We start from the raw sequence: 237,488 nt of genomic DNA, 5'->3' as shown, positions 1-237,488 counted from the left end.
CAACCCCATTCTGCCATGCAGGAAATCACAATCAAAGCATCCCCAACAGATGGCCATCCAGCCTCTGCTTAAAGACCTCCAAGGAAGGAGACTCCACTACACTCTGAGGAAAGAGTGTGTTCCACTGTCGAACAGCCCTTACTCTCAGGAAGTTCCTCCTAATATTGAAGTGGGATCTCTTTTCCTGGAGCTTGCATCCATTGCTCCGGGTCCTAGTCTCTAGAGCAGCAGAAAACAAGCTTGCTCCCTCATCAATGTGACATCCCTTCAAATATTTAAACAGGGCTATCATATCACCTCTTAATCTTCTCTTCTCCAGGCTAAACATCCCCAGCTCCCTAAGTCGTTCCTTGTAGGGCATGGTTTCCAGACCTTTCACCATTTTAGTCGCCCTCCTTTGGACACGCTCCTTTTTGAATTGTGGTGCCCAGAACTGGACACAATATTCCAGGTGGGGCCTGTGAGCTTCCCTCCCTGCTTTAATTCTTGTCTGGCTCTTTGCTATGGAATTCTGGGAGTTGTTTGCTTGCTTTTGTGTGTTGCTCCAAACAGAGGAGCTTTTGTGGGTTCCTTCCTGGAGGGAAGGAGGAGAAGGTCCTGGGCATCCCTGCCATCCTTGCCTCCTGCAGGCTGCCAGCACAGGAGCCCCGCTGGACATAACACTAGAGGCCCCCGCAGAAGCAGCCAGACCCTCTCCCTCTTGCTCTCTGCTCTGGCCCCCCTGTTTCCCTCTCTCTTTCTCTCTCTTTCCCTTCTTTCCTCTTCTCTCACTTGTCCCAACTTTCCTCCCTTCCCTCCCTCCTTCTTTCCCCCCTCACACACACACACCTTCCCTCACTGCAGTCGCTCGCCTGCCTGCCTCCCTCCCTGCCTGTCATTCTTTCAGCCAATCAGGAGACGGAGGAATGAGAGAACGGATTTGAGAACAGATAAGAATATCGCACACACCTCTGTTGGAACGTTCTCATCACGTTTCAGCTCTCTGGGAACACATTCATATCTGTACCCTCCTGGAACACATTTGGAACACATTTAAGCATTCTGAGAACCCGATTGGAACACATACGTGCGGTATACTCAAATGCGTTCCGTTCTCATCACGTGATGAGAACGGTCTCAGAACGCAGTGCGATAATCTCCTATATCCTGTACTGATCACGCTGTCATTAAGCCTACAAAAACGAAAAGGGAATTTTAAATTTTAGAGACAGTAATATACAGAGCTGGTATGGTATAGTGGTGTGAGTGTTGGACCATGATTCTGGAGACCATTCTGAACAGGGTTTGATTCCTTGTTCAGCAAAAGAAACCCACTGGGTGACCATGGGCAGGTTTCATGCTCTCAGACTCAGGGAAAGGCAATGACAAACCTCCTCTGAACAAATCTTCCCAAGAAAATCTATGGCATAAGTCGGAAATGACATGAAGGCACAAAACAACAACAAACAAACAATATACAGATGTGTATTAATATACACATACAACCTTATACAAATATAGAATACAATCTTCTTCTGTCTACATTGTGCGTAGGGTCACTCAAATCTGAGTCATCAGTCCAAAGTTGATTTAGAGAGTATGAGGAGAAACTAGCTCCACAACATATGCAGTGAACAAACAAAAATGATAGAAAAAATATTTTGTAGATCCTACTCACTCAAGGACGACTCAGAGTCATTAGATTAAAGTAGGTCTTTCAGATGTTGGGTTTCATCTACACAAAAAATTAAAATGTCTATGGCAAGCACTCCTCCTTGTTCACCTACTCCAGGAAGTAAACCCATCCTTAATACAGTGAAATGGCTCCTAAAAGAATGTACACTTCCTAAGGTCATTGTAGGACAGGACAGACTATCTTCTGCTGTGATCTGGAACAGTTCTCATAGTGCCCAAGGGCACCATCAGGGTGCCAGCAAATTACTTCTCCCTCTCCATTATCATTCAATCAGCTCCAGCTATGAACACTTTTACAAACACAGCATCCGCCTACAAGCCCCATCTTTATTGTGTGGAGTTTATTCCCTAGTAAGTACCCATAGGATAAAGTTCATGCAGCCTTAGCTCCTGTGTGGGCTCAACCACAACAACTATTTTAATATTTGGGGGCTTGATGGTTAGCAGCCTTGTGCTTGATAATATTCTAGGGGCTCAATTACAGAGGAGTCTTATTGGTCCAATTAGAAACTTTAAAATTTTGACAATTTATTTATCTTTTTATATTTTACAAAACAGAACCTTTGCCCTTATGTATAGTAGCTCCCCTTTTTGTTCTCCCATCAAGGTTAGAGGGTTGATTATAGTGCAGTCAAAACAATGGGTCTTCAAGGCTTGGACAAAACAAGACTGTAAGGCAGTGGTCTCAAATGGTGGAACAGGACCCACAGGGGGGTGCGAGAGTTGCTCAAGGGAGGTATAAGACTTGAAGACATTGATCCATCCTCCTCCTCTTTCCAAAGTTTTTTTATGTGTACATCTTACATATGCATTGAGTTAAATATTGAATTTACCTAAATAAATCTGTTCTAATTTGAACAATGTTATATTCTTACAAAAAGTTAAAATATGAATATACATGAATGTGCAAATGAAAATACATTAAATAAAATATTTTTATCCATATAATATGTCAAATGGGGCAGTAATGTCTGCATGTAGATGTAATGGGGGGGGGGGGGTCCCAAGAATAAAAAGTTTGAGTACCACTGATATAAGGGATAACTTATAGCACATCTACTGACAGGGTATGTGAGAAGAAAGAAAATATATTTGCAACACTACATGGCATCTGTATATAGTCAAGAACTAAATAGCTCTTCTGGTTGCTTGTCTTTCTCATGAACCACCAGTTTGAGTCTATATTCTGGAGTAAAAAGAAGAAGAAGAAAGAGACAAGGTTCACTTTTTCATCTGCTTGCACACCTGAAATCAGAGTAGGAATTACACTGTGAAGCTTGTTAATTGCCTGTGGGATTCTAGAGGTTTTTAGCCTCTCTCACCTACAACTAGAGTGCAACTACCTGTAGTAGATAATATGGCCTGCAGCCATACCGTATAGATTTGGGTGCAGTGAGAGAGAGAGAGAGAAGAGAGCACCTGCACAATTTTAGTGCTTAATCCTCTGGCTTCTAGTAACATATCTTCTTTAATATGTAACTGCAGTCTTAATTCTGTGTCACTTTGTTTCATACCCCAGTGTTGTCTCCTCTAACAATACTGTAGGGAACAAAGCATGCTGGGATGTGATACTCATAGATAAACCATTTCCTCTGAAGTGTCCCTTTTTAGAATGGGATGTGAGTCATCACTTTCCTAGGAAATTTATTCTTATGAATCCTTTTGTAAACAAGCTTCAGGGCTAAACTAGATATAATTTAACTTTGTATTTGCATTTAATGTGCAATGATGCATATAGCATCAGCAGGGAACGGGTCTCTGGTGATTATCAGGTTTGCAGCAGGCCTGGAGGGGGAATTTAACCTCATCCTTTTCTTCTGTGGTCCTAAGAAAATTCCTCATGGGAAGGCATTGTTTATATTAAGAATAGTTCTCCTGTTAGTGCCATCATCTGATTGTTATCCTTCTGGATGCTATTTTCACTTTTAAATTTCTGCATACTAAGTTTAAAGACATATTAAAGTTGTTGTCTTATACTTTTTGACTTGGAAATAAACCCCATTAAATTCAGAGAGGCTTACTCTTGGTAGAACTCCTGGAGAACAGGAGAAGTCCCAGCAAAATGGAGGAAGGCAAACGTTGTCCCCTTCTTCAAAAAGTGGGGGAAAGAGGATCCCAACAATTATCATCCAGGTAGTCTGACATCAATACCAGGAAAGATTCTGGAGCAGATCATTAAACAGAGAGTCTGTGAACATCTAGAAAGCAATGCCATAATCACGAAAAGTCAGCACGGGTTTCAGAGAAACAAGTCATGCCAGACAAACCTGACAAGGTTTCCCATGATATTCTTGCAAACAAGCTTGCAAAATGTGGGCTAGACAAGTTAACTGTTACATGGATTTGTAATTGGTTGACTGTCTGAACACAAAGGGTGCTCAACAATAGCTCCTTTTCATCCTGGAGAGAAGTAACCAGTGGGGACCCACAGGGCTCTTGATTTGGATGACAGAATTGGGGGCATACTTATCAAATTTGCAGATGACACCAAACTAGGAGGAGTAGCTAATACCCTAAAGGACAGGATCAAAATTCAAAATGACCTTAATAGATTAGAAAGCTGGGCCAAAGCTAACAAAATGAACTCCAACAGGGAGAAATGTAAGGTACTGCACTTAGGGCGAAAAAACAAAATGCACAGATATAGGATGGGGGACACCTGGCTGAATGAAACTACATGTGAAAGGGATCTGGGAGTCCAAGTAGATCACAAATTCAATATGAGACAACAGTGTGATGTGGCAGCTAACAAGGCCAATGTGACTTTAGGCTGCATCAATAGAGTATAGTGTCTAGATCAAGATAAGTAATAGTGCCACTCTATTCTGCTCTGGTCAGGCCCCACCTGGAATATTGTATCCAGTTCTGGGCACCACAATTTCTAAAGGATATTGAGAAACTGGAGCGTGTCCAAAGGAGGGCGACCAAAATGGTGAAGGGTCTGGAAAGCATGCCCTATGAGGAACGACTTAGGGAGCTGGGGATGTTTAGCCTGGAGAAGAGAAGGTTAAGAGGTGATATGATAGCCCTGTTTAAATATTTGAAGGCATGTCATATTGAGAAGGGGAACAAGCTTGTTTTCTGCTGCTCCAGAGACTAGGACCCGAAGCAATGGATGCAAACTGCAGTAAAAGAGATTCCACCTCAACATTAGGAGGAACTTCCTGACAGTAAGGGCTGTTCGACAGTGGAACAAACTCCCTCGAAGTGTAGTGGAGTCTCCTTCCTTGGAGGTCTTTAAGCAGAGGCTGGATGTCCATCTGTCGGGGATGCTTTGATTGAGATTTCCTGCATGGCAGGTTGGGGTTGGACTGACTGGCCCTTGTGGTCTATGTGATTCTATGAAATGTACATGAGATTGCACCTTTAATTCTGACTTGGACAGAAGGATAACCATCATAGCAATTTTAAATGGAGTTGTGATATTTTGTAAACACAAATATTGTTTTTCAGAGTTCTGAAAGCACAGATGGGTTTGATCCTCAATTATGCCAATTGAATAAAGTATAAAGATACATTTCAAAGCTCGTCTACTCATTGTTTAAGTTATGGGTCCTGTTTATATCCCATGATTGATATTCAGCTAGATATCTTTTGTTACGTCCAATTAGTGATTAAGAATCAGAGGTTATTTAAAGGCTTCATAAAAATGAATTGTTTTCAGGCTTGAAAGCTGTTGCACTTGTGCTTACTCCTATGGAGATACAGTACTGAGCTCTTCTTTGAATCTTTGGTGGGGAGGTGTTCCAAACTGTAAGAGTTACATCTGGCCCTGCAGGGACGTAGCCAAGGGGGGGTTCTTGGGGTCCGGACCCCCCCTTCCATTAGAAAAATGAATGGTGTGTGCTGCTGCACCACCGCACCCAAGCCCCATTATAATGGTGGCACTTAGTCTGGACCCCCCCCCCTTCCTAAAATCCTAGCTACGTCCCTGGGCCCTGCCTGTTCTGTCCTTATTGGAATGTAGGCAACACCCTTTTCCAAACTAGATCTCCCTCCTAATCTGAGAAAGTTTTACCACCCCTGGTACAAGGAGCAGAAAAAGGAAGTGGGCAGAGTTGTTCCAGGGATCAGGAGACCTTTGAATGGCTAAGAGTGAAGGAACAGGACAAGCAAAGGTCACCCAAGCGGATGTGACCACTCTGTGCCATCAGAAGTGGGTTGAACAGAGACAATGCATTCTTGGCAATCATTTTTTTAAAGAGTTTTGATCACAGCTACATGCATAACAAAACAATTATTCTCATTGCCTGCTTTACGACAGTATTGTACTGTTTCTGTAGCCATACCAACGCACTAGAGACACAGACTTTTCTCACTATTCACATGTTAATCTACATATCTACACTTGTATGCAAAACCTGGCTCTCACTTTGTTGCCCCAGCTTTTGCCTCACCAGCTTTAGCATTTCCATTATGTTCCACACTTTTAATTTACCTCCACCCCGCTGTTTATATACATGTCTCCTCACAGAGGCATCTGGTGAAGTGGACTGAAGTCCATGGTCCAAAACACACTGCAGAAATAATCCAGTCTGAGAGCACTTTAACTGCCCTGGCTCAACGCTAGGGAATTCTGGGCACTGTAGTTTTGTGAGACATTTAACTTCTCTGTTGGAGAGCTCTGGTGCCACAATAAGCTAAAATTCCAAAATTTTGCTGAAGACAGGAAATTAAATTTTGTTTAGTTTTTAAATGTTATTAAAAAAAGAAGCAATGAGATTTGATGATGACTGTGGTGTAGAAGTGAATAGTATCCAAGAGAAAAAGCAAGGCTTTGTGCATGGTCAACAGAGCGGATAGTGAGCTTATCAACTGATCTATCTACTGAGCGGTTGAAGAGATGAGCATTTGAAAAATTTGGCATGGGCTTACTGAACTTCAGAGTATACTGAAGCATCCAAATTAAAAAAACATCAGAGAGGCAGTTGGAGAAGCAGGTTTAAATGGACAGTTTTCTTGTATAGGTAGTACTGAAAATTAGACAGGACCCAAGAGAAAAGTGGTTACACAAGGCAAAGACCAAGGACAGAGCCCTGAGGTTTGCCAACAGATGAAGGAAAGTAGAAGAGTGTTGCCCTATGGAGACTCTGAAAAAGTGATTACATAGGTGGGGAAAGAACTGATTTATTCCTATTATTATTATTATTAATTTATGTACCACCTTTTCCCCAATAAAGTGATGCAAAGCAGATTACAATGTATTAAAAACAATACAAATTAAAATTATACAAAAACATAATTTGAAAGTATAAATATAAATATTATTTTAAAACAGTTTTTAAAATTAAAGTTAAAGCTATTAAAGTTCATTTAAAGACTGTATACAAACCAAGAAAACAGCACAGGGTACTATTAAAAGCCCACTCCAGCCAGTTTCTGAAAGCCTGATGGCATAAGAATGCCTTTACTTGCCATGATTGGAGAACAAGTAGGGAACCATTTTAAGCCTCTCTAGGGAGTTAAAGTCTGGGCTAGCCACTAGGAAGACTCTCTCCCTTGTTCCTACCAAATGCAAAGGTTGTAGGAAAGAGAGAAATGACTCACTTTGAGATCTTAGAAGTCTAATGGTCTCATAAAGGGAGATATGATCTGTCAAATAGTACAGACCCAGGCCCTATAGCGCTTTAATTACCAGCACTTTGAATTGTGCCCAGAAACAGGCCAGCAGCAAATGGAGCTGTTGCAACAAGGGAATTGTGTTCTTCCTGTAGACAGTCCCAGTTTACAATCTGGCTGCAGCTCTTAAGGCCAATTAAAATTCCCTAGCACTTTTCAAAGACATAGAGCAAGCACATTGTTGTTGTGTGCCTTCAAGTCATTTTCGACTGATAGCAACCCTAAGGTGAAACTCATGTGGTTTTCTTGGCAAGATTTGTTCAGAGAGGGGTTGCCTTTGTCTTCCTCTGAGGCTGAGAGAGTATGACTTGCCCAAGGTCACCCAGTGGTTTTCCATAGCGGAGAAAGAATTCAGACCTTGGTTTCCAGAGTCAGAGTCCTAGTGCTCAAACCACTACACTACCATCACACCAGCTCATTACAGTAATCCAAATGGGATGTAACCATGACAAGGTTAAAGTAGCCTGATCCAACTTCTCTAGAAATGGGCTCAGGTGGCACACTAGCTTTATCTATGCAAATGCACTTTAGGTCACTGCCAAAATGTGGGTCTCCAGTCATGACTGAATCCAGGAGCACAACCAAATTGTGAACCTGTGTTTTCAGAATGAGCTGGTTGAAGACAAAACCAGAGAAACCAAACTGCTAAAACAAATCAACATGGATCAGAGAGCAAGCAGCTGTAGCAAAGCCAGCATCAAGGTGCATGAGATAACGAAGGATATCCTTTAAAAACTATGTTGTTTGTTTGTTTCTTCTTCATTTTTTAATGACTGAACTGGTACCAGACTTTGGTGGTCCCTGTGGTATTGACAAGGACAATGGCCTGCACCAGTCCTACCAATGGTAGATTTTCTGAGCATAAAACATCTGCCACCTTTACTACCACATGAATAACCAACCAACTGGGCTGGCTAAAACTAACTGTACTTTCATAGCCAAGGTAGAACAGAGATGGGTGCCAGTTCATCTCTCATTTGGCAGGGAAGGGCTGGAAATACAAGTGGCTGGTTGTTCTGGTGGTGGTACTTCTGAACAGGAGCAGAGGCACCTTTCAGTCTGTTTTGCATCAGCAAGCCACCATTTTAAATTATGCCACCAATTATGTGGTATCTGATCCAGATTTTGAGCAATATAGCTGAGATGAAACTGAAAAACTTGTGTTTTTGTGCACTGGGAAAGCTACTGAGAAGCAGGATTGGAAAGCAAGTAAGCCCTGCTGAATCTCCTTTGCAGGCTACTGACCCATAACTAGCCTTCCTTGATGCAATTGCCATTTCTGTTTCACTGGCAGTATACATTTACACATAGTCCCCCAAAACGAGCTGGGTAGAGGCTCCCTTCCTTGCAAAAGATTGTGTGGGAAGTAATTTATGCAATAACCATTTTCACTGTCCTCTTTAGATTTCAGCTGCTATTTGAAGAACACTTAGACAAGATTCTCTAGTCAGGGTTTTTGAGAACATGGAATGGAGGGACTCATCCATATATGTTTTTTACATCACTTGATCACTCACAACTGAATGTGTCAGATGTCTTCATCTGAAAATATTGGTTTTGAAGTGAGCTCTTTGTTAGAAATAAAAGGCATTGCCTTATGTATCAAGCAAGGTTGGGGAGGGGCAGTGGGCAGATAAACATTGGTGTCCTCCCCTCTGTGTGTTCATGTGTCTATGGAGATATATATGAGCCTGTCTGAGTTTTAAGATTCTTGGGGAGGGCTTTCTCTTGGTTCCACCACCATCACAGGCAGATTTATTGACGACCCATAAGAGGGCTTTCTCAGGAGCTGTTCCTAGGCAAGTCACACACTTTCAGCCTCAGGGGAAGGCAATGGCAAACCACCTCTGAAGAAATCTTGCCAAGAAAACCCCATGATAGATTTGCCTTAGGGTCACCATGAGTTGGAAATGATTTGAAGTCACACAACAACAACAAATCAATTGGTTACTGTGGAATGGTCTTTCAGTAGCTGGTGCTATACAGTACATGTATTTTTGTTGTTATGGTTTAAATGCTTTTTAAAAAATTCAGATTAGTGCTGCTTCAAATAGAATAGCTTTTTTATAATCTATTTATTGTAATTCTGTCTTATTCTTACGTTTGTGAGCCAGCCTGAGTCTCAGGTTGGAAGAAAGGTAGGATATAAAAGCAGGCAATCCACCCAGCCAGCCCCAGTTCTCATCTCCATGGTTTTCTGTTTGTATTCTAGGCTTTAGTTTTAAATTCTGCATCCCTTCCCGGAGGCTAGAAAGCACACCAATTTCAGATCGTGCCCCTATGCAAAATGAACCCAATTTGGGGAGAAAAGTGGGATATAAATTCTATAAATAAAATAAATAAAAATAAAATGTACTCCAAAGCATAGAAAAAATCCTTTTACGGACTACCACTCTCAGACTCTCCTAGCCAGTATGATCAATGATGGGTACTGCAATTCAACCAATTGCTCCTCTCACTTCCATTTATAGACATTGTGAAGGAGTGAGAACTTGGGAGGAAAAGACGCATTGACTTTACTGAAAATCAGAGATTCTACTTTCATGAGTGCTCTGCTTCCAAACACCTGGCAGGATCTTGTGAGCCAAATGTGCCACACCTTTCTGCAGCTTAGGTGACTCAGACAGCTTTTCCTCTGCACCCGAGCTTTATTAGGAAATAGAAGGACAACACTGGACCAGCATCAGAAAAATTTGAGTCATTGCTGAGCAAAAATGGAAACTTTCTTGGACATGACAAATCAAAGGAGCAGTTACTGCTCTGACACCAAGCCCCCGCCCTGTCAATGCAACACAAGAGGATTTCAGAATTAGAAATGAGGCAGACTGGGGAAACTGGGCAATACAAATGAAAGCTCTTCTAATCAAGAGTGAAGTTTCAATGCCTAGTACTCTACTTAATATTCTCCATCTTACACATGATAAGGTGAGATTGTGAGAAAGCCATTTCCCCACTATTTGAATTGTGGATGCATGAAGTCTTCCACTGAGTACAGGTTTTCCTGTCAGTCCATGGATGGGACAGACCAGCATGGGGGTGGTGCAAACTGGACTTCTGCCTTCAGCTCCTGGAGGCCCAGCTTATTTCCTGAGTTATTTTAATATTTTATACATTTATGAGTTGCCTGGGTGATCAGATAAACCAATAACTCCAAAAATTACAATCAGAATGAAATGGAGCAGCAAAGCTCCAGCAAGAAGGCAGCTGATGCCAGAAACCTCTAAAACAAATCACGGACGTAGATAAGCTCAAAACACAATGTCAGGATGTAAGATACAAAATGCAAACTAAAACTGAGCAATAAAAACATACAGTGAGCTTAAAAGTATGCAGAAATAAGGTTTTGCTAAAAGATCAGGAAGGGATGTGCCAGGTCATTCTTTCTAGTTGATAGTCTTCCTTCTCTCCAAGGACTTGAAAGCAGCATACATGGTTTCTTTCTCCTCCTCATTTTATCTCCATAACAACCTTATGAGGTAGTCCCATTGCAAATACTGATGTAAGATTTCTCTGCCAGTCTGGCTAGGTAGAGTATGTGGAAGATGGGTGGGTAGCCTCAGGCAGCATAATGTCTTGGTCCACTTTGAACACCCCAAGGAAAAAAGACCTGCCTTTCCCCAGGAAGGGGGCAGAAAGAGAATTTTCAGCACCCTCTTGCTTCCCCACCTGGACAAAGGAGGCCCTGTCACTGTTGTGATTGTATGCTAAACTGTTTACCTCCACTTCTTTTCCTTGGCATTCCAGTCTGGCTGTTGGGCTGGTAAAGAAGCAGCACGCCTAATGTTTTGTTGTGCTTTAACTTATTTCTACAATGCTTTATTTTTTTATGATAAAATTCTATATTCAGTGTATATATGTGTTGTTATTTTATTTCTGATATTTATTATTTGCCCTACACTTATTAGCTCTCAGGGCAGCAAACAGCACAGATTCAATGTATGTAAACTAGGGGCAGTCCTCCAAATGTTGTTAGGGTCCAAGCCATCCCTCACCATTGACTATGTTGGATAGGGATGATGGGAGTTCCAGTCCAACAACATCTGAAGAGCCACAGATGCCCACCATGATATATATAGTGTTGGACTATAATTCTGGAGACCAGGGCTGGACTCACAGCTCAGCCATAAAACCCACTGGCTGACCTAGGGCAAGTCACACTCTCTCAGCCTCAGGGGAAGTCATTGGCAAATCTCTTCTGAAGAAACTTGCCAGCAACAACAACACAAGGTGCTTTTACCTGATTACAGTCAAATGTTGCCTCAAATGCAGCTACATTGCAAAGTGGCTAGCATATAGATTACTCTAAAGCTTAGCTAATTTCTGATAAAGGACAGTGCCTGTAAGGCTCTCCTTTATTTGCATCCCTGTCAATGATTAACAGCTGCAACAAGCTCAGCTGCTCCTTTGGAAAAAGCTTTCCCTTTTGCAGAGCTCTCTCCCTGAGAGCTGCAGCATCACCTGGTGGCCACTTGCATCAACAACATATGAGGCGGATGTGAGGGATACAAAATTGTGAAGGGAGCAGGGGGAGTGGGAGCAAAGATTAGTGAAATCACCAATAGACAGGCACACACAAAGCTGGCTTGTTTTAATTGCCATTCTAAAATTGTGATTTTACATCATTAGCCGCCTCATGAATCTGGATGATCAAGAGGCAGGAGATAAATCTTTTAAATAGTAGCAATTCTACAGAGAAATGTAGTTCTGCTCCAGCCCATTTCACCCAATTAAGTATTAGTGCACCACACTAAGTTACCTCCCTGGAGAGTGGTGGTTGGTGTAAACCTGGTATGGGGTTGGGGAAAATAGATAGCTGTTGCTATGCCAGAGCTCTGTGCTCTGAGAGTAGGTGCAAGAGGTGCGATGGGAAAATCATGTCCAGGCCACCTGCAAGATCTGTTGTTGTTGAGTGTTGTTTCTGACTTTTGGTGACACTATCATGGGGTTTTCTTGGCAAGTTTCCTCAGAGGAGGTGTGCCATTGCTTCCCCTGAGGCTGAGAGAGTGCGACTTGCCCATGGTCACCAGTGGGCTTCATGGCCTAGCAGGGAATCAAACTCTGGTTCAACACTTGAACTACTATAGTAGGGCAGAGGAGCTTTAAATCCTCTCCAGGGTTCCTATCCAGCCCTTCCTTGAAAATGACCAAAAGGAAGTTCACAAATCTCCCTGAGATAATGGATGATTCCAATTTGTTGTTGTTCTATGCCTTTAGGTAAGCTTTGCTCTATGGTGACCCTATCCCTAGAATTTTCTTGTGTATATGTGCCTTCAAGTCACCTGTCAATGTATAGCAACTCCATTAATTTTATAGGGTTATCTTAGGTATGGAATACTCAGGAATGGTTTGACAGTCTCTTCCTCGGAAGTGTAGCCTGGTATTCATTGGCAGTTTCCCATACAAGTGCCAACCACAGGATCTGGGGCCTTTAGGGTATTTAGGCCTTCAGGATTTTCTTGGCAAGGTTTCTTCATTGGAGATTTGCCATTATTTTCATCTTTGGCAAAATAGTAAAATAAAAATGTAACTTGTCCAAAGTCATACAGCATGTTTCCGTGACTAAATAAGTGATGCATAGCCTAGTCTCTGGTGTGCTTGTCCAGCACTTAAATGCTATTAGAATGAATAGACTCATAGAAATGGAAGGGACCATAAGGCTCATCTAGTGCAGTGCTTCTCAATTATTTTCTGTCATGCCCCCCCTAGGAAGAAGAAAACATTTCGCGCCCCCCGAGCGACTGTAAATAGTATCATTTGTCTATAAAATTGTTATAAGTACACCTCTGCATAACACTGTATCCTGAGCCTCGCGCCCCCCTTTACGGAGCTTCACACACCCCCTGGGGGGCGCACCCCACTATTTGAGAAGTACTGATCTAGTGCAACCTCTTGCCGCAACTAAAGCACTCCTGGGAGATTTGCTACTTGTTTAAAGACCACCCTTTGAGAAAATCTATTCTGCTGACATGTTACTCTTACAGTAAAAAAAAATTATACACACACACACAACATTTTAGTGGAAACTCTTGTCTTGTAATTTGAATCAAGGGGTTCATGATCTATTCTCTGGAGCAGCAGAAAATAAGTTCACTCCATCTTCTACATGACATCCTTCCAGATATTTAAGGATAGCTCATATTACCTCTCAGTCTTCTCCAAGCTAAATATACCCAAACATAGTAAACACACTTGCTCAGAGATGATTCCAGTACTATTAGTAAATGTTAGATGGAAAGTATCATAAATAAACTTTTCTGTCACTTAATCCCTGAGATTTAGTGCCAAATTATTAAAATGTAATTTGACCTTTTGGCAAATGATCTAATATAAGACAGTTTGGCAGTGTTTAGGAATAATAAGTTACCAGTAATATCGCAAAAAGTTAATACTTTAAAAAATTTAAAGCAGTGTAAACAAGTAAGAAAATTTCTTTATTGGAGTAATTAGTATCAGTTTCTAGTTGTTTTCAAAGGTTAAGAGATAGTCGGTTCTCTGTATCCATGGATTCTGCATCCATGGATTCAACCATCCACAGTTTGAAAATATTCCACCACCATGCCAAAAAAGTCCAAAAAGCAAACCTTGATTTTGCCATTTTATATAAGTGAGACCATTTTACTATGTCATTGTATTTAATCGGACTTGAACATTCATGGATTTTGGTATCCACAGGGGTTTTTGAAACCAAATTCCAGCAGATACCGACTGCATTTTTACCAGAGATTTTCAAGTTTTATGTTGTTCTCTTATCAAACCTCTACTGGATACAGATGTTGCAGAACTACCCAAATGTAATTCCTATATACATAAGTTCACTTATAAAGCTGCAACTCACATACAGCATTCCAGCGAGCCTTTTTAATCACCATAATGAGTTATAGAGAAGGGTTAGTTTTTCAAGATTGTAATGTAAAGCCAGTGTGGTGTCATGGTTTGAGTGTCACACTAGGACTCTGGAGACTAGAGTTCAAATCCTCACTGGACCATGGGCCTTAGGCAAATACCTACTGGATAACATTAGGCAAACCACACTCTCTCAACCTCAGAGGAAGACAAAGGCAATCTACCCTCTCAACAAACCTTGCCAAGAAAGCTCCATGATAGGTTAACCTTAGGGTTGCCATAAGTTGGAAATGACTTGAGGCCATTCAACAATAGACAAATGGAATGAGATACTTTTGAAAAGTCATTTTCTATGCTCTGCACTTTGGGCAAGCCATTTGGAAATGTATGGATCTCTTCTCCTGTCTGAAACAGCCACATCAGAATATGTAAGAGAGTGTTGCTGGATGGCCTTCCTTTCTCTGGGTTTAGGTGCTCAACTTAGACCAAAACTCTTAGTTTCAAGCTTCATGTGCAGAGACACAGACAAGGAAAGATTACCCAGTCCAAAGGTGCCTCCATGGGCTGTTGTTCCACTGGTTGTGTTTTATATTCAGGGAGAGAGCTTTTCACTCAGTTAAAGTTATTTTTATCTGTGCAGTGTGTTCGGAAGAAGTATGGTCCCATGGGCATTTCTCGCTGCTGAGACGGGGAAAAGGATTTTCCGTCTCTTCTAATTTTACAGCATACAATCTATCTAAGAGCTCTCCTCATTACACAGAACTATTTTTAAACTCAAGATTAACTGGGTTTTTAGCATTTCCATTGTAACAAACCATGAACTGAAAATGCATTTCTTAAAGTAGTACTGCACTTAGGGCAGAAAAATGAAATGCACAGATATAGGATGGGGGACACCTGGCTGAACAAGATTACATGTGAAAGGGATATTGGAGTCCAAGTAGACCATAAGTTGAACATGAGCCAACAGTGTGATGCAGCAGCTAACAAGGCCAATGCGATTTTAGGCTGCATTAATAGACATATAGTGTCTAGATCAAGGGAAGTAATAGTGCCACTCTATTCTGTTCTAGTCAGGCGCCACCTGGAATATTGTGTCCAGTTCTGGGCACCACAATTAAAAAAGGACATTGAGAAACTGGAGCATGTACAAAGGAGGGCGACTAAAATGGTGAAGAGTCTGGAAACCATGCCCTATGAGGAACGACTTAGGGACTGGGGATGTTTAGCCTGGTGAAGAGAAGGCTAAGAGGGCCTTTTCTCTGGCCCTTTGCTGTTAGTGTTGTTGTATTGTTTTTAATACTGTTTTTAACTGATTTTATTGGAATGTTTTTATATGCTGTTGTTCGCCACTTTGATCAGGTTTTGGAAAAGCGGGATACAAATAAACTATATTATATTATTATTATATGATAGCCCTGTTTAAATGCTTGAAGGGATGTCATATTGTGGAGGGAGATAACTTGTTTTCTGCAGCTCCAAAGACTAGGACCTGGAGCAATGGATGCAAGCTGCAGGAAAAGAAATTCCACCTCAACATTAGGAGGAACTTCCTGACAGTAAAGGGCTGTTCGACAGTGGAACACACTTCCTCGGAGTGTAGTGGAGTCTCCTTCCTTCAGAGGCTGGATGGCCGTCTGTCAGGGATGCTTTGATATGGATTTCCTGCATGGCAGGGGGTTGGACTGGATGGCCCTTGTGGGCTCTTCCAACTCTAGGATTCTATGATTCTAAGACCTTTTGTTGTAAATTATCACTAAATCCAGAGTCTTTAGCTTCTTTAAATTAGGCCACCATTGGTAGTAATTTTTAAAGGAAAAATGATATTACTCCTAGTCCATGCTCCACCCATTTGTTAACATATATACTTCCATGTTCCCACTGCTGTAATTCCACACTAATATTGGGGAGGCTATGGTGGCAATGGCAGCCGCATCCACACTGGAAAAATAATCCAGGTTGACATCACTTTAACTGCCATGGCTCCATGCTATGGAATCCTGGGGTTTGCAGTTTTATGAGTTATTTCACCTTCTTTATCAGAGATCTCTGGCACCACAACAAACTACAATTCCCAGGATCAAGGTGACCTGATATCACTTGCAGTTTCTATTTTGGTACAGATCAGCCTTTTCCAGGTTAGGGGTTCTCAAATCACAATGAACTGCCATAGTTTTGAGAGGTTTTGTAGCATTTTAAACAATTTGAGGGCAATTTTCCACTCAAAAAATTAATGTGATCACCCAATCCTGCCAAAGTATTAAAAAAAGAGGTTAGAGTGGCCACTTTCCCTATCTCTGATTTAATGCAATCCAGGCTGGAGTGACTTGCAGCAGGAGACACTATGAAAGGGGATGGCTGATACCAGGAACAGATGATGGCTTAACAGCGCAGATAGATTTCTAAAAATATTAGGTTTGGGATTAGGGGATGGACTCACAGCAACATAGCCTCCCAACAGTCCCAGTTTAACAAGGATAGTTCTGATTCTTCCCACTATGTCAGTTGCTTTTATAATTCCCAGTTTCTCTCTTCTCTTCCCGCCTGCCTTCTTTGTCCTTGGTTTACTTCAGTTGCTACAAATTAAAGTACAAAACTAGTTTGTACTCAACTGACTCAACAGTGGGGAGAAGACAAGAGGGGGCAGAATCTTGCTCTTCCCAGTAGGCTCAGCAAAAACAAACTACTGCAGCCCTTCAAAGCTTGTGTGAGCTTCCTCATTAATAACTTTTGCTGTTTTGACCACATTCTGATGTTGCTTGGTCATGGGTGTCCTGGTTTTCATCCATGGTACACAGCAATGTAGTAGGCATGGTAGAGCCAGTGTGGTACAGTTGTTTGAACATTACACTACAACACTGGAGACTTGTATAGGGCTCGAATCCCCGGTCGGCCATGGAAAACCATTGGGTGACCTTGGCTGAGTAATGCACTCTCAGCCTCAGAAAACCCTGTGATAGGTTTGTCTTCGGGTTGCCATAAGTTGGAAATGACTTCAAGGCACACCATAACAATGGACTGTCTTCTTGCTGTCAGAATAAACAAACCCAGGCTCAATGTCCTTGCAGTCTAGCTCAGCATAGGCAGATTTGTCATATCAAGTAAATACACCGGTGCTACTTTGTTCAAGTCGTTCTATTTATACTTAAATGGATCCAATGTAATTATTTATACACATATTTTTCCTGGTGTTTCTAAGTACGTTTGTACAAACTGGTAAAATGAACCTGTACAGTTTTATAAACAAGCTAATAAATGCTACATCCCTGAGCCGTAACTCAGACCAAGTCCTGAAGCAACATGAACAATATGTGGGTGAGTGGCAGCTACAAATGATGTCATGTCAGTTTTTTCTAAGAAAAACAAAGTTAATCTTCCAGCAGTTCCAACACTGCCAGTAACATCTATCTATATCTTGCTCAGAAAAAGCTCATTCTGTCTCTCCAACTCATACATTTTCTGATATGTTCTTGAATGAAGGTCTGTTACAAACAGCATCCCTTTTCATGGTTGTGTTCCTGCAGGTGCACTGCCCACTCTCTCTGTTTGTCCTCATACGCTGTTAGGAGTCTGAAACAAACACATTAACAGGTCAGCATCAGGAGGGAAGGAGAGGGCTAAGCTTAAAAGCAGGGGAGGGGAACTGGCAGGTTCTTGCAGTAATCTCAAACTGACTAATCGGTGAGGAGGTTACATACATTGTTAAAATAAAATGGTGGCCTAGTGTCATGTTTAAAGTCTCTGACAATTCAGAAAACCAACCCAAACCCTCTCCTTCTTTTCTGTGTTTTAAGGCTAATATTTGAGCATCCTGGTCAACCAACTTAAATTTAATAGTACCATCATACTGAAATGAATCTTTTACATACTTACATATATGCCAAAGGTTACCCTTTGATTTCAGTAGGTGTCACATGTAAGTTTGTGGATCAAGATACTCAATTATTTGCCTTAAGGCATATGGAGATTAAGTTAATCTGAACTCAGGTGAATTTATTGGTGTGTGTGCATGTGAATACTTGGACTGCACATCATTTTATACCTAATACAGTTGGCCCTCCGTATCCATGGATTCTGCATCCATGGCTTCAACCATCCAGATGGTCCTCCAGATGATGTGGGACTACAAGTCCAATCAGCCTGGGTAATGTAGCCTATGGGAGTTGCAATCTACCAACATCTGGAGGTCCTCTAGTTAGCCATCCCTGATTTATACTGTGGAAGTGGTCCCAAAATGCCCCAGGCAATGCCAAATTCAGAGGAAGAGAATACTGTATTTAAGTAACACCACAACCCAGATATTACGTGGCCTCCAATTGTTACCTGTTGCCCTTTCTATAGTCTTTATCTAGAAATGAATCTATAAATTTTGCTGCAACTGGCTGGGGAACAAAACTTGCCTCTACTCCTTTTCCAGTTACAGGATCGTGGGGGTGGGAGGGAGGTGGGATGTGTTTACACAGACCTTGCCATATGCAGCATGGGCTCCAGAATATTATAGCCACTCATTGCACTGCACTCGTAGAAAACAGCCTTATATTCCTAAAGAGAGAGAAAAAAGAGAGCAAGAGAGATGGGGGGGAGGGGGAGATAAACTACAGTCAGTCATCAGCTACACTGCCACTGGAATCGTACTTCTACTTTATCCTATAATTCCTATAAAAACAAAGTTTTCCACTGTTAATATGGAAGACACCTCACCTTCCCAAATGTGGCTTATAATACAATTCCCAGTGAGGTACATATGATACAGTTCAACAAAAGAAAAATTATAATTTGTCTTCCCATCAGATCTGCTTTGCACATAATGCATTTAAGTCCACACATTTAATGGATAAAATATTAAATACATTTGTGAGAGAGATGGGATTTATAGCTGCTCCCTGAGGAGTGTAAATACACCATGGCTAAGTGAGTGTAATAAAAGCACTCAGATTAATAACTGTCTTGTTTGATCGTGTAAAAAGGGTCAGGCCAGCGATGTTTGCTGAAAGAAGCCAACACACATGCATTGCAAAGACATTGTTTGGAAGACCAAATTCTGATTCTTCAGCCCTGTGACTGCTTCTCTCATGTTCACTGGGATTTTTGGCAAACTGCAGTTAGTATAGTGTGCCCTTGGTATCCACTGGGTTTTGGTTCCAGGGCCCACTGTGGATGCCAAAATCCGTGGATGCTCAAGTCCCATTATATACAGGTATGGTTTCCCTTATCTACAGCACACATCAGATTCAAGGAGCACTCCCATGGAACTGTCCTCTAGGAGACCATTTATGAAAACTCCAGCATAGTTCTGCAATCATCACAGAGAACGAAAGCGCCACTCTAAGGAATCTACCAGGACGGGATCTTGGGGCACAGAGTTAACTCACACATTATCCAAGCAGAGTAGCACTGAGTTGCTTCCATCAACCTATTCCTCACATTGTTCTGATATGTTTGTAGGAAACACATGAATACAGGCAGACTTTACTCCAAACCTTGAAGGGGCTATTCACAGAGCTTAACCTATGGGAGGTGAACCTGGCACCTTTCTGCATATAAAGCATATGATCTTCCACTGAGCCACAGCCGTGCCACACCTTTGCTAGCCTTTCTCCTGCAGTTCTGGGTACTTTGGGTTTATGTTTGTCCACTGTATCAATTTTGTTTCCAAGTAGAAATATCACTGCACCATCTTCAATTCCATCCTGCAGAACAAAACAAAAAACAAAAAAACAATAAAATTGCAAGACGCTTTCCAAAGCATCAGACTATCATGACCAAGTAGGGAAAGGGTAATTCTGGGTCCCAAACCTAGTTATGAAGCTAAAGCTCTGTAGAGGGCACTTGGTCCCTTTTAGTTCAGATGCTGGTTGATTATGGCTCCAGAACTAAGTTAAATGGTGACTCATAAAGATCAATCTGCTCATAAGGATCTTGCTCTACCACTAATATGTATATTCTGAATAAGCAACAATTTTTGTCAAACTAGTTGAGAGAAAACCACAAGAAATAACATTTTAAAAAAAGAGACAGGAATTGGTATGGTTAAAATCAACAGTGGAACACTGCCAAAGTTGGGTCACCAGCTCAACTGATGGGACCGTTGCTTCCCCTCCTCTGTCCTAGTTTTCCCCTCACCAAGACAAGGGCCACTCTTCAACAATACTTCAGATAGAATGTAGAGACTGAATAGCCGCATATGCTCCCTGCATCTCCAAAAATTAAACTTGTTGTCAAATTCATCAGTAAGACTCATTGTGGCACTCTACCAAGGTCAATATTTCCTCCTCTGGATGACTTTGATACCACCCACCACCTACCCACCCCCTCATTTCTTGCGCTAATTTGCCCAAAATTTTAGTGTATTCCTATTGGACAGTTTTAAATTTGGATGTTTAATCTCTTTTAATGGGTTGAAAAAAATGTGTATCAGTAGTGGCCTGGGAAAATGAGTCAATGTGGGGAGGAAGTATGACCTGTCAGTCACCAAGGTCTTTCTGGAGCTTAAGGTCAGGGAGAAAGGAGAGTAATACCTGGGAAGACAGTATGTTTGGAGTTGCTGACAAATGGGATGAAGGGGTTTGTTTGTTTGTTTGTTTGTTTGTTTGTTTATTTATTTATTTATTTATTTATTTATTTATTTGCTGCCTTTCTCCTCAAAGGGGAGAAATAATGGTTATAATGGGTTTTATAATGCATGAAATGTTTGAACTCTATACAGCATCACTGCAAAAATTCTTCAATCCTGACAACTACTACTATGCTTACTAAATAAAGCTTTCCTGAAACTACTGAAGCCGTGTGTTCCTGGAGGGTAGTTAGTCTGTACATTACAAAGAGGAACTCATCCTCACACTAGCAGAGCCCTACAGGGAAAAAAACACAGTAGCAAAACAAGGGTTCAAAGGCTTTATGAACACCAGATGTCTGCATCTCACCCTAATCTATTCTAACCTGGACACATGTCATCCAGTTCTGGACAGCAGCAAAGGTGCATTCAGCTGTGATGTCATACATGACCAGGATGCCATCCACTCTTCGAAAATACTGCTTGGTGATACTCCGGAATCTAAGATGAAACCAAATCCAAGAACCTTAAACACATTCATGAATAAACAGTCCCCTCCATATACAAGTTGGACAGCCTATACAGAACCTTCACATTGCTAACAGCATGGATTTCTCAAAACCTGATTACTGTCTTCACTCATAACAGTATATGGAACTGATTCTTTATGAACTCGTATAGTATAATAGGCAGAGTGATGGACTGGGATTTAGGAGATCCAGGTTCAAATCCCCACTAATCCATGAAACGCATAGGACGACCTGATCAAGTCACTCAGCTTGATCTACCTCACAAGATTGTTGCGATTATCAGAGTAGACAAGCCTGTACACTGTCTTGAGTTCTTGAAAGAAAAGTAGAAAAGGAAAAAGGAAAAAAAACTATAAATGCAAAAAATATATTCCAGATGGGTTCATTCGAAGGTCAAGGAAGATAACTCAGACCTACCAAATAAGCAATTGGGGATCATTCAGAAAGTAGGTTCCCAAGAGATGCTGGTAACAAAAAATGTCGGTAGAGAGGCCAGACACAGCTCCATTTCTGAACCATGCTAGCTTGAAGATTTCCACCCCAAAAGTAATTTTTTCCCATGCTCTGAGCAGAACACTTCTTGACTTAAAGCAGAATCAAGTAGTAGCCTTCCATCTGATATCCCATAGAACCAATACTGGGACAATACCATTTGGGTGGACAAAGAGTCTGGTCTGGACCTAACTAGATTAAAGGGTTGTTGGTACTACTACCAACACCATCACCAGTGATTTTGTGCAACTGTTAGTGTACCATCTACGCTGATCTTGCTGCTCTGTTTCTCCAAATAGAAGACAGCAAAGTTCCACCAAATGGCTTGGAAATGTCATGTACACCATTTTAGTGCAGCTCTCCTCTCATTAGTGGAAGCCCCTACAGATACTGGGACGAGTTCTGTAAAGCCTCCCTAAATCACAGGGAGATGATTCTGGATATATGTTTTGAACTGGACATAATATGTTTTCAAAAGGAAGGGCTGACTCATTAATAATCTCAAATGCCTTTGACATTTAATTACATCAATGTTGTTTTCCTTCCTGATTTACAGCAGGGTCAGGTCAGAGTAACATCAGATGACTCACTATAAATGTTTACAGTGTAGCAGGCATTGTAAACATAGCTATTTTCCAACTCATTCACACTGTCTAAGGTGGCTCACCCTCAAATAGGTCCAGTGCCTTAGCTTATTTAATGTTCCAACTAAAACCCAGAGTGGGTTCAGCATCCTGTTCACACTAGATTTATGAACATATTTGTATTCCATGATTCATTTCTCAAGCCTTTCTGATGGGCACCTTTCTCGGTGCATCCTTATGTTATAGTCTTTTATTTATAAAAGGGAATAACACTTTGAGTTGCATGTTCTCTGTGTGAAACTGCTGTTCAGAGGGATGCTGGGAGCCATCACCTGCTACAGTTACAAAAGAATGAAAATAAAACAGGAGTTTCAATTTGGACCAGAGCTGGTATGAGCAGGGAAGCTGGATTGACTCTACCTGCTGCCATCACTTTTCCACTCCACAACATTCCTTCAAGGTAGCAGTTCTTAACCTTTAGTCTTTTGGATGTTTTGTACTTCCTATGTTCTTACCACTGGTCATGCTGGCTTTAGAATTTGACATTGAAAACACCTGGAAGATCAAAGGTTGAGAACCACTGCTTCAAGTCACTCTTCCACCAGCTTTGTGTTCCAAATTGCCTCTCATCTAAAACAGTTTAAATGAATAATATTTTTAAAACTGTTGAACATCAGTCTGTTATACATATTTTCATGCAACTTCAAGCTCTGTTTTACACTTACATGTGTGACCAAAGATACCCAACACATTTTATATGGTAAAGTGTAGGACAGACCAGGAATTAAAATAACAAGTTATCCCTAAGGGCTTCAAGACAGATTCTCATTTTGGAAGGTGAGTGGGGTCTGGTTTTCATCACCTGTGCTTTTAGAGAAACAGAACTATAGAGCTAGAAGGTATCTCAAAGATAATTTACTGGTAGTTCAATCAGCTTGCTAACAAATCTAAGCAATATGCTGGATCCTAATTGTTGTGCTGGGGGGGGGGTGTCTGATGATATATATTTCAATGTGGTTTTTAAAAAAATATTGTTTAATCTTGTTTTGAGTTTTGTATCCTATGAATTTTTAACAATTTATAATTTTTTATAAACCATTTTGAGTCCTAAATGGGGGATGGGGGTGGGATAGAAATAATAATATTAATAATGATGTTAATAATACTAATAACTGCTGCTATTACTACTACTACTACTACTACTACTACTACTATTTATGATGAAAATCCATAACTAAAGCGTCCTTGACAAATGGCCACCCAATCTCTACTTAAACACCTCTAGTGAAGGAGAGTCTACCACCTTCTGAGACAATTTGTATCACTTGCACCAAATACCACAAGCTCTATTTTACCTTTCCTGCCCAGCTGTATCCCATAACTGCAAAACCACCTCCATGTTGTCAACCATCAAACTCTTCACCCGGTAATCAATGCCTGGAGGAGGGAAAATAGGCATCTGTTGAGACCAGGAAGAATCTGATCCCTAGAACAGAATGCTGCACTTTGATTTGGCCAAGCCATTGACAGTAAAATGTACAGTAAAATGTAAATAACCTCACAGTACTGTAAAGATAAAATGTCACAGTGTCTACCTGCCCATTCCTCCCAGTCACATCATCCATCTCCCCTCCTCTGTCTGCTACACAACAAAAAGAGAGGCCCATAGGGATGTTACTGCTCACTAATGCTCTTCTTGAAGAAATCAACAAGTAATTTTAGTGATTTTCTTTCTGCTGCAAGAAAGTGTTAAAAAACAATGCCTTCATGACTCCTAGTTGCAAGTCAGGATTTAGCCTGCACAAAATTTGCCTCCAGTTATTTTGCACAGAAAACAGATTTTTTTTTGCACAGGAAACAGCATTTTTTGTACAGAAAATAATATTTCTGAATGAATTATTGGAAGAGAAAATGGATTGGTTGAAGAAAAACAAATTGAAACTGAAGACAAGACAGAAGTGCTTACTATCAAGGGCCCTAATCTGGGGCTGGAGGTGTGTGAACCAGTTCTCAATGTGGTCACACTCCTCTTGAAAGACTGTGTTTGCAGTTTGGGACTGCTCCTGGATCCATCCCTCCAAATGTCAGCTCAGATAGATGCAACAGTCAGGAGTGGCTGTTATCAGCTTCAGCTGAAATGCCAATTGCATCCTTCCTGGAATTGGAGGATCTAAAGATGGTAGTGTATGTGCTGGCAACCTGGACTTCTCCAATGCACTGTACACTGGGGTTACTTTTGTCCCAAGTCAGAATAATCCAGCTGGTTCAGAATATGGCAGCCAGACTGATGTCCAGGAGTGATCAAATTACACCAGTCTTAAAAGCACTCCACTGGCTGCCAATTAGTTTCCAGGCAAAGTATGAGGGTTATTATCTTTAAAGCCCTACATGATTTGGGTTCAGGTTACCTACAGGATCACCTTTTCCCATACAGTCAGCACTGTACATTCAGGTCCTCTGGGAAACTTTTGCTCCAACTGGTCAGGACTAGGCTAGCAACGGTTTCCTGGAGGACTTTTTCATCTGCTGCCCCCAGACTGTGGAATGACCTGCCAGAAGTGATATGACAAGCTGAAAATGCTTACTGCAATTGAAACAACATTAAAGACATAGTTCTTCTGGCAGGCCTCTCCAGTCAGTTTTAAATCATGACTTTTTAATCTGTATATAAAGTCTTATGAGGGTGTTTTAAGGATTTTATAGTATTATATTTTAATTGCGAATTTATGTATTTTTAATTGTGTTTTGTATTTTAACATGCTGTACCCCACCTTGAGACTTGAGGTGAGAAAAAATATAATTTGTTGTTGCTTTAATTTTCTGCAGAGAGAAAAAAACCTGGGTTTTGTGCAGAAAATGCAACAGATTTTCAGTATTTTTAAAATATCCTTTCCATTCCTAGAGCCCAGCCACAGCAACAGAGTAGAGAAGAGGTGGATTAATGGAAGAAATATTCTGTTATATTAGGTTATATTCTGTTTTAGTGCTTTAGAACAGTTCTACTCAAATAGTGTCCCATGGCTAGTGCAAGTCCCTGAGTCATTTGCTACAAGTCCCTGGCAATTTTTCAGGAAAGAAACAAACAATATATTTATTCAGGAAAAAACTCTTCTAGAACATGGCCACATAGTCCAAAAAACCCACAAAAAACTATGGATGCTGGCCATGAAAGCCTTCGACTTCACAAACAATGTATTTATTTATTATGGCACAAATTTGGTAACAATACCTAGCACACTGAAAAGGAAACTGCTGGTCCCCACATCAGATAGCTTGAGAGGCATTCCCTTAGAGTAAGCTTTGAATTACTCAAAAGATAAAAACATTGTTTGTCCTTTTTATTTCCATCTGGTCACTAAGCATGATTCACATCTAAAAGCTTCTCAACACCATGAGTAACATTTCAAACCATTATTATTAAGTGAATAGGTTGTGTGGACCACTCAAGAGGGGAAATCAGCAACTTTATGCTAGCATTGAACAAGGGAAAAGCAGTTCACAAGTGCTGTTCTCATGGATAAAATCACACAAGAATCATTTAATAGCTTTGTCTTAATTTCCCTTCCATCCCTTGTTTCACCATTTGGAAGTCTATCTGTTACCAATGGTGGAGCTGATCTCAGTCAAGAATTTGTTGTAGCAGAAGCGGTGGATGAAGGAGCTCTTCCCAACCCCGGAATTACCAAGAAATACCACCTTGAAGACACGGTCAGGAGAAGATCCAGCGAGTTCAGATCTCTGGAATCAATAGCAGTCATCAATGAAAGAATTTTTTAAAAAGTTCACAAAACTAGTATATATATTGTGCTTAGAAGATAGCCAGGAACAGAAAATGCAAACACTAAATGCTAACAAAATCATACTTGTTTACTGGACTTACTTTGAAGCCATGTTCAGTTATCATTCCCTTTCATGTATCTGGTGAAATCTTAGCACTAATCCTCAAAGTCGTACAGTCCAACCATTTTGCTCTCACAGAACCAAAATGTTTCTCTGCTCAAATAAATGTGGACTGTCCTGATCCAGTGATTCACATTTCTCCATCTCCCCTTGGATACAAAATGTCATCTGAACTGGGACTATAATTTTCCATTACTCAACAGAGCTAGCTGAAACAGTTTAAAGTTCCCAGTGGGAAACAAACATTTAATATCAGTTTAAGAAATATCCACTGCTTATAATATTTGGCCAAACAGTTACAGCAAGTAAGCAAACAGAAGTGTCAAAGGGTTTTGCTGAAAGATTTCTCCTTGTTCAGATAAAAATTCCAGTGAAATGTAACTTTAACAGTAGGAAATATACTTGCTGTTATCTGTAGCAGGGTTAGGAATTGTGTGGCCTTCCAGATGTTGTTAGACTACAGCTTCCATCATCTCTCACAGCTGGCTATGCTAGCTAAGGTTGATGGGAGTTGCAGCCTAACAACATCTGGAAAGCCTGAGCACCAATATAATCTTGTACAATATAATCATGTAGAGTACAAGAAACTCTCATTGCTACAGCCCCAGCCTCAGTGATAGCCACTTTAGATGGAGGAAAAGAGCTCAGTCAAGGTACTATACAACTAGCTGAAGTCTATCACCCAAAGACAACAGTTGTGAACCTAACCCTTCAAGGTTGTCTTCTAGAGCCCAATTTCCTTAGGTTTACCCCGTCCACAAAACCTGCCTTAGGAATACTTCAAGAAAGAAGAAAATGAGATGTAGAATTACTTAATTCCAGGCCTGGGTGTTCCCCCTTTAAGATGCCACAGCCAGGGAGGTGGAGACCAGGAGAAGACATCTGGACTAAAGGAGTGTGAAATCCTCAGCTGAGTTCCTGCTTTCCTCAGAGCAAGAGACTCTTCAAGAAATCTTGGTGGTTCTGAAAGTATAGTCTGACTTCTATGCAAAGCCACCTGGCAGACTTTTGCTTGGATTTGGGACAGAACACTACTAAAACTGGAAGTCTCAGGACAATGAGTTAGGCTAGATAATAAGAACTTAGAGAGCTAGACTCACCTCAGTTTCATTGCCAACAGGCTGCCCTCTTGGGAACAAAAGAGGATTTGTGGGTTCATGCCTCATCTCTTGCTTGTTTATATTGCTTTTCAGAGACCTTGGTATCCCATTGTTTCCTGCAGGTTTCTGCTTTTCTGTTGTTTTCCTAGGGGCTGGACATTTTTCCATCAATGGATTAGCTCCTCTTCCAGCCTTCAAATTGGCCATGTGGGTCAGGAAGAATTTACCATTTTTCTTGGTAGGTTCTTCCACGGTAATATCTTCTGGCAGGACAATGGGAAAATCTCCAGGAAAAAGCTGACTGTGACCAGACCCCAAGTAATAGGAAGAAAAGTCCAAAAGCATCAATGCAATCATGAACTCTTGCAAGAAAACTTATCAAAAAAATTGAACATTGAGATGAGGATGAGAAACTGATAGCTGTAAATCTGGGAATAGAGAAAGAGAGGAGCAACAAACCCATCATGGCTTCCAAGATACTTAAGGCCTCCAAGCATTAAAAATGTATTGTGTACTATAATTACCATCTTGACTTTAGAGGAAGAGGGAATGGATGAAATTGCTGCTCTGTGTCAAACAAAAAAATGCCTGGGGCTCACTCTAGCAGCAGCAACAATAATAATTCTATAGTTTTGGGACAGCTGTCTTTATTATCCTAGTTAGTTCTCTAGCTTGACTCACATACTACCTTCGCTCACACTGGAACATTCCCACAGGAGGCCGAGGTTCTCCCATGAGTCCATGGTGGTATGTGCTTTCCTCCTCCTCTTCTCCTTCAGCAAAAGTATGTTACTGTAGGAAACAGCAGACTGCCTATGTTGCACCCTACCTTGTGATCAAATATAACTCTACCCACCTACCTGTCCCATTTGAACGCCTGTGCTGCACATGCCATAGAGTCCCTTTTCATTAATGTTGCCCCCTAGCTTACTAACTACCCAGTGGAGTCACTGTGAGGGTGTAGGGGGTATGCACTGCATGAGGTAACACCCAGAATAAGGGTGACACCCAGTTGGGCTCTCCCCCCCTTCAGTGCAGGAGAGGTGAACATATACCCTTCCCAGCTGCTCTGTCCCCTGGAGAAAGCCAGGGAAGGAGTAGCAGGAGGGATGCATACGCACCCCTCCTACACCAGATGACACTATTGTTAGTGACGCCACTTACACTACCCAACATTATTTCAGTTAAATAAGAGAAACAGAGAACTCTGACCCAACAGCTGTGGTGAATATGGACTAGCAGAATGTGGTGGGACACACAACACAGGGCAAAATGCTATGCTCTAACCGTTTGACTGGCTTCTCCTCCTCTAGGTATTTGCCTATCACTGACCCTTTCTTCAACAGGGATTTCTTCCTCTCAACAGCTGCCTGAAAATTAGAAAGAATTAGTTAGCATTCACCATACAAATAAGCAACTACTCTTTAACTTAGATATGTCATTTTATTAGAATACAACTCCCAGAATCCACCAACCAGTGTGGCCTATGGCCATGTTAGCCTGGAGAAGGCACAGTTAAGAGGTGATACGATAGCCTTGTTTAAATATTTGAAGGGATGTTCTGGTTTTAAATTAATCTGCTACACAGGCTCTAAATCAAACATAACAGCTGTGCTTTATTTTCAGTCCACACACAACCCAGGAGCAATGGATGAACTCTCATGCAGAATTATTTCCTAGGTTTAAAATATGGCCCAGAAAATCTAATCATTCTGCAAATGAAGCATTCCTTTCACACCAAATCAGATTAACTATGGCGCATTGCAGACCGCCCAGAAGGGGCAGTCTCGCGCCACTGCTGGTTGCTGCGTCCGGGAACCGCAGCATCCAAACCGTGCAGTTCCCGGACGCAGCAAAGAAGAAGTGCCAAAATGGCACTTCTTCTTCCGCCCCGGATGAGATGCCGCGAGGCACTACTCATGCACTTGCAGCATCACATCCGGTGCGCTATGTGTGGATGCTATGCATCCAGCACGTAAAGATGGCGGTGCCCATGTGTATAGGGCGCCGCCATCTTTACGCCCTCATCACATGCTGGGGTGAGGCCGGTGTGGACGCTAGGTCCTCGGCCAACCCCTAGCACGTGACGGGGGTGCCAGAAGAGCCTGTCTGTAACAGGCCTATATACCACAAAAGATGACTAATACACACATACTTAGTGTGCTGAAAACTGCTGGCAATTATCATGGAAAGAAGATATGATGAATCAAAATATTGTTCATATACGATGTGGGTTTTTGTCTGTCATTCAATTGGATTTTCCTAGCCTTCCTGTCTTGCAGTGTCCTAGCCCAGCAGTCTTAAAACATCTGGCTGGCCCTTTAAATGATCTGGTAAAACAAATTTCTTATAGAGGAAATGAGAAAGTTACATCAGGAAACAAATCAAGAAATTCTGAAATCTAGAGAGGAAATGAAACAGGAATTCAAGTCTGAATTAGGAGAGATAAGAACAAGATTGGACAAGATAGATGGAGATTTAATCACAATTTCTGGTAAGGTAGGAAAACTTGAACTGGATGTGAGGAAGGTAGAGACGAAAACCGGAATACTGTGTAAGATATATCAAGAGGAAGAGGAACAGATATTGAGGCTGCAGGTGAAACAGAGAGAGAAATGCTTGAAGTTGAGAGGATTACCTGAAAATATAAACGAGAACTTATATACCTTTCTCTCCCCCGATCCTGGCCAGGTTTACTGAAGAATCTGAAATCCAATTCCCATGGGAGTTAGATAGAGTTTATAGGGTCAATGCGCGTGTTGCAAAGATTAAGAAATTGCTGAGAAACGTAGGCCCATTATAGACAGGCGTAAAATACGTCCTGGGGACGTACTAGGGTTAGGCAAAGTGCGTGCCTTATGCACGCGCCTAACCCTAGTACGTCCCCAGGACGTACAAAATGGCGGCGCCCGTTCCACATGGGGGCCGCCATTACGATGTCACGAATGCGCCGCCTCCGAATGGAGCGGCGCGGACGTGACGTTGTCATGCCGCGCGAGGGCGCATAGAGCGCCCTTTCCACGGCACGAGAAGGAGCTCCGAAAGGGAGCTCCTTCCGTGATTTGCGTCGCTGGCTCCGCCTTTAGACGGCTGCGCCAGCAACGCAAGGGAGAAAGGGGCCGAGCGGCCCCTTTCTCCTCCTTCCCGCCGCCATCGGGTGTCCTTGGGACATGAAGCCCCAAGGACACCCCTTTCCAGGCCGTGGGGAAGCAGCCTTTTGCAGCTTCCCCGCGGCCTGGAAAGAGGCGGATCGGGGCCTCGGAGGCTGCTGCTACGGCGGAAAAGCAGTGCTTACAGGCTGCCCCAAATGGGTGGTCTGTAAAGCGCCGTAGTGATTTACTTTGTCCACAAACAAACAAGAGATCTAATTCTTCAACAAAGTTACAAAATGAAGTTAATAATTGAAAATAAAGAGATATCAGTCTTGAGAGATATTCCGGGGAAAATACTGAAAAGCAGAAGAGATTACTTTTTTCTAACAGAACAACTGTATGGAATCCCATTTAGGTGGGAGGAAGTGGAAGGCATCCAAGTAACCTGGAACCAAAGGAAAATGAGGTTAAACTTGGTTGAGAAGGCGAATAGTTTCCTAAGTGACTTGAAAAAAGATATTGAAATTAGAAACAAGAAAAGAGATAGAAGAGGAGGTGAAGAAGGAGAAATCTGAGAAGAGGACAATACTTAAAAAGAATAGTTTATTAATATTGTCATTTTTTCTGTTGTGCGATATGCCTTCTTTTATTCGAAAAATCTACATACTTCTGTTTGGTGCTTATGATGGCTTGTGTATTTTTTTTTTACCTTTCCTCCGATTTATAATCAATAAAGTTACCATTTTTGATTCAAGGTTTAAAGGTGATTTATTGTTTTAAATTGGCAAAGAACCAAATAACCAAAAATGAAAATACTTTCATGGAATGTAAAGGGATTGAACTCACCGCAAAAAAGAAAAAGGGTATTTTTGTATCTAGAAAAAAATGACTCCAACATTATTTGTTTGCAGGAAGCAAATATAAAAACTAAAGATGTAAGGCTGATCAAAAGGGAAAAATTAGGGAAAGAATATGTTTCATCCATAGACAAAAGTAAAAAGGGAATAATAATCTATGTGAAGAATCATATTGAATCGAAAGAGATCTTTAAGGATATGAATGGGTAATATTTAGGGGTAGAAATACACTGGAGGGGGAAAACCTTTCTGGTAGTAGGCATTTATGGTCCCCAAAACAACAACAGTGATTATTACAAAAAAATAAATAAAAGAAACTTTGTCAGATTGTGATTATGGAAACGTAATAGTAGTAGGTGACTTTAACGGGGTAATTGAGCCGAGATTAGATAGGAAATCGGATAGAAAAAGAAAAGAAAAACAAGGCAAATTACCCCAAACCTTCTTCGACCTAGTGGATAGCTTACCTTTGACAGAGATTTGGAGGCACTTGTACAATGAAGAAAAATCTTATACTTTCTATTCAGAAAGACACGAATCTCTGTCTAGAATCGATTTCTTCTTGATATCAAAGTCAGTGGTCAAGGAAGTGAAAGATATGATAATTTTAAACAGAGAAATCTCTGACCATAACCCTATAGTACTGACTCTTAAAGAACCATACAGGAAAAATATTTGGTACTTAAATGAAGAACTCTTAAAAGACAAAGAGATAGTGGAGAAAGGGAAAAAATAATCCAGTTGTATTTTAAGGAAAACATAAATAATGAAGTGGACATTGCAATAGTTTGGGATGCAGGAAAGGCTACTATTAGAGCAGGGGTAGGCAACCTGCGGCCCGGAGAGGCCTTGGGACCGGCCCCAGCCTGGTCCTGCCACCGATTGCCGCTGGGGCCTTTGGCCTTCGCGCACAGGGGCAATTGTCTATAGAAGCCTCAGAAACATGCATTTATATTAACATTTTTTTAAAAAAATCAACAAATTTTTTCACATGTCCTCCACTTTTAAAAAAAAGTGTCCACCATTTGAAAATTTTGTCCTACATTTGTCCCAGTTTATTTATTTTAAAAATTATTTAATTATTTATTTTTTTGCTTCGGCCCCCCAGTTGTCTGAGGGACAGCAACCCGGCCCCCAGCTCAAAAAGGTTGCCTACCCCTGTATTAGAGGCTTCCTCACATAACAGAACATTATACTACAAAGACAAAAGAAACAGAAGTTAACCCTACTAAACACGCAATTGAGAAATAAAGAAGAGGAACTTAAACAATTTCTGGCCTGCAAAAAAAAAAGAGATATTAAAACTTTGCAAAAACAATTAGAATTAGAAGCTACAACAGAATTGGATAAAAAACTAAAAATGGCGAAACAAAAATCCTTTGAACATGCAAATAAAACGGGTAAATGGCTTGCATACAAACTAAGAAAGAACAAAGAGAGAAAAATAATTAATAGAATAAAAAGTGGGGACAGAATATGCACCCAACAAGATGACATAAAAAAATATTTGAGGATTTCTATGCCTAGAGAACTTAATAGGTGAGGAACAAAGGGGATTCCTACCAAACCGTTATATGCGAAAGAATACAAAAATTGTAATGGATATCCTAGAATGTTATGAACAACATTGTGATAAAAAATTGGGTCTTTTTCTTTCAAGATTTTGAAAAAGCGTTTGACTCTATAAATTGGTTGGTTTTATTGGAACCGTTGGAAAAAATTAAGGTGGGGAAAATGTTTTTAAATTGGATGGGTAAGATTTATCAGAATCAAAAAGCTCAAATAAAAATTAATGGAGAGAAGTCAAATTTTATCAAGATTCAGAGAGGAACAAGACAAGGTTGTCCTCTAACGCCCCTACTATTTTTATTAATCATGGAACTACTTATAATAGATACAAAAACTGATTCGAACTTAAGAGGTGTTACGATCAAAAAACATACCTACAAAATTAGAGCATTTGCAGATGACGCAATAATTATAATGGAGGAGCTGATGGAGATTTTAAAGGGAGTTCTAGGAAAATTAGAAAGATTCAGTCTTGTAATAGGGTGTAAAACTAAAAATGACTAAAAATATAAAGGAGAAAGAAGAAAAGCAATTGGAAACAAAATCAGGTATAAAAATTGGGGGGGGGGAATCAAATACTTGTGAATACAGATCACTAAAAAGACAGCGGAACTATTTGAAAACAATTACAAATGCCTATGGAGTAAAATAAAGGAGGATATGATAAATTGGAATAAGCTATATTTGTCTTTAATGGGAAGGATAGCCTCAATCAAAATTTCCATTTTACCAAAAATTCTCTTTCTATTTCAAATGTTACCAATAATAACATCAGATAAAATATTTAAGGAATGGAATAAAGATCTCTCTCTGTTTAAATGGAGAGGTAGGAAACCGAGAGTTAAGTTAAAAATTTTACAAGACGCATGTGAAAGAGGGGGGCTCAACTTAGCAAATTTAAAGCTATATTACGATTCATGTTGTCTGATGTGGAATAAAGAATGGGTTATGTTAAAAAACGATAGCCTGCTTGAATTGGCGGGAGATGGTTTAAGGTATGGTTGGCATGCATACCTAGCTTATGAGAAAGATAAGAAAAATAAAGCCTTTGGAAACTACTGTATAAGGAAAGCCTTGATAAGACTGTGGAATAAATATAAGAGAAGAATAATACCCAAAAGAGAAGGTTGGATATCCCCCCATGAAACATTCTATAGAAAAGAAATGGTTAGAGAAACTAAATGGTACAGATATATGGATATTTTAGGGGGGAAAATAATGGTAAGATTGAACTAAAGACGAAAGAGGATTTGAATACTGAGGGTTGGAACATAATTGGTTTACATACAGACAGATTCTTGAAAGATATGTAACGGATTGTAAATGGCCGGGATTGGAGTTGGAAGAGGGTAAATCTGACATAGGGAAAATTTTGGTAGGAAAAGAAAATAAAGTAATTGGGAAATTATATGAGGTCCTCTTAAAGTATTAAATGGAAGATGAAATTGTAAAGGAACAAATGATTAAATGGGCTAGAAACATTGGACATGTGATTCAAATGTCCCAATGGGAAAAAAATTGGAAAGATAATAACAAATTCACAGTCTCTCAGAGTATACAAGAATTTTTTCATAAAATGTTTTATGAGTGGTACCTTTCACCAAGTAAAATTGCAAAAATATACAAATACAAATCCAACCTATGTTGGAAATGTAAAAAAGAATTAGGAACTTTCTACCATTGTTGGTGGACGTGCAAATGGGCAAAGAACTTTTAGAATATGATAAATGAGCAAACTGGACAAATCCTTAAGAAGAAATTGCAATTAAGACCAGAATTGCATTTGTTAGGATTATTTTGAGACAAAATAGATGCTGCAGATGAGGTAATTGGTTTTTTAGAAGTAAAATGGGTAAAAATAACAGTAATAAGTTTGCAATAAACAGTAAGGGAGATTGGATCCACTGGCAAATGACTGAACATAAGAAAGTTGGATCTAAACAATAAATCAACGAATACTGGTAGGAAGTCAGGATGAAAGAGTATGTTTGTAAGTTTGTGTAATTAAGATGTAGAAGAAGCTAGAATACAAGGTGAAATAGAAAGAAAGGGAAGTATGAGTCAAAGAGAATACAGGTTGTACAGAGGGAAGAGAAGCAAGAAGGTTCAAGTAAGTGAAGAAGGTTTGTGTATGTAGGAGGACGTGAGGCTAGATGCAAGTTAGGAGGAGAGGGAAAGATAGAGTAAGGAAAGGGAAGTAGAAGGATATAAGAAAGTTATTAGTTCAAGTGAAAGGAGTTAGGAAAGGATAGGTAAGTAGGTAGTAGGAGCTGTGTACAAAAAGGAAGTTGATTGACATACTTTTACTTTTTTCAATTTGTATTGCAAAATATGGTAACCTAATATTTGTAGATATATATGTAGATGGTTTGTATGTATGTTTTGTATGTATGTAAATTGTATGTTTTGTATTAATAAAGTTATATTAATAAAAATTAAAAAATGATCTGGTAAAATGCTGTCACACATACAAAAGAAAAACATTCTACACTACACAATGGAACAGAAACACAAAGACAACAGTTTCATAGCTGTTTCTCTGGGTCTAGCCAGCTTTTATTGGCTTGCTGTAATTTTGGCATTTAAACAGATGATAAAGATACAGCCATTGCATTGCAGTGACAGAACACAAAAACATAAAATATTTGATGAGGATGATTAACAGAGGACATGACATTTTATTGTAGTAACAACATTTCTGCAGAGGTCCGGGGCGGTCACAATGTTTGCAGCATGCACATGCCAGAGGTACATGTAATTGCTTCTCTTAACTCTGCAATGTTATATGTAAAAAAAAAATCTCTGAAAATGTGAAGTCAAAGGCTTTCATAGCTGGCATACATAGTTTTTTGTGGGTTTTTCAGGCTATGTGGTCATGTTCTAGAAGAGTTTATTCCTGATGTTATTCCTGATGTTTCACCAGCATCTGTGGCTGGCATCTTCAGAGAAAGGCATATAAAGATGCCAGCCACAAATGCTTGCGAACCATCTGGAACAAACTCTTCTAGAACATGGCCACATAGCCCGAAAAACCCACAAAAATCTCTGAAAATCTTCACATGTATGAAAGGAGGGGGCTGGGAAAGCAATAGGGAATTATAAATGGAAGACAGTATTGTCTTTACCCATAAATGAGGCAGTTTGTCTGACAATAAAAGTATCATCTGGAAGCATCCACTCTGCAGTTCATGATAAAATTCCAATATGACCTTCAGAACTAATGCCAGTTGCTCTTCCGGTGGTAATGGCGCCTTGAAGAGACGCACTTCGGGAAGGACCTCGGAGGCGATCTCACTCGGCAAGGCAAGATAGGTCAAAAGACTCAAGCTTTTGACCTAAAATTCTCACCAATAACGGCGGGATCAGAGGGGGCTTGGAGGAGGCCCTAGAGCCGCTCAAGAAACCTGTGAAAGCAGAAGTAAGCTTGGCCCTGGAGGAACCCAAAAGGGAGAAGCTGAAACATACTGAGCCGCGCAGGACCGAAGAGCAATCCACGGCCTTGCAGGAGAAGCGGAGACATCTCTGCACAGAGGCGCCACCATTATTTTAATCTAAGATTGTTGAAGATAATTACCGAAATTTGTGGATGCTGAATGGACATAACATCTGGGAAGTAAAAAGCGGAGAGGGGAGAGAGAAAGACTGCTGAATTTGCTAACGGACTTTAAAGAAAGATATAGCTTGCTAAGAAAGAATCCCCGAAAGACTTCTTAAATTAAAAAAAAAAGAAGAAGAAGAAGTAGAAGAAGAAGAAGAAATCTTCCCCTGTGGCTGTAGGAGAAACCCTTTCCACGCAAGGTCTGTACGTTTAAAAAGAAAGACTGTGATAATAAGGGGAATCAAACAGTAAAGGATATACTAAAGGGTTAAAAGCCACTTTTCCTGTATTTACCTGTGTGTCCTGCATCCTACGCTGAGTGTCCTTGAGCTCTGGGAGGAGGGTCCGGAGGAGAAGAGAGAAGCAGAGAGAGAGAGAGAGAGAGAGAGAGAGGGGGGGGGCTGCTGTGGAGACGGAGGAGGAGAGCTGAGAGAGAAGGGGTGGAGCGAAAGGTGGAGGAACGTCTCAGGAAGAGGAAGATGGAAGGACCATAGAGAGGACACTAAAGACAACAGCAGGAAGCAGGACGTAAATGGTCTGAGACCACAGAGATGGAAAATAGAGGGCTGACAGGAGGTTTACCATAGAGTTGAATAACAAGACGGACCGGAAGAGGAAGGAAAGAACACGAAGACGGAGGATAGAAGGAACATAGAAGAAGACTGGTAAAACAGCAACAGGAAATTAGATGGACATGATCATAGAGACGGAAACATAGAGAGGCAAAGGGGTATTCCATAGAGAAGAAGAGGAATGAAGGACGGGAAGAAGGAGGATCGGACACAGAAACGTTTGTCAGAAAGAGTGACAGAACAACTTTAGAGGCTGAAATAAGCAACAAGTTGGTGACATTTATAAAATTTGGGGGAAAGGGAAGGATAACAGAAGGGAAAGCTAGGCAGAGGACTTCAGTCTCTAAAGTAAAGATTAAAAAAGGATATATACATTAAATTGATAATAGAGTTACAAGCAGTGGTACAAGTTTGATTTCTACTGGCTTATTTCCTCCTGTATTTTTGGTTTGTTTGCTTAAATCTTGTTAGAGTGGTAATATTTAAGAAACAAGGGTCTAGGACAAGGTTTTAGATAAAATGAATCCGAAACGGAATACTAGAGCCAATGCTCAAAACCAAATCCCCAGACGCCAATCAATTGATGAACCAAAAAATTTGGACATAAACCAATTAATACTAGAAAAGATTGAGGGATTATCTGCAAATCTGACTGCAAATCTCTCAGCAGCTATTGCACAAGAGATGAATAAATTTAAGAAAGAGATTAAGCAAGAAATAAGGGCAGATTTGAGGCAAATCAATCAATCTGTAGACAAATTAATGGCTGAAATGCAAAGTACGAAGAAAAGAGTGGATATATTGGAATATAAAAGTGATAAAGTGGAGATGGAGTTAATGAAATTGGAAAGAAAAAGAGAACAGGAGCTAGATGAGAGAGCGGTTTGGGAGCAAAGGATGAAAGAACGAGCTGTGAAACTGAGAGGCATTGTGGAAGAGAAAGAAGAAAATCTATTGGAGAAAATAATCCCAAAAATAGCCCAATTTCTCGAGAAAGAGGTGACCAGTATGGAAACTGAAATTGATAAACTGTACCGTGTGAGCTCAAAAATTGCAAAGCAGAAAGGGGTGCCACGGGATATTTCGCTTCACTTTGTGAGGAAACAGACCAGGGATGCCTTTTTAAATAAACATAACGAGACCCCCTTCGAGTGGGAGGGGCAGGAAGTTAAAGTTTTGAAAGACATCCCTGCGAGGTTGCTCCGAAAAAGACGGGACTATACAAATTTGACGGCTTTCCTGAGGAGAGAGAAAATACAGTACAGATGGGAGACACCGGAGGGAGTGACGTTTTGGTGGGAAAAGAAGAGAATCAAAATAAGTACTCCAGAACAAGCTAAGGCTTTCCTGAGAAAGATGAAGGAGAAAATGGATAACAATGCAGGTGAAGATGAGGACCCAGAAGAGAACTTAAATAGGGAGGATAATGAGGAAGAAAATGAGGAGCTACTAGGAGCCACGGCAAGTAACTTAATTACAAGACAACGAGAGGATGAAGACTTCATTGAGGAGGAAGAAGAAGAGGAGACGGATGGAAGAGAAGTATTGCGACAGGACCTGAGTAGCTTATTAATTGATATAGATCGCCAGTTGCTTGATCCAGAAGGATTCGAGGAAGATATTGACTGGAAGGACCATCAGGAAGAAAAGGAAGAAGAAACATTATTGGAAGAGTACTTTGATAATTAGGAAAGAAAGGACAAAAACTAGGAATTGCAGTCTTAATATTTGGCAGATATAATGGGTTCACACAATGATTTGAAAATATGTACATGGAACGTACAGGGGTTAAACACACCTCAGAAGAGGAAAAAAATTTTCCATTACCTTCAAAAATTGAAATTGGATATCTATTGTCTACAAGAGACTAGAATTAAAGAAAAAGATAGAAAATACCTCAGATGCATTAAGTTAGGACAGGAATTCATTTCAGCAGCAAAAGTAAAAAAGAGGGGAATAGTAATCTATGTAAATCAAAGTTATGATGTAAAGGAAATCTGTAATGACCCTGATGGTCACTTCCTAGCAGTAGAAATAAAAGTAAATTCACAAAAGTTTTTAGTTTTAGGGATATACGGCCCACATTCTAATAAAGCCAGGTTTTATAAAAAAATACGGGAGAGACTAATCGATTGGAGTTATGACTCTTATATACTACTCGGGGACTGGAACGGGGTGGTAGATCCGAATTTGGACAGACAATCAAGTAAAGCTATTAAAAAAAATCAGGGAAAACTACCTAGGGAATTCTTTGAGATGATAGATTTTTTAACAATACAAGATGTGTGGAGAGCTAAATACGGCAAGACTAAAGAATATACGTTTTTTTCAAATTATCATAAATCATGGGCAAGAATAGATATGATATGGGCATCAGCACACCTGATCCCAAAAATTAACAAAGTAAAAACACATCCGAAAATTTGGTCGGATCACAACCCAGTTAGTGTTGATTTTAAATTTGGAAAGAAAGAATATAATTGGCGTTTAAATCAGAATCTGCTGAAGGATGAAAAAATTGTGGAATCAATCAAAAAGGATATTGAGAATTATTTTATTGAAAACATTAATGGAGAAACACCTATATGGGTAATCTGGGACGCAATGAAAGTGGTAATAAGAGGTAGTTTGATTAAGACAGGGGCGGAACGTAAAAGAAAGAATGAAGAAAAGATGGTAGAACTTAATAGACTTTTAATGAAATGGGAAGGTATATTAAAGGATAAAGTTAATGATAAAGAAGCAGAACAGGAAATCAAATTTATACAAAAGCAAATAGATATATTAACCATGGAAGAAGTGAATCGGAAAACGAATTACTTAAGACATAAGTACTATGAGGTGGCAAACAAACCGGGGAAAATGTTAGCTTATTATTTGAGAAAAGAGAGAGCTAAGAAAACTGTGTTAGAATTAAGAAATAAAGGGAAGATTATAACTTCAAAAGAAGAAATTAAAAAGGTTTTTTATAATTACTATGCTGAATTGTTCAAAGAAGTCAAATATAAAAAAAGTAAAGTGTTAAAATATCTAGAACAGGTAGAAATGAAAGAACTAACAGAGGAACAAAGGGAATTATTAAATAAGACTATTTCACCAGAAGAAGTGTCGCAAGCAATTAAGAGAAGCAAAGTGAATAAATCGGCAGGTCCAGATGGTTTCACTAATGAATTTTACAAAACATTTGAAGCGTCACTAATTTATCAATTGGCCGAAACTATGAATCAAATTAAAGGAGGGAGTTTACCCCAAACATGGAGTCAAGCTAATATAATCCTAATTCCTAAAGAGGATAAAGATAAATTAGACCCTAAAAATTATAGACCAATTGCTTTATTAAACACAGATTATAAGATATTAGCATCAATCTTAGCAAATAGGTTTAAAAAAATATTAACAAATTGGATACATACGGATCAAAATGGCTTTCTCCCTGCTAGGAAAATTAAAGATAACATTAGAAATATTATTAATTTAATTGAATTACACGAGAAAATATAGATAAGAAATTGGCATTGATGTTTTTGGACGCAGAGAAAGCATTCGATAATATAAGATGGGACTTCATGTTTGGGGTACTAAAGAAAATGAAGGTGGGGGAGAACTTCCTAGCCTGGATCCAAAATATTTATTCTGTCCAAGAAGCAAATATTATAGTTAATGGTGAAAAGTCTGGAAAATTAATAATTAATAAAGGGGTGAGACAGGGTTGCCCCCTTTCTCCCTTATTATTTATAATAGTTCTGGAAATATTACTAAATGTAATCAGAAAAGAGAAGTTGATTGAAGGTGTGAAAATTGGTAAGGAAATATTTAAATTAAGAGCGTATGCTGACGACCTAGTTTTGACAATATCAGACCCAGTTGATAATATTGATTCATTGATGCGGATCCTCAGAGACTATGGGAAGGTTACAGGCTATAAAATTAATAACTCCAAGACCACATTGATGACCATGAATTTATTAAAAAAGGAGGAAGAAGAACTGAAGAGGAGGACAGGATTTCAAGTTAAGAAGGATGTGAAATACTTGGGAATTAATTTGACAACTAATAATAGAGACCTATTTCACAATAATTATGAGAAAATCTGGAAAGAAATCAAAAGGGATTTGGAGAAATGGGATAAATTAAAATTGTCTTGGATGGGTAGGATTGCAACAATTAAAATGGTTTTATTGCCAAAGATGATCTTTCTCTTTCAGAATTTACCAATAATACAGAATAACGCTCCATTCAACAGTTGGAACAAGGATATGTTAAGATTCATTTGGCAAAAGAAAAAAGCAAGAACTCAATTTAGAAATATGTATGATAAAACAGAGCGGGGAGGATTAGCACTACCAAACCTAATGTGGTACTACGAAGCGTGCGCTCTAGATTGGTTATGCGATTGGTTTACATTAGATAATAAAAGATTAATATAGAAAGTTATGAATTAAGATATGGAATACATGCCTATATTTTTTACGGGAAATTAAAATTAGATAGAAATTTCAACAACCATATATTACGTAAAGCCCTATTTAGAATTTGGTTAAAACACAAAGGGAAATGGTGCAATAAAATACCACTCTGGTCCTCGCCGGCGGAAGCCCTAATCAGAAGGGAGGAATATAGACAGAACAATAGGATAAGATATTCGGATATCATTAAAAAAAACAAGATAAAAACATTATTAAATCACAAGAGTTAAAAAGGGAGGGGATCAACTGTAATTGGTTCGCCTATAGGCAGTTAGTTGAAAGATTCAAAATGGATGACAAATTAATTGGGATTGGAAAGGGCAACCAGGAATTCGAGGAAATAATTATAAAGGGAGAAAATAAAAGAATTTCAAAGTTTTATAATTTAATTCTAAATTGAGAAATGGAAGATGAAGTCGTAAAGGATTATATGATAAAATGGGCCCAAGATATAAATCAGACGATAGAACTAGATCAATGGGAAAAAATTTGGAAAGTAAGAATGAAATATACAAGTAGTATAGAGATTAGAGAGAACTTATATAAAAATATGTTCAGATGGTACCTCACCCCATATAGAATTGCAAAAATGTTCAAGAACACCAATGGAAACTGTTGGAAATGTGAAAAGAAATTAGGAACATACTTACACATTTGGTGGAACTGTGAAATTGTAAAAAAATTCTGGAGGGGGATACATAACGAAATGAGGAAGATGTTTAACGTAAGAGATTGTATGAACCCAAAAATGTACCTGCTAAATATTATAGAAGAGGAAGAATTAGAAAGGAAAGGGAAAAAAGTCATCTTTTTCGCTATTATAGCGGCCAGGATGGTATATGCAAAGTATTGGAAGAAGAAAGAAGCTCCATCAATTGAAGAATGGAAACTGAAAATGTATGAACTTTTTACTATGGAAAAAATAGCATGTTTGACAAAAAGGAAACCTTTACAAGTATTTTATAAGGAATGGGAACCATGGGTAGAATATATAAAGTTGGAGGGGACGAGGTCAAGATGGATAGCCCTTGCAGAATAGATAGTGGGAAAGGGGTTGAATAAGGGGAATGACTGGTTAAGAGAGCGTAGAGGTAATTAACCAATTAGCCGGGGAAATTTAAACTTCTGATCTTAAACATTAACATACTGAAAGATGTGGAAGTCAAGGAACACAGTTGGAAATAACTATACTTTTTTAGAATAAGCTCAGCACAAAATACGATTTATTAAACCACAGTACTCTTCAGATCTTTGTTAAATATAAGATAAGAGAATGTAGAAACAGAATTAATATAACACACTCAGCAACACAAATTAATGTCTGGAAGTTACAAATTTTTTGTTTTATTACTTTTATTAGATTTAAAATGGTGTATGTGTAAAGTGAGAAAGTAATATATTGTTTTATTTTGATATCTTTGAAAATAAAATTAATAATAAAAAAAGAACTAATGCCAGTTGCCTGTCTCTAAACTGCCACAGCCCTTATGCCAAGGATGGGCACCTAGTCTGGAAAAATATGAGAACAAAGATTCACCACTAAGGCTACAGTGCTACATCCCTCCACTGCATTCATCTTATTGGAGGAACATCTGGATGCTTCCTTCCACTGCCAGCTTTTGGCACATTAGGATCTGCAGTGATAGCGCCTTTGGTAGGCTTTGGAGAGCTACCTCTGCTATTATCTGCTTTGACAAATATACAGAAACAGATTCCAAAAAACTGACATACTAGCATTTCAATCAAGACAAAATGTAATTCCTGACTGCCTGTTTCCCAAAAGGCATTTGGAAGTCGCAGGCATGTTGCTAGATCAGCAGGTTTTGTATTTCCTGCTACCACTTGGTCCTGTTGAAAGTAGCCTTCTGGGAGTACCAAATTTCTGTTTACCAAGCAGCGTAAGGCAAATGCACATCTTACATTGCCCTCAGGGTAACATTTATATTCTACAACTGTGATTGTCAGTAAAAAGATCCTTGAATATTCTGGATGACACAAGCAGCTGTCAAACAAGATATATGTTGATAGTAACTGGATGCTACGCACTTTTCCTATTGAAAAAAATCAGAGCATGATTTGCTTATTTTCATTCCCTCCAGTATGGTTATAATTGGTACACCATGAGTGTTCGCACGAGATGACAGATTTTTTTAAAAAAATGTAAATAATAGGTAAGGATCTTTTGAGATCTCCCATTAGCCAGAGATTGACCGTTTATGTTTAAGAATCATCAATTTCCTAACCCATCTTTCTAATGCATTCATATGAAAGAACAGTCTTGTTATACCGTTTTGGCACTGTATCATATTTTGAGCATCACCAGATTGGTTTTATTAACATTTAAAAATTATTGTTCTTGGATGCTTTGAAAGTTCCATCCTGGCAACCTTTTTGTTCCATTAAAAGAAAATTACAAGAACTAAAGCTGCTTTCTGTCTCCCTCTTTTCCTTTTACCCAGTCCATCAGATGTAGGCTGCTTAGACTGTGGCAGGATGACTTTTTACTGACTGTCACCTCCATTCATACATCTTTACATTTTGGAAAGACTACTCCTGGAGTAGTGTGACTTCAATACCAAACTGAATCACTAAAGACTTTCTCGTCCCTTTAAAGGCTAAAACACAATGCAGAAATAATCCAGTTGGAGACCTCTCCAACTGCCCTGGCCCTGGAAACTATAGTTTCATGTTGCACCAGAGCTCTCTCAGATAGAGAAGGCTAAATGTCTCACAAAACCACAGACCCCAGAATTCCCTAGCTTTGAACCAGAGCAGTTAAAGAAGTTTCAAATTGGATTATTGCTGCAGTGTGTCTTGGATCTTAGGAGAAGGAATCACACAGCCCATTGTACCTCCACTCATTTTTGTGACCTCTGGACCCCTTCTATACCATCACCACCACTGAAAATGGGGAGACAGAAAGAATTGCTGCTCCTGGGAGTTCCGTGAGAAGCCATTCTCCTTTAATAATAATAATAATAATCCTGCATCTCCCTGCGGATCGAGGCAGGTTAGAACAAAGTGCAGTCATACAGCCATGTGTACTCATTGTCACTGTCTCTCTGTCACACACACACCTCTTCTCTCTTACCAGTTCTTTTTGGGTGATGGTTCAGCCCATGGTAGGCCCAAGGGTGAAAATATAGCCTACCTCTACTCTAAATATATTTAGAAGGCAGGCCTCCTGAACACTTCCTGCTCCTTCCTAGTTACCGGTAAAGAGCTATAGACCTCTACAAAGTCAGCCTGTTGTATCCATGGGGCTTCCATTATGCCCCCCCCCCATTGATGCCAAAATCCGCATGACCTCAAGTCCCACTGGTTTTAATGGTGGCATGTCATGTGTGCGACTGCGGCCTGCATGCGCTGCCATTGGAGTGAATGTGTGGGGCCATCCATAGATGCTCAAATCCATGGATGGCAAGCCCACATTTGAGGCGAGAAGACTGTATTAGAAAGGGTGACCTTGTTTCTTGCAAAAAAAATGTCTTCATCTTAATTTTATATGCTGTAGTTACTTCACTAGCTAAGAAGGAGCTGGCCTAACACCAGAGGACAATGGAAAAGGAAATGAGAAACAAGATTATTCCTAGAAATCTCCAAGAAATGGTTCTGCTTGCTTTCTTTTTTGGCCCATTCCAATGTAACCCTTTCCAGTTTAATTAGTGTACAAAAACAATGAGTGAAAGAAATGGAAAGTAACCACAGATGTTCATGGATATCCATATTTGGAGTTATTTTAATGATGCTCGAAGTTGTCTGATTGTATCAGTCCCTAGTCTGGACATGCTTTGTCTTAACATCACTAGATTTGGAGCTACCTAGAGTAGACCCTATGTGAAATGAATTGGACTTGTCGGTCTCAGCTAATTAAGGGCCCATTCATACTACAAAAAAAATCGGTCCCCAAACCGATTCAATCACGTGAAGTTCATACTCACCCCGAATCTCACACAAGCGAATCCGAGGCTTGCACATCCGTTCCGTGGTAAATGGCCCCTAGCGCGGTTTTTTTGAGATCGGCGCAAATACCGTTTCTTTTGAAAAAACGCGGGTCCTGGGAATGAGAACTTGGCACCGATCGCGACCGAGGCAAATTGAGGGAGGGATTTAGGTTAGAGGGTTGGCAAAGGACAAGGCATTTCCTCCCCTCATCAGAAGGGAGGGGGAAGAGGAAAGAGCCCTGGGAAGAAGGGCTGCTGCTGGGCAAGGAGCAGGCAGGGCTCCTGGTGCCGGGAGGAAGGGGATGCTCTCCTCCTCCTCCTCCTCCTCCTCTTCCTCCTCCTCCTGCTGTCCTGCTGGCCCCTGCTCCCTCCGGGGCCATTCAAGGCCGCCTCTCTTGCTGGGGGACTTGGCCAACCCCAGGAGGGCACATTGCATGCCCACGGAGGCAGCCGCTTCCAGCCTGGAGCCTGGCACCCAGAGAGGGGCTCCCCCGAGAGCCAGCCTGGCAGCCAGGGGATGGCGGGAGGAGGAGGAGGAGGAGGGTCACTGGCCAGGCAGCAGCAGGCCTCCAGCAGCTGAAGCAGGGAGAGAGATGCCTCTCTCTCTCTCTCTCTCTCTCTCTCTCTCTGTGTGTGTGTCAGAGGGAAAAGGGGTGGTGGTCTACTTCCAGCTCCCGCAGCCTCCCCATTGCTCTTCTCCCTCACGATCCCAAGGCTGGAAGGGATCCCCAAGGGACATCCAGTCCAACCCCCAATCAAAGCAACAACCCCCCCCCCCCTTTTCAAGCAGCCTCTTTTGACAATCTATGCGCATGATTTTCGGGGTGACATGCCTGGGATGTAGGGAAATGGATGCAGGAGAAGCAGCCTCTTTTGACAATTTATGCGCATTTTTGGGGGGGTGACATGCCTGGGATGTAGGGAAATGGATGCAGGAGAAGCAGCCTCTTTTGACAATTTATGCGCATTATTTTTTTTGGGGGGGGGGGGTGACATGTCTGGGATGTAGGGAAATTCCCAATTGATCCCATGAGGTCACTCTCTCTCAGCCTCAGTGGAAGGCAATGGCAAAGTGTAAGCAGGAGAAAAGAGTTCAGCAGAGGAGGAAGCTACAATAATGTTGCAAAAGACCTCACAATCAATGTTACATTTTTAAACAATTTGTTTGGTGAGAAAAAGGAGAGCTAAAATGTTGCTTTTAAAAGCAAAAAAAAAAAAAAAAATGCATGGCAATCCCATCCTTTTCCTGGGACAGGGGCAGATCTGACCCAAAAGCCCACAGGTTTATAAAAAAAAGAGAGAGAGAGAGAGGCATCTCTCTCCCTAGAGAGAGAGAGAGAGGCATCTCTCTCCCTGCTTCAGCCGCTGAAACCCCTGTGCCTGGCTCTTTAAAAAGGGAGGACACTTTCCCCGATGCCCTGCAAACGTCACCATGACGATAGCTTGATTGGCAGCGGCCACCTCGCCAGCAGACACAGAATGCATTCGATTTCTAATTTGCAGACACAAAATGCATTCCATTTCAAATTTGTAGTGGGCACTTGCTAACGGAGCGATTCGGGGGAGGGGCATCCGGATCAGCCCAGTTCCTTCCAGGTCTTTTAGGCCAGTATGAATGGGGCCTTAGTGGGCCTGCTCTTAATAGGTGTTATAGGCCAAATTATTTAGTTGTCAACTTTGTGCCCGGGCCCTTGGGCATATAACCTTAAAAGTATAAAAGTTAATTTAAAATGCCATAGAGACTAAAACATGGCATAAGATTTAATGCAGGCAATTAGAGCTGGGAGAATGTGTGTCAGTGAAAAACGCTTCATCTTTCATATCACTCTGGGAAGAACAAGGCAAATGCCTATGTCCTAGACTAAAAATCTCAATTTCAGAAGGAGAAGAGTTAGTACACACCTGATTTCTGAGTTATTTTCATTAGCCATCTGATAAGAAGCTAATAAAAAGAAGTTCAGATAAGAGTTCTTATCAGACTACCTTCAACCATATCTCCAACATCTGAAGAGAAGGCAACAATGTCTCTTTCTAGATATGGTGTTCCTGATAATTTGATAGTCTGATAATTGATCTGGACATGCTACCCAAACAGGCTGTTATACTGTTAAGGCTAATGCTAAAATTGAGATATGCCCCATTATGCTTGAAATGAATTTATTTATTGTAGTGTATGCTGTTAATATTTAACAACACTCAAGATTAACCCTTACATGTAAACAGATGAGATTGTAATCTGTCATGAGCAAGTGACTAAATTATATTAGAGGATTATGAATATGATATAAGGGACAGGGTTGTGTACATGTGAAAGCCTTTATATCTGTATAAGGTCTGCACAGACACCATAGAAATTATGGAAAGAATCTGATAATGAGGAATGACTGAAGTATATAATCTTGATGGTATAACCTATGTGTTAATTAGTATAAAGCCTGTTAAAGCAATGAATAGAAAAATAAAGTCCCTATGAAATGTTCTGATGAAAGTATAACATCTTGATGGTCAGATAATATGATGCGATACCTTATGTGATACCAGTCGGTCTTCCTTATTCATAGTTTTTTTTAATCCACGGATTCAAGCACCCATGGCTTCAAAATATTTTTTAGAAGTATAAATTCCAAATAGCAAACCTTGATTTTCCATTTTATATAAGAGACACCATTTTCCTTTTCCATTGTATTTAATGGGACTGGAGCATCCATGGATTTTGTTATCCACAGGGGACCCTGGAACCAAACCCCAGCGGATAACAAGGGCCCATTGTAATGTATGAAGTTAAGTGTCCAGACATTGCTATGCCTGCATTTTTCTCTATGGTGAATGTATTTTTTTATATATCTATGGTGGCTTACAGACCATCCCTTTGGGGTGGCCTGTACCCACCCCTTTCCCCGACGGATCGGGGCCTCAGCTGCCACAGCAGCAGCCCTGAGGCCCCGATCCGCCACTTTCCCAGGCCTCAGGGAAGCGGCAAAAGGTTACTTCCCCACAGCCTGGAAAGGGGTGTCCTTGGGGCTTCAAGCCCCAAGGACACCCCAACAGCGGTGAGGGAAAAGAGAAAGGGGCCGCTCGGCCCTTTCTCTTTTGCGTTGCTGGCAAAGCCATGTAAAGGAGCTCCTTCCGGCGCCATGGAAAGGGCGCCAGGATGTCACACCCACGCCGCTCTGTTTGGAGGTGGCGCGGCCGTGACATCCTAAGGGCGGCGCCCATGTACAATGAGTGCTGCCATTTTGTACATACCCTGTACGTACTAGGGTTGGGGGCATCTGAAAGAGATGCCCCTGGGCAACCCTAGTACGTACAGGGTACGTACTAAAAGGCCCGTTTGGAAAAGGCCTCTGAATACTTATAATAAATAGCCGAAAAGAGTACCAAAAGGACCTGTTCAATTCATATATATATATATATATATATATATCCTGAAATTCCAACATTTAAGAACACTCGACTGTCATTAACTCAGTTTAGCCAGCGTCATGAGTTAGGTACTCAGATGACCAGAAGTTGATAATAGGACCCCAGATAGAATCCAGATTTAGTTGGCAAGTGTCAAGCACCCACAATCCCTCTCTCTAATAAATAAGAGGTGGGGAACCACATCTGTTTCATAGGATCTAAAATAGATTTAGTTCTATGGCAGCAGCTATGAATGAGCAATTTGCTACTGAGTTCACCAAGGAACATTCCAAATGCAGAAGAGAAGACAGCATGCAGTACATACACTGGGGAAGTCATGTATATGTCTGCCACCCCACCCCAGTCTATAAATGCAGTCACAGCTTTTGTAACCTGGAAATGGAAATGGTATAGCTCTTGGGCCATATGAGATCAAAGAGAGATCTAGAGTGTCCTCATACCATTGCCATTTTCCCCCAATACGGAGAATTATGCCTCCCACAGCCTCCAAAAGTTATAACTCTTCGTTTAATTTCTCTTTTGCTCCTGCTCCTGCTTCAAGATAGCAATTTAAAAAAATAAAAATAAAAGTTATCGCCCAGTAACTTCTGGGTGCTGTAAAATGCCTGAATACAGCCAACAAAAGTCTCAGGGGATCAAGAATAGGGCAGGGGCAGCCCTGAGACCTTTCTTAGCTGCCTACCTTTGTGATAATCACAAAGAAGAGTGGTGGTAAATTCAAATACAAATTACAAAATAACACACATTAAAAACATTACAATGGGAACATCCCTCTCTTCTTTCTATATCACTCTCACACACAAAATGTTTACTTAGCAGCTTTTCTATAAATCTCCATTCAAGTTTCCCAAAAGATTCCTGCAGCTTGTGCTTGCATAACATAACTGGTAAGAGCTGTGGATCAAGAATATTTTTTCCTCTTTATATTTTATCCCTGCCTTTTGCTTGTCAACAGCATCATGAGTAGCAAGAGGAATATCCTTTAGTGGAAACACAGGTATCTTCTTCTGGCTCATCTTCACATTTGGGGTATGTCTTTATGGTAGAATCTACTGTGCAATATATGTCATAAACATTACATTTCACAGCTGCACCCATGCAGGACTCACACACAAGTTGCTATAGGGAGGAAAATCCCACTGTAGGAGAAGGTACAAAAGGGGACAAAACAACCCCACCACCACCATTTTCAGATTCTTAATTATGACTTGCATAACTAGGGGAACCTGGAAAGGCATAGCTACAAGCAGGACCAGACTAAACCATTTTGTTGCCCAACCACAGGATAAGATGGCAACCTCTCCCATCTGGCATATCAAGCCCAACCAGACAGGTGGCTGAATCTTTCTTACTTCAAAACCGGTAAAAAGACATTGCACCTGAAGACAGGAAATTAACTGAAAGGGTTTAGGGCCTGCCATACAACATACGCTGCTTTGTTCTCCACCACAATGCTGCCACTGCCTACCCCTACCACTTAAGACAGCCATCTCATTCTGCCCAAGGATAGGGCCAGCTTTGGCCACAAGCTTATGTGGCAGAAGAATCACAGGTGATCATCCATGGTAGAGACCAGTTTGAGGCATAGCCCTAGGAAAAATGAGTTCCCCTGGCCAGAAGAAAGGGTATTCCTTGGGATAGACAGTTGATGGTTCAGCTTTAAGAATGGAGATTCTGCAATGCTTCTTCTGATTGTCAGTTTTTATGTCCAAAGCTTAAACTGTGCAAAAGAGTCTTTCTTGTCTTTGGATCCAAGGAACACCTCTTTCCTGTCCAGTCATCAGAAGTAGGTGGCCCCTATTAGCCCTTTGTAATTGCCTGGGTTTGAACACACAGGTTTTTCAACATTCAGAAATATATACACGGACACACACAAAGGTCCATATGGAGGAACTATGAAACAATGAAACACACAATTCCTTGGGTCAGTGTCCCCCATGGAAATGGAATGAGGCCAGGTGATGGCAGCAACAGCAGCAGGCAAAGGGAAGGTGACTGGGGATTAGGATTTTCTTTCTCAGACTAACCAGCTTCTTGGCTTCAAAGGCATCCCTTTCATCTCTCAGCTTCTTGTTCATCTCCCTGTTCCAAAGGAAAAGGAGGCATACATAAATAAGGTGTGATGGTTGCTCTAAACACAATGCACATACTTGTCTCTTATTTTGTTGTTGTGTACTTTCAAGTTTTTTCTTGTTTATGACTACTCTAAGGCTAACCTATCATGGGGTTTTCTTGGCAAAGTTTGTTCAGAGTGGGTATACCTTTGCCTTCTGAGGCTGTGAATATGTGACTTGCTGAAGGTCACCCAGTGGGTTTTCATGACCAAGCAGGGATTTGAACTCTGGCCTTCAGAGTTGCAGTCCGACACTCAAACCACTACACCACACTGACTCATTTATTCCTTATTAACATCCCAACCTATGGTGGGCAATTCTCAAATCTTGGAAACATGAGAAACAAGCAAGAAAGTGAGAGACTAATCCTTGCACAGCCAAAGAAGTCATATTCAGACAGTACTCTGGCAACCCTATGACCTCAAGGAAAGTTTAGAAAGCATTTGGGCTACAAGTCCCAGAATCCCTCAGCCAGCTAGAGAAACACCCATTTTCCTTGTGCCTTTTCTCATTAAACCTATCCTGTAATGATTCCTCCGTATGTCCCATCATTCTGCCCTTCCAATAATGGAGCCCTCACTATCAATTGTCATACTCAATGTCCCCCATAGTGATATCCAGTCACTTTATTCCAAATGATATCCAGTATCTTTATTCCAAAGCACAATATACTGTAATTCACTAAACAATTGAACAAGCCTTAGAGAGTGTTTCAAATTAGATTTCTTACCTAAGAAGCTCCAGTTGTCTCAGGAGGCTTTGTTTTTCTTTCTGCATATTTTTAGAGACTCTAAATACATCCCTGTGTTAAAGGTAAAAAGGACTCTCTGTGAATTAACCATCACAAGTTTTGTCTTTTGTAAGCATTAATAATATGATCAAAATCCCAGACCGGATGGCAGCAATTGAGAATGGAGGCTGGGCTAAATAAATGTGCATTATTAGGAGCACACTGGATCCAGGTTCTTCCCTCCACCACTCCCTTCTTCTTCTGTGTCATGTCTTTTTAGATTGTAAGCCCGAGGGCAGGTAACCATCTAACTAAAAAGATTCTATGTACAGTGCTGTGTAAATTTACAGCGCTTCATAAATAAAGGTTAATAATAATAATAATAATAATAATCAATGGCATACTGATGTAAACCACTGACAGTACACTTCACTTCTCTCTGCCTCATCTAGATCTTAGCCTCTAAGAGAAATCCCCAGTTGCAAAGCACCTCACCCTTTTATAGCTCTGGGGAACTAATTACTTGTAATAATTGGTTCATTTACTCAGTAACTAAGCTATAGCTAAATTACATTATGACTGTAACTTTAAAAATGATAACCTCATTTCTTTTGCAGTGTAACTATTTACTTACCGTACTTTTATACTGGGAAATTAATTTATTGTCAGTGCTGGAAAGAATATAAAGTAATTCAATATGCTATTGTTAATTAGTCTGTTAAATAAATTGCTAGGGTTTTTACAAAGAAACTGGGATTTATAAAAGATGGCCTATCTGGTTGTCACTGACGCCTTCTTGTGGCAAATCTTGTTACTGACTTCTTCAACTATTTTATTTTTGTCCCTTTTAAGTGGCCTTCCTCAGCCAGCCACTTACCAGATGCAGTGCATAGGGGGATTTGTAGTGCAATGCAGCTGGAAACACGAGGTTAGGGAAAGCGGTTCTAAAGGGATGTCCTAAACAGGAATCTAATAATGTGTTAAATTAAAATTTTGTCACTGATATGATTGTATCTTCTTCTACCCCTACCATATGTGTATTGTTCATTCATCCTTCAAAGGCCATCAACTGTTTGTCTGGTAAGATTCAAAAAGCTGAATAATACTGAGCTCACTCCAATGAGAAAAGAAGGTTAGAAAGATCTGTTGGTGAATCAAGGATGAAGAATTCTTCATAAGAAATATTTTGAGTGCCTTTGAATGCAGTTATTCAGGAGTATGGGGAAAATGTTCTGTATATGGAAAGAAGCACTCAAAATATTTCTTATGAAGAATTCTTCATCCTTGATTCATAGAATCATAGAGTTGGAAGAGACCATAAGGGCCATCCAGTCCAACCCCCTGCCATGCAGCAATTCACCAACAGATCTTTCTAAGCATTCCCTTCTCACTGGAGCATTATTCACCTTTTTGAATCTTACCAGACAATTTCTCCCATACTCCTGAATAACTGCATCGTCTCCCTCTCCCTCACCTAGAATCATAAACATTGTTTTCAATGCATACTTATTTTGTATGCAAATGCCAGAGATCCCAGGTTCAGTCCCTCTCATCTCAGGTTTCTAGCAATCTTAGTCCTACCACCCACCTGCTCTTTAGTCAATCCACTGTGTTGGTAACAAGCAAATTAATTTGTTGGGTTTCATTAGGGGAAGGACAGAATGAGTTAGCACAAAAGCCAGTTAAATATAATTAGTGATTTTTCAAGGTTTGCTAGCAAGCAGTATTACCCAACAAATGAACTTGTTAAGCCTTAGTAAGGGAAGAATATGATTAGTATTTCACTCATTATTGCCCAGCTCTACTTTCAATACTTATGGGGATGTGGCTTCACTAAATGGTAGAGGAATAATACTGAATGGCTGTGCCATGGCTGCCTCCCTAACTTCTGAGGAGGGCAGTGCCTTCTTCTTGCCGGATCTAAGGGAGACTATGGGTGCTGCTGCTATTGCATCCTCCTCTTCCTTGGGTGGAAGAGAAGGCAGGCTTTTATATCACACATCCTTGTCTTCCTCTAGTGGGGGAGTCTGAGGGTGGTGATATATAATTTGAGAGTGGCTGTATGACTGCCAGTCTCACAACTGCTCCAGCAGCAACATTTCACACATGGAGTCTTGCACAATTGGGAGGTCATTGACAGGTATCCCCCATCAATGAAAAGGGGATGCAGCAGCTGCAGGTTGGGGACAGAACAGAAGTTGCAATATGTGATAAGTATTGCTAAAGCCACTTTTTTCACCATGTGTAGAAATAATTGCATCTGTGTTAAATGGTGTTTGGAGATCTCTCTCACTACCTAGTAGGATATTATTTTACAGGATAGTAGATTCTTTAGTTGATCAGTTCTTGGCTTGTTCAGAACTAGCAAATAGATTGAATACTCTCTTGGAAACCAAAAAAATGATTGCTTGATTTGCAACAGTGACTAGTTTCAATGATGTCATAAATTTCTGAACATTAACATGATTGATCGTTGCGACAATAATGCTTGGCACATGTACCTTTGTTTTGTTCCAAGACTGTTATGGCCCATGGGTTTTGACAATAAAGAGTTTTTAAATTAAAGTACTCTAGTACATGCTATCCAAGTCAATGACTTCACTGTGGTTCTCCCCGCCCCCCAATGTGAACTGAGAAGGATTTTCATTACTAGTTCATGTGGAGGAAAGGAAACATATTATTTTCTAAGTGGCCTCTGAGACTGTAAAGGTTTTGAAGCAGAGGAAAGAAACAACATGCATTTTCAAAGGTTTTAACTCAGGACCTCTTGGAAGCTGATGGAAGATGTTTGGGTTTACACTTCATATTAATCTGCCACAATCCAAGAACACTGCTATTACTTTCCTCATTTCAATAAATGCACACTCACTAAGTCCCTGGAGCAAACCAGCCCTCTCTTGTGAGAATAGCTGGCACCTTTGTACGGTTTAGAAGCCCACCCTGACATGCCTGTTCTTCTGCTCCTGCTCTAGCTGGGCTTCTTTCTGTAGCTGCTGAAGGTGACCTTGGGCTACCTCCAGCTCCCACTTGCTTCTCTCCAGCTGGTCCAGGAGGTTTTCGTTCAGAATCTGTAGCCTCTCATTTTGCACCCTCATCTCCAGATGCTCAGAGTTCTGAGATTGTAACTGAAGTTCCAGCTGGAAAAAATAAATAGAAACCCCCCACCCCAAAGATATTAGAAGGACAGACTGAAAACAGCTTCATGCTATGTAGGAGGCTTTGTGAGTATAAAATTAATGTGAAATATTTAAATAAAACTGTGGTACAATGAGATGAAATAACAAACATACCAATACATATGAACTTAATACACTACCAGCATGCACATTTAAATAAATTAATAAAAGGCTGTGACCAATATCCCCTGGTTTGTTATAATTACCCTTGTGTCTTCCTGTCCATCGCAGTTTCTCTATGCCATGTGAGCATCAGCCCAGTTAAAAACACCAAGGTCAGGGAACTACAGGAAGGCAAAGTACAACCCCGCCTCCTTTTCAAAACTAGGTTACTTTTGAATGTGCATTGTAGACACATGGTAGGAAACTGTTCGCCTTTCAGACATGATTAGACTACAACTCCCATCAGCCCCAGCTAGCATAGTCAATTATCAGTTATGGGAACTATAACTATAAAAAATCACCCCCATTGACTTCATCCTGCTATTCCATGGCAGAATCCTTAATAATGTTTTTTGTATTAATATTACTCATAAATCCTAATTCCTGTATTTCGCTGAATGTGGCAGCAAGAGTTGAGACACACACAACTCATAAAATTAAAATTATAACTTTAATTTATAGTATCATACCCACAGGCTAAATGCATTTACATGTACATAATTTCATGTAGTTAAAGTGAAAATTTGGTAAGATGTGGGTTTTAAAGAAATTTTTAAAAGAGTAACTTTTAAAAAAAAATAATGTTAAATTATTTTTAAAAATAAGGAAGCCTCTCCTTTCTCCTCTCACTGAACCTTGCCCCATTCATACCATCTCTTCTGCTAAGGTCCAGAGTTTCAAAGGGGCACGTCAAAAACCACAGCATATTTCTGCCAAAAGGCAGATGTTTGGATATCAGTGGTGTCACTCTCCCCTTAGAAGAGTGTCACATCCCCACGCACACTCTAGTGACTCCTCTGGAGGACGCTATAGTTCTATCTTTATTGTTATGTTTTAAATGCTTCTAAATTCTTTTAAATGAGGGGTACTTTAAATAGGATAGTTTATCTATTTTTGAACCTGTTTTTTACTATTATGTTTGGGTTTTAGCCATATTTTGTTTTAAGCTATGATGTGTCAGCCTGGATTACATACAAGGAAGAAGGCAGGATATAAATTTTAAAAATAATAAAATTAATAAAACAGGGCTCACAGGATCTTTTTATTTATAATTAAGTCAGAAAAGGGCTAAAGAGTACCAGAAGGATCCAGACATGAAATGAACTGAGAAAGCTCTAATTCCAGAATGCTTCACTTCCTTCTCTGCTGTTTCACCTGAACACAATCCCCCTTTAGGGCTTTTAAGCAGCCCAGGACAAATACTGATTCAGAAATGATCATAACAGCCCTGATAATACAAACAATATGGCTTTATCTCGCCACTGCATTCCTTCAAGAGGATGTAATCATGCAATAAGGACATGTGTAAACAGAACAGATGGCCTTCTGCACAGATGGCTCCATCTGGCTGGAGTTAAAACATGAATAGTGTTGGAATCCTATCACAGTTGTGATCCAGGAAGTTAAACGAGGATGGCAGGCTTTTTGCAAAAGGAGCTCACCTAAGCCTTGCACGTAAAGGGGAATTCCTAGATGCCACCTGGCACAAGGCAGCACCTTGGAGATCTCTGATGGGAATTTTACAAGGAGGTTGTTGGAGCAAAGTTTTATGGTGGGGTCTCAAGTGTGATGCTAAGGAGGTTTCCAGTACTGTTTAAGTCAGCCAAGAATGTGGGTTATGTAGAAGAAACAAGGACAACTCCACAGCTGGGGAAAGGAAATGTGTGTAGCATAAATGATCATCCTTTATTCAAGTACTTTATGAATCAGGTGTAGCTCACACACTGAACACTCTTCACTTGAGGACCTCAACATCCCATGATTATTTTCATGAAGAAAATAGCTAGTCACATGAAACACTGTAGACAAAGCTTTCACATCCACTGCCACTCTTAAGACAACATGCAATGAAATGCTAGTGACTGTAATGATAAAGAAGGAATTCCAAACTATAGATGGCACATAAGTATCTGGGGCTAGTGTAGCATAGTAGTTTGAGAGTTTGACTATGATTCTGAAGACCAAGGTTCGATTCCCAGCTCAGCTATGAAACCCACTGGCTGACCTTGCGCAAGTCACATGCACTCAGCCTCGATGGAAAGCAATGGCAAACCTCTGAACAAGTCTTGTCAAGTTCACTTTAAGATTGACATAGGTAGGAAATGACTTGAAGGCACACAACAACATGAAATAAGTACCTGATGGGATCAAATGCCTCTGGTGGATGAAAATGGTGAAGAATAAGTACTTCAGAAGAGAAGTACAAAAGACTGCAGCAACTGGGTTTAGCATTATTTAAAGCAAACCTTCCTTTGCCATCAAGGTTTCTTTCTATTTTGCAACCTGTAACTCAAACACCTGGACCCTAATCCAGCTCCAGACCTGTGCAAGGCGTGAGTGACTTGGAATAATAATGAGCATCATTTCTGGCACCAAAATAATAATAATAATAATAATAAAGTTTATTTCTACCCCGCCCTTCCATAGATATGATCAGGGCGGCTTACAAATTTAAAAACAGTACAATAGAAAAGGAAAATTCAAATATAAAAGTTAAAAACATTACTACAAAATACAGGAGCAGGAGATCAATAAAACACACGTGTCAAGGGCAAAGAAAAAGAAGAGTTAAATTACAGCAAACCGAGGTCAAAAGGGGAAAAAGTAAGGGGCAGGAAAAAACAGTCTAACTAAGGTGGGAAGGCCAACTGAAATAGATATGTCTTCAGATTTTTCTTGAAGATAGCTAGTGACACATCCAGCCACTTCAATGGGGGATCTAATAGATTGGCACTATGGATGTACATGAGATAGGCATGCCAGTGCACCCCTGTATCTACTGAGCACATACAGATGCTGAGGATTTCATTCTTGTTTAGGACTCAAACAAGAGTGTTACAACAAGCACTCCTTCTGCTTCAATGACGAGCAAATCCAATGTAGCAATGTCAAGGGAGACATAGATAAAATATCCACCTTTTTCTGACAATAGAGCATTTTTTCAAATTCTTGTTCTTTGTTCCGCAGCTCCTTCTGAAGCAGGCTGCTCTTGTCCTGCCTTGTGGATTCCTGCAAAGAACAGATAATAATGTTTACTTTTTCTTCCTTCCAGTGACCTCCACAGAATCAGGTCCCTAGTGCTCTTGCAAAAACTGCAATAGTAATCCAACATGTGGGCAAGCAGCCTCCAACGCAGGAGTTATAGTCCCAAAGCTGGGGAAAGAGTTTACCTGGCAGAGCAGCTGTTCCCTTTCTGCCTTAATTTGCTGCTCCATTTCTTCATAGAGGCACCTGATTTCTCTGTCATGGTCTGTCTCCCGCCTAGAAGCACAAAATAAGATGAACAAGATGTGGGCGATATTACCAAAATCTCACTGAACACCAGTGAAGTGGAAAGTCCTGATGGAGTAGTAACATGGAATCCCCACTTGCAAGATGTTAGTTCCCATTTTGCATTGAGATCCTGTGTGTCTGGATGTGCAAGCAGTGAAAGTGTCAAACCACTTGCACTATGACCCACTGTGTGAGCAGTTTGACTTAGCTAGATCTTGGCCGGTGTTTACAAAGAGCAAAGATAAAGAGGGAGGAGGAAGAGAGAGAAAATCTTTCCTTCTCTAAATCCAAAAGGAATCACCCCAGCTAATGTAGTGGTTTTAGTGTTGTACTACAAATTTGGAGATCAAACTTCAAATCCTCACATGAGCATTAAAAAACACCCCCACTGGATTACCTTGAGTGAGTCACATGCTCTCAGCCTCAGAGGATGGCAATGGCAAAACCTCTCTGAAGAAACTTGCCAAGAAAACCCTATGATAGGTTCCCTTAGGATTGCCATAAGCCAAAAATGACTTGAAGGCACAGAACAGCAAATGTGAGATGTGTTGTAATGCTCTTCACAAACTTCTTCTGTGAAGCAGTCAAGAGAGAAAAGTTCCAAAGAAAGGAGGGTTGTAGATCTCTCTTGATCTCCATCTCTATCTTTCTCTGCAGCTTCCACAGCAGTTGGGGGTCTGTTTACCACCCATACTGACAATATTTTTTCAAGCTGTCGAGTGAGTAAAAAGGCAACTAGTATCTCTGCTTTTAAGCCTCTGGTTCTGGAGTTACTAGCTGGGATTTGGTTGTTAGAAAGCATACCCTGAACCACCACTTCCATCTTGGGAGTGAAAAGGCAATTTTCAAATGTGGACAAAGTGGATCTTGGAATTGCTCCAGGGCTCCAACTACCTTAACCTGACCTTGGTAATAAGCAAAAAGTTCAGCTAGCCACAACACAGACAAGATTTTCTGAAAAATATTTTGGTCCATTGCTTCAGGCAACCAACTGTCTTTACCCTACCCTGGTGACCTGAGCTCTTCTGCATTCTTTCTACTACAAAATAACACCTGCAACCTGATCATGTCCTACCGTTTTAATGCCAGCTCCACAGACTCCTTCTCCTGTTGTACATCCCTGAGGTATGAGGAAATGCGGAAGAGAAATTCTTCAAAACTGGCCAAGAGCTCTGGTTGTTCTTTCCGGAGTCGAGTCCAAAGCTCCTGGATTTCACTCTGACTGGAACAAAGACAAGCAGAAGAGTTTTGTGCTTCTCAGAAATGGAATCTAAAGGCTTAATGTGCTCTATAACTGTTAGTTCTTATCAGTAGTCTTCCTAGCCCCCACTCACCCACCCCCTGAGGGAAACAAAAGCAAAAAGAGGTGATATGTCTAGTCCAAGGCCTTGAAAAACACAACGTGCTGCTTTAAAGTCGAGGTTCACAATAGGAGGGGACTCTTGCAAAGTTTCTAACTTTCGTGTTGCTCTGCTTGATTCTTACTGAATTAGTAGCCCAGATGCCTTCTCTTTCGTGCCCAAACCACCACCAGTCTTGTTTGAATCTACACATAGAATCACTAATTAGCTACCTAAACTGAGAATTTGTTTGGGGGATGAAGAATGTCATGGGCTGACAAACAGCTAGCTCAAAGGTGGAAAAACCGTTGGCCTCTAAATGTTTTGGACTGCAACTCCCATAGTCTCTTATCATTGACCATAGTGCCAAGCTGAAGTCCAAAACATCCAGAGCAACAGATGTGGGACAGACTCTAGAAATATCATTCAAAAATTTTAACCAAGAGGCCATAATACAAAATGCTCTAGCAATGCTTTTGAACATTAGGTCCCTAAAGACAGTTACAATGAGTACCATTGTCCTTGAAGAAGCTCTGTGCATTGGTGGTTCTTGGGTCCAAGAATTGGGTAAGCAACCTGTCCTGGATGAGACTGTACTCCTTCTGAGAGAAAAGGTGCATAACATGGGACTGCTCTCAGATCCATCTTTGCCACTGGAATCCCAGGTGGACTCTGACGCTCAGAGTGCTTGAGGCCAGCTTTTATTTGTCCCTCAGCTACAGCTCTTCCTGGACAGGGACAGCTTAGCCACAGTAGTCCATGCACTGGTAACGTCCCAAGTAGACTACAGCAATGCAATCTATGGTGAGTTGCTATTGAAGATGCTTCAGAAGCTGCAGCTAGTGCAAAATGCAACAGCTGAATTGCTAACTGGAATGCTACACAAAACCATACAATAGTTGTTTTAAATAAACTGCACTGGCTATCAACATACTTCAAAGTGCAGGTGATTATTTCAAATCCCTAAATGTCTGGGACCTTGATATTTGAAGGAATCTCTCTCTCTGCACACACCTGCCAAGCTGTAAGAGGTGTTGGATGGGACTGCCTCTGTGTCCCGTCAGTTGGAGAAATAAACTAGGAAGACATGGGCGAGGGCTTTCTCTTCTGTGGCACTTTACACACACACACACACACACACACACACACACACACCAACATTGTGAAATATTCCTTCCTTTAAGGCCTAACTGGTATCGATGCTGCTGTTATTCCAGCACCAAGTAAACACACAACTTTTTTTTCCCTAAAGTAACCAGGGTTTTATTGATTTTCTAAAAATCCACACATGTACATGGTATTAAACTGTTTTACGTTATTTTTGTCTTCTTTTGACTTGCTAAAATATTTACTATGTCTTTAGCCTGCTTAAATTATTTACACTATTAGAAACTCATTTTATTAAACTCTGCCTTAATATTTTTAAATATAGGTCAGGATATAAACATTTTGATAAGGTAAGTTAAGAGGAAAGAAGAACAGACTAGAAAGTTCCAACTTACTCTTCAAAGACCTGAGATGCTTCAAGTTGCTCCAAAAGGGAGAAAAATCTTTTTTCCTCCTCATCAGTCTGGTCCAAGTCATCTGACCAGCCAGATTCAAATGTCTCTTCATGCCTGGTGATTTCAGAGCTTTGGTACTGCTCAATTCCAATGAACTTCCCTGTGAGGGTGACAGAAATAAATGAGTACAAGATCAGATTGCAGCACAGAGTTGGGATAGAAATAAGATAATTTCTTGCTCTGCTCCAGGCTCCTTTGTGGCTATAGCTATATAAAAGGAGTGATGCAAGCACTGAAGGTTGCTTAGAAGCCAGCTGCATCTTCTCATATGGAACCAAAGCTCTCTAATTCCCAGATGTGGTGTGTATCAGTGTTAAAATACCTGAGGCGGGGTGGGGGGTGGGAGGCGTGGGTGGAGTAGAAGGATATTATTGAAATTTCCAACCAGCATCTCCAATTATCTCTTCCAATTTTAGTTAACCCATGCCCATTGCCAGAGGCCTCCTTGAGTCTTCAAGGTTTTACAGTGAAATCTGAGTGGAACAGAGTTAATTCTTTTGCCTACAATCCCAAACAGACACTGTGGATCAGAAATACTTCCTGGACTGACTGGATGCTGTCTCATACTGTATGATTGGTGAAGGGTCTGGAAACCATGCCTTAGGAGGAAAGACTTAGGAAACTGGTTACATTCAGCCTGAAGAAGAGATGGTTAAGAGGTGATATGATAGCCCTATATAAATATTTGAAGGGGTGTCATATTGAGGATGCAGCAAGCTTCTTTTCTGCTGCTCCAAGGAATAGGACACGCAACAATGGATGCAAGCTGCAGGAAAAAAGATACCACTTCAACATTATCAGGAACTTCCTGACAGTAAGAGCTGTTTGACAGTGGAACACACTCCCTCAGAGAGAGGTGGAGTCTCCTTTGAAGGTCTTTAAACAGAAGCTGGATGGCGATCTGTTGGGGGTGCTTTTATTGTGATTTCCTGCATGGCAGGGTGTTGGGCTGGATAGCCCTCATGGTCTCTTCCAGCTCTATGATTCTATGATTACAGGGCTCAGGCAACTGTCCCTAGTAGCTCAGAAGCCATTTTTAATAAATAAATAAATAAATAAAATACCTCGCCCCAACTCTTGAATTTGTTTGCATGTCCTCCTCGTGTTAAAAGACAAAACTTTTAACAATTTTTATTGTACCTATTTTGCTATGTTAATTGCTATGCATTTTTCATTGTTATTTTTATTGTTGTTATGAATTACTATGCTTTTTTGCTATTTATTGTTATTGTGATTTGTTATGTTATTTTTATAGTAACTATCATTTGCTATGTATTTTCTTTATTGTTGTAACTTGCCTGGATTCTTCGTGATTGGGCGGGCTAGAAATAATTTGTTATTATTATTATTATTAAAACACAGGCCTGAGTCCCCTTGTCCCTTCTCATCCCAATCAGTGTAATCTGACAAGATGTCTTCCTCATTTGTAATCAGTTTGCCATGTGGAGATTAAGTGAAAGAAAAACCTTGATTTTTTAAAAAACAGGATTTTTAAAAAAATCCTTTCATCTTTGGCTTATTCCCTTAAGGGTCTTACAAGTTAACCACTTGGCAGAGTTATATATTGTCTTTCCTGGCTCCTTGTCATGTCTCTGGGTCAAGTCCCTAGTCGCCTGCTTAGCCTTAGAACACTAAGACATTCACAGTTTGTACAAAACACTGCATTGTTCCAGTTCAAATAAGAACTTCTCATTACTTTCTTGCCCAATTGCCTTATTCTGATAGCTTTGATCAACTCTCTTCCCATCAGATTTGTGAAACTGTTGACTTAAGCTGTTTTCTTAAGAAAAAGGAACTTGGCTTCTTTTACACAGCACAAGGCCACAGAAATACTTGAGTCTCCAAGGTTTTACAGGAAGGCTATCCTCTCCTCCATGCAGTTCATACTTGACAAAACAATGTAGACTATAGCTTGCCCTCTTTGTTATAGCTACAGGGTCTGCCTGGGTATTGCAAAACTGGATGCCTTACTCTTAGAAGATGCCCTTCTTGGCAGAGTAACATCACTACATAAAATAATCCCATCTCAACTACTCACTGGCAAGAGGTAGGCACATTCACCAAACATGCTCTGCAAACATGAAATCTGGTGGGTTTACATAGGAATTCACCTTGCTCAGAACTATCATTGTGAAGATGACTCAAAAATGTGGGGCAAAGACAGAAGTGTTTACTTTGTATCAAGCAAAAACAACAACCTCCCAACAACAAAATTTTGCCAACTCAAATATTTGGTATCCATCTTCACTCCTACTGAGCAGATACATGAATTATGCACACTTTCAGTACTGTGACTGCCTAAGGTGGGTTGAATGTCACCCTAGGATGAAAATGCTTCTATTCTGTATGCTTTTTGCCTGCGTTAGGGATGGAGACCATGAGATCCTCTGGATACTACTGGATTGCAATTCCCTACATTGCTTCACTTTGGCTAGCATTGGCTGGGGTTGATGGAACTTGCAACTGAATAACTTATGTTTTCTATCCCTGGTCTGAATAAATAAGGTGATAGTTTACAACATCACTGTTTGAAATATTCTCATTGATCACCAGGACTCTCTTATGTCTCTTACCTAGTCCCATGCTGAATTCAACTGGGGTGAGATAACCATTATTATCTTGCTCTAGGCTATCAAAAACAGCCTCTAGCTGTTCAGTGGTGAGGGGCAGTTCACTCTGTAGCCGCTGTGGGGGGAAAAGAAAAAAAAAGGAAAGGAAGTTCAAATCTAGGATTTTTGGTTCATGCTTAAATGACCAGGTCATGAAAAACTTTGCTTATCCCATTTTCCCAGCTTCCTCCACTTTTATAAATATTGTCAATTGGGAATCTGCTGGGAACAGTTCAACAGTTCAAACTGGAAAATCCAACAAACCTGCATAGTGCCTGTCAACTAAGCCCAAACAGAAATATGGAAGGAAGGAAGAAATCCTTGTCAGAAAAAGGATGCCCACAGCAGTAATTTTCTTTTTGTTTTCTTTTAAAAGCAAAAGTGAAACCTCCACCTACCTAGTTCTATAATTAGCATTTAGCATGGTTGAATTAATCCTTAAATGACTTTAATGGTACATAACTAATGGGAAACTGGCAGAAGCCAATTTGCAAGTGTCAAGCTATTTGTTCTGCCATAACAGAGTACTGTCCCCTGGTTGCAACACCGCTCAAGCTGGCCACAAGTCAAACAGCCTCCTTTTAACTGGTTTTAATTCTGTGCCTTTCACTATCACCTGACATGCAAACATTATGCAGCTGAAGGCACAAAGATAATAGAGTATCTCCACAACATACCTTTTCTTGCCTTATTTCTACATGATTGTTACATACAACATGGTACCTGTATACCATATCAGAAAGGAGGGGTATTCTTCTGAGTTGCAAGTATATATACAGATATGGTTGGGGCAGGAGACTTAGACTCAGAAAGGGCAGGGAGAAATGAAATGTACAACATAAAGACAGTGTCAATTATGCTACCAGCAGTAGCCATAGACAAAATAGTTGTTGCTGCTAACATGAATGTTATGGCATTGGGCAAGTCAGTTAATGTACACAGGGTGATTTAAATGAAACTTTTGTCTCAGTTTAGGCTACATGAAATACACCTGAACCTCCTGATGAATTGCAGTTCAATCGTTTAAAGTTCTAGTCTCCTTGAGACCAGAATCTTTTCCTTTTTTCCAGAATGACCACTTTAAAGTCACTTAAGAAAGCATTTTGGGAGGCTAATGGTTTTAAAATACTGGCATTTCTAACATCAGATATGTTTCCATTTGTCTTCTGCATAGGGTCAGGAATTTCATGACTATGATGAAGTAGGCTGCAGATCACAAAGGCTCATGCCATAGCAAACCTGTTAAGTCTTTAAAATGTCACAGAACCCCTTTGTTGTTTTTCAGATTTAGTCAAGGCAGAATAGAGCTTATGGATATATTGCTTTACAAGGAGGTTGTTGGAGCAAAGTTTTATGGTGGGGTCTCAAGTGTGATGCTAAGGAGGTTTTCAGTACTGTTTAAGTCAGCCAAGAATGAGGGTTATGTAGAAGAAACAAGGACAACTCCACAGCTGGGGAAAGGAAATGTGTGTAGCATAAATGATCATCCTTTATTCAAGTACTTTATGAATCAGGTGTAGCTCACACACTGAACACTCAGAATAGAGCTTATGGATATATAGCTAAAGAGTTTTGCTATTTAAACTAATCTAAACTAGAGTTTTGCCTCTGAAGGGAAGGAGGCAGAAGCAGCTCCACCACTTACTTGCATGTCAGCTTTGGTAATGAAGCCCTTCTCCTCCTTGTCACAGAGCCGGAAGAGCTCCCGGGCCTTCTCCAGCATCTCCACATGCAGGTCTTCCATATTGTTCAAGAACACAGGAGGTGACGAGGGACCAGAGATGGTTCCATCCTCTTCCTTGTCTTTTTGAGTGGCTGCTTCAAAGAGTACATTTTGCTTAGGTCTTTCCATTGCTTCACAACTTTTTCCTCAGTGGGGCTGGAATGCATCTAGCTGCAAAGATAACAGTGTTTTGAAAAAAGAAAAAATGAAGTGAATTACTTGTCCCCTCAAAATCCTGAATGAAAGATTCCACCCATCCCTACTGGACCATGAAACAAAGTACTGGAAACCCCCCGTTTCTATCATTGAAAGGGAAAAAAAGGTCAGAAAAAGAACTTAGAACAAAAGATGAGAATCATGTGCCCACCTCCGTGCCTTTGTTGCCCCACACCTGGACTCTCCTCTACCCCACCACCATTTTTTGGCCAAGAGAGAGAGAGAATTGCTATCCTCCCCCCCCCCCCTCCCCACAGCAGCAAGTCTTCTTCTTCTTCTAACCTTCTTTTAATAGCAAAAAAGCAGCAGGTGACTTCTGGCCATTTTTTTGTTGTTTTCAGTTATGTTTTTAAAATAGGTGGGAGCAGCTAGTGGGAAATCAGTCCCTGGATCCCCAGATTCTGCCCACCCCTGGCAATGAGATAAATTTGCAGTTTCTTCAAACAGCCATCATTTCATAAGAAAGCAGAGATGACTGCACTCCTCAAACAAGAGAAATGAGTGTCTTTGGCCCTTAAGGGTAGAGGCCTTTCCCCATTTCTCTCCTTACACACATGGACCAGTAGTTATGATTGTTCAATACTTTTGTGAAACCCAGTTCTATAATAACAACTTCGTGTTGCCAATGGAAAAAGATCCATTGTTGTTAAGACAAAACAAACACAAAATCAAATGGGATAGGGGTGAGCCATGTACTGCCTCAATACACTAGACTTCAATTGTTAGGCTTAAGGCACCATTTGTTCAGATTCCAGAAAACTTGAGTTCAGTTCCTGAAGCATTTGCCAGTTCTAGATCCTAATATGATTTGTTGGAAGCTATATTATTATTATTATTATTATTATTATTATTATTAGCAATAGCAAATACATTTCTATACCACTTATCAGTGCATTGAAGCACTCCCTAAGTGGTTTATTATTAGTGTTATTATTATGCTTTATTTATATAGCACTATAGATTTACACAGTGCTGTACATAGAAACAATAAAATAAAGTAAACCTGCCCATGGCATACAATCTAAGAAATAATAGCATAATACATAACAATACAGGAAAGGGTTAAATATAGTAAAGCAGGCAACAAATTAAAAATGTCAAATGACAAATAATAATCACGCAATGCCTGGGAACGCTTCTCTAAACAGGATTGTCTTCAACTCATTTTTGAAACTGGTTAAATAAGTGATGAGCCGCGTTCATGGGGGAAGGAGATTCCAGGAGTGAAGGGCAGCAAGTGAAAAGGAATGAATCTGGGACAGGGCAGTGAAAATCCTAGGCTGAGACAGTAGACCTTGATTACCAGAACGGAAGGCACAAGTGGGAAGGTGAGGAGAAAGAACGTTAGATAAATACGGAGGGGCCAGCCCATGCAGAGCTTTAAAAGTCAAGAACAGGAGTATTTCTTTCCATAAAGCAATCAGGGCACAGCAATATACATCATAGAATCATGGAGTTGGAAGAGACTGCAAGGGCCATCCAGTCCAACCCCCTGCCATGCAGGAAATCTATATCAAAGCATCCCCAACAGATGGCTATCCAGCCTCTGCTTAAAGACCTCCAAAGAAGGAGACTCCACTACACTCTGAGGAAGTGTGTTCCACTGTCGAACAGTCCTTACTGTCAGGAAGTTCCTCCTAATGTTGAGGTGGAATCTCTTTTCCTGCAGCTTGCATCCATTACTCCAGGTCCTAGACTTTGGAGCAGCAAAAAACAAGTTAGCTCCCTACTCAATATGACTTCGCTTCAAGTATTTAATCATATCACCCCTTAACCTTCTCTTCTCCAGGCTAAACATCCACAGCTCCCTAAGTCGTTCCTCATAGGACATGGTTTCCAGACCACTTTAGTCGCACTCCTTTGGATATGTCCCAGTTTTGCAATGTCCTTTTTGAATTGTGGTGGAACTGGACACAATATTCCAGGTGGGGCCTGACTAGAGCAGAATAGAGTGGCACTAGTACTTCTCTTGATCTAGACACTATATGTCTATTGATGCAGCCTAAAATCGCATTGGCCTTGTTAGCTGCCGCATCGCACTGTTAACTCATGTTCAACTTGTGGTCTACTTTGGACTCCCAAATCCCTTTCACATGTAGTCTCGTTTAGCCAGGTGTCACCCATCCTATATCTGTTCATTTCAGTTTTCCGCCCTAAGTGCAGTACCTTACATTTATCCGTGTTGAAATTCATTTTATTAGCTTTGGCCCAGCTTTCTAATATATTAAGGTCATTTTGAATTTTGATCCTGTCCTCTGGAGTATTAGCTTTCTCCTAATTTGGTGTCATCTGCAAATTTGATAGGTATGCCCTCAGTTCTGTCATCCAAGTCATTGATAAAGATATTGAATAGCACTGGGCCCAGAACAGAGCCCTGTGGGACCCCACTGGTCACGTCTTTCCAGGATGAAGGCCACGGAACACTTAATCAGGGATAAGAACCACTGAATTCAATGAAATATACTGCTGAGTAGATTGGCAAAAGATTATGTTACACTTTAAGGCTAGTGGCATATTGTGTAGCCCCCCCCCCCCCCCCGGTGGAACTGTAATTTCCAGCAGCTCTAACCAGCATAAATAATGGTGAAAGGGGCTGGGACTTGCAGTTTTACAACTTCTGGAGGACTACATAATTCCTGTCTTCGCTTTAGGTAACTACTTACATGCATACTTTGCCAAATTTTATTTTGCAAGATTCTATAAGGAAATTGTCAACATAAAACTTTGTCCATGAATCTTTCATGTCATTTACATACTGGAAGACAAAGGTTGGTATTCAGCATTCTTGCCAACAGAACCTGGCTTCAGTTGCTAAGTAACAACACAAAGCTAAAAATATTTTTGATTGAAATAGCTAAATGGTGGAGACCAGGGATAGTTCCTCATCCTTTGGAAGAGATAACCTCTCTGAAAAAGTATTGCATGAGCTAGAGTACAGATACCTACTCTTTGCCACTCCTGAAGGGCTGAAATCTTAATCTTTTGTAGAAAAACACATTAATGTGTATGTAATAATCCCCTAAACTTGTTTATCTTTATGTCTAAGAATGTTAGATCATAAATTGCGTGTAGCAAAATTTCACGGCAGCCAAATAGGATCACAGATCTCTCCCCCCCCCCTTTTTTTTTTTTTTTTTACAAAAATGGAAGAGATTTTTCCATGTTACACACAAATGCCAATAGAGAGGGAAAGGAATATCATAATTCATGAAGAAGTGAAGCAGCAGGCAGAAACACATGGTATTCAAAAAGGTGCCAGTGGTAGAAATCAGAATATGACAGATTTATAAGTTTACCCACAATTGGGCAGAGGAATTACTGGGCCTTTTGTTCCTCTTTCAAGCCCATTAACTTTACTTCTAAAAATCCTTTTTAAAGAAAACAGGAAAGACCTGTGTGAAGCCTTAATAGTTATGCTCAACAGAAGAGGATTAGCACACAAGGTAGCAGGCTGTACTCATGCTGCCACAATTTTAGAGGTGAGCAGTCAGTGGAACAAGCCAGAGGTTTACCCTGGCAGTCTCCAAACAGCACTAAAATAGTCCTTTATACTGGGAGAAAGAATGAGCAAGAAGATGAGGAGGAGGAGGAGGAGACACCCAAGACCTCTTGTACATATCACCCAATTGAAGTTATAAAGAGTCAATGGGGTGGGCATTTATGCAGTGCTCCCAATGTGTATTGTGCATTATCAAGTTCCATAAGCAGAAAAAGAGATAGCTGTTTTTGGCAGGCTAAATGTTGTTAACAGGGAAGACATAAAGGTGAAAGGGACAATACAATCTTTAAAAAGGCTTTTATTAGGTTTAGTTTTAACTAGGGCTAGATACAGATGGGCAAAAAGCGCCATCCTGGGGCCAATTTAAGGGCTAGGGAGAGCAGAGCGTCCTCATGCTCCCGAGCTCTACCTTGCTCTCCTGGCACCATTTTGGGACACACCCCTTTAGATGGCACCCGGCCGATGATGTGCATTGTGCACTGTGCCCACAACGGACATTACTGCACCAATCCAGGGCGCTAATGGCACCTTGGCAGTGACAGAAAAAGAAGCCCCATTTCGCAGCTTCTTTTCCTGAGCACATCGTTGCTGCGACATGCGGTCACCAAGGCAACAATGTGGGGGATAAAGGGGCAGCCTCTGTCTGCCCCTTTCCCACCATCTGTCCAGCCCCTAGGTGACCAAAAATTACAGAGACAAACCATGGAAAGTTTCAAGGAGATCTAAATCAAATTCAAATGTTCTTCAAATTCCGTTCCAGAATTACAAGGCGCCAACCTGCCCTCTTTTTCTCCTAAGCCTTCAAAACCTTTTTAAAAGTTTAAGTTAAGAAGAGTGTAAAGGTAGTACCCTGGTGTTGCTCTAGGAGAAAGGGAAATATTTTCTGTTTCCCACTCCATAAACTAACCATCACAGTTAATCTGGTTTACAGAGAATTTCCCTGTCAAATGAAAACATTCACAATATCCATCCATTGTGAGTCACCACAAGCTGAACGAGCTGGGATGGGAGGAGATGGAAAACACTAACCCATTAAGGCCAATGTTCCCTGGGTGACTCAAAATCATGTTTCAAAGCCATGTTCAAAAGGATCATTTTAATCTTTTCCTGGCCTTTCTGCATGTAGATGGAAGGTACAAGGCAAAGAAAGAGGGACAAAATGCAGGTTGCAGAGAATACAGTATTTCAATAGCTTTTCATAACCTTTCATAAAGATGGATTTCAAAACGTCATTGACATGTTTGTTGAATTTAAAGCAGGAAGGTTAGGGATTCCAAACAACACATTCATGTACTCACTCACTCTTGCTGGGTCGGCTGCTCTCTCAACCTCACCCTTTCAGAGTATTATAAGGCTTTTGGAAGGATTAACCTTTTAACACAGCTTCAGTAACAAAACACAGGCAGGTGTGCACAGGAGAGGCGTATATGCTACTTCCCATCCCAGAACTCCATTCCTTTTTAGGGATGACCTGATCACAAATGTTTTCTTGAACATTTAGGCAAATCAGATCCCACCCAACTTGGATTTTGGCAAAGCAACAATGATAGAAATCAAATCACCTTCCTACCAAACTGTGCTCATGAATGACAACATAAGAAACTGGCTTTCAGAGAGGCAGACTGCTAGTCTACTTGGCTGTGCATGATATGCACTGATTGGCAGCATAGTTTCTGACCTGGAGCCCATTCACATTACAGAATTATAGTATTCTGATTCCACTTTGATGCCATCCTGGGATTGGCAGTTGAGAGAATGGCATTTAGAATTTTGTGCTTCCGTTGTTTTTGTTGTTGTTGTTACTGTTGTTGTTGTGTGCCTTCAAGTCATTTCTGCCTTAAGGAGACCCTAACGCTACCCTATCATGGGATTTTTTTTAAAAAATTGCAAGATTTGTTCAGCGTGGGTATGCCTTTGCCTTCCCCTGAGGCTGAGAGCACACAACTTGCTCAAGGTCACCCAGTGAGTTTCATGGCTGACCTTTATAGAGTTGTAGCCTACACTCAAACCACTATACCTCTGGCCAAACAACAGATTCCATAGGATGAAGCCACAGCAGTTAAAGTGGAATTATAGCACTATAAACGCGTAATGAAATTGGGCACCTGGAGTCTTTCCTATTTAGAAATGGTAGGATTGAGCCCAGGGCCTTTGCATACAAGCATCTGTTCTGCTACGGCCGCTCTGGATTTATATCATAACAAGAGGTGGGTAACTACAGTAAGAATGGAGTCCAGTCTTTGTTTCACTGGCTTACTACACCCACAACACCCAATAACACCCACTTTTCACTGAAAATAGATTGAAAACAGCACCTGAAAGTGATCGAAAGTCTTCTAGTTGTGAATTCTGGGTATTTCAGGAGGAGAGGGGGGATCCTGACAGGAAAATTGATTGTCAGTTTTTCGCTCTTTGGGAGATGGGGGGGGGCAAACATGCTATGCAGGGCATTGAACAAAAGGGGTCAAACATTTAATGTGGCCTGCACTTTCACCACCCTATTCAGGGCTCTTCTAAAAAGGAAGAAAGTCGATGGAACTACTGAGCCTTTCTAGTTCTTTTTTATTTGATCTTACCTGCATATTCCCAGGTCTACATCCAAACTCCTTCTTACAACATCCTCGGTTTCCCTCCCTCCATCCACCTCCCTTGTATTCTTCCTCCTCCATCTCCCCCACCCACCACTATCACATGCCAGAGACTCATGCAGCATTTCAGAACAGCACTTCCTCTGAGCCTTCTTCATTATTATAATGCAGGAGTTAAAGTCAAAAAGTGTCAGTGTGTGTATGCATATACAGTACACCATTATATTAAGAATTTCACAGGACACAATATGACAGCTGGCTGAAGCACCTGGGATGATGCAACATCTGGCAAGGTTGCACTATGATGGAATGTCATTGTCACACTGCTTGGGGGACATGCCCAGGATGACACAACAGGCTGATGCAAGGGACAATTGCAGGCATCATGCCATGGACAGTGTGCATAAATATGGGCATGACCAGTGGATAGTGGAGGGTATTGAGTAGTGGGTTATTATTGAGTAGTGGTTGTTTGTCATTTATATAGTGCTGTATATACTTAGTAGTAAAGTTCTGTAAATAGAACTTGGTGACTCTGAGTATTTCTTTAGCATTTTGTGCAGTAGTAGGTGCTAACAGCACTGCAGAGCCCTGCAGAGATAGACAATGCGAGTGAGGAGTGCACAGCCAAAATGCTAAGGTGCTTTAACAATAGTAGAGTAGTTAAGCATTTGATTTATTTTGTTTTAATGCTGACATTCCTCTTTCCCCTCACTTCAGCCTCAGTGGATGGCAAGGGCAAACCTCCTCTGAAGAAATATTGCCAAGAAAACCCCATGATAGGTTCACCTTAGGGTCACCATAAGCCATTAATGACATAAAGGCACAAAACAACAACAGTGTTGAAAATTAATTACAACAGTATTTCTTCATATAGTATCCTATTGTCGTGGCCTTCATTTTTAGCACTTCTCTCAATGCAAGAATGGAAAAAATCATAGTCTGCCCCAGCAAGCCAAGGGCAAGTTGTTCTGGGCACCTTAGCAACTAAGGAGAAGAAGGCTTTGTCAAAGAACCATGAAGCCCATCACCACAATGGAGTCCCTTGACAGGTTTCTTGACAGGTATATGGCATTGTTTAATGCTCTTTATTTCCCCAGCTCTATGGGTCTCCAAAACAGCCCTCAAAGATAATATTTACCTAGCAAAAGTAAACGTTGGCATACAAATACCAGGAGGAACACGCAGTCAGGTAGGAGTGCCTAGATTGTTTGGGGATTTTGTTTCCTTATTCACAAGTAGTTGCTCCAATATTTTAACTGAAACCTTAATAGATTTTTTAAAAACCACTTTTAGAATAACTCAAGTGATTGGGAGCTTAACCAACAAAGCACTTGTATGCACAATCTCTAACAATCATGATATGAATAAAAGCAAATGGAGAGACCTATGAGTGAAACATGAACTAATGATCTTGCCAAAGGCAGCATCACTAACAATTGTCAGTACAGTAATAGGTTCCAACAAACCAGGACCTTAAGAGATTGAGGGGTTGGATATAGTGCATATCCTGTATCAGTATGAAACACATGGAAGTTGAAGTGACATAAGCATGAAGGAAATTTGGGGAAATGTGAGCCACTGTGGAAAGGCAGCAAGAGTAGATCTGAAAAGGTTAAGAAAAATGAAAATAAGGGTATGTTGAAGTCATCCATAACTGAGCCATGGCAGGATGATACTTGGCAACATCAACCTACCTTGACTCAAATGTGTACTTCTGCATGTCATTATTTTCATTCCTCTTAAAAGTAATTTTCCAAGTTCTCTATGTAGGTATCTTAAATCTAACCAGATAAGCCTGTGATCACACATCACAACAGTAAGCATTTTGCTGTGTTTAATCATTCCAATATCTGAACAATCCCTTCACATGCAAACATTTGAAACAAACTGAATACATGGGAAAGCTGTGTTAGAATAACTGGGATTCATATGATTTGAATTAACATCTCTGCTATTGACTGGCCATTTGACTGAGGAAAATAGTCTGATAGTAGCCGAGCACAATTTTCCTTAATTTTTTCAGGCCCAAGGACTATGTTTAGGCCCATCCTGGACAATGGGACCCAGGCTGAACCTTTTTCCTGCGTGTGTATCTGTCACTGTCTCTCTCTCTCATTTTTCACAGAAATTGCTGTGCCATTACTAATTTATTATAGTATACAACCAGGTTGTGAACCATCCTTGAACAGACTTTTTTGTTGTAATATCCTCATCATCTAATTATCCTTACTTTATCATTGCCCCCTTTCGGTTCCCAATATGCAGAACAGGCAGATGATCAACCAGAATGCCAAGCACGATTTTTGCAATTAAACAGTTAAAAGCATGTACAAAGGACACTTCATTTAGCAACATAAGAACTGGCCAAAATTAAGATAAATATAGCTATACTGAATTGCAAAAGGTCCAGCATGCCATTCAAGGATTTCTAGTTCTGAGGACAGGAATTGATATAAACTTTTAAAAAGTGGCAACACTGTATCCTATAGTATTGTATAAGAAAAAAAATTCAAATTTACTTCAGTGTATGCAGATATGCAGAAATACTGATGCCTCCTACAATGTAAAAATAAATCCATGTGTTTGCAGTGATCATAGAATTAATGTATTATTACGTGGCCTAAGAAACACAGTGGCTCAGTGGTTGACTCAGCATTGACTCTGACGATTGCAAGACTGGCAGGTTGGAAATTCAAGGCCCAGGCACATCACTAGTTCCAACTTCTGCCAACCTAGCATTTCAAAACCATGTAAAAGTACAAGTAGATAAATAGGTACCATTTTGGTGGGAAGGTAACAGAGTTCTGTGCAGTCATGCTGGCAACATAACCATGGGATCATTTTTAGCAACACTGTCTTTTTGGCTTAGTAACAGAGATGAGCACTACCCTCTACAGTCAGACATGACTTGACAACCTTGTCAAGGGGGTAACTTTACATTTACCTTTTACATGGTTTTGCATGTAAACCACCTTTCATTGGAACAGCCATAATAGGCAAAATACACCACTTTACATCACTGTCTGTGATATTTGCATCTTTCACCAGCTGCTGCTGCAAACATGACTATTAGAGATTGCAAGCCGATTTCTCTTATTATCAAATGTCTTGAAGGCTTAAAGTACTTATGTAACTGATAGACATACCATGAGAATTCTAAAATGTAGAGCTTACCCAAAGAAATCCCGAGGTCCTGTAAGACCCTGTAGTTCATGTCAACTATCTATTTTCCTAGCTAGACCATCAAACCAAAGTTTCTGAAAGATCTCTGGAAAATGCTAATTTGTCCCCAGACACCTAGCACCAGTAAAATCGGGGGGGGGGGGGGGGATAACAACACATACACATTGAACACTATTCTGGAGCTGAGTTCAGCCCCTCAGTCATACAAGTGAACTGGGGCAAGATGTGGTGCAAATCCCTCAATGCAAGAACTACAGAGACCAGATATGCTACATGGGCTCTTGAAAATCCAGAAAAGAGAGCAGCACAAGGGCCCCATGTTACACAGCAGAAGAGAAGGGCCCTGATCCCTACACTATGGACTGAGAAGCCCACAGCCATTCAAGCCTAGTTCACACAATGAACAGATCAGACAATAGATTATAAGATTGTGTGGTCCTCCATATGAAGGGAACTTCCTGGAGATTCAAAACAAGTTAGAAATGGTGATGAGGAGTGGGAAGGATGGAAACCTGTCCCAGCATTTTGCTTGGTAGACTATTTTTTTTTGAGTGTAAGGAACTTTTTTTCTATAAGAAAGCAATTGACTGTGCTTCTTCCTTCTCCATTCTGAGATACAACAGCCCAAGAACAAGTTTACCTCTCCAACAGCATATAGTGTTCTCTCTGTAGAAGCATGGAATTGGTTGGCAGTTTAATCCAGACTCCCACTCTAAAACAGAATATCCCAGATCAGTACTATTCTCATTACCACCTATAACTCAGACTACCTCCCAGGTCCTATTCCCCTTGGCATGCTTTTGGACCCTGCCCAACACTTTAAGGAACAAATATCATGATTTTCAGATGGGCTATTTATCCATGTTCTGACGTCATTATACTCAGCCACTGTATGGCTAAATAGGCACAATTTAATTGAGAGTGGGAGGAAAGAAGAGTACAGAATACAAAGCAATGCAGGAAATATGGTTTTAATGAGGTGTATGCAAATATATAAATCTCAGGACCTCAAAATAGACCACACAGGCAAATATCTCCTTTGCAAATAGATTTCAGATGGCTTTTTAAAAAAAAACTGCTGTAGGAGAATAATATGTGCTTTGTTTCTGTCTTCTCTTCATCAAGGACCCCAGTTGCTTCTGTTGCAAGTTGAAATGCACATGCCCCCTACCTTACATCAATTCCATTAGAGTAATAAGACAAAAAATATCTGGTTACATCAAAAGAGCCTCTGGCAGGAAATTGAGTTATCTGTCCTTTGATGCTCACTTTCAAGTTCAAATAATACACAGATGTACACTACAGATCCCCACAAATTATTTTATCATTTGTGTCTATTGCATTTTTAGTATGCAAAGTGAGTGACCAAGCTGTAATGGCCAAAGAAGAGGCACAATGCTAGTAAGTGAAGACAAGCTTGGCTTATGGGGCTGTGACCATTGCAGCAAACGTAGCCCAAAGTAACTAGTACAGCAAAGAGAAAGTTATGATACCCACATTCACACGAGAAACAACCCTGTTCCCTGAAATACCAGGATGCCTGAGGAAGTCTGCTTTACATCCCAAAAAAAGGGGGTACAGGGAGCACACAACTACCTGGTTGCAACAGCTCCACTGGCTGCTGGTCTATTTCCAGGCACAATTCAAACTATTAGTTTGAAAGCTCTATACATGTTAAATCCAGGTTATTCAGGTCAAATCCAGTCAACCCTGTCCCCTGTGACAACATAGCCTCTCCTCTCCAGCTGCAATGCCACAGAGATTTGGTCATATTTCCATGCACCAGAAAATAATCTGGTTTGGGATAATGTGATGCTAATAGTAACAGTATCTGGTCTAATTGGGGGACGTTTTGGTTTCTTTTCCTCCTCACTCTTTTTTTGTACCAGCCATCCTGGAGCACTGTGACATTTTGGTAGCTCCTTTTAAAAAAAGTTATTGCCCAATTGTGTATTTTGTACTGTCACTGGGACTTCCTCAACGCATTATTTGTTTGCATGGAGGGGTGTTTCTCTCTCTTCCCCAAACTCTCAAAGACAAGGCACTGATTGAAGACACTACGCAGCCTGGATGGAAAGGAAGCTCAAATGTAAACTTTGAGCAATGAAAAGGACAGGTTGCTTACCTGTAACGGTATTTCTTCGAGTGGTCATCTGCGAATACATACAAATGGGTTGTACTGCGCCTGCGCAGTGCCTTCGGAAACTTCTGGAATCACTAGGCAAAGTACACTTTGCAACATGTTGAAACTTTTTGGCGGTAACCCCGCCCATCCCCTATAAAGCCTCCGTTCCCGCTCTTTTCCCCAGTTCCGCAATTTTCCGCCGTGCAGGCGACACAAAAGAGCCAATCAGAGCAGGACACTGAGGGGAGGATGGGCGGGATTTGTATGTATTCGCAGATGACCACTCGAAGAAATACCGTTACAGGTAAGCAACCTGTCCTTCTTCTTCGTGGTCTCTGCGAATCATACAAATGGGTTGAGACTGGCAAGCTAAGGTCAGTGGAGGTGGGAGTGTCATCGAAATCAGTGAACCAATAAGTAATGGACAATAAAGATAACTGAAACAAGTATAAGAGTTGATGGTTTGTTTATATACTTGTAAAGAAATCCCACCTCGTAAAGGTAAGCCCAAAAGGACCTCGAACCCCAGCATTGAGTCATTCGAGAACAGTCATATTAATGCTGTCGGTATGGAACACAGTCAACAGCGAACACAATCAATGTAGTCCTGACACCAACACAGCCCTCCCGAAAGCTGCGTCCTTTTTGGCCCTAGTGTCCAACCTGTAGTGTTTAATAAATGTTAGGGGCTGAGACCACACGGCAGCCTTGCAAATCTCGTCCAAAGGGATACCAGACAAGAAAGCAGAAGAGGCCGCTAATGCCCTTGTGGCATGGGAGCGGATCCTGGTCGGCAAGGGCTTGCCCAAAAGCTCATAAGATAGGGCAATAGTACTCGAAATCCACTTAGAGAGTCTCTGGGCCGACACGGGCAGTCCTCTTTTCGGCCCCGAGTAACACTGGAACAGTCTCTCCGAGCGGCTCGAGTGTCTAGTTCTGTCCAGGTAAAAGGCTAAAGCCCTACGCACGTCCAGGGAGTGGAGGGCCCGCTCGGTATCGGTAGTCGGGCTGGGTGCCAGAGTTGGTAAAACAATGTCCTGGCACATATGGAAAGTGGAAACAACCTTGGGTAAGAAGGAAATATCTGTCCTGAGGACTACCTTGTCCAAGTGGAATCTAAGAAAGGGTTGGTCCCGACGCAGGGCACAAAGTTCGCCCGCCCGGCGGGCAGAAGTGATAGCCACCAAAAACACTGTTTTCCAGGTTAACAGTCTAATGTCAGTGGTGGCTAAAGGTTCAAATGGTTTAGACTGCAAGGCCCCCAACACCGTCTCGAGACTCCAGGCCGGAGTCGGGACCGACACCTGGGGGTATAAATTATTGCAGCCCCTCAGGAATCCCTTGACAAGGGGGTCTTTAAAAAAGGAGGGCTTCCCATCAAATTGGAAGGACGAGCAAATAGCAGATAGATAGCACTTAACAGATGTGGTAGAGAGGCCCGCATCGATGAGGGACATCAGGAACTCCAGGACCACTGGCGTATTCACCTGGGCTAGGGAGAGGCGTCTGTCAGACAGGAACCGAAGAAACCTGTCCCACTTGAGTCTGTAGGATTTTTGGGTGGCCGGTTTCCGGGCAGCCAAGATGACTTTCCGTACCGAGGCCGGTAGCCGGGCTAGGGATGGATTCTCCACGCCACCAGGGGAAGGGTCTCGATGTCCGGATGTCGAACGCGACCTCCTTGAACCGTGAGGAGATCCGGTCTGGGCTCGAGGCGGAGAAAGTTGGCTCGAGAGAGGTGAAGAAGGCAAGGAAACCAGGGCTGCCCGGGCCACCAAGGCGTGATCAGGATCGCGTCCGCTGAATCCGAAACCATCTTCGAGACTGTCCTGGTGATCAGCGGGAAGGGGGGAAAGGCGTAGAGTGCTATCCCCGACCATCGGAACCCGAACGCATCCCCGAGGGAGTCGTCGTCCGGCGTCCGGGAGCAGAACTGGGGACAATGGGAGTTGTACACGGTCGCAAACAGGTCTATTTGTGGGGTTCCCCATCGGGCAAAGAGGTCGTGTACAGTCTCCGGGTGGAGCCTCCACTCGTGGCACGACGAGGGGGACCTGCTTAGTAGGTCCGCCTGAGTGTTCTGGGTGCCTGGCAAGTGTACCGCTTGGAGCAAGATGTTCCGGGCTATGCACCAGTCCCAAAGCCGAAGTGTGATGTCTAGGAGGGTGCGTGACCTGGTGCCACCTTGTTTGTTCAGGTAGTACATCACCGTGGTGTTGTCTGTTCTGAGCTGAACAACTTTTCCCGACAGTGAGGACTCGAAAGCCCTTAAGGCCTTTTCCACCGCCAACAGCTCTAATGCGTTGATGTGGAGTGTCTTCTCGTCCAGGGACCAGATGCCTTTGGCCCATAGGTCTAAGGCGTGGGCACCCCAGCCGTCTTCCGATGCGTCTGTGGTCAACACCAACTCTGGTTGGGGCGGTGAAAAGGGCATGCCGGCGCAGACGTTCCGGCAGTCGAGCCACCAACGGAGGGAGCGAATGACTGGTCTTGGCACGGTCAGTCTGCGGGAAGGGGGGTCTCTTTCCAGATCGAAGACCGACAGGAACCACGACTGCAGTGGTCGAGCCCGGAGCCTTGACCACGGAGTGACAAATGTTGTCGACGCCATGTGACCCAATGCCACCTGAATGTCCCTTGCCATAACCCGCCTTCGGGTGGTGCACCTGCTGACGGCCCGGGCCAAGGCCTGGAAACGGTCCGGAGGCAGAAAGGCCATACAACTGTTTGAATCGAGGAGGGACCCGATGAACTTTATCTGCCTTGTGGGAAGCAACTGAGATTTCTCGAGGTTGACCACTAGGCCCAGGTCCCGTAAGAGCTCGAGTGTCTCTGAGGTGTGTCGTTGTAGCTCTTGACGTGAGGGGGACACGAGGAGCCAGTCGTCGAGATACGGGAAGACTCTCATGCCGCGGCGATGTAGGTGAGCAACCACGGGCGCCATGCACTTGGTGAAGATGCGAGGAGCGGTAGATAGGCCGAAGGGGAGGACGTTGTATCTGTAGACGTCCGTCCCGACGGCGAACGCCAGAAATCTGCGGTGGGACTCCCGGATGCTGACATGGAAGTAAGCGTCCTTTAAGTCTATCGTTGCAAACCACAGGTCCTGCTGCAACAAAGGTAAAATAGAAGCAAGCGTTACCATCCGGAAACGGCGATAAGACAGGTAAGCATTCAACTGTCTAAGGTCCAATATGGGCCTGATTCCCCCATCAGGTTTCGGGACCGTAAAATAACGGGAGAAGAAGCATCTAGGGACGTCGACGGAATCGACAATGGAGATGGCGCCTTTGGCGAGAAGGGTGCGTACTTCGTCGAGAAGGGTGTCTGAGGGGGGAGTGGACAGAATAGCTCCAGTTGGTGGGAGCTCCTCAAATTCAAGGGCATAACCCCTACAGACGATGGTGAGGGCCCAAGAATTGGTGGTGATTGCGGCCCAGGTGTTAGAAAAGGGCCTCAGTCTGTCCAGAAAGAAAGGAGCAGTAGAAGCGACGGAGTACGCTAAGTCCCATCAGTTCCTCTTCTTAGCCGGGTCCGAATCTTGCCTCCTGTAATTCTTTTTGTATTTGGGCCCCGACCGACGGCCCGAGGAGGAGGAAGACTGGGACGGGAAGCGTTGCCTGCCCTGATCCTGGCGCTGGAAAGGCCTATCTTGTTGGTAGGGCCTCTGGCCCTGGCCATACCACTGGCGTACAGCAGTGAAGCGCTTACGAGAAGACGACTGGGGGGAAGAAGACATACCGTGCTTCTTGGCAGCGGTCCTCATCCTGTACTTAAAATTAAGCTTTTCGTCCGTCTCACGATGGAAGAGGCCGTCCTCGTCGAAGGGCATGTCTTCGATGGTCGAGCGAGCATTCTGGTTCAAGTCCGAAGACCTTAGCCAGGCGTGTCTGCGGAGTGCTATGGCAGCCGCCATAGACTTAGCAGAGCAGTCCGTGGCGTGTCTGGCCGAAGTGATAAGCCATCCTCCAATTGAGTGGGCCTCGTCACGGACTTCCGAAAGGATAGCCTGGGAATCATCAGGTAAGTCCGGAATGAGAGGGGACACCTTTTCCATGAGCCACTGTATGTAAGCACCCATGCACGCGTTGTAATTTGCCACTCTCATGCCCAACGCCGAGGAGAAATATGCCTTCTTGGCCAGGGCGTCGATCTTCTTAGCTTCCTTGTCGGATGGCATCAAGGAAGCTTTCGGGGTGGACGCACGCTGCGAGCCTTCTACAATGGCTGAGCTTTGCTTGGGGTGTCCAAACAGCCAAGACGGAGTCGGTGGAGAGATTCTATAGAGGGACTCAACCTTCCTGTTGTTGGACGCCGTGGATGCAGGGGCCTCCCAAGAACGCCTGGCTAACTTCTCCAAGGAGGGAAGAAGAGGTATTGCCGGCGGGGTGGGCAGTCTTCCATGGATCCGTCTCTCAACCGGGTCCGAGGCCTCCTCTTCAGCTTGGGAGATCTTGATGTCCAGAGCGTTGCCCATTTTGATGACATGCTCCGCGAAGGTTCGGACATCGTCGGAGGGGGACACCGCACCCGGTTGGGCAAAGTCCTGGTTGGCCGACTGATAGTCATCGTCCCGGGAAGAAATTGAGTCGTGTCTCGGGCGGTAACGGGCCTGGGAAGCCGTTTCGTCATCCGACTCGAGGTTCACGATATCCGGGTCGGTAGCGGCCTCCACTCGGTGGGGTGAAAATGCAGACACCCTGGAGGGTCTGGAAGAAGCTCTTGGTCTCGGTCTCCGATGCTCGAGGAGGGACTCCACATCCTCTTGAGGGACCAGTCTGTAGTACCTCCCTGTTTCAGAATCGTAGTAGTACTCAGGCTGAGGGTCCCTGGGTGGGGATGGAGAGACGGCTCGACGTACGCGGGTTGGCATTGGAGTCGGAGAGCGACGGTCATCCCTGGAGCCCGCAGGGGAAGCCGGTTCCGAGAGGAGTTGAGCAGCTTCCTCGGGAGCATGCCGGAAGGTAGACAGGGGTCGGGACCCCGAGGCTAGATCACGAGAACGGTCCCCACGGCTGGTGCCTGTGACGTGCGACCCGGAGGTTGAAGTCTTAGCTCTTTTGGCCGCCAGGCGTGGGTCTGATGGTCGGGAGTCGGCCTCCGACGGTCTACGGTCGGCATCCGAGTGCCTGCGTACCGAGTCAGAACGGTCTTCTGGGCGAGCCTGTGGAGTATCCTCCTGGCCTCGATCCAGGGAGAGACGTCTAGACGGCTGACGGTCGTCGTCCAAAGAAGAAGATCGGGGTCTCTTGGATGACACATGAGCCCCAGTTGGAGGTTTAGTTGGTCCCGTAGACTTCGAAGTCTTAGTAGACGAAGGCCTCGAAGCGGAACCCGACTTCGGAGTGGTAGAAGTGGGCGCCTTCGGGACAGAGGAGCTCGAGGCAGAACCCTTATGGGAGCTCGAGTCCTTCTCGGTGGTCCGGCTCTCCTTAGGGACCTTCTTATGCTTTTTATCTTTCTTGGAAGCTTTGGGGATGGGTTCAGCCGGGCCCTGTGGTTCAGACGGACCATCCCCGGGGAGGGTTAACGGATCCACCTGTGGCGACTGAGTCGGAGACTCGGCAAGGGTCGGTAGGGAAGTCGCGGCCGAAGATGAAGCCCCCACCGAAGACATCGCCCCTGAGGTGAAGACTTTAGTGTAGATAGCAGCCTTCAACCTCGTCTCCCGATTTTTCCTCGCTTGAGGAGTCAAAGACTTACACAAGGCACAAGAGGCCGGAACGTGGGTCTCTCCCAAACACAGGAGGCAAGAGGAATGGGGGTCCTGGCCAGGAATCTTACCCCCACACACGGAGCACTTTTTAAAAGGTACTGATGGCATGATCCGAAGAGCGAGGTCAGGCGGTCCGGGTCGGCAACAAGCGAGAAGACAAGTCCGAGGGAGAAGCAGGTGCGAGGTCAAACACGTTCCGGGGTCTAAATGCCAAAATCAGATCAAGGGCTAGTCGCAGAGAAGAGTCAAAAACGGTCCGAGGTCAATTTCCAGTGATTCCTTTCTAACACAGAGAGCGAAGTTCCTAGTGGCAGCTAACGCGGCGGAAAAAAGGAACTGGGGAAAAGAGCGGGAACGGAGGCTTTATAGGGGATGGGCGGGGTTACCGCCAAAAAGTTTCAACATGTTGCAAAGTGTACTTTGCCTAGTGATTCCAGAAGTTTCCGAAGGCACTGCGCAGGCGCAGTACAACCCATTTGTATGATTCGCAGAGACCACGAAGAAGAAAGGATTAAACCTAGTTTAAAAAAACAAAAAACATTTAACACAACCAGATCCCAATATGACCACCACACCTATTCCCAGTTCCTCCATGAAAATGTACTATTTCACAATTCTCTTCCATTCATGATTTATTTTAGGTCCTTGGTCATGGGAGGAGAGAGAATTGCTTCAGCAGCTGGAGAAGAGTTGCCAGGAACAGCCAGCATCAGGACAATCAAAGTTTGTCATCCAAATCAGGCTGAAAGACCGCCAAACAGAATCCAAATCTGATGCTGCTAAAAAGACAGAGTTTTGAAATACGTACTCATATGCTAGCAGCATAGGGCTGACCCAAAATATTTTCTTGCTGGAGGCAAACTCAAGACAGCTTGCTGTTCCTCTATGTGCCAAGACTGACATTGGGGATGAAACAGCATCTTCCATTCCACCAGAAACCAGCAGACTATTTTAGGAAGTTGTGGCAGGCTATGTGGCACACTGGTCTTTCCTCTAATACCTTGCTACTTCCTCCCATCCTCAGCTACCTGAGGTGAGTGGGCAGAACTCATAACAAGAGCCAGAATCCCAGAGGCATGCACTAATCCAAAACTCATTTGAACTCAAAGCATATACAAGGATCTCTTGCATGAATAATGTTTTCCTGTTTACAGAAATGGAGTGGACAAAGGTTTGAAAAGGTGCAGGAGAGTGTCATATACCACCAAACGATTCTTGCACTGGATTGCTCCCTGCTGTCACAGCTTTGACTTTTGCAGATTTGAGTATTCACTGATTTGATTAATAAGTTCTCTCTAGGAATATCTAGGTCCTCTAGTGCAATTCTATGGTCAACTTTAACCAAAAGTCACACTGAAGGAGTTAGGGATTCCTAGAGAGAACAATCCATTAGTAGCAATGTCTGGCAGATGTTGACCACAGAGTTGCACTGGAGGACCTAGAGAGTCCTAGAGAGGTGTTCTCCCCAGTAAAAACATGGTGTTTTTGTTATTTGCAGTTTTTTTATATTCACGTGTAGACGAATGTAAATACAATTGAGATTAGTGAGGATCCACACTTGCTGTTTGTTGTTGTAGTTGTGTGCCTTCAAGTCATTTCCAATTTATGGCAGCCCTAAGGTGAACCTATCATGGGATTTTCTTGGCAAGATTTGCTCAGAAGAGGTTTTCCATTGCCTTCCCCTGAGGCTGAGAGCATGTGACTTGTCCAAGGTCACCAAATGGGATTTATGGCCAAGATGGGAATTGAATCCTGGTCTCCAGAGTCATAGTCCAACACTGAAACCACTGTGCCATGTGGATTCTTTCGCACTTGGTGCACTTTATCTTTAGTACAGGATCACACAGTGCAGTGGTGATGCATAGCTTAGACAAAGGAACTACTAAGAACACACAATACTGATGCATTGACAAGATAAAGAGTGCTTAATGGGGCAGAAACAACAGTGTCAACAGCTCAGTGAAGGTCTTTGAAGTTGGGTTTGAAGTTGCATGCGTCAGCCTCATGCCTGACTATTCTGACATCTTCAGCCATTTTCCCTTGTCTTCCCAAAATGTGTCTAAAACCTAAACTTGACAAATTGATCACTGGTTAAACTGTTAGCAAGCTATATCATTTCTGAAATCAAATACAAGCACCCCCACACACAAAACTACCTTCTAGGAAACTCCCCACACAAAAAATGCTAAGAATAATGAGAGCATAAAAACAGACTCCAACCACATACCATATATACTCAGCTATAAGTTGACCTCATGTATAAGGTGAGGGCATGTTCGGGGGGCAAAATTATGGATTTTCATATGATGTGTGGATAAGTCAATGGTAAAACTTAGAAGCATGTAACAAAGGATCTGAAGGATGGAGCAAAGGAAAATAATGCAAAAGAACTTACAAAATTCCAGCAGGCATGACTGGGCTCATTCTAAAGGCTGAATAGATTAGGAGGGAACTAAGGTAAATGGTAGTGGGACAATGTGTGAGGGAGACAGCCAGGCGTGGGCAGAGCTAAGAAAATGCACACATGTTGAAAAGGATGTAAAGGCAAAGCACAGAAAATGGTGACTGTGGCCCGGTACAGATGGGCAGAAAGCGCCGTCGTCGGGCCAAAATTAGGGTTCGGGAGTGCACAGCAACCATACTCTCCCAAATTCTAGTGCGTGGCGGTGACAGTGCCATCATGGTTTCTAATAGTTGAATGCTTGCACCATCATGGCAGCCCCCATGCAGATGGGATGCCGCCATAATGGCAGCACCGCTGTGCAGCGTCCAGACGCTGCTGGCAGGAAGTGGCATCATGGCGGCACCCCTTCCTGTTTGCAGCACTGCTCTAGGTAGCTTCTTTTTTGGCAGTGCATCAGTGGTGCAGCGTGCAGCAGCTGCAGCATTGACTCGGGGCAAAGACGGGAGGTGCAGAGCTGCCCATCTGTCAAGCCTCTGTGTTAACAGAGATTACAGCTTTAACTTCAATGTGATAACTTTACCTAATTTTAACCCAAAAAAGCACTCAAATACAAAGCCCTCAAAGCCCGACTTTTTTCAGCACTAGGAAAAGTGCCAAAGATCCACTACCACTGCCATTTTCCAACCCAAGCATCCAAAAAAGTCAGAAGCAATGGCACAGCAAAGAGGGAAGAGGGGGTTGGTGCTTCTTTTAGTTGCTCCCTGGATGGATTAAGCCTTTCTCTCCTCAAAAAAGGGAACAGTTCCTTTTTATAAGATTTAAGGTACAGTAATTACATTGACCTGCGGATAGGCTGACACATGTTTTTTGAGTTACCTTTTTGGTTAAACTTTATAGATTTACACATATGGTATCTTATTTTTAAATGATTATTTCATACATTGGGGAGCTTTCAGTCCCATGATCATATCATCTGCAGTGGTACAATCCAAGAATAAGGCTTACCACATGATTCACCACTTGTCAAAGGGAAGCCTTAAAACATGAATAGAAAACAGCAGCTACACTTTAGATTCACAGTAGCTTCACATAGATTCAAGTTCTCATATATTTCTAACATGTCTTGGCCATTCATGTTCTATAACAATCAAAAACAAGGAAGAGGGAAGAAACCTGCCAAATGTGGGTAGTTCACATTTATTTTTCTAAACCTCTGGGCATTCAACTATTAGAAACCATTACTGGCACTATATTATTAGACAAAGATGAACCACAGTTAAGCCAAAAAGCTGATCAACTCTCTAAAGTTTACATTCTGCACTCTTAGGACTGATTGAGCTATGACAAATTCCATTCTGTGAGTACACTAAAACCAGTTTAGTGAACAAACCACTACTTTGCTATTCCTCAGGCAGCAAAACTAACACTGTATCTTCCATTTCTCCATTAAGTGTCTACTAGTTCAATTGTAAGAAAGATTACTGAACTGCCAATTATGCAATATTGAGTACAGTTGGCCCTTCAGATCTTTGGGCTTTGAATCCACAAATTTTATTATCAACAGATCAGATTATTAAATGATGATGGTATGAACATGGATATGCTGAAGAATATGTGTATTCACATCACCAACATTTAATAATATGAGGTATGACCATTCATATTTGTTCATATCTGCAGAGGATCCTAGAACTGACCTCCCCACCAGATCTGAAGGGCCAACTGTAATTTTCTGTAACTTTACATCCTAACACTTTTGTCTCCATTGCTGATTTCCATAGGTATGTCAACAGGACATTGACCTAATTCCTGTTGTTAGCCCTGACTAGAGTAGAGCCAAGGAATCAACTGAATTTACCTATGTGTTGACTCACCCTTCAGTAACTGAGTCAGTAGGTCTACTCTAGTAAGGAGTAACCAGTAGGACTCCAGTCACTGTCTCCAATAGGCACTTAGAAAAACAATTTCCTTAGGGTCAGACATCTAAGTCTGTATTACAAAAAAACAGAGACTTGTGTGGTACCTTAAAGACTAATGAATTTATCATGGTATATACTTTCATGGATCACAGTCTACTTTATCAGCTGTATGAAGCATAACCCCAAACTGGCAGGCATGTATTAGGCAGGTGGAATTACTGCTAGTTCATTTAAACATAAAGTGTGAGGATTGGGGGACTATCCTTTTTATTGTCATATACAGACAGGGACAGTCTAAAGCCAAAAACACCAAAGTGTGTGTGTGTGTGTGTGTGTGTGTACGTACTCTGAACAGTGGAAAAGTGGAGTTGAGAATCATTAATCTGCACTGCAGAAATAATACAGTTTGATACTACAGTTGGCCCTTCTTATACACAGATTTTTTTATACATGGATTCAAGTATCCACAGTTTGAAAATGTTCCAAAAAAGTATAAATTTCAAATATCAAACCTTGATTTTCCATTTTTTATAAGGGACGCCATTTTGCTATGTCATCATATTTAATGAGATTTGAGCATACATGGATTTTGTTATACACAGGAGGTCTTGGAACCAAACCCCAGCATATAACAAGGATCCACTGTATTTTACCTGCCATGACTCAATATTATGGAATTCTGGGATTTGTACTTTTGTCAAGCACCAGAGCTCTCTGACAGAGAAGGCTAAATATCTCACAAAACTAAAAATCCCAGAAATCCATAGAACTAAGCCATGTTAGTTAAAGCAGTGTCAAACTGCATTAGTTCTGCAGTGGAGATTAGACCTAAGAGGTCCTCTGCCACACTGGAGAGAGTGTGGCTCTCCTTCCTCCTCAGTTATTTACTTAAAACAGAACACCTGAGTAGGCCTCTGCAGACAAGAATGCATTTGAAGTGAACAGCCAGAGACAAACGGGTCCAGATTCTGTATGGAACTAAGAATTATTTTGTAGTTTCTACAAGGAATAATTTTATAGTTTCTACAAGGAACAAGAGAAACACTTGTACTGCAAATGTCAAGACCTCATTCTCCCCAAATAAGCATGGAACCCTGCTTCCCAGGTGTTCTCTCCTCAAAGTCCGCATTGGTTCCAAGAGGCAGCCGGGATGCATAAGGAGGTTGTTTTCCACACCTATCACATCAACCTCAACCAAACAGCTTTCTCCACTCATGCATTAGCCATCACTCGCTCTGTTCAGGGGCCACCACAGTTCCACATACCATATATACTCGACTATAAGTCAACCTCATGTATAAGTCGAGGGCAGATTTTGGGGCCAAAATTATGGATTTTGATATGACCCTTGGATAAGTAGAGGGTGAAATTTAAGGACATGCAACAAAGGATCTAAATGATGAAGCAAAGGAAAACAATGCCAAAGAACCCACAAAATTCTGGCAGGCATAACGGTTTTGGCTCACACTAAATGCTGGATGGAAGAGAGAACAGAGGGAGGTCAGTGCCTCTAGGACAGATTGTACCCTTGCCTTTCACCATGGGATGATTCCGTTTTTAATAAGAGTTAAAGTATAGTATTTACATTGACCCATGGATAAGTCGACCTAGGTTTTTGGGGGCAATTTTTTGTCTAACATTTCTAGACTTATACATGAGTATATACAGTAAAGTCAATCAGGCTCAAGGCCATTGAAATCAGCGGTTTTAAGTATGCTGAACTTTACACTGGGTTGGTGCCTAAATGTTATTTGCAGTTCAATTAATGCTGTGATCCCAAGCATACTTTCCAGGAAGCAAACGTCACTGTATAAATAAATAATAATATTTTCTCTCTCATTCTTCAACTTTCACTGGTAGAGCACTCAACGTAATGGAGTTATTCTTCAGTTACTGTGTTTAGAACCGGTATGAAAGTACAACACTGTTTCAAAGGACATGGGTTTTCTATTATTATAAAGGGCACTTTAAATGGAATAAGGCCCTCCCTTTTTCTTGTGAACATATAGGAAATCTGATCAATGAGCACATGAGAGATCAATAGAAACGCCACTCAGCTGATTTATCTGTTATTCCATCCTTTGGCTTCAATATTAAATCTCTACTGTCCTCCATCTTAATTACGAAGAATCCCTTTTCTAGATATCATTGCAAACAAATAAAAAGGAATAGTAATAAACTGGAAAAAAATTACATTTCCATGGCTCTTCCTTTACTGTGTTCTGAGCTTGGAAAATGTTGTGGCTTCTTTGGTTTTATTACAGCTCCCAAAATCTGCCAGGCAACATAGTCAGAGGCCATGCTGGCAAGGATTCTGGAAGCTCTAGTCCAAAAAGTAACTTTTCCAAACTCTGATATGCTTACCAAGACAGCAGTAGGCTACTTAGAAATAAAGGACCACACTAGCAATGTCCCACCTTTTTTTAAAACGCTTCTCCAAATTTGGCACTGAAAACAAATGGCAACTAATGAACATTAATAATATTTGCAATTTTTAGGAGGTACACTGCTCTGAAACAGAATTCAGGAAATGGTAACAAAATCAAGGGTCCCATTTTGAAGGGAGGGAAGAGGCAAAATTACCAAAACCTCCTTCAGGGTAGGGGCCACCTCAACAGTATACATTGTTGTTGTTGTGTGCTTTCAAGTTGTTTCCAATACCCTAAAATTGCCAGATCCTGTCTGTTCTTGGAAACTCCACCATGCCCAATGAGGAGAGACTGAGGGAGCTGGGGATGTTTAGCCTGGGGAAGAGAAGGTAAAGAGGTGATATGATAGCCCTGTTGAAATATTTGATGGGATGTCACATTGAAGATGAAGCAGGCTTGTTTTCTGCTGTTCCAGAGAATAGGACCTGGAGCAATGGATTCTAACTACAGGAAAAGAGATTCCAGCTCACCATTAGGAAAGAACATCCTGGTGGTAAAAGCTGTTTGACAGGGAACATACTCCCCTCAGAGTGTGGTGGAGTCTCTTCCTTCAGAGGTTTTTAAACAGAGGCTGGATGGCCATCTGTTGGGGGTTCTCTAGTTGTTGAGTTCCTGCATGGCAGAATGGGGTTCGACTGAATTGCCCTTGAGGTCTCTTCCAATTCTACGATTCTATGATCCTATGATTCAATGATTCTAAAAGTCCTGGTTAGTACTTGAATGGGAGAACATCTATGAATACTGGGTGCTGTAGGCTCTATTTCAGAGGAAGGAACTTGCAAAAAGCACTTGCCCAAGAAAACCTTATGAAATTCATGGAATCACCAGAGGTCGACAGACAACATGAGTACGTATACACACACACACACACAGCAAACCTATCACAGGTTCTTACAATGGAGAAAAACAGCATTGACACACTGATAAGGAAGGGAGCTGTAGGACATTCAGCCAATTGATCCTCTTAAAAGGAGTTAAAAGGGGGCTACAAAAATACAGAACTGAAACAAAATGACTCCACCAGCCTTAGTTATTTCACACCTTAACACCTAAGATGGATCAGGAAGCTGTCTGTCGTTCCCAAGTCAAGATGCAAAGCACTTGGAGGTTTAAATCATAATTGTAGTAATAACAAATTATAAACTTACATTTCCCTGCCCTTTTATGACACCTAACATCAGCTGCTGCTTGAGGCAGCCACTTCATTCTGCTATCTAATGGCAGGGTCAACCCTGTCTCCTGAGCTGCCATTATTTGCCTGTGGGAAGCAGGGACTTGTCATCTTTAGCCGACTACAGCATGAAGTCCCAGTACTCTTGGGTCCCCATTCTGAAGCCCAAACAAACTCACATCAGTATCCTGACCATTATTCCTATCAGAAGGAAGTTATCAAAGTTCTATCAACTCAAGGAGCCACGTAAAAATTTCCCTAAATAAACATCATCTACCCTTGTAGAGAGAGGTTCAAGCCTTTCCCAAACGGCTCTACTACATACAGAGTTTGCCCTGAAATTTCAGAGCCAAAATCTCACATCTATGAATGATTCTCTGGAACGTCACACTGAGGTGAGCCTGGAGGTACAGGCCTGAAAGGTGGATATCAAAGCTCTGTTTAAAAAAGTCTTCTTCATTGGAGCTTTTAAAAGAAAGGTTGGATGCTCACATCTCAGGGGTATTTTAGTGGTGTGTTCTAGATGGCTCTTGGAGGTTCCTTCCCCCTTTATGAGTTTCTGATTTTACACTGCAAAGGTAATGAGCCCCTGGTGACATCCTTAAGCATGACACACTAAGCTTAACCACATTTGCATGGAGCACTGCATTCAAGTCTAACACCAAATTTAACAAATGAAGAAAATATGTACACAAACTTTTCAAGACAGTGCTCACACTGTGGGATTCCTCCCCCTCACCATGAAAGAGGATGCAGTCCCTGAGATCTGACAACTCTAGCTACAGTCCCCAGACTCTTCCAAATGAACCAAGACAGAGTGCTCATTAGTTTATGGTGTAACTATAAACAAGGCTCAACAATCCATATAAATTTGTAACTATATCAAAATACGTATTTTTACACAATACTTGGCTCCTGGAAATTTGACTCTTCTTCCTGTACCACAAGGGCTGACCTTTATAATCCACCAGCCTTATCTATAGGGCAGATAATAAACAGATCTTAATCTATAGTCATTGCGTGTTTGCTCAATCCACCCATCTGGAATCATGATTCCTAGTTACCCTTAGGCCTGCAAGCTATTTCCCAATACCAATCAGGAAATCATTGGGTCCGAACAGAGTTTAGGAAATTTACATTTTTTTAGGGGACAGGAGGAGTTGTAATCCAAAATAGTAACTATTCCAAGTTGTGCGTCTGATGTTCTATAGCAGGGGTGGTAACCATGTAGCAGTCCAGATACTATTGGTCTGCAAATTCCAGCATTTGTCAGTATTGGCTGTACAGGTTATGGCTGAGGGATTTGTAGTCAAATATCAGCATGAATCCCATTCCTGTTCTATAACCACCCCGATGGCACTACTACAAGAGTACTGATCTTCCCACAGGAAATTTATATAACACAAAGCCAAGTGGTATGTGTGGACAGGTGAGTTGGATTTACTACCAGGAATCCTGCATTCAAGTCTTTGTACTTGTCAAAAGTTCTATTTTTCCCCATCTACCACAGCTACCATGACAAGTATAAATCATTCCCATGTTGCCAGTTCTTAATCCTTCATATATCATAATAAGAATACCATTCTGGAAATTACTGAATTAGTAACAGTATTTAAAAGTCATAACTTGGGTACATCTACCTGGGACTAAAGAACGGCATATTCATTCTATCTAGGATGGTCATTCTCTTCCACTGAGTGTGCAGGTTCTTCGGGAGGGATGCACATGGAGCAGTGAGGGAGGAAAGGGACACCCACCTAGCCAGCCAGATCAGCCAAATCAATCCTGGTGATCAATGGAGTGACAGATGTCACAGCCAGCTCATCTACACTAAAAAACAATTCAGTTTGACACCACTTTAAGTGCTGTAGCTCCATCCTATGGAATTGTGGGATTTGTAGTTTTAGTTGGAAAGGACTTGAAGGCACACAACCACCACCATTAGATGCACAATCATGGAGGGGAGAAGAAACAATGGCAGAGGGTCAATAGCTTCTTAACCAGCCTTCCTTAATACATAGTTTCCATGATGGGAGGAAATTGTCTCTGTTAAGTTTGTGCCTGCTAAGGGGACTCAGTAACATACAGGGGAGAAATATGTCAACAGGAAAGAGTTACACAACTTATCCCACATACCAACATCTTTGGGACTGTCAGCTTTGCACACAAACATGCACCTGCTTCTGCTGTTTCACCTTTCGGAGCAGCCAAACACTGGGCAAGCCGAACAAGTGACACGTTTCTCACCGCTTCTGCCTTCTATACCAGGAAAAGCTTCCTCTGCCAAGTTTCCATGGCTCAGGCCACTCTTGGAAGCCTTGGAGCAGCAACGCTGGCAAAGAAACAAACCAGAAACCAGTTAGCAGCTGCAGATTCAAAACCAACCACGCCAGCACAGAACTGCAGCTGTGAGGCTTCACTGGTGAACTGCTGCCTGCTCCAAAGCCCAGGAAGCTGGGTGACCGGATGTCATGCCCCCAAAGGAGGGCAAAGCATGGCAAAATGTAGGAAACATTCAGGGAACATGTAAGACATGACAAAATAAAAGATAAAAACACTAGTATACATGTAAATTCATGCTTCACAGTCATGCTCAAAACAGAGGACACTCTGAAATCCTTCCTGGAGAAAAGGTTGAAATGTAGGACATGTCCTGGAAGATGAGAACCTCTGGTAACTCTGCCAGGAAGGGAAGGACAGAGGAGAGGAAAAGCTCAAGAGAACTCTTTATGGAAGAGCAACCACATCTTTCTTGGAAGGGATAGGACATCATTTGAGAAGCTGAAACACCTGGCAAGAAATCCCGACCAATACCTGAACCCCATGAGTGAAGGCCTGTGAGTCCCCTGCCCTCTCAAGACCCCCAAAGGAGTCCCAAGAAGAAGGGGCAGCTTCCCCAGAAATCCTAAACAGCCACGCATCCCAGTAGACCTTCCTCCGTAATGCCTTCCATCCATCTCCCTACTTTACATGGTGAGTAAAACAAAAAAATCACAAGAGGAAAAGTTATGGAAGGAGCTGCCATCCGTCAGAGGCAGGTGTGTGTGTGTGTTGCATTGTGTGCCTTCAAGTCCTTTCTGACTTATATCAATGCTAAGGTAGACCTGTCATGGGGTGTTTCTTGGCAAGATTTGTTTGCAGGTGGTTTTGCCACTGCCTTCCCCTGAGGCTGAGAGAGTGTGACTGGGATTTGAACCCTAGTCTTCAGAGTTGTAGTCCAACACTACAGTACACTATGCTGCCACCCCCCCAGTGCTTGTTGTTGTTGTTGTTGTTGTTATGTGCCTCCAAGTCATTTCTGACTTATGACGACCCTGAGGTGAACCTATCCTGGGATTTTCTTGGCTACGTTTGTCCAGAGCGGGTTTGCCATTGCCTTCCCCTGAGGCTGAGAGAGTGTGACTTGCCCAATGGGTTTCATGGCCGAGTGGGGAATTGAACCCTGGTCTCCAACACCCAAAGCACAACCCCACACTGGCCCAGTGGCAGCAAAGGAGCCATTGAAGCCTCATTTCTGCCATGGCTCTGGAGGAAGATTTCATGCCTCAAGTTGCTAGTCCTGTAGGTCTCTCAGGAGCAGAGGGACCAGAGCTGCCCTCGCCCCAAAAGAGGACTAGGCTCTGACTGCTGAAGGGAGGACAGCCAAGGAAAGAACAGAGGACCTTACAAAAGGAAAGCTAAAAACACTAACCAAGATCTTGGTTGTGAAGCAGAGGATAACTGTTCATCATCAGATGCACATTTTTCTGTGTTAGCAATTGTTGTTGTAGTTATTTTTTTCTGTATTCCCTTTTTGTCACTGTTTTACAGACAATGGAGGTTTTATGGCAAAACCCCCAACACAAATTAATTCTGAAAAACACTAATAATAAACTAGAAAAGAAAGAAGAAGAAGAAGAAGATGATGATGATGATGATGATGATGATGATGATGATGATGATGCTCTCATGCTTCTGAGTCCTGCTCCTCCACAGGGAGGACCTTGGGCCATTCCTCCTGGACAAATGGCGGGAATGGAGGACAGTTCCTGGAAAAGGAGGACGTGGCTGCCGCCCCCCCCCTTGCAGGGAAGGCAGGGACGGGGACAGAGAGCAACAGAGACACACATTGGGGGGGGGGAGGTCTCCTTTTCCCTGGGAAGCCCAAAGACAGCCTTGCCTGCCTTACCTGCCTCCTTTTGTGATCCGCCTGGGAGGCGCGCAAGTGAAGTAGCCCTCCGTCTGAACGGTCAGGAAGGATACCGGGACAAGAGGAAGAGGGGGAGGAATGGGAAGGGTCCTCCTCCTCCTCCTCCTTCTCCTCCTCCAGTTGAAGAAGGACCCCTCCAGACCCCCCAGAAGGAGCACTCTCCTCCTCCTCCTCCTTCTTCCACCGACTTTGGCAAACCCGGGAGGGGGCTTGGGGCCCACCAGAGCCAGTCCCTGGCCCTCCTTGCTGTGGGGCTGGGGAGCCCTGTCCCGGGGGCCAAGGAGGGCCAGTCAGGGGCCAGCAGGGAAACTGCGCCCGAGAGGCAGGCAGGCAGGCAGGCAGGCTCCCGCCTCTTGCTCTTGCCAGCCGCCCAGGGCTGGCTCTGAAGCCCCAAGGACCAGGAGTTGAGGGCGGGTCAGAGCAAGCAGACTCCCTCCCTCCCTCCCTCCCTCCCTCCCACACACTGCCCAGCCTCTGAGGAGCCCAGCCTAGTCCCTGGGGCTACAAGGGAAGCTGCTGCAAAAGAGGCCCCTCCTCTGGCTTTGGCCCTGGTCCTCCATCCCATTATTTGGGGCCCTGGGCCATGATGCAGAGCCCCATCCCTCAAGGTCTGACGTGTCACAGCAGCAGAGCTTGAAAAGAACTCTGAGGGCCTCCTGGAAAGTGTGGCTGCTGGGGGTTGGGTTTGGTCTGGTTTTTGGCCCTTCGGCTCCTCATGTTCCCTTTAACCCCCTGAAACTGTGTGCAGAGAGAGAGCTTGCAGCCCCTTGGAGGCTCACTCGAAGGAAGGAAGAGAGAGCCTCTTTTCTGTGGCTTTTATGGAGCAGGAGGGGGTTTAGTTATGGCTTCTTAAAAAAACACTTCTCTATCTTTACGCAATGTTTATCTTGCGTGTAGACGTTTTTAATTGTGCGGATTTTTACTGAGATGTTAAATGTCTGGTCTGTGAGCCGCCTTGGGTCCCTCCCCAGGAGAAAGACGGCATATGTAACAGAAAAGCGGGATATAAATAAAAGTGTTGTTGTTGTTGTTGTTGTTGTTATTATTATTATTATTATTATTATTATTATATAAATAAGTGGAATAAACAAACAAACAAGAGAAGTTGGTAGCACAGCTGTGGCAGCAGGCCTGAGCCTGGCCTCAAACAGAGGTGGCAAAAGCAGCATCCAGAGGGAGGCCACTGCCTTGTCATGAGGCTGAGAGCCTGTGACTTGCTCAAGGTCACCCGGTAGTTTTTTGTGGGTTTTTCAGCCAATGTGGCCATGATCTAGAAGAGTTTATTCCTGACATTTTGCCAATATCCGTGGCTGGCAGGAAGAACAAATAGGTAACAAGCTGAAAGCCTTTCTCCAACATGGCTGAGGCGCTTGCCTCCCTCTGGCAAATGCCCCCTGAGGAGGGCAGAGGCATTATTAAAAGGGCAGAGAATTTATGAAGCTCTGTGGGATGCTGGCTTCTTCCTTGAAGTTTCTAATCTTCCTAACCATCCAAGTTAATGATTTGTCCAAACTCACTGTTATAAAGGCCGCCATGAAAACATGAAACTAGAACAAGCCACCGACTGATTATTTATTTTGCAAACATTTATTTCTGAGGCATTCTTCATAAACGTCAGCATGAGTATAGCTGGCAATACTGTATATCTCATAAATGGATATAAACTGAAGACAGCAATGCCTCTTTCATTGGATATTATTGTAATTCATAGAGAAACTGTTGAAAATTAAAAGGGGAAAGGATCCTGGGTCCTGCCTACAAGCCTACCATAATACATAAGTGGTATGAAATTTTAATGTGATGCCATTTATTCACAGTAGTGGTGTAAATAGCCTCCTCCAGCCACCCGTCTCTTAAATATCTTAAGTATAACAGGAGTGCAAAACCATTAGTAATGCAGTGCTTAAAGCCATTGCATTGGGGCTGGGGAACAGAAGAGAAGCTTCATTGAAATACATGGGATTTGAGCTGGATTTTCACAGGACCTTTTCACTAGTTAGGATCACATCATGGCTTCTTGTGCTCATTTTCTTTCTCTCTAGCAAACAGATCTTGGGAATGCCCTCTTCCGGTGTTTACCAAGCCCTATTGAATTTCAGATTTTAGAAAAATCCCACCCGGTTGGTAAATCTACAACTGCTCAAATCAGGGCAGCTACAATTTGTTCTGGTGTGGGACTGAGGGGGAGCAATGTGTCCAGTCTTGTTTCACAGATCCAAGACTGAAGCCTTTCGTGGTTTTAACAGGATGGCCAGACCATCATTACATAGTTCATTTTCAAGTCTTTTTCACCTTGTTTTATAACCCTGTATGCTTTTCAAAATTCAGGTCGCATGTTACCAATTCCAACCCTGGATATGTTTTCCAATAAAAGGTCTCCTATTCTGAACTTTTATCTTTTACTACAAGACCTGTGGTTTCTGCTCTCCCATATATTTTCTTACCCATTTCACTCCCTCTGTTGGTAGGCCAAGCCTGGTCCAGATTACAGCCATACTTCTTAAAGTGTTGGCAGGATAAAGTTCTCTTCTTTTTATACATCAATGCATATGCCCCTTGGACAAGAGGCACTTTACTCTTGAATTACATCATGTTTAAAGAAGCAATACTGGGCGTGTGTGCCTGGTTCTTAAGTCACCTGCACATGAGACTATATGAGCAAACCTTTGGATATCACAGACTTCATTTTTCAGCCATTTTTGCCTTCATGTCTGCATTTTTCAAGCTGCCAGATTCATTGACCAAGTCTTGTAAGGTATCTAGAGACAGGCCAATATGACTGTTATATTGTCCTGGTGACACAGTAACTTTTGGATGTACTATGTGGAATTTGATTATATGCACAGTTTCACTGATGTTTGTTCATTGATGTATCCTACTTTTTCAGCTTTAGAAGGCCTCTGGAATAAGCTTTCTTTAGACTTGAGCATCTAAAGATGTGGCCTAAATAACTTGAAGGTGCCAGATCCTGTCTGATCTTGGAAGCTAAGTAGGTTCAGCCCTGGTTAGGACTTGGATGAGAGACTGCTAATGAGTACCAGGTGCTGTGGGTTATATTTCAGAGGAAGGGACTGGCAAAACCACTTCTGAGTATTCCTTGCCTGAGACAACCCTATGGCATTCATGGGATCATCACAAGTCGATAGGCAACTTGCAGGCATATAAATACACACACATCCAGTGTAGCTCAAGTTTTACTTTTACACCTGATTCCATAGAGCTCTTTTCAAACCTGCCCCCTCCTTTGCATAGCATTTCATGTTTTGGTTTGGGTTCCTTATTCTGAGCCAGACATCTGGCTCAGCACTGTCTATAAAAATGGCAGTGGCTCACTTAAGGCTCCCAATAGGGATATTTTGTAGCTCTATTTGGAAATGCCAGGTACCAGACTTAGATCTTTCTGTATGTAAAATATGTGCTCTACCACTGAGCCATAATAAGCATGTTTTCCCTAATGTCCCCATCTCCAGAAAACAAAATGCAGGTGTTAAAATAGACATCTATGCATATTCCAGATAGTATTCATGGGTTTGTTTCCTATTTGGCTAATGCAAACTTAGAAGCTTCATCTGAGAAAGCAACGGAATCTATTCAGCCATTTCTTACTTAAGGACACTTTTTGAGTTTACCGCTGCTGACAATTGTGTGGAAAACATCTCAACTTACTCTCCAGCTTTTGTGTTTATTAAGCCCCCACAGGATCAGGCTCTGATTTGGGGGGGGGGGGGGGGCATCCAGAGTGTGGTCACAATGGGCTGCTGTGGAGTCTAATGAAGCTAAGGCTGCATCGACACTGCAGAAATAATCCAGGTCGACACCACTCTAACTGCCATGACACAGTACTATGGAATTCTGGGAATTGTAGTTTTATGAGACATTTAGCTTTCTTTGTGAAAGGGTTGGTAACACAACAAATTGCAATTTCCAAGTGGTGTCATCGTGGATTATTTCTGCAATGTAGATGCAGCCTAAGTAACAATCTATGCCTACGTAGACTGCTACCAAGCTATGGCAATGGGGTGTGACTTTAGGAAGGATGGGGAATTTTTGGGCCTTCGGATGTTAATAATAATAATAATAATTTGTTTTATTTATATACCGCTATTCCAAAGATCATAGCGGTGAACAGCAAGTAAGCTAATTAGCAAGTAAGCTAATTTGCCCCCAACAGTCTGGGTACTCATTTTAGCGACCTCGGAAGGATGCAAGCCTGAGTCAAGCTTGGGCCCTTTTGCTGGTCTTGAACTCGCAACCTTTGTGGTTTCGAGTGAATGGCTGCAGTACAGGCATTTAACCACTGCGCCACCAGGCACAGTGTTAATGAAGTTCTGTTCCCATCATGTCTCACTGTTGGCCATGCTGGTCAAGACTGATGAGAACTCACCACCTGACTCCAAGCCTAGAGGCACAAGTAAATAAAACCCCCACACAGCAGTTCAATGTGTTCAGAAAGTGTTTTATTAGGGAGGTATATTATTTCAAAATAAATATTTAACACACTTCCAGTAAAACACAGGAAAAGGAGAAGAATGGGGGGGGGCAAAGCATAACAAAAAGTAATACTAAACTTTCAAATTATACTATTAGAATATTACTTTTTAAGACTTGCCATGTAAATACAATCAATTGCTCACCCCCCCCCCCTCAATTTCACCACTGCTTTGACTTCAGACAAAAAGACCCGCATTTTTCACTAGCAAGTGCTGAAACTGATCCACCACAGGCTGTCCATCAAAGTGCACAAAAACATCATGGCACTGTGGGGACATCTCCCCATGTTAGCACAGAGTTCTCCTGTTTCAAATAAAATACATGCAAAATAAAATTAGTTTTTATAAGGTTAACTCTCATTCTCTATTTGCCATGCTGGGTTTCTCATAGTTTGTAAGAGAGGCCAGTATATATCTGTAGAATAAGGAGGGCACCAATTAAAAGTCACAGTAACTATTCCTGCAGTGGTGGTGGTAACCCAGCAGCTGCTATCGAATTAAAGGAAGCCAAATGCACACAACAGAAGAGGAATGGGTGCCATGAAGATAACAGCAGCAGTAAGTGATGAAATGCATGGCATTTTAAAAAAGGCACTAGGAAAACTTGAGCACACTCCTGCATTGGCCAACATGTGCAAGCCATCAAGCCAAGCTGTTGTTCTTATTGGCTTCTGGTATAACTAGATGCCATTCTTCAGACTGAGCAAGCTATATTAAATCTGTGTGCCAAAGCATACAAGCATTTTACAAGGCTCACACATATGTCCATCTGTATCCAAAACACTTGCCAAATCTGACACACCAAATCTTCTCTTAGCCTGCAAAAGAAGGAGCAACTGCCTTTCCCTTGCTGGCATTTGCTATAAATTGCACCTTTTATTTCTTTTGGCTCAATTCCAATGACAGCTTCTGGCCATTGTTAGAGCTGAAATTACTTTAGACCATAACCCTGGTTATTTTTGCAAGTGGCTTGACGGACTGCTACAGAAGAGGCCTCTCTAAATTATAAAATATTAGCAGCACACAGATAGATGCATAATCACAGTGCTTTAAGCAGCAGATTACTAAAAATATCTAAATTGCTGTGCAACACATTTTTTAACATAAAAAGGGTGCTGAAAAACTTACTAGTTAATTATATATATGCTCATGAAAAGACAAGCTGGGTGACTTGTTAGAGGCAACAAGTGGTCTTTATTGTTATAAGCAATAGAAAACACAAACGTAAATGGTGCTTCCTCAAGCTTGGTATGACAAAAGGAAAGTAACTTTTGCCAAACATTGAAAATACCCCTGTCCCCCCACCCCCATGAAATTACTTATAGATGGTTAATAAAACAATAGTTCACCTGAATATGAGAAAAATCTCTAGCAATCATCATATCCTGCATGCAGGTAGAGGCAGACCTTATATCTAAGCAGATTTCACCTTTACATTCTCCTTCCCCCTCCTTTGATTCTATAAATCTAGCCAGAACCCTTATTCTTAAAGATGCTTAGCATTATTTTATGGATCCAGAATGGGGTAAAACAGGGGAAGCATTAAATACTTCAGGCAGTTCCTCATCTTCACACATACACTTTCTCCTTTGATTTGTATGCAGTAGGTCATATCTAAGTTTTTGTATGTGACAACCCAATAAATAATTGAATGTTTTGAGGGTTTTTTCCTCAAATGAAAAGGTTTGAGTTAGGTCCATCAGGATGTGATATCTCAGGTCACATTTGAGTTAAACACTGAGAGCTCTGTTTTGTTTTGCTAGTTTTGTTTGTTCATCCAGTGTAAGAGATTAAGAAAAGGCAGCACACAAAGGCAGTCTCTAAAGTTACATTCAGATGGATCTAAAATCGGTGAAAGTCTCAAAAGACCAGGAGTTTGATTCTGGGGAAGGTGTTATGGGTCTTCCGCAGTTTGCTATATGCACTCGGACTAAAGAAAATGTTTGCAGAGAGAACAGTGAACTCCTTGTGACCCAAAGTGTGTACATAAAAGTATAAGAGAGTGACTACTCAATTGGTTAGAGTGTCAAACCCTTCACCACTCCCATCTTGCCTATTCACAAAGCCGTCATGCTTAAGAACTCTGCTTTTTGAAATTATGTCGAAAAAATTATGAAAGTTAGTTCAGAACCCAAAGTACATGAGCAGCAAATTAAGGACCAAAATATTACTTTCAGTAATAAACCTATTTTTATAGTACAGGCTGTTTTAAAAAAAAAAGCAAAAACTTGTTAGCATCTCAATAATTCCAGAAGTTCTGTAGACTAAGATATTTCTAGAAAGACCATAAACATTCTAGCTGTTTAACTAACAGATGGTTTTGCATTATGACTGGGTAGTATTGTCCTGGCATCAGCCACTTTTAAAAATCTTTGTTCATCACGCTATCCTCCAGTTTTTTTAAAAAAAAAAACCAGACAGGCATTGGCCTTAGCTGACAAAGAACAGCATACAGCTAATTTATACAACAGGTTACCTCTTATTTGCTTTGGCACATACAAACAACTACTAGGTGCCCACTGGGAGCACATGTACACTGGTACAGTGGTATGTGTGTATCAAACTGCAACCATCCTTCTGTTCTCCATTGGCACCTGAAATATCATCACTATTAATACTGATTTACCCATAGTTACTAAGCCATCTCCCCAGCACCCAACCTGTCTTTGGCATTTGGCAAATTGTGATACTACAGGTATAGAAATGACCATCCGGTTAGAGAAACAAAGGAAATAAACCGTTTTCTCCATACAAATGTAGTCAAAATCTTTGTAGCAATAAAACATCTGTGCCATTATAATACAAAACCATAAGGAGGAAAAATGAATATGTATCCAAATGGAGAAAAACATGCCAGATAAAACAGTATTGCCATATGAAACAGAACCCTGCTCTTTTGCAACAACATGATAGTGTTGCCATACTACACAGTAGCAAGAACAAAGCAACAGCAGAGAAAACTTAATAGAAAGGAGGTCAGTGCTGGTGAAAGTTAGTAATAGATACATCACATTTAATCGTGGGCTAGGGAAAGAGGTGGGACCTTATCTGCTACCTGGAGTGTTTCATCCCTTCAGTGGGCAACTTCAGCAAATAGGTTGGGGTGGGGAGGACTAAGTAAAATCACTGGCAACATGTACCAGATCTTCAGACGCTGGCAATGTGGACAACCGGGGGGGGGGGGGGGGGGGAGGAACAGAATCAATAAAGTTAGCCTGTAGGAATGTATTCCTATGTTTCATTATCTGAGCAGAAAGGAAGCCAAGGTCTGCTGGTTTATAATCTAAAGGATGCAAAGAAGGATGTACCCTCAATTTGTTTTTTTCTGACTTAGAAGTCAGCTGTATTCCTCCTGTTCACACAGTCCTGCCATCCTGGCTGGGACCTCTGAATTCAGATCCTCCTTCCTTATCCCTGCTCCACCTTACTATGGTTAACAGCCACTATCTTGGTGGGGCTGTCTGCTTTCTACTACTGGCATAAGTGGATATGGATTCCATGGGCAATGTTACCTCCACTTGGACCATTCTGGATTTTGGCCTCTAAGTTCTAACAACTTAATGTCCAATTGCAATGTGGAACTCAGTTCCCTGCTCCTTCTCCTTGTATACACAACTCTAGTTAATCATATTAATCACAAACCATTTCAAAACATACATTACCCTTAGTTCCCTTGTTCTCCCTCCATCCTTCTTTACATCCTTTCTGTGATCATATACATTAAGAATTTAAACAGATAACTAAAAAATGTGGAGGAAAGCATCCAAATGTCATGGAGCATTTCAAAACACAACAAAACACACACAGAGAGACAGATTACCAGTACCTTAAAAAACCCAGAGTTTTAGAAACTACATTTAGGAGCTTTTAATATTTTCTCCTCTTCCTAGAATAAAATATCCCATGGAAGAGGGCTAGCCTGAGAAGATAGGAAAGCCTAGTACCATCAGGGTTTAGGCTTACAATTCTGTATTTTCAATATCTATATTGTGTGAAGCAGCATCCACAGTGAATTTGCATGAGAAGAGGGGTCAAAAGTTACATGGTATCGCTGTCAAAAACCATGATAACCATGAACTGCCTCCAGGAGGTGACCAGGTCTAATAAGCTAGTCTTTCCAGGTTGCCTGTTTTTTGTTTTGTTTTTACTATTCTATAGCACAGACAGAGAAGATCCCAGGGCACTAACATAATTAAAAACAGAAACATTTTACAATTATTAAAACAAAGGAGCTGTAAAAAAAAAAAAAACACACACACACAAAGAAATGCCAGAGCACTGATTGTGTCCCAGTCCTCCCGTTACCAAGAGCAAGTTCAAGATGATGCTTCCCAAAACATGCCCTGGGTGACACTCTTTCCAGTTCAGCCAAGAGACCAACCATGTGAGCTGCAGTTGCCAAGTATTTTATCCACTGTCATTTCCAGTACCCAACCCTCAGTACGCAGTACCCAACACACTCAGATGGGTTTTAACACTGTGCCAGTCTCCTGCTTAGCAGTGGCACAATGGGCTGTTTTTATACTAATTCCCTCTCTTGAACAGGGCAAAAATATCCTTTAGTGGGTGTTAAGAGTTTGATTAGGAAGCTATTAAGATGTGGTCATTGCCCACCCTCTTTTCCCCTCCCTTTGCCCAAACAGTGGTGAGTCTTAGAAGAGCTGAAGGCTCTCTTGCGTGCAGCCGGCTGACGGGTGTCTCATCTGCAACCCTTCTGAAGGGAAGATTGAAGCCTGCAGGTCCACGTTGATACAGAATAGCCCCAACATCAGCTGGCGTTGGTATTCTTCCCATTTGGTCATAACGTCCGTCAGGGAAAGGTTGCTCCGCAGCCACTTGGGCAGTGCTTCCCCATAGCTGACGCTCAAGGGGAGAGGCAAGCTTTGGGTCTTTCTGAGTTCAAGATGGTAGTACAGCCTGTAAGTGAGAGGAAGGGAGAGAGATGGGAAAATAAGATTGTCAGACTGTCAGGCTGCATTCAGATGTAGTGTGTTCACCACACCAGGGGGTCCAGTTGAAGACAGTGTGAAGACAGAAACAGAGATGAGGGAAAGGAGAAGGAAAAGAAGATGACACAACCCATCACGACATCCCCTTGGCATCATAGCAGTATCCTATGCTGTTATGATGGCGTAAAGAAGTCAGCAGGACAAGCTAGGAGGTGCAGGTGGGCAGTGATGACACTCTCCCTGCGGACCTCGATACTGACCTTTAGCACCCTGGCTATCTTAGTCCTGCCCTCCGCTAGTCACATCATTGGCCCATGAGCAGAAAGTGCCACTTGAGCTGAATTAGGTTCAGAGGAAACATTGGGCCTCCAGAGTCCTCAGGCTGATGATCGTCATACTGCTGAGTTTCACTGAGTCTGAGGAAGGGAGGCAGGTGTACATGTGAGAACACCACAAGACCCACAGAGCGGGTTACTCTGTGAAACAGACGCTTCACGGATAGAACAGATTCCATCCTCTTGATCCCTCCACCAAGTTAAGTGCTAGTGAGCTGTACGACTGACTAAAACACATTGGCCACTACTTAAAATTATAAGTATTGTTAAAACTAAACAGTAACATAAGAGTATCATTAACAACTATATTTATTTATATGATGCTATTTATATATAGAAACACTCTGCCTGTACTCCATACTAGACATCCATATTCTCCTAACTGCAATGAAGCTTGATGACTACAAGGCACACCCACATGGGGAACTGAGGACCAGGGGGCGAGAAAATGCTCACAGACTGTCTGGCTTCAGTTGAGCAGCCAGGAAAAAAATAAAGCCGTTGCCCTTCCAGACCTCCAGCTTTCCAGTGTATGCGCTACACCCTGGAAGTCCAGGAAGGCAGCTGGTTGATGTCCAGAAACCTCCCTGTCCTCATAACTGGCTGTTGGGTTGCACTCAAGCACCAACAAGCTGCATTACACCAGGGAGTGGCATTGTGCATGATGGTAGTGGATATCATTCTGTGCAACCTCCATCAAAATGCATGTAACAGTGTAACTTGCGAACACATCATTGTTTATCACCAACAGAATGCTAGTCATCATATTGTAAACCTTAAGAAATCAGCATAAAGTGACAGCTCTGAATCTGAAAACTGGTTCACCAAGCATTTGTTTGTGCAAATTAATTGTCTGTGAAAACCATCCTCCTGGCAGTCTTTGGGTTTGCATTTGTCCTCAGAAAAGAGTATGATGTAAAAGATCGCAGGAAAAAGGAATACCTCTACAGTTGCAGGAATTGCTATTGTCTTCACCTACCTCATTCACAGTGAGTTCATATACTTTTGTGTTTGTGACAATGTACCCAAGGAAGGTCAGGATGGTCTACATGAACAGAAGATAAAAATCTATTGTGTGAACTTTAATAAGTGACTGCAATTACACTAATGTCTCAAGGGTGCGCATGGGGGGGTGGGAAGGCCAATAGAGCCTTACGTTTCCATTTTTTCTCAGCCTTACAGCAAATGTTTCCAGTCTCCTGTACTCTCCAGGGAATGATTTACAAAGATGCTTTTGTACTGGTTCATTATTTCTGTTTTAAACTTGATCCAGAAAGATATTTCTTTGGAGCATTTAATACTTGGAAATTAGGTCTCATAATGGTATGATCTCTTCAATATATTTTATACAACATCTAGGGATTTTAATCACTTTACACATTATACACATATATACAACGGAAGCTGGGATTGTGGTGCTTGGGCTTCTGTTTTTAAATGCAAGTTTTAAAAACAGACCTAAAAAATGAAGTGTGCCATGATGGATTTACTTGCACTTTCACAACCTTTGTTAGATTATCAAACACAGCTATCGTCAACCTTCCTGAAAGACAGATTCTTTTATTTTAATAAAGGCTCATCCAAGTTAAGATGACACCTCTACAGCTGCCACTGTAAGCACATACAGTAAATGTGGAAGAGGAAGTCCAAAGAAACTGATTTCTGATCAAGAAGGTGATTTGAGGTCAAAGTCTCCAGATTCATCAATTTTATGCTATCAATTATGAGGCAAATTTGTGTTGCCCCTCCCAGTGTTGATTATTTCCAGAAATACAAACATATAATCCAATCCACATACCTGGCTGAGAGATGACTTCCCAGTTTCTTCTTTGCTTTTCTCATGAGATAGTGACAGACTTTCCTAGTCTGCTCTTTCATCCACCTAATATCCTCTGGAACATCTGGCAACCACTCAAGCAACCTAAAGAAAGGAGGAGGCACACGGGAAAACTGTTATTTGAATCAGCTATTGCTACATTGCCAGCACATTTCAGTTCCAGCCTTCTTCTTCTTCTTCTTCTTCTTCTTCTTATTATTATTATTATTATTATTATTATGCCATAGTTTAATTCAGCCTGCTAAAAGAGCCACTCCAAGACTGGGATATTAGGTATCCAAATGAGAGCAGTCCTGCTGAATCAGACTAAAGGTCAGTCTAGTCCTGCATTCTGTTTTGTTCAGTAGTCCACCAAATGCCTATGCCTTTGCTGTTGTTCCTAGTGAATGGTATTCACAGGAATGCTGCCTTTCATCTTGGAGGTAGTACACAATCATCATGATTCACAACCACTGACAGCCCTTTTTGTGATTCTGAAGTAGGTGGTTTCCAGGAAGTTTGAAAACTTCTAAAACAGCCTGTGCCAATGAGAGTTTAACTTGCTTTAATTGAAACATCCTGAAAACATAAGGGTAATAGTGTCAGCAAAGCTGATGAATCAAACACCGGCCCCATGACACACACCACATTGTACAGGATTACTTCCTCATACTATTAATCTTATTTGTGTGTATGCGTGAGTGTGTGTGCACGCATGCACACATACACGGGCACACACACACAAATAAAATGAATACATTAAACCACCTGGATGGGATAATCCTGGCAGGATGCTGACTGGATGAGAAATACCCAAATAGTTGCACTGTCCATGTGACTGCACTGCTTCTAATAAAGAATAACACAGAAATACAGGAAAACACCAAGAAGAGGCAACCCCCATCATGCTTAGCAGCTGTGTACATTACTGCTTTGTTTTCTCTCAGGTAGACTAAACCAAAGGTGAATCTTCTCATACACCAACACTTTTCATGTGACAGTACTTCATTTTTCTATATTATGACTTGCTATACACAGTGTGCCCTTGCTATCTGCGGCAGATCTGTTCCAGATCCCCCCGCGGATAGTAAAAAATATGGAAACTTAAGTCCCATTTTTCTCAATGGTCACGTGCTCCTGCCACCACATGTGCATGCACCCATTCAGAAAGCTGGGACTTGCCATCTGTGGAAGCTCACACCATGGATGGCAAGCTCGCACTTGGCGTGGGCACACTACCCTTTGATTTGGTCCTGGAGCTTGTTAGCTAAAAGGCTCCTTTGGTATCAGGATCTCCAGTCCATTTTCAGAAGTCAGTACTGGCAATTCAGTGCCTAAGCCACTTCCATTTAGCTTTGTTTCCATTGCCATTATAGCTTTTTAAAGCTGTTCCTGAATTTCATAATGAAGATCCATGCCCTGGCTTATGTTTCATTTGTACATCTTTCACACAAAGAAGGATGGCATTTCTAAGGAACAAGACAACATTCACAGAGCTTCTGAGGTGGTAGCCAGACAGCTATCTTAACTTCCATTGCCTAATTATTGTCTACTACTAGCTGGTTTATTTTTCTCTTGTTGTGAGGCTTGACAGTGTTACACTGTCCAAGATGGTTCCAAGATGACGGCAGCCAGATAAGACGTTGCTTTTAGAGCTCCAATTTTTTAATTTCTATGGCCTGTTACAGACTGCCAAAATAAAGCTGCTTCGGGTCTCTTTGGAGGTAGAGTCTCTAGTGCTACAGACCGATTTAGAACTAAACAACAGATATACAATTTTGGATTCTTTGCAGGCTGAAGCACTTACATCAGCTAATGAAAATGATTGCACGGTGAATGTAGGAGTCCCAGTTTTTCCTCCTAGTAATGGTGGTTGCTCTGAGGGATTGCTAGAAAATGTCCTTGGAAGGATCTTCTGGCAAGGGAGGCATTTTTAATCTCTAACACCTTTGAATCGCTGCTAACTAATTGTACCTCTATCAGCAACAGATTAGAAGCATTAACAGAACAATTTCATAACAAGGAGGTTCTTATTCATCCCAATAATAAGACAGCTTCTCAGGCTGCTCCATTATTTGTTTATCCTAACCCTATTGACTATTCTTCAGCTCTGATTTTACAAGCATCTCAAGTGATGATAGCTGTTGGGAATAACCCCATTAATAAAGGCAAGTGGTCAAACTTTTATAATATCAAGGTGTCTTTAAGTAAACTGTTGAGGAGTGAGCACAGAAGGATTATGTTAAAGTCTTTTCAGTTTCTCCCAAATTTGGGCCATTATCAAAGACTTATTATGTCCTTTGATTTTTCTTTAGGCCCTGACTTGCTGTTTACTGTTCTGTTCTTTTGATCTTGTGTAAGAAGGTTTGATGAAGAGGCAGCATATAATCATGTTTTTAAAGCAAATACAGACCTAGCTGACTTACAGCCAGGACAGATAGCACTCACCCTGGCACTGTGAAAAAATTAAGTGTTCTGCACTTGAGTAAAGTCAAACAATGCATCACAAACAGTTTGGATTATTATTGTTATTGTTTGTCAGCTCACTTTTCTTCTAATAATGGGACCCAAGGCACCTAACAACATATTTTAAAACAATACAGATTAAAAACTTCCTCTCTTTAGAGGATTTGCCTCAATACTGTCAAACCTTTCTAGAGCCATAAGGCCTAGAATCTCTTTCTTCTTCTAAAAACAAACAAACAAACAAACAAAAACAGGATGCTACTGCATTCTGTAACCAAGTCTGTATTCTGATTTAGTTCTATGTCACAGGGCTGCTTTCCACATTGTTGCTCAGCATCATGGAAGAGGTTATTGTCCCATAAGGCATTTCTTACTTGCACTGGATTGTACCCTCACTTTATTTAGAACAAAGTTCAACTAAATGCAAAGTTCTTTGACACTCTTGCTGACACAGCAATCCATATCCCAGTCCTGAGCCCTACCGGCAATATTCTTTCTGTAGCAGCCTAAGAAACAGATTTAGAACCTACCTGACTGTGAACGAGACAGCAGACTCTAGAGGAAGGGTATACGGGAGCATCAAGGTAGATGCCAGGCGTACAGGTAATAGGTTGGCAATGCCAGCAAAGAGTCCTCTCCTCTCAGCACAGGCTTCCAAAAGGGCTGAAAGCAGAGAAGATGGGTTATTTCAATCATCTGTTCAGCATATAAATCAAAACTCTTCCTCCACCACCACCAATTTTTAAGAGGAGAAACCAATGATCAAAATCTTGCAGACAACCTTGGCTGCAAGCATCATCCAAGAGACAAGGAATACAAAATTCAAACTTCATCCAGCTAAAGAGATGTCACCAAAGAGATCTTTCTCTTATCTGCACAGCAGGCCAAGAGAACTCTTTCTTCTTCACTTTACATAAGATGCCATCTACTAAAGAACCTGAAGGCTTTGAAGTGTTTTAACTCTTTATGAAGGCAGGAAGATATTATCAGCAAAATTCTGGGGGTTGTACAATTCTAAAGCCAGTTTGTACATTCAATAGTTGCAATAGCTTGTATCTGTAGTTCCCTACATCATTCTACAAGGTGTAACATTCTATAAGGTGACACAGGGGGTACTAGCTAAATCCCACTTGAGGTGCTAAAAAAGAAAGGGGAAATATGATTTAATAAGAAGAGTCTGGTTTAGTAGACTAGGAGTGAGTCATATGGTCCACCAGAGGTTACAGAACTTCAGCTCCCAATGATCTTGACCACTGACTTGCAACCCAACAACAAATAAAGTGCATACATTAAACCACCTGGGTGAGATAATATAGCAATACAGGACTGCACAACTCTTTTCCCCTGACCTAGATGTAACCATCCAAGCAAACACTCTCCCCTGCAAAAGATCATACCCTGGTTCAGTTTAGGAGGCAAGTGTTCCAGGATATGCTCTTCAGCCTCCTCTAGTGCAGTGCTCTCTCCCAGCTGGTCCTCCTCTTCTTCTGCATCATCTTCTTCATGGTTCCTGTCATCAGCACTATTTCCAATGGCCAGCAAAGGCCGGACAGGCCTTGGGTGCTGAAGGAGACCTGAAGGTGGAAAATACGTAGTGAAGTTACTGCAGTTCAAGAGAAATGCTTTCTAAGTCTGTGCATAATAATTCTTTGCTCTCCTGAGCAAGTTACGGACAGGGAGTACCTGGTCAAAGGAAGACGTGCTATGGGGAACTACAAACAAGAAACAATGGACAAGTAATTGCCACCAAGTCAAGTCAGACACACCAGTAATAGTTAGGACTTTCCAAGCTGGTCAAAAGTGCCTCCATACTGTAGAATCTGTACTATATTTTCTGTCTGTGGTCTCATAACTGGAAGGACTGTGCTACAGGTTCAGTTTGAAACAACAAACTGCATGTGTTTTATCTTCATGCATAGATCAGTCCTGTACTTTCTGCAGCATAACCTTGGACTTAAGATGGAACTGTGAAGTCACTGATAAGCATAACATATCATGCATAATCCACTTAGTTCTGAAATCATAAATGAGCTTTGAATATCAGCAAATCAGTTCTCCCTGTAGTTGACCTGGGCCACTCCTTTTTATCACTGTGGGACTGCTTAAGCCCACAATTTGCAAAATAACTATGTCAGTCTCAGTATATGCAAATAACACATGAACTGTCATTGCAATACAAAAACCCCAACCAAAATGGATTTGATACTAAAATAAGACCAGCTGCACTACAGACTGTGTACCACAAGGTGACACTAAAAACACAAATCATGTGCTCTTGTCACAGCACCAGCTCACTATAGTATACCAGGCATAATACTAGAGAAACAAGTATTTTGCCACTGGAGGGTGAGAAAAAAAATAAGACCACCTTCAAATATCTAACAGCACTTAATACTGGATATCCAGGTACTACTATTCAAACAGGACTGAGCAGCCCCCAAACTTGAAAATTGACAAATCAAACCTGAAAGTTTAATAGTTTCCATCTCTGATTCTTATTCTACTTTTTAAACATTTTTTTTGCCACAGGGTGGATTTTTGTCCTGAGGGCAAAATGTGCTCCCCACCCCACATCTATGGATAGATCCAAGGTTATGCAGAACAGACTCAGTGGCCACTATATACAACTGAAAGAGACAGCTCTTAAAAAGCATCTTTAGCACAGGAGTAGGTGGAACCATGAGTTACTCAGAACTTCTCCGATTCTCCAGAATGGAAGGGAAGCTCATTGACAGCTAACTGGAGGCATTTGTTTGGGTAATCAATCTTACTGGACAGGTACCCATGGTAGAGTGCTCTCTCTTTTGTCTAGCAGGAAAGTTCTTTACATTTTGAAAACCTGTACAATTAAACCCAGATATTAGTCCAAATGAAGGGAATAATTGGTTTTATGTAGGTTTTGCATAGCAACAATTGCACAGTTGGATAGACTAAGGATTAGGTATGGATCACTAGTCTTTTTATGCACAAACAAGGCACTGAAAAAACAATAAAGCAAAGGAAAGAAACAGCTGCGCAGAATTCATTATGCCAGAGCAATTTCCCTCAACCTGATGTCTGATGCCCTCCAGATAAGTTGAGCTACAATATCCACCACGCCTGGCAGGCAGGGCCACTGGTGACAGGGCTGTAGTCCAATATGCTTGGAAGGCATCAGGCTAGGAATACTGCTGGGGAATACAGAGATATAAAGGGTATACGTTTTGAATAAGCACTTACCATTCTTCTTCAGGAAGTGCAAAGCATCCCTGTAGCCCTGCTTGCACATATCCCGCAGAACCTGTAAGAAAGGAAGCAGAGGACATTATTTTAAGAAGACTACATCTAAGCAGGACAGGCATCCTGAAACCCTTCAGATGTTACTGGATTGCAACTGTCAGCAGCCTTAGCCAGTTTAGTCAGGATTGAGAAATGCTGGGAGTTGAAGTCCCACTCCTGATGTAAACATTGCATTAAAAGGGATGAGAACTAAGAAGTGCCTGATTTCTGGCTATGAATATCTCTATGCAAAAAGCTTCCCGCTGAAGCAGTATGAGGGGAGGGAACATAGAACATCCCAGCAGCAATGTCTCAGGATGCACCCATAGATATTCTTGTGTCAGAATTTATCAGACTGAGACAAATCCATCAATAGATTTTAAGGGCTGTACACATGAAAAAAAGAATTGGTCAATGGAACCTTATCTATTATCACTGCAATGCCTACAGCTTTTGCATGAAGACCGAAGAATTACTGCAGAATTCTGTTGTCTCCAGTTGGTCCTTATTTTGTTAACTGAAGATAAAAGCATGAGCAGGAGAGACATTTCACTCTGGGCAACGATCTTGAGCCATATTCCCTTCCATTTTTGGGCCCAGTAAAAGTAACGACCCACAGTAGAAGTAATGAACCTGTCTTGTACAACCAGGTCTGGTTGATAGATCTGGGGTTCTCATGAAACACAAAGCAAATTCTACCAATGATGTAGCAAATTTTGTCCCCATTCATGGGGTAGGATTCTGATGTTCCAAAAAGGAGTTAATGAAAACTATATCCCTCCCTCTTCTATTCAAGAAAGGTCACACAGGATCAAAGAGCCTTCCATTAATGGAAGGATGGGATTAGATTCAATCTGAAACACTTAAACCTACATTATATACAAAATAGATTACTATTCCAACACACCAAAACTGAATAGCCTGTAGGAGGTCATCAATAAAGGAAACTCATACCTATCTACACAAATTGAATACAGTACATAAGCAATTTCTCCCAATGCCTAATCTTTCTTTCTCTAGCACTGTCCTAGAATGTTGAAAGCTTATGCCCCCCTTTTCCCCATGTGAATAGCAGAGAATTACATTACACCTCGGCACCTTCAAGAATCAAAATGGTTACATAAAATGCACTAAACAACCCCTGTGACTTTGAGTGACTTTGTTGCTTGTTTCTAAAAAGAAATGTACAGCTGTTCATGAAATGCCAAAAGCCTAACTCTCAGATATAGATGCCAAAACAACCTTGAAGCTTTTATGGAGTGTAGAACTGTTTCCATATCTCTGCTGTTCCAAATTCTGTAGACAAAAATATCTTGTAACAGAAAATTCAACAAATAAGCATAACTCAACTAACATTTACCAATTTAAAGATAAAGGTAAAGGTAGTCCCTTGACAAGAAGAATGTCTAGTTGAAACTGACTGTAGGGGGTGGTGCTCATATCCATTACTAAGTGGAAGAGCCAGCTTTGTCCGAAGACTATTCCAGTGGTCATGTGGCCGCAATGACTGCACTGAACGCAGTTACCTTCCCACTGAAGTGGTGCCTATTTATCTACTGCATTTGCATGCTTTCAAACTGCTAGGTTGGCAGAAGCTGGGACTAGTGCCAGGAGGTCACCCCATCATGCAGCACTTAGGCCTCAAACTGTCAACCTTCCAATCATCAGAATTTTACCCAGATGTAAAATATGAATTTAGCAAAAAACAAAAACAAAACAGAGTTGAGGGGGTATCATGCTGCTTGGTATCGCAAAAAGTATATTGCAGAGAAATCAAGAGATTAGCAAGGCATACATCTTACGGATGTGACGGTTGAATTTAATTCACTTTTGGTGTAAACCACTAAAAGTTATTACTCAAGATTTGCAATGTTTTCCAAAAAGGCTGTCCATGTTTTTAAATTTATTTTCACTGTCAAAAGGATTTAGAATTTGTTGATTTATTGACAGATTATGTGCTAGAGAGTTAGCATGACAAGTCACTTCCTCTACCCTTAGCTTTAAATAGCGTATTAGCTTTAGGTGACTGGAATCCTATGCAAACTCACATAGGAGTAAGTCCCATCAAACAAAGTGGGACTTACTACCAGGTTAGCATTCTTCAAACTCTGCTGTTAGAAGCATATAGGCTAACTGAACTGGAATATTTTTGACAAGAGCTGGAAATAGCCAACAGCTACCTCCTCCTTAGAGATTTCCTAAAGTATGTGCAAGTGAAAAGGCTTTCAACAAAACTTTTCCAGCTCTGGAGTACCAATTGAGAAGAAAGGAAAGGAGGGAGGGAGAACATTCCTTTCCTCTTAATAGTAATCATGATGGGCTCTTACCTGAGGTTCTGGTGGAAACAGGGCCTTTGAGAGGCGGTAGAGGTTTCGCAGATTGAACTGAATGCTGGTATTAGTCACCCTGAGTTCATGGATATTGGTGGAACTGTCCCGTGGACATATGTCACTCTCGCCTGAGAAGGGAGAGACTGTGATGGTGTTCCTCAGCTCATACTGTGGCAAGTTATCCGAAATCCCTCCATCAACATACCTCTGGGGAAAGAAAAGCGAGAATTTAAGGCGCTTTAAAATGCCCCCTCCTTTTTTTTAATAGCTTGTAATCACTTCCACTTTCCCAGACCAACAAACACTTATAGCCAATTACATGTGCCCTGGTGCTGCATCATGTAGTCATTTCTAGGTTAGTCTGCTATAGCCTTCTAAATTATCAAGAACTGCAGAGAATTGGTTTCTGCTCCAATCTCCCTTCCCCACTACCCATGCAGCCCTAACTATGCGATTTGTGATCATGAGACCATTATTGTGGTCTGAAGCTACCTATGTTCTACTGTACTGCATGTAAATGCTTCCTCTCCTGTGCCTTGGTTTCAGTTGCAAGCCTGTCTCTGCAGACACTAGAGAAAGTGAACTACTTTCAGTCCATTGAAGACAAAGGACTAGGATTGGGATGCTGAGTTTTTGTTGTGAAATTAAAATAAACCCCAAAGAGGTGGGTGAAAGAGAAGACACTTTTCTGAAACAAGGCACAATCTCTTCATAGCTGTTATTATTAACATGATTATGTAACATGAGTAGGACATAAATAAATCCATCTTTCTATATCAGTGGCCTTTCACCTATTTTCCAGCAAGGGAACACACAGTTCATATGTTGACCTTCTCTGCAAGCTCCCAGACCGTAGGAGCAAACTTGAACAGCATGATACCCTCCCCTACAAACAGATTCAGAACACTCTGGATGAGCTCATTCTTCAGTTCTGACCTAATGATAAGCCACTGTTTATTATTACATGCATCAGCCTTGAGCTTGTGTGCTTTCCCCTTCCTTCTCCTCCTCTGGGACTGACACATAGACAAAGCTGGAACCTTTTGCTTCCCATTTCAACTAATCTCAATTTGATGTTCCATCTGAACCCCACACTGCAGTTAATCTTAACTATGATTACTTGAAACAAGCTAGGTTCACAAGCTATGGTTTGAAGTTGACTCTTTTCAAGAAACAGTGGCCAACATTAATCACATTTTGTCTGGGTTTAGATACAAGATGATTCAAAAAGAATGGTGCAAATGTAAAGCTGTTCTTATTAAGTTTTGCATCATTCTTTTTGAATCTCCTATTTAAGTAAAACAGACCAAAAATAGAAGCTAAATCTTCTAGACCTCTCCTCTCAGCTGAATCACAGGAAGCCAAGGGAGGGTGGAAAGCACACAGTTCTGAGACTGGCTGCAGATCTCTCATAACAAATTGTCAGGATCATAGCTCCTGTCATGCTTGCTAGCCATATATGATATGTTTTCTAATACAGGATGATGGGATGTGCTACACAACTGGTGATGCCAGGTGGAAGGACTGTTTATCATTAATGGTGCCAGAGAATGAGCAGCTGTGTAGGGAGGAAAAACAAGTTGTGAGCTGTCAAGGTCAGTTCCATGAGAACACCTGGTAAGAGGGAACAAGGAGTGGTAGTCCTGGGACAGGGAATGTTTGGGTTTGTAGGAAATGGGATGTGTGTTTCATGGCTTCAAACCAAGCCAGCTTTCCCCCATTTCACTTTTTACATCTAACTCTCAGAAGAGTCCTTGGGACCCAGGCACGACCAGGGGGTAACAACAACTCCAGTGGCTGCCAGTCTATTTCTGATCACAATTCAAAGTGCTGGTTATGACCTATGAAATCCTGTACAGCTCAGGCCCAGGCTATCTGAATGACTGTTACCTTCCCATATATAAGCTTGGCCAAATCCTAAGCTCTTTGGGGGAGACATGTCTCTTGATTTCACCACCCTCACAGGCATGTTTCCTTGAAGCAAAGAAGACTATCTCTGTGGCAGCTCCCACACTTTATATCCCCCTTCCTCAGGAGGCTAGGCTGGCTCCCTCTCTGTCTTCCTTCCATCAACAGGCTTTAAGAACCAATAGTTTTACAAGAAACAGGCTTTTCTTAGTGGGCTGTACTACTTTTATTCTTTGCTTATAAATCAATGTTTTAAATGGTTTCAATTCTACACACACTTTACTACTATTTCAATCTTTTTTGTATGTTTTTAGCTTCATGAGTTTTTATTTCTATTTCTTTTTATCTTGCAAGATGCCTTGAGTGTTACTTTTTGGGGACAGGCAGAATATAAGTAAATTGACAGACAAGATTTGACAAAAGTTTTTCATGAATCTTGGAGTCCCTGTTCTGGTGCTATGGCCATACAAGTTGAATCTCCTTTATCCAAAATGCTTGGGACCAGAAGTATTTTGGATTTTTTCAGATTTTTGAATATGTGCATATACATAATTAGATATTTTGGCTACAAGGCCCAAGTCTAAACATGAAATTCATTTATGTTTTGCATGCACATTATACACATAACCTAAAGCTAGTTTATGCACACTATTGAAAGCAAAGCTGTCACTATCTCAGCCACCATTGAAAAAGTTTTGGTTTTTGGCGCATTTCAAATGTTGGAATTCCAGATGAGGGAAATTCAACCTTTATCAGTATCTGACTGACTTGACCCAAACAGCTGGATCACCACCAGCACAGAAGTGAAGGACGAAAGGATTCACTTGCTCAAAATCAAACTTCCACCTTCTTCTCAAACATGAAGCCAACACCAGCTTGTCACACACAGCTCAGCTCTGGAGTTAAGAAGATTTCCCTGTCATAAGCCATTTGTTGGCCTGCACTGGCCTCAGAAACAGAATAAAGTTCAGACTGGAGCAGAAACATATTGGTTGGAGGCAAGAGAAGCACAGGGTGTTCTCTAGCAACCAAAGTCCTGAAGCTTCCTGCTAAGCCTGTTCCAGAAAACTCAGCACATTCCTTCACGCTAGCTACTTTCAACAGATAGTCAGGTCCAACTCTAGCTACTATGCAAGCAAAGTCAATAAAAACAGGTAAAGATTCTTGTGCACTGGCAAGAAAAAGCAGCCCCACCTTCTTCTCCCTCTCTTCCCCACCCATCCTAAGAACTCTCCCTTTAAGCCTACAAACCATTATGGAAGCAGAGAGGGAAGGCATAGTTGGCATTGCAATTCAGAATCAGTCCCCCACTTCTTGCTTTATTTTACCTTTGCCTTCATGGGCTGACTATATGACCTTTACAGTGAATGTCTCCATGCTGCACTGTTATAAGCCTGGTGACAGCCCCCCACCCGTCAATATGAAGTGCTGTTGGAGGCATGGAGACTGCTGCAAATGTAAATCAGGTTTATGTTTGAGAAATTCAGTAACAACCACTACCATTTTGCCACCTTTTGCCTCTCCAGATGGTGAGAAATGACTACTCCCATTCTCTCTTAGTGTTGATCAGATGACAGAGCAGTTTAAGCCCAACACGTTCCCTGACTCTAAGAGCTGAACAAGCACTAAACCACTAACACCGAACAAGGAACACCTTGACTTACTTCTTACCAATACCATGAATCTTCTAAGAAGGCTATGGAAAGCTGCAATCATTTTCTTTCAGTTCACCATGTTGTAATATAAGAACAACAATATAGATCGACTTTGACAGATAAGGCACGATCACACATATTAGGCTTGCCAGATCTCAGGGCCTGGACCTGAGACTCCAGTTTTCATGGGTCATCTCCCGGGGTAGGGAGTGGGAGAAGAGTACAAATTCTCCAGTTTTGCTGGGCTCGCCTCCATGAAAGAGGAAATCCCTGTTCCACTATGAAAATAGTAGTTGCTACAATTTGCACAACTCAATTGATTGGTTGCTACAACTTGCAAACACTCTCCAGGTGGTTTTTATGTATTTACTTAGTTAGCTTCCTCCTTCCCTCCCACTAGCACTAGGGTTCACCCTCCACTCTGTTCTGTATTCACCTTCTAGTTAGAAACAAGTAGGCTTGATTAAATATTCCTTATCTCAACTCCCTAAATAAGTGAGAGGGAATAATCAAATCAAATTCTTTATTACACTTCATAGACTCAACATTGCAAATTAGCATCATGTAAGATAAATTAAAAATCACAATATCCTTTAGGGAGCACAGCCCCAAAACAGTAAAACTATACAAGCAGTATTCATTTCAAATATATTTTGGTAAGACAGAATTTAACTGTTCTCTGATACTGATAGCCTCAAACAAAAACATGGCAACAACCAAGGATGACACTGGAATTTTTATCATCCAAGAGAAATTTGACATAAGATTGAGCTGGTTGCTCCCATACATTAGCCAGTAATTGACTGATCATATGTTATTGAACCTGGTTGTAAAATCCACAGAACAAAAGAATTTTCTTCATGGTTTCTGTTTTCTCGTTCTTACAGGATCACAATCTTGCAGTGTAATGGACACCAGTAAATTTGTCATGAAACACTTGAGAGGGAAAAACACTAAATCTGGCCTTCCCAAAACATCTACAATATTTAATAACAGTCAGGTTCTTTAAATACTCAGCTAGGTGAAATGGGCCAACATATTCTATACCCAAGGAACTCAGTGAGCTGGTTGAATATGAACAACCCTGAAGGTTGCAGAAAGCAATATCCCATGTCATAGCCTATATGCAGGAGGAAAGATGATGGCAGTACAGGCTGGATGGCCATCTGTTGAGTATGCTTTGATAGAGATTTCCTGCATGGCAGGGGGGTTGGACTGGGTGGCCCTTGTGGTCTCTTCCAACTCTATGAATCTATGATTCCAACTGAAGCAGCTTTTTTTTGAACAGGGAATAATAATTTCAACCTGTTCTGGGAATACCTCTTTAGATAAGCTTTTTGTCTCAATTTCCAAATAGGAAAATATATTATCTGTCTGTCAGAATGAGAATCTGAGCAACTGTATTTGGTACTTAATGGTTAAAGACATTACCGGGGCCAATTCTAGGTCTCAGGTTTTGGATGGGAAACCTCAAGATCTGGAGCATTCCTTGACTGGCAACCCCAAAGCATGTACACTTTGAAAGACTTATAGTTCTGTTAGTGTGGAGCACTGACTTGGAGATGACATAAGAAAGACAGGATGAGTTCCTTATCACATCCTATGAGAAAGTAAAAAAATAAAATAAAATCACAAAACCTCTAGAAAGACTATTGTGAAGAAAGTTGTGCTTCCATGATGCCTAAACACTAGAAAATGGTCTTAGTAGTTTGGTGCAGGGAACCTGGCTCAGGAACTTTGGGCTAATAATAAGTATATTGTGCACATTGCGGTATATTTTTGCATATTTGCATTATCAGTTCATTGTCTTCATTTTCCTGTACATATTTGCATCTATTTGCATTTTTTGCCCTCCCTCTGCCAAAAACATGCAGCAATCAGAATCCATTTAAAGCAGATGGATGGTCACATGTACAATAATGCACATTTCTGTGGATTTCCACAGATACTCGGGTAAAAACCACAAAGCCTTTTTCTGAGGAGTTTAAGGTTTTTTTAGAGGGGTGTAAAAAAGCCCAAACTCTTGAAAATTGTGTGTGGCATTCAACTGGAACGAAGAGTATTTTAATCGTATAGACAAGCCTTTTGGTGATGGTTTGTAAACCAGTGTTCTCAACATTTAGCCAAGAGCAGAAAAAATAAAAACCTGTCAGTAACAGTTTTTGGCTCTAACTTATTAAAGCTGAATATGGTTTTCAAAGGTTGAGAAGAACACCACAAACTTCTTACCACTCCTTGAAGACTTGGAGGGATCAGACCACAGTATACTGGAATGAAAGTGCTGCAGACACATGCCTAAAAGAGAAAGAAAAACACCATCTTTTTCCCCAAAAATTTTTTATTACACCGTATATAAATACATATTATATAATCATGTTTCATATTATAATTTTCTTCCCCCACCCCCCACCCAAATAAGAAAACAGCTTAGAGAAATTTACAATCCAATCAAATTAACAATCGGTTTCAGAGATATGGAAAATATTATTGATTATATTATTAACTTCTTCATACAAGGATTTAGGTATACAGAACATCAAGTGAAGTGAACCTGATGATAAAACTCAGAGTAGCAGGACAGCATTTTTGGGTAAAAACCAGATTAAGTCTCCCCATCTCTGTCAGGTGGGTTCCTACAGCATCACACCCAACACTACATAGAAATCAGGATGTTACTACTTACCTGGATAAGCTCTTCTTTGGAGGTAAATTCTGATAATATGACATTCTCTCCATCTGAGACCCGTGTCAGTGAGATGCCCAAGCGCCCATTAGCCAATTCATGCCCATTCTCTGGCAGGGTCTTGTATAGGCAAGCACGGATGATTTTCACCAAGTTGAAGGATGGGTGCAAAGGGCCAAGAAATCTCTTCCGAGCCTCTTTTGATACATGGATTATATTTGCACCAGCCTCACCTAGGATATAGAAACAAACACAAGTTATGCTATATATCATTATTGCCAGTAGTGCTTCCCCTCAAACACACATGAGGACCAGAGATGAGGAACCTGTAGTTCTTCAAACATTCTTGGACTCCAGTTCCCATTTACCCCTGCCAGCCTAGCTAATGGTGATGGCTGCTGGGAGGAATAGACCACCAACATTTGGAAGGCCACAAATTTCTGACCTGGTTTTGATGCTTTATACAGGAGATAATTATATAAGATTACTTTGTCATTTATTAGCAAACATGTATACAACACATTCATGTAGATGAGATACTGCTTAGTATGGTAATCGGCAAAGCTAACATCTGAATAACATTTCACTTCCTGACGAAATGGCCCATTCCTACAGTAGTACTAAAGCTATACAGCTTCGTACACTCTTCACTGTATCACACGCTTTACTGCAGCAAATTCATAACCAAGAAAGGCTAAGGCAGGCCACAAAGTCAAAGCTATTTTAGTCATTTTTAAACAAACTTGCAACAGTCATGACCAGTGATTATCAACTTCTACTGTGCAGTTATACTGTGTGGAATGTTCCTAAGGGGGATTTGACAGCATCCGAACAGCACAAAAAGAACCTCAGCTGGGAACTCAGCATTTTATATGTAAACAAACAACACAGATCTATGCAGGGCTTGGAGTTGTGAGTTTTTGGACTACAATGCCAAAATGAGACCACAGTTTCCACAGTCAAAATGATACTTTATAAGCTCTGGAGGTTGTCTCAAAAGGTAACTATGCAACTTTAGTCTTATGAGTCCTTACCTTTATATTAGTAATAATAATAATAATAATAATAATAATAATAATAATAATTATTATTATTATTATTATTATTATTATTTGTATACCGCCCTATGGGAAACCAATCCGGGCAGTTGACAACAGTAAAATATAAAATACAACAATTAAAAACACTTTACCCCTCCCCCCCTTAAGACAGTATTAAACAGTATAACATATTAAAAACACAATATCAAAGCATAAAACAACAATTAAAAACTAAAACCCCTGATATCCCTCTGTTGATCCTCAACCATCACTAAGATGGGGCCACGGGAGGAATGAGGGAATCAGGAAACCTGGGCCGGGATGGTTAGTCTGGAAAGGCCTGCCGGAAGAGATCCATCTTGACAGCTTTTTTAAAGCTGTCTAATGATGTCAACTGACGGATCTCATCTGGCAGGTCGTTCCAGAGTTTGGGGGCGACAGCAGAGAATGCCCTCTGGGAGGTCGCCGCAAGCCTAGATTTTAGAGGCTGCAGTAAGTTCTTCCCAGAGGACCAGAGAGCGCGGGGAGGATTGTACGGGAGGAGGCGGTCCCTGAGATAGCTTGGACCCAAGCCATTTAGGGCTTTAAAGGTGATAACCAACACCTTGTACTGGGCCCGGAAGCTGATAGGCAGCCAGTGGAGGGACCTCAAAACCAGAGTAATGTGGTCCCTCCTAGATGTTCCTGAGACAAGCCTGGCTGCCATGTTTTGAACCAGCTGTAATTTCCAAGTCAAGCACAGGGGTAGCCCCATGTAGAGCGCATTACAGAAGTCAAGGCGTGAGGTTACCAGTGCGTGCACAACCGTCTCGAGATCCCTTACTTCCAGAAAAGGGCGCAGCTGGCATATCAGCCGAAGCTGATAACAGGCACTCCTGACTGTCGCATTTACCTGATTTGTCATCAGGAGCGACGAGTCAAGGAGCACCCCCAGACTGCGAATAAATACAAATAAATATTATTATATTATTATTATTAACCTGCTGTGTATGAGTATAGGCCACTTTTTGCTTTGGTACTGGAATGCACCTCACCCCAAATATTCCCAAATAATGCAGTGCACGGACTGAAAACTGTTTTCCACCCCTCGTGCAAAGAAAGGTGTGAGTCAGGAGGGTCAATCTTTTTTCCCAATAAAATAGGGGTAAAGGATGGTGGTCAAGTGGGTGTCAGCACATCAGGGATGTAGCCAAGGGGGGGGGGTCCTTGGGGTCTGGACCCTCCCCCTTCCATTAGAAAAATGAATGGTGCGTGCTGCTGAGCCGCCGCACCCAAGCTCCATTATAATGGTGGCACTTAGTCTGGACCCTCCCCCTTCCTAAAATCCTGGCTACATCCCTGAGCACATTGTAACTGATCACACACAAAAAGCACAGAGGCTCCTTTTTTGCCCCCCTATCCCAATGGTTGTTTTTTATAGCCTCAGAACAAACTTTTAACATGAGTTCCCTCCCAAGACAGAGAAGAATCAGTCTTGTAGGTCATGAAAAAGTTGTTTCTGTTTTGTTTTTTACATTTCTACAATCACACCATGGCCTACATGAACACTCTTCTAACAGAATACCATGGATTTTTTTTAAATGTTTTGCTCTTTTTTTTCACCAAAGCACACAACTGACATGAGAGTATCTAATATTATTTCCTAACTATTCTATAACTTTGATCTTAACAAAAGGTATAATTCCATTGTTGCTTTGAATTTTATGATTTTAATGAACTTAATGAATTTAATGCAGTCACAAATATTTTAGACTAATTCCCTTTAGAGCATTGTTTTGCCAGCTTTGTTTTCACTGCAAAGTCATGGGTCTTTCCTGCAAAGCCAATTCCTGTTTACACTTCATGAATTCACAGCTGGTTATCATAACCATTCTTGCACCACAGCACAACAGCAATAGTTTTTGAGCTAGATTGCTGAAACATCTTTTACATTCTACCAGAGTCACTGGAAGCATGCAAGCGAATCTTTTAGAGCAGCAGTAAGAATCAAACAGCTCTCCAGATGTTTGACTACTGCTCCCAGCTATGACTGCAAGGGCTATTGGGAAATGACATCCAGTAAGCTCTGGGGGGATGCACTATTTCTATGTAGGGCTGTACAGCTAGACACACATACCAAAAATTAATCACAGGATTGTTGTCATTTTTGTAATTCTTGCCTAGCAAGACTAGTGAGAGTGTACTCTTTAGTACAATAAATTAGGGTATATTCTTCTTCCATGGGAATACTCTCCCTGCCTCCAACAATTCTGAGAAAAATCTACAGATTATTTGTGAATATCTGTAGAATCTACCAGGCATTTTCTGGCAGTTTCAACTTGTCATATCCCTACAAACAGTTCTGGTTTCCTTTGTCCCATAGATTAATCTCCATCTTTATTATGGGGTTTTGTCCATCCATCCCACCAGCTGCTCCCTGGTGGCCTATGTGTTAGAAACACTGAATCTTAACGGCTATGGAAGAAATGTTTCATATCAGGAAGGACAAATCTTTCTCTGTCTCAAGCTAAAAACTGACAGTGCAAGCAACCTCTGGTCTAAAACTGCCTCCAATTATTGGCTCTTACAAATACCAGTACTGCAAGATTGAAACTGGAGTGGAGAATAACAGTGGGTCTCTCTGGGGCCTTCTCTGTCCAAATTTAAATAGATATTGAAAAATAGAGTGGTTGCTGTTGTTTTTAATGCTCAACAATGCATGGGGAACTGCAGCCTGCTTAAATGGTGAATTGCTTTTCCAGGTGACGACCAAGAGTGTCTCTTCACCCTTTTCGAGGCCATAGAAAAGGCAGTCTGAGAGATTTAGCTAGGTCAAGAGCTTTAAAAAAACCCGGACTTTTGGGGCTGTGTGTAGCCCTACATTTACACTTTGCCATCCCCATCGTAAAAAATAGACATACAACTATACAGCGAAATAGATTTTCATCTCCACAAGCCTGACTTGCCATTTAGCCTCAGTATTTGCTACATGACCATGATGTTTCAGCTTATGCCTTTATCTTCAGACCCCAAACGTTCTTCTCAGAGTGGACCCTGGACTCCTTTCACTCTCCCTCTTTTTAAAACGTCAGATCTCATCACCATATTCACATGCACGGCCCTACAGAAGAAGATTGATTTCCTCTGCAAAAATGTTTTGACTTGGAAGCACCCAGGCTTTGCAATTCTGTTGGACAAAAGTCCAACTGGGTCAGAACTTCAAGTCTTTCCCTTCTGTGACAATGCCTTTCTTCTTAATCATCATCATACAAGTCCAGAAATCAAGCACATGTGGGAAGCAGAGCTCAGCTGCCCCAATGAACAGGAATGGGTCAGAGGCCTGGCTGGAAAAACTAGGAGACACCCATTTCCCCACTTCCTCTAGTCTTGATGAAAGAGCAAAAACAAAACACCCTCCTGGGTGGAGAGGGGGAAAGCTGTCAGATTCAAACTACTGTGCCAGAAATAAAAAAATCATCATCATGTGGAGAAGAAAATCAACAGACTTGCTAGGGCTTGTGTTCCCTATATGAATATTCATTATGAGGGTAACACTAACACTGGCAGGACACTTGACATGGTTGTCACAACACAGCGGCCACTCTGAAATGTCTTAAAGGTCTTTAGTCTTAAAGGTGCTGCAAGGCTACATTTCCTTTTCCTGGTACAGCCATCTCTTTCAGTGTTTCTGAAATGATGAGAATGGCCTCAGAGATTACACTGCTACCATTTTAAAAACACTCCACTGGCTGCCAGTTTGTTTCCAGGCAAGGTACAAAGTGTTGATTATTATTTTTAATGCCCTACATGGTTTGGGTCCAGGTTACCTACAGGATCACCTCCTCCTTTTCCACCTTAACACTCAGGTGCTCTGATGGACATTTACTCCAGTCAGCCAGGACTAGGTTAGCAGCTGTCACCCATTGGACTTTTTCTGGACTGTGGAATGACCTGCTGGAAGACATCTGACAGCTGAATATGCTGTCCAAATTGAAGACCAGTCTCTTCTGGCAGGCCCAGCCAAATTATTTTTAAATTGTTAATTATTAATTATGAATTTTTAAATATGGATTGATTGTTTTACTATGCATTTGTCTTATTTGTTCTTTTGAACTGATGTTGTGTGTTTTAACTGACACTGTATGATATACAGTATATTAATCTGTTGTTCCCTGCCTCAATCCATGGGGAGAGGCAGGTAAGAAATCATCATCATCATCTAGAAATTATGGGAGATCAATGGGCGAGAACTCCATCCTCCTCCTACTTGCTCCATTTGGCATGCTCACCCAAATGGAAGGCTCCAGCAAGGGAATGTATAATAATAAAAGATAATTGCAAAGTATTTTGGATTTCACTATATCAGCAGCCATTGCCGGCTAGTTGAGGAGTTTTCTCTTTTCTTTGCCTCTCCTTTGGGTCCAGTAAAGGATAACAAATAAGAATACAATCGTTCATCAATATCCATGGGTTCTGCATCCATGGATTCAACCATCCACAACTTGAAAATATAGTTTAAAAAAAAAACAGAAAGCAAACCTTAATTTCACCATTTTATATAAGGGACACCATTTTGCTACACTATTGTTTATAATGGGACTTGAGCATCCACAGATTTAGGCATCCTCGGGGGTCCTGGAACCAAACTACATCAGATACCAAGGGCCCACTGTAAATTTAAATGTATTCAATTTTAATGTTGGCATGTGGTATGGAGTGAATAGAGAGCTAGGTCTTCAATAAATTCATTTAAATTATAAGCCACCTTGAGTCCCAATTTTGGGGGAACGGTAGGGTTGCCATAATTGTCTACTAGAACCCGGGACAAAATGTAGACCAAAAAGTAGGACAACTGCAGGACAAAACTCAGCCCAAAATGTAGGACATTTAAGGTCCTCCATTTTTCTTAAATGTCCTACATTTGGGCTGAGTTTTGTCCTGCAGTTGTCCTACAGTTTGGTCTAGATTTTGTTCCACATTTTGTACCTGGTTTTAGTGGACAATTATGGCAACGCTAGGGAACTGTATAATATAAATAAAGTTAATAATAATAATAATTCCAAAAATATCTAATTGACTCTCTTTAGAATGCACACAGAAAGGAAGAATCATTTTATTACTCAGGTTTAGTGCCTTGTTTTGTATGTTACTCTTACCTTTGCCGGGCAGCAGATACCTAAATGGACTCCACAGTTAACAAAAGATACAACACACACATACAGTGTCCAAATAGGATCCCTTTACTTATAGTATGGCCACCTTTAATAAACCTCTGCCTGAGACAGAGTTTACCAACCTAAATAATTCTGCAATCATTTTTCTCTGTAAGGATTCAGAGCAGGGAGTAGGAAACCTATAGTCTTCAAGATGCAGTTGGTTTACAACTATCATCATCCCCAATTCTAGCCATGTGGGTGGGGGTTGGAGTCTAAGAACATTCAGAGGGCTACAGTGACTGTTATCCATTTAATATCATTAACTCTACAATGGAAACAAGGATGTGAGCTGGATTTGTGGATTCTCCCAATAAGAGCTTGATCCTTCTTGGCCATGGAGAAGTCAGATTTAAGTTGCTGGTGTCAGGGTATAATCAACCTCTGACCCAAATTCACAATTTATATTTAATCCATCTTTTTTTAAATAGTTAAAGGAGCACTAATGATGCACAATACAGAGTCAGCTGGATAACACCAGCTTCCTTTCACACTATCTGTTTTTGGTGTGTCACCACCAACATTCCACACGAATCAGATGATAAACCCATTTATCTCTGTTGAAGAGCACATTAAAAAGTATCAGCCTGAGTTCTGCTTTTTACAATATCAACATTCAAAAGCAGTTGATGCAAAGCACTCTTTCCCTCCCCAACTATTTGGCAAGGCATGCAACCTGCCCCCAAATGTTGCAGCACAGAGTGAGTGTTCCTATTCAGCATTCCAGTCAACCACCTATGGTCGACCATCTGTATCCATGAATTCTTTATCCACCGATTCAAACATCCACAGCTTGAAAATATTCCAAAAAAATTTAAATTCCAAAAAGCAAACCTTCATTTTGCCATTTATATAGGGAGCACCATTTTACTATGCCATTGCATTTAATGGGAATTGAACATCCACACATTTTGATATCCATGGGGGGATCACCTCTCCCCACTGCCAACAGTGAGGCAGAACTGTTTGCCAGAGAAGCATGCTCTGTCCTTGCTGGGCTGGGTGGTGGTGAGACTTCTCCTTCTTTCTTTCTTTTTTTTAAATTCTGAAAAGCTTGATAATCTCTTAGACGTGCTGATACCCCTCTCTTGTGCATGGATAGCATGAGTCTGAGTTCATGCACTCAGAAAATTGCATTCATTATTACAATATGTCACACAGACCGAATGAAAATTCACTATTACAATATGTCACACAGACCTAGAGTAGAGGCACTTCACCAGCTCTCTTTTAGATTCCAAGTACAAAAAGAAGACAAACAAGTTAAGTAAGCCAGGGTAAATTTCTTCATTCAGAGTGATGCTAGCCTTGCCTTTGGTCTCTTGGACCGAGGTGAAACAAATAATTTGTTTAGAGTCATAACTGCTTCTAGCTGCAGATCAAGGGCATTACACTTCCAATGGGATAATGTGGCAGCACTACATCCAAAAGGATCTGTATGGTGGCATGTCACGATTAACCTCCCTGGGCAAGCATGTAAGTAGCAAAGTCACTTTTTGCACTCTAACGGTAATGGTGAGTATGAGGCTATCCCATTCCCAGTTTTAGATAAGCCAGGAGGAAAAGGAGTAGCATCTCTTCCAAAAAGGGGATGATGCCAAACACATGAATGCAGTGATTATGCACAGAAACATGTTGTTGTTTGATTTAAAGCAACCCCACCAGCCTGCAAAGTATCCCTTAGAAAGTAATGTTAACAGAGTAAACTTCAGATTTCCTAGGAGAGAGGCCCAGTTTGGATGTGGTACAAAAAGGAACTGGGTTTATTCTGACAGACTCTGAAGTACAGGGCAAGAGCAAAAGTAAAAAAGCAGGTGTCGCAACTTTGAAAGATGTTATGTATGGAGGGGGTGAGAGAAAAAGCTTGGCAGGCAGAGCCAATTAATAAACAGCTTTCGGAATGTTAGAGAAGATCCTTAGGGAGATCATAAGACTGGTGGAATAAAAGAAATACAATAATAATCATCCCTAAATTATTAATTATTTCGAAGTTGCTGACTATAATGGGGATGAGGAATATGTGGGTCTCCAGATGTTGTTGGACTACAACTCCAATCTCTGACATCACAGGCTAGAATTACAATCCTGCCACACTTGGACAGCCAGATTCTCCCCATTCCTATGACACATTAATAATCAATGCTCTCAATTGTGCCCCCCCCCAAATCTCCATCTTCTTCAATATTTTAAGCCATCCTTTCTGTATTTTAGCCATGTTTATTCATGGGGCTGCACAACCATCATACAGATGCAGCCCTGATCTCCACTTGACTCTTCTTCCCTCCTCTACATGTCTTCCTTGAAGTGCTCAGAAGCTCTTGACTGAGGAAAATAAACTTTCCAGGTATTTACAGTCTAATGAGACTTAAGGCAACAGAGAGACACAGCTGGAGGAATCATCAGCTCCTTTGCCAGGAGAGGTCAAACTGGCCTGTAAAAATATTTGACTACTGTAGCAGAAAACAAATGAATTAAAACTGGAAACAACTGATAAGGTTTGCCTGCAAGCAAGAGGCTGATCAACCACCAAATCAAATCTCCATCTGAACAGTCCTGGAGCTCTTGGTTCTTCCTGGAAAGGCTCCATACAGAGCAAAGGGCACTAGCTAAAGCCAGGGACATTCCTGAACCTCAGGATAATCCAGGGCACAGAGGACATTTTACCATGTGAGCCTTAAATCAGTCTTACAGGAATGTAAAACTTTATCGGCCAGGATATATACCCAGTTGGAGGGGGGGGAGTAATTATGCTGCATTAGACAAATGAAACAAATCACGTGTCATGGGTGGAAACTCCGTAAAGACTGTGCTATCATACGTAAGGCAAAAGTCAGTGTTTCCATTTTCCATGCCTAATTTGAAGGCAAAAGCTACAGTAGTAAGAAATGTATGTGTGTGCATGTGCCTTCAAGTTGCCTGTTGACTTGTGGTGGCCCCATTGATTTCACAGGGTTTTCTTAAGCAAAGAATATAGTGGACTCTTGTTATATGCTGCGGCGGTTTGGTTCCAAGATCCCCCATGGATAACAAAATCCTTGGATGCTCAAGTCCCATTAAATATAATGACATTGTGTATAAGAAGGGCTGACTGTATTCAGAGGTGGTTTTGCCATTTCCTTCCTCTGACATGTGCACCTGGGATTCACTGGCAGTCTCCCATCCAAGTACTAAGTACCAAGTAACAAGGTCAGTAGAATGAGTACCCAGCTTGTTGGGAACAACTGGCTTACATGTTGTAAACCACTTAAGAGACTGCTTAGTTCAGTATGAAGCAGTATAGAAATGTAAATACTATTGCTAACCAGAGATGACCCTGTTTAGCTTCCAAGATCAGATGGGATTTGGTGCCCATAGGGTATAGTTGGCTCTCCACAAATTCTTTAATTATGGATTAAACCATCCACAATTTGAACATATTTTTAAACCATATATAAATTCCAAAAAGCAAATCTTGATTTTGTGACCTTATGTAAGGGATGTTACCACTCCACCACAAATTGAACCTGAGTCAACAGTGTGATGAGGCAGCTAAAAAGGCCAATGCAATTTTAGGCTGCATCAATAGTAGTATAGTGTCTAGATCAAGGGAAGTAATAATGCCACTCAATTCTGTTCTGGTCAGGCCCCACCTGGAATACTATATCCAGTTCTCAGCACCACAATTTAAAAAGGATGTTGAGAAACTGGAGCGTGTTCCAAGGAAGGCGACTAAAATAGTGAAGGGTCTGGAAACCGTGCACTATGTGGAACAACTTAAGGAGCTAGGGATGTTTAGCCTAGAGAAGAGAAGGTTAAGAGGTGATATGATAACCCTGTTTAAATATTTGAAGGGGTGTCATATTGAGGAGGGAGCTAGCTTGTTTTCTGTTGCTCCAGAGACTAGGACCCGGAGCAATGGATGCAAGCTACAGGAAAAGAGATTCCACCTCAACATTAGGAGGAACTTCCTGACAGTAAGGGCTGTTTGACAGTGGAACACACTCCCTCGGAGTGTGGTGGAGTCTCCTTCCCTGGAGGTCTTTAAACAGAGGCTGGATGGCCGTCTGTAAGGATGGCAGGAGGTTGGACTGGATGGCCCTTGTGGTCTCTTCCAACTCTATGATTCTATGACTTGAGCATCCACAGATTTTGTTACCCACAAGGGGTCCTGGAACCAAACCACAGCGGATAAAGTAGTTGTCTTCTGTTGCCAATCACACATTAAAACTAAAGGCATTTTCATCAAGTAAAACTAATCCAGAAACTGAATACAGAAAGAATTTCTTCTGAAAGTTAATGTGAGGCTAAAAAAATGAAAGACAGCATTTTAAAAAAATTTTTAGCATATACAGTGCAGGTTTTATTTTCAAATTACAAGTAGAAAAACAGCAAAATCCACTTAAGGTGCCAAAATGCTCTCAAAGGTGAACAAAATCAGCATGAGATAAGACCCCCAAAACATGTTTCATGTGATGTGCAAGGAAACACCCTGTCCTTAGGACTTACAGAAATGGAAAAAAATGGATGAGAACGTTCCTGCTGCCTGAGAAAAAGAGGAACAGAGAGACAAGAGTTACAACAACAATGACGAATTGTGGTGAGGGGGAAGACGGGCTCAAGAGGACAAATGCTTGCCCTTCAAAAGCTGTGGTTTGAGATACCAGAGTTTCTGACGTTGCACAACAGCAATGGTTCAAAGAGCTAACAGGGTCATAAAATGGCCCATAGACAGCTTTTGAAGTATATTTCTTAAATGGGCAAATTCAAGGGAGAATACAAGGCCCTGGTAAAGAGATGGAAGCAAAAGGACCATGTCATATTCAGATAGAAATGTCTGCCATGGCATCAAACTAGATATGCACAGGTTCAAGCCAATTCCAGCACATCCAGTTCTTGCTGACTATAATGTCTAGTGTCAGAAACCATGTCCCTGGAACTTGTGTTTGCCTTAAGAGCTTTTAGAAAAAGAGCCTTTTGTCTTTTCTGTTTGGGACACACTACTATATAGGTCTGTTCACCAAACTTAAGAGAAGAGCTATTCCCAAAACAATGTGGTATTTTGCACAAATTGGTCAAACACGTGCTGTTTCGAAAGAATCTTTTTGCCACTCTCCACTTGCACATATCATCTCATTCTGATTAGGATGGCACCAGGACAAGCTGATATTTTCCTAAAAGACTATCATGACCTAGATGTTAGTCCTTCACTCTGAACCATTTGGAAATCTGATTTAGATTACAGCTGCATATTACCAATATTGTCTGTTGCTTACATAAACTCAGGCCTCGCTTCTACTGTCCTTTTTCCCCCACCCCCTGCATCAGCAAAAGGTAGTGACAGCAGTACCGCAGAATCAATACAAAGTCAGTAAGGAAAGGAAATTAAGTAAGCCAAGTTACCCATAGCAGAACCTGGGAATAACTTACTAAATATGCAGAGCTCAGAAACATTAATTTTTTTTAAAAATGCAATTTTTAACATTTTCAGGCATGATGCCTGTGGTATTCTAGGTATTTTTAGTCAGTCCCAAGGTAGTAATCAGATCTCAGTGGGAGGATTTTTCCTTTTGTTGTTGTGTTCCTCCAAGTCATTTCTGACTTATAGTGACCGTAAGAAAAACCTATCACGGAGGCTCCGTTTTGTTCAGAGAGCATTGGCCTTTGCCTTCCTCTGAGGCTGAGAGAGAGACAACATCCCCATGGAGCAAGAATCTGAATACAAGAATAAAGGCCCTGTACAGACAGGCCAAAATAAAGCTGCTTCAGGTCACTTTGGAGATATGCTGTTTAAATGATGCATGAGTACTAAGAGTCTGGAAGGCGCACCAAAGCCATGTTCCAGTCCTTAGGACTGGAACATGGCTTTGGCACAGCTTAGGACGCATGCGTCATTTAAACAGCATACAGTAAAGTCTCAATTATCCGACCTAAATGGGACCGACTGATTGTCGGATGACCGAAAATGTCGGATAATCCAATGAGGTTTCCTTCCGCTTGAAGGGAGCTCTGCGGAGGTCCCTTCCAGCCGAGGGAAAGCAAGCTGCCAGGGAGGGGACTGAGCCAAGGTCAGAGTCCCCTCCTCAGCGGCCTGGCTTCCCTCAGCTTGAAGGGAGCTCCGTGGAGCTCCCTTCCAGCTGAGGGAAAGCTAGCGCCGGCGGGGCTTGGCCCCTTCCCTCCCAAGAGAGTCCTTGGGCTCCCTTGGGAGGGGAGGCAAGCCGCGGAGGACAAGCTTGGGCCGAGGACGCAGCCTCTTCGAGGAGGCTGCGTCCTCGGCCCTTTCCTGTCCTCCGTGGCCGCGGAGGACAAGCCAGGCCGAACACCCGGGTCTTTCCTCCCCTCGAGCGGACTCCTGAGAGTCCGTTTGGGGAGAGGAAAGAAGAAAGAGAAGCTGGGAGGGAGAGGCCTCGGCATGGGCCCAGACCTCTCTTTCCCAGACCTGCCCTCTCCCTCAATGGGCTCCCCGGCCAGTCCTCCTCTTCCCAGACCTCCCCTTTACTCCAAAGGGCTCTCTGGAGTCCTTTGAGGGGAAGGGAAGGGAAGCAGGGCAGGAAAGGACTCGGCAAAGGTAAGTAGGAAACGAGGGAGGGAAGGGAGGAAGAAGGGGGGAGGGGGAGGCGAGGGGCGTCGGATAATCCAGAGTGTCGGTTAAATGAAGGTCAGTTAACCGAGACTCTACTGTACCTCCAAAGTGACCCGAAGCAGCTTTATTTTGGCCTGTCTGTATGAGCCCTAAAGAGAAATCAAGAAGGGTTGTAACACCATCTTTTCTCTCTCTTGAAACACACAGAGTATGTATCTTGCAGCAGAAATCCTGCAATGTGTTGCACATAATTTATAGTTAAAGCTGCCCAACCCCTTCCTGTGCTAGAAGGATATAAACAGGTTACTCACCTGTAACTGTGGTTCTTTGAGTGGTCATCTGTGCCCTCACACAATTGGGTACTGCGCCTGCACAGAGACTCCATTCAGAAGCTGAAAAGCTGAGCAGATTGGTGGGAGCCCCGCCTACTCCCATGCACTGAACATGCCCAGTCCCACCAATTAGCTCCTCCTTCAGTTCAAGTCCGCTGCAAAAACAAGGCAGCGACCTGACCAAGGAAAGGTAGGGCGAGATTTGTGTGAGGGCACAGATGACCACTCGAAGAACCACAGTTACAAGTGAGTAACCTGTTCTTCTTCTTCATGGTCTCTGTGTCTCACACAATTGGGTGACTAAAAAGCTAACCTAAGGAGGTGGGAAGGTCACTGCAAAATAGAGGAAAGAACAGCATGACCAAAACAGGCATCTTGACGAGACCTGGAATCTAGCTGGTTGTACCGAACAAAAGTGGATGGCTGAGACCATGTGGCTGCCTTACAGACATCAGGCAGAAGGACACCTCTTAGGAAGGCAACGGAAAAAGCAACAACCCTAGCTGAGTGTGAACGTACACCAACAGGAAGAGGGCGCTTGGCCAGCTCATAAACCAGAGAAATAGGGGTCGTTCCCACTTACCTATAAAGCGGGTCATGATCCAAATTTAGGGTGCATCGTTCCCACTGAAGCTCGAATTTAATCTCCATTACTCCTCATTCGTTCCCACAGCATCTCAAATTAGAATCGAATTAAAATGTTTAAACCGGATTATCAGCCTATAATTCGGTTTTAAAAAATAGTAGGTTATAACGCGAGTTATTTTTGAAAGCGGGGTACGATTCACTGTATCCGAATGGGAATGAAAGAGTGTCTGATTCGGGAACCTGGAGATGGGAGGAGCAGCGCTCAAGGAGCTGGCCTGGGGATGTCACCCTCTTTGGTCTCTTTCCGCATCTCCAGCACCATTTTCTTCAATTCGCATAGCCCTTCTCCCGGTGGATTGCAACCTCCCCTCTTCTCCTCATTCATAAACCGATGTGTGGGGAGAGCCATTGAACACCATTTTAAACTATTTTTTCTTTTTTCACCTCTGTCTGAGCGCCAGAGCAGCAGATGGGCTTTGCAGTACATGCCTGCTTGATCGCCCTCCAAACAGCCCAAGGAGCAATGGGGGAGGCAAAGCGATTTTGGGAAAGGAGGCTCATTCCAGAGGAACTATGGGATGGGCATTGCAGGACATCCCTGCTTGATCGCACCACAGACAGCCCAAGGAGCAATGGAGGAGGCAAAGGGATTTTGGGGAATGAAGAGCCTGGTCGCCCAGGGATCTGAGGGGGGGGGATCAAGCCTTATCTTCTCTCTTCCCCAAAGATTCTCTCCCCAATAATGAAGCCCGCTGCCTTCTCCTCCTTGATCTGATTTGCCAAGCCTCCTTCTAGTCTGGGGAGACACAACAGAGGAACCTCGGATGCAGCCGATTTTCATTGGCTGCCCCCCCCCCAAAAAAAACCCAAGACTTGTGACAACTGAAGCCTAGGCGCTTGATTGACAGCTTGTGGACACAAATGGGAACGGGGAGCAAGTTAATCCGCTTTAAAATAAAGCGATTTAAAATAAATAAAAACAGGGTCTAAATGAATCGAGGTAATTTGCCCCTTTTGGTAATGGAAACGATGGAAAAAATTCGAATAATTCCCAGAACATAATCCGAATCAGAATCGCTCCAATATAATCCGTTTTATCTGCCAAGTGGGAACGCCCCCATAGGCTGAGCAATCCATTTTGAAAATCTCTGTGAAGAAACAGGGTGGCCCTTCCTGGAACCACCATAACAAACAAACAGCTTGTTGGTCAACCTGAACTCCGCAGAACATTGAACATAAAAAGCCAAAGCACGGCGAACATCCAGCATATGCATAGTCTTTTCCAGGGGTGTAGATGGGTCTGGGTAGAAATTAGGTAGCACAATGTCTTGAGAAAGGTGGAAAGGGGAGACCACCATCGGGAGAAATGAAATGTCAGGTCTGAGGACCACTTTGTCTCTGTGGAAAACAAGAAAAGGTTTGTCAGAGCGCAGTGTCGTCAGTTCGGAAGTGCATCTGGTTGAAGTAATGGCCACAAGGAAAGACACCTTTAGTGTCAATAGTCTCAGAGAGGCCAAACCCAAAGGTTCAAAGAGAGGCCTAGTTAGCTGTGTGAGCACCAAAGAGAGAGACCATGCTGGGGCCAAAGGAGGCATCGGAGGATAGAGATAATGGAGGCCTTTAAAGAACCTTTTCATAGTCGGCATGGTGAAAAGAAGAGCTGATGGTGAACCAGGAGGTTGGCTGGTGACAATGGCAGACAAACAGACTTTGAGGGAGGAGAAGGCCAAACCTTGATCATGAAGTTATAAAAGGAAGTGTAAGGCTGTACAAAGGATCACAGGACTGGAGGGTTCAGCTCTAGCTGTAGCAAATTCACAAAAACGATTCCATTTGTAGGAGTGGGATCATTTAGTAGAGTCCTTTCTAGAGGCTGACAAGACCTTGAGCAATTCTGGAGAGTTCAGGGTCTGATCCTCCAAGGTGTCAGGTTTAGACTGAGGAGATCTGGATGAAGGAGATCTGGCCCGCTCCATGAGAGTGAGACAAAAGGTCCGGCCAACTCGGGAGTTTGAGGTATTGACCCCTGGACAGGTGGAGCAGGGGGGTGAACCAGGGTTGTCTCAGCCAGAAGAGGGCCAGCAGAATCGCATTGGCTCTGTCCCTGGTCATCTTGGTCACAACCTTTGCTACAAGTGGTAGCGGAAGGAAGGCATACAGGAAGTCTCGGTTCCAGCTGCATAGGAATGCATCTCCCAGGTAGCTGTATCCCCTGCTGCCCTGGTGCAGAATTGTGGGCACTGGGCATTGCCCGGGGTGGCGAAGAGGTCCAAGGATGGAGTCCCCCATCAGGAGGCAAGAAGTTGGAAGGCTTGAGCAGACAGTGTCCATTCGTGTTGAAGGACCTTGTCCCTGCTGAGAGATGGTTGCAACATAGAGGCTATCGACATCGATGTCGCTGATGTAAGAGCTGCGGCCGATGTCGAAGTCGATGTTGGGGTAGCAGTTGTCAACGTCAAAGACCTTGAAATTTTGTGAATTTGTGGAAGTTTGTGGATGGGAATTATTTCCAAAGGAACTACAGCCAAAGCGCTCCCACAAGAAAGATTTAATTTGGAGGCTCTATTCCTGAGAGTCACCACAGTAAAAACTCTACAATGGGGGCACCTATCAGAAACATGGGCTTCCCCTAAACAAAAAAGGCATTTAGAATGACCATCACTGAAAGCAATTTTTCGGTCACATTCAGAACAATGTTTAAACAGGGCGGCCATCACAGGCCTAGAAGTGGTGGGCCCGTCCGAGCTGGCAACACTTCGCTCTCACAAACAATCAAAATTTTTAGAGGACAATGCTCGAAAAAGAGGGAAAAAAGACAAAAATCTACCGTACAGTAAGGGAAAGGGAGAAAAGACAAAAAGTCTACCATACAGTAGAAATATACTCAGCTCAAGAGCAAACCGAAGGAGATGTTTCTCTTGCGGTGGATGAAAGAGAATGAAGGAGGAGCTAGATTGGCGGGACTGGGCATGCTCAGTGCATGGGAGTAGGCGGGGGCTCCCGCCAATCTGTTCAGCTTTTCAGCTTCCGAACGGAGTCTCTGCGCAGGCGCAATACCCAATTGTGTGAGGCACAGAGGCCACGAAGAAGAACTGTGCAGAGCAGGGGTAGGCAACCTTTTTGAGCCAGGGGCCGGGTTGCTGTCCCTCAGACAACTGGGGGGCCGAAGCTGGGGGGTGGAGCTTCCACCCTCCGGGGGCGGGGCTGCATGCTGGGGGTGGAGCTTCCACCATCCAGGGGCAGGGTCGCATGCTCCGCCCCCAGAGTGATGGTGATGATGATGATGATGATGATGATGATGATAATAATAATAATAATAATAATAGTTCCCAGCATGGAAACTACTACAAAGCAAATTTTTAAAAAAGGCAGAAAGCATGCACTGTCTCAACCCAGGAAGGCACAAGGTGCCGAGAGGGGATTTTGCACAAAGAACACCAAGGGCAAGTAAATAATAATAATAATAATAATAATAATTACAAGCAAGGAAACTACTAAAATGCAATTCAAAATAAAAGGCAGAAAGCATGCACACTGTCTCAACCCAGGAAGGCACAAGGTGCTGAGAGGGGATCTTGCACAAAGAACACCAAGGGCTCCTTCCCAGCTTCTGAGGGGCCTGGGGGCCCTCAGAGGCCGGGAAGGAGAAGGGGGACACCCGCACGGGCGTCCTAGCCTGCTCCTTCCAGGCTTCTGAGGGCCCTGGGGGCCCTGAGAGGCCGGGAAGGAGGAGAGGGACACCCGCACGGGCATCCTAGCCTGCTCCTTCCAGGCTTCTGAGGCCCCTGAGTGGCCGGGAAGGAGGAGGAGGACACCCGCGCGGGCGGCTCCGCCTGCTCCTTCCAGGCTTCTGAGGGGCCTGGAGGCCCTCAGAGGCCGGGAAGGAGTAGGAGGACAACCGCACGGGCGTCCTAGCCTGCTCCTTCCAGGCTTCTGAGGGCCCTGGGGGCCCTGAGAGGCCGGGAAGGAGGAGGAGGACACCCGCACGGGCGGCTCCGCCTGCTCCTTCCGGGCTTCTGAGGGGCCTGGAGGCCCTCAGAGGCCGGGAAGGAGGAGGAGGACAACTGCACGGGCGTCCTAGCCTGCTCCTTCCAGGCTTCTGAGGGCCCTGGGGGCCCTGAGAGGCCGGCACACTGTCTCAACCCAGGAAGGCACAAGGTGCTGAGAGGGGATCTTGCACAAAGAACACCAAGGGCTCCTTCCCAGCTTCTGAGGGGCCTGGGGGCCCTCAGAGGCCGGGAAGGAGAAGGGGGACACCCGCACGGGCGTCCTAGCCTGCTCCTTCCAGGCTTCTGAGGGCCCTGGGGGCCCTGAGAGGCCGGGAAGGAGGAGGAGGACACCCGCACGGCCGGGAAGGAGGAAGAGGACACCCGCGTGGATGGCTCTGCCTGCTCCTTCCAGGCTTCTGAGGGGCCCCAGCGATGGCAACGGGCCTCCCAGAGGCCCGCTGCCGCCGTCGGAGCCCTGTTTGAGGCCTCTGGCGGCCGCAGCGGGCCTCCTGGAGGCCAAAGTCTCACGCGACCTTTTCTGAGGTCGCGTGAGACTTCACCTCTGGGCAGCGCCATTTTTTGCCCTCAGAGAAGGTCGCGCGAGACTTTGCCGCCATTTTGGGAGAAAAAATGGCGGCGCCCAGAGCAGCGAAAAGCCGCAATCAGCAGCGGCAGCGGCAACAGCAGCCTGGGGCCAGCTAGAAGGCCTCTGCGGGCCGGATGCGGCCCACGGGCCGGAAGTTGCCGACCCCTGGTACAGAGTATTACAGGTTGCGTGCATCTACGTAATCTCTGGAATTAGGCCAGGAGTAGCCTTTCTTCCATACTCACAGGATGTGTGTGCATGACAGCACATGAACCATGGCAGTGTTCATTAACTGAAGCAGAGAAATTACCAAACATATAATTAAAGCCCTTGAGAAAGTGCTGCCTTCATCCAAGAGGGAACAATCACAATTATTCACTTTTCAGAATCTGTGAATCTTCACCAAGGGCTGTGAAAAGGATGGGCAATTTTTTTCTCAATATTTGGGTACCAAGAGCACAAGCATATATCACAGGGCTGGTGGGGGTTATTGGGTTGTTGAATCTTTCTTTCCCAGACTTTCCTGTCCATAAAGCACTTCTGACCTCTCTTTTACTGTGTTACCAAAAGAGGTTACCCAAGGAAATAAAGAATCAATGTATCTTAAGCCACAGTAGACTCAGGGAGGGAGCAAAGGGATCATTCAAACCTCAAGTCAAATCCTGGTTCAGATATTCTCTATGGACAGCACCCAGCTGTATTATCTGAGTGGTCTGAAGGATGAAAACAGTCCCCACATGTAGCTCTGAAAGCACAAACCTAACTAACAATGTACACATTGCTCAATATCACCAAGTTTCTCTCTCTCTCTCTAATTAAAGTACTCATGGACATGCCTTTATTTTATAGTAGCAAGTGTTGCAGAAAGAAACTATGGTCCAGAACACACTGCAGAAATAAACCAGTTTGAGACCGCTTTAACTGCCCCGGCTCAGTGTTAGAATTGTAGTTTATTGTAGCACCAGACCTCTCTGACAGAGGCGGCTAAATGTCTCACAAAACTACAATTCCCAGAATTCCCTAGCATTGAGCCAGGTCAATTAAAGCAGTCTCAAACTGGATTACTTCTGCAGTGTGTTTTGATCTCAGTGATTTCAACAGAAGTAGTATAAACAGACCAATCAGTGTCTCATATTTTATTTGGCATTAACTGGATGAAGCATTAACTGTAATTTTCTCATATATAAAGCCTCACCAGCCAATCAGCCCTCCGTATCCATGCATTTTTTTTATCCATGGAGTCAAGCTTCCACGGTTTGAAAATATTTTTTTAAATGTATACATTCCAAAAAGCAAACCTTCAATTTGCTGTTTTATATAAGGAGCACCATTTTACTATGCTATTGTATTTAATGGGACTTGAGCATCCACAGATTTGGTTATCCACTGGAGTTTCTGGAACCAAACCACAGATTTAATTATTGTTTGTTGTGTGCCTTCTGGGCATTTTGAATTATGACAACCTCAAGGCAAACATATCACAGGGCTGGTGGGGGTTATTGGGTTGTTGGATTTTTTGGGGCAAAGATTGTTCAGATGGGATTTGTCGTTGCCTTTCTCTGAGGCTGAGAGAGTAGGACTTTCCCAATGTCATCCAGGGGGTCTTCATGGTCATGTGGAGATTCACACACTGGTTTCTGAGAGTGTCCTAGTCCATAACTCAAACCACTACACCATGCTGGTTCTGATTTAAACACACCACTTACACTTGGTAGCTTTGGCCCTTCCAAAGAGAATCAACAAAGTATTCCCCAAAACACTGCAGCAGGAAGAGAGGAAGAAATTTATTAAGTGGCAAAAAGAGAGCCAGCATTGCATAGTTGTTTGAATGTCATGTTTTGAATGAATTTCATGTTAAATCCATCTCTGAGATATCTCATTATGTATTTGCAAGTATTCCAAAATCCAGAATACTTCTGGTCCCAAGCATTTTGGTTAGGGGAGACTCAACCTGTAATGCCATTTAAGGTAACTACTCCTTTGCCACTTTAGTTTCACTTTTTCAGTGATCACTTGAGAAGCCTACAAATAACACCCAGTGTTTCATAGAAGAAAACACAGGGTCGGGTGCCTTTAGTTTAGGATATTTAGGCAGGCTAAGAGCTAGTGTGGTGTAGTGTTTTGAGCACTGGACTACAACTCTGGAGATCAGAGTTTGAACCTCTGCTTGCCCATAGAAACCCACTGGGTGACCTTGGGCAAGTCAAAGGCTCTCAACCTCAGGGAAAGGCAATTGCTAACCTCCTCTGAATAAATCTCGCCAAGAAAACTCAAGATAGGATTGCCTTAGAGTGGCCATGAGTTGGAAATGACTAGAAGGCACACACCAACAAATGAAAGAGCAACTTTGACACTGAGAGGTCCATTCCAGAAGGCCTCACTTCAGAGCTGAGAGCCAAGTGGATGGCAAAGCACCAAGAGGTGTCTCGACACAGATATGGAAGGAGATTTAACAAAAGCAAGTTTTAAACACATACAGCCATTAATTTCAGCCACTGAAGACAATCCAACACAATACCTTAAGAGGGCCAACAAGAGCTCTGACATGATCCCAGGAACAGAAGGGGCTCAAGTTCTTCTTAAGGCTTGGCTGGGAAGGGTGAAGCCTCCCCTTGAAATGATCAGCCAATTGAACTACTAAGACTGCTATATCTAGTTGAGTCCCCTCAGGAATTATCGGAAGCATACTAAATTATAAAGAATACACACACACTCATGCACACACAATGTAGGGTAGCTATTGTAGCAGAGGCTTCCCATGAATAACAAAAGGCTGTGTTCAGTCTGTCCTGTGCACACTTATTTGGGAGTAGGCTACAATGAACACATGAAGGGAACTTCTAAGTACACATTGTGCTTGCACAACTAAGGATGGCTGGATAATAATAATAATAATAATAATAATAATAATAATAATAATAATACATGGGAAAAGTAAATTTCCTTCCCCCAATTGATCCCTACACCTGATTCTCTACACCTCAAGATGGGTAAATATACATGTTTTTGCATTTTCTTTGAAGAGTATTATATGTGCAAACCTACATCTTCCAAAATATTATCACTCCTTTTGCCTTTACAAATGTTAAGTGGAGGGACACAAGTGGCAGGAGACCATATAAGCACTTTTGCATTCACTTAATAGGTTCTTAGATTTATTTATTTTTATTTGACATATCAATTTTGGGTTATTATTTTGTGTACTCAATTTTTTAAAATATTATATGTTAATAATCCATTATTTTACTGTTGTTTTTATAGTAGTGAGATTGTTCCCCACTTCAGTTAATGTTGGTTGTTATTTTAATGAAATGCATTCTGTGTTTTCATTGTTCTGTTAAAAAAACAACAACAACGTACAAGTAGGCAAAATAAATAAGTACCTTCATGCCATTGTTGAGCCCCTGCTAACCTTTAAAAACAGTCCCAGCATCCCTGAGCCCTGCTGGGCTGAGAGGCAATAAACAAACAAATAAAATCAATCTCTTTTTAGGAAACAATATGTTTCTAGTAGAAAGGACACTGGCAGGGTTTCCAGACCAGGGCTGGTCAGTTAAACTCAACGGCTTTAAAGAAAAAGAAAAAAGAACCCCAGTCTGGCTATTTTCCAGCCCTCTTACTGGAATAACAATGACTATATGAATTTAAACATTTTAACTTTAACAGTTTATTGGCAGCTGTTCATAGTTAGACCACTATCTAGTAGTGTCCTTTGCTTCCTTCTGATCACTTTATTTTATATTGCAAGAAATGCCATTCAGAAACAAATCCTTCAATTAACCTAAGTTCAACCAAAACAACTTGCTTTAAAAAAGGACTGTTAAAGAACAATTATTATTTACATTAGTGGCTGTAACATCTGAACTACTTAATTTCTGATTCAGTCCTATATGTTGTAGTCCTATACTCCTTTAATAAATAGACTAATTAACGTATTCATATTTTCATCTGTCTCCAAGAGTACTTTGTATGTTATATTAGGTATTGTTATATATATTCAGATGTAATAGGAATAATAAGCAGTAAAACACTGGTGTTTTATTGAAAGATGTAAATCATATCAAAGCCTAATAAATTTGGATTGTTACTGTTGAGAGCATTAAAATATGGCTGATAAAGCTTTCTAATACATAAAATAATGTTTCATAGTAATAATATAATAAGCAAGATTCTGATTTTTTTTCATTCAAACATTAATATAAACACAGAAACGGTTTAAACTAAAAAACAAGGGAGCATGTGGGGGTTTTTTGCAAACTGTTTTTCCCGGGGTGAGACTATCAGTTAGCAAACCTTAGTGTCATCACCAGGCACCTCCCAGGAAAGTCCTACCTCAAACCAAAACAAAAAAAACCAAAGGCACTAAATTGAAAGTCTTTGGGGAGGGAACTCAGATGTGTATAGGTTAACGTGGGAAACAAAGCCCCCTCGCAGCCACTAGCTCCTCACATGACTCTCATTTCATTAAATTGTTTTAAAGAGAAGTTTATTTAGGTGTGTTGAGAAATGATGTGTACTAGAACAATTTGTTCTTCTGATGTTTTCCTATCTGGTGACTTGCTGCTCTTCCAGCCCTCTCTCTAGGGGAATGGGGTGGGAATGGAAAAAAAGATAGAGCTGCTTATGTGTCTTCATGTTCCTCCTTGTTCAGAGTGCAATGCGAACAAACCGGGAGATGCTTCTGATTTGAAGCAATCAGTAGTAAACACCATGCTCTCTGCAAGACCTCAGCCTTTGGGTCAGCCTTGTTATACAGGGAGCTGCCTCTTTAATCAAAAAGGGCTTTGTGCAAATATTCAGCATATAGTGCTGTGCAAACCGATAATTCTGTGAAAAAGAATACTTAGAAAGCCTGACCAAGAGCCACGGCACAAGCTTCTGTCTTCTCACTGAAAACGGGAGTCATAGATCATCGCTACAAGACAAGTTCACTAGGGCAGGGACCTCTAGAGTACATTTTTCCCCATGGCCTCCTATGAATTGAATCTTTGCCTTTGCAAGCTGTTTTTAGCAGTGTGATGGATAGTTTAGAACAGAGCCCAAAACAGTACTTTCTAATAACCAAATCTAGATTTTATATAGTTTCTATATCACAGCTGTTTTCTATGTACAGGTTCTTCAGAGTCAATCACAAAATATATTTGTGGCAAACTTTCTGTTTGGGTTTGCTAATTTCCTCTCACAGTCCCAGATTGTTAATACTGTATACACCTCCAACATTACTAATCTAGATGAATTATATTATTTCTCAAAAGAATAATATAGTCTAGTCTAGTATATATTATAAAATGTATTATAAAATATATTATAATATAAATTCTAAACAACATTTTCAGAAACTGATAATCCATACGTTATGTAAAATACTGGAATTATAGTTTTCAGTGCCTGAAACATTCTTCTCCCAATAAAATCTTATTTGATGTGTACCTTCAAGTTGTTTCCAACTTATGGGGACCCTACCACAGGGCTTTCTGGGGCTGAGAGCATGTGACTGGCCCAAGATCACTCAGGGGTTTCCACGGCCAAGTGGTGAATCAAAGCCTTGTCTCCAAAGCCTTAGTCCAATGTACAAACTGCTACACCATGATGGCTCTCAGTCTTGAATACAACAGGTTAATCTTGTCATTTCAGCTATGGACCAAATTTCTGACAATTATTTGGTACTTTTAGGTGGTCCCTCCATGTCTTTTCAAATGCTAACTGTGATCGAGATACTAGCTATTAGAAGGCTTTTAACTGGTCTAGCTGAGTAAATGAATTAAACCCTTTGGAATTTCATTCCAATGGGCTTCTAGTAATATATATATTAAAAGGCAATGCAGTATCTAACATTGCAACACACCTTGACAAGAACATGCATTGAAGATTTATCCAAAGAATTGCAACATGAAGACTTTACTATGCATATTTGCACTGCTTCTTTTCAAAGGCTTCAGATCTGAGGGGGTCCAATGAATTAGCTATGGGGATCCTGCCTTAGGAGCCAAAGCTTCATTAGGCCATTTCTCCTCATCTATCAACAAGTGGCAGAGTGATCCTTGGCAAGCAAGGAAGTCACTGAAACCTTGGGACATTAGAGTATAATGGTAAATATCATAAGGGAAAGGGGATGGGTGACCAACACTGCCTCCTGATTCTGCACAGCCCACATTTATACCAGTGCTATTGCAAGAATAGTGATAGTGAGGCACCCTCCCTCTCAATTATAATAATGGTGCGATTCCAGTTCAAGGATGAATGTTTACTATATAGATGTGCCTCAGTCAAGACCTTTCATATTGGTTTTCCATGTCTCATCTTCCTTGCCATTGCTCTTTTTTTTTATCAGCACCATGCAACTAAATACTCCTCTGACGCAGTTCAAGCCAACAGAGCTTAGCACAGCATGGCTTGAGAATGGCTTTGATTCATTGTTTAGTGGGATTAAAACAATTAAAGTCAACCTGACTCATTAGTCTCTTTAATCATACAATAGTTTCGTTATGCAAGGCTGAATACTGTAACCAGCAGCACTGCATCACAATGATTTGTCTTTAAACTGTCCTGGAGAGTATGGTCCTGTATCTCTTAGTTTTTCATCTGACAGTCTCAGCAAAAGCAGACACTGATCATGTCCTATTCTGATCATGCAGTCAAGTTTGTCCTTTATATAGCCATGTAAAAGGGAAAGCACTATGATATAAGATTATAATTTGGTCCTCTCCCTTACAAGAAGAGAAATCAATTCAAGGATGTCTTTAAACAGAAAGGTGGAGTACAGTCATCCCTTCCTGTTCGCGGACTTGGGATCTGTCGTCTTGATTACTCATGGACAGCAAGTGGGGAGGGAACAAAATGGCATACACACCCACGGCACACACAGGGCCATGCGGCCATTGAAATCAATGGGACCCCAATATCGGAGATTTTTCCGATTCGCAGGGGGGGAGGGCAGAACAGATCTCCTGAGAAGCAGAAGGGAGACTGTATTTTTAAAAACTGTATCAGTAATTACATCGCCAGCTACCATCAACACTACCATTAATATCAGAGAATAATAAAACAGAATAAAATAAAATAGGGAAAGATAATGAAAGAGAACACTAGTAACAAATATATAAAGTGTATGCAAAATTTTAAATCAAAACTAAATGATGGAAATATAATTGAAGTTATAAATTCTTGGGCAATACAGTTATCCAGCATAGTGTTTGAATTGTTAACTGGACGCAAGCAGAACTATATGCAATAGACAGACAAAACAGGAAAATTGAGACAGTGAACCACAATTTACACTCCAACTCATACTGATCTGCTCTGCCTATCATATAATATTAGTAGCTGGGGTTTATTACAGCTGAAGCACTACTGAAGAAGAGAAAATGTGCAGATATATCAAAGAAATCAAAGAAATATGTGAATAGACAACAATATTGAACATGGAAGAAACAAAATATTGTTATAGAAGGAAAATTATGAGAAATTGCCTTGGAAGATTGGCAAATTAGGGGCTCAACAGATCGCCCCGAAAGGGCAGGCTGGAGTCACCCGTTTTTACTCCTGGTGGAGGCTGCACCAACCAAGCACCGCGGCCTCCGTCAGGACTCAAAAGAATCCGCTGAAAGCCAATGGCGCAGTCACATGCAGTGATGATGCACGTGTGGCACTGCGACGTTCAGACACTATGCTGCAATTGTGTCCTCATGGTGACCCTATGTGGAAAGGGCCACGCCATGATGGTGCCACCGCATGCGGTCGCTCCGCAATCTCGAGCCCTAAAATCAGCCCCAGACCGCGGCTTTCCAGCAGTCTGTACCGGGCCTTAAACCACTACTTGGTCAGCACCTTAATAGCATAGAAGGAAAGTTGAGAAGAAGAGCATCTGAAAATGATTACAGAATGGGACACTTAAAAAAAGAAGCTGAAGGGCTTGCATTTGCAGCTAAAGTACAGACACTTCAGACAAATAGCATTAAAAATAAGGATAGTAAATATCATCTAAACAAAGAAAAAGATGACAATCAATTTGTTACTTCATGCAGCATGATTGCCCAGATGGGATGCAAGAAATACCATGATAAATTGGATGTAATGGTACACTGAAATCTATGCAAAAAATATAATTTACTATCTGTAAAGAACCTGTCAGAAAGTAAGTCTGAAAAATGATTGACAATGGTGAAAGAAAATAAATCACATGAGACTTTAAGATTCTAACTGACAAACAATTAGAACATAATATGCCAGACATAACTGTGGTTGAGGAAAGGTTTAGATTATAGATGTGGTCATTCATGAGGATAGCAGAATCAAAGACAAAGAGGAGAAAGATGATGTAATATTGAGACTTGCAAATGACGATTCACTGCTGGGAATGGAAAACAACTGGCCATAGATGCTCTGGAAGCAATTCCAAATGAACTCAACACAAAAAAACCAAAATGAAATTCCTATAGATATGATCACAACAGCACAATTACAAAATATTATGCTATTTGGAATATGCCATATTATTGATTGTACCTCATTGACCCTTGTAATGTATCCATATCACTGTTTGTCCAAAATTCCAGGCAGTAACACCTATGAAACTGAATACTACTACTACAGTAACAACATTAGACAGATTCCAGAACATACATCCTCATTTTTTTAAAAAGTCTGACTGATCTATGTGACAAACCCTACTGGGGAGGAAGATGAACAATTTGTTCAATTCATGTTACTAATGCTATGTGGTAAAAAATCATAATTAAAGTGGATTGACAGCCCTTTGTGATTCTTAATTAAAAACAATCTGGATTAACATACTAATATAAAACAATTGAATTTTACAACAAGAGTGAAATAGTTTTTTCCCCACAAAGGAAAAACTATGTACTTAACTTTAGTGTCTAACTGCTTTGGGATTTTTTTAAAATTACAAATGGCACAGAAATAAATAATAAATGTTAAAAAGCTTCACTCAGAGATACATAAATGACAGCCCAAAGTTTAGTGTGCTTTTTTGTACAGGCAGCTAGGAAGAAAAAATGTGCAACCTTAATTTAACTTTTCTGAAGCCCTTCATAGTGAACCCCCCCCCCTCATTCTTTTTCCCTCTTTCAATCAATGTATTCAGAGGGGAGGGGATCAAACTAGACACAACGGAGTGGAATGAGCATAGTTACACACATATCTGTATCATTTAACTCTGAAGCAGGGACAGAATAAAATATGCATGCATAGGCAAAGGGAGATGAAGCCCCTTATTATCGTTGCCATACTTAGCCGTACTCCCTTGCTTGAGGATATACTTTATGTCCAGCTTGGCTCTGAAGAAGTTCAGTTCAGCCTTGGGGCAAGGCCAGCTTAGTGCACACTTGCACATAAGTTGGTGGTATTATGGAGACAGCAATGAAGCACCAAACCTAGACAGTAGATGTGAGGTGACAGCAGAAGTCCCTTGGCAATACCTGCTCAGGACCTTTCTATCTGGTTTCCTGAAGGACATAGCTGAATATGTTCTCTTCAGATGTCCTGAAGGATCTTATCACTAGTAAATATTATAGTAAGAACCAACTGCTAGTCAATAAGCTGCTGTATGTGGAATGAGGGACAGGGCATCATTGGCCTTTGCTTCATGTGTCAAGGTATCTTAGGCCACTCTTGCACCAGGGCAGTGTCATGGCCAAGTCACTCTTTCTAACCTGATTCTTCACTGCTTTGCAGCACTATTGTGAAGATTAATGTGGAATGTATACAACCTTTGTATCTTAAACTAGGCTTCTCCACTCCTTTTATTTAATGTGGTTTAGAATTTCCATAAACATGCATTTAGTAATTGGCAATGTTTTATCATTGTTGAAACATTCTGAGTCTACAAAAATGAAGCACAAAGCCAGTGTGATGCAGCTAATATTGCACCGGATGTGTGAAACTAGGGAACAAATCCCTATTTATCCATAAAGCTCTAAGGTTGCTCTTGTGCAATTTGTTCAACCCAGTTTATCTCATAGGACCGAACGCTCCTCCAGATTCTTTTAAGGGAAAAGCAGGGGACTAATGCACCCAACATTTATGAGACATTCTATATGATTATCAGTGGGTGATCCGCAAGGCAGAACTATGCTAGGTTCTTTCACCTACTTGATATCTATCCAGTAAATTTAGATCTTAATAAGATTACTCTTTCCCTTGTGCCCAGAGATGGTATAAACAGGATTCTGGGGCCTGAAGGCATAATTATAAAAGAAAAAGCCAAGAAAGCTCAAGTCTTATTGTCCATTATGACAAAGCTTGAAGTTTGCTCCTGAAAAAATCTAAGGAGCTTGTACCTCAGAAGTGACAATTGCTAGTATTTTCTATTTGAGGCAATGTATTATTGTATCACATTATTGTATTATATACTTTGACTGTAATCCCGCTTCGATCCATTGGGAGAATAGCATATTGCAACATAAATAAAACTTTTTATTTATTATTATTATTATTTAAAAATAAAACCTCTTTATAGTACAATTACTTTTTTCCTGGTATTAACAGAGAAGAAGGTGTGTGCCCCAAATGCCATACTAACAATAAAGGCTTGCAGAATTTCTTTCAGGAAAATCTAAGGTACCATAACATATGCCAGGCATATGCCAATGTCAGCCTTTGGGAATAAATGGGCTCAAAGCATCTAAATATGTTAGTCATACACATCCCTTATGATAATCTTTATTCCACAACATACTTTGAACATACACTGTACTTACCATTTTTGTTTTAACTTTGAAGCTGAATTTACGTATGAAAGGATGCTGGGAAGTGGCATTCTGCTTTATTCCAAAGACTGCATATGGAGGGTAAATGGGGATCACTTTAAAAAATATTGAACCAGTCTATGAAGTCAAATAGAAATTAAGTTGTTACTTTTAAGAGATTAGATACTTTTTTGTTGTTGTTTAAGGAAGGTTGCCAAGTACTTCTTGGAAATTCTTAAAACAAAGTGCTATGACCCATGCATGGAATCACATGGTGGAGGCTGCTAGACAGACAGAAAGAGTGGGTGGTTTGGTGGGTGTCCATGGACCACTTCCTGCCCCTGGATAGTTCCCAAGAAAGAAATAAGCAATTGCAGTCAGCGGGCACAAATATGGCACCTGACATAGTGGGGGAAATTGCCAGTCCTGAACATCGGATAGCTTGCAATATGCTATTCTATACAACTGAGGAGAGGCAGTAGAACTTTCTCCCTGAGCAAATTATCTTCGCTTCATTTGTTCTTTGAAAACAGCCAGTAAGGACAATTGTCAGCTCTCATTTTGCTTTAAGAATTGCTTTAAGAATGAGAAGATTAAAAAAAAAACACCTATGACTCAGGGATTATGAAATGACACAGTCACAGCCTTTACTTTGCACCACAAGCCAAAGTCTACACTTGCCTCCTGAGTCCATATAGAGTATAATGCTCTTGATTACTTGTTTCAATACCAAGAACTAAACAGAATCTCTATCTCTTCGAGAGAAAAAGAGAAACTTGCTGTAGTCCATGCCACATCATCATACAGAAGAATGGCACCACCCAAAAAAGGTGAGTCACAGATCAATGAGAACTAGTCACAAATCACTTTCAGATTAAAATAAATATGCTACAAGACTGATGTACAGAGTTCATGGTCAGAGAAAATTGCTTACTTAATGCATTGCATGGTTTTGACTTCTGGAAATTCAGAAGGTCCATCTTTCCATTTTAAAGAAAATCTTGTAGCTACTCCACCGGAGGACAGCACCAGTCTAATGTGACATGTGGCAGTATAGCTTATATAGAAGCATTAAATTTTGTCAGGCATTAAGAAAGTGTTCAATTTCTCATCAGATGTGGAAGAAACTCAAAGGCACAATCAGGGAGGCTGCTCTACCCTAGAATTGATCTGATACCCACTTATACCTCAATTTGCAACATGGAAACCACTTAAAAGTTTCCCCCATGTATTTATGCCCATCTTTCAGACACAAAATATTTGTGTTTGTGCCAATATAACTCATTTTAGACTGAGCATAACCTGTGGGTCCTGATCCAGCAGCTGGATACTGGTACTCTATGCCACCAACCAGGTGCCCACTCCCCCCTCCCTTTCCATGGAACTCTCATTGATATCTCTTTCTATTTTAATTCCGATTGTATATTTATGGTTTTTATACTCTTTCTAGGTTTAATTTCTTATTAGTGTTAACTGCTTTTAAGATTGGGATGAGGAATGAGATTTTGCATTTTTAAGCATCTTTCTTTTAACTGTATCTAATGGACCTTCAATCTGATTTAGCAGGGCTCTCTTTATGTTCTTAGATCTGACTGACTTTCTCTCTATGTGTCACTTTTCCATCCAATAATTACATACCCAAAGTCTTGAGCCCGTATTAGCCAATCTGCAGTATTCATATTTCACTGTCTTTCAGGGTTTTGTTCCATTTTATCCTAAATCTTTTAGACAACACAGGAAAAAAGGGACAGGGTAGAATCTCTGAAGCAGTTGAGAAATTTAAAATGCAGACAAGCTCCAGGCTATTCAGGCTAGAGAGTTTTAACCATTAGGAAGCCTCCAAGGTGTTGAGAAAAGAGATGTTAAAAAGCTTGAATTGTAAATTTAGATCTCCAGGCAGCAGATCTAGACTGGTGGTGAGGATCCATTCTACCTTTTCAAACTCCTCTCCCATCAAAATGGCCTTGAAAACCAACTATTAGTCTTGCCTCAAATGCCAGGTCATTTCCCTCAACAGCTGTGCCCTCTTTGCCCTTACATAAAGTGCCCATGCTTACTGAGGGATATGGCTTACAAATTAACTTTGCCCCACCAATGTTGAGTTGCTCAAGGCAAGCTGTCAATGATGATGGCAAAGAATCTTTATTCCAAGAGGTATCTCCCTAGGGCAATATAATTCCCAAGCCAGGGAAAGAATACGCCAGCCAAGTATTTCCACATATGTTTCTTGGTTAAACAACTGGCATACTCAGGGCTCTTGAGAGCCACAATGGTTGCAATAACTGGCAGTAGAAAGGGAGAGCCTTCCCATCATCAGGCTATCCAAGGACTGTGGTTCAGATTTCCACAAATCAGGCCCTGGGAAGTTGGGTAATTTACGTTGCATTGCAGAGAAACAAGCACTTCAAGAGAACTTCCATTTATGAAGGAGGATCCAAGCTGCCCCAGTCAGGAGAATGAGTACAGGCAGGGCTGTCTGCACACGGCAATTCTGCAGAGCACAGAATGCCTAATAAATGGACACAGAAGTCAACTTCTCCAAAGTGGGGATTTCTAGGTTTTAGGGAGGAATAAAGTCCAACACTTTGGGTTACAAATATCAGTCCAGTCCAAAGTATGATCAAGATATGTTGAAAGAAATGCAATACCAACATGATTGCTTGTGATATATCCTTAATATCTCAGAGCTCTGAAAGGAGACCAACAAACAGCCTATGCCAAATGGTCTCCTCTGGGAACATGTGGCCATCTCCTTTGTTTGAACAGGAACATTAGGAACAGACATTCATAACACTGTGTACTGTAAACAGCACTGCTCCCTGGCACAAGTATTAGGAAAAGGAGAGAAGAAGAGGTAATAGAGATAACCAAGAACCCATATTTTATATACAAACACACTCAAAAACCCAGTGCACACATGTAAAATGTGTTTATGTGGAGAGTGTGGGTAATACTTTTATTAGGATCAGACAAATGGCCAGGTGTACACTTTATTATGTTCACAGATTAATACACAGATTTTCTGATCCTGTCTACCTACCTACCTACATTTCTCCAGGTTATGTGACCCAAGGTTGTTAAAACAAAATACAGTTAAGCCAAGGCATAATACAAAAGTTAAAAAGCAATTAAATAAAGAACTATATTAAAAACATTAATTTAATGTTTAATAAAGACAGTTAAAGCATAATGATAATGATAATGATTAAAAATGCAATAGGAAAGATCTCCAGTATGAAAGATCTTTTGCAATGGCCAGTGTACAAGGGCCCAGATAAACAAGATCTTTGCCTGCCAGCAGAAGGAGAGTGGTAGGGACAAATTTAGCCTCCAGTGGAAGGAAATGCATAGCCTGGGGGCAGCCACTTATAAAGCACTCTCTTGCATCCTCACCAACCATACTTTGTATAATCCTGGGACCAAGAGAAAAACTTCCCCTGCTGCAATGCGCTATCATGGATTTGAAAGATGTAGAGATTTCTGGCTAGTTCAAGATGATACTGCTTGGCTTTTAGCTGGAGAAGGCCAGAAGGTACACATAACATTGATATTATTTGATTCACACTGATGACCAGCTTGCTCCCATGTCATTCAAGGTGCCGTATACAATTATCTGAGGTCTAAACTTGCCTGCCTGTATGTGGGATGGAGCCATGCAAACCTCCAGATACTGTTGAACTGCAGATCTCAGCAGCCTCGTCTGCATGGTTATGCTGAGTCTTCCAGTCCAACACCTAGAACACAGCATAGTTCCCACCCCTGCTTTAGGGAGCACCTTCTGCCCTTAAGAAACACCTCTGTTTTGCTTTCTTTCTTTCCTCCCCCAGAGATCAAATCTGACAGTTTGTTGGTGTTCCAGCAACCCAGCCTATCAGAGACAAAGTTATCCTCAATGAGGAAGAAAATATTTACAGCAGAGGGGGACAAAATGTAACCCAGATATTGTTGGACTGCAACTCCCAGCAGCCTTTGGCAGCATAGCCAAAAGTGAGGAATGCTGGGAAATACCATCAAATAGCCTTTAGAGGACTAATTCGCTGCCACACATTTACTTCACATTTACTTTCTGTGAAAATGGATCAAACAGGCTTTTTTTTTTTTTTGGTATGCGTTTCAACATAAAAACCCACCCAGATGCCAAATGCAGAACTTTAACCGTGGCACTTCATATGGTTTTTGAGTGGGGTTGGATTGCAACTCCCAATGTAATGAGAGCCAGTGTGGTATAGTGGTTTGAACACTGGACTACAACTCTGGAGGCCAGGATTCAAGGAAAAGAAAAACCCTTCTGAACAAATCTTGCCAAGAGATTAGACTGGTACTCTCCCTACTTTCTTTTTGCAGACAAGCAAACACTTTTCTATTCAGACAGGCATTTGATGAGTGATTATCTAAGGCACATCTTACACAATGCGCTGGATACTGCTGATTGTTGGGTTTGTGTGTGTGATTTAATATGTTTTAAACTGGTTTTATTTTCTTCTACTTGTTTAATTATTTTTAACTTTTGTATATTGTGGATTTTTTAAAAAATTATCACTGTAAGCCACTTTGTGTCCTAATCTTCGGAAAAGGCAGGATAGAAACAAGTAATAATGAAAACATCATGTGGAACAACTTGAAAGCATACGAGAACAAAAACCTCCTTAGTGCCCTCCCATTGGTTATGCTGGCTAGGGCAGCTAGGAGTTGGAAACCAAAAAAATAAGCTGGGCCACAAGCGACCATCTCTTATTTAAGACAAGACATTCTAAAGGCTCAAGGACCAAAGTGCCATACGCCACATGAGACAACAATAAAATTAAAGTTAACAACCCAATTTAGAGAATGACGTAGTGGAAGATTCCTTCCCATCCACAAATATATGACCATGCAGTTTCTGACCATGGTGCATAAACACAAGACAAATTGACAGCTTAATATGCCTTACTACCAGTTAATATTGGCCAATCTCCATTTGTCACTTTTTCTATCAGTTAAGCCAAATAATACACACATGCTTGCAAATCTCATACTAATTTAATATAAGATTAAACTACAGGTACATGTTCTGTTCACATTCAAGACAGGTTACATTTCCTTAAAAAAGGTTGCTTGGTTAGGGCTGTAATCTTTTACTCATTTATTAGGGGAAAATACAGAATGCACTCAGTGGGATTTACTTCTTTCTGAGGCTTCTGCCGCAGCTTCAAATTAATGCAGTTTGACACCACTTTAACTGTCATGGCTCTATCCTATGGAATCCTGGGCTTTGCATTTTGCTTTGGCACCAGAACTCTCTTGACAAAAGGCTAAATATCTCACAGAACTACAAATCCCAGAATTCCATAGCACTGAGCCATGACAGTTAAAGTGATGTCAAGCTTCATTAATTTTTCAGTGTCAATGCAGCCTAAGTCAAGATACCTTGAACTACACTGAAGGTCTTGGTGGTTTTCTGTAAAATGTGCCAAGAATTAACCCCTTAAGGAGGAGACAATTATTGATTATTAGCCTCAGATAACCAGAGCAAAAAAACAGCGTTGACACCTAGCTCCTTTGTAAGAGGTTCTCCTTTGCTAAACCCTTGTTCTCTCATTTTGCAGTCACATGGAAACTTGCTGCCTTATCACCCGATAAAATAGTCTTTATCACAGAGTAGCCAGCGCAGGGTCCTGGATCAAGGCTGGAACATAAGGTCTTAAGGAAGACACTAATAAAACTCTTCATATATCCTCTTATGCAAACCTCTGTGGAATGTCAAACATCTTTATCGCATCAAACAAATATGCAGCCTTCTCTATTGCAGCATGTAGAACGTATATGTGCATGAATTCTCACCAATGGAAATGTCCTTACATGCTTTACAGGTTCTGCTGACTATGTGAAAGATTAGTGATGCTTCAGAAAGCTAGTAAGATCCCCTCAAATAACTTCTTGTTGATGACAATTTATGATGGCAGTATACACAGAGTTAGTCTGCCTTCTTGGAGAGAGACTTGAGCTGACAAATGTGATCTGTCATGAAAGGAGATTCTTCAAACTCAATGTGTCATGGGTGCCTTTGGAAATGCGTTGCCATTCTGTCAGCAATTAGACAGAGTGTAAGTGCTAAGGGAGCATGTGAATGAGTATTCACCTGCTTTGGGTCAAGATGTGGAAAAGATGTTCCAGGCAAAAACCACATACAGTATGTTGTGAGAAATACCTTAAATGATGTGGAGTTCACAGAACACCAACAATTAAGATACATATGTGAGATTATATTCCAGCAAAGACCTGGAATCAGAAATGCTGCAAGTCAAGGGAAAGGATGCAAAAGCAGCATTAGGAGTGAATATGAAGAAAACAAAAATAATGATCACAAATGATTTCTATAATTTGAAAGTCAATGATGAAGACGTCAAGATAGTTAAAAGATTTTCTATGTCTTGGTTCATTAATTATGGAGTCTATAATCAATAAACCAGAAGAACACTAGGGAGGGCAACTATGAAGGAACTAGATATAATGCTGAAGTGCAAAGATACAGCATTGAAAATGATGTCAGAATCTTCTAGACCATAGCATTTCTGAATTTTATGTATGGGTATGGCACTGGATAATGAAGAAAATTAACAGGAAGAAAATAAACTCATTAGAAATGTGATGCTGGAGGACAGTTTTATAGATACAATGAAATTCCAAAAATAAAAAAATAAATAGATCTGAGAAAAAATAAAGCCTGAACATTCTCTAGAAGCCAAAATGATTAAACTGAGGCTATCCTGATCTGGACACTTCATAAGACAACATGACTCATTAGAAAAGCCAATAATGGTCTTACATTATGCTCTTATGGAAGGCAGAAGGACAAGAGGAAGACCATGTTTCAAGTGAAAAGACTCAATAAAGGAAGCCATAGACCTGAGTTTGCAAAATCTTAGCTCAGAATTGTCCTTTCCATCCATTATCAGAAAATTACTGTCTTCGCTCCAGAGAAATCTGCATGGCTAAAACATGAGTGTAATGCAGAATCAGTATAAACTAGGAAGTCAGTGGGATTTCCTGGTAATTTGCTCCCCAAAATTTTAATTAGCATTGTTGTCTATAAACATATCAAATAATCTAGAAAGAATTATTATGAATAACAAACATCCCCACCCAAAGCATTACAAACCTCACCAAAACATTAAGAGGTAGATTGATGATTACAATTTCTTTGATGTATATACAATTTTCATGATGTACTACCCATAAGAATAGATAATGGTATAACATTAGATGCAATTTTCTTGATGTAAATAATGTAAAAATTCACAGTTCTTCAAGCAGCAGCCTGAGCAAACCAAATCTCCCACCATGCCCAGTCTCTCGGTCTCAAAAGGACCACTTTCTAGGGGCTAGTTCCAATGAACTATAAAATCAAGCAATCATGTCCATATAACACAACCTACGTGGATACTGAATGCAAGATTATCTTTTGTATGAGAGCTGGGCAAAAGGCTGTATCACCTGCTTATAAACTTGGAATGTGACATCCAGGGCTTTCTTTGCCACACATACATAATCCAGTATAAAGGATTCCTTGCTGAAGAAGAAGGCACTCTTTGACACTGCTTACACAAACTGTGCATCCAGAAATACAAAGAGAACAGCAGTGATTTAAAAGGTGTGTTTATTTCTTGCTTTAAGAGCATCTGTGTTTCATTTTAATTATTGATTTTCCTCCATGAACCACAATTAAATAGAAGTGAGCACACATCTGAACCATTTCCAGTGAGCATTTCCAGTTTAACAGGAGCTCAGGGGCATTTAGCTTCATCTTGAAAGCATTTCAAAATCTTATCCCATAAAAACCAGTAAGTCTTGTTACTCACTGGGAAAATAACTCTTACCTCCTACACATGCAGTGCACTAAATCGGCAGTAATAACCATTAATGTTGCTTACATTAAAAGGTGTTCTTATTAACACAGCTCTGGGTTTCTACCTCATTTCTGTCCATCCTAATTTATATTGACACTTCATATTCATCAGGCTCTCAGCTCCTGTCTTAGTTGCCATTTACTTTTCTAAAATGCCCGGTGTTGCCTCCAAATCCCAAAAAGAATGTATGTACACATACCACAAGCAAGTGAGAGAGGTCCTAGCTTACTTAGTGCTACAAAAACTGGGCAAAGGATAAATTGGAATGATTTATACCTGTGCTACTCAAAGTTTTTACCCTTGGGACACCCCTTTACATCTACATGTGGATGCTGTATGCCCCCCACTCAATGTAGTATATATGAATAAAAATATGTTGTTTATTAAGTTTCCATATTTTTCATTTGCAGTCATGTATATTCAGATTTTAACATTTTGTAAGGAAATAACATCATTCAAATTAGAAATAAGTAAATTCAATTTTTAACTAAACGCATGTGTAAATTTTACACATAAAAAGGTTTGGGAAAAAGGATCAGAGCCTCCAAGGCTTGTGCCTCCCCTTGAGCACTAAGTAAAATTTTCAGTAAGGTTTACATTGTGAATCTGTGGTATTCACAGAAGGTAATCTAGGCCTAAATCCTACTCTAATCCCAACTAGAGTAAACTCATTGAATCAAGTAAGTTTAACTATGCATTGATTCACCATTCAACAATTGAGTCAATTGGTCTACTCTAATTAAGACTAGCTAATAGGATTCTGCCCTATACAGCAATCCTATACATGTTGCAGAGTTCAGTGCTGCTTATTCTCAGGTACATCATAGGATTGCAGCCTTAATCACATATGACATTAAAACTGCCTTTCAAATAACAGAGTAAAGAGCAAAAGTAGAAGAAATTCCCATTTTAAATCCCCAGAACATTGGATGTAATTTATTTGATTGTACCTTGGCACTATAGTTGTCAATCTGTGCAAGAAATTAATTTGCCTAGCAGTAAAATTAAAATGAGGGGCCTCTTGCATCACTGACTCAGCAATGATAGGACAATGGTAAAACCTGTTTGCAGTAGGGCCTCACTGTGGAGAAATCCCCACATGAGGGAGCATAAAGCACCACTGACTCTTGAACAAAAGATGGTTCACACAGCAGTCCCATATGAAAGAGACCCCACTATTCTGCAGATCCCCACCATGGCTGGAAAGAAACTTCAGGCAGCACGGGTGTGTAGAGAGCAGCAGGACAATAATAAATTGTGGGAGTTGTCTTGCACATGCACAACATCTGGACACAACTTTATGGAGTAAAGCAGAGAAGGGCCCTCCAGATGCTTTCTGAACTCCATCTCCCATAGTCCTTCACCACTAGATAGGGCTGATGGGAATTATATTCTGACTACTTCTAGAGAGCCACAATTTGCCCAAATCTGCTATGAAAAGTAATTGTAAACATGTTAAGTGTACACATGCACACATGAATAGATAATATGAGTGAAACAAGCAAGCTTACACAGACATGTAACATACAGAAAGCCAAGTCTGTCTACTGACATATAGACATTAGCTGTCATATAATGTGTGAAACAGACAGGATATTTGTTCCATCATTACTTAACACCTATGTAACACCTTATGGTTGCTCGACCCTTCCTTGGTAGACACAGGCTCCTTCCCACTACCATTAATGGGTTGGAAAAATATCACTTTTCCTATTTCTCCAAAGCAGCAAGCAGGAAATTTTCTTCCTATCATATATCCATGAGTTAGATTCCATCATAGTTCAGGCCTTGCACCTGAACTATTAGCACTAGGACTCCTGGAATATAAGGAAAAGACTGAGAACACGCTGAAAGTTTCCACTCATGCCTCAGGAACTCTACAACTATCAGCTGAAAAACTACATTCAAATTGTAAAAAGCACAAGCTTAAACATATTTGTTAGTTGACTACAAGCAAGATCATCATCCTAATTAAAACTGAAGACATGATTAATAATTAATCATAACTGGAACTTACAATCATAGTAATCACAATGCCCAGCAGAACTGCCTGTGCAATCACAATTCCACAGCCTCTTGTTTTACAAAGCAGAGCTGGGAAATCAACTAATTGTATTCTATATTCCAGGACTCCTCAACTGTATGGGCAGGTGGCACCTAATAAAACAGATACTACCGGATTGTTAATAACGTCAGTCAATATGTTAAGTGACATACCTCAGGCAGTAAAAAAGGCAATTGTCATAGCTAGGTAGGTCTTTTACCTTTCCACAGAAAGAAGGTGCTACAGGAGGCATTGTGCAGGTCAAAGAAGCTTATTTCAATCTCACTCACACACTCTCACAGAAAGCATCTACCACAGTGACCACCAAAAGGACACCACATCCCAAGATATTTGCATGTTTTCTCTGTTCTTATTGAACGAAAGAGCTTACATCAAAAGTAAAACTGTTCATCTCTGAAGGTGGCACATGCACCAATTTAAAGAGCCTACAATCATGGATGCATACATTGCCCTGAAACCTCCATCAAACAGGCTTTAACAAGTGTAACGTCTTAACATCTGCCACAATGCACTGGTTATGACATTGCCTTTCAGCATTCTGCCAAAACCATGCAGTGTTTAGTTAGCTGTTCTCTTTTGCTTTCTTTTTGTCTTCTCTCTGTCTTGTACCTTGTGATTATATTTGAAGGTAGGGCTAGAGCAGCCGGTGTGGTGTAAGGTTTTGAGTGCTGAACTGGGATTCTGGGATATTTAGGGTTCTAATTTCTGCTCGGCAGTGGGAATCCACTGGGTGACCTTAGGCAAGTCACACTCTTTCAGCCTCAGAGGAAGGCAAGGGCAAACCTCTCCTCTGAACAAATCTTGCTAAGAAAACCCAGAGGTAGGGTTGTCTTAGGATCACCATAAATCAAAAATAACTTGAAGGTACATAAGAGGGAAAGTAATATATATCTCACACATTCACACATTTGACCCTCTGTATCCACTGATTCTTTATGCACAGATTCAACTATTCACTGCTTGAATATATATATATATATATATATATATATATATATGTCCAAAAATCAAGCCTTGATTTTGACGTATTATATAAAAGACACCATTATACAATGTCATGGTTTTTAATGGGACTTGAGCATGCACAGAATTTGTTATCCACACAGGAATCCTGGATCCAAAACTCAGCAGAAACAAACCTGCATTGTTATATACCGCCACTGTTTGAGGCAACTGTTAAAAATGCTTCATTTCAACACAACATAATTATTCTCCAGATTTTATGGGGCTAAAACCAAGAAGTTGTAAACAGATGTCTATTCATGCATCAGGAGTTCCCTTCCTCCTCTTTTCCCCTTCCATATGCCCCAAATCTACTGTGAAGCGTTCCCCAGCAGAATGGGAACAGATATGGGTGGGGGGGATGAGGAGTGGGGAAAATCTGCCAGCAGTGCCAATTCAAGAAAATACATATTTTGAGTTGCTTAGAATTGACTCAATAATCAGCAAGAACATCAGAAGTGTTAGCACTTTCCTAATGAATGGAAAAATTACTTTGGTGTAGGTAGATCCCAATATGCACTAGAAGGGCATTTTTACTTCTGTCACATGAAAAATTACATCTAAACAGAAAGTGAATAAATCATATTTCGGATTTCAACTCCTTTACTGCCTACAAGATGTTAGAACTTGTATTTCCCAAAAAGTAATTTTTCAAAGTTCCGCACCTACCCCATAACATACAAAACTAAACAAAATCAAAGTAATGGAAGGCACAGAGAGAGAAGTTCTGCCTTCACAGAGCACAACCTCCCTAGATTGGGCAGTGTCAAATGGGGTAAGGACTACAGACAGCAGTCAGTCTGAAAACAGGACATACCATCTAAGGTGATATTTCTAGCTCACATCCTTGTGATTCCAAAACTTTGATCCTCCAGATGATTTGGACTTCAGCTCCCAATATCTCTGACTGTTGGCCAAACTGGCTAGAGCTTCTGGGAGCTGAAGTCCAAAACATCTGGAGGACCAAAGTTTTGGAAACATTGCTTTAGACTGAGGGAAGGGGTGGGGAAGTAGTACCCCTTTATTTAATGCAGAAAGATCTCACAATAGCTTCAGGCTAGCTTCTAGAGCATCTTATAAGCGTTTTTAGCAGTTTGGAAGTTAGACTTCTGACAGAAAACAAGCACATCAAGTGATCCCCAAATACTGCAGTGGCCATGGGACAGAGTTCAAATGTGGAAATTCACAGGGACATGGGAAGGCAGATTGTTCTACTGCTATAAAATTCAAGTTTATGTGAATAGTTCCCAGTACGAATTCTTCTAAAGGTATAACTACAGGTCAGGGCAAGTCCTTGGTACACCTTACAGTTCATCCCTTAACAAACAAAACAAAACAAAAAAACACATACAAATACAAATTTTGAAATAATAAGCAGTTAGAACACAAGATGTGGTTTCTTATAAAACTAATCTGAAATATCCACACACTGGTCAACAGGAAACGGTCAGAAATTTTCCTTTGATGGTCAATTAATTTTACATTAGTGCTATGTCAGAATCTGGATAAACCATTAGTCTTAACTATGGTATACTAAAGCAAATCAGTTTTAAAATTCAAAGTTAAAATAAAGTACAATTTCCATGGATTCAGACAGTTAATGGAAAATGGAAGTGAAAGTGCCAGAGAAAAAGGGAGCAGAGGAGAAAGCCATAGTTATCCTACAGTCCCAGGAAAACAATAAAAGGAGGAAAAGCAAAAATCTTCCCTCCAATTACATCATGGTTTTCAACTGGCTTCCCTACCCTAATACTGCGAGGGCAGTCACACTATGGAAATAACCCAGTTACTATTTCCTTGCTGTTCACACTTACCCCGAATGCATTTGGTGCATTGGGGAGGGAGGGGCTACCTAAAAGCCACTTGTCTCGGGATGTTCGATACCAAGTTTTTCCCTGCATCTTTTTGAAAGATCTGCATCAATCAGCACCTTCAACAGTGTTAATACGCTACTGAATTGGTTCAGATTGCTCTGTATTGTTCAAGGGAGTTGATGCGGCTCCATTGTATCCCAAAACAATCACATGCATGAATAACAGTAGGGGTAAAACGACTCAGAAAGATTCAGGAACACAAAACGTAATAGGAACAACGATCCCGATATTCATCGGTGCGGTGATAATCTCCTCAGGACAAAAACCTAGTGTGAATGCCCTCTGCTATTTACAAGAAAGAAAAGAAAGCTAGTTAAGGCGAGCACGATTGTAGTCTTCTTCCATCCCATCTAGCAGGGACTGTGCCTTTTACCCCCATCAATCCTAACCAACATGATCAGTTTAGTCTCAAAGGCCCCATACAGATAGGCCAAAATAAAGCTGCTTTGAGTCACTTTGGAAGTATGCTGTTAAAATGATGCATGCATCCTAAGAGTCCGGAAGCCGCACCAAAGCCACGATCCAGTCCTAAGGACTGGAGCGCAGCTTTGGTGGTACTTCTGGACTCTTAGGACGCATGCATCATTGAAACACCATACCTCCAAAGTGACCCGAAGCAGCTTTATTTTGGCCTATCTGCATGGGACCAAAGGTGCTACAAATTCCTTTTGCATACTGATCTAGACTAACATGGCTATCTTTTTGAATTCTAGCAAAGTCATTGGTAAAGGACTGTGGGAGATGCAGTCCCAAAACATCTGAAGAAGCACAGCTATCCACCTCCAGTTTAATATGACTTGATGAGAACACCCCAAGGAATACCAGGTGCTGCAGGCAATATTTCAAAGGGCAGAACTGGCAAAACCACCTCTGAGAATTCCTTGCCTAAAGAAACCCTGTGAAATTAATGGGGTCGCCATAAGTCAACAGGTGACTTGAAGGCACCTAAGACACACAAGAACACACAATCCTGCAGTTCAAGAGGCTCAGGAACAGCTAGAAGGGGAAAAGACCAAGAATAAATGTAATAACTAGTGTTGTGAGGTTGCCATTTCACACCTCATATCTTTTCTTCTGTAATTCACTGCAAGGCAAAAGACATTAAACTGGAGAGGCTTTTCCAGCATGGACACACAATGTTGTTTCTGCTAGATTTCCGACTCTGTGTGTGTTGTGTAAGGCACAATGTATTGCAACTATTGGGGGAGGCAATAAGAGAAGGGAGAATTACAGAACTTTATAGAGTTGGAAATGTTATTGGAGGTCATCTAGTTCAACCCCCAGCCCAACCTAGGAGTCTTGCAGATCAAGGTGAACCATATTTACACAAGATTAAGCATGAGTAAGTGTCCACAGGATATCAGCCTTCATACTCTTTTTCAAAACACATCCCCAGAGAGGATAAGATGCCTTTGGTGCAGGGTTACAAGAAGCCCCCAACAGAAGATTTCAAAGATTAAAGAAACAATTCTCACTATCTTTTCAAAGGACAGTGAGCTCCCCCTATTGCATGCCCATGCTGCCTTCTGGAGCAAAAGTGTGCGCATGTGTGGGCCTGGAGAGAGCTAGAAAGCAGACAGCCGATGATCTAATTTCGAGGACATGCAGCTTTATTGTATGCCAGGCCCCAGAAGAGATCAGACAATAATACATCAGGATTGAAACAGAAGACACAACACACACATACATAAGTTATTGGGGGACAGACACTAGTTTCCACAAAGCCTGAACACTATTGGCATGAATGGCTTTTGGAATACATCTCATAACCAGCTAAGCAATTATTAACTCCGGCAAGCTTTTACACTTCAGTGGCAAAAACAGCGGCGTATTTATTAGAATGTCTCCCCACAACACATGCTCACATTGACTTTTGTTGTTGGGTGCCATCAAGTCATTTCTGACTTAGGGCAACACTTAGGACAACCTGTGAGCCAGCCAATAGTTTGAGTGTTGGACTACAACTCTGGAGACCAGGGTTTGATTCCCAGCTCAGTCCTGAAACCCACTGGGTGACCTTGGGCAAGTCACACTCTCTCAGCTTCAGGGGAAAGCAATGGCAAACCCCCTCTGAACAAATCCTGTCAAGAAAACCCTATGACAGGGTTGCCATAAGTTGGAAATGACTTGAAGGCACACAACACACACAGGCAAAACTATCATGGGGTTTCCTTGGCAAGATTTGTTCAGAGGGGATTTGCCTTTGCCAGCTCTATCTTTATTACCATTAAACTTCCCCATCAGCACCTTTGTGAGGAACAGACATATTATTGTATAATCACCACCCACCTCCTCTCACACGCACTGAAATGACACTCTGAAACCATGCATGAGAAACACACAAACACACAGGACCATGCCTACAGGTTGTCAGGGGACAGTGTGACTCAGGCTGAGGTAATTTCATATATACCACACACACAAAAAGAGTCCACCATGAGTTAAAAAAAACACACTAGCATTCCTATGTTGTTGTTTTTTCCGGGTTTGCCTGTGTGTCACAACCAAAAGAATGCAAATACTGAGGATTTGGACATCTTTTCCCCCTAAAATAAGTCAAAACCCTGGTTTGGCAATCCCTGAGGGCAACCCCCAGGTCCTCTCAACTTTCTCCTGCACTGGTCAAGAGAGAGAAATTAATCATCATCATCATCATCATCATCATCATCCTTTCTTTCCCACCTCTCCTCAAGGCTCAAGGTGGGTTTTATATTTGTTGCTGTGTGCCTTCAAGTCATTTATGGCAACCCTAAAGTAACCCTGTCCTAGGTTTTTTTGGCAAGTTTCTCCAGGGGAAGTTTGCCATGGCCATCCTCTGAGGCTGAGAGAGTGTGCCTTGCCCAAGGCCACCCAGTGGGTTTAAAGCCAAGCTGGGAATCGAAGTTGTTTATGACTTTTAGCAACCCTAAGACAACCCTATCGTGAGGTTTTATCAGTAAGTTTCTTCAGAGGGGGTTTGCTATGGCCATCCTCTTGAGGCTGAGAAAGTGTGACTTGCCCAGGTCACTCAGTGGGTTTTCATAGCTGAACTGGGAATTGAAGTCATTTCCAATTTATGGGACCCTAAGTTGGAGTTTTCTTGGCATGACTGGTTCAGAGCAAGGCTTTCCAGAGCCATCCTCTGACGCCGAGAGCCTGTGGCCACCCAGGGGGTTTCCATGGCCAAACTGGTACACAATATTTATTATGGTGAAATTTGTTTTTAGAGTCAGTGGTTCGAGTGTTGGACTGCGGCTCTGGGGTCCAAAACACACTGCAGAAATAATCCCAGTTTGAGGCCGCTTTTAAGTGCCCTGGCTCAGTGCTAGGGAATCCTGGGAATTGTAGTTTATTGTGGCACCAGAGCTCTCTCTGACAAAGAAGGTTAAATATCTCTCCCAAAACTACAGTTCCCAGGATTCCCTAGCATTGAGCCAGGGCTGTTAAAGCGGTCTCAAACTGGACTATTTCTGCAGTTCAACTGGGAGACCAGGGTTCGAATCCTATCTCAGCCATGGAAACCCACTGGGCAAAGTCACACTCTCTCAGCCACAGAGGAAGGCAATGGCAAACCCCTCTGAAGAGACTTGCCAAGAAAACCCCATGAGTCAGAAACCACTTGAAGGCTCACAACAACAACAACAGTTATTTTTAAAGAGAGGAGTGTGTGTGTGTGTGTGTGTGTGTGCTTACAAGCTGAAACTCCATCTTCTGCTACACAGACATTAAAGGTACAGGAGCCCTCCCCAGTTTTCACTCTGGCAACCCTACTTAGGGCCCTTTCACACTACAGAAGTACATACTGAACTATGATTCCACTACTGTGCCCTCTCAGGGACTGTGGACTTCAGCTCCCAGAATCCCAGGCTATTGGCCGACGTGGCTGAGGCTTCTGGGAGCTGAAGTCCACAATCTCTCAAAGGAGTGGACACTGCTAACAATGGTCCCCAAACGGGCCCTTTAAGGGGCTTTTGGACTGCATCTCCCAGAGTCCCAACCTACTGGCCCAGGTGGCTGAGGCTGCTGGGAAAGGAAGTCCCCGAGTGACACTCTCTCAGCCAGCCAGCCTCCTAGCAGCGCTTACCGAGGCATGCGCCGGTGACGAGGGCGGTGGCGGTCAGGGCTCCGGCGGAGGCTCCGTAGACGGTCCTGGCGTTGGCCACGAGGAACGGGGCGTGCTCCTGGAGGCAGCTGGCCACCCCGATGTGGTAGACCCCCAGGAACCCGCAGCCCGCGAAGGAGATGTTCCAGCTGGAGCCCAAGGGGTACATCGTCCCTCCACCGACGCCGGGCATCCGCTGCCCAAGATGCGCCTGACTCACTCCGCTGCACTGCACTGCACTGCGCCGCCCGGCCTGCTCTCCCGATCCCGCTCTTGCTTCTGGCGCCTGCTGCACGGAGTTGACGGCTGCCGGCCCAGAAGGGAAGGTTTTATCCAAAGGAGGAGCTCTCTCCAGGAGGAGGAGGGAAGGAGGGCACACTGCCTCCGCCTCCATAAGGCCCAGGCGCCGCCCTCGGGCAGGGAAGCGGGGACTAGAGAGAGAGAGAGAGGCCCCAGGGACTCAAGGGGAGAAGGAGAAGACACCGCCGCCGCCGCCAAATGGAGGGCTGCGAGGGGAAAGGAGAATGAGAATAATCATGATAGTAATGATGATGATATTATTAATAATATTCATAATGATGATGGTGATAATAATAATAATAATATTGATAATAACGATAATGATGATGGTGATATCATTTTATTTATATTCCGCCTCTCAGCCAGGATCGAGGCGGCTCACAATAAAGGTAATAATAATAATAATAATAATAATAATAATAATGCGTCAATCTATCAGTGCAGAGTGGAGAAGCCCCCCTGCGCCCACCAGTTTCACAACAGTTAAAATCCCCTGGCAGCAGTAAATGGACATTCGGGTTATTGAAACCACCAAACAGTCAAAAGAACAACCGAGAGAGAGCAGGGACATAGCCAGGATTTTAGGAAGGGGGGGGGGGGGTCCAGACTAAGTGCCACCATTATAATGGGGCTTGAGTGTGGCGGCGCAGCAGCACACACCATTCATTTTTCTAATGGAAGGGGGGGCGTCCGGACCCCAAGAACCCCCCCCCCCTGGCTACATCCCTGGAGAGAGGGAAGAGTCTGCGCGGGTCCAAAATGGAGGACGTGGGCTAAGGAAGGCTGAGGAGGGACATTCCTAGGGATGGGGGTTCCTGGTTCTTGGGATGATGGGGGAATGGAGGACACGACAAAATAAGAGTTAAAAATACCCACGGATGTGAAGTCATGCGTCTCAAAATGGAGGACCTGCCAGGTGAAATGGAGGACATGGCCCAAGAAAAGCTCAAAACACTCATAGGAGTGTACAATCATGGTTCTCTGAATGGAGGACGTGCAAAGGAAAAAGGAGAACACGACAAGACAAACACTTCGAAATACTCAGGAATGTGAATTTGTGCTTCTCAAAAGGGAGGGCCTTTTAGAATCCCTCCTGGACAGAAGGCTGAAATGTAGGGCATGTCCTGGAAAAGGAGGACAGCTGGCCACCCTGCTCCCAGGCCCTCATGGTCAACCCACCCCAACATGGGGGATGCCAGGGCTGGGTGGCAAAGAGCCGAGGTTGTGCCCAGGCATCCTCCTTTTCCAGGGCTTGTCCTACATTTCATGGCCTTGTATAAGTCACACTCTCTCTCAGCCTCCAAGGAAGGCAAAGGCAGACCTGTCTCAAATCTTTCCAAGAAGCACCCAGGATAAGTTCGCCCATGGAGACCAGGCATCCTCCCTTTCTTCCAGGACACACCCTCCATTTCCACCTTCTGCCCAGGAGGAATTCCCAAAGGCCCTCCATTTTGAGGGGGACTAAAAAGCATGAATTGACATTCATAGGAGTGTTTTTAGTTTTTCTTTGGGCGTTTCCTTGTTTGTTCTCAAATCGCCTCCCATTTTGCTGTGCCTTGTCCTCCTTTGCTCTGTGAGGACCCTGAGGGAGTCCTCTTTTTCCTGGAAAGCCCTTCTGGGGGTACATTGGCAGCACTTTCGATGGGGAGCCTGCCAAAGAAGGCCCTGTGGGAGAGAGAGGGCACAGCTGCTGGGCTTTCGGCCTACTTGTGTGTGCCTTGTGTGTTGTGCTTTGGGAGAAACAGTGGCTGTCCCTCCCAAGAAACCCAGTGTCCCCGGGTGAAGGTCTCCCCTCGGGTTGCCCTTTCATGCAGCGTGACGTCTGCTGGTGTGGGCCCTGTGTGAGGAAAGACTACGGTTGCGTCCACACTGCAGGAATAATCTGGTTTGACAAAAAACTGGGAGGTGATACCCTAAACTAAAACAAATAAGTGTGTGGACAAAAAGTCTAGGAGGAATGAAAATAGGAAACACAGTAATTTTATTAAAACAGTATGTTGCAATGAGATGCTAAAAGGAAATAAAAAGCATAAAGTATATGCAATCCTATAAACAAACAGGCTTGTGCCGGCCTGTAAGCCACACCCTAACAAACACAAGGCTAGTGCTGCCAGTCAGTACTAGGCATGAAAACTGCAAATCCCAAACAGTATAACAGAACATAAGGAGGTGTCAAACATACAAAATGCCAGTACAATGGCAGATAAATTCCTTTGCACCTCTCAGTAGAAAATTAAAAGGGATCGTACAGTACGCCCATTACAATTGCAAAGTGAACAAACAGAGACCAAACGCGTTTCGACTATGCGTCTTCATCAGTGGTCATGGAAAACTAATATTGCAGCCTTGTAAGGTATATCATATAATATGTAGGGACATCCAGTCGCAGTAAGCAGGTTGTTGGTCCTCTTGGACCTAGTATGATGCCAAAGACTTGGTGGCCCAGAGCAGAGAACGTGTCATGTGTCTGAAAAATTGGGCTGTAGCCCACGAAAGCTAATGCTCCGGTTTTGGGTTTGTTTGTTTTTTAATTTATGGAATATTTTTATATTTTTATTTGTTCATCACCTCAGGAGCCTTTCTGGGCTGGGAGATGGTACAGCAACACTTTAAATGAATAGAATTGTAGAGTTGGAAGAGACCTCAAGGGCCATCCAGTCCAACCCCATTCTGCCATGCAGGAACTCTCAGTCAAAGCATCCCCTGCGACAGATGGCCATCCAGCCTCTGCTTAAAGACCTCCAAGGAAGGAGACTCCACTACACTCCGAGGAAGGAGTCTGTTCCACTGTCGAAAAGCCCTTACTCTCAGGAAATTCCTCCTAATGTTGAGGTAGAATCTCTTTTCCTGTAGCTTGCATCCATTGTTCCGGGTCCTGTTCTCTGGAGCAGCAGAAAACAAGCTTGCTCCCTCCTCAATATGACTTCCTTTCAAATATTTAAACAGGGCTATCATATCACCTCTTAACCTTCTCTTCTCCAGGCTAAACATCCCCAGCTCCCTAAGTCGTTCCTCATAGGGCAAGGTTTCCAGACCCTTCACCATTTTAGTCGCCCTCCTTTGGACACACTCCAGTTTCTCAACATCCTTTTTGAATTGTGGCGCCCAGAACTGGATACAATATTCCAGGTGTGGCCTGACCAAAGCAGAATACAGTAGCACTATTTCTACTTTTATTGATGAAGCCTAAAATTGCATTGGCCTTTTTAGCTGCTGCATCACACTGTTAATATAATAAATAATAATAAAATTTATTTATATCCCACCTCTCTACATTCATGGGATGGCTTACAAGGTTAAAATATACAGTCCGAACCCTCAACCCACCCCCACCCCTTAAAATACAATTAAACAATGTGAAATTTAAAACATAAAGCATACCAAAATCCATGGATGCTTAAGGCCCATTAAATACAGTGGCATAGCAAAATGATGTCCCTTATATTAAATGGCAAAATCAAGATTTACTATTTGGAATTCATACTTTTTAAAATATTTTCAAGCAGTGAATGTTTGAATCTGTGGATAAAAAATCCATGGATAAGGAGGGCCGACTGTACAGGTGATACATAATGAGAAGTAAAGTCTTATCCTACTTTTTTTCTAGCCTGCCCACATTTGTTATTGCTGTGTTACTTCAAGTCATTTCTGACTTATGGCAACCCTAAGGTGAACCTATGATGAGGTTTTCTTGGCAAGTTTCTTTAGAGAGGGTTTGCCATTGCCATCCTCTGAGGCTGAGAGAATGTGACTTGCCCAAAGTCTCACAGTGGGCTACCATGGGCAAGTAGGGATTTGAACTCTGGTCTCCAGAGTCGTAGTCCAGTGCTCAAACAACTACAGCACACAGTCTCTTAGCCTGCCTTAATACCTTTAACTAAAGACACCAGACCTTTGTTTTCTTCTATGGTGTTATTTATAGGCTTCTCAAGTTATCTCTCAACTAACCACTGAGAATTTGAAACTAAAGCAGCAAAGGAGTAAGTTACCTTAAATGGCATTACTGGTTGAGTCTCCCCTGATCCTAAATGCTTTGATCCTAAATGCTTTGATTTCAAAATGCTTTGAAATGATCCTAAATGGACAAGAAGTATTTTGGAATATTTGCACATACATAATGAGATATCTTAGAGAGAGGACTCAGATCAAAACATGAAATTCATTTATGTTTCATATATACCTTATACACAGCCTGAAGGTAATCTTATACATAATATTTTAAATAATTTTATGCATGAAACAAAGTTTGTGTAGACTGAACAATCAGAAGGCAAAGGTGTCACTATCTGACCACCCATGTAGACAATTTTAGACTTTGGAGTAATTTGAACTTAGAAAATCCGGATAAGAGAGACACAACCTGCATTATATTCTCTTCTTGGCCCATTTGTTGGAGAATGTGTCCTATGCTGTTGCTTGAATGTAGGCCCCCAAAACATACCTAGGCTTGAATACTGTTGTTGGTCCCAACTGGAGCAGGACTATTCTGGCTGCATATGTACTGCAGAAATAAACTGGTCTGACACCACTTTAACCGCCATGGCTCCATGCTATGGAATTCTGGTAACTGTGGTTTATTGTGGCACAAGAGCTCCAAACTACATTTCCCAGAATTGCATAGCATGGAAGCATGGCAGTTAAAGTGGTGCCAAACCAGGCTATTTCTGCAGTGCGGATGCAGCCTTTGTCAGTAGGACTGATCTACATACATACTCACCATTAGCTCTGGGCTCCAGTAATTGTCAGAGGTGACTTGTTTAGTGTAGTCTTTCCCAACTCCGTGCCAGATATATTGCACTACAATGCCCATCATCCCTAGCAGCATATTCACAGAGGTTGGATATGGTAGGAGCTGAAGTCCAACACATCTGCAGAACACCAGATTGGAGGAAACATGCTGTTAAGGTCAATACTGTTATTTAGCCTTCCTCTGGGAATGTGGGTTGGGGTTTTTTTTGTGTTTGCTTTTGAGGGTTTTTATTTATTTTATTTTTTTGCAATCGATGGGGTGAAATGGAGGTCTGCGAGTTTCAGAGAAAAGCCATTCTTCATTTTCTTGGAAAAAAATCTGCAGCCCAGTGGGAGGCGATTCTTTAACACACTTTCTTTGAAGCACAGCGTTCCACAGCTCAACCAAGTTCCAATATTGGGGGAAAGGCAGGGTATAAATGAACAAAATAATAATAAAAGTAATAATGTAGAACATGCTGTGGTTATATTTTAATTAATGCCACTGAACTAACTTTTGTTACACTAATGTTACTTAAAATTTCCAAGTAGAATTAAACTCACTTTAAATTAAGAGCCATTATTTACCACAGCATACCCATAATGGTCATTTTTGGATCTCCCCTAACTTTGAAAAGCAGTCATCCAGATTATGATTCTTTCTCTTTTAAATTGGAATTTAAATAACTTTAATGAGAATCATAAGGCTCTCCAGATGCTGCTGAATTGCAGCTTGCTCTAGTAGTTGGAATACAACTCTGAAGACCAGGGTTCGATTCCATCTTGGCCATAAAACCCACTTGTTGACCTTGGGCAAGTCACACACTCTCAACCTCAAGGGAAGGCAATGGCAAACCTCCCCAGAACAAATCTTGCCAAGAAAACCCCATGATAGGCTCGCCTTAGGGTGGAAATGACTTGAAGGCACACATCAACAGCATTCTTCTCCATTGGTTGTACCAGCTAAAGCTGCTGGGAGTCAAATCTAAAGGCTTTATCATTTCTAGATCATCAGCTGTCATAGAATCATAGAATCATAGAGTTGGAAGAGACCACTAGGGCCATCCAGTCCAACCCCCTGCCATGCAGGAAATCCAATTCAAAGCATCCCTGACAGATGGCCATCCAGCCTCTGTTTAAAGACCTCCAAGGAAGGAGACTCTATCACCCTCCGAGGGAGTGCATTCCACTGTCGAACAGCCCTTACTGTCAGGAAGTTCCTCCTAATCTTCAGGTGGAATCTCTTTTCCTGTAGCTTGCATCCATTGTTCCGGGTCCTGTTCTCTGGAGCAGCAGAGAACAAGCTTGCTCCCTCTTCAATATGACATCCTTTCAAATATTTAAACAGGGCTATCATATCACCTCTTAACCTTCTTTTCTCCAGGCTAAACATCCCCAGCTCCCCTGTCAGGGGATGGGTGTATTGTATAAAAGTCTTTTTTAAAATTATGATCCATTTCTTGTTTTTATTTTTGAATTTAATACTTCTTTAGAGGCACACTACCAACAGGGAGACTATAGCATGACTTTGTAAATCTTAAGCCATATCTATCAAGTGATCATGGGAGAAATCTGCTCCCTGCCTTTTCCCGTAAGTCTTGAAAATACATTGTATTGTTGGTTATGCAAGAACACATACTACACTTTAACTACCTCTGAGTGTACTTTAACCACTCTTGTATTCAGTATTTCAAACAAGATAGTAACAGCATATAGAGGAAGAAAACTGGTGGCATGAATGGTCTTTGTGTACAAGAGATTGTGAATGTAACCATGCACCATGAGAGATGGTGTTGGTGGTCAGTTGTCTGACCGCCTTTGTAAGTGGAGATGAGCCCCAGTATATTGTAGTTCTAAAATGGGCTCTCAAAAATGGTTCCACACAGCTCCTCATCCCAAGTCCTTTTTTCTGTCTCTTTACACTGAGGCCAGATTAATGTTTGGGGCATGATGCCTCAGTTCAAGCATTTTCCCTCTTAACCAAAAGTGAGTTGAGGATTAAATCCATACTGACATGGAGCCTTTAGTAAATCTCTAGAACTGAACCCTGATCCCCAAAGCCCATGCTATTGTTTTCACAACATGATGGTAGACTACTTTGACTCTTGGCCTGTGTAAATACATGAAGACTTCATTGTCTTTATTACTTCAGGCTAATGTGGTAGCTGGTGGGTAGCTGCGGCACAATGTGAGTGGAAGTCCCTCATGATGACAGATAATACTGTAATAATGCTGTGTTTGTGTTTCCCCCAAAGATTAACCCCATAAACTTTCTTTTGCAGGGAGTAGTCATTGCAGTGTTCTCTAAACATTGTGTCAGCTGTATTTACACCACTACCTCTCTCCCATGTTGTATTATTCTTAGTATCACATGTCTGTTTATGAGCTAAATAGCTGATATTGAATGGCAGAGCTTATTTTAATTCTAAAATTGGCACTGTACTCATCAAGCAGAATGCAAATGCTTGCAGCTTGAATTATGAATATGAAAGCCTGTGTTTCTCAATAGCACTCACACCCTGCCACCACCTCTTAAAGACATTATTTTGAAAATCTCTCAACTTCAGTGGGGAAAAGAGCCGACCAGGTTTTATTCCATAACTGAAGAAGTTCATAGTTCATGATAGTTTTGCCTTTGCACTTTGGGCAGAGCACTTACAGCTCTGTTTTTGTTTTTCCATGCTGTTTTCTGCCTACTGCTCTCTTGAGTCCATTGCTGCCATTTCTTCACAGTGTTTTGTGTGGGGGTTTTCCACTTGTATTCCTGGTCATAAAGAAAAGCTGGGCATAAAGAAAATAATTCCTGTTTATCTACTTTCCCCCGAGTATAATAGTATTTTGTGTAATCTTTTATCATAAGATTCATTATCAATGTACTGAAGAAACCAAATGATGTACATTAGGTCACTGGGTGTAACTCTCTATGGTAGTGATGGCGAACCCATGGCACGCATGCCAGAGGTGGCACTCAGATACCTCTCTGCAGGCACATGTGCCGTCACCCCAGCATAGAGTTTGCCAGAGTTTGTTACTAGCAAGCCAGAGGAACACGGCACTTTGTAATAAATAAGTGGGTTTTGGGTTGCAGTTTAGGCACTCGGCCTCCAAAAGGTTCACCATCACTGCTCTATGGGGTTATTCAGATGATGGAAATAATATGGGTTGAATCTTTGTTGTTCACATGCATTTCAAATGCATCTGATTAAGTTTGGGAGGCTGCAAAAAAAACCCCCACTTAACCTGAGATAATCTGTATTGTTTTTTGCCCCAAGTTTTAAACATTCATATTCTTGGCAGTGTGAATAACCAATGCAAACAGACCTGGGATAAACCAGGATAAAACTCTGCATGCCTTGAACGTGTTTTGAATACGTTTAGTCAACGCCATCTCCCCCCCCTCCCCACTGAGACGTGTGAGCATCCGAACTTGCAGAGATGCACATCTATGCAGTTCCATAGTGTGAATAACAAACCCGGAATGGGTGAAATTATTCACATAGTGGCGCTAAAATAGATGATGTCTGAGCCCCATGTTGTATAGCTATTAAATGATGAGTGAGAGAATGGAATTGTTTCATGCTTGCATATATGCATAGGCCCAAGTTATTCACTTCATTGTACATAGCATCACACAGACAATCAGTTTCTGAATAGCTTGTGGGTACCTTCCACACTGGCTTTTGTTATTTTGAGAGTTCAGAAATGTTTCTGCAGCTTTTCAAGAATCAGGACAAACATCTGTATGTACACACCAAAATTGTGCTTTCTGGGCTGAAATGAATTCAGCCTGGATTGCTTTCCCTATGATACATTTATTGTTGACTGATAATTTATTTCATTTTTCAAACTCCACACCAAGTTCACCTACAAAATTATGAATGGCTTGGCAGCACAGTTTCTCCTCCTAATCACCCACACTTAGGTCATGCTGGTGTGTGTGAGAGTGTGTGTTTTGTGCCTTCAAGTCATTTCCTGACTTATGGCAACCCTAAAGCAAACCTATCTTGGGGTTTTCTTGGCAAGATTTGTTCAGAGGTTTGCCATTGCCTTTCCGAGGCTGAGAGTATGTGACTTGCCCAAGGTCACCCAGTGGGTTTCATGTCCTACCCCAAGCAAAATATAACCAATACAAGTCATTCTCTGGTTAATAAAAGCTTCCACTACTGGTAAAAGCTCTTCACAGACTAAAGATAATTGCTTCAGTGCAGAGTTCAAAATGATGTGGCCCTCCAGATGTTGAACTGCATCTTCCAGCAGCCTCAGAAAGCAGAGCCAATGGTGAGGAATGCCAAAAGTGCCAGACAGTGCCACTGCTGCCATAGACACACTTGATAAGAACATGTGAGAGGGACTGCTTAGTGGTTGCTCCCAAGCTGCAGAACCTTCTCCCAGCTCCTGGCCTCATTTCTGTTCTGGTTCCACTAACACTCAAAGACTTTTTCATTTAGGTTGGCTTTTGGCAATTCACTGGATGGTGCAGAAGGGTCTTCTAATGGGAAAGGTGTGTCATATTTTATTTAATTCTCATATATGTTTTAAAAGCTTTCAAACTCTTTTTACTTTTTGCAGTTTTTAATAGGATAATTGTTAATCCTTTTTATTACAATAATTTGTATATTAGCTGTGCTTTGTTTCAGTCCATGTTGTGAGCTGACTTGGGTCTCATGTTAGGTGTAAGGGTGATAACAATAAAATAAGGAACATATAGAGGGCCACAGGAGTTCTACTCCTTCTTTAACAAGTCCCAGGAAGAGGAAATAAGATAGTGAGTGGTGAAGAAAACCCCCCAGGATTCTATAGCATTGAGCTATGGCAGTTAAAGCAGTGTCAAATTGGATTATTTCTACATTGCAAATGCAGATCCAGTGGGGTTTCACCATCAAGCTGGGATTCGGACCCTCGTCTCCAGAGAGGTAGTCTAATACTCAAGCCAGTACATCATGTTGGTTCTCTTTATCATGTTCTGCAGCACTTCAAATAATAAGTGTGTTTGCTCTCTACTGATCCCTTAATTCACCTACTGACAATTATTTGAGGTTTCAAGGCAAACCTTGGTGCGGTACAAAATGCCAACAAGTGGCATACCAGCACCGGCATTAGGATTAGGGAGTGTGCACCATGTACATGCTCCCTAACCCTACTACGTCAAGGCGTACACCAAAATGTGCTGAATGGGCACCGCCATTGTTACGTAACCAGTGCGCCAGTGGCACACTTGTTACGCCACCACTGCGGTGTAAAAAGAACCCGCTTTTTGCGAGTTCTTTTTCCGCTGGCGGGAGGCCGTGTGGTTTGGCGGCTGCAGCTTCCCTCTGGCAGAAAAACCGCCAATGCCAGCTCAGACCTTCAAGACGGCCTTTATTTCCAAATTACAAGATGCTGCAAATGCCTGAAATTCAGCCTGGGACCTTTTGCATGTCATTGCAGGTCTTTATTATTGTTAGACTACAACTTGCTGAATTGCTCACTATTGGCCATGCTGGCTGGAGCTTCTTGGGGGTCCGGGGACTTAAGCTTGCCCACTTTAGGCTACAACTTCTTATATTTTAACTATCATGGAACCATTTTAAGCTGAATATGCTGCAATGAGAAATTATGAAATTATTCAGCAAACTAGGAAGGTGGGAAGAAAACTTGGTTACACTCTGTTAAGTAACTTCCTTATTTGATAAAAACAGATCTTTTAGAAGATCATGTTGTTTGTTTGCTAGTGAATTGTGCAAGTCTTCTGTAAACTTCCCATAAAATTGCTAAACTGGCACACCTCCAACTCTGTGTGCCTGAGCATCAAGTAAGACATACTTTGAGATATCTCAAAGTACCGTAATAAGCGATGGATAACATTTAAAAAAAGAAATCACATATAAATGCAATGTACAGTTAAATGCAATGAGGCCTGCTAAAACTGAAAATGCATTGTGAATTTAAGGAACAGTCTTCTCCCTGCTATTGAAGATTTGCTTCAGTGTTATGAAGGCCAGAGGTATATAGCAACTTCAGCGAACGCTTCTAGGTAAGTTAAGGTATCTCACAAAACTGAGTCAATTCCTTGTCTACTCTGCCCTAGATCAGCTGGGCTGAAACACTTTGGGTCATTTCATACCCAATTGTTCCTCTGCAATTGTCACAGGTGAATGTCAGGTTACAAAGCACAACCCAGTATTTGGAAGGGCTGATTCCTCCCAAGTATTTTATGAACTTTTTGACCCGTACCCATCCCCAGTAGGCCATTACCTATTGGCTTCCAGGATGAAGGACTCCTGCGAGCAAAATGGCCCTGGACACCAAAATGTGCTGAAATGTCTGTGTCCCATACGGGAGTGTTTTGGGGGAAAATATTCCCCTAAACATAGAGGGTCCGATGAGCTCCATGCACCCTAGTCCACACTTTCTACACAGTGTTGTAATGTGCAATATGGGGGTGGGAGCACGTTCAATTTAACCAAAGGAAACGGGCAACATCCCCACCCCAGCTCAGCTTGTTTTGCTACATCCAGTTTATTACTTGTGAGGAGGCTTATATTGGTCAGTAAATAGTGTTACCACTTAGGAAAACCTCTGCCATTCTATTGCAAGGATAGCCATGCCATAAGACAAATTCCAAAGTCCATACTGTGGTAACCTTTATTTAGTCAACATAATAAACTGTGTATGGCTTCTGTATATTTCAGGAATAACTTTCAGTAGCCAAAGCAGTAATATTTAAAAGCAGGGCATTTTAAATTATATTGCCATCTAAAGCATCCAGTTCTCACTGGCTTATTGTTTTGAATGATCTCTAGCCAACACAGCATTTATAGAAATTGTGAGAGCTGGACACCAAAATTATCTGGAAGTCCAAAACTGCCTTTGTTGTTCATCATTTCCTACTTCAGGTGACCCTATCATGGGATTTTCTCTGCAAGATTTCTTTGGAGGGATTGCCATTGCCATCCTAGAAGGCTGGGAGTGCGGCTCTCTAAGTGGGTTTCCATGGCCAAGCTGGGATTCGAATCTTGATCTCCCAGTCACGGCCCAGCTCTCAAACCACTACACTGTACTGTCTCTCTCCCACTGTTGCCTATCCCTGGCTTAAATACCTTAGGCTACAAGTGAGTATAGAGAGCCAATGTGGAGTAGTAGTTTGAGTACTGGACTATGACTCTGAAGACCAGGGTTCAAATCCCCGCTTGGCCATGGAAACCAAATGGGTGACCTTGGGCAAGTCTAGTAGCTCAAAGGAAGACAAAGTCAATTCTATGAAATTAGCTTTTAAGAAAAATCAGGAACTAGTTTATTGTGATGCTTGTTAGGAGGCAGTACAGCTCCTCATGCCTAGGCCCATAAGCAGAGGAAGGATCTGCTGAACTTAACCTCTTCTCCCATTGCCATTCCCTAGTGTCTTCTCTTTCTTAACTTATGGTCTACAGATCCCTGGGGGACATAATGTCCTTACAGAGAGTCCGTGGGGGCTCACCCACTCACCCTGACTGGTGCACACATGGAGTAAAAGGCAATCCAAGCCCCGTCCAGAGGTGTATAGTAAGTACAGTATTTGATGCACTTTAGGTTTTCCATGGCAACAAAAGGTATTTCAACAGGGTCCCTGATAAAGAAAAGGTTAGGAACCACTGCTTTAGATTGTATGTTTGAGGGAAGGGGCCTGTTTTTAATTTTTTTAAAAAATAAAGCACCAAGTATACCGATGACACTATATAAATGAATGACAATAACTTACATATATTCTAACCATCCTACCTAAAAATTACAGTCTGCTCTCATTTTTATGTTAACTATTTTTACTCTCTTACTCATGGGAAGTTTTCCCATAATACATGCCTAAAGCTTATGCCATAATATGTCAGAAAGTGACACTAGACAGAAAAAAAGACCTAAATGTTTTGTGTAAGATTATGACCAAATTTATGACCAAGTGATCTAATAGAACCAGCATGGTGTAGTGGTTTGAGTGTTAGACTAGTAAGCTGGGAGACCAGCGTTCAAATCCACAGCTATGGAAACCCTCTGGGCAAGGCACACTTCTCATTCTCAAAGGGAGGCTTTGGCACACTGTTTCTGAACAAATTTTGCCATGATATATTTGTTTAGGATTATTGCAAGTCAGAAATGGCTTGAAGGCACACATCTCAACAAGAAACTATCTCCATTCTGCCCACAAAGCGGGCATACTTCAGTTATTGATGAAACGGGTATCAAAACAAGAACCAACTGGTGGTCCTGCCTCAAAAAAATCTATTAGTCTACAGTAACAACCACTAGCACACATTTTAATGAAGACAGCTGCACGTGGAGGAAAAAGAGTAATTTCCCAAATTTCAGTCTCGCAAGTGGCCTTGACATAGCTACTGAAAAACAGTAAACATGATGATGCCATATGTTATTGCTCTCATGTTCCAATAAACAAGCACGTTGCATAATTGCAGATCCCTTACTTGTAAGATAAGCAACTTTATTATAGGGCCTGACCCTCCCCCTCATGTTTGTTTAACTAAACACACTTCCAGCGTTAGTCTGAACTCTTAAGGCTAAACCATGAAAAGTGAAATAAATTGATTTTTCCCCTTGGTTGTGTGCCTTCAAATCATTTCCCACTTACAGAGAACCTAAGGCAAACCTGTCATGGGGGTTTCTTGGCAAGATTTGCTCAGGGAAGTTGCCTTTGTCTTCCTCTGAGAATGTGACTTGTCCAAGGTCACCCAGTGGGTTTACATGGCTGAGCAGAGAAGCTGTATACATATTAGTTCTACATGCAATTTCTTTCTTAAGAAATCCCTCAGCAATAGCATGGTAGCACCTTTACTAGACCAATCTTATAAGCAATTTGAGCCTAAGTATGTTGACATCACAGTAAGCCCCAACCCCTGGCTTTTTATAACATTTTGTCTGATAACTCGGGAAAAGTTTTATGTCCTTTCAATTGGACTGACTGAAGTACTGAACTCAAGTGCATTTATTCTTATGGCAGTACTTATGGCTTGGCTTTTTTTTTTTTTTTTTTTTTTGGTGGCTTGATGAACAAGCCTAATTCAACACCATTTCTGTTCATCTTAAGAGTCAATGCTAAATAATGCTCTCCAGAGTACTTTTCTTTTTTTTTAAATTATAGGTCACATCCTTTAAAATGCAACATAATATAGAAAATCCTTAAGTGAAACATAGCAATGATTGATGATCTCATTTTTTCACTGGATATAATCTCTGAAGCAATACCACCTGGTATACAAAAAACAAGAAATCTCAACAGTGCAAGATATTTTATCAAAGATTTATTACTGATTAACGCTAAACAAAACTTTAATCGAACAGCCCAAATCCCATATCGTCATCAGACTCTTCAGACTCTTCCTTCTTTTCCTCTTTCTTCTCCTCTGCTGAAAAAACAAACAGATTCAGAAGGTTAGCTGACAATTCTCAAAGCAGCATACTTGTTATTCTAGATCAAGAGTTGTCTTGAAGATGAAAAGTGAGGAACAAACTAAAATATTGTATCTAAAAAATGTCTGTAGCTATACTAAGGCAAGGAGTGCAAGAGCTGATGAGAATTGTGTTTGAAATCTGAATCAACAGAGTATTTCCGTCCAATAAACCTTTCCTTATGAAGTACAAGTGAAATTACCAATTAAGTGTTTCCAATTATTCAGTTATATTTCTTCCTCCAAATCAACATTTGATGTAATACTTGTTAGACATTAAAACAACATAATAGTATAATGAATTGGCCAGTTAGCAATGTCCCATAAATGTATCAAATATCTGGACTGCTATTAATGGTATACTTTATGCTAGGTTTATGCCCACTGCCTAAATAATACTTTTTGTGCTTTACTATACTCACCAGCAGCTGGTGCAGCTCCTGCAGCTGGAGCAGCAGAACCTCCAGCAGAGACGGCTACAGCTCCACCAACTGGCATGCTGGCAAGTTTGCTATTACCTGGTAGAGAGTAAAAAGAAAGGAAAAATTAAGCACTGCAAGTAGCCACAACCTTGCCAATGACAGAAGAAACAAAATAATGCATCCAGAGAGGCAATTAGCAATAGCAATTACATTTTTTTTTTGGTACAGGGACGTAACCTTTTATAACTTAAGCACTTCCTAAGCGGTTTACAAATTGTAAGCTAATTGCCCCCAACAATCTGGGTACTCATTTTAGCGACCTCGGAAGGATGCAAGCCTGAGTCGAGCTTAAACCCTTTCGCTGGTACTGAACTCGCAACTTTATGGCTGCAGTACAGGCATTTAACCACTGCACCACCAGGGCTCCTGTAATAAGATCTCCTGTTAGGCCCTTCTGAGGTGGCAGAGCTCTGCCCTGTTGCCACCTCCCTCAACCTGTGTCTTTCCTTGCTGCCTCAATCCATTTCTGAGAAAGACAGGAAAGGGAACATGAACTTTGAATGGAATTTGACAAGCTGAGCAGCATTCTGAAGGATCAGCATTATCATATAGTCCTGTTCTCTAATGTATTGGAAACCTCAAATTACCAATATAGTGATAGGAATCTCCCACCACCTCTTTTCCTGAGACTTGAAATATTTCTACTGACCACTAATCCAACACCAGATGCTAGAAAACGCATTTCATTATTTTATTAGCCTCATTTCAGTATTGTACCTATGGTGCCTATTCATTATGCAACTTAGGAGGCCAATTAATCTCCATTTGCAGCATGAGGCCAAACATAGAGCTGTCCCAAGAAGTACTATGCAACAAGCAGTACATGATGAATGGACCTTGGAGATTTAAAAGACTTGCATCTCATGAAAGCCAACAGTTCCAGAGAAGTTGGCAATATACCATTTCCCTTGTGAAAACTGAGATCCCTTTGGCTCTCTAAGCACGTCAGCGGGGGCAAAATGTCTGTTCTTTGCTTCTAGGAACACATAGTTAAACAATCCTATGGTGCTCCTGGGGCCAAAGAGCAAACATGTTTTATAACCAATTCAGCATATTCTTAGAAAGAGTGCAGTTAATATCAAAGTCAAGTAATCATCCAGATATACTTAAACAATTATTTAGACCACAGAGGTCCCAATTAAGTATTAGGTACCAGCCCTCATAATTTGCTGTCATCCTTCCTCCTGCAGAGGAACCTGGAAGTTTTAACATTATGAGATGACCAATGGTATGACTGTTATTAATGTCATGGCTTGGCACCAGACTGAATATATGGAAAGTAAAGGGAAACTTGAATTTAACTTTATTTAACAACGTGGGAAGGCAAGGGAAGGGAGGCTATGGGATGAAGTTCAATCTTGGATGCAGTAAATAAAAATAATGAGATGTCCAAAAAGTCATGTAAAGAATGCTGTACTAGATGAAAGAACAAGCCCTTCAAACTTTTGGAGGGGAAGACAGAAGGTATTGGCCATAACTGAAAAACTGAACATGTAATTAAGATACACAAATTAAAGAACCTTCTGAGAACACAGTTCAACCTATAGTGAGAAATGGGCAAACAAATAGGATGAGAGAGGAGGGGCATGCACAGGACACAAGGAATTATTGGTAGTGTTATGGGAATGGTTTCAGGGGTCCACACTAGACTATAAGAGTAGAAGAAAAGTTGGAAGAAAGTAATTTGAAGCATCTGGGAAGAAATAGCATATTCAAAAAGTGGAGGCAGAGAACAGAAAAGTTTGCCAAAACATAATGCCAAGAGGGTTTTGAAAACATTGAAAAACAGGACATGCCTGAATGTAATGTAAAGACATCTGGGAAATCCTGAAAGGCAGTATACATAGATTACAGAGTTCAATGTTTAGTGCAGGAAGGAAGATGAAAAACAAGAGGATAGAAGAGTCAGACCACATTACCACACTACACTCTTATAGTGTTCCTATTCCACTTTTACTGCTCTGGCTGCCCTGTTGCATTTTGAGGTTTGTAGTTCAGTGAAGCCTAAGAATTCTTTGGGTGAAAATCCTAAATGCCTCTCCTTAAACTGCAAATCCCAGAGCAACAAGAGGCAGTCAGAGTAGTTAAAGTGTAATAGCAGTGCTATAAGAGTATAGTGCAGTAATCTAGAGAATCAACGGAGCACAAGTAGACATTAGACGCCAATGTAGCAGACATCAAAACTTATTCTTCTGAAGCAATGTGTCAAGAACATCCTCTCTGTGAACTGACAAACAAATGTCTGTTTTTAAGAGGGGTTCCCTATATTAATGTAGTCCACCAGCGAAACCCAGTAGGTACCAACATGAGCCTGTGGGAATTAGGATGGACCCAGTATATTTCAAAGTAGGTTTCACAAATGCCACATACATTTATTAATAATGTGCCAAGAGACCATTCCAGTCACATGACCATTTCAAATATGGAATAACATGGCACAGCAACTGTGAATCAAGTCACCAAATTTAGTTCTTGGTTCATTAGGCTACCACAAAGTAAGCCAACAACTGGTTGTAGATTTTTTTTGGGGGGGGGGGTGTAATGGGGAAAAAAGTGTCACTGTAGCAAAACATATTTGCTCCAAAATGGTTTTATAATATCTGTAAAGCCCTTGAAGAGAGAAGTAGTGGGCTCCCCAGTCAGAGGAACCTTCAGAATGTTGCCTCATATTTAACTTACCTTGGGCAATTACATCTTCGATGTTTTTCCCATTCAACTCACTAATGACCTGCAAGAAGCAAATGGACAGTATGACCTCTATAGTGTTTAAATTTAACTCAGATTACAATCTATTGTTGGTTAAATTGATATATTCTATTATTATACTGTATGGATGAATGTATTCAGTTTTTAAACTAAAATCACAAGCACTGTTGCTTCCTCTCAGCAAAGTTAAGGAATGAGAAATAAGACTAGAAGTTCTTAAGGTTCAGAGATAAATAAAAGATGGAAAGTTCCAGGTATTTTAAATTAGGAATCATGCATTCCCATTTGTTTATTCTGAAGGCTTATTTAAGATCCCTCATAAGCTTTCAATTTGGCCATATTCAGTAAGTGACAACAAATAAAAGCAAGGAATGGCAAAAACAAATTCCTATTCAAATTCATGAAGAAAGCAAATTAAAATGAAAGTAAATTTGAAGGTGCTGGCAATCACACTCATCCTTAAAACACAATATTTGTATTGACGAAACACTTGCCTCTGAATTGCAAAAATCATATTCTGCCTGAAACCACAGCTATTACTATTTTTTAAAAAACTGGTAGTTTTAGACAAGCTACAAGATTTTTTTCAGAACACAGGTGAGATGTTTCTCTTCCACTATTTGGCTGAAAAAAGCAGAAATTACTGCAAATATCACCACCATGAGGCCCATCAAACTCTGAGTCTTTTTAACACAGAGTTTAAAAAAACAGCAGGCTTGCTGTCCCATCGAAATTACATTGTATACTGATCCCTCAGTAAAAAGCTTTCATGTCCTCAGATGCAAGATACCATACTGAAATTGTGCTTAAGACTACAATGATCTCAAGACACTTTCCCCTCTACTTAGCTTAGTGGGGATAAAATGTTCTCTTATCAGACTTGTCTTAGAATGACTTGTCTGGATTTCAAGGGAGTCATCCCCTTTATTTACAAGAAATCAGATGCAACATGGTAACAGGCAAGTTGATTTTATAGTGAGAGTCAGTTTGGTGTAAATTGTTTGAGGGTTGGACCATAACTCTAGAAACCATAATCCAAATCCCTGCTTGGCCATGGGAATCCCGTAAGTGGACTTGGGAAAGTCACACTATCTCAGCCAGAGAGGAAGGGAATGGCAAATGCCCTGTTAATATCTTGCCAAGGAAAATATTGCCATAATTCAGGAACAACCTGATGGCACATAACAGATTTCATGGTGAAATGAAGATATTGTCTGTCACCTAGGGTCTGCATGAATTAAGTCCAGTGACAATCACATCTGCTCATCAGAAAGACTGTTGTGATGCACCTTTATGATGACTCCAATTTATGGCAACCCTCTCATGGGCTTTTCTTGGCAGAAGTATTTAGAAGGCATTAGCCATTGCCTTTTTTAGGCTGAGGGAGTATGATTAGCCCAAGGTCACCCAGCAAGAATCTGGACCCTTAGAGGGACCCACCAAGGCACCTACTTCCATGTGCTCTTGGAGCATTTAAATCACTACAGCACTTCAGATGGGGGGGGGGGATCTAGTTTGTTAAAAAATCTTTTTACACTATATTAATTTGCATAACAGCTATTCTGAACACCAGAAGATAAAGAGATGGCAATCTGTGGTTACTTCTTGACATCAGGTTTGGCAAGCAAGTGTGCTGCAACCTAAATTTGTAAAGATGCCAAATTCAGCTTCCATTCCAAAACAACTCAGTGAACACCTACCTTACTGCTCAGATACTTATGCATGACCTTTCCCCCCTATTTACTTGCCCAAAAGATTGACAGCTGAAGAAACTGTAGCACCCCTATGCAATTTGCCAAGTAGGCATTTCATCTCCTTTAATCTTTTCTGTTCAATTTGAAAATATTCTTTATGTGGATGGGTGGCAACAATTAAGAAATGTTACTTTTTATTCACCCAAGCTAACTTTTTAAAACTAAATTAGGCTAAAATATGGCATATTTTAAATATCTGGCAAACAAAATAATATTTTTTCCAATTTTTGCCAGGGTTTGAAAGTTAAAATCCCCAAAGTTTTATTATACCTTTTTATTTTACTAAATCCTCTCCAAAGCAGCAGGCCGACTACTACTACTAATCATGCAGATAATTAGGTGATCAAATATATGCAATACATTTCATCACAGGTAGCTAGTTACACTCTGGTCCTTTTAAACAATGTAAAACATTGATCAAGAGTGATTTAAAGCACACTGATTTCAACAAGACCTAAATACAGTCAAATTACAATGAACTCCTGCTCGCACCTACCAGGAAATAGGTCTCAGTCAACTCAGAGGGGCCTTTTCCTTTAACAAGCTACATGATTATACTGTCAGCTTGGATTCAACTCAATGTATTCAATGTATTCATACCCTGTTAAAACTGACTGCTGAGAAATGTGGGCTACAGAATACCAAACCAATTAAAATTACTCCAAATCATCTTAATTCTGGACATTGCAAAGTAACTTTAGTGAGTTTTGGAATCACTAGTCAAGTGGTTCAACAATCCTCCCATGGAATAAACTGTAGTATTAATTAAATTAAATCAAACCAAAGCAAATTGTGCCATATTACATGCAATTTGCATCACTCACCTTGTTTACGCGTTCATCATCTGTCTCAATTCCTACACTGTCAAGAATTTTCTTTAAGTCTTTTGAGTTTGGGGACTCATTGCCCCCAAGGACAGCAAGAAGGTAAGCTGCAACGTAACGCATTCTGGGAAGGAAAAAAAAGGAAAGCAGATTAAAAACGTGTGACCCGCTCCTACTTTTTTGAACAGCTACAGATTTATCTATTTTCACAGATTTCACCATGTTACTAGCCAGCCAGTTAAGAGATGCAGGTCTGGGCCAAAATATAAATACAGTGCGCCCTTACTTTATGCGGGGGATCCATTCCGGACTTCCCCACATAAAGCAAATACCACCTATGCCTGAGCCTCATTTCAATGAATAGGGCTTGTGCACGCGGTGGCGTACGCCCCATTGTTCCCTATGGGACACGCCGCCCCTTCTCCCCGTGAGGCTTTCAGTGTATGTTGAAAGCCGCATATGACATGGGCGCACTGTATAACATAAATACAACCCAGTGTTTCTCAGCCACAATCCTGGCTCCTTCCATGGGGGTGTAATTGTGGTGGGTTTTATCAGTGTGATTTGGCACAGTACAGTGGATCCTCCGCATTTGTTGGGGACACCCATGAATGTGGAAAACCCCCACAAATAAACACTTTTTTTAAACCCAAGAGAACATCTCTCTAGGAATCTCTAGGTCCTCCAGGGCAACTCTATGGTCACGCCGTGCCAGACGATGACCAGAGTTGGACTGGAGGAGCTACAAATGCCTAGAGAAGTGTTCTCTCTAGGAATCTAGGTCCTTCAGTGCGACTTTTGGTTAAAGTTGACCATAGAGTTGTGCTGGAGGACCTAGGTATTCCTAGAGAGAACATATTAATAAAAATCAATGAATAATGAAATCCTTAAAAGTCAAAGCCGCAAATGTGGAGGGATGAGTGTGATTTGAAAAAAATTACTATCTCAAGTAGAAAGGATAATATAGAAACAGTGCAAAGCTTTAGTCAAACCACTTTTCTACTGAAGCACCTGCTGTTGCCATGTGGCCCTCCAGATGCTGTTGGACTGCAATTCCCAGCATCCCCTTGTCCCTGACTGAGGCTACTGGGAGCTGTAGTCCTACACCTCAAAAAGCAGCATGACACCCACCCATTTGGAAAAAAGTTAGGTAAGCAGCTTGCTATGGGAAAAGAGCCAGAGGGTGGTGAATGGCCATTTTGGGCCACAAAAAGAAACACTTAACAAGGAGAAGAAGAAAGCTCCAGGAGGCACAGGAAGGGCCAACAAACTGAAATGTCAATTTTAGAAATATTTAATATATGCCACAAGTTAGATTTTGGGAGGGAGAGTTTGCTTCCCCAAGTGGAAAAAAGGGCACTCTTTAATAATAATAATAATAATAATAATAATAATAATAATACACCATTTCCCACCTATTTGCCCACAATGCTTGGTTACTGTTGTTGTTAGGCACCTCCAAGTCATTACTGGGATGGGGACACTTGATCATCACTGAGGCCTTCCTTGCAAGAGACCCCTCCTCACACTCAACAGCATCATCTGTTATAGATTATTATTTCAAACCCAGAAGTCAGCAGAGACCAAGGAGCTCCATCGGAAAGGAGACATGTTTATTTTCAGCTGCAGCATTGTTCCTAGAGGAAATTCATGTTCCAAATTCTGGGGCCACGGTTCTAAAATGACCAAGTTTTTATAGTATTTTGAACCAAGGAAACTCTGCCACAGTATAATTAGGGTTTTTTTAATCCTCTGGAGATATTTTATTTAACCAAAAGAATTCATCTCAGTTGACCAGTTTTCTCATGACTTGCTCACAATCAGTGGTTATTGTCATTGTTAGGTGCCTCCACGTCATTATTTATCGTCATCATTATTTATTTAATTAATTATTTAATGTTCAAATATTGGTTGCTTTCCTCTGAGGCTGAGAGTGTGTGACTCACAATAATAATAATAACCTGTGGTTATTGTTGTTAGGTGCCTCCGAGTCAATATTTATTGTTTATTTATTATTTTGATGTTTATTAGTATTAGTATTATTTTATTATTTAATATTCAAATGTTGGTTGCTTTCCTCTGAGGCTGAGAGAGTGTGACTCACAATAATGTAATAACAATCATCCCTGGTTATTGCTGTTGTTAGGTGCCTCCAAATCATCATTATTATTATGATTATTTTAATATTATTTATTTATTTACTTAATGTTCAAATATTGGTTGCTTTCCTCTGAGGCTGAGAGTATTACTCATAATAATAATAATAATAATAATAATAACCATCCCTGGATATTGTTGTTGCTAGGCGCTTCCAAATCATTACTTATTTTATTATTTTAATGGTTATTATTATTATTTAATTATTTCATGTTCGAATATTGGTTGCTTTCCTCTGAGGCTGAGAGAGTGTGACTCGCCCAAGGCCACCCCAATGGGGAAGGATTTGAACCCAGAACCTCAAAACTCCCGTATCAGAGTTGAACGTGGCCTCTGAGGCTTCCCTCCAGCCCGCTCTCCTCTCCTCTGCCTCCAGATGGCCGCCATCTCATCTCACCCCTTCCTTTTCCTTTCCCTCCCCCCCCCCGTCGGTCGCACATGGTACCGCCCGGCCCAGTGTCCCAGTACAGTTTCCCCGCGCGCGCGTTCTGGGCGCATCCATTTGCAGAGGGGCGGAGGGGGGGCGATGCTCGCAGAGGGACCCTCGAGAAGATAGAAGACCTACTTCCACGCGTCCTTAAGGCCAAAGCTAAGGGGAACGTGCGCTCTCGACGGCGGCGTCGGCGGAAAGGAAGGGGCGGGGCCTCCCGCGCGAGCTTCTTCCCGGAACACCTCCCAGTAAGCCGATCGCCTATTGGTCGGTTTGGGAACCAATCAGCAGCCGCGTTGTTGGAAGTGACGCATGGTGGCCATTTTACACTTCCGCCTGAAATAATTCAGTTTGAGACGGCTTTAACTCTTTGCGTGGCTCTTTGCTATGGAATTCTGGGAGTTGGAGTTTGTTGTGGGCGCGGAACGGAGCTCTGGGCCCCACAACAAACTCCAACTCCCAGAATTCCATAGCAAAGAGCCACACAAAGAGTTAAAGCGGTACCAAACTGGGATTATTTCTGACCTTCCTTTTATAGAGTGGAATCGAGGCGGTTTACAACAACAATAAAGTTCATACAATAAAAAAATGCATACAATTCATACAGTGTACAATAAATAAATCCCACTACTACCCCCTCCTTCCTTACACAGACAACAATAATTTCACCATAACGACAATAATAAAATGACACTTTAAATTTAATCAGGAAAAGCAGGACGTCCTTGGGGTAATAATAATAATAATAATAACAAAAACTACACATCCCAGGATTCCATGGGATGGAGCTACAACAGTCAAACCGGTGTCAAACTGCGTTAAAAGCTGCAGTGTGGCATTGCTAGTGGTGATTTTGTAGCTATCCTGACTAGTAGCTATCAAAATGGTGCCCCTTATATAAAATGGGGAAATCAAGGTTTGATACTTGGAATTTATACTTTTGGGGGATATTTTCAAACCATGGATGCTTGAATCCATGGATAAAAAATCCGGGGATAAGGAGAGCCAGCTGTAGCATAATTGGTTTTTTATTCTCTAGAGATATTTTATTTAACCAAAAGAAGGAAGCCATATGGTTCCCCATCTCAGGTGGCCAGTTGTTTCTCATTAGGTAACAAAACAATATGCATGTTCAGAAACAAAAGTCTTTTATCAGCAAATTGGATCAGTTAAAAAAACTCTATCAAAAATTAACCTGGACCAGTTAAAAACAATACCCAAAATTCAGTGCTGTCACTAAATTTGTGATACGAATTGAGGGTATCACCCTCAGTTCTAAACCTTGTGTAATAAATCCGCATTTAGCTTTCAGACTCTTATTTGGTGGAAGACTGCATTTGGATAACGTACTGTGAATTAGAAGTAATTTTTGAATTTCAACTCAGATTACTGAAAGAGCTTTTTCTGCATGCCAAATAAAAAAGATGTTAGGGAATTATTTCCTGATTTGGATGAATATTTAAAACACAAATCTGTCCTTGGCCACTCAGAAGTAAATTCTTGGTATTCTATGAGTTTTACTCCCCAGTTAAGATTTTGAATAATTATTGCAGCCTTAAATAGAACTTGATGTTAAGTTTGCATCTTTTATGTACACGGGCCATGGGCCTACAAATATAGACACACAGTTCCTTCCTGGAGCAAACTCAGATAGCTGTGGGCTGGAATCACAAAGCAGCCATTAAGAAACAAAGGGACCAGAGACCTCAAGAGCCATCCAGCCCAACCCTCTTCTGCCATGCGGGAACTCACAATCAAAGCACCCCAACAAATGGCCCTCCAGCCTCTGCTTAAAAGAAGGAGACCCTACTACACTCTGAGTTAGTGTGCTCCTCTGTAAAAGAGCTCTTGGTGTCAGAAGTTCCTAATCTTCCGAAAGAGGTCTCCAATGGATGAATACTTTTGCAGTGTGTTTTGGTTCAAAGTTAACATGTACAGATATCAGAACTCTTTTTTAAAAGGGGTAATAAAAGAGAGGCTGAAGTTCTTGTTGGGCCTGGGCAGCAGTTGAACGTTGAGCATGGGCCTCAGTTTCCCAGCTGCCCCCCAGGACCTTCCTCCTCCTCTGAGGGCTAACCAATAACCATTACCAGAGTAACCCTTAGATCCCCAGGAGGAGAAGGAGAGCCAAGGCAACATGAGAAGGGAAGGAGAGAGGGAGCTGGCTCTTTAAGGGCCGGAGGGAGGCCTAGAGGAAGTTTTTAGGCGGCAATTGGAAGCTAAGAGAGAGGAGGACTGTTTGTGGGGCAGGCGCAGAAATACAGCCAGCTCCATTTGCCTGGTTTTGGGGATCCTTTTTCCTAGAGAGGCTGGGGGTTATGTCCTGCCAGCCGAGGTAAGGCTTTCTTGGGCTGCATCCACACTGTAGAGATAGCCCGGTTTGGGAACGCTTTAACTCTTTTCTCTCTCTCAAGGCTATGGAATTCTGGGAGTTGGAATTTTTTGCCGCTCAGAGCCCCGCAACAAACTCCAACTCCCAGAACTCCATAGCAAAGAGCCAAACAAAGAGGTAAAGCGGTGCCAAACTGGGATTGTTTATTCTGCAGTGTGTTTTGGAATGAGGAAGCTCAGCCTGAGTTTGGCAGCTCCCAGTTTAGGAATGAACTGTTCCCCTTTTACAAAATGGCTAGGATTATAAGGTTGGAAGGTAACCCAGAGTTAGGTTGACAAGAGGTCTTCAGCCTCAAAGGAGGACAAGGCACTGCAAAATGTAGGGCGTTTCAGAACAATGGAGGACATGCCCAAATAAAAGCCCAAAGGACTCATGTAAATATTCAGTCATGCTTCCTGGTCATGCTCAAAAGTGGAGGAGGACATTTTGGGATTCCTCCTGGACAGGAGGTTGAAATGGAGGACATGTCCTGGAAAAAGGGGGGCGTCTGGTCACCCTGCCCAAAGTGACTTTCAGACTTTTTACCCCTGAGAGCTACTTTACATCCACATGCCAATATTATGTTTGTTTAGTGTGTTTATTTTTCTCTGCATGTTAATGTATATTTATATTTCAACATTTTATAAGGAAATAACAAAAGTACAAAACACACTGCAGAAATAATCCAGTTTGAGACCACTTTAACTGCCCTGGTTCAATGCTAGGGAATCCTGGGAATTCTAGTTTTGTGAGACATTTAGCTTTCTCTATCAGAGAGCTCTGGTGCCACAATAAACTACAATTCCCAGGATTCCCTACCACTGAGTCAGGGCACTTAAAGCCGTAGCGAACTGGATTATTTCTGCAGTGTGTTTTGGATTAAAGATCCAAATTTCAATACCTAACTCAAGATGGAAATTTTACACACATTGTCTCTCACAAAACGCACACTCACTTTCACCTGTGTTCACAGATATGTACACACTCAGGGTGACCAGATGTCCTAACCACTACAAAAGAGGACAAGGCACCACAAAATGTAGGACGTTCAAGAAAAATGTCAAAATAAAAGCCATAAACATTCATATAAATGTAAATTCATGCTTCTTATTTGAGCTCAAAATGGAAGACATTTTCAAATTCCTCGTGGACGGATGGTTGAAATGGAGGACATGTCCTGGAAAAGCAGGATGTCTGGTCTGGTCTGTTCACACTCAGTGATTTCATTCTTTCTTTGTATTTCATTCATTCTTTTTTTCACTCACACACATACCCATTTGCGCTCTCTCTCTCTCTCTCTCTCTCTCTCTGAGTTGCACATAAACATTCATTCTCTCCTCTTGTGCATATGCCAGTATGTAAAAGAGAGAGACAGTGTGACATAGCAGTTTGAGTGTTGGACTGACTCTGGAGGCCAGGGTTCAAATCCTGGCTCAGCCATGTAAACCCTACTGGGTGACCTTGTCCAAGTCACATGCTCTCAGCCTCAGGGGAAGGCAGTGGCAAACCTCTGAACAAATCCTGTTGAGAAAACCCTAATCTTAGGGTCACCATAAGTCTGAAATAACTTGAAGGCACACACCACGAAAAAAGTGATGGAGAATGTGACAGAGGTGGAGGAGGAGAGATCAGCGCCTCCAAGTCTTCCTCTTCCATATAACAGCCCTTCAGATACTTAAGGGAGGCCCTCTCTCAATATATGTGACAGTTTGAGGACTGAGGTTTGTTGTGGATGAATTCTCCTCCGCATCCCACAAGTGATGGTGTGGGAGAGGGCCTTCTCAGCTGTGGCACCCCAGTTGTGGAACAGCCTCCCCTTAGCTGCCCAGTTGGTGCCAAATCTGGCTTCATTTAAGCACCAGCTAAGAATGTGGCTGTTCATTAAAGCTTTTGGGGCCAAGTGATCTACTCTGAAATGGTTATGCACACAGTTTCAAACTCTTTAACCTTTTTCTCCTATCTTAATTTGATAATTTGTTCAATACGTTGTAGTCTATTTAAATTACTTTTATTGTTCAAAACTAATTTAATTCATAAAGTGTGCCACCCTGTTGAGAAAATGGGAGATGTATTCCGGTGTTCTTGTGGGATGTATGTTAAGCTGTACTGTTGTAAAAATAGACTTTTTTATTTGTTCAACTGATATATTTCAGGTAAAATTCTTCTTCATGAGCTTTAAAATTACAAGGTTTATACATTTATTAGCAAGTGTTATACATAATTATTTTAAAAATAAATATACTTTATTTTTATAAATTACATTAAAATGCTTAACAAAGCATCAATATATACTTTCTACTTATTTTTGTACTCATTTACCCTTTAGAATATTTTGTCACATAAAACTGGATGTGTTACACTAGAAAAAAATGTCTAGTGTAATATTCTAAAATAGTCTAAAGGATAAATGACTACAAAAATAAGGCAGAAACACACACAACAACAACAAGCCACCCTGGGGTCTAATTATAGAGGTGTGGATATTAACATTTTAATATATAAATATTTTAATATGGCTATTCCTACACCTTTCCCTCTTCACATTAAACATAACCAGGTTCCTCAGCTTTTTTGCTTTTTTAAAAAACAGGGTTTGGTTTCCAGATCCCTCACTATCCTGGTCACCTTTGTTGTTAGGCCAGTTTAGTTTAATCTTTTATTAGCTGCAAAAATTGACAAGTGTGATCCCTGTGTTTGGCTACTGCCCTGTATCCTCTTAAAAACCATTCTTGGGTATGTACCACCAATTAATATTTGGCAGGTCCTTGAGTGTGGTCATGGTTAGTGCCCAGATGGGAAACAGTTAGGAACCATGTGTTCATCTTCTTAAATTTCACAATGAAAGAACTGGTAGATATAAATCAAATAAATAAAAATAATTCTCTGGCTGAAGAACTAAATGGTTTTTGATATAGATGTAACGGAGATATTCCTTATTGTGGCCAAATCCATCATCTCTTGGGACAAGAACAATTGGTGTGCTAGCCTTAACAGTACAAATGTAGTTCTAGCTTCTGCCAAAATCGAGGCATCTAGATTCTGGTCTAACCCAGAGCTCTCGAACAGAAAAGCCTAAATGGGTCATAAAACTACAAATCCCAGAATTCCATAGCACTGAGCCATGGGTACACAGTGAATGTGAGTCTTCAAAGGAAATGTGACCTCATCCAGCAAGGGTGAATTCCTATTTCTTGACAATTAGGTTGTATCTGCAGAAATAAACCAGTTTGACACCAATTTAACTTCTGTGGCTCAGTGCTATGCAATCCTGGAAATTGCAGTTAAAGTGATATTGAACTGGATTATTTCTGCATCCAGCCCTAGTTCCTCCATGTTTTCTGAATGATGATTCATTTTGTTAAACTTAACAGCATAACCACACCTCTACCAGTCCCTATGTGTACAAAATAGCTTGTATGAGAAGATGAAGCCCTAAGAGATACCATACGTCAGTGGCCCCAACATTGAGCAAGAGTCCGCTAGCATTACCTTCTGAACTCACCCCTTCAGGAAGAACCAGGGCCACCATAAAACAGCGCCTTGAAGTCTCATCCCAAACAGATGGCCAAGGTGGATAGCATGGTCAGTAGTGCTGATATCGTATCAGATACATGCTCATCTGTAAAAGAGAGCTACATTAATGGAAGGCCTGGTGTTACTCGGTAAGAATGGGGATCTGGCATTTGAAGTAGTAGACGCAGGACCTCAAAATGTAATTGGTTCAGCCAGAATTAATTTCACATTTTGATTTTTCATTCATAGTTCAACCCTCTGCCATATTGTGCTGTCTAAGTACTCCCAGTTGAGCCAGCATGGTGTAGTGGCTTGAGCATTGGACTGCAACTCTGGAGACCAGGTTCAGTTCCCAGCTCAGCCACGTAACCCACTGGGTGACCTTGTACAAGTCACAGTCTCTCAGCCTCAGGGGAAGGCCTCCTCTGAACAAATCTGCCAGGAAAATCCCATAATAAGTTTGCCTTAGGGTCACCAAAAGTCAGAAATGATTTGAAGGCACACAACACAGACACACACAACTGAGGATGTGTAACTGTATTCTGACAATATTTATATATGATACCTTAACTGCTTTACGTAAAACCTCTGTTCCTTTGTTTCGTCTAGATAATTTCTTCAGGTCAGTGTATGCTTAATGTGGTTTCTCTTTTTTCCTTGCTTTCTTTCCAGAGACTGCCTTTCTCCTTCACCTCTCCTTATAATTGTTTGTGGTGCCATCAGTTCTTGTTTGGCTGGCAAGCTAGAACATGAACAGCCAAGGGCAATGTAACACCAGAAGATGGCAAGCCTGCAGGAGCATGGGGACCCTCAGAGGGAGGGCACTTTGGGGGCTGAGGCACTTGCTAGCTCTTGCTTGGCTGGCAACAGGCTCAACTTGGACGTCTACACAGAAGGCTGCCTTCTGTTCCTCAGGCTGTTTGAGACACGAAGGGAAGAAGTGGAGCAGGTGGAATTCCTGAGACTGAGCTGCAATGAGCAGCTCATTGCTTCCACTCTCAGCATCATTCCTGCCCTGAAGGGCCTGAAATCTCTTGTACTCAAAGGTAACTGCATGGCTGTCATTTGTGGTCCATATATTTGTTCTCCTGGGTCTAAATACCATAGCAGTGTTGGAGGGATATTTTTGTCTTGATTTTTATTCTCAGAGTGTTGGAAGGGGGGAACACATCTCCACTTACATTTCACTCTTTGTCTCATCTCTTAGGGGCTACTTTGTCTTTCTGTTCAGAATAAAGTGGAGATGGTGATGTGATACTATTTTTAAGAATGGATATTTTAGAAACCTATGCCTGATGTTTTTGTAAAATGTGTAATTATGTATATACAGCCAACCATATACATTATTACAGTTTTAATGCATGTGCTGATTAACCTGTTCACAATGAATGTGATTTTTTAAAATTAGCTGTTTTGTGCAACTTTGGCTTCTTAGTTAACATCTGGTGGCTCTGTGGCTATGTTCTGCCTTATTTGGCTTTCATATAGGTCAGGCATAGGGAAAGTGTATATCTCCAGATGTTGTTGGACTGAAGTTCCCATCATCTCTCATCATGGGCTATACTGGTCAGGACACGTGGGAGGTTTCAAGTCTAATAAACTCAAGCTCACCACGCTTGGATGTAGATTAACTATAGCTTTAATTCTGAAATAAGACTGAGCCAGAAAGCAAAAAGTGGTCTTGGACATCTACTAATCATAGCGGTGTCAGATTCTTTTAAGCTTGAAAAACTTACTGAGGGATTTGGAGAGTTGTAGTCCAAAAAAGTAACTTTTCTGAGCTCTGCAATATCCTTTAGCTCTCTATGCTATATGCTGGTTAGTCTTCCATTTTGTTTTATAGGAAATACATTTCAATCCAATTATATTTGGGAGCATCCTTGTAGTGAAAATTCCCCTCCCTTCTTAACTGCATTTGCCCTCTTTGACAGGTGGACACACCAGGGATGAAACTGGAGCTTGCCAGAGAGGACTGCTGTCCTCCTTGCCGCAAGAGCTTGGAGAGTTAACCCAACTTGCCCACCTTGATCTCAGCTTCAACAGCTTTACTGCAATGCCCTCCTCTGTCACCAAGCTGGTCAGCCTCAGGGGTCTCTTGATCTGCCACAACAGCTTGCAGGAGCTACCGGAAAGCTTTGGCCAACTTACTGAGCTGATTTTCTTCTCAGCCATGAAGAACCAGCTCAGAGGTCTGCCACAAAGTATTGGGGAGCTGGCAGCTCTGCAAACCCTAGACCTTTCAACAAACATGCTGGAAACACTTCCAGAAGAGATTGGGAATCTTCAGAATTGTACAGAGCTGGATCTCTCAGGGAATCTGTTAACTGGAATCCCCAACTCTCTTGGTAAGATATTCATGAGTAACAGAAGTGGAGTAAATGCCTCCCTTGTTCTTGAGCTGCAGCTGATGTGGATAAATTATAAAACTAAAACTGCAATTCTAGATAAAGTGTGGCGATCAACATACGTCTCTGTAGTGAATCAAGGGGAGAAGGATGATCAGGAGGTATCCTTATTCATAATATTAAATAATGTAAAGTATTACAGCACAATTGCTCAAATCTCATTCAGTGTTTATATTTTGAAAGCTAGAGATTTCTCAATAATTAGAATTCGCAAGATACTTTCTGACTTGATCCCCTTAGATTTTTTGAGTATGCATTGATTATGGCTGGAGACTTAGGCCCGTTACATACGGGCTGAAAGTATGCGCTCTGTGCGTACAAAATGGCAGCGCCCATTCTACACGGGCGCCGCCATCTTGACGTAGCGGACGCATAGTGTCCGCACGTCGCACGGCAGAAGTGACGCTGTAAGTGCACAACTAGCGACTCGCGACGCCACTTCCGGGGCACAAAAAGAAGTGCCATTTTCAGGCTTCTTTTTGCTGCATCCAGGAACCGTGCGGTTTGACCGCTGTGGTTCCTGGACGCAGCAACCGGAGGCGCTGGCAGACTGCCGATTTCAGGCAGTCTGTAACGTGCCTTAGTTAGATTATGGAAGTGCTTATACTGCATTATTGTATATTTTCCTTTTTGTTTGTCTCTTGCTGTAACTTTCAATTTAAAACAAAGCTGTCGTCTTGAATACATGCTTAAGATTGTTCTATACAGCTGCAATTCTTTGTGCTCTCTCTAGGAAGTAAGTCTTGCTGAATTAAGATAGGATTACTTACATAATATGTTTGTTTATTCATTTGAACGTAATTAATAACAGATGTTTTCAACATGTTTTAAAATACCAATTTTAAAATTCGGCTCTTGCATTACAAACATTTTAAGACTCACAATGTCTACATCACATCAGTGCTTCTTAAATTTGGTGTGGGGACTGGTAGTTCATTTCCACAATGTGCCAGAGACCAGCACAGTATTTGTGCCTATTGGCTACAACTGTTTCTTGCTTTCCTGGAAACTTGTTGCAGACCAGTAGTCAATGGCTCATGGACTGGCAGTGGTCCAAGGACCAACACATTTTAGTAGATTTGTTCTAGTATTTAAAAATTAGGTTCCATTCTGTCTGTAATCCACAGCCCTACTTAAAAAGAATGGTTTGCATGGCGCTCGTTGAAAAGCCAATGTTGAAGTTCTGGTGAACCTCAAACAGGAATGAGTTCTACTTTTGAGTGGTCACCACAAAAAATTGTGCATGCTACTAGAGTAGCATGCACAAACAGGCCTCAGGTGGTCAGCACACTGTGTGTAACCAACATCTTAAAATGCCTGTGAGTGAATGTGGGTGCAAGACAAACCTGTGGGTGCTTCTGACCAGCATTCTCCACCAGATGTTCCTCATTTTATCTTGGCCCAAGAGCTGGGAGTGCTTCCCACAGCATGTCAAATGGAGAGATGGACAGTGTTGCCCCATTTCTGAAATACTTTAAAATAATGAGCTGAGCTTGGAAACATTACTACTTTGGACCAAAGTTCTTAGAGCCACCTAGACAAAATGGCTAGTGGCCTTCCTGACAAGGGAATTTGGGGTGTTGTAGTCCAAAAAAGTAATGTTTCCAAGCTCTGAAAGTGACAGCATGCAAATACAGTGGGGGGTTTTTCCTACTGGTACATTTCAGGGTGGGATCAATGGAAGGGCGAAAGTTGTATGTCTCTACCTGTATAAATAAAGACTGAGGAGGGATTGTATTATAAGGAATAGAGAACACGATAGGAAGGATGCCAGCATCCAGCTCCCTGTATCTATCTTGACTAAAGTATGGGTAGGTCATCTATCTACGAAATTGTATTAACTTAGTTTCTTTCTCAGTTTCATTACACTTCTCTCTGTTATTCCCCTTTCAAATTTACTGAGGTAGAAAACAACCAGTGTTCAAAGAGGGATTCTGAACCAAGGCTTCCCTTTCTTTTCTTTTTTTATTCTTTATTTATTATAAAACATAATCATTACATACATAACACACTTAAAACAATACAAAACATACAATCTAACAAGACATACTCCTTACATTTAAAACTCTACCTCTAACAGTAAAAACTACATGTTTAAAACAAATCTTCCTTATTTTTCAAGTTATACTGATATATTATAATATAAATTATTAGATTATCAAAATGAAAAACAGTTTTCTACATAATTTTAAACAAACCAAAATATTATCATATTTGTAATTTGGTGTTTTCCATTCCTGTACATCTATACATTTTGTAACTTTTTATCAGTCTAGACCAATTTTCCAGTTTTGTCAAGGCTTCCCTTTCTTAAAGCTTAACAGTGACAACTTAGTGAGCTACCGATGGAATAGCAAGAATATTTTCCTGCAGGGTTCTTGGACCACAAATTTCTCTAGTGTTTCCTCTTTCCTCTAGGACCTTTTAACCAAGTAAACTAACCACATCCATGATATGTTCACCACGCTTTATGGCTGGTGTCCTACTTCCACCAACTGTGTTTCTATACAATCATGTTGCATTTTCATTGTAAAGACAATAAACAGCGATACTGCTTATATGTACTGGACCTCTTTTGATCTGTTAGTGAACTTATGCCCGCAAAACATGCCCACAGAACAGAGTCTGTTTGTGCATAGTTCTTTAGAGTTTCTGTATAATGCCCACCCATCTACAGTGCCTGTAAATAAGCCAAAATACACTCTACAGTCATTGGATCTTAATAATGCAGCCAAAATTAAGCTTTTTTGTCTGTGGAATATAAAGTTCCAAAGGCTAAAGGAAAATTCTCCCCCCCCCCTTTTTTTTTTTTTGGAAGAGGATGGTGGTATCAATTATGATCCTAAATGCAAAGGAAGAGTAAGCCTGATTTCCCCCTTGGTTAATAAATTGCTATGTCCCTCATATACACTCCTTTTGGATAGTATAACCATTTCTTTATAGTAAGTGCAGTATATGTGATTTATTGTTATTGTTGTCTTCGAGTCAATCTTGATCCATGGCAACCCTGTGGATGAAACATTTCCAGGACACCCTGTCCTCCACTACTCTGCTTAGTTCCTGTACATTCATACCTGTGACCTCCTTAATAGAGTCCACCCATTTAGCATGTGAGCCTCATCCCTTTCTACTTTCCTTCACCTTTAGCTAATTAACAATAATTTAGCATTATTGTTTTTTTTCCAGTGAGTCATGCCTTCTCATGATATCTCAGAACTACAACAGCCTAAGTTTTGTCATCTTGGCTTCCAGGGATATTTCTGGTTTGATCTGCTCTAGGACCCATTTGTTTGTCTTTTTGGCTGTTCATGGAATCCTCAACACTCTTCTCCAGCAACACATCTCAGTGTGTGTGTGTGTGTATGATACACATTTATTATTATCACACGTTTCTGTAAAAAAATGGTATTCATGGTGGTTAACTGTAGAAGTCAAATAAAGAAAATACAGTATGATTGTAATGTATAAAGGCTCAAGTATTGCTTTTGTGTGTGATTGATGGCCACAGACCATCAAAGCACTATGCTTTTTTAAAAAGGGATTTGGTACTTGTGAATAGATACGAGATAAATTTATGCATTTGTATGTTACACACACTCTTCCCAAGAAAAAGTTGATCTCTCTCTTTTTTAAAAATCCTGTTCTGACTTGCAGCCAATTTGCAATCTCTGCGGCAGCTGCATCTTCACAGCAATCTCCTGGTGACAGTTCCTGCATCCCTTGCCCACCTTCCCAACTTGTCCAGGCTTGATCTGCAAAATAATAGGCTGCGTACCATCCCTCAAGAGATCCAGAGCTTGCCCTATGTGCATCTCCGTGGTAACCCATTAGGGGAACCCGAGGTGCCTCCGCAACCAGGTAATTGCTTTTATTCTGCTTGTTCTGTCTGTTGAACAGCTGTTTTTCACCTATAATGAGAGTCAGAAGTTGCTGAGTGATCTAATGTTTGGCTTGCAGGGGATGAGGTTCTGTTTTGTCCAGACTTTTTCATAGCTTAGAAGAATTATCATTTTGGACTGCATCTCCAGAATTCCCAAGTCAGCATGGTCAGGAGCCATTTCTGGGGAGAAATGTAGTCCAAAAAGTAACTTTTTCAAACTCTCTTCTTTCTAAAGAGTTTACAGTATAAAGGAGTGAATGGAAAAATCACTGATGGATTTTTTTAAAAAAAAATTCAATGTACAGGTCACTGTTATATTTCTCTGAGGATTATACAAGATAAAATTAATTTTAAAAAATCACTGCTCCAGTAAAATAGGAAATCGATAAAGCAGATAAATTAAAATATCTAAACAAACAATAATTTCAAAGACATTTCTAGGCATTAAAAATATTGTAGCAATAATCACAGTTAAATACAGAAAGCCAAACAAATAATTTAGCTATGCTAAAAATACAGCATAAGGCATAGATTACACTTTTTTTAAAAAAACTGAACTAAACTATTATAAAAGACCTAGGAAAATGAGAATGTGTTTTCCCTCTGTTGATTAAAAAGTAAGTGCTGAGCAGGAGTTTCTGGGGATGGTGCTCCACAGTGAGGAGGCCACTAGTGAAAAGTCCCTGTATGAAATCTGTATCTTAGAAGGCTCACTTCCACAGCCTTCAAATTCACCTTAAAGTACTAGGCACTGCTGAAAGCAAAGCACTGTAGGTAAGGATAAGAGAAGGATGCTGAGAAGGATAGATAGACATGCTTTAAATCCAAAACACATAGTTCTAGGAATGCAGCCTGTTTGAAGACTTACTGCATGTTTCTCCCTTAATCGAAAACATTGGATTTTGAACTATAATTTCCAGGGTCACAAAGTCAGCAAGGACACTGGCCATGGTGAGTCTGGGCTTTTTAGTTCAACCAATTTAATTTCTTAAGATCTTGTTGCATTGGGTGTCTTTGAAGGAAGTGGACCCATTTGCTTTGTGTATTCACTATCATTATTATAAACTAAAAATCACTGATAGCTAGGTGTGGTGGTGCTGGTGCTATTATTATTATTATTATTATTATTATTATTATTAAAAATTCTCATATAGTCATTACAAAACTTTGATGGATATTGTAGGAGATTTGGTTGATCATTCCACCACAGATAAAATACTACCTTGTGATCAGCCTGCGCTGCAAAACTAAGGCTGCATCCACGCTGCAGAAATAATCCAGTTCGACACCATTTTAACTGCTATGGCTCAATGCTATGGAATTCTGGGAATTCTAGTTTTATCAGACATGTAGCCTTCTCTATCAGAGAGCTCTGGTGCCATAACAAATTACAATCCCAGAATTCCATAGCATTGACCCATGACAGTTAAAGCAGTGTCAAACTGGATTATTTCTGCTGTGCAGATGTAGCCTAAGGCATATAAAGAAGCAGGAATGACTTTTTAGGTATATTGATATGTTCTAATAGGCTTTCTTTCTTCATTATAGAGAACTCGACCTCGGAAGAACTGCGAAGACTGTTTCTTGAAGATGATGAGGATAGGTATTTCATATAGTTCTTTTAGCCAATATCTTCATCTGTTTTACTGATCATGCCAACATGTCCTACTGAATTGCCTTTTGTATAAAAGTGACTTTGCATCTGGATTTCTTCTTTAAGCAAGCAATAATCAGGAGGTGGCATCCTCAGTTGATATACTGAAATAATTACCACCATGAGATTGCAAACAAGTCAAGCCTGATTTCAAAAGAGAAAAAGTGCTGCGGTTTCAAGGGCAAAGCTCATGCAAGAGAGTTAGTCTGGCACCACCAGATGTCATCCTCAGGTGGTGTCCCAGCTGCAGGGCTGGGCCCAACATGGACACTTACAGTTTGGCTGTCCTATTGAATATTTCTGGGCTTTGGAGCACAGGGACAGCCACCAAAACTGTTGAGAGTATTGATGTTCTGGCTTGCCAGTTGGCTTTTGTAGTGGTTCAGAAGCCACCATGATAGCAATCTTGGCTTCACTTGGAGCATCATCATTGCTGCTGTGGGCCTTGGAACACTAGCGCCAGCATCTCACCATGTTACCTTTTCAAATTACATACAGTAATTTGGTGTCTGGAGGCTTCCAAGGCAGTAGGACAGTGAATCCAGCAGGTCTGAGTCTGAAATTTAAAGGACCTATCTAAAGCACTGAACATATTTTGAGCATAGAATTCAACACCCTGAAAAGCTCCTTTAAACTTCAGACTAGAACCCAGAACAAAGTCACAATGCCACTGACATGAAGGCCATCAGCTGCTATTGACAGAAACCTCAGCCAGCATGGCCACAGGAATCTGAGAGCTGTAGCAAAAAAATAACATTTACACACTGACCAGTGCTACTACCTATTCACAGTCTACTAGGTAAAGTGGGGAAAGGCAGCAGATGGCATTGTGCTGAGGGAAGCTTTCAGACTTGAAGCCTGCAAGAGAAGAATAGGGAGGTGTAAATGGCAAGGATGAACCTAGTTTTAATTAGTTTCCCCAGTGCGTATTATCTGTTTCTGTGTTGAGAATCCATATAGGAGAGTTACCAAAGCTAGGATTACTTGAGAAGCGGGGCTGGGGATCTGTGGAAGCTAGAATCTGTTCAACTTTTGAGTCAGTACCTTTGGAGAAAACTGAATTACTCGATGTAGAATTCTGACTCTTTTTTATTTTTCAAGTCTTCCAACTCAAGTAAAAACTTTGGAAAAAATAGAGTTGTGGTGTTACAAAAGCATTGCTGCTTCTTTTTGTGTCTTCTAAGCTTTACAGTGACTCCTGATGGCTGCAGAGTTTCCCTGGCTTGCGGCATCCAACTTTCATTTCCCCAAGGTGCCACCACTACTTTGGTAACTATCCACTTCCAAAAATGCTTTCCTGATCCTCAATGGGTGAAGCTAAAGCACCATGATATCCTGCTGAGCAAAATCCTGGAACTGCAGCCTCATGGGATTCACTTTCAGAAGGTAGGAGCTCATGAAATCGGAAAGGGGTTCAAACTAGAACAGCCCCAAAAGTCTTGCAACTTGAATGCAAGTATGGAAAGAAAATTAGACTGGCCAACTAAAGTCGGTAGTGGTGCAAGTTTCACAGATTGCCTTTTGTGAGAGACATGAGACTGGCTGGGTTCCTCTGACAATAACCATTTGCTCTGTCACAACTGAGGTTTGATGTAAGTTTCATCAGAACTCAAAGCTCCAGGCCTATTTATAATGCTGGGGTTGAGAAGCAGAGCAGTGTTCATGAGCATGTGCAAAATGCTTAGAGTCAGGGGAGAGTGTTCATAAGCATGTGCAGAATATGTATCCTTTTTCACACACATACAGTCTGGTTGTGAAAAAAAGGAAGTGGATTCCCATTTGCAAATATAATCAATAAGAATATTAGACAATAATAAGTAGTTCCAAAAATTACACTGGGCCATTATGTGTTATTCGTTTATTTAAATGCATGCCCCCTCCTTTAGGTGAGGTGAGTAACAAAATAGATTATGAAATGAGCAAAATAAAATGTCATCATGTTTAAAAGCACACACACACACACATACCATTCATCCCTTGATCTTATGAAAACCAACTATGGTATTTCTGTGACACTCCTTAGCTCTTTTACTCTACTTGCTCTTGATGGTGTAAGCTGCCGTGTAATTGTCCTTCCTTTTTCATCATGGCTTTTCTGGTGCCTCTGAGAAGGTACAGTGGGAAATGCAGTAAGCACAGTTAACAATGTTAGCTTACTCCCCAAGACTTCTATGACAGCAGTGTGGCTTTGAAGTCTTTCTCTTGCTCCATATACCATGGAATACTGGTAGGGGTTTCTTCTCGCTGGTTAATTTGTGAAAACCATCTGTTCTGTTTCATGTTCTAGGAGGTGCAGGTCTGGATACCCTATGCTTCCCCTCAGAGCCTGAATGACCGTGAGATCATAATTCGAACCTTTAGTGGAGAAAAGTGGAGTGAACTAAGAACTAGAGTGAAACACAAAGGGAAAGTAAGCCTAGAAGCATTGTATCAGTTATGCTTGGTTGCTGTAGAAAAAAGAAAATTCCATGTTAGCAATTATTAGGAAAATAACTAAAAATCTCTGCCAGTCTGGGTAGTCTGGTTACACTTGGAATATTATGTATATTTCTTAACAGAGTTTGGAAAGGGTTGTGGGTTTGTGTGTGTGTGTGTGTGGGAGATTGTGACGATGCTGACTGGTAGGTTCTTGGAGTCCAAAAAAGTCATTCTTGTTTTTGATCACTATGCTTCAGAATTGATGTTGTAGAATTGGAAAAGGTGTATAAAAGGACCACCAATATGGTCAGAGGACTAGTGCAACCCCCCTCTGAGGAAAAGTTATGATGTGCGGGGGTTCAGCTTAGAGGAAAAGTGGGGAATAAAAAGAAACAGGACGGAGATGGTTGTTGCCTGAGGATGCTGATGTTATGATCCATTCAACTGATGTGCAGGGCATGAGTTTGCTGGAGCCTATTCCTGTAACTCATTATTGGCATGCTGTCTTTGTTAAGAGCACCTCTCACCGACAGTGCCAAAAAGTAAGCAAACTGGATTCCTTTGTATGCTTAAAGTGTTATCACAACTTAGAAAGGGTCTGTTCACTCTCCTACACCCTCTAACAGAAGCGTTTGGCCTGCTGCAGTGTTCCTCACTTTTCCTGGTTTGTGGTTGTCTCTCGCCTTGTGGAGAATGAATGCAGAGTTCCTCAGGAGGGGGCCCTGCTTTTCTCAACAGTGGATCCCAACATCAAAGTGACCTTCCCTCCTGGCGTGACTGAGGAGACTAGGACAGTGAAGCTCCAGGTATGAGAGCCATAGTGAAAAAGAAAATAGCATCCCAGAAACCCAATAGCCTGACAAAATAATTTTCTTAGGTTGGAGATACAGGTAAAGTCTGTTCAGGTCACAGTCATGTGTGCTTTAAAATTGTAAAGTCAAAAGACATGTCCTGAAAAAATGTCCTGACCTGCTCTTTGACCTGTAGAGTCATTAATCAAAGTCCTTGCCCTAGTGAGCCCACAGGACTGGCTTGTAAATCTTAATGCTGTTCCACGTCTTCCAGCACTTAACTCTGTTTTAAGAGTATGAGATAAAAAGTAATTGCTGGGCCTGATCCTCTTCAGAAGTTCTCCACATGTAGAATTTCACATCTGGCATTTCCATTGGGAACAGTATTTGGTTGCTGCTCCGGAATTATTCAACCATTAAGGAGATATGGTATTATACTTAGATATGGTATTGTACAGAGTGCTAGGAATAGGTGGCCAGGAGCCGCCTCTCTTCGCTGCGTAGCCACGCTGCAGCAACCAAATAGCGCGGTGTGGCTATGCAAAAAAGGACCTCTAAAAAGTGGCTCCTTTTTGCGTCGCTACTGCGCGGCTCCATCTGGAGGCTGCGCAGCAGTGACATCATCACTATGCACACCGTCTATTCGGCGCTGCGCAGTGAGGACACCCTTGTCATGTGCGAGGGGAGTGTGGACGGGGCGCCCCTCGCACGTGACGAGGGCATCCTTTGGGGCCCGTCTGTACAGGGCCTTAGTTAACAAAGATTGCATCCATACTTCAGAAATAATCCAACTTGACACCATTTTAACTGCCATGGCTCAGTACTATGGAATCCTGGGAACTGTCGTTTTTTAGCCTTCTCTGTCAGAGAATTCTGGAACCACAACAAACTACAGTTCCCATAATTTCATAACATTGAGCCATAGCAGTTAAAGTGATGTCAAACTGGATTATTTCTGCAGTGCAGATGCAGCCTTAAGAGAATTTGTTTGCAAATAAGGACTGAAGAAGAACTGCAAAATGGTTGAATAACTCCAGATTGCCATCTTAGTGTGTTTTCTAGGCTACATAGGATTCCTTCCACACAACTTTGTATGTGAAAGACTTTTTTGAAGACTCTTGAACAGCAATTTATTATCTTGTATTGCCATATGATACCAAGTTTGGGGATTTCTGTTATGTACATACAAGCTTGTAATATGGTTTTAAAAGTATAAAGTAAGTTCCATCAGAGTTGTTCCATTGTTATGTTATTTGGAATACTGTAATCGTGGTGGGTACTGATTTTTTTTTATTAGAGAATTAAAAGAACAGCAACCTGGACTCTACTTCTGAATCAGTAAGTGTCTCTTTTCGGGACCAAAATATTAAGAACGTTGGCTGGAATCCAGAGACCTTTCCTCATTACCATTTTTTACAATATCACATTATGTCAGTTTCCGAGTCTAATGAGTCATTTGCCACTCAGGATCAGCTTTGCATGGAATAGATGGCTGCTGTGGGAAGGAGAGATACGAACGGTCCATCCTTTTTCCCTCAACTTTTTCTTTATTTTCAGGTGTTGCCTGTCTCAGCAGAAGAGATCCAAGAGATCACAGAAGACTCTGAAACTGTTGCTAGCCCCCTGCTCTTCCTTTCCCAGAATTCCACAGTGGACTTCCTCCAGCCAGTTAAAATTCAGCTCCCACTGCCACCAGGGGTTACAGGTCAGTTTGTTTAGGGAGCTGAACAAACAAAATATGGTGTGATAGAAGCATTTTGTGTGTTGCGGCATCTGAATTTTACAGAACAATTAACTGGAAAACATATCAGTACAGTTAAATGCATGTTTGAGTCATAGAGTACAAATGCATGTTTGAGTAATCATGTGAATTTAGGAGGAGATTTGAGTTAAGTCCTTAAGGTTGAGCATTGTGCAAGTAGGTGCAGTACAGCTTTGACTTGCAGACTAATCATGGTGTTTACATTTGCTCAAACTACCCCTGTCTTTCCTAAATTTCACATATCCTATTAATAATATACTGGGACAAAAACATCACCCACCCTGATGCAATTATGAACTGGAAACAGTTCATCCTCAAAGTTGGCAGATAACAGCATCGTCTCTTTTGCTCTCAGGTCTAACCCTGGATTGTTCCAGGGTCCATCTGTTGCACGGGGACTGGAATGTTCAGAACTGGGATGATATCACAGATCAAGTGGTACTGGAGTTCACCCATCTATATGCTTTGTTTGAAGTCACACATTTCTCCTGGTGAGTTGATCCTTGAGAGCATGATCCATCTTCAGCAGTACTTACAGGATTGAGCTTCCTCTGATTCACACATCTACTGGGCAAGTGATCTTGTTATGAAAGGTTCTAGCTCTATCCTTGCCCCTTCAGCACACATATTTCATGGCGTAGCACAGATAACTGCATGAACCAATATCCAGTTCATCCTGTTGTTAACAACAAAAAAGGTTCCCTGCTGGATCAAACTAAAGGTCTATTTAGTACAGTAGCCCGTTCACAAAATACCCAACCAGTTGGTTATGGGAAGTCCACTAGCAGGACAAGTAATAGTAACCTGGAGCTGATACAGTGGAAGTAATATCCATCCATCCTGATTAGTAGCCAATGATGGTCCCATCCTCCATGCATTTATACAGTGCTGGCAGCCATCACTGTATCTTGTGGCAGTGAACTGTGGGTGAATTTAACAGTGGGCTCTGTGGAGAAATATTTCCTGTTAATTCTTTAGAATTCCCTATCATTCAGTGAGTGAGTGATCCTCTCCCCCTAATTCTATTCTTACAGTAAGGAAAGATATAATAGAGTTATATAAATTTATGAATGGTGTGGAGAAAGCGGAAGGGGGATTTTCCTTCCATTCCCCATCTATTTTCTCCACATGATCTATATATTTTATAACTCTATTATGTCTCTTCCTATGTACCTATTTTCAGGCTTAACACCTCAAAATATGGTACCCTTTCTTCGCAGAGGAACTGTTCCTGATTCTTAATCATTTATTTGGCCAGTCTTCTGCAGAGAAGTCAATACTTGCTCTCATAACAAGGGGCTGATGCCTGTTTGGTAGTCTTTTGTCTTAACTGGCCCTCCGTTGCACAGTGAGGATCACCAGTTTGTGAGCTAGGCCTAAGACTACAATCTAATTCTGTTGTTACTAATTTCATTTCCATGCATGTGGATGAGATATATATATATATATATATATAGGGTTATCAGTACACTGATGACACCCAAATAGCTTTCTCTATGTCTCCGACTGATGCAGTGACCGGGGATGGCATCTCTCCTCTCGTGGCCTGTCTGGAGTCGGTAATGGGCTGGATGAGGGAAAACAGACTCAGCCTGAATCCAGAGAAAACGGAAGTACTTGTGATAGGTTCCCCTGGTCCGGGAACGGCGGTGGTTCCACCTGTCCTAAACGGGATCACACTGACTGTGAAGGACTCGATACGCAGTTTGGGGGTGCTCCTTGACTCGTCGCTTCACCTTACATCTCAGGTGAATGCGACAGTCAGGAGCACCTGTTATCAGCTTCGGCTGATACGCCAGCTGCGTCCCTACCTGGGCCGGAGGGACCTTGAAACAATAGTATATCCATCTCGTTTGGATTTCTGCAATGCGCTCTACATGGGGCAGCCCTTGTATCATACCCAGAAGCTGCAATTAGTGCAGAATATGGCAGCACGACTGGTCACTGGTACAGCCAGGGCCAGTCATATAACACCGGTCCGTAAAGACCTACACTGGCTGCCTATTCACTTCCGGGCGCAATACAAGGTGTTGGTTGTTACCTATAAAGCCCTAAATGGCTTGGGCCCAGGGTACTTAGAGGACTGCCTCTCTCCGTACAATCTGCCCCGCACACTCAGATCAACCGGGCAGCAATTGCTAAGGGTTCCAGAGGCCAGATTAGTTGCTACTACTAGGAGGGCCTTTTCCATCTCGGCCCCCAGCCTCTGGAACGCGCTGCCCTTTGAGCTCCGCTCGGCCGCCTCCCTTACTCAGTTTAGGAAGGGGTTAAAAACATTCCTATTTGAGCAGGCTTACCCCTGACTCTTTGACCCCTGAAGTATTCTCTCCTCGCCCCCTTCGTCGGCATGTCAGCTGGCATGAGTGGTGGTTTTTATTGTGTTTCTGTGATTTTATACTGTTTATATTGACATATTGTTATATTGTTATTGTTATGTGGAATGTTGGAAACCGCCTTGGTCTTAGATAGGCGGTATACAAATAAAATTTTACTTACTTACTTACTTACTTACTTACAATATTCAGTGAAGGATGTTACTCTCTTATTTCTCTTTCTTAAATATACCAGATTCCATTGTTACCTGCAAGCCTGATTCAGTCAGATTAGCACATGTAGAGTACAGAGGGATCAACTGTGGGCTAGTTTATGTTTGTGGTAAAATAGCTCTGTGTGTGCTACACCATTAGGCACTCCAATCCAGTTTACCCTGTTATTTGTGTCACAATAAAAATATGGATTGAGTTGTACCTGTTGTTCAGGGTGAAGCACACATTCATTTCATTGCGAACCACCATAGATGTGCTCATTTCTCCACATCATATTAATTTTGAGACGTCAATTGTGGCTCTTAGTACTTGCATCTAAGTAGCAACAATCAGTGTTCTTTATTAGTTGCATCTTGTGCAAAGATCATAACTATTTGCATGTGTATTCAAGGATTAGATTTCTTATTGTTTATTTTCCTACAATATTAATACTTAATTTCTGCTGATTTTGGTAAACATGATTGCCTAGGTTGGGATGGGGAAGTCTTGTATTCTGCTCTTTTAGTATTTTTTTTTTCCTTTTGGCATAAAGGACTGTTCATGCCCCCCTATACTTGATATTCAGAAACAGAGGTTATACACTTATGGCTGTGATGTTTTCAAAGAACACTTACAATTACTTTGCAAAATGCTATTCTTTTTTCTAGGTACTGGTTATGGTGCACCACCAAATCCTATATCGGTGGCATTGCCAAAAAGGTCTACAAAAGGCTGCGCATGTACCAGGTGAACTTCATTGCTCTACAAAGGAAAAAGGATCCAGAACAAGTCTTACTGCAGTGTGTCCCAAAGCACAAGGTGAAATATTTGCTATCTTGATTGGGTGTGTGTGTGTGTGTGTGTGTGTGTGTGTGTGTGTATGTCTGTGTGTGTGTGTGTGTGTGTGTGTGTGAGAGAGAGAGAGAGAGAGCACAGCTTGTGTACATTTTGTTCCTGGATGCCACTTGTAATCAGTTTTGGAAGTGGTCAGGAATGTATCTATGAACCAGTACTTCATTTTAGCATAATTGACAGCAGCAAGTATGGTAGAGGGGATGAAATATCAAGTGATAAAGTTGACAAGTTGCTGTAAGTGTGTGCATATAAGAAAAAGAGAGAGTTGAATGGTGGTGATGAAGCTGAGATAGCTAGACCAGTTTAGGTGTTGGGTATGGCATTAGTTATCTGAAACCCCTACAGTTATAGCTACAGAAGGAGAACAGGTAGATTGCTTTCTTTGAATATTAGCAGGCCCTTTAGAATAATATTTCTCTCTCTTGGAAGCCTGGAGCCTCTTTCTGAAGGTGGGTAAGGAGTAACAAGATGAACTGGCATTGTGAGTAATCCTTTTGGAACTTCTCATAGGTTGATCCTGTTTTGAAAAAGCTGCAGGACAGATACCGGGGCCCTGAGCCATCTGATATAGTGGAGATGCTTGAAGGAGAGCAGTTCTTTGCAGCTTTTGAACGAGGCATCAGCATTGATGCAGGTAAAGTGCAATAGCGCTTGCTTGGTTATGCCACTGAAGTGGATGCAGATCTTGTGATCTCAAATCACCTGGTGCAAGAGTGCTTTGGGAGGGAAAATCCTTTGGTCCTGCACAGGGAGCACTGTATCTGAAACAAAGAGTGCCTCAGTATGCTATAAAGGGACTGCAGCAGACCCAGCGAAAATTGCTTGTCTGCTCAGCTTGAGGTGTGAGATTTTTGTGCACTGAAGCATCAATTGTTTTTCAAGGAACTATTTCCTAAATTTCTGGTTTGATGGTAAGGGAAAAATTCTTGTTCAGCCATTTTATTTGTATAGCTCATAACTGTTTTTTAATTCAAGTGCCTTTAGGGAACAGTAAATAAGGTTGGGCAATGCAAAGGAGGCTCTTCCTGACCACAGTGTTGTTCCTGGTGAGACTGGAATTTGATGTCATATCTCTTCCAGGATCCAGCTAAAATATTTGGGGGGGGGGGGTGTGTGCTTTCTGGAGGAAGAACAAAGGGACCTAAATCATCACACTTTTTTGCAGTTTGGGTGTTTGAATGTCTTAGCATGTTTTGGCTAAAAACTTGATTGATTTATGTAACTGGAGGGATGTAGGAGCTTTGCAGATAAGGGGTTTTGAGGGTCAAAAATTAGGGCCCCAGCAGCCACACTTTCCACACCCCTGTTATAGATGTTACTTGGATTGACTAGCTGCTGAGTTGACTGGCAAAATAGCTGCTACTTTCTAAACTTTCTGTAGCAAGTGTTACTTATGGTAATGTTGGGAAGAATTGTTTGGAGAGTTGATACCTATAAAAGAGGTTTCCTTCATACACCTATATGTGCACACCTTAATGCTATTTAGTCTTTATAGCCAATAGTTAAGTAGGATCTGATGCAACTGTTTTCTTAAATTTAACCCAGACCGTCCAGACTGCATTGATGGAAGGATTTCATTCAACTTTTTCTCACACCTGAAAAATCAAAAGGAAATTTATATCACTTCTGAGGTGGACAGGAAAAACACAGCTGTGAAAGGGCAGGTATACAATTTTATTCTTTTACCGTCAGAAAGTTTTCCATCAATATATTATCCCACAACATGTACCTTAATTAACTGATATATCCTTTACATTGTAGTGATAACAAAATTCAAACATTGAGTAATAACTTTATTGGTCGATGTATGATACCTTTATTGGCACAAAATACATTGTGCAACCTTTTGAAACTCCACTGGCTTCTTCATCAAGCTATAGATATTTAAAAATCATACAGGAAAAGAAAAACAACGATGGTAGAATCACAAGCCTACATATTGTATTAGATGTTTTTTCTCTTATAATTGTTGTTCTGGGGGGATCTCAGTGCAGGCAGAGGACACTCTTCTTCTTGGCCATGTGGGGACCAGGGACAAAGGGCAATAAAAGACAGGTAATAAAATTTCAACTCCATTAGCAACAGAAAAGTAACTTCCCTTGAGATCCAGGTTGTCCCTTCCCTGTGCCAAGTTAACTGCTCTTTTCATAGGCAGAGACCACTGAAATTCTCAAGATGTCCCTGTACTGTTACAGCTGGGAAAACTGTGTCATACCTTTCCCTCTGTCATAAGCCCTTGGGCAAAGAAGAGAAGGCTGGCCAACAGGAGCTCCCTGCTTCTACCCATATGCCACTTTCTCTGCCTTTCCTAGAGGAAAGTTGATATGAGCAACCCAAAGTAAAACTACTTTTCCCTTCCCTTGCTCTGGATAAGAAAAGAACCTCTGTGTTTGCCATATAGCCAAAAGCAACCTGAGGCTTAACAGAGAGTTTAAGAAAGTTTTATTCTAAGTTTTAAAAAAAAGAACAAGTTTTGGCATATGATATCATATCTTGGAAGAATCGTGGGTTGACATACAAATGGGTCAATACACTCATGCTCAGAAAGGTCCTAAAACAAGCAAGCCTGATGCCCCGTTTTTCTGTGTGCATATGTGTGTGAAAGGGGTTGCTAGTCCGATTTGCAAGCATTCCTCTTCTCCCCATTTAACACCACTTGCTTCTCTCCTCAGTTTGATCTGCAAGGCTTCTCTTCCCAGGGGGGAAAAACTCCCCATTTAACATCACTTGCTTCCCTCCCAAGTCCTATCTGTAAGTCTTCTCTTCCCAGGGAAGAACATCCCCATTAACACCATTTCCTTCTCTTCCGGTCTGATTTGCAAGGCTTCTCTTCCCAGGGAAAAAACTCCCCATTGAACACCAATTGCTTCACTTCTCAATCCGATGTTAAAACCTCTCTTCCTGCACCTGGGAGTCAGTGTTAGGTGGTCAGGAGAGGTCCAGAGAAGGAGGGACAGAAGTACTATTTCCCCCTTTCCATCCTTCATTATAGCCCCCTAGGTTTTACCCGTGACTTATCCACAGGTCATATCAAAATCCATGATTTTGACCCTGAATAATCCTTGACTTGTACATATACGGTACATTCCAAAGACATTTTGGAACAAACATTTAGCTAGGAAAACATAACAAAAATCTCTGATGACCCCTAATTAAATTAAAAATTACAAATTTTCCCCATTTTAATTTTTCCTAAGTGTGTCCCAGCTAATAAGCAAGGCTGTTTACCTTCTTCTCATTATGTTAGTACAATTCAAAAGAGATGTACCTTGATCCTATTTAAATAAGTCAGTTAATTGCTTATATCCCTTTTATTTCTTTGGATTAGTGATATGTGCAGAATATGTGGCATGTAGGAGTTGAGCATCAAAACCAGAATCTCAAATTCTTAAAAATGTGAATCCCTTGTAGATGCTTTGGACTACCGCTCCCTTCAGCTAAGATAGCCAGTGGTGAGGAACTCTGAAAGTAGGAGTCAAAAATCTTTGGAAGGCATCATGTTGGAAGAGGCTGGGATAGAGGTCAGGCCTCAAATGTATGGCTTTGGCTGGGCAGAGGGAGAGGATTAGTACAGAGCTTGCCAACCTTGGTTAACTGTCCAAAGGACCATAGCATTCTTTCTTAGCAGCTAGTGATTGGGTTTGTAGTTTGGTGTCTTTCATTACCTTACATGGATGTCCTGGCTGGAATGGGATGAAGTCCCAGAGCTTATGGTGAGCTTTTGTTTGCTGCCTAAGGCATCCACAGTGCACACTTTGTGATAAACCACTAGGGAGGGGGGACTACTTCTCGGATGATAGGGAGAAAATAATCATGTCTGAATATCAAAAAAATGGAGCTTGTTAGCCAGTGTGGCTGTTGTGCCCCTGTAAACATCTTCCTTGTGATGGGTTCTCTTTCTGAAGGTTTCCTTTTACCGTGGAGCTGTTCCAGAGAACATTCCAGAAGAGGTTAGCAAGAGGAGGAAAGGCCCAGATTCTCACTGGCTAGCTACCTTGCCAATCAAGTTACCTGTAAGTTTCCTATTTTATTTTATTCTTGTTTTAAGTTGCCCTGTTTCCCCCAAGGGGTGGCTGAACACAAGTGGAGAGATAGCTGTGGGAAGTAAGGTTGCCATTTCCGCCCTCTTTTACCCCCAGCCTGGCTCTGTTCATGTACAGCCTGACATAAAGAAACAAGACAGGCAGTGTTTTTCCAATCACATAATGCAGGGGAAATGGCTTGGATTGAAAGGTCTCTTGTAGAAATGTAAATGTAAAATGTCGCCACACCACAACCACACACATACTACCAATTCCTCCTAGCTTTTTGCTTGTTCCAAAGGGTCCCTTGACTCTCGTGAGTGGCTTTCTGAGGATGAAGCCATTGGTACATATTGAGCTGCTGTCGTGGGAAGAAGCCTTTTTTGTGTGACTGGAAATCCTTCTCTGGATCTAATCCTTTATCTGCTTATCTGCTGGATGTCAGGTTAGTCTTAAAGTCACAGAAATAAGGCTTGGAAGAAAGGCAGCAATCCTTATGGAACACTAATTCCATAGAATAAAATGGCTTTGGCAGTGTGAGAGATTGGATCAAATAGAATTCTAGCCAAAAATTTCTGTGAGGAAAGTGAGAAAATCCTTTTCTATTTTTTTTTAATCAGAAACAGAATGTATTCTTTTGAAAGCATGGGAACACTATAGATCTATACTGAGGCTGCATCCACACTGCAGAAATAATTCAGGTTGACCCCTCTTTAAGTGTCATAGCTCAGTGGTATGCAATCTGGGATTTGTAGTTTGTTGTGGCACCAGAGCTCTCTGACATAGAAGGCTAAATGTCTCACAAAACTGCAGTGTGGATGCAATCTGAGACAGTGATATATGTAGTATTATGTGTGAACTGTCTAGCATCCTCAGATAGATAAAATGGTTAATTAACAATGGCTTCACCACAGCCCCCACAATTTATAGTATTTGTTACAGAGCCATTAAGTGACACAGAAAGGATTACTCTTAAAGTTAAACTCATCTTCATTTTTCTGAGGCCTATAGGGTTGGTTCTTTCAGTATAATGATGTTCACTGGGATGCACACCTAAATCGAACACTGAAAGTGTAATTCCTTTAATTACTCAAACTTAACCATCCATCTGCTGTGTGTTAAACGGTCTGTGTTTGAAATTTCTCTTTTAATTGTTTCAAAACTTGATTATAGGATTGTTTTTAGTCTGTTTTGGGGGTTTTAAAGAGTGTTTTAATATGTTCTATCATTGTATTATATTAATTAGTATTTTTTTCATTGCCTTGGGAATCTTTCTGGGCTGGGAGGCAATACAGCAACACTTTAAATACATAAATATTTTGCAGCAGAGTGCTGGGAATCCTAACATATGTGAAGGAGATGTAGGGAGATAATGTAGTCCAGCCTTCCTCAACATGGTTCTCACACAAAGAACTACAACTACTATCATCTCTGACCATTGTCTGTTCTATCTGGGAATGATTGGAGTTGCAGTCCAAAACATCTGAATGGCATCAAGGTGGAGAACTGGTTTAAGCTATTTCATTTTAACTGACGATAAATAGACATATACACCTCATTTAGAGAAAGAGTCCTGAATTAAACATTTTTGCAAAACCTTTATTCAGACATTACAAGCATGCTTTAACCACAGCATGAGTAAACACCACCTGTTACTATATACAGACTTCTAGTTAAGAATCTTTATGATTTCTTTAACAGAAAATATATTGTCCATTAATTATTGACCATTAACTGATAAGAAAACCTTTTAAAGTACACCTTTGACCTTGAATGATTGACTAACAAACTTCTAATCATGTGACCATTTTAGTTTTACAGCCCAATATTACTCAAAAAACACCCTTTAATCTTTGGTGATAGGGTTTTAACTGGAAATTATCTAGACAACCTGAATATAAGTGGTATTAGTTACACAGTGTTCATTGTGAAATTGCTTTTGTCTTTATGTGTTTTCACTTTGATACAATCACTTTTTTAAAACAAAAAACTTATTAAGTTCTCCAAATTTATATCACCTGAATGCTTGACAGTTACTTGGGAATTTCAGCAGAATTGTATGTTCTGTTCTTTATTTGGAGATGCATAACACTAGTCTCATTAATAGCTACTATTATCAAGAATTCCACAAAAGCTAATATTCTCTTAAAATCTGGGCCAGTGAAAGCAAAAGATAAATATTCTCCCTGTTTTAATCTTCCTGTCTTCTATGATTTTTCTGGAACACCAGGCAGGGATTCTGCATATTCTTAGTCATACCCCAATTCCATAATTTCATGATAGCCAAAATGCTAACAACATAAAAACAGGGCTTTCCACAACCCAAATGCTATTTTGAAGGTATCTTTCACTCATTTAGCAGTAAATTTGGTCCCATACTGTTTAGTTAATATTGGCCTTAAGGGGAATAAGCCTGTATTTGCTACCTGAGAGTAGTTTTGAGTAGACACAGCACAAGACTAATGTTAAATCCAAATCTCTAAAGAATGGACTGTGGTAAACTGACATTAATCTTACTCTAAGTAATGAAGTAATAGTACCACTCTATTCTGAAGTGAGTCCAGAGGAGGGCTACTAATGGGGAATGGTCTGGAAACCATGCACTGTGAGGAGCAGCTTTAGGGAGCTGGGCATGTTTAGCCTGGAGAAGAGAAGGTTAAGGGGTGACATAATGACCATGTTTAAGTATGTCATATTGAAGATGGAGCAAGTTTGTTTTCTGATGCTCCAGAGATTATGACACAGAACAATGGAATCAAACTACAAACTGTTCATTCCCTCGGAGAGTGGTGAAGTTTCCTTCTTTGGAAGTTTTTAAACAGAGGTTGGATGGCTGTCTGTTGGGACCGGATGGCCTATGGTCTCTTCCAACTCTATGACTGTATGATTCTCCCAATGCAGTCCTTTGTGCTACCAAAACATGTGCTCCTGAACATATCCAATAGCACATGAGTGCTGCTGCTGGGTGGTGATGAGCTAGTCTCTTGCTTGCTTTGGGTTCTGAGCCAAGGTTGAACAACCATCCCTTGGAGCTGCTCTTCCAATGAATTTCCTGTTCAAACAGGAAAGCTGGACTAGATAATGTACTAGGACCCCACCAATTATTCTGTTCTTGTTCTTATTCTTAATCTTTGTTATTCTGCTTTTCCCTCCAAAACTGGGACTCAGAGGGGTTTACAATTTAAAAGAACAGTACAGTCATACCATTAATGACTGACATATCTTTCCTTCTGTTCTGTTTTGGCAGAAACTGAAATCTCAGGGGAATGGGCAACCTGCAACCCAAAACGACTTCTCTCTTCCCCCTCTGAATTTGGGAAATGCGGAAACTGGCTACCTCACACAGTCCAATCTACTTGGCATCGCAGGGCGCATAGGAGCTGATTGGCAAACTATAGGTTTACACCTGGGATTCTCCTATCAGCAGATTCAGCAGATTCAATACAATAACAGGTGGGAGAAGGAGCTATAGAAATGCATATAGGGAATGTGAGTTAGAGCAGTGCTAGTCAGAGTCATGGTATTCAGACTAGTGCCAGTCACCAAGCCATTGGCTGCCAGTCACTGTTGAGTTTCCAAGGAAGAAAAAAGTAGTTGTGGCCAATGGGCACAAATATGGTGCTGGTCCCTGGCACACTGGGGGAAAAGAATCACACTGATTTCCCCACATTAGATAGTCTGGCAAGCACTGAGTTAGAGCTCTCAGAATCCAGCTTCTCCTACCCCTTTCACTGTTACCTTTCTTGTTATCAGTATGGCTTGGGGGGAGGAATATTAATATTATCTAGGAACCCTATTCCATCCTGTACAGATTTAGTGCCTTTTGGGAGGTGGGAGATAGTGTTAGTCCCTGTTTTTATAAGCACAATCTCAATGTTTGTATCCCAAGATTTTTGCATTGAGTAAACTATTTATGTTTGATGATTTGGCAAGACTAGAGCAAAAATGAGACCACTGAGAAACAAGAGGCATGCTCTGGATAAACCTTGAAGGTCACAGAAGTACAAAAAAAAGTTTGTTGTGAACCACCACCACCAAATGAGTAAGAAATAGACCAATGAGAGCTGAGTAGGGTCAGTAACAAGGAATTGTTCTGTGCTTTTTGGGCCAGGGATGGGATGGAAAACAAGTTATATACAGTGGAGCTTCATATAGCTTTTGTATCGAGAAGAAGAACATGACTGATTGGAAGCACAAACAAGAACATTCCTGCTAGGAAGCGACAGAACAGTATCCTCTATCATTTAGTGCAGTGCAAATATATGTGCAGTACTTGTTCACATAGATTTCCTTGATTCTGTTTTTGCTCAGATTAAGTCAGAACTTCCATACGCTCACACACAGTCTCTATGAAGGATTGGGAAATATAAATATACATTTTGAATATTTGGGCAGTTGACAAGTTTATTGAAGGAGATAACCAGTGACTGGACTGTAAGGAGTTTTGAATGCAGAATCAGAACAAGAACAACTCAGGTTTTAGACCTCTATAAAATACACCATTGTGTCTCTTACGTTTTCCTCCCTCCAGCATAACTAGGAGTCCCTTGTTTTAAAAATCCAAGTACAGTTCCTCCAATGTTGCCATGTCAGCTATAAGAATCTGAAGTTTTATCATCGAGGCTGTTGTCCTCAGAGTCCTTTTTCCTCTTAGAGAAGGCATTTGATGAGACTGATGCAAAAATTAATGGCTGTTGCATATTCTGAAATCAGTTTTCCTATTTTTACTGTAATGAAAAATATATTCTATAATCTTAAGCTCTTCTTATGGTTATAAATATTGTAAGCTGATTGGTGGTATGGAAATATATGTACATATATTTACAATAAATTGAGACTTAACAGCGATCTGTGCTCAATGTCACTTAGCTTCTCCCCCATCTTTCCCTCCAGGGAAAACCTCAGTACTCAGATTCTGGATATGCTCTTCTCTTGGGCTCAGCAAAATGAAAAGAAGCCTGACAGTGTAGACCAGCTGATCCATGCCATGAAGGAGAGTGACCGCCAAGACATAGCTGATGAGATCATAGCCATCATTGCACTGGGAAAGGAAAAATACAGGGAGTCCATCCGGAGGGTGGGCCTGGACCAAGAAAGTAGCACTGAAGATTCAGCCATTGCCATGACGTAGCTACCAGCAAAAAGCCATCATAACCTTATTACCATTCTGTGCCATGGGCTTGCTAGAACCTCAGGAAGAACTGGCAATGTCAGCACATTCCTCACCATTCCAAGAGCATAGGCTACGGAGACCCTGATTCTAGCCCTTTGCCCTGGCTAACTGATGCCTGGATTTTGTCATGGTCCAAAATGTACCTTGCTCATGATGACTGGAAGTGAAGATATCCTGCTGGATCTGGAACAGAGACCATGAGCATCAGTAGAGCGGAGACTATGTAAACTCTTGTATCATTCATATATTTATTTCATTTGTAGCCCTACCCCTTAGGAAACTATCTAATTCTTGGATGTGTTGCAAATCCAAAGTGATGAAGGAAACAGGGTGGTTGACTCCACATCTTTGTGCCCTAGTGAGGCTTAGTTTGTTTTTTAGCACCAGAGACTTACATTTCTTTCTAATTAGCAGTAGGGAAACGATGTCCTATTTCGAGTTCAGATGTCTCTTGACCCTGATGTGATGAGATGTTGGAATCACCTTGTAAACATCTTTAATGATTTCACTCAATGCAGAAATATTGAAGCACAATTTTGAGCTCGTGGCACCACCATGCTGCTTTCATGCAGTGGTTTCCCAGGTTCATCTTTAGCTTGGAATGTTACTTTTTAAAAGTAACTAGTTAGAGATCTATCTGTGAAATAGTGTTATTGATGTGTGTGTGGTTTTTTTTAATGGTCAGTCTCCTTTCTTGATCAAAACAAAAACACAATCTTTTTTTAAAAAATCAAAATGCTATAAGACACTAACCTGTCATACAAAATCAGGCTAGTTAGCGAGAAAGCACATACCCTATAACTACAGTTGACCCTCCATATCCATGAATTTCACTATCCATGGCTTGAAAGTATTCCAAAAATAAATAAATTCCAAAAAAACAAACCTTGATTCTACCATTTTATATAAAGGACACCTTTTTACTATGCCACTGTGTTTAATGGGACTTGAGCATCCACGGATTTTGGCATCCACAGGAGGTCCTGGAACTAAACCTCAGAGGATACAAATAATAAAAATATTTGCAGTAGAGTAAAATCTCTCATTACATTACAGTCATAATATTATTTAGATAGACCTTAGGCATTTCACAAAAATGTGAAACAGTTTCTTGTTAACTGCCCTTCAGTCGATCTTGATTTATGACAACACCATGGGTGAAACATCTCCAAGACTCCCTGTCCTCAACTGCTCTGTTCAGATTCTGTCAGTTCAGGTCTGTGACCTCCCTAATTGAGTCTGCCCATCCGGCATGTGGCCTTCCTCTCTGCTGCCTTCTACCTTCTCTAGCATTATTATCTTTTCTGGTGAATCGTGCCTTCTTATGATGTGGGCAAAATATGACAGCCTCAGTTTTGTCATCTTGGCTTCTAGGGATTGTTCAGGTTTGATCTGTACTAGTACCCATTTGTTTGTCTTTTTGGCCATCCATAGTACCCTTAGCACTCTTCTCCAGCATCACACCTCAAATGAGTTTTTTCCTCCTATCACCTTTCTTCACTGTCCAGCTCTTACATCTGTACATGGTAATGGGGAATATAATGGCTTGGATGATTCTAACTTTAGTGTTCAGCAGTATATCTTTACACTTTAGGATCTTGTCTGGTTCTTTTTCATAGCTGCCCTTACCATTTCCCATTCCTAGTTTTCTTCTTATTTCTTGACTGCAGTCCCTTTTCTTCTCAGGGGTTGATCCAAGGTATGGGAACTCTTTCACTGTTTCTATTTTCTCATTATCTAGGTTGAACTTATGTAGAACCTCCATGATAATTATTTTTATTTTCTTTATGTTCAGCCGTAAGCTTACCTTTGCACTTTCTTCTTTTATCTCCCTTAGTCATTGTTCCAAGTCTGTGATGTTTTCTGCTAGTAGTATGGTATTATCCACATATCTTAGATTGTTGATATTCCTTACTTCTACCTTCACTCCTCCCTTTTCTGAGTCTAAATCTGCTCTTTGTATGATATTTTCTGCATACCATTTGAACAAGTAGGGTGATAGAATGCTCCCCTTGCCAACTGGGAACTATTTGGTTTCTCCATATTCTCTTCTAAAAGTAGTCTCTTGTCCTAAGTACAGGTTTTTCAGCAGGACTATCAAATGTAAAGGCACACCTCTTTCTTTAAGAACATTCCATAGCTCTTTGTGATCTATGTAGTCAAAAGGTTTGCTATAATCTATGAAACACATGCTGTTTCTTTTTTGGAATTCTTTGGTGCACTCCATTAGGCATCATATGTTTGCAGTGTGGTCCCTAGTGCCTCTTCCTTTTCTGAACCCTGTCTGCACCTCTGGGATTTCTGATTGGCATCTTTGCTGCAGAACTGTGAACATAATTGTGTGGGATATTAATGCTACAGCCCTATACTTGCTGCAGTCTTTTGTGTCTCCTTTTTTATGGATTGGGATGTATATTGATCTTTTCTGATCTGTTGGCTACCATTTTGTTTTTCATATTTGTTGGTATATTTTACTTATGACTAGAGTTAATTTTTTCTGTGAATTGTAGCAATTCAGTTGAGAGATGATCTGTTTGTGCTGGTTCTTTTCATAGCAACTTCCACCTTGTTTTCTAGAATGTGGAGTTCATCTTTATATAGTTCTCCATTCCATGTGTCATTCATTTTTTCTTCCCATTTTTATAGCTCTTTTATATATTGCTTCCATCTTTTTATTTCTTCCTGATCGTATAGTATGGTTTTTCTGATCATACAGCATTCCCACCTTTGCTTTGAACTTTCCTTTGAGTTCCTAGGTCTTGAGGAAGAGGTCTCTTGTTATTCATTTTTTGTTGTCTTCTATTTCTCTTCATTGGTTATTACTGTAGTTTTCTTTATCCTTGCACACTAGTTGCTGGATCATTGTGTTCATAATTCTGAAGGAATTACAAGTTATTTTAAAAAATGTTATAAAAGTAGTGAAATCCTCATAATCCTATTAAAATCACATTTAAGGAATATAAAAGAAATAAAAATCGTTTTTTTTTTCAACAAGGGGAAAGATTGGTTGAAATTCTTTTTTGAAGAAAATATGAAAGGGGAGACGAAAATAGCCAGTGTCTGGGATGCGGGGAAAGCTTCAATTAGAGGCTTTTTTATCCACCAAAATATTCTATGGCAAAGGAAGAAAAATCAATTAAGGAATACCTTAAGAAATCTACTAAAAGCTAAAGAGGACGAATTAAAGAAACACCCCACCAATAAATCAATACAAAAAGACATAAAAATATTACAAAAGGAAATAGATTTAAAGATGTCTTCGGAACTAGAGAAAAGACTCAAATTAGTGAAACAAGAACATTTTGAGCATGCTAACAAAACAGGTAAATTGTTATTTAAACTGAGGAAAATTAGAGAAAGGAAAGGAATTAACAAAAAAAGGAGACAAAGTACTTACCCAACAAGAGGACATTAAAGACGAATTTCAACTCTTTTACGATAACCTATACAAGGAAAAATAAATAGAAATTGAGAAAGTTAGAACTTACCTAGACACGTTAAATGTAAGCCCAATTCCTGAAAACTTTGAAACAGCAACTAAATCAACCAATAACGAAAACTGAGGTTTGGGAAACAATATCTCAAGCCAAACTTGGGAAAGCTCCGGGGAATGATGGTCTTCCAACCTCTCTATATAAAATATTTTTAGAAGAATTAGTGTCACCCCTGCAACATGTGATGAATGAGGCACTGAATGATGATATTCCCGAGTCTTGGAGGCAAGCCGAGATTATTGTGATCCCTAAAGAAGGGAAAGACACGGAAAATCCAAGTAACTATAGACCCATTTCACTACTCAACAACAATTATAATTTTTTTGCAACCATATTATCTAGAAGATTAAAGAAATGCTTAACAGAACTGATTGGTGAGGAACAAAGAGGTTTCCTGCCTAACAGACACATTAGAGATAATATTAGGACAATTGTGGACATCTTTGAATACTATGAAAAACACAATGAAAAAAGCATCGGTTTATTTGTTCTTGATTTTGAAAAAGCATTTGATTCAGTCAATTGGAAATTTTACAAAAATTTTACAAAAAATGAATACAGGCGCAAGTTTTCAAAATTGGCTGTCAAAAATATATAATAATCAAAGAGCTCAGATCAAAATTAATGGTGACAAATTGGATTATATTCATATTCAGAGAGGTACTCGTAAAGGATGTCCACTATTCCCTCTTTTATTTCTTCTAATTATTGAATTATTGATTAAGGAGATAAATTTGGATACAAAAATTCAAGGATTAAGAATAAAAAAATCTTCCATCAAGATAAGGGCATTTGCGGATGATGTCGTCATTATTGCAGAGAACCCTCTTTCAAGTACAGGCAGAATCATGGAGGTATTGGATAAATTTGGTGGGCTAACAGGCTGTACACTCAATAAGAGCAAATCCAATATTATGACAAAAAACCTAAACAAGAAAGATGAGATCAAGTTTGGAGAACTAGCAGGTATTAACATTACTAATAAAGTTAAATATTTAGGTATAAATATCACGAAAAATCAACAGAATTATTTGGAAAGATATTTAAAAAGATTTGATTCAATGGAATAAATTGAACATATCACTTCTAGGTAGAATCTCTACTATTAAGCTAAACGTTCTGCCAAGGATTTTGTTTCTCTTCCAATCGATTCCCATCATATCTTCAGACAAAATTTTTAAAGACTGGAATAAGGACATTTCAAATTTCATCTGGAGGGGGAGAAAACCAAGGATTAAGATAAAGAGTCTACAAGACTCCAAAGATAGAGGAGGCCTAGATTTACCAAACTTTATCATGAGACGTGTGGATTACTTTGGTTAAAAGTTTGGGTATCTTTGGAGAATAAATCTCTACTAGAATTAGAGGGGAATGATTTAAACCTAGGGTGGCATGCTTACCTTGCATATGAGAAACCTAATTATAAAATTTTTTTACAAACCATTGCATTAGAAAACCTTTATTTAAAACCTGGAAAAAATACAAAAAAATTATTCTCCCTAAAATCTATGGTTGGGTCTCCCCCCAAGAAGCCTTTCATAGGAAAGAAATGAACAAGGGAACTAATTGGATTAGATATGAAGATATGTGGCAAATAGAAAATGGCAGAGTAGCTCTAAAAACAAGAGATCAACTAATGAGGGATGGAACTTAAATTGGTTTGCATATAGACAGTTGTTCGAAAGATTCAAAATAGACTCCAAATTATTGGACTTTGATTTAGATATAAAAAATTCTGAGCTGAGTAAAATTATGATCTTAGAGAAGGAAAAGCTGATTGGTAAATTCTATGCGGCACTCCTAAATTTGGAAATGGAGAGTGAAATCATTAAAGATCAGATGTTAAAGCGGGCTTGCTGTTGTGGTCATCCTATCCAGTTATTACAATGGGAAAAAACATGGAAAGATGTTAGAAAATTGACGGTTTCCCCAAATATTAGGGAAAACTTCTACAAGATGTTTTATTTTTGGCACCTCTCCCCCTGTAAATTGGCAAAAATCTACAAAACGAGAAAAGAGATGTGTTGGAAATGCAAGAACATAAAAGGTACCATCTTCCATTGTTGGTGGGTGTGTAGCAAAGCCAAATCATTCTGGAGTAAGATAAATAATCTAATTAATGGAATAATGGGAACAAACTTGACTCTGAAACTGGAACTGTACCTATTGGGCATATTAGGAAATGAGGTGAAAAAAGAGGAGGAGAAAATTATTTTTTACATGATATCCTTAGCACGGATATGCTTTGCCCAGAACTGGAAAAACGAACAACCACCATCAAAAGAAGATTGGTTAATGAAACTTTATGAAAGTATGGGTATGGATATTCTAACTCCTGCTTTGAGAAATGATTTTGATACAAAAATACTAGACCAATGGAGGAAAATGATTAAGTTTTTTGAATTGGAATGTGGTAAAATAGCAGTTATCAAATTTTACTCAGTATAAACTCTATGTCCTTCTCCTTTAAGGTGGATCGGGGGGAAAAGGTAAAACCATTCGATAGTGAGTCCTAATTAAGAAGACTAAATGTTTCTATTTGCAAACAAGATAGCCATTTATTGACAACTCTTAGACAAAGCTGGTAGGTAGGAAATCGGTGTGCAAGGTGGTTATGGAAGAATGAAGGTATCAGTCAAAGAGGTACGAAACTAGAGTTTATAGAATTATAAGTCAGTGAGGATAGAGTAAGTGGATATAGAATGATGGTATGTTGTGAGCATGTAGTGTTTGATAGTAAGTAAGATTTAAAAATTTATGTTTTTGTTTTCTTTTTTGGGTGTGTTCATGTTTTTAATTTGACAACTATATTTTTGTTTTTGTTTTTCAATAAAGGTTTATAAAAAAATAAAATAAATAAAAGTAGTGAAATCCCTCGGTGTGTTCTAATCATAATTTAACTTCAGTAAGGGGCTTGACAGATCAGGGCCACAACCTCACACTGTGGGCCTGATCCGGCCTTTTGCGGATGCAAAAAGGAGCTTCAAAAAGTGGCTCCTTTTTGCGCCCTTGAAAGAGTGCCATAGCTATATGGTGCTCCTTCAGCGCGGCATCATCTGGCCACAGTAGTGGAGTGGTGTGCAGCATCAGGGCGCCCTGGGGGCGGAGTTGGGTGTGTGTCGTGACGATGCTGCGCCCCGACTCTGCCCCTAGGCTGGCCTTTCTGGCTGGTCTGTAAAGGTCCTAAGTCTGATTATTGCAAATTTACAGGTAGCTTTTTATTTGTAAGTAGATATTTCCAAGCTCTGGATCTAGTGCTAAGCATATGGATGTCAGGAGGACTTCCTTCCTTTCTCCCCTCCAGCCTGCCCAGGTGGTGAAAACTTCCTTCAGATGTCTATGCAGCCAGGGGCCAGTAAATGGAGGGGAGCGGGATTAGTTCATACCTCTTCCATTATTAAAAACAGCATTTGATTTTTTCCACAGAATCCACACTGTCACCTATGCCAAAATAAACTGGGTTCCACAATCTACAAAAATTAAGCATATTTGTGTATGCCTGACTGTGTTTTGCCTATTTTATCTACGTTGGTTGCTCATAGTTAGTGAGAGGAAGGAGTTCTACAGAACATTATTGGTCTGGGTATGTGGTTATGCACTTCCTCTATCTTTTGAGATGTCACTAATTTTTGAACCAAAGAACCAGGGACTCCACAGAAAACAAATCTGGAAGTCCCATTGACCAGTTACAGTGAAACTATGTATGTGTGTAAGGAAAGAACTGGCAAAACCACCTCTGAGTATGCCTTGCCTAAGAAAACCTTATGAAATAAATGAGGTCGCCATAAGTTGACAGGCAACTTGAAGACACACACACATGGAGTAGGGGCAGATTTTGATCCAGCCTTACTGGGGGTTGGGCAGAACAAATCTATCTCCCCCCCCTTTCCCCCCTCCATTCTACCATTATGATCAAAGTCATCATTACTAAAATAATTTCCTTTGCCATGGTTCTCTTTAACACATCTCCTAGCACTCCTGCTTCTGAAATGCTCCCCTTATCTCAATTTGAAGCTGGCAGCTGTGAATGAACTTTTTGGAGGACGGGGACTGAAGTGGACATTAAATTTTGCAACTGTTGTAAAATATCTTCCCTTGGCTACAGTATATAAATAGGAAGCGGTTTTCTAGACAGTTTTTTATCATTGATGTCAAAAACAGGAAGTTGCCAGCAGACGTTGTCAAGTGTTCCTAAACCAAGCATTTTATGTTCACCATCCTCTCAGTTGGTGCTTCTCCTTCCTGCCATCAAGAATTAAATTATTGTGCCCCATTACACTGGCACCTGGAAGACTGGCTCTCAATCTTTACGACTTCAGATGTTTTGGAGTCCAACTTTCAGAAGTCTCAGCCATCATAGCCATTGGTCAGTTAGTAGAGAATAACCCCCCCCCCCAATCCTTTACCAAGGAAAGATGTGTTCTTTACATAAATGGTACAAGTAAATTTCCCTACGTTTGGTAATTGCGCATATTTTTTCCATTTCTGTTAGGCTGCATCTGCACTGCAAAAATAATCAATTTTGAGACCACTTTAACTGTCATGGATGAATGCTATGGAATTCTGGGATTTGCAGTTTTCTGAGAAATTTAGCCTTCTCTGCCAGAGAGTTCAGGCGCCACAGCAAACTACTAACTAACCAATGGCTACGGTGGCTGAGACAGCTGGAAGATGGACTCCAAAACATCTGGTGTCAAACTGGGTTGTTTCTGCAATGTTTCTGCAGCCTCAGCCATAAGAAGAGAAGGGGAAATAACTGTGGTGAAACATTATTGTGATGTCTAATCTTTTATTGGGCATTGACCAACACTTCATGCCCATCTGCATCATATTGGTTTTTTATTGTTTGTGTTTATATGCTTCCATTCATATTTGTGTTATTTACTACAACGTATTTAAAGTACAATATTTTGCTTTCAGTTTCTGCACAGAGAAATGCATAAAATACCCAGCCAGCTATATTGTTCTTGCTCTTTTTTTTTCTAATTTCAAAACTTGGTCTATCATGAATAGTTCACATCTGGAAACTGTGGCTGCTCACTATTAGAGCACTATGGGCTTTACATTAAAGTTTCCTGATCTTTAGCTTGTTTAGCCCTTCTTTACCTCTGCACCTACCTCTGGACATGGGTGGTAGCTGACCAAAGTACAGCAACTTGGTAAACATGTTTGACCATGTGGTTATCCCACATGTTCACTGTGTCAGTTTAGTTATTAAGCCACATAGACTTAAAAGGCAAGAAGCCTGGACCTGCATTACTATCTGATGTACAGAAGGTGGCATGAGCACTTTTCCAGACATTTGGAAAGAAAATCTGATGGTCCTTCTGGTTTCTTGGCCAAGGCAAGGCCATCAGTCAGCATCCAATAAAGAACTTTTAGTATAGAGATAAAGCTAAAGCAGATTATGTTATTCCTCTTCTTCTCTAAAGTAACTGGTTGAACTGTGCATGGAACAACTGCTTCCGCAGCTGCCAAGAACAAAGGCTTCTAAAGAAATAAGTGGAATATTGATTAATCCTCATGCTACTGTATTGAAAGACAGCTGTGTTAGTCTGTTTTAACATATAAAAAAACATAAAGGAATCCAGTTGCATCTTTGAGACTAATTGGAAATAATAAATTTATAGCATAGTATTTGATTAAACTGTGGAAACACGATGCAAAAAAATCATGTGCCACAAGCTAACTTTTTTTTAAAGCAAGTAATAATTTATAGATCAGTGCCATGAATTGGAAGGATTATGGGGGCCTGCATCCAATTACTAATCCAAACTAGAATAAATGATATTTGCATAAGAATAGATTTACTTCAGTAATAGATTGAATGGGTCAAATCTAGTTGAGACTAACAGATTTAGCTGTTTAGGTGGGAATTGCATGGTCCTCCAGATCTTGTTGGACTGTAACTCCCAGCATCTCTTACCTTGGGCTAGGATGCTGCAAATTGTAACCCAACAACATCTGGAGGGATGTACAATTCTCACCCCTGGATTTAGGTTTAAGAATTTAAAACTATACTATGGCTGCCTTTTCTACAAGGAGCAAAGTCTTCAGGGTTATTTTTCCTGTTTTTGATTTGTTGTGCATGTAATTTTTATGCATTTTTTAAAATTAACATTGAAATATTAAGGCACTCCTGTGTGGTCATTTTGTACGCTTTTTTGGAAGGGTCTGCTGAAAAAGGAGTATCAGGATTTTATACACTAATGAACACAATGAAAATAATGGTAAAATGAAGTGCTCTGTGGACAGCTCCAAAAAAATAACTTGGCTAAACTCTGCCAAAGTCTCTTCATATGAGAATCCTCTTTGCCCTTGCTCCTTTAAAAAAAAAAATTAAAAAATAAAGTTTTCATCCTGTTTTTTACAATTGTTTCTGTATGGAGCAGTTTGAGCTCTTGCTTTCCTCTGGTTTGAGGGGAAAAAGAATCCAGTTTTGCTTTGAACAGGAAACCCTGGTAACAGCCTAATGTTGGCTGAACATGAATTCTTTCCTTATTTAAAACAAAACAAAACAAAATTAGTAAAAGGAAGTGAAACTTTGTTACTGCACTTGGCTGAAGATGGCTTTGAACAGTGTGGACAATCTATTCAAAATGCAAGCCAGTGAGCGGCAATACTGTAAAGGTCTGTTGGCTGTGAGAGGCAAGTCCATTGGCTCGAATCAAACCAACTCAGTAGACTTTCATACCACTTTATGTTGTCCCTAGGAAAAGGTGAAAGGAGGCTCCATAGTGTTTGGCTGAAGCTGCACAGCAGAAATAACAGTTTGACACTGCTTTAACTGCCATGGCTCCATGCTATGGAATCCTGGGATTGGTAGTTTGTTGTGGCAGCAGGGCTCTCTGATTGAGAAATCTAAACATAGCAAAACTACAAATCCCATATTTCCATAGTGTGGGGCCATGGCAGTGTCAAAGCCCAATTCTACTCATGTTTACAGAGAAATACATGCCATTGATTACAATGCAACACAATAGTAATTGCACTTACATTGCACTCATTTGAAAGTAGCCTTGGGGCTGCTGAATTATGTAATATACATCTACGACATCTTTTTTGTTTGCCTAAGGGAGAGGTGGGGAAGCCTTATTCATAAGAAAACATACTAACCACTACAAGTAGTGCAGTATGGTTGGATGGCACACTGCTGTCCCATTGTTAGTATCTAATAAAAGTATTATTACATTATTGACCCATGGACATTTTTTGCATGAATTTTTATCTGCTTTGGAAAATACCAAAATTAGCAGTGGAGAAGGTAAACCTAGAACAAACAAGTGTGGGCAGAAGGTAGACCTGGGTCTGCTAGTAGATTGGCAAGTACAGAATTGACATGTCTCCCATTCCATCCAAATTTCTACTATAGAAATGAATGAAGCTTACAATTCAGTTTTAATTTGTGCAGCCTAAGGATGTAGTCAGAATCCTTGGAGTGGTGAAACCCTCCACGTGTCCTAGACCCTTGCCCATCCTGACTAACTAAATGGGCCAGAGGAGGACTAGCTGAGTGAGTAAATGAAATAATGCCTCTTTACAACAGCCATTGCCCCCATGCCATCTTCTGACAAAATCATGGATCTGCTGCAGTTTATTTAGCCGCAATACTATTCTGTGCAGAAGAGACAAGACTTTGTGCTACAACTGCTGGGTGTTTCTCCCTGTCACATGAACCCTGGTAAGCTATCTCAAATGCACAATGTGATCTTCTGTCACATTAGATATATTTCTTTATAAAGTATCACTGTGATAACTGTAGTACACCCCCAGCACCACCACTTCAAAGGTAAAGCTGCCTAGTTTGGGTCCGATTTGTCTGATCTCGCACCTAAATATATCTGCAGCCCTGACAGTATAGAAATCTGCAGGACTCACTATTGCACTGTTTTTATAAAGGAGGTTGCAAGCTTCACACTGAGGGTTGGGTTTTGTTTTTGTTTTTCCCATTTTCAAATGGAGAACCAGATCTTGCACCTCTTCTTTTATTGCCTTTTTGTTGAACCTTTGCTGCCAAGCCTGTTTGTGTGTATGCATTTTCAGACTGCATGCTTTTTAGCAGGCTGGCTTATTTTTGTTGTTGTTTTACTTATAAAGTGACATGAACATTGATGGCACTATAAAAAATAAATGATAATCATTCATGCAGCTCCATCCTTAGTGCAGCGTAACTGCCTTATATTATTGAGTCCAACCCTTGGTCCCTCCAGCCCAGTGTTGTCAACTCTGATCAGCAGCAGTTCTGCAGTTTCAAACAGGCCTCTTTCACAGCCTCAGCTAGAGTTCCCTTTGTGGTCTTCCATCCAAGTACTAGCCTGGCCTGACCCTGCTTCGCTTCCCAAAATCAGATGAGATTGGCTTTGTTGAAGCAGTATGATGATGAACGTACTGCTTTAAAATAATTTTTTTAATGATTAAAGCAACTCAATTATTTCTGATTGTTTCCCTCTTTCACAAGCAAGTAAATGTGTAATCGCACAGGGTTGCATGTGACACTCCACATCTGTTCAAGTGAGTGTTGTATGTCTTACTCTAAATAGCTGCACTTACTTTTGAGAGAGGAAGCTGGTCTCTTTGTACAGCTTCCTTTCAGAGAAACAAAGCACTTTCCAAGCTGGTTTTTTTTTTAAGACTCTGGTGTGGGTGGATGCTGAAAGGCAAGAGTATCAAGATATTTAGAATGGTCTTTTCAGACATTATACTTCTAAGGGTTACTTGGGTTAGTCATACAGATTGTCCTAAACAAAGCAAGGATATGGGAAACATGCTAACCTCCAAACATTCAGGGGTAGCTGTGTTAGCCATTTAACAAATACAAACAAAAATCCATCACTGGCTAACAGAAATGCACAATATACTTGTTGCAAGCTTTTGAAGCTCCATGGGCTTCTTCATCAGGCAAGATGTTACAAATCAAACAGGAGAGGAAAAAACCATTGGAGATGTTAGTCAGATGCCTGCATGTTATTTCAATCCTTAGTAAAGATGTTATGATGGAGAGGATATATTTTGCAGGCAGGCTCCTCCTCCTTCTGGTCATGCAATAGGGAGATTTTCAAAGTCCAGGAAATTTAAAGTTCATTTGCACCTCAACAGGGACCCCTCTTTTGCAATCAAAGAGGCCTGTGACCGGAATGGAGACATATTGGATTGCAAAAGAGGGGTCCCTGTTGAGATTCAAATGGACTTTAAATGGACTCTGTTTAAAGACCTCCAATGGAGGAGACTCCACTACAATCCGAGGAAGAGTGTTCCACTGCCTGACAGCCCTTACTGTCAGGAAGTTCCTCCTGATGTTGAGGTGGAATCTCTTTTCCTGCAGCTTGCATCCATTGTTCCGGGTCCTAGTCTCCGGAGCAGCAGAAAATAAGCTAGCTCCCTTCTCAATATGACATCCCTTCAAGTATTTAAACAGGGCTATCATATCACCCATTAACCTTCTCTTCTCCAGGCTAAACATCCCCAGCTGCCTAAGTCGTTCCTCATAAGGCATGGTTTCCAGACCCTTCACCATTTTGGTGGCTCTTCTCTGGACATACTCCAGGTTGCCAGTATCCCTCTTGAATTGTGATGCCCAAAACTGGACACAATTTTCCAGCTGAGGCCTGACCAAAGCAGAACAGAGTGGTACTATTACTTACCTCAGTCTATACCATCGATGAAGCCTGGAACTGCATTGACTTTTTAGCCGCCACATCACACTGTTAACTCATGTTCAGCTTTTGGTCTACTAGGACTCCTGTTCACATGTAGTGTTGTCAAGCAAGGTATCACTCATCTTATATCTGTGCATTTATCTGTGATTCCACTTTAATTGCTGTGGCTGCATCCTGTGGAATTCTGGGGCTTGTAGTTTCACCAGAAAAGCTTCCTGGCTGAGAATTCTGAATACAGCCCTCTTCCCTAAACTACAAGCCCCAGAATTCCACAGGATGTAACCATGGCAATTAAAGTGGACTCAATACGCTGTAATTGCCCAGTGTGAAAGGGCTTCTGATCCCATGCTGTGTAGACCTTTCCAGCATTTTTAATTATGGCTGGAAATTTATTGGTAGCCTGTTATATCATAGAAGAGTCACATTCTGCCTATATAATGGCATTCTGAACCAGGTATTGTTTAATGCTGAGGTAAGAATCTGAATGGTGATAGACACCAATGTTGTCAAATGTTCACACTTGTCTTAGTTGGAAAACCCATCTCTCTTATGGTTTTACTTATGGTCACTTTCCAGAAATAGAGTATTTTGATTTTCATTAGCTTTGTCAGGAAGAGGCAATGAATCATTGTATTCACATGGTTTTACTTTGCTCATTATTGCTGATCATGAGCCAGCAACATTTGGAGGTGAAGAGAATTAATTGCAGGGGAAAGGAAGGAAATCAATGATCTAAGGATCCAGCAAAATATTGTTACATCTCATTTCTCTGAGCAGAGAATACAAAGGTGCAGAATTCAGCCAGTTTGAACTTCCTTTGAAAGTGGGTTGCTTTATGATATCATGAGCATACAAGTTCAACAGAAGGCATGGCTTAAAACACTCAAAAAGCATGATTGTTGTTCTCACATCGGATTATCTAGAGAAACAGTTAGAACTCCATGCAAAGGAATCTTGTAGCATCTTTGAGACTGGGGTCCAGAACACACTGCAGAAATAATCCAGTGTGAGAATGCTTTAACTGCCCTGGCTCAATGCTAGGGAGTCTTGGGAACAGTAGTTTTCTGAGACATTTAGCCTTCTCTGTCAGAGAGCTCTGGTGCCACAATAAACAACCATTCCCAGGATTCCCTAGCACTGAGCCAGGGCACTTAAAGCAGTCTCAAACTGAATTATTTCTGCAGTGTGTTTTGGACCAGTCTCTTTAGTATGCAAAGTGATTGACTGACATACTCAGCCCAATCTTATCTGTGTTTACTGAAAAGTTTCCCCGCACAAGTTTCCATGGGTCTTTTCCCCAAGTGAGTGAGTGTCTAAGAAGGAAACCTCTGGCCCTCCAGTTGTCTTGGACTTCAGCTCCCAGAAGCCCCAGTCATTACAGCCCATGGGAAGGGATTGCAGGAGTTAATCCACAACATATGGAGAAACACAGGTTCTTACCTGTGTTGTATTCACCTCTCTAGGAGGAAAATCCCACTGAATTCAAAGGAATGTGAAGTCGGAGGCTTTCATGGCCAGCATCCATAGTTTTTTTTTTGTGTTTTTTGGGCTATGTGGCCTTATTTTAGAAGAGTTTATTCCTGATGTTTCATCTGCATCTGTGGCTGTCTGTGAAGATGCCAGCCACAGATGCAGACGAAACGTCAAGAATAAACTCTTCTAGAATATGGCCACATAGCTCGAAAAACCCACAAAAAATCAAAGGAATGTGTTTCTGTTATGTGCCTCTGGGGCAACAATCTCACGGCCAGATTTCTTCAGAGGAGGCTTGTCATTGGTTTCCTCTGAGGCTGAGAGTGTGTGGCAACTAGCCTTAGGTCACCCACCAGTAGGTTTCCATAGCCGAGCTCTGGCCGCCAACACTCAACCACTACACCAGTGATTCTCAAACTTTGGTCCTCCAGGTGTTTTGGACTTCCAACTCTAGGACACCCCAGCTAGCTTGGCCAACAGTCAGGAATTCTGAAAGCTGACATCCAAAACACCTAGAGGACCAAAAGTTTGGTAATCATTGCACTACACCTTGTAAACTTACACAATGCTTACACATTGTAAACTGCTTAGGGAAGGCTTAAGTGCACTGACAAGCAGTATAGAAATGTACTTGCTATTGCTACACCATGCATCCAAGGAAGCATATTCTACTGTTGAACAGCTCTTATGGTCAGGAAGTTCCTCCTACCCTTGAGCTGGAATCTCTTTCTCTGTACTCTCGTCCCTCCACATTTGCTGAGGTTAGGGGCACATGACCCCTGTGAATGTGGGAAAACCACAAATAACAAAAGCACTATGTTTTTACCTGAGGGGACACCTCTCTAGGAATCTCAAGATCCTCCAGGGCTAGGGTCAACATCTGCCAGACATTGACCATAGAATTGCACTGGAGGAGCTACAAATGACTAGTAGAGCATTCTCTCTAAAAATTTCTAGGTCCTTCAGTGCAACTTTTGGTTAAAAAAATTTTAACTAACATTTTATTAATACATTTTAAAACAAAACATGACAACAAACAATACATCAAATCAATAATAAATACAGGGAATAACCCAGGTAAGGCCCTGAAAGTTATAGATAAAATGTGTATTCAGGGATCCTGAAAGACATCTTTCCATAAACATTTAGCTAAAATTGGGGGATGCCTAGAGACGAAACCTTGCTGGATGCATTCAATAAATGGGTGCCAGACCTTATGAAAGGCCAATCCAAAGCGTAAGCCCCTCGCCATTTCCTCCATTAACCACAAGCCCCAGAGTCTAGTCCACCATCCTGCAATATTCAGCTTCCCAGGTTCCCAGTTCTTGGCTATTATTATTCTCTCAATCCTGGCAACAGCCAGAAGCAAACTAATAGGTTCTTCATGCTGCAGGGCTTCATTTCCATTCATAAAAATGGAGAATGGGGCAGGAGTGGGGATAAGGGTATACTTTGTTTAGTGATCCAGTTTGACTGGGGTGAGTACCATTGAGGGACCAACTTGATAGTATTCTCTTTAATGGCAATGGGCCTAGTTTTAAATGGGAAATAAGTCCATATATTTTCCCAGGTCTTACTATCAATTGAAAGGGAACGTTCTGCTTCCCATCCTGCCTTATGAAGCGTTGAGTTCTCAAATGGTTAAATTTGGGTTAAAGTTGACCATAGAGTTGCGCTGGAGGACCTAGATATTCCTAGAGGGAACATATTCATAAAATCCATGAAGGATCAAATCCTCAAAAGTCAATGCTGCAAGTGTTAAAAGTTAAGATAGCAACTGATAAGATGTTATTGGTCTTTATAGTAAATATGACAAACAGTGACATAGTTGACAAGATATGAATATAAGATATAATATATAAACATTTAGTGACAATTGATCATGAAATTAATAGAAAGTACTTTTAGTAATAAATCGAGACTCAAATTTTGAAGAAATAGGGAAGTTAAAAAATGTATAGTTGT

At 41.4% G+C, this 237,488-nt stretch overlaps 4 protein-coding genes across 13 annotated transcripts; 1 reads left to right on the top strand and 3 right to left on the bottom strand.

Moving 5' to 3' along the window:
- Positions 1–17,274: 17,274 nt before the first annotated feature.
- Positions 17,275–95,146, bottom strand: LOC149314346 (EF-hand calcium-binding domain-containing protein 4A-like). 5 transcript variants are annotated; one of them, XM_089520907.1, is made up of 19 exons: positions 94,927–95,146; positions 92,895–93,090; positions 65,428–65,676; positions 63,747–63,858; positions 61,114–61,273; positions 59,347–59,493; positions 58,169–58,259; positions 57,915–58,007; positions 54,610–54,797; positions 51,661–51,732; positions 50,844–50,898; positions 28,583–28,665; positions 27,296–27,596; positions 25,898–26,033; positions 23,651–23,732; positions 21,076–21,190; positions 19,719–19,826; positions 18,602–18,678; positions 17,275–17,706 (listed from the first exon to the last, which is right to left on the bottom strand). In XM_089520907.1, the coding sequence occupies exons 3-19, from the start codon at positions 65,632–65,634 to the stop codon at positions 17,622–17,624; spliced, it is 2,112 nt and encodes a 703-aa protein (XP_089377033.1). In that variant the 5' UTR covers positions 65,635–65,676; positions 92,895–93,090; positions 94,927–95,146; the 3' UTR covers positions 17,275–17,621. The 5 variants fall into 5 exon arrangements, 3 of the variants coding, with proteins under 3 accessions (XP_089377033.1, XP_089377034.1, XP_089377035.1); XM_089520908.1 differs by having other exon boundaries at positions 92,936–93,090; XR_016280915.1 differs by having other exon boundaries at positions 17,624–17,706; positions 18,537–18,678.
- A 4,241-nt stretch (positions 95,147–99,387) lies between these two features.
- On the bottom strand, positions 99,388–167,009 carry LOC149314345 (patatin-like phospholipase domain-containing protein 2). 3 transcript variants are annotated; one of them, XM_089520906.1, is made up of 10 exons: positions 166,720–167,009; positions 120,838–121,070; positions 120,384–120,449; positions 114,589–114,798; positions 112,223–112,283; positions 110,401–110,577; positions 109,534–109,666; positions 106,520–106,642; positions 104,647–104,802; positions 104,278–104,354 (listed from the first exon to the last, which is right to left on the bottom strand). In XM_089520906.1, the coding sequence occupies exons 1-9, from the start codon at positions 166,928–166,930 to the stop codon at positions 104,691–104,693; spliced, it is 1,326 nt and encodes a 441-aa protein (XP_089377032.1). In that variant the 5' UTR covers positions 166,931–167,009; the 3' UTR covers positions 104,278–104,354; positions 104,647–104,690. The 3 variants fall into 3 exon arrangements, with proteins under 3 accessions (XP_089377030.1, XP_089377031.1, XP_089377032.1); XM_089520904.1 differs by lacking the exon at positions 104,647–104,802 and having other exon boundaries at positions 99,388–104,354; XM_089520905.1 differs by lacking the exons at positions 104,647–104,802; positions 120,384–120,449 and having other exon boundaries at positions 99,388–104,354.
- Positions 167,010–181,016: 14,007 nt separating this feature from the next.
- Positions 181,017–189,776, bottom strand: RPLP2 (ribosomal protein lateral stalk subunit P2). 2 transcript variants are annotated; one of them, XM_089520902.1, is made up of 5 exons: positions 189,667–189,776; positions 186,945–187,068; positions 184,340–184,388; positions 181,601–181,696; positions 181,017–181,136 (listed from the first exon to the last, which is right to left on the bottom strand). In XM_089520902.1, exons 2-5 carry the CDS (start codon positions 187,065–187,067, stop codon positions 181,060–181,062), a joined length of 345 nt encoding a protein of 114 aa, XP_089377028.1. In that variant the 5' UTR covers position 187,068; positions 189,667–189,776; the 3' UTR covers positions 181,017–181,059. The 2 variants fall into 2 exon arrangements, with proteins under 2 accessions (XP_089377028.1, XP_089377029.1); XM_089520903.1 differs by having other exon boundaries at positions 181,017–181,133.
- Positions 189,777–196,092: 6,316 nt separating this feature from the next.
- On the top strand, positions 196,093–221,536 carry PIDD1 (p53-induced death domain protein 1). Of its 3 annotated transcripts, XM_089523431.1 has the most exons (15): positions 196,093–196,461; positions 197,347–197,760; positions 201,475–201,678; positions 203,249–203,303; positions 204,539–204,740; positions 205,642–205,764; positions 206,399–206,578; positions 208,121–208,268; positions 208,681–208,816; positions 211,519–211,669; positions 212,216–212,339; positions 213,251–213,369; positions 215,611–215,718; positions 218,975–219,180; positions 220,621–221,536. In XM_089523431.1, exons 1-15 carry the CDS (start codon positions 196,197–196,199, stop codon positions 220,856–220,858), a joined length of 2,673 nt encoding a protein of 890 aa, XP_089379557.1. In that variant the 5' UTR covers positions 196,093–196,196; the 3' UTR covers positions 220,859–221,536. The 3 variants fall into 3 exon arrangements, with proteins under 3 accessions (XP_089379557.1, XP_089379558.1, XP_089379559.1); XM_089523432.1 differs by lacking the exon at positions 206,399–206,578; XM_089523433.1 differs by lacking the exon at positions 218,975–219,180 and having other exon boundaries at positions 220,621–220,724.
- The last annotated feature ends 15,952 nt before the right edge of the window (positions 221,537–237,488 follow it).

The sequence above is a fragment of the Sceloporus occidentalis genome, unplaced genomic scaffold, assembly GCF_023333645.1.
Source record: "Sceloporus occidentalis isolate IW3139 unplaced genomic scaffold, rSceOcc1.0.p SCAF_4, whole genome shotgun sequence".
NCBI lineage: Eukaryota > Metazoa > Chordata > Lepidosauria > Squamata > Phrynosomatidae > Sceloporus > Sceloporus occidentalis.
Note: the sequence above shows the minus strand (reverse complement) of the source record. Positions and strands in the feature narration are given on the sequence as shown.

Bases quoted from the DNA above. Each gene is read 5' to 3' on its own strand.
- LOC149314345 (XM_089520904.1), bottom strand. From the start codon at position 166,930: ATGCCCGGCGTCGGTGGAGGGACGATGTACCCCTTGGGCTCCAGCTGG. The intron at 109,667-110,400 runs GTATGATCTTTT...CTCTGCTTTCAG, and splicing joins GCCTCCTAAACTGAACCAGG to CCCTTTTGGAAGCCTGTGCT. The intron at 106,643-109,533 runs GTAGGTTCTAAA...TCCTTTCTTTAG, and splicing joins GCTGTCTCGTTCACAGTCAG to GTTGCTTGAGTGGTTGCCAG.
- PIDD1 (XM_089523431.1), top strand. From the start codon at position 196,197: ATGGCAAGCCTGCAGGAGCATGGGGACCCTCAGAGGGAGGGCACTTTG. The intron at 205,765-206,398 runs GTAAGCCTAGAA...ACCCTCTAACAG, and splicing joins GAGTGAAACACAAAGGGAAA to AAGCGTTTGGCCTGCTGCAG. The intron at 208,817-211,518 runs GTGAGTTGATCC...TCTTTTTTCTAG, and splicing joins GAAGTCACACATTTCTCCTG to GTACTGGTTATGGTGCACCA.
- LOC149314346 (XM_089520907.1), bottom strand. From the start codon at position 65,634: ATGGAAAGACCTAAGCAAAATGTACTCTTTGAAGCAGCCACTCAAAAA. The intron at 58,008-58,168 runs GTAAACTCTTTC...TGTTCTTTGCAG, and splicing joins GGGAACAGCTGCTCTGCCAG to GAATCCACAAGGCAGGACAA. The intron at 19,827-21,075 runs GTTAGAATAGAT...TTTGTTCTGCAG, and splicing joins ACTGGATGACATGTGTCCAG to GATGGAATTGAAGATGGTGC.
- RPLP2 (XM_089520902.1), bottom strand. From the start codon at position 187,067: ATGCGTTACGTTGCAGCTTACCTTCTTGCTGTCCTTGGGGGCAATGAG. The intron at 184,389-186,944 runs GTGAGTGATGCA...TGCTTCTTGCAG, and splicing joins ATGATGAACGCGTAAACAAG to GTCATTAGTGAGTTGAATGG. The intron at 181,697-184,339 runs GTAAGTTAAATA...ACTCTCTACCAG, and splicing joins CGAAGATGTAATTGCCCAAG to GTAATAGCAAACTTGCCAGC.